Source organism: Trematomus bernacchii, unplaced genomic scaffold, assembly GCF_902827165.1.
Source record: "Trematomus bernacchii unplaced genomic scaffold, fTreBer1.1, whole genome shotgun sequence".
NCBI lineage: Eukaryota > Metazoa > Chordata > Actinopteri > Perciformes > Nototheniidae > Trematomus > Trematomus bernacchii.
In genome coordinates, this window is record NW_022987720.1 from 2,156,802 (window position 1) to 2,445,159 (window position 288,358).

At 39.8% G+C, this 288,358-nt stretch overlaps 9 protein-coding genes across 19 annotated transcripts; 3 read left to right on the forward strand and 6 right to left on the reverse strand.

Moving 5' to 3' along the window:
- Window positions 1-3,178: 3,178 nt before the first annotated feature.
- Window positions 3,179-24,381, forward strand: fndc4a (fibronectin type III domain containing 4a). The gene is made up of 6 exons (XM_034143601.1): window positions 3,179-3,643; window positions 11,696-11,811; window positions 13,099-13,303; window positions 19,457-19,546; window positions 21,836-21,978; window positions 23,580-24,381. Exons 1-6 carry the CDS (start codon window positions 3,568-3,570, stop codon window positions 23,619-23,621), a joined length of 672 nt encoding a protein of 223 aa, XP_033999492.1. The 5' UTR covers window positions 3,179-3,567; the 3' UTR covers window positions 23,622-24,381.
- Window positions 24,382-28,748: 4,367 nt separating this feature from the next.
- On the reverse strand, window positions 28,749-73,795 carry si:dkey-71h2.2 (low density lipoprotein receptor adapter protein 1). Of its 3 annotated transcripts, XM_034142417.1 has the most exons (10): window positions 73,531-73,774; window positions 51,397-51,539; window positions 49,135-49,247; window positions 41,448-41,562; window positions 40,765-40,837; window positions 40,332-40,418; window positions 38,213-38,334; window positions 35,865-35,899; window positions 32,675-32,703; window positions 28,749-31,840 (listed from the first exon to the last, which is right to left on the reverse strand). In XM_034142417.1, exons 1-10 carry the CDS (start codon window positions 73,613-73,615, stop codon window positions 31,794-31,796), a joined length of 849 nt encoding a protein of 282 aa, XP_033998308.1. In that variant the 5' UTR covers window positions 73,616-73,774; the 3' UTR covers window positions 28,749-31,793. The 3 variants fall into 3 exon arrangements, with proteins under 3 accessions (XP_033998308.1, XP_033998310.1, XP_033998309.1); XM_034142419.1 differs by lacking the exon at window positions 32,675-32,703 and having other exon boundaries at window positions 73,531-73,795; XM_034142418.1 differs by lacking the exon at window positions 28,749-31,840 and having other exon boundaries at window positions 32,644-32,703.
- Window positions 73,796-74,928: 1,133 nt separating this feature from the next.
- On the reverse strand, window positions 74,929-97,175 carry si:ch211-278j3.3 (E3 ubiquitin-protein ligase RNF19B). Of its 3 annotated transcripts, none has more exons than XM_034142290.1 (10): window positions 96,954-97,175; window positions 87,827-88,415; window positions 86,658-87,145; window positions 83,394-83,599; window positions 82,720-82,861; window positions 80,122-80,284; window positions 79,578-79,692; window positions 77,981-78,112; window positions 77,284-77,554; window positions 74,929-76,682 (listed from the first exon to the last, which is right to left on the reverse strand). In XM_034142290.1, exons 2-10 carry the CDS (start codon window positions 87,977-87,979, stop codon window positions 76,403-76,405), a joined length of 1,950 nt encoding a protein of 649 aa, XP_033998181.1. In that variant the 5' UTR covers window positions 87,980-88,415; window positions 96,954-97,175; the 3' UTR covers window positions 74,929-76,402. The 3 variants fall into 3 exon arrangements, with proteins under 3 accessions (XP_033998181.1, XP_033998180.1, XP_033998182.1); XM_034142289.1 differs by having other exon boundaries at window positions 82,720-82,867; XM_034142291.1 differs by having other exon boundaries at window positions 76,403-76,682; window positions 82,720-82,867; window positions 86,658-87,127.
- A 1,423-nt stretch (window positions 97,176-98,598) lies between these two features.
- On the forward strand, window positions 98,599-107,870 carry znf513a (zinc finger protein 513a). Its single transcript, XM_034143764.1, has 5 exons — window positions 98,599-98,777; window positions 99,818-99,954; window positions 101,327-101,461; window positions 104,249-105,028; window positions 105,324-107,870. The coding sequence occupies exons 2-5, from the start codon at window positions 99,915-99,917 to the stop codon at window positions 106,340-106,342; spliced, it is 1,974 nt and encodes a 657-aa protein (XP_033999655.1). The 5' UTR covers window positions 98,599-98,777; window positions 99,818-99,914; the 3' UTR covers window positions 106,343-107,870.
- Window positions 107,871-115,445: 7,575 nt separating this feature from the next.
- On the reverse strand, window positions 115,446-122,195 carry zc3h14 (zinc finger CCCH-type containing 14). Of its 3 annotated transcripts, none has more exons than XM_034144063.1 (17): window positions 121,999-122,195; window positions 121,225-121,267; window positions 121,021-121,135; window positions 120,848-120,888; window positions 119,396-119,570; window positions 118,973-119,294; window positions 118,705-118,865; window positions 117,819-117,919; window positions 117,576-117,734; window positions 117,334-117,411; window positions 117,066-117,222; window positions 116,768-116,973; window positions 116,512-116,662; window positions 116,269-116,408; window positions 116,052-116,134; window positions 115,769-115,875; window positions 115,446-115,646 (listed from the first exon to the last, which is right to left on the reverse strand). In XM_034144063.1, exons 1-17 carry the CDS (start codon window positions 122,032-122,034, stop codon window positions 115,643-115,645), a joined length of 2,079 nt encoding a protein of 692 aa, XP_033999954.1. In that variant the 5' UTR covers window positions 122,035-122,195; the 3' UTR covers window positions 115,446-115,642. The 3 variants fall into 3 exon arrangements, with proteins under 3 accessions (XP_033999954.1, XP_033999955.1, XP_033999953.1); XM_034144064.1 differs by having other exon boundaries at window positions 117,343-117,411; window positions 118,705-118,868; XM_034144062.1 differs by having other exon boundaries at window positions 118,705-118,868.
- A 33,664-nt stretch (window positions 122,196-155,859) lies between these two features.
- On the reverse strand, window positions 155,860-167,179 carry LOC117493046 (bcl-2-modifying factor-like). The gene is made up of 4 exons (XM_034143428.1): window positions 167,031-167,179; window positions 163,944-164,174; window positions 162,380-162,591; window positions 155,860-159,514 (listed from the first exon to the last, which is right to left on the reverse strand). Exons 2-4 carry the CDS (start codon window positions 164,149-164,151, stop codon window positions 159,398-159,400), a joined length of 537 nt encoding a protein of 178 aa, XP_033999319.1. The 5' UTR covers window positions 164,152-164,174; window positions 167,031-167,179; the 3' UTR covers window positions 155,860-159,397.
- A 24,260-nt stretch (window positions 167,180-191,439) lies between these two features.
- On the forward strand, window positions 191,440-210,406 carry ptk2bb (protein tyrosine kinase 2 beta, b). Of its 3 annotated transcripts, none has more exons than XM_034142900.1 (31): window positions 191,440-191,846; window positions 196,595-196,830; window positions 197,138-197,316; window positions 197,764-197,851; window positions 198,302-198,381; window positions 198,474-198,536; window positions 198,773-198,827; window positions 198,935-199,075; window positions 199,186-199,260; window positions 200,032-200,133; window positions 200,285-200,402; window positions 200,545-200,581; window positions 200,788-200,822; window positions 200,943-200,987; window positions 201,073-201,170; window positions 201,657-201,738; window positions 202,586-202,686; window positions 203,228-203,343; window positions 204,087-204,187; window positions 204,317-204,406; window positions 205,539-205,743; window positions 206,140-206,248; window positions 206,336-206,395; window positions 206,496-206,618; window positions 207,163-207,315; window positions 207,553-207,588; window positions 208,124-208,148; window positions 208,272-208,306; window positions 208,512-208,646; window positions 208,789-208,869; window positions 209,438-210,406. In XM_034142900.1, the coding sequence occupies exons 2-31, from the start codon at window positions 196,633-196,635 to the stop codon at window positions 209,651-209,653; spliced, it is 2,982 nt and encodes a 993-aa protein (XP_033998791.1). In that variant the 5' UTR covers window positions 191,440-191,846; window positions 196,595-196,632; the 3' UTR covers window positions 209,654-210,406. The 3 variants fall into 3 exon arrangements, with proteins under 3 accessions (XP_033998791.1, XP_033998793.1, XP_033998792.1); XM_034142902.1 differs by having other exon boundaries at window positions 191,443-191,846; window positions 200,791-200,822; XM_034142901.1 differs by lacking the exon at window positions 191,440-191,846 and adding an exon at window positions 194,791-194,906.
- chrna2b (cholinergic receptor, nicotinic, alpha 2b (neuronal)) lies at window positions 210,400-221,675 on the reverse strand. Its single transcript, XM_034142903.1, has 6 exons — window positions 220,994-221,675; window positions 215,901-216,052; window positions 214,560-214,604; window positions 214,266-214,375; window positions 212,029-213,181; window positions 210,400-211,666 (listed from the first exon to the last, which is right to left on the reverse strand). The coding sequence occupies exons 1-6, from the start codon at window positions 221,058-221,060 to the stop codon at window positions 211,541-211,543; spliced, it is 1,653 nt and encodes a 550-aa protein (XP_033998794.1). The 5' UTR covers window positions 221,061-221,675; the 3' UTR covers window positions 210,400-211,540.
- A 300-nt stretch (window positions 221,676-221,975) lies between these two features.
- On the reverse strand, window positions 221,976-233,348 carry si:ch211-142k18.1. Of its 3 annotated transcripts, none has more exons than XM_034143622.1 (3): window positions 233,175-233,348; window positions 224,080-224,615; window positions 221,976-223,301 (listed from the first exon to the last, which is right to left on the reverse strand). In XM_034143622.1, exons 2-3 carry the CDS (start codon window positions 224,607-224,609, stop codon window positions 223,163-223,165), a joined length of 669 nt encoding a protein of 222 aa, XP_033999513.1. In that variant the 5' UTR covers window positions 224,610-224,615; window positions 233,175-233,348; the 3' UTR covers window positions 221,976-223,162. The 3 variants fall into 3 exon arrangements, with proteins under 3 accessions (XP_033999513.1, XP_033999511.1, XP_033999512.1); XM_034143620.1 differs by lacking the exon at window positions 233,175-233,348 and adding an exon at window positions 229,571-229,647; XM_034143621.1 differs by lacking the exon at window positions 233,175-233,348 and adding an exon at window positions 228,821-228,951.
- Between the last annotated feature and the right edge of the window lie 55,010 nt (window positions 233,349-288,358).

Below are 288,358 nucleotides of genomic sequence, written 5' to 3' on the forward strand. Positions count from 1 at the left end.
TTTTGTCTTTATTCTACATGAAAATGTTAGAGATTCCATTCAAATCTGTTGATTATTCATACCTTCCTCAGGAATAGTATGTCGAGTTTTTACTGCTAAATGTATATCATTTTCTCACAGGATATAGAATGAGACAATAGTTTTTATCCATTGTGTATGAATAAATGCTTCAGCTCTTCAGACCAACATAGTAAGATGTGAGAATGTTCCTAATTGTGTTGGTATGCTACCTAGGTCTGGTCTGTTTAATAAAGCAAATCTGCCACTTTTATATTGTAGAATTTGTTCAATTAAAGCAGTCTTTAATTGTTTGTCCTAAACATAGCAATATATGCTTTTGAAATAACATGTCTTTGAAAAAATAACAGTATACAGTTTATATTGTGTATCACCTTTAGCTTGAAAATGCATAGATGTGTTTTTTTTATCTATAAAATAAATAAATAGACAGACAGACACTTTATCAATCCCAAATTGGGAAATTATTTTACAGCAGCAGTGTATTCAGGTGTTCAGGTATTAAAATATTTAAAGTTGGAACAAAGTATAAACTACACAACACAAATATAATGCACAGCAATCCATAAGATAAGTCCGATATTTTCATGAAAACTCCCCAGGAGGCACCGACACTAACGTGGGCGAGTGGACTCCGGAGTTTGCTGCATGAGTTGCACTGTATGATCTGTGGTGTAGTGGGCTGTCACTCAAAAAACTGAGTAGCCAATGGGGACGCACCCCTGAAAGTCCCGCCCACCTGGGACGTTTGTGTCAGAATCGAAAACAAAAATTGAAGGAGCGCAAACGAGAAGAGCTGCAGCGAGAGCAAAAGTCTGATCATTGAGAAAGAAGCAAAGAGAACCGCAAACAAAAAGATATTTTAAAACAAAGAAAAAAGACTTATAGTTTACATGATTACACAAATGATTTGTTTGCAACTTATAGTTTTATTTTTTAAATTAAATTGATTTAGCTTGACTCAGTTTTTTTTTCTCTTAAACTTTTAGTTTTGCTTGATTCTGAGAAAGTGTTGCTTTATCTTTATGACACAAAACTAATCCCATAAAACTGGAGCTGTGTACAGAGAGGAAAAAAGGAGCGAAACAGACGTAAAACTTTAAAGGTGTCCTGATTTAGTTTGTGAATGAAAGCTTATTTTTTATTCATTACCGAATCTGCACTGCGCATTAAAGGTGGGGTAGGTAATTTTGGAGAAACCAGCTCGAGTTCGCTAGAATTTGAAAATACACAGCCGGAACAAATCTGCCACTTCCTTACAGAGCCCCTCCACACAAGAACGCGCACATGACCAATGAGGGCACGAGATAAGTTTGTGCACAGATGGAAGGCTGACAGGCAGGTAGGCCATCCAGTTATTTTAGCCGGGTCGTGCTTTTTACAGTACTACGGCTTCCACAGATGAATTTTTTTTATGGATTTTTTGTCAAAGCACTTAAGATATTCATTGCTATCGGGATGTTAAGAGCATTCCATGGAATATAACAAAAAGTGTATCTCGAGCCCGTTTCTCAAACTTACCTACCCCACCTTTAAGCGGCTGGTTATGCATTTGGGGGGGGGGGGGTTGGCTGCATAAATTAATAAGAAAATGCTTAAATTAATAAGACGAGAGAGTTTCGGCTGGAGAGTGCGTGCGGACCTGTCGGTTAGATAACAGGCGTGTGCAAGTCCTGCATCTATATGATACAAATGTGCAGTGGCGACTGGTCATTAGGGGCAGGTGGGGCACAGCCCCACCTAGTGTCAGCAGAAAGTATTACAAATAATGATTACAAAAATGCAAAAAAAAAAAAAAAAAATATATATAAAATATATTTTAAGATCATGTTTAATCATCTGATTCGTCTGTACATTGCTGTTTTAGTCTGTGTTCTTCTAATTAGTGTGTCTACAGTCACAGTGTGTGCCTATTGAGCTGTTTAGAGCCATGTGGGACAAAACCTGATTATGCCCCTTCCTCTCGCTGTGAAGTGAACGTGACTGTAAAAACTACACTGCGCATGCTCAGAGTATTTTGTAATGTAATGTGTGTGGCAAAAAAATAATGACCAGAGGGGCACGGAGCTACCATCCCCACCATACGTCATCTCAAATCATTCAGAGCTGATTGGCTGTAAGTACGTGTGCCGCGAAAAGTGTGCTGTGTGAAGAGGAGACGAGAGAGCTGCAGTGGCGCGTCCTAAAACCAGGAAGTAAGCACAAAAAAGCAATGAGATTTCTCCAGAGGATTTTAGAAAATAGCTCAAAATAAGATCTGTGGGAAACGTACCTGTTAGATAAATGCACGTTTTGATTAGCCGGATAACATCCACATGTCTACCCTACTTTTATAATTTTTTTATCATAAATCTATGGATTAGATTTATGATAGACTTTTGAAACTACAAGAAGATAAGGAGGACTTTTACAAAAAAGTAATAGAAATGTTTGTCCAGAAGGATAGGAAAATGGACTTCATCTTCAAGTCAAGGTAAGACCGCCATTTTATTGAAAATGGGATCTTACTAAGAGAGAACAATTCAATATTTAAATGATAAAATTACATTTTTTGGGTATCCTTTTGTTGAACTGTCTGTTTAAAATTAATCGAAGCATCAGACAAAAAAAGCTTTTGAAAATAATATTATATTTTGGTTTAGGTCAAAATATAATATTTGTAAACCTGAAGAGTCAGTGCCAGTGCCTCACCAGCCATGAACCTCACTGCACGTCACTGCAGAAGCTTATATATAGACATCTAAGTTTTTTGTGCCCCACCACTTTTGTACATATAAAAACGCCACTGCAAATGTGTAATGTGTAGTGTAATAATCAAAACAGTGGCACGTTGCAAACAAACTGAACAACAAAACGGATCAATATGTTACAATATGTTTACCAAGTGACCGCCTCTATTCAACACAACATTAAAACACTACTTATTAAGCTAAATATTAGCTTATTTTGTTGAGGAAATGTTCAAGCAGCTGTGTGAGCAGGTAGGCGTAGAGCCGCTGCTGGCACGTGGAGCATTAATCACGGTGTGCTGCGCGTGCACTTGAGCTGAAACGCTAAGTGCTTAATAGTGAGGGTCTCATGGCTTCTACATCGAGAAAGCACTGCAGGAATGACCAACCCCGTAACCAGCCGTGAACACTGGTCTGCGGAACGCTAAAAGACACTGTGAATTTTAACTTAAGGCGCTGTCCATGCTGCTGAATGGCCCCGCGGCGAGAGGACCGACGAGCCCACGAGCGTCATCCTTTCCCTGTTTCATACCTGAGCTCTCGAGGATGATGGACGTCTACACTTTCGACAACACATTTCAAGGACTTGCGGATTTAAAACCTAAATGAAGAATCCACTTCGGCTTCGACAACATGTTCCTGAACACATCATTTGTCACGTTCTTTCACTGGCTATCTATTTACTGACCACCTCGACCCCGAAACAGCCAGTGACCATTCATTCATTCATCAAAGAAAATGAACTGCTGTGAATTAGTTGCCCTTCAAGCGTAGGATATCTGCAATTTATTCTAAGAGGAGCAGCGATACCCTTCGAGAAATGGCTCGCCTGCTTGTTTTGGTCAACTCCGTGGTCCTGTTGCTTTTTGGCAGCGGCATGTTCTTGGTAGGAGCAAGTAAGTGAACGCCTCTACAGCAGAGGAGTCAAATCAATGATTGTAGCCTTGTAAAATGTGCCATTAGCCATGCTCTAAGTGTTATAAAGCTGCCACTGCGATAACGAGGCTTTTTCTTGGAATTTAATCTGCACCTGATGATTCACTTTATTCATGAATTCAAATTAAACAAGATATGAATATGTTTCTACGCAAAGGTCTACTTATAGCTCGTCCCTTAACCCCATGTTTAACCACATGTAGAACAGATTACAAGATAACCTGTTTTAACCTTTTGAATCAATTACAAAAAAAGGACATTGAGTTTATTTTTTTGCATTCACGAATATATAATAACCTTTAGTATAACCTTGGCAGTTTGCCCTATTAGGCATCTTATAAAAAACAGCTTGTTTAAAGCATGAAACCTATAATGTCCTATAAAGTAAATCTGCACTAAAGCCACATCCAGCCTTTTTTCGTTGCCTGATCACTTGCAAGACACTTTTTCTCATTTGTTAGACAAATTGTTAAATCACTGCGTTAATGAACAATGTGAAAATGTGTAAAGGCTCTCATAAGTGACCAAAATATACAGGGGCATTCACTTTCTTATAATAATGTGCCATAGAAACACCAGTCAAACATGAAAGATAGAGATTGCTTGTCTTGCTTCAACTGTAGTAGGTGGTCTTATTTTTCAGTATGAGCACCAATTATAAGTACTTCTGCATTATTTCCATTGCAAGCTTGGAGTTTCAGACTTGCTTTAATGTTAACAGTTTTTATTTCTGTAGCAGAAATATTTCTATCTGCCTCTTTATGCGTGCATCTCCAGCATCTCTGTCTTTTTATCTACCTGTCTACCTCTATCACTTTCTCCCTTGCCTCTCAAGGGAACTGAGACTTACATGTGATAGCGCCTTGAGAAAATCAGATTGGCACTTCACCGTTTTCTCTGTGCCTGATACAAATATTCCGAGCTTTTGTCATATTCTGCGCTGATATGTGAAATGCAAAAAACCTTTCTGATCTCAGTTCAGTTCTGCATGGGGCTGTCAAGAGCAGGAAAAGCCACTGTTAAAATAATAAACATGGCACTCATAAATATAAAGTTGGCGGTTGCAATGAGCTTCAAAGCAAACTAATAAATGTTGAATTTGTTACTGCCAGCTGCAGTCATGCACGAGATGATGGGATTCACATTCAGTGGATTCTATCAATTAATTGTAAGCTTCTTTGGTTCATAATGATGTCTATACAACATTAAGAAAAGGGAACATTTTCAGTTTAGACCTTCAATCATTAAAATCTGCTTACAATTTTTTCTATTAGTTAATTAGAGTAATAGTTGTCAATTCGTTTTCATTTCATCCATTAAGCATGCAACTTAACCAGATATTCATGACTTAAAGTGAATATGTTGCTTCCTTTATAATACATCGTTGAGAAAACCCCCCCCCAGTATGATGCCACAAGGTCTTTCTAACCCAAACAAGGTATTTGATTTCTCTTTTTCCAACCTCACAAGATGTACTTGAATGCGGGTAACAATATTTACAGTCTGAAAACAAGCTAGAAAATGAATCCCACTTACCACCGGCGCTCGGCAAACATGAATTAGATTTTATTGGATTTATCTGGATGGCGAGGCTCATATCATTCTTGAAATTGGCAATCTGCTGTTCATAAACCTGGTGACGCATTTTTGACAAATAGACGTTTGGTATTAGCGCAGAATCCATCAGAGTTGTAATAATTGTATCTGCTGTCACATGGCAGACATTTAAACAAAAATACAGACTACGGTGTGTGGAAAAACTGGACTATTTATCTTGTATCTGTTTTAGAAGCTCACACTTGTTGGTGTCTTGTTTTCGCCATCTGTCTAACCAGTAAACACTGAGCTGGAGCCAATAAAATCAATGCTACAAACTCTGTAAACAATAATTCTGCTCATAAAAGCTTGACTTAACAGTATTAGAATCATAAATGTTAGCTTGCGGCTTGAAATGCTCATGGGTTTGGCCATTGATTACATTCACCTTAGACTAGCACCTGGTCCCATCTGGTCCAAACGGACATATCTCAGCCTCTGAGTCATTGAGAAAAAGACGGAGTGTACCTAAAGGGAGGGACAGTACAGTAATTGCATCTACAGTGGAGAGGCTCTAAAATAGACGGGAAAAGCATAGGATTTAGCCACGCCTGGCTGGACAAGTCCTTCCATCTGTATCCATCTACATACTGTAGCTACTTCAAACAGTTGCACTAGACACTACTGAAGATTTAATCAAAGACCACATAGCATCACTGTTGCCTCCCACATGAGAAAGAAAGGCAGGATCTCAGAGGGGAATGAAATTTGGCAATGAAACAAGAAAAAATGGTCTTCAAAGGTAATATGGGGGCAGACAGTGCTGCGGCTGAGATTAAACCAGCATGACATTGCTTTAGATTTTCACTACCAGGCGATTTGCAATAGGCCTGCGAGCAGATGTGCGACAACCTCCTGCTGTGCAGAGGACATTTAGACATCCCACGACTGGGTTGTGAAACACATCGGGATGAAGCAGTTTGAACATTCACAGCCGCTGTTATGAGTTATTGCCTTCATGTCAGAGGATATATTACATCTGCAGCCATTATATGTATTATAAATGGATTACATTACATGCAGCCCGTTAAACTCACTGGCTTGGAGGTAATTGAGACTGAAATATGAGCTTTAATATGGTGCACAACCTTGGTAAAGCGCAGTGTTTTCCATTTTAAAGCAATATGACTTATGAGTTTTTATTGTAATTGATCAATCATTTGGAACATGTATTGCAGAATAACGAGCTGAACACTTAATCATGTCAGACTCGATATAGTTTGTAAAGGTCTTTTTTTGGGGCATTAACTGAGTTACAGAACAAATTGTGACACTTTCAACTGGAAATGAGTGCATGAGATGGAAATCATAGAAATAATTGGGTTCAAAAGAAGTTAAAGTTAAATCAATCTGCAACTGATACTAACTGCAGCCAAAATAACAGTTGAACTTGCTATCGCACCCTATAGAAATGTGTAGAATTAGGATGTCTACTGTGCAACTAGATACAGCATCCTTTCATAAATTGTAATGATATTTAAGGTCCCTAAAACAGAAACAGAAATTAGAGTTCCCTGGTTGTATTTTTGTATTAATTCATCAGTGCTATTAGTTTGGGAAATAGTCTTTTATATTGCTTTTTCATCGGATACCATTTCAACCCTATTGCTTTTCTTCGACATTGAACGATATGCAAAATGGAAATGACACGTCATCTATCAGATTTTGTTCCCGGTGAACCGGACAGGTGATTTTCCCATTTTCTACTCACAACTAATATTTTCTGCTTAATCAATGTGTCATGGTTGCCCAAGATGCTTTGCGACCAAACGCTGCACAGGCATTGGGATGAATCAAAATGTTGAATATTGGACCATAAAAGAAAATATATCACTTCTGTTTTGCTGTGAATATTCAGTATCGGCAACCAATAAACTAACTATGCGTAAATCAAAATAAATTGCCCAATCGTGCGTCGCAAGCAAATATACAGTAGAGAACAAAATATGAGATGCCAGCTCTAACAAATCAAACTGGGCTCCTTTCCACGTGGCTCGTCAGCCATTCAGAGATCCAGCAGCACTTTCACTCTCTCTCTGTGCACTCCGGTTAGATGGGGAGTAGCTAATGTGCCGGGCTTTGGCTACACGTATGATTCACTCTGGCACTGGCCCACATCCCAAGAGGGGCTCACCATTTGTTTGCACTGACACACGCCTCGGACGCTTTGACCTATCGCTGTTTGATCGCAGATCTTACATAACACATTACGTGGAGTGGGTCGTACTCAGGAAACGTGGCAGCTAACAAATATTAAAGGTCACCTATTGTGCAAAATCCACTTTTTCATGTCTTTTATACATAAACATTTGTTCAACACTTATTGAAGGTGGGGGGGTCGGTGCAGTCTCTGATGTGTTGTGGAAGGGAGTTCCAGAGGGTGGGGGCAGCGATGGAGAAGGCTCTGTCCCCCCAGGTTCGGTGCTTGGTTCGTGTGGGGATAGAAAGGAGGTTGGCTTCTGATGAGCGAAGGCTGCGGGAAGGGGTCTGATGGTGGATCAGGTCGGTGAGGTAGGGGGGGGGGGGGGGCTGGTTGTTGAGAACTTTGTGTGTTAGCAGAAGGATTTTGAAGTGTATTCGTTGACGGACAGGGATCCAGTGCAGGTTTTAAAGGACGGGGGTGATGTGGTCTCTGGAGCGGGTGTGGGTGAGGAGGCGGGCAGCGCAGTTCTGGATATATTGCAGTTTATTTAGAATGTTGGATGATATTTAACACTTATTACTGTACAGTAGATGGAAACATCAAACAAGCCAGAAGACAACATGGGGAGGGGAATGGGACCTTACATCAATGAAAATATTTGCATTCGAGAATTTGCTCCTGAGCTCAATGTGAATACATTATTGGAAGTATATTTTATGAGCTTGTAGAATATGAAATGAATGGCTAAAGCTGCTAAGAGTCTTCCATCTGGTGCGGAAAAGTCACCTTACCCAGGTAGTCCAAGTTGAAAATATAATTGACCTGCTCAACAACCTGCAATGCCAACTGCATCATATAGGGCGTCGTTACTCATACATTACTGATGATTCATGGCCTGCTTTAACTGCCCTGTCACCTGCTCCATCACCAGCAAATGAGCCACAGACGATGCATCACGCTCACTGGCTGCTATATTTGCACATGCTTTGCTGTCTGCAACCCCCATTACCTAAAGGACAAGGAGACATTAATGTGTCCTGTCTTAGATAAATGTTGCACCTGATTTTGAAGTGGTCTGTATGACAATCTAGCAAATGGCAATGTAAGCTTCATAGTGTTAACTGGTAACTAGTCAGATTTTATCCAAAACAAATGATTATCTTTATCATTTTTGGCAAAGTGTGTATTGGTCACGATGCATTTTACAAAACAACAACTTCGATGTTGCTTTTAGAAATACAAGGTGGTTCTCTGTGGGCATTTTAAAATAAAGAGAAGTGTAATCCTTGTACATATATATATATATATAGCTATATGAAACATGTTATGAGGGAATTGTTGATTGGCTTTGTTGGCCAATTAGCATCAGTATGTTGGTTTGTTATCTCACTGATAATAGATTGAATTATAACATCATTAGCATGCTCATCATACAGTATGTACGTGACACAAACATTAGCAGTGATTTAGAAACAAGGACACAGAAGCCATTACTGGAATATATATGTATGACTCACAGCCCCGTAGCTCTCCAAAGATCAAGGACAATATATTCTTTATGCGAGTTGCGCTCCCTCTTAACCTTCTGCACATCTATCTTCACACATAAGTACCTGCTTCCATCCAATCCAATCCAATCCATTTTATTTATATAGCACATTTAAAAACAACAGAGTTGAACATCAACAACTGTATAAAAACATAGCATAAATACATAAAAAACAGACAGGACATGAAACAAATGTAAAACACGAGACAATGAAACCAGATCAGAATCCACAGACTGAAAAACTCTCCTACATGACGTAAAAACAATACAAAACACTAGTAAGATAAAAACCCAAATGTAAAAGCACAAGTGTCATCTGGTCTGTAAATGCCAGGGAAAAGAAGTGGGTTTTTAAACGAGATTTAAAAACAGGCAGAGTTGGAGCAAGTCTAACCTGGAGAGGCAATTCGTTCCATACTTTTGGAGCTGCAACAGCAAAGGCTCTGTCTCCTCGCTGCTTTAGCCTTGATTTTGGGACTACCAGAAGTAATCTGTCAGCCGACCTCAGTGACCGTGTGGGTGTGTATGGTTTTAAAAGATCTGCCAGGTACGGTGGGGCTAAACTGTTTAGGGCTTTGTATGCGAACAGTAACATTTTAAATCGTATTCTAAAACTGACTGGTAGCCAGTGTAAAGAGGCGAGTACAGGCGTAATATGTTCACGCCTGCCTGTCCTTGTAAGGAGGCGCGCAGCAGCATTCTGGACCAGCTGTAGGCGTGACAGGGAAGCCTTGCTTACTCCAATGTACACAGCATTGCAGTAATCCAGTTTAGTGGATATAAAACAATGTATTACTTTCTCAAAGTCATTAAAAGAAAGGAAAGGCTTGACCTTTGCTAAAAGTCTTAGCTGAAAGAAGCTGGATTTTACCACAGAATTGATCTGTTTGTCTAGTTTAAAATCACGATCAATCCGTACCCCCAGGTTTGTGACAATCCATAAATAATACTCATTAAATGGGCAAAAGGAGACAGACGTAACCTCCTGACCTCTTGATACTTAAAGCCAGGCCCTCCCCTCTCCGCTCTCTCTACAGTGGGAACACTCATTTCCTCTCCACCACAGGCTAAGCATTACTCTGGCCTCTTGTTCAGCTCATTCGCTCCCCTTCAATTACCAATCTCTGACCTTGTCATGAGCCCAAGGAACCAAGCGTGTTGTGTTTGACCTTGACCCCTCCCTATGCAGTTCATAATGCCACGAGTGCACTGCTGGGATGAAATATTGTCCTTGTACAGCAAATGCCTTTGGCTATCATCTCAAGATAACTGTGTTATGGGTTATGAAGCCCAGGCTCTACGAGTTAATAAGAGCGTTTGAAATACAAATGGACTGTACTGTCAATTAACATTCCCTTGACTAGCTACCGAAAGCTTCGTATACAAATCGTACTACAGGTAGTTACAGAGCAGCTCTGATACTGTAATTACAACTCATTAGGAAAAGCATTAAAGTATCAAGCTTTGTCTTATCTGATGCGATCCCCATAAGATCCCCTATTATTTTCTCATTATTTCTCACAAATCTGACATCTCAAGACATGTCCACTCACGTTAACCTCTCAACATTGCTCCAGTCACTTTCTGCGACAACACACAGAGTCCATTAGACCCAGAGGACAGCCTCCAGGTCCCCATCGGCACGGCCAATCCCATTTCATCTATCCCTCTGATCTGAGCTATTGTTAGGAGACTGTGAAAACGTATAGGGCGCTTTATTAGATCTGTCCCCTTCAAGCGCTCCTGCCTTTGCTTCTCAGGCTTTAGTCCCACTTTGCAATCAACGTTTCCAATAGCAACCACATCATGATAGATGGTTGCAATGTACCAGAATGTAGAAACGTAACCATGCCTGAGTGAGTTGGACATGAAATGGACACCATGGTTACTTTGGTCAGCTCGACCGACAAGGCTGTTTAAGATAAAGGACATAAAACATGAGACATTGATGCAGGTTTGATTTAAAATGCAAGCAGGCAATTATAACAGCTAGTAACAAGGACACTTAACTAAGGTGTTTGAATTTACTCATCGGTAATCTTATTGTTTGGTCAGAGGAGCGGATACAGTATTGTGTTGTTTTGAGTGGCCACACTGAGGCTGCCTTTGAAAACAGTTGTCAATGTCAACCCAATGGTTTATTGGTCTAAGAGGATCAGTAAACAGTAAAGCTGGTATCTGGACATGAAAGGAATAACAGAAATGTGCTTTGGTCAAACAAAACTCCATATAGCCCATCAAAAAAGAGGCAACTTCACTGTAGTCCAGTGCTTGAACGGTTCACGAGGTAAAACTTATCAGAAGATCGTCGTTTTACCTCGGCTACAATCTGCTGCATGTTGTAATGTGCTTTTAAAGATTGTGAACCCAAATTGCTCCCGAAGGCACAGCTAGTGTGTGAGTTTGTATGAATGAACATGAGATAAGATACTGAAGAGCAGTTTGGCACCTTGTGTGGTAATTGGTCAATGTTGATATGTGGTTTTAATGCGCTTTGAGTGGTCGGAAGAAAAGAAAGGTGCTTTATAACTGTTGGTCTATTGAATATTTAGCTTTTTATAACATGAGACCTGGCAGTTAGTGTACCATGATGACACATACAGTCAGGTTATAGTGTTGAGTTCAGTGCCAAGACTTTCCAGGTGCAGCGTGGACACATATGGCTTGGATCATTTCATATCTGGTGGATTAACAGAAAGTGTATTTCTGTTTCCTTTCCGTCAGACCGGCCACCGGCTCCTGTTAATGTGTCCGTCATGCACCTGCGAGCCGACTCGGCAACTGTATCCTGGGAAGTTCCAGAGGGAGATATAATAATCGGCTTTTCGATCTCACAACAGGTAAGTCCTAAACTTGTATTATGAATATGGCGAAACATGGACGGGTTGGCAGAAAACCCCCCATAAGGGAAAATTGCATTAGTTTTAGATTTGTGACTTGGCATTGAGCCTTTGTCATGTCCTGTTGAAATGTTGTTGGCACACCATGCAGCGAGTATGAAGAAGTGCACCTGGAATCTGAAACCCACCCTGTCATCGTTCGTGCCAGCCAGAGTGACTGAAAACATATTACTCGGACAATTAAATGATAATATACTGTAGTCACTAACTGAAGTCCATAGAGGAGTTTTGATCAAACACTATATTTCATGAGTTTGTCCAGCATAATGAGTAAGTATTAGCACATATGCACAGGCTCCCAGATAAATGAAGATGTGTCTTCATCTCGGTGTGTATTCTTGGGTAAAGCTTTGCTTGACATGCAGAAAGGGTGACTAAATATTGCCTTCAAGCTTGGAGTCAGAATCAAACTTGGCATGGTCGAATTGTCAAGAGAAAACAAGGGCCACTTTGTGAAGCCGCCAAACTGCAATTGTGAGGCTAAAACGATTTCATAGGCTTAATATAGGAAAACCAATAAATGTTAACCCTGAATGGGTGAACACCATATGTTTATGTAATTGTGTTTATGCTTTAAAGCATCATGCAACCCTTTAACTTTGCTTTCACTTAGTGTGACTGATGGTCTGTGTACAACACCAAAATGACCCAAACACACAGATGTTTGTCATGGTAAGCATCTTAATTTGATGTATATCGTGGTAAATAATTACATTACTCATAGTTTACAGAGGTCTTTTAGTCGAGCAGGGCCAGAGACTTCGACCTAGAGCCACACATAGATCTGGATGATACAGGAGAGTCATTCTCACAGCTTTGGGTCTTTGTTGCTCCAGTAACCTTCTGAAAGGTCATAGACAAAGTCTGAGACTTTGATTAGTCTAGACGGCAAGTGCCTCGAGTCACGAGCTTTCAGAATATTGACTGCAAATGTATAATTCCCAGTCAAGACTCCATACGGCTAAACTAAAGTGCCAACTGTTAATATAATAAGCACACAGCATGTCGTTCTCCAGCAAACTTTGGTAGGTAACCTCCGTCTCACATTATCATGGCTCCATCAAGAGGTACATGATTGTTTTTTTAGCATTTTTACGAAGGTTTCTTCCTTAGGGACACATTTGCAGGACTGTTTCTTCACCCTGATTACCAACACTGTATTGATTATTGCATCTATTCAATAGATCAATCTACTTTGTTGTACTTTATCCCTGTTCAAATCCCTAGAGGCAGGAGGGACACATGCAACGATTCATTCGGGAAGTCAACACCACCAGCCGCTCTTGCGTCCTCTGGGACTTGGAGGAGGAGACAGACTACATCATCCAGGTCCAGTCAATTGGCCTTCATGGGGAGAGCCAAGCCAGCAAGAAGGTCCATTTTCGAACCCTCAAAAAGACAGATCGCTTCCCCTCCAACAGCTCCAACCAAGGTAAGGAGCTGTGGCATACAGTATGGTTGTTTGCCTCTTGCAAAGATCATTTGAATACATGTGTTTCTGTCTGTGTTAAAGGACAATAATAAAACGTGGTTTGAAGAGTAGGGGCTCGTGTTTTCACATGTGCTAAAACCTTTCTTTGAAGTTAAACGCTAAGGCTGGCCATATGTTTTTTTAATATCGTCCTCCAACCCTCTAACAACACTAAAACCAACAATCAATCCTTCTTGCTAACTCATATTGTTTGTGTAGCCACATAGTTTATAGTTCCTTAAAGTGGAACTCTATTATTGTTAAAAAACTACTAACAAAACTAAAAGTCTATCCATTAGATCCATTAGATATGCTACTAACACAGTCTCCGCCAACCAGTGAAGTGGATCAACCTTTGACCTTCAGATTATAAACAGTTTATCATGACTATGTTGATGACTGTGCCTAATTTGAAGACATTTCCTTACATGCTACTGAGATATCACAACAAAAGCACTTCTTTCAAATTAAATGTTTGTTGTAATGAAGACATACACACTTCACCCAGTGTCAGTAGTGGCTGTATTCTTTTTTCAAATGACTTTTTATGCTTTTGCGCTACAATACTGTAGTTCTGTGGCGTGATGAATAATATATATCATTCTTCGGATACACAGGCAATACTTGTTAGTCTGATAAATTCATTGTGTCTTCATGGGATATGTCAATGTCAAAAATATATAATTTAACTGCCAGGTATTGAGTTGGTTCAGTCTATCAAATGCTATAAAAGTTTGTCGAAATGCAGTATTATCGATAAGGTCACAAAAGGTCACTGCATCGATCTTTTCAGAGTGTTTCACCTCACTCTGTTACGCAACATAAAGCTTCCCCCCCCCGAGGCGAACACAGCAGCAACCCATTACAGATGCTTTTCCTGCTCTCGCGCTCAAGCCTCTTCTGGCTGTTGAATGCTTTTAAGCGGCCTGACATCGAAAATGAGCTACATTAAAGTGCAAGTAACCTAAAGCCTCCTCTCACGCATGTATATTTTATCCTGTAGACCATTTCATTATTGACAGACTGTTCAGGCAACTCTTCTGAATTTAAGCAACTCTATATAACTCGGGGTGAACTAATCAGATTCAAACTCACACTCTGAAGCACTTTGGATTCAGTGTCTGGGCTCATAGGCTGGAGGGAAATATGAACACCATGACCAATGGAGAAAGGGGTTAGTAATTCTCAATTCTTCATGGCAGAGGAGGAAAGTGTCAGAAAAAGCCATTCACTCTCAATAGCCGCGTTCACACCGGAGTACTTTTCCCCGTACTTTTCCGTTTAGTTCCGTTAGTACCCCTTATGTTGCGTTCACACCAAAAAGAGTACTTAGTGCCGGGAACTTTTACCCCCATTTTTAGTGCCTGCTAGAGAGGTGGTACTATCCTGGGGGGGAAAAGTGCCCCAGTTCTGATTGGCTGGGCAAATTGCAAACCACGCCCCGTAAAACTCTGAAAAGTTTTGTGAAGCCGCCATTGTATTTGTGGCATTAGCATTATTAGCATTAGCATTCGCCCCGCGCACCAACGGAGAGAGAATAACTTATGGCAACACAAAAAAAAACATGGGAGCGGTGGAGTGATGAGGAGGTGTCGGCGTTCTGGGGATTTACTCGGAAGGCTTCAGTAGAAGCGGCCGGAAGTCCCCAACTCCGGGGACTTCGGGCGGCAGTATACGCCGTGAAGTTGTTTGCAACCAGCCAGTAAACCCAAAGCAGAAGAAGATGAAGTGACGTCAGCGGCTCATTTGCGTAATCTTCCCTCAGGGAAAAGTACTCCGGTGTGAACGCGATTGGTACTTGGTGCCCTGGGGTAAAAAGTGCCGGGGCACTAAGTGCCGGCACTAAGTACTGCAAAGTACGCGGTGTGAACGCGGCTTATTTTAGGCAGTTGGGAAGGCTACATTTCAGAGAAAAGCCCTTCTCTACATTCCTTTAGCCATGATTATGGGATGAGCCAAATCTATTAACAGTTTAAACAATGACAGCTTGAGTTTGGCACCGTTCTAGAAACAGGCCTGCTACTTCAAACAATGTTGGCTTGTGTTATATTATGGGGTGGTGTAGGTTATGAATATAGAAAGTGCTGATGCAGGTGAATCATACACGTCTTCCTTTTTAGCTGACTCAGGGTTGGTAACATAAATTGAGCTGGCACCATCGGTGAAAGAAAAAGAAACACATTCAGGCTCAAGTTCAGCTGAAGAGCCTGTACACTGTCCATTTAAGTCATACAGAAACATTGAACTACTTAACTCTTGCTATACATTAAATACACACACATTTGTATCTGTGTTTATATTAGTTAAAAGCAATGGATTTCAGAGAGTTAACTATCCATGAATATCTGAATGAAGCGCTTAGAATGAGAATATTTCACTTACTACTTTTGGAAAAGGTTTCACTGTGCACCATTAATCATAATTTGTAGCCCCCACGAGTCATGCAAGTGGGTCAGGAAAACAGCCCACTCAGTGCATGAGCTTCATTTGTGGGAGTTTGTTTTGGTAAATGTAAAAGCCAACAGTGTCAGCTTTCCATAAATCTAATGCCTGCACTGCTGACTTCCCATGTCCCAGTTTCAAAGTCCAATCACATCACATTTCTTGTGTCGGGTTTATGACTCGGCTTCAGTTTTCATATAAGGGTCTGTGTTGTTGTATATTTTCACTCTGATAATGTATGCAAATGTATGCAGACTTACATTTTTATTTTAACCACAACAAGCAGAAAACTTTTGTAAATGAACTTTTGCTATATCAAATACACAAATGTAATTATCTCTTTTGAGACACCTCCAATACTTTTATAACCTCCATCCTTTCTCTTAACAAGCGTTTGCCCTCTCTGAAAGGATGTTTACAATGTTTCCTTCCAAGATAGCATCATACAGTATGCCTTAGTCATAAACCTTAGTGCATCTTAATTGAATAGGAACTTTTTTATATTCAGGATCCTGCCGCTGACCATTGCTCCTTAAACATTATTTGTAATCTAGTTGTGCATCCTATTGAAACTAAATTGATTTGAAGCATAGTCTAGGCATTCCAAAAAGCCATAGATATAATACCCATAAATCAATAATGCTTATATATTTTTCCTGAACGCAATTATCTTGAAAATGTAATTACATATCAGTGCATATGCAACTGAATGTACACCTTGCCAGAGCCAGATTCAGAATCAATCTATTTCGTATAAAGCATTTCCTGGCAAGATATATGCCAATTTGAATTTAAATAGGCTACTGAGGATCAATATGTCATTCCAAAGTCTATTTCAATTTGATTATTTCCATGGAAAGCTTTTAATCAGAGTATATATTTGTGTTCTCTGCTTGCCCTTCAAGAGTGACGTATGTCTCACTGTGGTCAGAGGAGGAGACTTTTTAAGATCAATTGTTGTCATATGTCGGCAGTTTATTAATATTCCATTAAAGTAATCAATTGCTCTGTATAACCTTCTGCAAACTAAAAAGTATCTTACTGAGGAGTAATCCCAGCATAATGGAGGTACAAGGGATTAACAATGTTAGATATTGGTATATGGGGTGTTTCTATTTGTGTGTCTACTGTACATTAGCATGCTGTATTGTTTTGCATGAACAGTGTCAGTCAACCTCCAATTAAATTATATAAAAAATTCCAAAACAAGCCGCCTCTGCGATTGTCACCTGCTCTCTTTCTGTTTCACAAAAGAGATCAAAACAGAAAGAAAGAATAATTTCAAAGGATGGATGCCTTGAGCAGTCAAATCTAAAAAAAATTAACATCAACCCATACTGATACAGATTTTATATCATAAATGAATTCACATTATACTGCACTGTACTCAGCTGTAGTTGAACCCACATGTTTAATACACTGTATAGCTACTGTAGGAGACATGTTTTCTTTTAAAAACACAGTTTCTAGGAGACATAATGCAATAATAAATCACAGGGTGCATCATTATGACACCAGTACAGCCCCCCCAGTGTGTTGTTACATGGCTTCCCGACACAGTTCACAGCCACAAACAACATGCTGGGATTTGGGGTGAGCAGAAGGAAGGTCAACCAATTATCTCGACACGAACTCTTTGAGTGCACCGAAGGCATCACAATCCATACGTTCCCGACTACAGCACAGCGTATATCTGAGTGTGGTAGCAATGCCACATGAAATATGTACGATACGGCAGCACAACATGTTATTCAGGTCATCATTTTGTTCCATCACTCGCTTGTATATTACATCAAATATGCACATGGTGAATATCAGCATGCTTCACAGTCAGCAGCACGTTTTTCAAATTAAGGATCATTAGATCAACACGGTAAACAAGAGCAGGAAGTTCAGATGGAAATGTGCAGAATACAGAAGCCTCAAAGATCAAATGAATTACTGTAACAGCCTGATACAAGTGGTTTCTCTATGATTAACTCTACTTTTCATATGTGCAGGGCCAGTTTATAATTCAGTGGGTCAGGTTCTGACAGAATGAGATGTGGGATAATAAAGTGGAGAGCAGCTCGTAGGTCGTACTTAGTGCTGAGCTGAGTCCTGACCCGGCATAATGTGTGCCTACATGCTGCTGGAAGCACATCTCACGCTAGCTGATAGATAACACAGGGGGCTCATTGCTGAGTTGTTTTGAACATTTCAGTCAGGAGCCATTTGTAATACCTGCACACTTAAAAGGGGAAGCAATTCACCTTCACTATTGGGTCAATAAAAGGTACATTTACAGTTAAAAAAAGGCAACTACTAACTGACAGCAGGGCATGAATAAGCAATATTCAACCAAACCGCTGAAACTCAGACTCAAAGGTGTAGCATTAGCATTTAGTTTATGTTATCTGCCATCTGTGTGTTTACGATGCCACTAAGCATCAAGGTATGTGTACGCTTTGATGGTTTGTTTATTGGATTTAATCCAAATTGTTACTTCTTTACATTCTGTCGTGTGCAAGTTCATTCATTTTTAGCGTTTAAGATTAAAATGCTCATGGAAATTGCCCTTTAAAGAGAAACTAGAACACAGTTAACAAGGCATTTGCAGACGTTTAGATGGAAGGTCTTTCAGAATACCAAAGCCTCAAGGTTAATTACTGACACAGCCTTCTACCAGTAGATTCTCTATGAAACAGCCTTCTCTTAGTAGTTGTATCTATGCATTTCAGTAGTTTGGTTAAACAATGTGTTATTGCTTTTATGGTAGTTAGCAGATGCCTTTATTTACTGATGACTGTAAATGTAGACAGTAGGGACCCAGTAGTAGAGGGCAAATCCCCTCTAAATTATGCAATGTATAACTTACGGTTCTTTAAGTCTGAATGGTACCAACAAAATAATCAGAAAATTGCTAAATTATTCATATAAAACAGAACTATACTGTATGTGTGTAAGCTACAATAACTTGCATTGATTGTCCTGACATACGTTGTTCTTCAAGAGTTCAATGACCCACAGTCAACAAAGACACAATGATTTGAGGCTATTTTAAAGTTACAACTCTACAACTTCCCTTTCTTCATTTACGTTTCCCATGCACACAACCAAGATGGCAGTAATTGACCCCACTTTGTAGCAGCCATCACGCCAAGAGAGCTGACAGTTTCCGGCCCAGTTTCCTGACGACTTGATTCACTGAAAGAAGCAATTGGGAAGAGTGGTGCTCTGGAAGAGTTCCATCCATGCGGGTTAAGAAATAGTTTGCAGAGTGGAAAAAGGCCCATAGTCAATCCACTTAGAGGATTAATGCTACAGGATTGATTTGTGGTAATGCCCAGCACATTTCCTGACTACGTTTTTTGTTAAATGGCATAGAAATCATGAGAAATGAAGAGCGTGTCAACTTTTACCGGTGCTAATTGACAGGATGTGGTCTTATCAGGACATCCAGAGAACAAGCTCTTCTCTTGTGAAGGGTAGTTCGGTTTTACTGACACTATGTCAAGACTTATGTGTTATTGTGTGTGATGTTTTTTTTACTGGATTGCATTTCAATGTCCAATGTATGTTGTTCTTTGTTGTATCAATTAAGGAAAGGTCAAAATGTTCAGTCCTCAGTATTCAGTAGTTAGACCTCGGAGTGTGTGTTGACTACAAATGTCCTTCCTGTGGTCTCTCTAGATGACCCCACTGTGCAGGGCCTGGATAAGTCCCGACATCTACAAACAGGAGAGATGATCATCATCGTGGTGGTCCTGGTCATGTGGGCAGGTAGGTATGCAGATTGTGTGTACAATAATAATGATTTAGTCTTTAAAAAAGCACTTACAAGAAAATACGTTATGTAGATATGTAGCTTGGTAATATGATCTTTTAAAGGAAGAACATTAAAGGCAATATGGTATTTCTTCATGGATAGATATACAATGAAACATACCTAAACTGTAAAAGAAAGCGTGCACGTCTTTTACCTTAATAAATACAGCAGCACTTTATCGATCACAGTAAGAGGATACGTATATTTTATGGTTACGGTTATAGTAAAAGTCCATATTTTATTGTGTGAATACAACATTTTACCACTAAAGAAACGCTGTTAGGACAATTTAAGTGTTCTGCTGGTGAGTTTAATTTGTGGTTTGCCCCATTACATTTTATGTCAGGAAGTAACAGCCTGAGGTGCTGAAATGAATTCCTGTTTACATAAGTGATTGTTTTTACCTGGATGTAGTTAAAAATGTTATTTTCCACAAATTGACACCTTCCTAGAGGTGTTTATTGTACTTGCAAATTACATTTCTTAAGTTTTAATAGGGCCAATTAATTTATTGAAACACTAGATTATATATCATTAGCTATATAACCAAGTCTCTCTATAAACAATCCTAGTACTATGTCCTGTTAAAGTAACACATATTTAAATTTGTCCCATCATTAATAGCCTCATTGGAGATTCGATATGATCTGATACCTATACATTCAAGGTAAAGCATATCATGTTATTGATTGGTCGGTGTCGATGGTGAAATTAAATGAAAATTCTGCCAAATCAGCTAAAAGAGAACAGATTGTTTCCACTGGAACTGCAACGTGTTAGCATTTATTGTTAGCCTCAATGATACAAACTAATGGAGCACACCTAAAAGAGGTTTTACACTACAGATTATCTTGTAGTTACATCAATACATCGACACAACAATCAATACACAGTCATCCAGAACAAGAGCTTTAAAATCCATATTCTGTAGTTAAAGTTTAGAAACCGGAGCATAGATTTTCCCTTCTAGACTTTTGTCAAACCATCATCATGCTGTCCTGTATATTCTCTGCCTCGAAGCTCTCCTTCCCTGCGTGAGTTTCTACTCCTTTGATGAAGTGTGCAGCTTAATGAAGTGTTGAGGCACAATGAGAAGTGGCAGATCTGACAGGCTGCCAGACGCCAGGTTTCACACCCCAGAGTATCAGAGCGAGATGTTAAATAATACTAATGAGAGAGACCGAAGGGACATGGAGAATATGAGGAGTGGGAGTGAAGGAATAAAAACACCTCATGTGCCGCGATCATAATGAGCTGCTCATTTCCAGTTTTAAAGTCCATTTTCCCTGCTTTTTTGATTCCCAGCCGGCAAAGATAGTTGTTTTTTCGCATTTTATTTTTGTATTTCTTATTTTATCACAATCATTTTGAGATTTTTTCAATCTTTAATCGCTTTTGCTGATTGGTTCAAAAAGTGCTTTCAATAAAACCATTATCATATGTGCAGATCAGTTGTTTTTGCTGAGCTCTTGAGGAAAATTGTGACTTTATAACAACATTACAATAAACTGTAATGTGAACCATTTAAATGCAAAATAATCACTTTTCAAATCACAGTAATGCTGCTGCAATTTAATCAAGCAACAAACCCGTATAAATGCCTACCATGAATATGTATTTGCTGTAAAAAGACATTTAGTTTCAGTGTCGCAAAGCACTTGCATTAATAATAATGTGTTAGTTAAATGAATTACACGTGCCTTGATTTCTTGCAGCTACAGTAATGTTCATCACCAGAACTTGATACCAGGGTCTGAATATTTAATGATGCGACTCTCATAGATATTCATAACCTCAGTGAAGCAAGGAAGGTATTTGTGCGCATTACAGTGTTTAGTAAACTGGAGGCAGTACGGCACCTGGCAGATTTCTTACTGTAGCAAAGCAAACTCCATGGAGAATAACTGTCTTCTAAGCTTTCCGATAAAGGCAGAGCTTCACACTCCCAGAGGAACAGAATTCCATTATCCGCATGGCCTTTCAGCATTAGAGGAAGTGGTGACATGTCTGAGAGTGACAGTCCCCCCGCATCACCGCTGAATTCCTATCCTCATTTGTGTGTGTGTGTGTGTGTGTGTGTGTGTGTGTGTGTGTGTGTGTGTGTGTGTGTGTGTGTGTGTGTGTGTGTGTGTGTGTGTGTGTGTGTGTGTGTGTGTGTGTGTGTGTGTGTGTGTGTGTGTGTGTGTGTGTGTGTGTGTGTGTGTGTGTGTGTGTGTGTGTGCCCATCTCTCTCCTCCCGGCAGCTGTGATTGCCCTGTTCTGCCGGCAGTATGACATCATCAAGGACAACGACTCCAGCAACAGCAGCAGTAAGGAGAAGGCCAAGCCGTCGTCGTCGGAGAGGAGCACACCGGAGCACCACAGCGGGGGGCTGCTGAGGAGCAAGGTGGGCGGGGTTTATCTGAATAAAAAGCTCTTTTTCATGCAGCTCTATGTGTAAACAAACAGCGTCTCTCTGTGTGACAGTGAGCCAGCGTACACAAAACCACGACCCTGACACTAAATGGAATTCAGCCTAGATCTTACTTATTATTTTCACGTTTCCTCTTCTTATTTAGACGTGTCAAGGATTCCATTTCATGTTCCGTGTCGTGCTGTTGGTAAACAAAATGACCTTCCAGCAGAAAGAATTTCACAGTTTAGTGCCCACCTATTGGCACTTAGAAACTGGAAACTCTGTTGTACTGGATATTAAAATGATAACTGTATTTATTTTGGGTGCACGTACATCTGTACAGGCTGGGTAACAAAGAGCTCCACTATGCCATGATTAATGATGGAAATTCTGCCCAGGTATGGTGTACATATCAGCTCCACACTTTTGCTGACCTACCAGAGCTTTCTCTCTTGTGCTTTATTCGCCAAATAATCTCATTATAAATAGATTAGGCACGAGCAGCTGAAATTTAGATTCGAGGCAGAAATTGACATTTTATTTGATTAGATAATGGAATTTGCATGTGGAGAAATGTGGAGAACACTAATGTATGGTTAATTAAAAACTAGGTTTTCATTTAAAGTAAAAACAAATCTTGAATCGAACCTAGGAAGACAGAGGATTATGGTAATCACTGCTAAAAATAGAATATGCCAGGTCATTGCTAAAGTGTAACCTTTTATTAGTTAGATGCTTTTATTTGTCATTAACAGCACACAGACAACACTGTTGCCGGAACACATTTAGACAATACAGCCTATTTGTTCAACTTTACCCCAATTGGTTTCATCCCATCTGAGGAGATATTTAGAAAATCTGATATAGAGGGCAACATCTTCCATCAAATTTCCACTGGGAAAAAATAAAACCTAATGGTGTTTTTCCTGCAGATCTCCAAGGATTATTTTCTCAAGCCGCAGTTTCTAGAAATAACATTAAAGCAGCATGTCTGTTATGGAAGATATATATTGCATGATCTATAATAGGACAGAAATGGTTGGTTTAATGTTGATGCTCTAGGATTCTCAGTGGTCAGTTCAAGAATAGACAAATGTATGCAGTCACAGCTCAGTAATGAGGCTGTGGCCGATCAATAGAAGAGGTCTTTAACATTGTGTGTGTTGACCTCTGGCTGAGATTTAAACTAGCACCATATTGAATTTAAATTTAAATAAGCTGAGGGGCAATCGTTTCAGGATGCCTCATTGTGTTTGGCTTATCTCTCCTTCCAGTCCTCATTAGGAGGTCAGATCTTATGCAAGGTCTACGATCAGTCAATTGTGTACATGGCTAAACAAAAGTCTTAGAGGGGTTTCATCTCACCAAAGAGAAAAGATACCACTTTGTTTTAAGCTAAATAAATTCTGATTGGCTTGCAAGCAAAATGACAAGGGTACTTCTCGAGCTGTGGATGGAGATATTCGGATAGGGGGCATTTTATTCTCATGACCCAATAAACTGACTTGGTATTCATATTTCACAGTTTGTAAAAAACATGAGAAAGTAAAATAGTAAGCTAACTATGATGTCTTTAATCTTTTCTGTTGCAGTTTCATCCTTCTGTGCCGTCTATCAACATCATTGAGGTTTGAGAAGAAGCAAGACAACGTTAAATCACTCTCTCTTCGAACATCAATGCATTCCTCCACCTTTGTCACTGATGAGAAAACATGCGTAGTGGATCGTCATCAGTGAATAGGGTTGGCTGAAGCTGTGTTTGCAAAATGCACCCGGCATTTGTAGGAAAACACCTAACTACATGTACACACACACACTGTATCTACATGACCACACACACATTACAGTACAGTAGCTACTCCTGCAGGTAGATAGGACACAAACTAATGTTAACCCATGGTGCCGTTAACACTGATGACTGCCAGCCACTTGGCAAGTTATTGCAATATAAAAAGACACGATCATCTGATCAAGGAGGCCGGTCTTCATGACTTTAAAGTCGCAGTGTATTTTTGATATTGGCATGTGCAGTTAGACACCACGTTCACCTGGTATAGGCAACTCAGCTCTTAGTAAATCAACATTTTCCCATTGCAACTAGTGTTAATATATTCATCACATCTGTATGTTATCGTACTGCTTAGGGCAGCTTGGTAACAGGGAGAGAAAGCAAACATGTATTCATTTGTAAGAACCGCCACAGTGACATGTCTTAAATTTTCGAATGATATTAAAATACATTGTATTTTTCCACATTTCATAATGTTTCATAATGTATGTACATATTTCATTCATTTGCTAACGTTGCATGCAGGTCATTTGCCTGTAGAATAGCATTTGATGTGTGTTCTAAGTTCCAACAATGGAGAATAAACATGATTGCAGTCCCTTGAAGATGTTCATGTTTTCTTCTATTCCGACCTTCATCGAAAATCTTGTACATTTCCTGAAGTGTAAAATAAACCTTCTTTTGAATGTCCCATCACGGAGTTGCAGCTAATGTAATGGAGTGTCTCTCACAGAAATGCATCCGTATATCACTTCCACCACGCACGCACGCACGCACGCACGCACGCACGCACACACACACACACACACACACACACACACACACACACACACACACACACACACACACACACACACACACACACACACACACACACACACACACACACACACACACACACACACACACACACACACACACACACACACACACACACACACACACACACACACACACACACACACACACACACACACACACACACCACACACACACACACACACACACACACACACACACACACACACACACACACACACACACACACACACACACACACACACACACACACACACACACACACACACACACACACACACACACACACACACACACACACACACACACCTCATCGATTTAAACAAAGATGCATTGTGTGCATTAAATGTTGGCTGAGACTACAGTACAGTAGAAAAACAGCACTTTATGCACAAAATACTTGCCAAGTCTTGTTACAGAAAGTGTTTGAACGCACCTCCTACTAATTAGGTAATGATAAGGCGGATAAAATCATCATCTCTCACTTCCATTTCGGGTAAAAAAAAAATACTCAGTGCAAAATCCTGACAGTATTTTAAGCACAACGCCAATATGTCGAACACAATTCATTTAGATTGTGTGCCTCCTGGTGCTTCATGATCCTTTAAAGAACTTTAAAACAGTTCCCACACTGCAGCATTATGACACTTTTAATATTTGATGAGTTTAAATCGACGTATAGCTGACTCCGGAATAGCCTATGATCTTCCTTAGTTCAGATCCATATTCTTCAATGAAAGACTGCAGTTTTTTCCAAATGATAGGTTTGCGACTGTACAGAAACCAGTTGATATGGATGGTAATTGTATGTGATGTACACTGCACAGTAAGAGTTAGAAGGCAGGGATTTTGAAAAGACTTACTCCTGTCTTGTAAAAGTCAATCAATTTGAGAGCTGGCCCTACTTGAGTCGAGTCAAAAGCCTTGATGCTCTCAGATTTTCTGTTCTTTGAACACGATCGACTGGGAAAAAGCTCAGTCGGTCTATTGTTAAAAGATTAAATGAGTCTTGTTGATAACAAACACACAGAAAGCTACTGTATCTATTTACTCAATAATACAACCCCCATTAATAACTCAAATGTCAGTTTTACCACCAACAACATTCATCCAAAATGAAGCAGAAGTTACGAGACAAGAAGCGCTGCCGTCTTCTTCCCATTAGTTTGCTCAAGTGATTTATGGGCTGTTGTTGTAGCTGAGATAAGCTTTATATAGATGTTATTCAGAGACGGAAGTATATACTGCATCTATAAATACATTGATTTATAAATATAGGTTTGTCACAGGAGTCTACTTTCATTACTGCACTAGTCCCTATGTGCAGCAATATACTGTAAGCAGCCTCTCTGCCCTCCATATGAACCTTGCTTCTACCTTATAAATAGGAGAACAAGAAAGCCTGCCATGTGAATACAAGCAAGACACGTTTTGAAATTTGCTTTAAACACAACCTATTACTGATAATGATTCCTGGGTTATTCAGAGGTTAAAGGTTTGTTGGAGGTGTACTGTAAACTGCCACTGCATGTGCTAAAATGTTGTCCATGAAAACTGCTTTATATCACTTTTATACCGCAAATACCTCGTACAGATAGCCAAAACTATATATCACTAAAAAACCTCTAACTGCAAATGGGAAATACTCACAGCACTGGCTCTTATTATTTCCCTGAACATCCCATTTCCTCAGACGCAGTATTTCAAACTTCTGCATTTCTGACCTCCACATGCCAGTCAGAATAGATTCTCATTATCAAACGCTACAACCATTACCAACATAAATGAAGCCATTAGAGCAGTGTGGAACACCTTATGGGTAGAGAATTAGTCATTGCAAAATTGTATTTAATAGCCAATTAGCAATTAATGACACAGTTATGAATAGTAAATGAGCTGTTCCTTCGCCGGTCCCAGGACACCACGGACAAATTAGACATTGTTAATGAACATATCAGCCCCAAAGTTAAAACTCCTGAAATAGAATCTGTTGAATTATGAACAATATCAGAGAAGATAATAGAGAATAGCTGGAAATCTGCTTGTAATGTTTTTAACTGCAGAGTGCCTTGTAAGAAAAAAGCACATCAGAAAAGATTAAGTACATTTAAAAGTATCTTTAAATGAGGATCAAATGAGGATTTGACTGGCTGCTGCAGATAGTCAAGCAGGGAGCTAACACCTGTCAAAGATCAGGAAAGAGAGCCAAAAACAGGAGAAGTGGAGAGAAGCAGACGACCTTGTGTCATAGCCAAATCCTCTCCCCGGTCATTAATATTAATAATAATAATAATAATAATAATAGATTACATATGTATAGCGCCTTTCAAGGCACCCAAGGCCGCTTTACATTCTAGTATACTGATCAAAACAAAGCCAACATCAAAATCATATTTTTATTTTTTTAAAGATTATTTTGTGCCAGATTAGCCTACAGTATATTGGAGATGACAGTGTTGGAAGGGGGAGACAGAGGGGATGACATGCGTACATGGTTCCAGGCTGGATTCGAAAAAGGGTCCTCCACACGGTAACCGAGTCCCTATACTGTACATGGGCCGCCAGCTCTACCAGGGGACTTATATGGCAGCCCACCATTGAAATCATTTAAAACCAAAAATGTGTAATGGTTGCTCCACACAATTGCAGCACATGTTGTCAGTGCAGCTCACGGAATCCCACCGAGATGCTACTCAGTCTCCTGTGAGTTCTCTGAAAATATCTGGTGGTCTCCCTCCTGAAGACAGGTCTCTCCTTCACACAGACCCACAGACAGGGTGATCACATCCAGTTTTCTGTATAGTGTTTTTAAGGGCTGAGTGCTGCAGAGGCTCCACAAGCGTCCCGTCTACAGGTTCATAAAAGTGGACGGGTTAATGTGAAATGCAATATTAAAGTATTCTGTAACACCTTATATGAATAGCTATTTGATTCGTCATTACCACAATGTATTTTACAGATCGAGATACCAGGCTAGTTCTGAAAGCCTTCATGTTTTCCCCTGTGGTGCTGCACAGTCTGATAATGAGATCAGAGGCACTCAGCAGTAATACAGCCTCCACGTCTTTAGAAATTAAAATGATATTGCATACCTCTATAAATAATCATCAGACTAAACAAGCAATAACAGAGGACTCTCACAGAACACACACGCAAATTCCCTCGGACTGGATTTAACAGCTGCAAAATGTGAAGGGATAAAAGCCCTTCTCTGAACTCTTCTGTGAAGTGTTCCAGATCAATACAAATGTCAATAAATAATTATTTGTAGAGTCTTTAAAGTCTTATAATTACTGATGGCATATTTGTAATAACTATAATAACTGTCATTTGGAAATTCTGAAAAGTTCTGCTATAGTACTAGTAACCAAAAACCTTCTCCGTGTCAGGTTCTTGGTCTTTATCATGTTTTTAAGGTTGAATCCGATTGGCGGTGTGATTATCTTTCCGAAAAGGTTCTGGATTACTGTTTCTTTTGGTATATTCAAAGCTGATTCACCTTATACCAGCTTGGTAAGACACTACCCTCAACAATGGAAGAATTTATCATGATACAATTGCAAAATAAACCTCCTTCTCACATCTTCTTGTCTCTTTTCTTTTCCGTCATTTTTTTCTTCTTTTAAAAATGATAATAACAAAAGTTACAGGTGCAGCTAAACAAATATTGATGCATCTTAAATTGAATCTCCCAGATTATGAACTTCTTTTGGACATTTCTTTTATTTATGAGGAAACAGACGAGAAGCTATTGTTGCACGCACCTGGTATGCATTATTAAGTTTCAATCATAGGCAGTGTGCTGAATGAATCGATGGGATTTAGTCCGTCAGACAGCCAAACAGGAGCCTGTCCTCGCTTTGGATCGACCTCAGAGAGCAGGGACATGTTTGAGAGAAAAGCAGTATGGATTATAATGTAATGTTTACTGAAATGATCAGCAGAAGGGCCGCGATGAATAAAGTGCTTGTCTTCACAGCGGGCTGTTGTGGTTTAATTGGCTCTACTTGAAGATTATTTGTTGAAATGTGTTACTTCTTATTATATTGTGCTGAAAGACAACGTGTATACATGCAATTACACTGGGTATGACAGTAAAAGCTTAGAGTTTAACAAAGCTCACGGTCTAATTCAATAAGAAAAATAAGTGCTATTAAATGTTTGTACAAAGTCTTTTATTATGCATAAATATGTAACAAACCATAACAGTTTCCAAATGCTGTACACCTTTTTTACACAGTTTTTATCAACTGCTTGTGGTTTATACACACATTGCTATTATGATCAAAACACTGTTGGAAACCCACTAATTGCATAGATAGAAAATAAGCACCATATTTGAAAAGTAAACCCATCTTGTAAACATCATGCTTATTTTGGGCAACAATATCTGAAAAACTCTGAAAGCCTCAAATGTTTTCTGACCTCAAACCCTCGCGGACTGATCTGTATTCAGAGCACCCCCGACTCAAATTGGCATGTGATACCCGCCCCCTCCTCCCCTCACGCATGGAAAGTGCTCGGCTGTGCCAGAGCACCGCATCCATTCAAGATTCACAGGGGATAAGTGAGCTACAGAATCCTAGACACAGGAAATAAAACTCTTAAATCAGGCAGATCAAGTTTTGCCAAAATACAATTTATAGAGATGAATCTACTAAAAGAAAAAGCCCAAAGGGACTTCCCTTCAAAGTAAAATCATTTTTTTGTTTTAAAGTCAATCAAAATGACTGGGTATATTCAATAGTTATAACAAAGGTCTCTGCATTGGCTAATGAAGCATTTTTTCTCAAAACTTGTACTGTTTTATGTCGTTATTGGAAACCATTTCCGTGTCCGAAGGGTGCTGGACAACAGCCCATTTGCGAATATCACTCAAAAGCATTGAATCAGCAGAAACCGAAACCAGCCACACGTTAATCAATGAGTGAAGTCAGTGTTGGAAAAATCACTTCCACTCAAGAGGAAAGATGTTCAACTGTAAGGTGAAATAACGATGCTGCATTTTTTAGTCAGTACTGAGGTTATTTATCATATGATTTGGAGTTCTTTTTTTTTAAAGATACATTGGAGGCTGCATTTCAGCCAGTCAGGAATGAAACAATGCAATTAAGCTTCATGGCGTAACCTGATAAGCCATCCAATTATTCTGCAGCGGGTGTCATGACAACAGTGCTGATGCCCTGAATACAGAGAGAAGGACCACTTCAGCCAGGCTGGGGCACAATATAATACCCTCTCGACAGCAAAACGTCATCCAAGCAGCGGATACAAATAATTTGCCGCGTCTCAGGAGGGCAATAATTGTTCTATGATGAGGTTTGGGACAAAAGACGTGTTGTGTGGCACAGATTACAGTGAACAGAGGCAGATGTGAACTGTGCCGATCAATGCAACAGGTGATTACTTTGAGAGAAGGACTATATTTAAAAAATATTCCTGCAGTGATAAAAAGAAACACATGTGATTACATTTGTATAAATTGTCTAATCTAATGCAAAACATACAAGCAACAACACGAGTGATAATTACCTTTTGAAAACAACATGTGTGAAGCCCTGAATCTATTCATCCTACTTCCTTTGTGATGATACAATATGCTTACATAAATTACTCTGACATTGAAAAAATACAGCATATGGAAATAGTTGGCCTCGCCATACACTCGTCCTCAGAACCTCCAATCATCGCTATTCTGTAACACCATCTTTATGTACAGTGGCTGTATGTAATGTATGTATTCCTTACATTATAAAAGTCATATTTATATAAGACAGCATTGAAGTAGAGTGTTAGAGGAATGTCAGTCGGTGTCTGTGAGAGATGTCTGCTGTTGATTTGAGTGGCACAAGATTGTGATATTTGCAAACACTATCTATTAACATTGTTCACATACAGCAGCACAAGGGTTACTCAATTTGATTACTGAATCATACACATTTCTCACAAAAGGAGGGTCATCCTATGTGTATTTTTAAATGTATTTAATATTTCTAAATCAGACAAAGATGTGGTTCTCTAAAAGGGGCATGGCAGTTTGCTTGTTATGAATAGCCGAGTCTGTGGAAACTGCTGTATGTTGTGTCGTGTGGTTTAATATACAGCAAAAGTAACCTGATGATGTCATAATATGTAATCAGAGTTATCTACTTTCTTATTTTCACAAATCAGTGGAGTTGAGTTTGGAATATGTGGATGTCTAATACAATATTCCTTCAAGTTGTCAATGGGTTTATGGGAAATGTAGAATCCATTGTTATTGGAGCTTGGCCGATAAAAGAGAGTGCATGTGAGAAAATCTCTGCCTCTGCTGCTTACATTTTTATCTGAATTTGGTTGATTTGTTTGCTTGAGTTTGAAGCTTCACTCCTGAGCTTCCAAAGCTTTTATCAACATCTGGTGGCCTTCTTAAGAACATTAAGTTACTCAGTTTCCATGGTGATTGTTCGCTTTGTTATCAAAATACCCAATTCCTGTTAAGTTTTGGGCACAGGGCACCTGGTGGATGAAAACATGAAAATGAATGCTGTCGTCAACGAGGTTAACGTAACATTGGATACAGAAAGTAGGCAGTACTTATTTAGGGACTTTTGGGCCTTAAAATAAACATTTACATTTGGATTTGTTGGCAATAAACATTGTACCCCATTCTCTAAACATCACGTGTATGCTTCTTTCAAATATTGTCATTTCCAAGGTGGGTCCTAGATGCTTCTTTGTCTTTACATGACATTTCACATTTCAGAAAGAGGTGACAGTCTCATTGTATGTACACATAGTTTGTTTTTACATATTTGGAATATAAAGAGACTCCATTCTTGGTATGCATCTCTTCCGTCTGTGTGATGACTCATCTTGCAGTGCTGTGTTGCACGTTGTGCCTTTCATCGAGCAGTAAGAGTATGGCTGAATATGTCCGAGTGGAGTGTGTACTGGCACACATTCAGACAGAGCAGTTTCTAATATCAAGGTATCCATTCTGCCCTCTCTGCAGCAGCCAGAGGAAATCAAACGGGTTGTGCACCGGGAAGCGTGATATGGTTTTGTCTGTTTCGGGTTTGTTGTTGGTCTCTAGGCCTGAGGGGTCTGATTTCACTGTCATTTTTCGGTGGTGCTGTACATTGGGCAGCTTTTGCCAGTTATTCAAATTCATTGTTGCAGATGGTTAACAAATTGTGGTTGTAAACTTCCCAGGGACTCAGATCTGCATGGTCAGAGACGGGTTGGGAGCAGGACTCGGCCAGTCTGACAGAGACGGAAAGACAGAAAAAAAGATTGCCACAGAGGTCAGAGGCAGTAAATATGTATTTGTCATGAGGGTTGACCGGATAAGCAGAGGTTAAAAACGGAGAGAAGAAGGGTTACGGTGTAAAATGACGGGAATGACAGGGAAGGAGCGGGAGGGCAAACATACAGAGAGCCATGAGAGGATTTCAGTTTCTGATTCTGATGGAAAAAAGAAATGCTAAGACAAATGTTGAACTAAGGATAACTCAAAACACAAGATTCAAAAATTGAAATATCTGTCTTTAGGTTGTGAATCTAATTTTATGTCAGGACTCATTGATTCAGGATTTAGTACTTTTGCTTATTTCAGGGAATACTCCAGTCTGCTTTGCACTAATCAACGTAGTTTGGCTAATGATAGTGTGAGAGAAGAGTTAAGTGTTTTCATATTTGAAAAGCTTTTCTGAATTTATGTGCAATAATTGAACACACGAAGGCAAACGTGAAGCGAGAAAGTCATTTCTTCTCAATTATCAGTGACTTCAAGAATAATGAGTTTCAAGTTAACCAAAAGTAAAAACGGTGGACTCCTTCATTAATAAGATGAGGGCTAGCTGCTTATTTGTTTATCACAAACTCGCCAATTTCACAGGGAAACTGGTATTTATTTTTTCGTTTTCAACATATCACACAAGAATGCTTGACATCACAGTGTAAGATGAGAGCTACTGATTTAATGATGTAATGTTTGAACAGAGCAAAAGTGGAAGAGTCCGGTGCAGAAATGAGGGGTATTCTACATGTAAGGCAACATGCAGTACCGAGCATCTAAATCACATGCCGGTCACTTACCGGTGTCCATCTCCTCTACTTCCATGTTGCTGCATGCCAGGTAGAAAAAGAAAATCATGACTATGTGACTCAATAGCAAAGATGAATATATGTAGAAACTTCAAATGCAGTTTGAACTAGATACAGTTCACAGAAAGGACAACGAGATTACCTCATGTTAACGTGCACGCCATGTGATGCAAAGGCGATACCATACATCATTTTAAAGACACACAAAACAGCAATAAAAAAGAACCTCATTTTGATGAGGTCAAAATATTTAGCTACATCAGTACCAAGCCAACAGCTGCATAATACTCATTTAACTCCAAGGTCACTATTAATTAAAAAAATCTCAAACACAAATGAAACCATTTAATAAACCCATTTGAACTGAAGCTGGTGTCAAGACACATTGCTCTGGTTATAAGCAATGAGGCTTCACTTGAATAACTATATACTATTCTAACAATTGGATTTCTTTGACCAGAGGCCTAAACCCTGACCTGTTCTGGAGCTAATCATTCAAATGCTTCTTCTGAGGTTGGTAGGGCTGCATCAGTAGAAGACTGCATGCGACCCTTTGACTCTGTGCTGCTACTTGGAAGAAAGACATTTAAGTGGAATGGAAACCACAGATCAACCAATTAACCCTTAATGCCATTTTTGTATTCACAGATTCAGATGTAAGTAAGAAATTGGCTCAATATGTCATGTGATGGTGGTTTTATACACAGGAGAGATAGCCAACACGCCAAACCTTAAGGATAACAAAAAAAGTATTTGTATATTATCCAATGTGTGTCAACTCATATTGGGATTGTTTAATGTTATAAGCTACGCAAAGCTCTTAACATGTCAGAACAGTTGGGAACCAATCAGTTGTAGATGCAGATGTACTGTAGAAAAGTCAACCGTCAAACACTGAAATGGTTTGTCTCTGTATTAATGTGAGGCAGTAGATGTTTGTGGAGAGATGAGGCCATTATTTGTTCATCTCGTCAAAAAGCATGATCAATGGTTTGTTAAATCTGTTTCCTAATCTATTTCCTTTGCACAATTTGCTGTTATCAAATCGCCAACTTCTCCACCTGAGCCAAGCGTAAAATCTCTTTTGGGATTTTTGCCACACACGTTGATAATGCACATAAAATGAGGTGCATTGAAACCATGACGGTACATAAAAAAAGTGATCCCTGAAAGTTAACAAACAATATGAAATGCAGAGAGAGCACACAGGGCAGGATGCACATCTGTCAAGGCTCCTTAAGGTTCCTCGAGACAGGGTACTGACAACCCTTCTCTGCCGATCTACAAACACTCCTAAAGTCACATCACAGCAACACTGAGGATGTGCGACAGCCCTGACAGCTCCACGTGACCCACAGTCCTCCAGCTCTCAGGTCAGATCTTATCCTGCTTTTGTGCCCCGCCACAGCAGAGCCTGACCTCCTCGCTGACCTCTGCAGAGGAGGTCTGCTCTAACACTGCCCAAAAAAAAACCTTCCTCTAGGATGTCAGATTAAGATCTAAGTGTTCCACCTCCCCAAATTTGACACCCACACTCGAGGTCAGTATTTCCTCCTCTCTGCTGAGAAAAGCCTCGGGGATGACCTGCCTTCCTCTTTTGATCTCCTTCCACACGCAGACAGCTTCTACATTCACTTCTGTATATAATATTTACCCATTTGGCTTCAAGTGTTGCATGCTTTAACACAGCAAGCACATCTTTTAGCCGCAGGCAACACAATTTAATGAGTTGCAATCCCTTTAAAGTGTGAGGCACCATCCCTTTGCTGCTCTTTTTTTTATGTAGTGATAATACAGTACTGCAGGACACATACACACAGATCAGCTGGTTATATCAGGATGTGAAAATCTATGCCGAGGGCTCAGATACCACTTTCCCGTTTGGCTGATTTCAAACTGTTTTTGAGGCAGAATATGTCACAGGGACTACATGCATGATGTTATAAGTGTTAAATCATATCATGTTTACAGTGTTTTCTGGGCTACACCCACCGAGACTCAAATTTCACATTTTAGTCTCTCTGCAGGCGTCTCACTGCAATTTCACAGACCGCCACACTCTCAAAGAAAGTACAAAAAAAAGGTGTGGCATTGTAATCTTTGTTCAGAGATGAAATGCTGATGCACTGTGGAGCGCCCTTCCTGGCTTCAGTCTCCGTGCTCCTGACAGCTTTGTCGGGAGAGGTGACAATCACGTTGGCAGGAGAGGAAAGGAAAGTCACTTCTGTTGTCTGCGAGGCTTCAAGAGCTGCAGAGATCTCACAGGAGTGCAGACTGCTGCCTAGTTACACACTCAATCACTGTAGTGTGTGACAGAGCCACCAATAGTCTATTCACAGGCAGTGTTGTGCAGTTATCTATAATACGGTATCAAAGCTAATCAAACTAATTAACTGCCCTCATGTAATGCTTGTAATGATTTTCAGAGTTGCAGGAGTGAGGCTGTTTTATTGAGATGCTTCAACATAACACTTCAAGGTAGTGGATCAAGTTATCTCCAACTACTTGAAATGATCATTTATTTCGATTCACTTAGAGCTGACAGCTGCTTAGCTCTGAAACTGCATTGCTTTTATTCAGCTCTGATTCAATAAGACACAAAAGCGTTACAACACTATACTGTAGGTGTTGAGTATTTGTTGCTAACAGCAAATCATTTATATAGAATAATTGTATACAATCTTACCAAATGCCTGAAAACTGACATCCTGTTCAACACCTCACTAGTCAATCTCGTAAAATATGTATCGAACACCAAACAAAGTTAAAATGCTCATCATACTATTCTACGTACAGCTGCTTATTGACATACAGTAGATGTAATGCCTCTTTTTGTAAGAAGTTACTGGTGAAAATGAGACTGTTGCATGTGTGTTGACTTTCAGTGTTTTAAAATAAAATAAATACGTGTCAGTCAACGTGTCGCTTGAAGGTTTTCTTATTCAAAAGAGTCCGAAAGGTGATTGACGGCTGACAGTCACCTTCAATGCAACCGTCATCCTCTAAAATAGCTCCACAGTATAAAGAGGTGATGTTCGGAACTTAAATCAACATAACAATGGTTTCATACATTTGGTTTTATGGGGAGTGTTTGGTGCTCGAGAACAATCCCGTCTCCTTTCCTAAATAAAATAATATATCCCTCAGTGCTCTGTTGACTAAGTATTATGAATAAGGTTACCTTGAAAACGGATCATCGAGTCCATCGTCAACATCCTGTTGGGACATGAACAATAACAATCAATAAACACATCAATTACTTCAAATTACAATCCTGCTGAGTCAGATGCTGTCACAACTCATTTCCTCTGAGTGAGACACACACTAATTAAGAGCTAAATAATTAAATATTGCATATTTCAGATGTTTCATGTTTACTTATGTTACAATCACCGTGACTGTATGGCACTATTGCATGACTTACATACGGGGAAAGGCTGGAAACATTTGGAAGGGATCGATTTGTTGTTCTCTGTAAGCAATTGATCCAACCAATTTAAAAGCGATTTTCTTATGATAAAATAAATATAATTTTGTCGAATTAAGACTTGAAATGATATTCATTATAACCAGAAGCAATGCAAACATGAAGGAATTATAAAATAGCATAACATTAGAGAGGAGAGTATTAAAATAAAGTTGGGTGAGGCAGATATGTTATACTGAATGAGATCAGCCTGCAGAGACATTATCATGAATATGCTGCCACCTAGTGTTCAGAAAATGTAAACACCAGGAAACTGGCAGCTTCTGTAGCATGAAGATTTCAAATTATTTACACATTACCTTTACGCTCTGATTGTTGCCAACTTATCTACTTAAAACAGTCCCATTTTTAAGGATAAGAAACGTTGTGGAAGAATGAGTTCATAGTCCACAGCTAAGCACCCTTAGACAAGTTCATTGTATCAATGTCAGTCCATCACATGTATCACCATTTTTAAATGAGTTGGAATAATTCATCTACACAACATGGCATTGATACAGTATAATGCTAAGGTGAAGTATACCACTGTACTGGCCTAATGTATAGCATTTTTGCAAACAGACTGTATTTCCAAACTGCATGGGCAGAACCATCTTTATTCTGATCGAGTCATCCGTCATAATTAACTATGTTGATCTTTTTTGTTGTTTTTTGCTTAGATGTCTCCGAAAAGGGAATTCAGAAGCAAGGAAACTGCCCCAAAATCAAGGTAAGTTTTATCATGGAAGCTATCAAATTAAAAACCATACTAAATTAGTTTTATGCAGTGAGGTATATAGGTTTAAAACTTAGGAAAATGCCAGTACTAGTGTTGGTTAAACATCTTGAGTTGTTGTCTTGGACTTGTTATCAGAGGCCTGTACTACGAAGCCGGATTTTCCTAACCTGGATATGTTTGAGTTAGCCGGTTGGCCCAATCCAAAACATACGCGCTCTCGTTAAGCTGTACTACGACACTGGATATCAAGTGGATCGCTCAAGCCAGCCGTGTCCTATCTAGTTAGGTGCGCGTTCACATGAAAGGGGTGGTATTTGGAGCATTTGACCAATCTCAAACACGGACAAGCGTACTGACAGCGCAGCGTCATACTTCCTGAATGAAAAGTGAACTTTAATATTAGTCAAATATGAAGAAGTTAAACTTTAAACATCCATGACTTAAACACTTTATCCAGGATAAAAGCCACATAGCTGCACCTGCAAGGTGAATACAGCTGGTAAAAGAAAAAGTGTTTGAATGCGTACATTAACAGGTTTATGAAATCACTGCCCCGTCCAAGACACGAGTGGATCTGACTTTAATTACATTTGACTCGAGTGTTTCGTCAACTTAATGTGTTGCTTAAAATAATACTTCTGCATACAGTATGTGACACTGTGAGTGTTGCACGGCCAGATACGGCTCAAGAAGCTGACTCAAATAAGGAAATATATGATACATTATGATGTGATATGATATGAATGATAATGGGACACATCGACGTCTGCACTCACAGTGCCGTGGACTGTACTTAATGTTACTCTGATCCGGTTACTTATGTTGTGGCAGATATTTAAGTAAGCTTTCTTAACGCTAATGTTATAATAGTCAGATTGCTCTGAAGATGGGAGGGGATATTCTATTAATTTTCACGTTCACACAGTCAGTTGATTTTTGCCGGCCGTCTTTCCTGCAACGGCAGTTTTTCTGTATTTCCTCTATCCTGTAATATGAATTGATCGCTTTAAACTCTGCACACGGAGCTCTGATTGGTCAGCAGGCGGTGCTTTCACTGAGTTGATCTCTTAGCCTGCAACCTAACCTCCTCCCGAGGAGGTTAGCCGCTCAGCATAAGTTACCATGGAGATCTAGCCCGCTAAAAAGAGAACCAGCGTCGTAGGACCGGAAAGCCCGAGTTTTCCCTGAAGTCAGCCGGCTAAGCGAAAATCTGGCTTTGTAGTACAGGCCTCAGGTAACAAGAAGTTGGATAACATCTAACCTAACCATAAAAACGGATGTAATCTCTGCTTTCGGCACAATCAGCAGTTTTGGCGCGACCTACCCAAGAGTCGTGTTTGATTGGTCGTCTTCGAGTGGGGTTACTGCGAGGCGAGGGCGAGCTGAGTGACGCGGAGAAGAAGGGCCTCCGGAGCTTCTCCTCCATCACAAGCGGCTTGTGTTGCTCTGGATCCGAGGGTCAGGGGGACAGGTGAGGACGAGGGGTGAGACAGAGGGGGACAGATCAGAGGGGAAAGGGACGGGACACATACAGCAGAGAGAGAAGAAGACACTTGTCAACTTGTTCTGTCTCTGCAGTAAAACATCAGATCCAGCCTGTGGTGCTCACAGCTTCCTCTGCAACAGGCAGAATATTAAACAGTCTGAAAAACGTTCATACTTCTTTCTGTCTCGACCTACTCCCGTGATCCTTAAGGCTTCACATCACATTTTCTCTCTGTGTCCTCGGGCTACTGGAAGTGGAGCTACTTTGAATTAAAAGAAGCTGGACTGACAGCCTTTAACTAACCACAAACTGAATGGATGATTAGGTCTCATTTGCAGACACTTTGACCCTCTCAGGAGTGGGAGACATGTGGCTTATAAATGTCACGGCCATAGGGAAGTACTTAAGGTTTACTCTGACTGAGTAGTGAGTGGCAGATAATTAGGTGAATGATCCCAAGTGTATGTGGTTGATTGACGGGAGTTAAATGTGTGTTACAAAATGACTCGTCGTGGTTTGCACACAAGGTCATTTTAAAGTCACTATGCAACAGACTACAGTAGCGTTTACTTATTCATGTTTGCTAGATACTGTTGGGTTTACGAGGATTATAAAATCCTTAAGTCTCGAGAAATGTGGTCTTTTCTCACTCTGCATTTCATTGCCTTCTCATTTCAGTGACAATATATTACGGTTTATTTTTATTGGAAAAGTCGATGATAATCATCTTGCCTTTTCTTTATCTCCTGGAATTACAACACCTCAATTCATCCTGGCCTTACCGATTGTAATTCTAAAGTCTGCAGTAAATGTAACCAATAATAAGACTGTCAGTATAAAATGCAATATTATAATCAAATGAGCAACACTCAAAAATGATGGGAAAGCAATTGGAGGCAGAAAGCTGTAGAAAAACCAACCTGAATGAAAGCCTGACGAGATCAATATGTGGAGTTGTTTTTCTGCTTCAAACTGCTGTTCCATGACCACAATATGCATAACTCCCAGTAAGCCCAGTGTGGATAATAAGCTGTCGGCTCTTGAAATCTGGTAAGAGCCAGGTGTTATTTGTGAGTGAAGCTTTGCCTGTATAAACTGCATTCATCTATTGTTGGGCTTTTCACCAACACATCTGACAGATAGAGACTGGAAGCCATATTTTGGGGAAACAGCAGTATTTTCATACAGTACATGCTAATGTTATGTGTAATGAGTTTATCTGTGCAACAGCATATTTTGTATGCCAACGTTAATGGTTTGAAACACACACCGGTTATTTCTCACTTACTGTAGAGCTGACCTTGTGGAGTCTCTGTTAGCATTATCACTTCGACTTGCCCCTTTCTCACTGGTAACAATATATGCTAGCTTTCCAGAGGACGGATGTCTATGACGAGAGTATGACTTGTTGTTAAAGAAAAACTTGGGAAATGGGAGGAAGAGTGCCACTTACACATTTGCCTCTGGAATGTATTTTTACCTTCCAGCAATTTGTTAATGTCCTTATTGCTACATGCATTGTTTGTAGTAAAAACAACACATTGTGTTCACAAGTGGAATTATGTGCAAATATTTTATGAGAGGCACACTAACTTCCTGGCACATAACGATAAACTGCTGGTAGACTTTCTTTACATTCAGACAGAGTGATGCCCCCTGATTCCAATCTCTATGCTAAGCTAAGGTAATTGCATACTGGCTCTAGCTTTAGATGTCCTAAACCAACATGTGTTTTCTCATCTAAAACTCTGAAAGAAAACAAATCAGTATTTTTCCAAACTTTCCCCTCAAATCCCTCTATTAAATAGTGTGTTGATTATTCCCCAAATACGAAACCATGCTTTATAGAAAGTCACTGAAATTAAATCCTAACCTTCAGGAAACCTTTTCATTATTGCAGTTAAAATAATGTACAGAGAGAAGCCCTGTGGGAAATGAAAACATGAAGAGAACGTACCAGCTGGAACACACTGAGGGCCTGCTGTCTCCGTCTGCCCTTTGCTGGCTGCACAAGAACAGCAAGTCCTGGCTTTCTTGCTTTTGTCTGCAGACAGAAAACACTTCTCAAAACTTGACCTGAAGAAAATAAGATGATCCAGCTATGTGATAGAAATGAAATGTGATAATATTTTAACTTTTGGTTGTCAGCAATTATTCTTAATTTAAATACAGGGAGTACATATAGTGCGTCGTATGAGTAAAGATTATCTCAACTCATATTTTAGCAAAGGTCTGATAGAGGGTGTCGTATGCTGTACACATTGTAAAGCCCCCTGAGACAAATGTGTACTTTGTGACACAGGGCTATATAAATAACATTTGATTGATTGAATGATTTTTTTTTAAAACATAAAGTAAAAATGTAACTACTTCCTGTTCAGTGAACTCACCTTCCTGAGCAATCTCCCAAAGATCAAGCGCTACTTTAAAAGCCTGCGCTACAGTTAATGTCACAGCCTGAGCCTGGAGACAAGAGATGGGGAAAAAAACGAAGTAATGAGACAAAAATAGCGAAATATAAAATGTAATAATTAGTTATGACTCAATAAAATGCTTTGTAATAAAACGGTACAAATATTAACCATGTAAGTTGCTAAATACTAGCATATTAGTATTACATCTAATATAATCTTTGTTAAACACATATTAACGCATTATTCTGAATGACCACATACCACAACTACTAGGACATTTATTAAGGGTTAATCTTTACTCTGATATTTTAACCATCTACTGTGATATATAGATGTATTTGAGTAAGAAGTAACCATTTGTTATAATAAGCTAAACTATTACTACGACAATACTATTTCTAATCTTATCAATTTCTCAAAATATGTGTGACCAACAGTATAAAGAGGAGGCTTTGGAGCTGTGCTGCCACTAGAGGGAGCCACACACTAGCTACATTTATGCTCTGCTGCCCAAATCCCAATGAACCTTGTATAAAGTAATTTCCTAAATAATCAGATTTTAAGACCTGCTTAAGCCCAAGAGTTTTCTGTACATCAAGCTAAACATAGCTTTACACAAACAGGTATTTATAACAAATTCACAACTGTGGCACACTTACTATCTTCTTCTTTTGGCAGAGAAACGCATGGCACTCCAGGGTCTCGTTGAACTGACTCTGAGAGACATATGCGAAGACTTTATCCTGAGTTTTATCTGCTGTGCAGTACGAGATTCTGCAAGAAAAAGAGAGACAAACAACATTATTCAAATGTACTAACACAATTAACCCGCTTGAAATAAGTGCATCCGTGATGATAGATGAGCAAATGCATCCAACGGCAACCAATTTATAACATGAATGAAAGAATAAGATCCTTTTTAATCACAGGACACACAGGCAGAACAAAGGACACCAGTGTATCATCTGCTAGCTCGCACTCTTAATCCCTCCTCGTACATCAAAGTAAACTGCACTGCATACATGTCGGTCCAGGCCATAACTTTGCTTTTTGCTCTCAACCTTTTCCATATGCATAAGCAAACCGATTGCAGGATGAGATACGCTGCTTTTGAATATTATGCTGATGGAGTCCCACAGCTGGGAACAGAGGAGCGGGAGACAAATGAGCAGCAGTGCCACCATGAGAGAGGCTTGAAGGTGTGACTGGGCTTTTCAGTACTTTATATGTCCGGATAATGCGTGTTATTATGCAAAAATCGACTGACATTTTTTGCTTTGTACATTTAAGGTTTTCCATGAAAGACTCAGACGGAAAATTGACTCTGACTCATGGTCTCTTTTTATAATAAATGCTGCATACAAAACATGAATAAAAGAACATCAGCCACTCTACAGGGTTTCCATTTCATACTTTTCATAGTTTTTCAGATTTTGAAGTGGATTCTCAGATCATATTTGATTTTAGGACTGCTCTAAATACCATAAGCACTCTGCCAGCATGATACTTTTATTAACAGAAATGCAGTATTTAAAAATTCAAGATTCAAGGCTTTTATTGTCATTCGTACATAGCTACAGTGTAGTCAATGAAAATCTTAGGTCACGGGCTCCTCCCACAGTGCAACACAATACAACTGATAAAATAGTGCAAGTAAATAAAATAAAATAGAATAGAATAGAAATAGTGGAGAATAGTCTATATACAAGCAATTGGAATATTGATATATATAAGTTGAAAGAAATAAATAAATCTAAGGACAGTCTTGAAATATTTTCCATACCAATCCAGACATGGAAATCTCTCAAATCAAACCGCAAAGTATCCCTGATAACACAAAGGCACGTGAAACCGCATGACATCAGATGCAGGAATACAATATATTGCAACTTCTGATGAAATATAAGAGCTTTTTTTGTCTGTAATAAATCCCAAGTCTTGAAATGCGAATTGATCTCCACTGCGGCTATATTGCGCTTTGAAATCTCATTCCCTCACAGTCACACTGAATCTCTTCTGGATCTAATATCTGTTTTTGAAGAAATCCAATTGCCTGCAAATCCTGTGACAGCCATGGCCAGTTATTTTTCAATAGTTATCTAAAACCAATCTAGACAGAGCCCAGCAAGCCATTTCGCTCCCCCACCCACACCTCGGTTTACTGAAGCGACGGGCACAACACCGATGGATATGTTTCCTCAGTTGTTTTTTTTTGCAGGCTACTAGAAGTGCAATCGACTTTGAGTCACCGCGTGTGACTTCCTGGTGTTGTTACCTGAACCAGCAGAGTGTGTCATGTGATGCTTTCAATCAGGGGTGTAAATGAGCCGTAGCAACCTTGGCCATTATAATTAAACACACATCTTCTATTATAAGCAGCACAAGGGCAGTCTGGGCTCATTTGCACCCTTTAAGTTGATTTATTTATTTTAAATTATACATACTATTTTGTATGTTCTCTCCCACTATGTCTATCATTGAGTATGGTATTCCTGTCATGCTATGTTTTTTCTGTATTATTTCTTGTTGGCTGTTCTGTTTGTCTTCTATGTTGAAAAAGAGAAGCATGATTTCCACCCCAAAGAAGTCAGTACTATTGCTTACACTTGTATGCTTCTGCTCAATACAAATATTTGAAACATAAGCAGCACAAGGGCCAGACTTGGTCCTTTCACTCTCATTAGCCAGGTATAGAATTCTACTTATGTACGTTATTCATCTCTGAATAGCCCAGATCAAATCATCCCATCTCAATTAGACGGCATGTCATCATCATTAGTGAGGGATTACACCACATGGATTCAGTGGTGTGTGGATCTCTATGTAATTCGCCATCATTACAGTTACTTGTAAAGCGTAAACAAAGGGGATTTGCAGCTGGCAGACACTCGTTTGCCGCACCACTTCAACGGGGGCACTAAAAATAAAGTAATTTATTCCATCAAACAACAAGCATGAAATCACCAGCGCTCGGATCTCCCTGCTCAGATTGTTTGCTGGCTTGCACCACTGATGCATGACCCACATTGCAATGCCCATGACACCCGGCTCTGTATCTCCCCCCCCCCCCCCCCCCCCCCTCCTCCTCCTCCTCCTCCTCCCCCTCCTCCCCCCTCCGTGCTTTAACTTATATTTGGGCCTTAATTGCAGGAAAATGAGTAGAGAAAAAGTTGAAAGGGTTGCCCTATTTTAGTTTGGAAAACAAGTGTGATGTAACCAAAGTGTTCAATATAACCTTGGTTAACCTTCTTAATAAGATAATATCTACTTTATTCCTAGAATATGTTGATCAACCTGAACTTATTAGTGTGGGCTTTAATTGTGATAGCCTTGACAGAGATGCATCCTCCCCTGTGTGCTCTCTTTTCATAGTGTTGGTATTTTAATTATATTAATAACTGTATAAATTATTGATTATAAAGTAATACATTATATACAACAGAATAATGCATCCTGTAGTATTACAGTACTATCAATAGTCCTTAAATTAGTGTAGTAATGGTAAAGCAGTGTTCTTGTCAATACACCGAATGAATGTTTAATGGTTTTAGAACACTATATTACATTACATTACATGTCACTTGTTAGACGCTTTTATCCAAAGCGACTTACAGCACATACTCAATACTGTGGGCAATCCCCACAGGAGCAATTTGGGGTGAAGTGTCTTTCCCAGGGACACAACGACATGCTGACTGCAGTGGGACTCGAACTTCTATCGAGCTATCCTCTGATTCGAAGATCAGCGCATTAACCCACTGCGCCACACGCCTCCCTATATAAAATAGAAGAAACTAAAAAGGGCACTCCAAAGCCATTTCCATTACTGAAACATAAAGTGTACATCCGCTCCATGTTTCTGATCTGCTCCTTAATATAATGGGTCATTCCCTTTGCCCATGCTTTAACCCTTCACCAAGTTCAAGAATATTTCTCTCTTTTTATGACTTCAATAACGGTCAATTAACCATCAAACCAAGACAAAGAAAATAACCACCCTGGCCGTGGCAAATATTGTGAAAAGGCCTTTCATTTTGCCACTGATTTGAATTGTTGTTGTAATGTATCACACCTCTTCTTAAAACAGTCCCTACCCCAAACATGTTCTAATGAAAAAAAGGCACCCCAAAGATTCTTAAAACAGGTTGACAGTCAGAGCAGGACTGTACCCTGACGATACAAAAAGTCTGCAAACACAGCCGGGCCCTGAACTCATCGCTCCTCTGTCTTATCGTATATGGCAGTATCTATTATCTATAGAGATACAGAGAAGCTTCGGAAGAGACTTCTATGAACGCATTTCAACAAGAAATGTTGTCCATTGTCAACAACATGTTTTCAAGACGAGATTTCAGCGGTAAACAAACAAAATTAGCAAATAGGTCAACGCATATACAGTGGCTGATAAATAACTATCAGCAAGAATCTATTATCAACAGCAAGAATTTCACAACTATGAATTATCATATAATATGGGTAATACACAAACAAGAATCGTCATTATAACATAGCATCCATGTGTGAATAATGTTATTTGTCATTGGAGTGAATACACATTTAAGATTTCATCTTGTTGGCAAAGACACACAAGCTTCCTCCATTTACAGTACAGTGCACTTCTATGGAGTGGGAGGTCTCTTAATCATTATTAAGACATTAAAAGAGGCAAAAAGAAAATATGTATTACTGCCACACAATGGATCACATTCATAGAATAAGCCTTCAGCTTGAAAAAAAAATAATTGACAGTTTTTCACTAAAGCTAGAACAACAGAAGCTGAGCTGTCAGTGAGCATCATATCTCCAAAGGGCCTCTGTGGACCGCATGCCTTTGATCTCCTCACTGTGTGGAGCACCGGTGCTTGCGAGGGAATATCAGTCGAAATATTTAAATATTTACAGTACAAAGCGTGAATATAACTCGACACATCAAAGCCTCAAATTCTCTATATACACTGAATGAAGCAGGTATGCCGGTAAACACAACAATGAGCTACTTTTGTTCAACTTTATACCCGACATAAGTGCATTCATGGAAAACAGCATTTTGCTTTTGCTGCAGGAAAGCAGGCACATCTTTCCAAATGCTGAAAAAATCTGATTCAAACAAACCGAAAATGGGAAAAAGAAACCGTAAGATGTTAGAGGAAACTTGGATTGGGGGATCCGACAGACATATCTCCCAGATGTGAGGATGTGTCAGAACAGCGTGCCTCATTAACAGGTGGAGTGTCAGGTACAGCTCCTCTGACCCGTGGGTTTTGCTGCTTGATATGCTGGTCTCTCTCTGAGAGCTCCTGTCAGAATATGAAGCAGAAACAGAGTCCCGATGGGAGCTCAACACCTTGCAGTGTTATGCTCTCTGGGAGATGTACTGCGAGCATATTTCAAAAATATTATTTATGACTAAAAAACAACAACTGCATGATTAAATTAGTTGTCAAAACCGAAACATTTGACCGGGTTTCTACAGTTTTGCACAAATAAGCCTGTCACAAATGAGTTTGTATTCAGAAATACAGGGCATTTGTTTATTAAATTTATAATCTGATCGGTTGTCTGAGTAAAAAGAACAGTTTCAGCCAGTTGGTACGTGCTCTTGCGTCTAACTTTGTTATATATCATAACATTTATAGGATGTTGAACATCATTATACACTGTCACTTAAAAAAGTGTTTTCCTGGATTGTTCTGGGAAAAAAAAAAAAAAATGCCTGCACATGTTGGATTATAATATCAACATTTCTTGTGTATATCTAAGCTCCAGAGGCCATTTATAAAATATCATCATAGTGTATATTTTAATACCCCTATTTTTTTAAAACAAACCAAATGTTTAGTGTCGTTTTTTTCCCTCCCCGCGAGAATGTAGACCTACAGCAGCAGTACAATGCAGACCTCATGTTGGAAGATCAAACTGGTGAGAATATAATATGAATGTCTGATATTACAAATTAAATGCAGTGTGAAATGTGCTGCCAGTGGCTGTGAAGGCTGCTGAACTCAATGTTGGGATCTAAAAAAACTTTATTTGCCACTGATACAGGATGATATTTCATTGTGTGTGTGGGTGGGTGAGGTCATGGCTGCGAGGATCCTTTTTCCAATGTTATGGCACGATGCCTCCTTGTCTGTTTTCTATCCCCCGCTAAGCTTCGCCTGAGGGAAACAGCCCTGCTTCCACTGAGTGCAAATACACAATTAACTCTGCATAAACACACACACACACACACACACACACACACACACACACACACACACACACACACACACACACACACACACACACACACACACACACACACACACACACACACACACACACACACACACACACACACACACACACACACACACACATCACACACACACACACACACACACACACACACACACACACACACACACACACACACACACACACACCCACACACACACACACACACACACACACACACACACACACACACACACACACACACACACACACACACACACACACACACACACACACACACACACACACACACACACACACACACACACACACACACACACACACACACACACACACACACACACACACACACACACACACACACACACACACTATTTAACTCCATTATTTGTTATGCACATAAACAGGCCGACACGTCTCCTCTTCCCTTCACTTGCTGTCTTGGCCAATAAATGGATTATGTGCAACTAAAATAAGACATAAGACAGGAGGGGGAAGAGGTTGAATTGGGGGTGGGGTTTCATAAAAAGGGGATAAATCAATCCTCAGTCTACCCGAGCTCTGCATGTGGCCCCTTCTATCCTCTATTATTACTCCGGAGTATTGGCGGCACGAGTTTCAAAGTGGGCAATTAGTCGTGGGTATTCCTGCGTTCAGAGCTCTGTTTATGTTAATACGAGCAGAAAGGTAAGATTGCTTTACTAGATAAATGCAAGGGGGGGAAGGAAAGGAGGGAGAGAAGAGAGGGAGATCAAAGACGAGGCTCATTCCCCTGGCCTGTGGTCTGTTACCGCTGATAAGGTGGATCAGGAAGGGGCACACACACACACTCACGTACACACACACCGATCAAATATATCCTCCATCACACACCGCCTCTTTTATCAGAGCTCTTCTGTAATCACAGCCCAGCCATGTGATATTTAGACGGTAAGGATCAATTACACAAGGCCCAATCTATATTACAGGAGCTATCCAGAGAGAGGAAGCCAGCCAAACAGACACAATCCACACACACACACACACACACACACACACACACACACGAACACACACTCTCTCTCCTTTCACTGATTCGGTAGAGGGAAACCTAGCGTGGCGCTGAAAAAGGTCAGCTTTCATTGACACAGAGCAACAGTATGAGACGTCCCCCCGGCGACCCCCTCCTGGCCTCCCATTATTGGTTTCCTGCTGAATTGATCAAACTCACAATCGCTTTGAGCAGAGAACTGCTCGGTTTATTCCTACACAAAGGAGGCAAGCAATGGACAGAGAGGAAAGTGACCTACATAGAACATATCAGTATTTTCAAGAATCAGATGAAGACACTATTTTTGTTTTTAGGACTCGACTCGGAGGATTAACAGCATTGTTAGGCACAGCACGAATAATAAACCCTTGTTAAGTGATGATGTTTTATGACATATTGCTCAGCCACGCTTATAAAGTCAGGCATTTACCTCTGGAGGTAATAAGATATGAAAATGTTAAGTTTTACATGCAGTTCTTAATGGTTTGCATGATATTTTTATTTATTTGCTTGAAGCCAGTAGCCCTAGCCTTTTCACTGACCAGCACATGGCTTGACATAATGACAACCTCAAAAATATTGTAATTATTGGGACTTTAAGAGTCTCTCCATTATAATAATATATATATATATATATCAGGGTTTTGTCTAAACCGGGTAACAGGGGCGCTGCGCCATCTTACTTTCAGCATGCGCCCTCATACCAAATTGCCGATTTTCCCCATAACATTTTAAAGTGATGCCAGAAAACAATATTTCTGTTGGTCAGACATTTTATAATGACTCCAAAAATATTAAAATCGTGTCAGACCGTCAGACGGCATAGACAGCTTTGCTTTCGGTCGGTCTGCCGGTGGACGAGTGGCAGGCAGAAGGCTTATACTTAAACTGTGATTTCTGAATTAGATCGTTTCTTTATCCGTCCTTTTTTCTGTAGAGGAAGTATAGAAAACTTAACTGTATTTGTTGTTTGAGGTGCAATAAATAACTCAGCCGCTTTAAGACATAAAAAAACGAATTTTCCGCTTCTCTCTAATGCATTATGTTCGCCGGAAAGTGGACGGGGGCGTTTGATTTACCTGTATATGGAGACATTTTCTATGAGGTCCGTGGCCTCTGTGTCCGTCATGATGATGCCTTTCGGAGAGATCGTCAAAGTTACTTTCCGAAACTTCTTGGCACTGGCCCTGGCCTGTGGATATGAAATATAAAAAAACACATTAACACTCACATTAAAAATCAATAGGGAGCTGTCTGACATAAATATAGCATGAACGTACTTCTGATGAAACGCCGAAAACCCCAGAGATGCGACAGTGGCTGCCAAGCAAAACTAGGCAGCCTGCGCGAGTTGCCCCGGAAATGTGGGGAATTTATAAAAAGTGACAGAACTGGGGGGGGGGGAGGAAAGCCGCATCGGGAAGCCCAGAACGAGGGCTACATGCAACTCGAGGTCAGGCTGGCAGCCGCTCACTCCCCCTGCCGCTCTGCTCCATCTGGAGTTTCAGGAAATAGGAGCAGAGTGCTGAGCTGGTGGTCTGTGAGAGAGCGCCTGTTGACTATGACAATGACCTCCTTTGCATGCAATTAGCTGACAAATGAGAGCAGTTTAGTTTCACACTCAAGTGCGATGAGGTTAAGAATCAGTAGATAACTGTGGAGGAATACAGAGGGTGAAAGAAGGACATTATTTCATCATTTATTTTCCATTCTCCCTGCAGGAAAACGCTTCTATTGTTGCAGCAGGTGAAATAAAGGCCGGCACCGAGGAGAAGCGGATGATGAAAAGAAGCGGGATCTTTGCTTAAAAGGAATAACCAGGACTTCTGAAGGACAACAGGAACGCTGTAGGAGCCTAAATGCCCTGGAGATGATGATGAGGAACAGCACATTCTGCTGAAACCCGCAGCACTTACAATATGTAAAACTGGCATTATATCAGAGAGGGAATAAGTGCTGTGGCTGAGTGCGGCAGCTCATCCATGTAGGAAGTGTTAACAACCACGTTATATTCTGTCATGTTACTCGTGTCATGCCACGAGGCAAAAACCAATCTGTCAGCTTGAGATACGCCAAATTCAGCTTCTTCTATACGTTCGGTCCCTCCGTCTTGTGTTATCATGCCAGACTGAAGCATGTAGCAAATGGGGAAAAGTCACAAATGTATTCAGTAATCCCATTCAGGTTGATTGGTTTCCAAGGGAACAGACAAGAGACAACTCAGTTGCTTTTCCTGTCCTCCTGGTGTAAATCAATTGAATCTTAATCCTGCCATTAGGTTTCGGTTCAGTCTCTAATTGAGAAGTGGGGGGTTTATGAATCGGCTGCCAGCGCCAGGCTTTCCTTTCAGCAGATTAGACATTTCTTATTGTTGGCAGCGCTCAGGGAAAAGGTGTGCGTGAAGGACACACTGAAGAAGGAAATGTTATGTTTGCGTTTCGAATATGTAAATATATTGTTTGTATGTCTAGAAACTCACTGGTTTGAATGTAGTTATAAGGCAGTTTTCAAAACTGATGTAAAAAATAAAAAATCCTTCCCTGTGTGGCTCAGTGTTGTATAATACACATCATATCAATAATTTGACTGCTGCACATGTGCAACTCCTGGATTAACAGCTATTTTCATGCAACAATATTGACCTTGATTTAAAACTGAACCCAACCATAACTACACACCAAGGGAATAACAGATTATATTACATAAACAGTTATAATTTACAGAACTTTTCCCATTAATGGACCTTTTTTCCCACATGCAAACATTAAAGGCCACATTGGTTTTCTGCCCATAAGACTATATTTGCTGAGCAGTGAGGGATATATTACTGACATAAAGCACATCTTCTACTTAAAATCTGCCTGTAATGGTACCCAAGGTAGGATGCACTATTCTTTATATACACAAAGAAAAGATGGAACTTTATTTGGTGCAACAATGTTTAAATGTGTCATAAATGATCATCCTCGGTACATTTCTTCCTGGATCATCAGAATAACGTGAACTAAAATGACAAGTATTCCCCTTTACATTGTTCAGAAAATGTGCACTGCAGTTGTAGGCTGTCATTTCCCAAATCCCCAGGAGAGATTCTATAAAAAGCATGGCTGTAATTGAATTCTTCACAATGTCACTCTTGAAATTACACGTTGCTATTGAAGGTCCTGACCTTGCCTACAGAATTATTATTATTATTATTAACGTGGCTTGCTAATTTCACAATCAGAACGATTATTTGTACTTCGTCCAGCACTTACAATGACATCAAAGTAACTATTCAAGATTCAAGAGCCGATACAACTTCCATCATGAAACACTAAGAAAAGGGACCAGTGGCTCACCGTGGTAACGATTCTGCGAATGGCAGCTGAGGCCATGTCCTCTCCTTTGGGCTGGCCCACCAGAGTCATCCCCAGGTACTTCACGTTGAACACCATCCCATCCTGCAGGGTCTCCTTGGTGTCCGTCCAGTTCTCTGGCAGCTCTGTTAGGAACAAAGGATATAGGAAATCAGCTAAATGCGCTGAAATAGCTGAAAGAAATGTGTCAAGAAATATATATAGAATTATTATCAGCTTTCAAAATGGTTGAGGATGATGCTTGCGAATGATAGTAAAGATTTCACATAATCCACTCGTTAAATATCACAAAGGGGATCAAATTATAAGTTATTTTGTAAGGGGAATCACATGATCTCCATAAAAGATACTTTTAAATACATTACAAATATTCAATTCTAAAAAAGTTAGTTTAAAGTCTTCTTTGTTTGTTGATCAGACTTTTAAAAACTCAGCATAGACAGCATGCAGGTTAGCAGACAGTGATGTGGCTGTAGTCAGACAAATGATGTGATATTATCATCCTAACATGAAATGTCACATCCCTGCAATATTTCTTATTTCTCTATATAATAACATAATGTGTAAAGGTCTGTGTGCATTGTGAGATAATCATTACAATAGAAGTTAAACTCTACTGACAGAATAAACACATGGTTTGATTTATGGTAGGTGATCCACACAATGGACACTTTCTTTCCTTTTTCTGAATGTACAACTAGAAAGCATCCTATTGAACTGAGATCTGTTGCTTGGATGCTGTAGTTTCTATAAAAGTGAACAGTGTGGATCCGTGTCGCACAGGCCCAACAAACCGAGGATCAGCAGGGCTTTGATAAACTGTACACAATGCACTGCAATGTCCTGCTGTTGCTGTGATTTCCAACAGGTAGCAGCAAGCTGTCCCTTTAGCAGACGGGTGGACACACAAAGGGGGGACGGTGCCCATGCAGAGAGCCTCAAATATCTCCAAACGAAGCCTGGAAATCCTGCAGAGGAGCACCGGGGGAGGGATAACTTACGAAACAGACCACGTTTTCTCAGAAATATAACGGGCTGATAAGGGAGACATGAATCCACAACAAATAAAAGCAGCCTTTAAACACCAAAGTTGTGATAAAGGGAACCATACCCATGCTTCACTCTCGTTTGTGTCCTTTTTTCTTTCAAGGTCCCCTACTATACTCTCAAGTGTTTGGCTCTAAATACCAAACAGATCATTGTAGCATGCCATATAGCCCTCTGTTTCAGCCATGTTTTAAAAGTGCTGATTCTGTGTCTGTAGCGTTGAATGCTAATGAACTACATCTCCCCACGCCCCTCTGCGAGATGATTGGTTTAAAAAACACAATGGTGCTCTTGGAGGTCATTCAAGGTGATATGGTGGGCGAGTGTTACCTTTGTTGGTTATTGACTAATGGTTACACAACCCACAACAAACATTGTGACATCACAAAGTGGCTTCAAAGAGAAATAATCTTTTGTCCTGAAACCTTCCGAGTCCCTTTACACAGAGGGGACACGTATGTATGTATAGAAGACATGGAAAAGTGGATTTTGCATAATAGGTGAACTTTACAGATTCATTTTCTGCTCACATACTGAAATGATGGAGACAGAGACACACAAAATAAATGTCTAACACTCCACTGGGCTATACTGGCACCAAACTCTCCACACGGGCTGAGCCATCTGTCACTGGCAGGCCCCATGCAGCTGTGAAGGAGAACGGCACAGCGCACCGTCCACTAACAGCGCTTACAACAACTATGAATTATTAAATCATCTTTAATCATTCTGTGGAGGCTGCTTGGGTTGTGGTGGTTTAGTAATGGTGGGCAGCATTGTTGGTTGCGTTTGGCTTGTGCTGGAAGAGATGTGTGTCATGATTAAAAGTCTCCTTTGGTCTAATAGAAATGGTCTTTACTACTTACAGCCATTCATTGTTCCGAGGCGGCAGGTCCACTACCATTAAAGAGCGGTGCTTTAATGCGCTATTGATCCATGAGGGGGAAATGCATCGCTGCCCATCCCCCTCCCCACAGGAGGTCAGAGGTTCAGCTACAAAACACTGCTCAAGATCACTCTAACAAGGTAAGGTAAGAAGATAGGCGACACATTTATAGAAAAGCCATTTCACTGTTGAGTTTTTCAAAAGGACAAATCAAACATAACTCTAATCACATTGTATTGTTGTGACAAAAAAAGCATCAGCCCACAGCTGATATAAAACCACAGATACAGTATCTGCAAAGGTCAACACACGAGATGTCACAAGAAACATGTATACCAAGTCAATGCCAACATTCTCATGGCTTAAGAGTAACCTCTCCAAGTTGTCTGGGGAACAAAGATTCTTTGTTTAAAAAGCACCAAACTTACTTGGTTAAGAATGAGCTTTCTTCCCTTTATAGGGCTTAGAGTTCGTATAATATTTGTTTGGAACAACGTGTGTCCAAGATGTTGCTAAGGTTTATCAGACTTTGAAGTTTCTCCTGACATTTATTTTGTTTGAAGGAAGTTTAATAATTGCAACCACAACCTTACTCATTTCCAGAAGTAGCCTTACCCTGCCAAACTCATTGGATAGTCCTCATCTTAACTGGAAATGATTACTGGCTTTTACACAGGATAATTGTATTTATAAAATGATGTTGGAAACATGAAAAAGTCAGCAGGTTACGCAGTTTACAACAAACGTATCGTATTGGCGTACCTTGAGAAGCTAAGTGTAGCCGATACAATCTGCTGGTGAGTTTACAAAATGGTCATGACCTGATTTTATTTACTTCTGTGTGATATCTTACTCCCATTATTGAAAACAAATCAAGGATGTTTGGGGCTTAACAAAGAGTAAATACCAAACAGTTTTTATTTTGAACCTTGATCAACACCCACATCAATCTTCAATGTAGTAAGGGTCATTCTTAGCTGTGATACATAAACCCCTGGTCAGAGGATTGAATCCATTGTTGCATTCTGTCCCAGCACTACAAAGCTTTAGTCCATGTTGTGACTTCACCAGGCTACACACATGAATTATTAATGAGCTTCATGTTGATGCTGCAGGGTTTCCAATATATTATCCCCCTAAAAGAGGAGCGCTTACATTTTTAATAAATCCTGTATGAGTCTACAGAGGGACCAGGACTGAAGAGTGACAGGCACAAGCGGGAGGGAGGCGAATTGGATTTTAACATGTTGAAGAAAATAGAGGAACACTGAACATTTGAACCTGTATATTGTGTGGATGTGTCATGTGTGTGAGTGTGTGTTAGTAAAGAATGAATGTCAAGGTCATCTGTTAAAAAAAAAAGAAAAAAGCACAAAACAAGATTAGGGCGGGCGATGCCGCTCTGGTGCACTGGTGACGTTTGCATCTGTAAAATGATGCCTGGCAACCCCTTCACACCCAGGCTGCTGCAGCACTGTCTCCATTGTGTTCACACAAAGCCTCACAGTTGGGACCCACGCTAAAAAGGAATCAATGTATTACGATGCAGGCACACAGAGCAATTTTATGACACTTTGCTGCACTGAGCCTCAAGTGTAAGCACATAAAAGTTATATTACAAGTTAAAATACCATTGCCCGGAGATGTGGAGCACTGTAATATATTCAACAGTCTGTTGAACGAGGAACTGACAAGTGTAGCCATTTCACAGTAGCTCACCCGACTGTTGCAGTATAATAGATACCATGTGCTCTGCACGCCTTCAGCTACATGCAGTGATCACCAGCTGTGTCTTCCAGATCCACGCTCAGTAATTGAATTTGCACAGAGAAACTGAGTTAGGATCGTACGCGTTGGGATTCTGCTCTGGCGGTTAATTAATAACACAAACAGAAGGGCACCCGGGCACAATATAGAAAGAAAGGGCATGCACACTGGCACACAAAGTTTCCTCAAGGTACCTTCATCAGAGTCAAAAAGGTCTAAATAACAAACACATTCTATGGTTTCAATTTCCCTACAGGTCAGTAAGTAGGCCATTTATTCCTCACACAACATCTAGGTTTGAATCCAACACCAATATCAAAAAGGAAACATTCAGCTTCTTTTTTTAGACCCAAGTGACACCCCCATCCTCCCCATCCTCCACATCCTTCTAATATCATCTCTTTGCCTTACTGTTTTACTCATCCGATGGAACTTTGAATCTAGGACACCACCTTGACAGAGAAAATAGGCCGCACATCCAGGGGAGATGGTGGGCTGGGATGGTGTGTGTGAGTGGGAGTGGGAGGGTGGGGGTGTAACTGGTTTCTGATACTGCCTTGAGGGGGAACCTAGTAAAGCTTAGTCCTTCCTTTCAAGCTCTTCTCAATATTTTCCTAATTCTATCCCTCCACTTACCTTCTCAACTCATCTGCACTTCCTCTGGCTCTCAATTGAACCCACTTATTTTGAAACCCCTCCCCCCTCTTCACATATAACAGACTAGCTTATTAAAGGAGCACAGGGATACGTATTAATATTTTAGATTGTCAATCAAAGCCACAGTACGAGCCACTCCTCAAACGTCAACAATGACAAACATGGAGTCACGGGATCAAACAGCCGATGTTGCTAAGCAACCACAGACGGCAGCACGGAGGTGGTACCTGCACATCACATTACTGAACACCTTGGCTAGGCATCAAAGCAAGTGTACAAATAACAAAGTGCTCAGAAGAAGTGGAATTACTCTGAACTGGAGCAGTACATGAAACCCCACCTCCATCATTTAGTATTACATATCCAATGGGAACAAATACAAAACCTCATGTAAACCTTTTCCTAAATGCCCTCAAGTGATATCCTATATCTTGTTTTGACTGACAATAATGAACTATTAAAATCAGAAAATGACCAGTTGGAACTGAGGATGGTTCAGCCATTTTGATTCAAATGTAAATATTCATAAATATTTATCTAGTAACAAGCAGGGTCCAATAACTTTCCTGATTATCAACTTACTAATCCATACATTTACTTACAGTTTTATATGTGGCATGTTTAGTGTGTATTTCTAAGTAACAGATAAGGGGATTTTCTTTAAAAAGTCCCTTAAATGCAAACTTACTCTATATAAGTATGGTCCGGCAGTGGCTCAGTCAGTAGGGGCTTGGACTGGGAGCCGTAGGGTCGCTGGTTCAAGTCCCCGACCAGACCTAAATATGGAGTGTGGACTTCTACTTGGAGAGGTCCCAGTTCACCTCCTGCCCTGCCGTGGTGCCCTTGAGCAAGGCACCGGACACCCCCCTTCCCCCCCACTCCCATTGCTCCCCGGGCGCTGTACAATAGCTGCCCACTGCTCCTAGTACTAGACTCTTTGTACTAGGATGGGTTAAAAGCAGAGGCCAAATTTCACTGTGTGTGCTGTGTGCTCTGCATGTGTGACCATTAAAGAGGGTTTCATCCCTCCCTATTCTATTCTATATAAAGCATCTCAGATACAATAGAGAAATGCAAGTAGAAGATAAAATGGACTACTTTTCTCCATGGCGTCTTATTTTAAATCACTAGTATCAAACTAATGGAAATCATATTGCTTTTTGGGGCTTATGAGCACTAACTCCGCTACAGACATCTTTTTATTTCCCACAATATCCTGATTTAACTACCACACCCTTTTGTCTCTCTTATAGAGAGATTTCATTAAACTCTCATTTCTGATGCTTTTCATTTTCTACTGACGAAAACTGTCCGGGGGAAGACAAATGTAAGCAAAACCAATAAAATGGATGATTCAAATCTATGAAGACTATGAGGACACTTTATTGGGTTTGTGTCTATTTGGGAAGATTGTGTATATTCTCACACAGCAGAGCCATTAAGTGTCTGTCATCAAGTTTTGAATCGTTATCCCTCAAAGGAAAAATCACTAATGTAAAATAATTCATGTTCAAGAATTAACTGTTTGCCGTTTGCCTCGGAGGTTCCCTGAATGAATCAGTGCTGGTTCTTTCAACATAATCCCCTCTCCACCAACGCCGCTGCTTAATTGCTTTCATTTCAAAAACCCTTTCTGCTGTTAATCGTAATGATGGTGTGAGTTATCTAGGATACGCATGGCTGAGCAAATAGAGCTACTGCAAAGTGGGAGCTGTATGGACGGACTGGGAATATGACGGAAGATTGGGAATATGGGAGTAGCTTCATAGAGCAGAGAATATTTTTTTTAAACAGAGACATCATACCTGACCTTGCATAAACAACTGTAGCTGCTTAACCAAATTATAAAGATGAAATAAGCAACACTTCAATGCAAAGAGGTGAGATATAATTAGGGTTAGGGTTGTTTGCATTTAAGGATTGTTTTGGGAATTTACTTTCTTGGCAAAAGTTAGATGATAAGATTGATACCACTTTCATATGTCTACAGTAAATATTTAAGAGGTAGTTTAGTTTAGCACAAAGACCGGAAACTGTTAGAAACAGCTAGCTTGTCTCTGTCAAAAGGTAACAAAGTATATCGGCACATACAGTATAGTATTACTTAACAAGTATCGTTTGTATAATCTATAAAAAAGTATAAAAAACAAAAAAAGCTGGGTCTTTAAAGAGCCAACATATGACATAAGATGTTGTGAAATAAAAACAAACAACTCCTGCTGTGTGACGGGCAGTGAGACTGTTAAACAATTGAACTGCTGAAACAATTTCAAAACATTCATCTTCTACTTAGTAATATATATCTACTATCTAATATATATCATTCCAATAACTTGTATTTAGACTCGTACGGCACTATTCCACATACTCACTTTATTTTAGAACTATTTTTCTTTTTGTATTACTTTTACTATCTGTATTATTATGTTGCATTGTTGGAGAAGCCTGTGACATAAGATTTTCAACGACATAATTACTCTGTAGCTATGTTAGCTTGACAATAAAGAACCTTGAACCTTGAGAAGTTGAGTCTCCAACGAGGCAATGAAACATCAACAAATCCCGTTTTTGATAAGCCTTTCCAGTCTCCTGCTTCCTCTGAACTACAAGCAGAAAGAGACACTTATTTTCCATGAGTCCGTTCAAAATGCGCATAATGACATCATACGTTCGAACAACGCTCCAATGGCAACTGGGCGACAATGTAGCTAGGCCCACTGGGCTGTTCTGTTGCTTTGTTGCCAATATTGTGAACACAGAATAATATTTTGTGGACCAACTTTAAAATGGTAACTTCTGAACTAAATCTGTGTCGTTTTGACATTATCGAGATAATCAGCATTTAACTGTGAAGTGTGCCTGGAGGCATGAAAGATAAAGTATGTGCGATAAGTTGTTAAAAAATTATAACTGAAAACACAATCACAAGTTACTTGATGAAAGACTTTCCCATTATGTCCTGAATGCAAATTGCCTTTGACTGCAGTTATTATGCAAAACGTATGCTTCAACCCCATCATCAGGGACCGTCCTCCAAAGGCTCTGTGTATCATTAATTAGACACGATCAAACCAACTCACAAACAGCAGGGACACAGCCTTATCTTCTGTACTCTAAGAAGCATGCTTTGTCCTCAGAAGCAGTCCAGAGAACGAAATGGGATTAGCACTTGGGTTATCTTGCGGGCAGGCATTATTACACAGACGTTTGAGTTTTGTTCCTGAATGACTTCCTGTACTCTATTTATAGCTGGAACCCCACGGTGCAAACTGTGCTGATATTTGCTCTGCAGACAGTGACAGTCGGTCGGTCAGTCGGTACGGTGCTGTGCAGGATGACTCACATAAACACACAATGATTTATTCTCAAAAAACTAAAAAAGCAGCATTGCATTTTCAGGATGTAGGATTCGTAGAGGATCATTGCAATAATAACCATAACTGAAAATAACCTTCACAATAATCCACCGACAAGGTTTCCCCCCCAGGCGACTGAGGTGAACTAGAGTTTGTGTTTTATTTTATTATCTGTATTAGCTGAATGTCAAATTAGGAGTTCAACTCGTAACTTTTTACGCAATCAGGTTCTTGTTATTTGTTCTTAAGAACAGAATTATGTATACAGTATGGAGACCAATATTCTTGGGTCATGCATATTCACTAATATTATGTATAAGGACATTTCAAACAATACTGTTACCGCTGCGATAGCTTATTCAGCCCTGTCGGACACTGTGAGAGAGCAGAAGCTGCTTGACATTTCAACTGGGGTGGTAGAAGGTGGGTGGATAAACAACGTGTCAACAGAGCATTGGTTTATTTTAACCATGCTATGATTGTGTCACCACCTTCTGAATTGTATTTATTTCCAAATTACATACATATTTTCTGCCTTTTTACTTCGTCTATTCAGCATTTTTGTTTACTCTTTTACCTAATGACCTGCATCTATTGGAACTGGGGGTCCTGTAAGAAGCGGTGCAGATAATTTTCAGGTTTGGATCCCCTCGGGGGGGGAAGCCCCTCAGGTCCCAGAGAAACCCCCCCCCCCCACCGTCGTCTCTTTACGGCACCTTTTCACACCTCCCGACTCCTCCCGCGGCCGATTCAACATGTTGAATCGGCCGCGGGAGGTCAGAGAAAGTCGGGACAAGCAATCACTCTGATTGGCTGTTCACACTACCGCTGCCTGCTGGTAAGGACAGTTATTGCCACTCGTCGACTGAAGTATTTGCGGTGTGTTTGTAGGCGGGCGGCGTAGCCAACGCAGGCGACGTAGCTGACGTAAAAGTCGGTAAAAGTCGGGAAAAGTCGGGACGCCTTTGGTACGCGTTCTTTGGTCTCAGGTGGGTGTGTAGCGGCCTTAATACTTCCCTTTACCTCCCCCAAATCAATTCTAAAATGTATGGGACCCACCCGGGTGTGAAAAGCACTCACTTGAGCCCGAGCTGTATGTCTGAAGACTTGCTGGCCTATCCGCTGTAATATAAGGACCTCATTCAGAAAAGCTTGTGTAAAGCCATTTAAGTTGTCATGTATCTGCTTCACTAGGCTAATTAATCAAACACAACACTTCCAGTAGAGAGAGAGGGTTTGTAATACAGATTGTTTACAATCGTCTGACATTTATTTCATTTTCATTGAGCAAAGGGCATTAAATATGGAGGTGACTTGCACAGTAAATGTCCATTAAAACTGCCTTGGCTCCTTTTTATTGAGTGACTCAGCAGCCAATGTTTATCAATGCCAGACATGCTGCTGACTGATCAATTAATATGTTTGAGTGGTCAATATAAATCATAATTTTAGCGTTATTGCAATTTTAGACGCTGAACCACTGAGGGGAAATCTAAAATACATTGTTAAGTATAAAGAACCGATGCAGATACCAAAGGAAATCTTTCCTCACGGCTATTTATTCATAAAGCGTAATTGCTCAGCATCGAGGAAGGATTGTTTTCATTAGCAATTCAAACAGGCATGTTTCTCTTTGCTGATACAGATCTTTTCCCCCTGGAGTCTGCTGGCTTCCTTTTCAACATCTTCATCAACTATAAATAGCTCCCCTCGACAGAAATCCACTCATGAAACAATAGGTTTATATTTAATATGTTGTTTGCTATTCAAGGATAAAGCTGTGACTTGTGAGAGAATAAAAGAAAAAACAGAATCCCAGTTGTGATCTCACGCAGACTGAAAACAACACTTTGCTAAAGCAATCATTAGCTTTCCCATCCATGATCACAACAGAGCAAAACAAGTCACCTTGGAGAGCAGCTGATCTCATTTGAGACGGAGCATCTGTGGCCCTTTAACAGATGAGGGCTTCCCGCAGGAATCCCCTCTAATGCTTTACAACCCTTTAGACCCTTCCTGCTGAGTGATGGATGCTCGTCTGACACCACCGAGACCCCCGCTCCTTAGGCCTCATGACTCTGGAGTATCAGGGGTTCAAAGGGGCAATCAATAGGAGTGCTTGAGCTGTACAAAGGTTGCACATACTGTTCATGCAAGGATGTTTTATAGGTTTAGTTTTAGAAGTGAAGGATAGCTTGAAGACGTAAAGCTGCATTGGTTTGCTAACCAATCTATTGATTAGGAGACAGACAATTAATAACTATCGATTGTTTTTATGATTGAAAGTCATTTTGAACGCAACATGACAGTAAATGCAGTTTACAGACTCTCCTATTAAACTGAATATCTTTGGGTTTTGGAATGACAAAACAAGAGATATTAAGAAATAACCTTAGACGTTGAAGTCGATTTCCTGGAATGTTAAACACCAATTGCTAATGATAATATTTGTTAGTTGCAGGCTTATGACACCACAGGTTGTCAATCCAAAAATGATAATGCAAATGATATATGACAAAATTGCTAATCCATCCGACATTCAAAACTTAACTTGAGAAATGAATGATCATCAAACTCATAGTCTTGATCCTGTTGCTAACAAGAATGTCTGTGGGTCTTCCATTTTGCTTACAAGGAGCACTGTGCTATTTCTATTAGATTTTAGTTGATGATGTTAAATCAAATCAAATAAACACAAGAACAAGTGCGTCTTTCTGCTTTTCTGCCCAGATACCCAGGGCCAAGTGGAAATTACGCTGCACTTGAAATCATGAGATGACCTTTTCCAACTCAGCCAAGGGCACCTATCATTGTTATGTTCAAAAGCTGTGATTAAATTATTTGTGATGATCATTTTTGTCTTAAAGTGAATCAAGACAACTAAAGAGCAGCTGAAATGTGCATATAGTATCCAGTGATCAGAGGAAACTATCAAAAGTTGTTTTACTAATACTACTGGGCTTTTTTGCTCTTTGTTTTACCTTAAAGGAGGGGTAGGTAAGTTTGAGAAACCGGCTCGAGATATACTTTTTGTTATATTCCATGGAATGCTCTTAACATCCCGATAGCAATGAATATCTTAAGTGCTTTGACAATAAATACATAAAAAATGTCATCTGTGGAAGCCGTAATACTGTAAAAAGTACGACCAATTATTTTAGCCGGCCCGACTAAAATAACTGGATGGCCTACCTGCCTGTCAGCCTTCCATCTGTGCACAAACTTATCTCGTGCCCTCATTGGTCTCGATGTGTGTTGGAGGGGCTCTGTAAGGAAGTGGCAGATTTTCTCCGGTTGTGTATTTTCAAATTCTAGCGATCTCGAGCCGGTTTCTCAAACTTACCTACCCCACCTTTAACAGCACATATTCTGAGTTTCTATATAGCACTACAAAAGTTATTTTTAGTAGTGGGATCCGTGGTTCTCAGGCGGGGACGTGGTGTGTCACAAATGTTGAGGGGAGTTTGAATTTTTCAGAAGAACAGCACACAGAGATGGGATTTAGCTCTCCAGTGAGAGAGCAGGTTCACACGCATGCACACACACACACAACTACACAGACATCTGCAATACTTAATCTCTCTTTCTATTACATGCACATGCACACACACACCCACACTCACACACACACAATAACAATAGAAAACATGCTCAGAAAGATTCTTACACCGGAGTGACAGCATATCCCATTTCACAGACAGCTGCCCCGGACATCAAACAGAAAGAGGACTTGGGCTTTGGGACTTCACTGTACAGGAAGCTGTATGTGTGTGTATGTGTGTGTGTGAGACTGTTTATGTGTGTGTTGTTGCAGAAGCTATCTCTAGAAATGCTCTCTCGGTTTCCCCGTGTTGCATAATTCACTTTACTTCAGGGCAGGCTCGGGAACCTTGTTGGTGCTAAAAACAGTCCACAGAAACTGCACAGAATAATAATAATTAGCTGTAAAAAAGACACTTAACCTGAGGTTTGATGATTGGGTTTACGGAGGGGGAAACAGGGATTATTTACTGTTAGACTGTACGAGCAAAGGATGCCCTTTACTCTCAATGTCAAACTGGCAAGCAGTGATAAAATGTAAGCAGATAACCCAGAAGGCTATAAAATAAATATTAAAGTTACCAAATATAAGCATCAACGACACTTCTATATGTGGCTAACGTTATACACTTGACATACTCTCAAGGGTCTCACAAGGAAAATCAATATAGAATATGATGTGGAGCAGTTTATAATAACATGAGGGCGAGGCTTTAAAATCAATATTTGTGGAGTGGACCAGAGAAGATTATATACTCGTAGCTTCAAATATAACACGCGCAAGATGGCAGGAAAAAGTGAAAAAAAATCCACATCATGAAAAATGTAATTTATGAGAAATTGAGTTATTGGAGGAAAATGTTCAGACTACAAGAAAACAAAAAATCCATATAGCAGTTGTTGTTCCTAAAGAGTAATTTAATTTACTTTTGCAGTAACCTTTCACACAAAAGAATAATAGGTTTTTATCTGTCACTAGTCACAGCCGCATAAACACATCTTTTCAGATCCTTCATTCATCCTTATTCCAAAATGTCATGTCCTTAAGATCACAAGGAAGAATTAAGGTGATGCACGTGTGGGATTTCAAGGCATTAATACAGAAATGATAGTTGTGGAATAAAGGACAGAAGGGCTCCCACTAAGCTTTGATTAAAGCCAGACCTATGACGGAAGAAGAAAAGAGGCATTATTAACATTTCAAAAAAGGACTGCAGGATTAAAAACACAGGAAGACAAGTGTGACAGGAGGAGCATTTAGTGTGGCGAAGCACTTGCCAACAGTGTGAGATGTTGAATATCAAAATAATCCACAATAAAGGCTCTAGAGTTTAATTCAACCTGATCCAAGCTCAGTTCCATTTAGTGTTTACATGTACCAAATCAAATCAATGATGTGTCTCCTTTAAATAACCCAAAGCAGCACCTTTGTAAAATGAACTGATGTCATAAAATGATGGAAAACAGACATTTGTTGATCCAATAATGAATTCACAAAAATACAGGCTTTAGTATAGAGCTCTTGAAATAAGCCACTAACTGACAAGACATAGAATGACCTGCCAAGTGGTCGTTCTCATGTTTCAGCTAAAACCTTTGAAACCTCACTGACAAAACTATACAAAGATAACTGCTTTTCCAGCACCTCAACCATCACAGTAGCTTTACTGCTCAATTTCCTTTTGTCAATGTGGCCGACCTTTAACCTTTGCTGGAACGTCATTAGATGGAAAGCAGGTAGATATTGTCCCCTAGACAGATTTCCCTGCAGTAAAATGATAAAGTTATCCTCCATATATCTACCATTTACTGATGCTAACATGTCCACTGTGCAATGTTTACATGCAGATGATTATAATGTGAAGCAAGATACTGTTTGCCAAGTAGCACTAAAAACAAAGTACACCTATTGGACAAAGTAAACAGTTGACTTGACAATGAAGGGAGAAGAAAGTAGGGCTGAACGATTAATCGATTTTAAATCGAAATCGCGATTTTAAATGATGCCTGCGATTTTCTTTTTTAAACTTAAAAAAAAAAAAAAAAAAAAAAATCTTCTTGTGTGACAGTCATCCACACCAACCAGAAGTGCTGTGCTCCACATGTACCAGCCATTGTTAACCAATCAGAAGTGGTCCATGATAGAAGGTGATAGACAGATTGATCCAGTCACCTGCCAAGTATTTTTGAAAGTGCCTGCCCTTTTCCAAATGGCTTCCAATGGAGCTTTCCTATATGGTTTGGTGAAACAAACCATCTGAGTCAGGTTAGTAATGCTCCATCACATGTGTTACATCTATTACAGGGTGAATCTTAAACTGAAGCTTGACTTTAAAGCAACCCAACGGAAGTTTCATGTAAGTTTAGTTCTTTCACTCGTAGCTTGGGCTGCGGGGGTGCTAGAGAGACGGGAGCACGTTGATACGACCTTCCTAGCCGGAGATATGGCTGCATTTTACAATAAACTTCCGTTGGGTCGCTTAAAAACAAATATCGCAAATCGAAATCGCAATCGCAATATCTGTCAGAAAAATCGCAATTAGATTATTTCCCCAAATCGTGCAGCCCTAGAAGAAAGGTCATCAAGAAAGGAAACAGCCAATGGTTGTTTCAGTCCATTCCAAAGATGTAGATATACAGAAAGCCACACATCACCATCCCAAGAGCCTTGATGCAATTTGCTAAGAGAAGAGCATAATCATATTTAATCTAATGTCAAAGATACAACAAATACTGAAAACGTTTTATTTCCACAGAAATTAAAGACTGAATGTGGATACAAATAGTCAAGGAGGAAGTCTGTACCAAGTCTGTGCAGAGCTGTCACTGGAGTAGCTGTACTTTGACAATAATCCAACTAATCACGCTGTTGGGGGATTTAGCTCATGTAGTTCTCCTCCAACCAAAGTAGAAACAGTGAAAAAGGACTAAAGCTATTATTCATACTAGATAAAACTGCATTTGAACATCATGTTCACTGAGTCACTCTGCTCAATTCCCCATGCCCTAAAAGAGAAATGGCTGATGCTTTTTGAAGAGAAAGTGTTTGTATAATCGGTTTAAAATGTAATCCTGATTATTAAACGATAATCTTCTTGAGTCGTGAATTCAAAAAGACCCTGAGGGATACACAATGGGTTTAAATAAGTTAAGTTATCAATGTGATGCAAGCAGTGCCTCACAACTTTGGCAGCTGCTAATCTTAGATGAAAGTAAACCTGTTTAATTGATTTCTAATTTCAAAGCACGTTCCATGAAAACTCATTAGCAGCATGTTATCACTTAATCTATCCTCAGACTGTGACTGGTGAGAGCGATGAGTGTGGGAGCATGAATTATGCAGCGTATAGGTGGGAAATCTGCCCACTTAAATCATCGTCTGATACACTGAAGCACACGGTATAACTGGTCCTGTATTCCAGATAGATCCTTGGTGGTGCAAGATGATACAATACCTGGGTGCTTCTTCTTTAACTGATAATGCTGGACCAGATTGTAAAAACAACGAAACTCTCAGCTGTTACCTTATTTTTTTAAATATTCAATTTATGGTTAAGAAAGGACAGTGTGGCTTTTCTTTTCATTTGATCCATTACAATACTCTAATGTGGTTTACTATGTTTTAAACACCTGCACTTTTGAAAGAACAAACATAACATTCATCTGTTTGCAACTCACATATATCATTATACCAATATTCCAATTATAGACTATTCTGCACAGTATCATATTCTGTTTCTATTATATACTATTTTATTCTATTTTGTTTTATTTACTTGTACTATTTTATCTGTTAATTGTGTTGCACTGTTGGAGGAGCCTGTGACCTATCTACACCGTAGCTATGCACACATGACAATAAAAGCCTTGAAACTTGAAAACGATTATACTTCAAAAGCGATGCCTGGAACTCATACATATTAAAGAGACAGGTACAATGCTTTAGATTCTGGTGTTTTAGGACAATGGTTCCAAAGGAAAATAGAAAATACATACAGTATTTTCTCTGTAGAATTAACTTCAACCTTTGCATTTATTACGTGTTCTTTTCTGTTTGAGTGTGTCTGCATTTCTATAAAAAGGTCATGTACTGTATGTAAATGCAACCTTTCCTTTAGCCATCATGTTAAATAAATCCAGGGCCTATCCACTGGATGCAGGCGATGCAGAGATGCAAATGAGTTCCACTGTTGAGTTTTTCATATACAAAGTTTGAGGGTCATCAAGAGTCAACTATGAACTATACATTTTAGTGGTTCAGGCAAGGAGAAGTGAAACTATTAACCCATTGACAATCAAAAATCAGTTTAGGCATTGGTGAAACATGCCAAAAGATGATCTCAGGTCAATGTTTTCCAATGTCTTATGCTGCGTTCACACCGGACGCGATGCGAATATTTGCTTCGCTCTAATCGCTCCTATCGCATCGCTCTAAACGCTCAAGTTTCACCGCGGCTGCCAGCTGTGTTTACTCGCATCATTCAAACAAGACGCGCTGGCTCGGGAGCTACAACTACAACAACATGAACATATTTTACCGTGATTAAATTGTAATACACGTTTCTAAATGATGCCGAAGTAACAACATACTGATACCGGTTAGTAACAACCATGAATTAATGCTTTGATAAGTCTGCAGACAAGACGGCAGGCAAAAAACCTTTTAAAATGCTTGTTTTCTGAATGAAGATCGGGTCGACCAGGCTAACTAACGTTGTATATGCTCATTCCACACTCATAACAACGGCCTACAGACATAAATAAACCAGCGACTGTATTCGCCATGACACAGACAGTCTGTGGTTTGTACTTGTTTAACTTTTGTCCAGTTTCTGAACAGATATGAGGAGCTGTGAGCTCTGAGTGCTAACAGCTAACAGCTAACGGCTGATGTTTTCTGGTTGAACGTCAGTGACGGCAGGCTGAGATCCTCACCGCTGATTGGCTTCCGCGAGAACGCGTCATGTGAATTTGACGCTCGAGTTGAAAAAATTGAACTCTCGCGTTTGACGCGGCCCCGTTCAATCGCGTGATTCGCGCCGCGTCCACCGCTTCATGCTCGTCGTCGGAGCGAATTCGCGTCTGCCCGCGTCTCTGCATTGACTTTACATGTAATCGCGCCGCCCCCAAACATCGCATCGCGTCCGGTGTGAACGCAGCATAATGCTGCGTTCACACCGGACGCAATGCGAATATTCGCATCACTCCAATCACTCAAGTTTCACCGCGGCTTGCAGTTTCACCGCGGCTTGCAGTTTGTTTTATCGCGTCATTCAAAACAGACATACCGTTGACGCGCCGCGCCGTTGACGGACAGTTGAGGTTGTTTACACTTCCATGCAAGATCGTTTTGGTTATTTCTGTCCTTGACTATGGAGGATATAACAACTATTGCTGCTTTGTACCTTCTGTGGAAGTCCTACAAACGTAGCAACAAACGACGTCGTTTCTGGGTTCTTATTCTCCTCCAAGCCAGCTCCTTTTTGTTGCGGTCCCGGTAGATATACGACATTGTATCGTAAATCTCCGGGAACCCACTCACAGCCACAACGATCATCTCTTCCATCTTTACAACTGATCAACAGCAGGACGTCAGAGGGACGTCAGAGGGAATCCCAACGCTGATTGGCTGATCGGGTCATGTGAATTTGACGCTCGAGTTGAAAAAATTGAACCCTCGCGTTTGACGCTGCCCCCTTCAATCGCCTCAATCGCGTGATTCGCGCCGCGTCCACCGCTTCATGCGCGCCGTCGGAGCGAATTCACGTCTGTCCGCATCTCTGCATTGACTTTACATGTAATCGTGCCGCCCCCAAAAATCGCATCGCGTCCGGTGTGAACGCAGACTTTCTGATTTGTTTGTGCTAACAGAAGATGTGATTTTGGGCAGTTGGTCATACAAAACAATACATTAGAATACATCTATTCACTATTTTTGAAGATGATTCCAATTAAATGATCCATCAATTAACTAAAAAAGTTATTGGCTGGTAAATACATAATACAATTGTTGTTAGTTGCAGCTGTATGAGCGAGCAACACAACCATAATTACATTCCACTCTTAAGTATTGTGGTGGCAGCAGAATACAGAAAAATGCTCATCAGAGAAAAAAGGATAACAGGCAGATGAAAACAAAACGACTGTATATGCTTGGCTGGAGACCACTCGGGTGGTGGGAAAATATGTTTTCTGTAAGTATGGTAAAATCTCTCCGAATGTACACCCTAAAACCCTATTTGGTAGTCATGGCGTCATATAGAATCATTACTCTTTATTCTGCATCATAACACAAATCCAAATGCTCCATCAGTCCACAATTATAACCATCAACTGTGATAATCGCAGCATCGACCTTCTCATTCCTAAAGTACTGCTGACATTCCCTCTATGATCCCGTACTGTATCCCACAATTCCCTCCCATTGCTTCTGCTCGTCCTCCTCTACAGTGGTGTGTCTCTGCCTCATTGCTTCCTGAGTCCTAATGAGCCATTGAGAGATAATTGCTCCTCGAGGGTCAGTACTAACTGACACCACTGCCTCTTTCATGTCATTCAGTCAAGCCCCTGTCAGCATAAATAGTACTGCAGGCTGTGTTCACTGCCTGAGTTTCCAACCAGTCCAACTTAATGATTGTTGAGTCCACTAATTTCAAATCAAGCCCTTCTCTGAACTGCAGAGCACAGTAATACAAACCGCAGAATCTGACACTTTCCTCACAGCAGCAGCACTTGCAATGTGTATTCAAGAACTAAGAGATTTTCTTTGATATTGATCACGCAGCAGTGCAGCAGAAGAAAGCTTTGATATTTACACCACTAACAGAATTACAAGAAACAATCCGAGACCCAAGGACTCAGCCTAACTGGATTCAGTCTGTCCCGAAGCAACACGACCCTAAATTGATTCCGACTGTACAGCTCGGACGTCCTTGGAGCCAAGGGCAAGTGTGTGCGACTTCTGAAATACAGAAAGGTCCGCACTGCTTCTATGTGATGTGATCCAAAGGGAAGGCTTGTACTCCGGGCACATGCTGCTTCCTCTTCCGTGCTGCCAGTGGCTTTGACCTCAACAGATGACAAGGGACGGCCATAAGGGGCGATGGGAAAGTGTGGTACATGTCAGGTCTCTGCTGGCGAGAGAACTGAAGACTGGTCTCTTACATGTCCTGAAATAGATATTTTTATGTTTGCACGGTGGCATTAGAGTGAAATTACTCTGCCTTCACATGGCTAGTGTTACTTTATATGGAAACACTAGCGATTTTACTTATTTCTCATGTTTCATACGGAAGAACAGCTTTGGTTGTCGGAGTCACAGGCACTAATGGGTCAGACTCGCACACTGTCAGCAGAACACTGTGTTTAAAAAGCACATTAGCTATGTCTCAGCCGTGGTTACAGTAAAGTCATTCAGAACCAGGACAGGATACTTCAACATTGTTTCAATTTGAGCTCTTTTTAGACGGATTTACGTAACATTGCTAACCTCACTTGTCTTAATGGATTTTTGTTCTTTAGACAGAGGTGGCCATTACGTAAAAGTTCCTAATGGCTTTACTCAGACTTAACCCTGGCACCTTCTGCATGATATATTTGTTTATAAGGATGTGTATGAGTGTATATCCTTTTAACTGTGAATTTCTGAATACATTTTCTCATCAATTTCGTAATTTATTAGTTAGCACATCGTGCTGCCCATTTTCCTGATGTCAAAGAGTAACCTAGCATAACATTCTAACATGTTAACTCAGGGTATGATTGTCGTGTGTAAAGCAATTTTGCCAGATGTTCATAGTTTCCTAATTGCCAATGCAAAATGAAAATCAGGGAAGATAGTGCAGGTCAGATTTGTACTGCGGTTGGCTCCATTTGCTACACGAGGGAAGTGTTTAAGACTTATTTCACCTAGCTCACTCAGTGTTTTCCAGTTCAGCAGCCCACTTTTTTTTGCTTTGTGCATAAGAGATGATAGTTAAGTAAAGGATTTATTATACTGCTTCTAATAAGGCAAACAAGATACATATCATTTTTGCCATTGACCTTACTAAAGCCGCCCATAAGTCAGACTTGTGATGTGTTGAATGTGCTACTTGAGAGGTAAGATTCCAATTATGGGGTTCGTGTATACATGGGTTTTGAGATACATTAGTTAAGGGGAAGTTTGACCTTAGATTGGTTAATGGCAAATGCTAAACAGACTTGCTCAAAGTGCTTTTATACTACAGGAGCAATTTGGGGTCCGGTTTAGTTTTTTGTGGAGGAGTAGGGATCGAACCCTCTGATTGGTGGACGACTTGCTCTTCTTCCTGAGCCTCTGCCGCAACGCTTCAGCAGAAAGGTCAGCTAGCAACAAAATTAATCATGCCGGTATAAAAAAGCTATTCCCATGTGCTGCAGTTGTGCTGGCCCCCTAAAAATACAATACCCAAGAAATCATCCAATCAAATGCTTCCTCTCACCTTCACACTGCATTCCCATTTACAACAAAGCACTACTGCTAAAGGATTAACACATGATCCATCAACAGAAACTAAAATGCCCTTGTGATAGTAACAATTTATTGTGATAATGATTTTCTATCAAGCAGGACCTTCCATTATGTCTCTACATAATTTCCCAATTCAACCATTTGGCAAGGCTCAGTTACAATACAGTGTGTCCACATATTAACTGCAGATTGTCATTGGCTGTAGCTATTTAACTAAGGTGAACTTTCCTCCAGTCCATAGACAGGATACACATAATTCATCCCTTTTTTTAATAACTTTAATAACACCTAATTTGTGTGAATGTGCCAAGCAGCAGCATTGTTGCCTTATTTACATTCTGACAGCCAGCTTTGACGCATCGCCTCATGCTGGCACACAGAAGCTGTCCTCTCTCCAAATTGCCTACTAAGTAGCTCCTGGACATCAGCAGTCACCCTGCCTGTCTGAACTCTTTCTGACTGCTTGTTTCACATTTTTCCAGCCTGGTTCCTCTGGTGGCTCTCAGACACAAACTGCTTCTGTCATCCGACACTGAAATACAGCTGGTTTCTGCCCTGACAACATCATTCAGCTTTATCTTCCATCTCTTTCTGACGAATACAACAATAAGAGAAGAAGAGAACAATGCAGATGCTCCTGCGAACAATGTGACGCGGACAATGTCTTTCGGGATGTTGATGATTTGTTTGGCAGCTTGTGTCATTATAAAGTCACCATGGTAATGAAGGACAATATGTCGCTGTTGGTAGTGTGGAGGAAAACAATAACAACTCCAATTCATCAATGTTTGGACAAAAACCAAGATAAGAAGTTTTATTCCAGCAGCCAGAGAGAGATGCATTAAAACCCTAATCCAATGAGAAAACATTGAAAGACCACAGACTTAAACTCAATACACAAAATTCAATAATTTATGTAGAACATTTCGAAGTGAGATTAGAGATACTAAGCACATCTTCCTGGATGTGAAATGAATCAGTCATGTTTAATTAAAGATGGCATTGGCTGCCAGTCAGTTTTCACTGAGCAGAAAGCCAGGACGTAACAAAAAAAAAAGCATGCTAGCATTTACGGCAGGGAGAAGCTCATGTAGCTGCAGGGAAGAAACAAGACAACACTTCACACATCGAGGAGACAACAGAGCTGCAGGCTCATTCCCCCGTCACCACCACTGGTGTGACAACTTGAGCTTTGTTGCCTGGACCATTCCCTCAGCACTTACCACCTGAAGTACAACATGTCTACTTCATACTGTAATAGGGAGCAGCCTTGTACATTATCTATTTCCTGAGTCATTTAAAAACGTGGGTAATACAGTATTCAAAAATGGTATCACTAAAAGATATGTGGTTGATCTATCTATCTATCCAATTCTTAATTGACATGAATACAAAAACATGAGGTTTCCTTCAATAACAGTATGTATGATATTGTTTTGAATGTATTCCATAACAATACACATGCAGTTTGTTGTCAAAGTGACACAGTATAATACGTGGACTTCCTTACGATTGTGTATTAATGAGACAGAAAAGTAAGATGATCATTTAAAAAAATAGACCTTTGTTGGGATTAAATTCCTTATGGTATTCAGTTTTGAGTCTAAATATGTCCCTAGTTTGTCTCTAGTCTCTAAATTGGCATAGGCTACTACTATTAGTAAAGTTAAGGCTACAAAAAATATTATTTTCATTATCATCTTTAATAATATAATTTCCATTACCAATTTATGCTTACATTTTTTTTAAATGTGTTACTTTTGTAAAATATCGAAAAAGGAGAGAAAATACACATACAATTCTAAGGTGATGTGATGTGTTCTAATGTCTATGGTCAAAATCTCAATGATAATAACAATAAATTATTAATGTATATAAAGACACACAAAAAGCTGCATATCTTCTCATTTAAAAAGCAGCAGATATTGCCATGTTTAGGTTAACTAAATAATGAATACGGTTAATAAAATAACTTTTCGTTTGTGTATCGACCACTCGATTTGTTCGACTAATTTCCGGTGTGGCGTCAAATTAGCCAATCATGCTTTTTGTTTTGGTGAAGGACAGTTGGCGTGAGGACTAGCAAGTTCACTCAGAAGGAAGTCAAGTAAAGCAATTAAAAGTAAGCCTGAACTACAAAACAGTATAGCCTGTTAGGGAGCGTTTTACACTACAGTACATCCACCTCAGATACATTTGGCAATAGGAGAAACAAAAGCTCTCCTGTACGCAAACACAACAGCTTACTACGAACAACCAGAGGCTAATTTTTGTATCCTTATCTCCTCTCTTGATACATTTTACTGCATTTGCTACGTCGCCAAAATGTTTTACACATTGAACCAAATCCAACAACACATTGCCTCACTCACTTTCGTGCTTTGAAGTTCCCCATGTGTGCCTCGGAACTCCCGGGCTCTTGATAATCGCTCTGCCGGCTGATTTCAGGGCATCCATCCCGAGGTGTGTCTGCTCTCCGGCAGGTGGATTCCCCAGTCTCTGGACCACAGGGAGGTAACTACAGCAGGCTGAGCTCGACGGTGAATGCGCCAAAGAGGGAAGAGGCGAAAAGAGAGCCCACTGATATAAGTTCCCACCCTGAATCACTCTGATTTCCTCCCCACCACAGAGACCGTGAAGCAGCCGAGGGCACACGCACCTACTGCACCGTCTCCAAAGTTAAGGGCGTGTCCCTCTAACCTTGATGAGCCGACAGTCCAAAGTGCCCAGTTTGAAGGAACGACCTTAATTAAATAATCATCACAGTCTTATTGCAGTTTGAAGGACTTACTCACTAATGAGTGTATAGTTAATGAGCTTATTATAGCACTTTTTGTCTCGTAGGGCTTCTGTGGTTTATTGACCTTTGGTGCAAGCTCTGTTGCCAAGTTTTTTTCTTAAAAGAGTGGTTTTTCATCACTTTACTGTCGATATTGTATTTAGAAACGACACGCTTTTGTTGTTTTATCTCATGACAGCATTCTAGTTATAGGATAGTAGTGATGGGCATTGCTGAAGCCTCTTTATTGCATTTTTTAAAACTATAATTCCCTGTTTTATTCAGGCCAGATCACAGACATGTCCAGTGCTAAAGAAAACTAAGCAATGTGTGAATACCTGACAACATTTCGGTTAAAATGATCAACAAACAACCACATTACTAGGCTTCATATTCATAGAGGCAATGCTTAAAGTTTAACTTGTTGTGTGTTGGCGCCCTCTATTGATCATAGGCAGTTATTACAACATGGTTGTGAGTGACCCATGTTCAGTTTAGTAATCTTTTGGGCTATCAGTAAGTTTTCTTGACAAAATAAACTATACATTTATTAATCCTCATAAAAACAAAAGTAACGTGCCCCATTTGACCTAAGAGACAGTGGTTTCTATACAGAGGATAATGGATAATGACATCCAAAAGTGTATTAGTATTATTAATTAGTAGAGTAAAGAAGAAACAAAAAATACAAAAATTAACCAAATAAATATATCTTCTTCTATCCTTAAACTTTGCTTATGTTTGTGGATCATTTCACTACAGAAAGATATTCAAATAAAACAAGGGGGAACATTGTTAAACTTGGATTCTGGTTGTATAAGGTCAAAAGAAAATATGTTGGATGTCAAAAGTAGGGATATAAAAAACGTATATAAAAAAAGTATAATTACATGATGACACATTCCCCCTATTATGCCATACAGGGTACTATTCGATACCACTTGCAATCCCGCTAAGGAATAATTAATTTCTGACAGACACAAAACATGCATTTAGTTTTTGTCCTTCATGGTGAAATCTTTATTTCATTTCTCTCAACAACCCAGCACAGGTTATCATGTAATGTCCGAGATCATCTCTCACAAGTATTTCACACTCAGGAAGCTAAGCAGAGCATGTATGATCATGTATTTCTCATACATCTTCTAGTAGGGGTTATTAGAGTTTAGCCTGAGGTGGCATGCTGCTGTTGTCATTTTGGTGCTCGGTGATCATTTGAGAGGGTCTTTAGTTTATATTTAATGCTCTCAGCAGCGCACACTACTGCAACTACACTGACTGCTGTGTGTGTGTGTGTGTGTGTGTGTGTGTGTGTGTGTGTGTGTGTGTGTGTGTGTGTGTGTGTTCATGTGCTATCCTGTATACACAGCAAGTAGTAGAATCATGCAGCTACTTTGAAATGTAAGGCTCTTCAGAAAAAGACTTCAGTGTTGCTGCCATGTTTTTGTCACTAATGCAGGCGAGTATCTGCATTAGAGTGAACATTTTTACAAACTAAAGCAATGTCCCCCTCTCCAGTTTGAAAGGAAATAGCCTCTTAAAGGCTAAAAGCTGCACTAAAATGATGCAAAAGTGACATTGCCTCCCGTCTGCTTCCATGGAAGACTGTGAATTTGAGATTATTAGTTATAATTAACCATACTTATAAGCCATCCAGTCATTTCAAATACTTCCATGTCACGGAGCACCCTTCACTCCAATAGAGAAATGTTACAGGCTTCAACAGTTTTCAGATGTCATTTTTCATCTGGTTCACAAAAGAGTTGTCGAACAGTGCAGCATGCATCATCCGTTTAAGGTTGTCCAATTCAGGTGTGAGCACTGCATCTAAAAAGACCGGAGATATTCCTTAAGGCAGAAAAAAAATCCCCCCTCCTGTCTTATAACTTGGCTTGAGATTCATGTGATATGTACTTGCTGACACAACGGATTCTGTATCTCCCATAAAACAAATCATGCTTGTAGGGGTCTCTTTATTTGTAAAGTGAGAGGGAAGAGGGTGGTGAGGTCACTAAAGAAGTGTAAGAGCACAGCCAGACAAAGAGAGGGCCGCATGAAATAGATTTATGGTAGAGGGGGTGTAAGGTAGTCCTTTAGAGAGGACAACATAGAAAAAATCCAGGCTGAGCTAGTCAGCTAACATGCTCTCAGTCACTTCTGTTTTAGATTCATTGATGGATGCTATCCTGTCTGATTTTCAGTCTATCCCCCCTCCAATTTTTATTTCATAGTCTCATGCTATTTGTCTCATTCACACACTCACACACTTTCTCATTTGCTGTCTCTAAACCCGCGTCTTCCTTAGAGGCTGGAGCTAGAAGGCAACTGGTGGGAGGGGCCGGTCTTAGAAGCAGGAGGTGGCCTTGGCGGTTTTCAGGTCAATCCAATGGCACGTCAGCTAATGGATTTCTTTCCATACCACCTGACTTATCTTTAACCAAGTACAATGCCTGCATTGGACGACCTCATACACCGTCTATTTCAAAGACTGGAAAAACTGTCCCTTCGTCTCCTGCCTCCCCTCCTGGTTTCTCTCTTCCCTCCTGCTCCTCGCTTTCTCCTCCTCCCCCCTCTCGTCTTTCTTCCAGTTCTGAGGCACACAGGTAGCCTTGGGACTGGGACTGCGCGTGTCCCAGGGACTCCACCGACAAGCTTCGGCTAGACAGAATGCTACTGAGGCTGGACTGGCGGGCGCCTCTGGGTTGGGTCTCAATTTCCACACGCACTTCAAAATTGGTTCCTTCCCTGTGGTGACAGTAAGAGACATGAAGAAATCAATATGAAACTGCTAGGCAATCAAAATGTTTCTGACTTGAGGACGTTTATGCAGAGGAAATCTTTATGATTCCAAATCTAAAGTCACATGATATATATATATATACATATATGCATAGCTGTGCTTTAGTCAAATGCCAACATGCTGATGCTTAGAATGTATATCTAAAGTTTTAGCATGCTAACTTCAGAATCAGAATCAGAAACAGGTTTATTGCCAAGTAGGTTAACATATACCAGGAATTTGCCTTGGTGTACTTGTGCTTTTTAGCAACAATGTACAGTTGAGGCTGATAGGAATGTCATCGGTTTTTCAAAAATGTTGGACAAATTAGTATTTGAGTAGAAATAACATGGAGGAACATGGATATCTTTACCAAAGTTCATGGCCATAATTATATCCAACAATGTTTGAGACATTTCAGTACGAAGCAAAGTGGTGGACAGACCAATAATCAAAATGTAAAACAAATGGCATCCCTAAAGCCATGCCTTGAACATGTCTAAACATCTTGGGTGGTAGATACAGTCTATGGTAGAAACAATCAACAGAATAAGAGGTGACCTTTACCTAAAAGAAGGAGCATGTGTGTCATCGAGCTTGCTGTCAGGCACAATAACCACCTCGCAGTCCGATTGGCTGTCCTGCTGGGAGTATCCGTGGTGTTTTGTGGCTTCATCCAATTCCTCATAACTATCTAGCTCCGGGGGCGTGGTACTTGTACTAGGGAGGACGCCCACTTCCTGTACACTGACTCTGACTTCCTGGACGCTGGTGTCACTGAGCGTTGGGTTCTTCTGACCCGGCCAGTGGTCACTGACTACATGAGAGAATAGAAGATCTGTAAGAGAAGTTGAAACTCAATCAGATCAGGTCGTGGGAAGAGCACAAATAACAATGAACAGATGACTTTACGGTGGTAAAAATAATTAGCTTTAACATTGGATATCGCTAATTTGATTTTGTATGTTGTTCATTTGTATGAAGCTAGAGCCTTTATAAGATCTACCCACCAGTTTAAAAATATGCCTACATGCTACTTCCAACATTTATATTGACTGACATTGTATTTTTTTTAACCATATTCAAACATTTATTTTCTTATGTGTTTCTTATTTGGTATTTATACTATGTTATGCTAAGCAAATTGCCTCATGTATCCAGCTCCATGGTTTACTGTTAAATTCAATTTATTTAATTCATTTAATTCTCGAAAATACGCATATTTCCCAAAATGTCGAACTATTTTTGATAACCGTGTACTCACAGCTGGCTAAGTCCTCCAGTTGGATTTTGTGTGTTTCAAGGGGCTCATTCTGGGGTCGACACCAGCCGTTCCTACAGAGCGACATTGGGACGACCCCATAGACATACGTCAGCATCAGTGGCACACCCACACCTGCAGGGAAAAAGAGAAACCAATTCATAATATATTTCTCACATTCAGTGGTTTAAAGTCTGTGCCAAATATCTGTTAAAAGCATACAAATGGTTATTGAAATACTTTTCTTTTAATTTAAAATTGTATTTTAATAGTTGTCATTTCAAGTTTCAAAGCATGCAACACCTCAAATAAACACAAGAGGGAGCCCCTCCTGCTTCATTGTCCCCTGCTGTCAATAAAACATACAATAACAAATGAAGTGTTCACTGGGTAGATCACCTGTCTTCAAGTCAAAATAAGAATAAAGCCGCAAATAACGATTGTAGCCAAGAAAATCTTCCTTTCCACACATTAAATGTCTCCCTATACTCTCCTTCATAACCTTCACTAAAGCCGTTGCAATCAGTCCAGAAACTTGATGAGCTTCCCTACACAGTGTGATTATGCAACCTGTGATTGAGATAGGAATTTGGAAACACAAAGCAGAGTGCCGACCAAACAAAGAGACATCATTAACACAGCGGGAGCACTGGGACGCTATTGACTCGATACAGGGTGAAGCCAGGGCAAGAGGAAGAGCCTGCCAGCCAATCAGCTCACAGAAAGACAGGATGTGTGTGTGTGAGTCAAACAGAGAAGGCAGGGAACTGTGGGTGAAATATAAGAAACAAAACCATAATTGTAGTGCGGGGGAGAGAGGAAAATGATAACGAAGGAGTGGATGCAAACCCGGGGGTCTATATGTGTTATAGTGTGTTTGTGTGCCATGGGAGAGCTTGTTAATGCTGCCCGGTGATGGTCGTGACCCCGCAGAGGGAAGCTGAGCAGCTGCTAAAGCCTTGAGGATTCCTGTCACAAATGAAAGTGTTGTGAGTCATTGAAAAGCTACTTTGCACTGTGTGCGTGTGTGCGTGTGTGTGTGTGTGTGTGTGTGTGTGTGTGTGTGTGTGTGTGTGTGTGCGCTAATTAAAAAGTGGTGGCTAATAGAGACCTAGCTTGTGGGTATTTATAAAGCGGTAAACTTAAGATTTATGATGTGAACTTTTGAACAACCACGATCAAATAGCAATATATATTTAGCAGAGAATTAGAATCAAAGGAGGATCAAGCTCCAACTCTCCAAAGGTCACAGACTGGTATATATTTATTATTTTTTTAATGTTGTTCTTTTACATTTTATTTTATCTCTCCGTGTTTGACAACCTCTTAAAATCCATTGTTTATTGCTTTTTCTGTGTATTGGAGAACCTTGTAAATCTGGTTTTGAAGGGTAGAAATAAAGTTTATAATTATCATAATTTGGTGTGTGAAATAAAAGATCGTATTTCAGGATATTGTGGCAATTTAATCACCTTCCTTTAAAACAAAGTGCCCAAAACACTTTTCTACTTTTTCACAAACAAGCTCATTTTACACTTTCAAATGTTCTTGTAGTATTTATGCCGGACAGAAAGAGTCCATGTTGTTGTTTGTTCCTTACCCACAGTGACAGCTGCTATGACCGGCGACACAAACACGGACATCATCACCCCACTTGCCACAGTCAAGTAGTGCTTACTTCCTGAGATATTGTTTTTCTTACAGCGACCGTGGACCTGTATGGTGATAAATAAAACATACATTAGATTATGGAAATTGAATTGGTTCTTGTTGTTCTCCTTCTGTGCAACAACTCACTCCTGTCACTTATTCGCATGCTCTAATACATGCATCCCAACAAGCATGAGCAACTGAGTGAACAGCTATAACGTGGCGCTACCACCAATTCAGACTAATGCATAACTATTAAGAGCACAGTGGAGTTGCCCATGAGCCCTTAGTTTCCACCTAATCCACCTGATTTCCCTAATGACATTAACGAAAGCTTATTTTGCATCTGTTGATAACATGAACATTTTAACATTCGAGTAAGTCATAGTTTCTAAATTTTGGACTTTCTGCTGTTTTTGCGGCATAAACACACTCGTTCAAGAGGTAAGCACATGCATTCAAACCGGACACAGGATTTACTGGGAGTTTTCTACCTTGCGGCCCATGTAGATTGGTATGCCCACAATGATGACTGGGATGGCTAAGCCCGCTATAAGGGAGATGACCACCGGTGCTCCGAGCAACATGCCCACCTGCCACAAAACCTTGCGGGTTTGAGACCATGGCTTCTTCCCCCAGAATGTACATCCAGAAGGACTGAGACACACAGGAGACACAACAGGAGAGATCAGCTGTGAGTTCAAACTGTAATCATGCACAGAATATAGCTGATGTAGCCACATAAAGGTCATGGCTGTTTGAGTGGGAATTTCCTCCAGTCTGTAAGTTTGTTTCCCTTTCGTCCTTGCAAAAAGAAATCACAAAAAGTATATAATGGATTGCCATGAAATGTTGTACAGACCCTGAGAATAAATACTACTGACTTTAGTGTCTCCTTGACATGTGTAGTGCAACCATGACATTGACATTTATTGTTTTGGAGAGAAATATTTTGACAAATATTAGATGGATTGCTGTGCAACATGGAACAAATATTCACGAACCTGGAGGGAAAATACTCATGGTCATTCCCAGCAGCATCAACTGTTTTTGAAAAGTTAGCATGCTAACAGGCTTAACAAAAATGAGGAGCCTGCATATTACCTACTAAATATCAGCTTGTTAGCATTTAGCCTTCAGGCCTTTCTAGCCAGAAAGAGTGTATTTAACCCAAACCATGATCTTTTTCTACACCTAACCAAGTAGTTGTGTTGCCTAAAGCTAAGAATATGTTTTCGTCAGAAAGCCCTGAAGGCTAACTTCTCCTGCCCTAAGCACAGTTTCACCGACCCGCTAGCATAGCTAAAACAGTGTAGACTCTTTGTCTTGGTCTATAATCTATATATCTTGTTATCCAAACTTCATTCTTTCAATTAAGAAAATGGTGTGTGTTCATTCACCCAGACACATTCATAACCATCCCCTCTATTGCTACATCACAAAAGCATCATCATCATGCAGCCTCATCCGACAAAAATAAAACGATTTTGAATGATTCTCTATTAAGATAGAGGTGAAATAAATGAGTCCTGACAACAAAATGTGTTGTCATTGCAATATTAGCCAAACAGAATGACCTCATCTGCATTTCTCATTCTAGCTTTGTCCTCTCTCTCTGAATTACAGTCATTTGCCACTACCATTCACATACTCATTCATCTTACACACTGCTGTTTGATAAATGAAAAAGCCAGGTTATTTAAGTCTGTTTATGAGGAGTCCATTTTTCACTGGCTATGACGTTAGACAGAATACATTTTCCCGTGCTTCTTTAATGTAGTAATAGCTTTCAGTGTTGTGGTGTAATTCAAACTGCCAAGGAGCAGAACAACTCAAACTAATGCTGTTTGGTCTTAATCAAGCCGCAATTACCGTGTCGGAGCAGCAGGAACAACATGAAGTACACAAATAGCACCTGAGGGCTATGCTATTTTTCAAAGCATGCTTTTTTATCAGCAAAACGTCCTTCTGGGGACGCCTGAGCGGGGGGAATTTTGGGGAGGTATTAAAGTTTCGTTATGTTGCTCTTAACTGACAGATTTGCAGTGAGATTCTAAAAACGTTGTCCTTCTATAGACAGACAAGAATGAGGTAAGAGAAAAGGAGAAGGGACAGTGGAGAAAAAGCACAATGTCGCGCCTGCAGACAAAGATTTTCTACACATTCATCGACAGATTTGCATGTCTTTTACTGAAGCTTCAGTTACTTATTTTGCCGCATGGAAATATGGAGGCAGATAGAGCTGATGTATTGATGACAAGTCAGCAGTGACTCCTCTCCAGGACTAGAAAAATCAATAGAAGGCCAGACGAGCAGTGTAAAGCAGCCTCTCTAAACAATGACTTCATGTGTACGTGCCTTGCTGAGTAGCCAACTTTATCTCCAACTGGGTAATGCTTTTAAAACCTACAGATAGAATAGCGGTGTTAATGAGCGCTCATTTGAGTGAGGTACAAGTAGTTACGTTTTAGTTTTTTAGGAAGAATAACTCTTACTTCGTCCTGATCAAATTCTGCTGTCTTGTTTTGAAAAACTGAAAGATATTTAATTTACAATCCCACAAAAACAGTAAATCTATGTTTTAAAAGGAACGTATACATTCTTGCGTGATACAGTACTCACATGGATAGTAGTGTGCACGTGCAAGCCCAAGACTGTTATTGGGGAAGTTTATAAAATAAGGTTTTTAGCAAAAATGCATGAGTTTGGGATGTACTGAGCAGAGAATTGGATAGATTAGAATAGGATTGAACTGCACTGGTTGTCTAGAAGTGTGTAAACAGATGTTTTGATATAGTTTTGCTGTTGTTAAACCCCTCACATTCTCTTAAATTAATCAAGAATTGTCTGTTTTTTTATTCTTCGTTCACTGTGGAGACATGTGAGAAACACAACGATTTCTTCACTATTTCAAAGTATCATGGAGTGAATAATTGGTATATCATGTTGAGGGTAAAAAAAGTACTATAATTGTCAATAAGATTATATATTCACTGCCTGTTCTCAATTTACACAAAACGACATTGTTAACTTAGATGTGGGCATTTGATTGTTCATTGTTTGTTTCCATGAGAGGAGTGTGAAAGGCGTACCTGAGGTAGTGCACGTCGGTGATCTCCTGCATACACAGCCAGCAGAACTGACAGGCACACACAGTGCAGTTCATACGGTTACAGCTGCCGTCGTTTGTCTTCATGATGTAGGCACCGCAGCGAGGGCACGCTTTGATCTCCTCTGCATCTTCAGCAACAGAGTGAATGTGTCAGTGGTGTCCACACAATACTTGTTCATCCAGGAACAATAACATAGTATACTGGAACAAATTCTGGCAAGTGAGAAAAGGAACGTATTGTGATCCATTTCCCATCCTTGGCTATGCTGATGCAGAGATATTCATCTATGTTTATTATAATCCATGAAACAGGTGGTTTTTTTGCCAATAACATTTCCTAAGTGACTCTATTTTTAACTGTGAAAAAATTATTTGAATGCATCCATGCACTCTAATACTCACCTGGAATTAATGATAAAAAAAACCTGAAAAACGTATCCTCACAAAACCTTTAACTTTACCCGATTCAAAGATGATTAAGAAATATAGATCCGGCAAAACCATTGTTTTCCCCTGTTCTTATCTCATAAACACAGGAGAGAAAACGTAAATCAGATCTGAAAATGGATCACCAGAAGTGTATTTCTCACTTGTCTCTCATAAAATGTGGGACAAAGACATAGAAAACAAGTTAACGGCAGCTGTTGGTCTCACCAGCTCCAGGTTCTTCATTGAAGACGTACAGCGTGGAGGAATCGTTGCCGCCGGAGGTGTGGCGTGCTCGCTGCCGCCGGGCCTGGTCACATGTCTGGTTGGGGTGCCACAGCTGCCGGCAGTGGTAGCAGAACTCGGTGTCGCAACCCTCACGGCCACAGCTCAGCTTGGGACACTCTGCACAGCCGTAAGCTATCACTGCATAGCTGAGGGGAGAGAGAGAAACTGCTGATACAAATGATAAAGTGGACAGCATTAATATGTCCCTAAAGGGGAATTCTTTGTTGTAAGGAATTCCTATTAAAGGGAACTTCAGCATCAGGCACAATAAATCAAGGTGCCCTCCCTACTCACTATTCCACCCTGTTGCTCTCAGCAGAGACTCACAGTTGCTGCAGTTTCATCTGAAGATCACAGCTTTGGTTGGCTGACTGGAATATCTATGAAAAGCTGAAGCAAGTCTCTCATCATGTGCTCGATCGGAACAGTACATGTGTGCCTCACATGAGAGACACAGCTATCTGTGGGACTGGATACCATAGTTCCTCACCTGAACCAGAAACAATCGCGTCCTCAGATCTCGAGAAGTCATTTTGATGAGAACAAGCTTGGCGCTAGTGGAGCTAATCTCACTCCTCAGAGGGGACATTACCATAACGTTTAATATTCAAAAGAAAATGTGAGGGCCTGAAAAATCCAGACTGCTCTGGTCTGGAAAAACTCCTCATGGCATCTCCAGCTTGTTGTGGTTTTAAGGTTTGACACAAAGGTTTGATAAACGACAGCTGCCTGGATCCCACTTCAGAGTCAGACTAGGATCAAACTGCTTGATTCTCAAGTAAAACTCTTTCGGCTGAACAACAAAGCTAAAGTGGACCTGCTCATTCATAAAAGAAACATTCAGGGTATAATTGAATATCCTTATCAAACTAAATAATTGCAATAATTGGACTATTCGACATTTGACACCTTTAAAAAAACAGCAGCTGACACAGATTCATGTTTGCTCTTGGCTTTAAGTGCTTCATATGTTAGTAAACACAACCAATATATTTAAACTAATGTCATTATTTCTGCCCTGTATTCAGGCAAAAGTACAAGTAATTCTAGTTTAAGTCAATATGTGCCTGTAGGCCAAACTAAGAACAAGCCAGCAAATATTGACTTAAACTAGAATGACTTGTACTGTGTGTGCTCTGAGAAATCCCTTGCAGCTTTTCTTTTGAAACTACCTTCAGTAGCTTCACATATGCAGCAAAAACATGAACAAATGTACACACATAAACAAGCGCATGGACCATATTTTGCCACACTCTCTCCAAGCCAACATAATCTCCAACTAAGCCTCTGTCACTAAGACCTCGAGGAATGTGTGTATTTGTTATGAGCTCGGGAATACACAAACCATAACTGTGACCAGTTTACGTAATGGGGCACCACTTCAAAGGGTGGGGGAAATTTGAAATTCAAAACACTTGTGACCCCCACTTGTAAGCATTTTCTAATACGTGTACTCATAATTCTGCCGATAGTTAAGAAATCCGATCTTGTTTCTCTGAGTTATATTTAATTCACTACAGCGCAAGACTCATTGACGTATTGATTTTTGCTCCGCTCGTTTATCATGACGAGGCTGTGAGCCTGGGAGACAGCCAGTCTACCACCGAGTCCTGAACCCTGGTTCTTACGTTCGTTAGACCACAGATTTCCACTGAACACACACACAACATGCACACGCACACGCACACATTATGATTTCCCATCAGCAGCCCTATCCTGTTACCCCTCGGTGAACATTAACGTGATGCATAAATGGATCAGTGTCTGCATCGTTGTAAACAAAACAGAAAAATGTGTTAACATGTCATGTGGTCGCATTGCATGGTGGTCTTTAAAAGATGCCCTATTATGCTTTTGGGGTTTTCCTGGGGGTTCTAGGTTTTAGTGCATGTAAATGGAAGACAAAAGCTAAAATCCCATATGTCCCTCCAGAGGGAGTTTCTCTCCCACACCCAGCCTGAAACACCTATATTCCTTTGTTATCTTGTGTAACAGAGTGACATCACTGTGTAACACTCGCACTTCTATTGGCTTGCGCTCCAACACATTGTACTTGATAGGCTAAGGGGCGGGATATGTCTTAGCGGTTGTCCAATCACAACAGAGCCGGCAAGTATGCCAATCAGAGCAGACTGGGCTCTGGTTTCAGACAGAGGGTGAAAAGAGGTGCTACAGCACAGGCAGTATGAGAAGAATAAAGACCTTTTTAACATAAAAGTATGTAAATATGTCACAGTAGAGACACAAAATAAAAATATGAACCTGACAATATGCTGCAGGGCCACTTTTAAGTTGTTGTCAAAGGGAAACAATTATGTTAATATGGTTGGGGATGGGAATATCTCTCCCTTTGATTGGATTGGACTTTGATTTCTCCTTGAATGATTCATGATGATTTCTATGATTAATTCTGCGTTGAAATAACATCAATTATAGCTTATAAAATCATCATTAGCTTTAAAAATCTTCATGTGACATGATAGAATCCTAATTTCAGCCATATGGAGCAAGACAAATTTAAATAGTCCCAAAAGTACCAGGTTCTTCACCAATAATGTATTTTAGTGTAAGACCCACATTTACATAGATTATAGAAAGGGTTTTAGATACAATATTTCAGATCTACAGTCAATCTTTTCAAAGCTCGGTCAGTCAATCATTGAAAAACTGTTGCAAGGCTTCTGTTTTACAACATAAAGCTGCTGGGGGGTGACAGGGACTTGAAAGAACTGCCACATGGTAACATTGAATTGGGGCTCTCTTTGTTTTCTCAAGATAACTGCAGTATATTGAATTGTCAATTTTCATGGAATTATTTTCCTTTTTAAAGCCTTTTCCTCTCCCTTATGAAATTATCTTCTTAGTTAACTATCTACCTAAAGAAAGTCTAAACTTGTTACGTTCTCCTTGTAGTTTGTCAGCATGATTATAGAAAAAACTACAAGCCCGATTTCCATGAAACTTGGTTTGAGGGTGGCACATGGGTCAAGGAAAAACCCATCAAACTTTGGAGTGGATCTGAATCCCGGGGCGGATACTTACATCATTTTTCACTTATAAAAACAGCCTTGGCTCAGGTCCCTGCTCTCACAGTGACCTTTAAGTTTATCATGTCTTGGAAACAAAACCTTTTCAGTGTGAATGTGCAAACTGTAAAACTTTTCTGGATATATATATGATGTTTGTTGGTGGTCTGCTTCTCACCTGCAGTCAGGCGCAGGGCACCAGCGTGTATCTGGATCAGCAGCCAGGAAACGCCTCAACTGGTACTCCTCAAAGCGATCCAGCAGCGCCTGGTCGTCCAGGATGGACTGGACATCCAGCGGTGCCAGGGTCTCGGGGCACTGCGGGCAGGCGATGCCCACCCGGCTCTCCGATATCTCGATGCGCAAGTACTGGCGGAGGCAGTCGGAGCATGTTCGGTGGGAGCAGGAGGTGAGTCGTGGGAAGTGGCAGCGCGGCTGACTGAGCAGGCACAGTGGGCATTCCTCCAGGTGCTCGTCCAATAGCTGCTCCTGGCTGGAGGAGGAGAGGGACAAGACGCCAGTGGAGCCGCTGCTGACCCCGCCCACGCACTCAGCTGTGGCGGCACCGGCCTCCGCTGCCGCCCGCGCCGCTGCTGGAGGACCCCCGCCTTCTCCTCTTTCTCCTCCAGCCTCTTCTGCTGTGAGGTCCTGTGAACAGTAACACAGCTGCTGATTTACTAAATGTAGTATAGGACCTTAAAAACACCTCAGAGTGATAAGCAGGGTCAAAAGTAGACTGTAGGGAGTTTAAGCTGTTAAAAAAACATATTTTGAGAAGTAAATGAAAGCAAGTGGAACATCTTCATGTTAATACTCAGTATGCTGAGTGTGTATGTAGGCGATACTTGGTGAGCTTGGTTTCTTGGCAACATAATTTCTCGAAATGACCAATTAATTAAATAAACACTCTAATGGACTTGAGCTATAACAGTATGAGAGCAAGCAGAAGCGAATACATCCAAAGGTTAATGATCTACAGCCTCTTTTCAGGTTCCTCTTGCTTTTGTGAGACATTTGTCTTGTCATTGTGGCAGAAACTATACATATGACTCTAAATATGGAGGGATAATGAACTAATTAATAGCAAATATTGTACGCCATTATGTGCATTATATCAATAGTAAGAAAGAATGAAAACAAAACCTGACCATTACTGTCTTATCATGCCCATTTTTGTCAGCATGTTTACAAAAAGTGACTACTTATAAAAAAGGCTTATTAACTGACTTTATAAAAATAGGACTAGAATTGTAACATATATAATCCAAGATCTAACTCCTACAAACATAAAAACTCAACACTATGAGAAATAATAGCACAGATTTGGGATTTCTTCCTGCGTCTCACCTGCTCGGGGTGCTCGCTGGGGGTCAGGGTGATGGCCACCTCCTCTCTGGGCCAGGCTTCCAGCGGCCGCTCGGGCCTCGGCTCTGATTTGGGCTTCCTGCTGAAGAAGTTCAGGAAGCTCAGCGGCCCCGTCTGCTGCTTGGGCCTCTTCATGGTCACGGACTAGAGCAGGAGCAGCAGCTGAGGACAGGCCAACGACCATGAGCAGGATGCAAAAGTGTGTGTGTGTGTGCGCGTGCGTGTGAGAGAGTGTGTGAGTTGGTGTTTGTGTGTGGGTGGGTGAGCACAGCGAGCTCTCACGGCTCAGAGTCTTGGAGCTGGACGGCTGCAGTGCTGAGCGAGGGAGGAAGAGCCGGAGCGATGGAGAGGTAGACGACGGGGAGGAGGTAATCCCTGCCCGAGGGGAACATCACTAATTTGGAGCCTTTCCCAGGGCCTGGTCATGTGATTTACTTTGTCTCTCTATGGTCTTCCCCCTCCTCTTCCTCCTCCACCTCCACTGCAGATCCCTCGGTTTGGGCTAGTCCTGCACTGGCCGACTGTCCTTCATCGTTTTAGGCCTCCTGTTCACTGCGAGCAGTCCTTTGCCCTGGAAAACAAGCATCATAATCAGGATTTAAATACAGTAAATCAGAAATAATGGGATGAGCTTTCTGTCATTTTGTCAGAAAAAACATTTTGAACAAAACCTCGCTACATGAAAACTGGATATCCTTGTCAGAGGCTGGCTATAATTAAATATATATTAGTTTTCAGTGGATTGGCGACATGATGATTTGATTAAATTGTTCTTTGTGTTTATTTTTGAAGTAATAATCTTGATGTTCAGTTTAAAAACATATCCTTTCAGTCACTATATATGGCCAAAAATAGTATTATTATGAGACATCTGAAATGATTTAATCCTGTATATTTGATCTAAACCAGTGGCTTCAAAAGTGGTCCAGATGTAAAGACTTATTTTATTTTTTATCAACATTATTACAAATCTTCTTAACTCTATTCATAAGAGTTTATGGGCGAATGTGCTTCTTTAAATCTCGGAACTATTCAAATATAGCCATAGCAAGGAAATTCACTATTAGGTTCAGCTTGTCGATGTGAAATTGGAGACAACAGGGTTACAAGTAGGCTTTGATGAAGATCACAAGCCAAAAAGGTTGGGAACAGAGGATATAGGATATATATTCCAGCCCTAAAACACACCAATGAGTAATCAAATGTAATAATGAAATGTAAAACTATTTAAAATCATTGCCATTGACCATATAATCAGCCACAGCTTGCTTTGATTTATACTGCAATTGATTTTATTCCCTTTCTGGTGTTAAAAACCTCTCTGTGAACCCCATGCATATGAATATAAATGCCATCAATCAACTTTTTCCTCTGGCAGAATAATATTATGCAGAACAACAAAGGAAATAAAGACTTTCACACAAAAACATCTCGATCCGTTATGATGTTTAATGTGTCCTGTCTTAATCATAATGAACAACTCATTCCTATTTAATTACTTGAAAACATATTAAATAGTGTGCTTAAACCCACCCATTTACTTAAAACCTGAGAAGGCGCAATACCAGGAAGTAAACTTAAAATCTGACCTTTTAATAATGTCACAAAAAGCGCAATGACAAGCTGTGCAATATTAATCCAGAATCCCTATTTCCCACATCCCACAATTAATTTTGCGAAAAACACTGGGGGGGTTTGTGTCTCTGTCAGAGATGAGCAATAAGGTCACAGCCATGAGACACAAAGAGCAGATGGACGAGGAAGTTGTGACTGGTTGTGAAAGGATCAGGGGGGAGATGGAGGGTGAGGCAGAGGGGTGAGGCAGCAGGGAGGCAGTGATAGACAGCACAGACAACTCATTCTGTCTCCATTAGGCAGCAGGGAGCTTTCATAACCAGGACCAGAGAGCAAAGAGAGCATGAGGTGATTCAAGCAACCCCAGACCAATTAAGAAAGCTGTCTCCATATTGACACGGTGTCAGATCGGACCATGGAATATGACAGGAAGTGATGATAGATGTTTATATATTTGAAGATCTTAAACCATTTCACGTTCTCTATGGTAAAATCTAGTCTCTTTAAAGGGGCTTCTTGATTAAATAAACTGCAATGGCCAGAGACAGGGCATGGTGCTTCATCATTCTTTAAACCCAAAGAATCTGGATTTATGTAACACTGCGGTGCCTAACCTGCCTCCTTGCATAGAGACTGTGAGTTGGAGGGGTATCTATATTCTAGTCTTGTGTATTTGTTCAAATCGTGAATAGCATGCAGGGTGTTCTTGCAGCAGCACAACAATATATACAGTATTGTTGTTTTTAAGTAAAAAAGAACAAGACATTCTTTCCATTTGAAAGGTTGGCTCCCTAAACAGATGATTATTGTTTATATTTGTTATGTTTTTCCCCTGTAGCTATGCTGGAAATACTGTAGATTGCAGAGAATCTATTTCGCCAGACAGCGTAAAAACACAACTGAAATGCGTGGAACATTGCAAACAGCTGCTTGTCAGTGCAAAGGTTTTTTTATGCTGGTATTATTTATAAAATAACTCAATATGTGTGGAGGCACAATTTAAGGATGTTCTTGTTAAGGATGTTCTAGGAAGACAACTCCATGCACGAGTGAGTCAGGCTGGATAAAATGTATACATATTTAGAGTTAAAACAAAGAATGCCAATGAACACAGACTACATTTAAAAACATTGTAGTGAAAGCAGTTCTGTTTTTCTTCCAGAAAACTAGAGGAATATGAGCCTGCTAGACGAGAGGTGCTTGTAAACACATTCAAAGCTTTCCATTTCACACAGACGTTACAATGATAAAGTCACAGCTACGCTTTCAACCTGACAAATTCACTTTAAGACCAAACAGTGATGCTAAATAAGGTGACAATAGCAGTATCAGCTGTTTTATTTGAGTTTAAGTGTTGACTTATAACATAATTGCACATTCTGCATAAACTGACCATCAACTACAAGCATTTGGAGTTCAGGGGTTTTGGTTCTTAGGTCCACTTTTTCCAACATTTAGTACTGTATGTTCAAACTGTTAACTTGTAGTACCAGTCAATTCTGACTCAAACCTCTCATGAAAATATGTTTGCAGAATTGGAAAAAAAACAGTGTCTGCATCCTGTGTTGACTTAATACAAATAATGGTTCGCTTCCAGCAGCTATTTGCCAGGATTTGGTCCACCCTCACCATGTTTACAAAAAAACGTAGCTTTTCTGCATCTGATTACCAACAAGTGTGTTTTGCATAATGACTTTCTCAGCCAGAGCACAGGTTCCAAAGCACCAACCTTAGTAATTAAAACACCACTGTGCTGCTGTTCATTTATAGACATAATTCCCACATATGAAGACATCAAAAGCACATAGGCTACATAACACATTCAAGAGAGCTTAATTAGCATGTATGAACATAGTGTCTCTGTAGTGTATCTTCATATACACACACACAAACACAATTGAGTGTATGCCATCCATGGTGTGTGTGTGTGTGTGTGTGTGTGTGTGTGTGTGTGTGTGTGTGTGTGTGTGTGTGTGTGTACTAAACCTTCCATGTATCACAGATCATGTTCTTTCACTCCCATTATGCTGTTTACAATCTTGGCAGAGCATTCTTTCATTGTTAAAGATCATCATCATCGTCTTGAATCACATCATCCATCCATCAGAAACTGAGGTACAACCACTGGCATACAGACGCACACATACACATTGGAATTATATGGATACAGAAATGGAAATTGAGATGTTGTTTGTCTTCTATTACCAGCGGCTTTGATACAAACACAATGAATGTTTCGACTAGAAGTGAGTTTGAACTCCTGTCAGAAGACAAACACTTGAAACAACAAATCAGGCTCTGCTCCTTATTAGTTGAGTTGGTCACGGTAACTACCAAATGTTGGGATAATATGTATAAAATTATACACAAAAAGTATTCCTGTACATATCCATGGGATATTGGAGGAGCAGCCATACATTTGCTATACTGTTTAATATCAAGGTTACAGCTTTCCATCTTTAACTTACTTGCCACCCACCCTACATCAATGGCAAGACAGGCTAATTAAAAAAAGAAAGTAAAAAAATCTGTGTAAAAGACTTAGTATTTTACATATTTTTAAACACCTGTTTTATTTTTTATTTTTTTAATACCAATGTGTACTGGTGCTTTACTGGTACAATTGTAAATTAGGCCAAAACTAACATCCATTTCTTTAAAGGTATTTTATTTTTACGAACAAAACAATCCATTATTGAGATTGTTTTTGTCAGGGTTGAGCGCAGCAGGCAGGACCCAAACGCAGATTTAACAGAAAATACCTTTATTTAAAGGCTACAAGAAAAATACAGAGCTCTTCCCCGTGAACGCAGTCAAAAACAAACAAGGATCTCACAAAGACTAACAGGAAAAAACAAACCTAAATGCACACAGGACTAATCAAAGAAACAAGAGACAGGTGAGGAGGGAGGAGAAAACACAGGGGCACAAGGTGAACACAATCAGGAAATCAGGTAGGAGGGAACAGAGACAGGAAACCAAAGACAAAAGACAAGACAAAACACAACACAGACAGATCGTGACAGTTTTGTTTGTTAGCCATGTTATGGATAGTGCTTTTTCCTGACAAATTCCTGATTATTTAAATGAACATTAAAAAAATGCAACTAAAGTGAGATGTTAGTGGTGGCACTCCACTTTTTCAGAGTTCTCCACAACATTGCTGTGTAATCTCAGATTTCTAACCTGAGCTGAGTAAATAAAGATACGTCCTAATTCAAGATAATATTTTGTATGACCTTCTTACGTTTAACAAGCCTATGACCTCTCTAAATAAATGTAACAATGAGAAAGTAGGGTGTTAGAGAGTCCTGCTTTTCAACGTCATCCATCAGAAGGCTCAAGGGAACGTTGGGATGGACACAGATGCTGCTCAGGAAGAGAGAGCACATCTTCAGTTTACAGCTTAATGATTTTATTCCCTCTTGAATGAGTGTGTGTGTTGGTGTGTGTACAGTGCACAGTAGAATGCTCCTGGGGCCAAAGACACACTTAAAGATTTGACCTCCTCTTTTTACACTACAACCAGACATCAGCGCTGCTTTGATGTTTCATACTTCACTCACTTTTAAAGAGAATTCTTGGCTAGAGAAAATGAATTAACAAAACGGTAAGGTGGCCTTTACAAGAATTCAAAATCCTAAAGGATTACAGAGAATTAAAGGACAATTTCAAAATCTGTTCTAGAATTTTCTTCAAAGCACAAAAAGCTTAAAATCACTAATTCTGTTTTTTTCGATCTATGTGGAAATTCTAACACAAATACCACATTTAATGATTTTGAAGAAATTTGATAAAACTGTAATTACTCATGAAAGTTATTTGACTGACTAAGTAAATTAAAAGTGAATCATTACCTGCTGTTCAAACTTTGAGTCACCCATTACCCCCGAGAGTTAAATGTCCACACCACTGGAGAGAGTAAAAATCATTCATCATGAATGTATTCCTAAAGGAGTAAAGCTAAAGAAATAACCCACTCTAGTCCTGGAAAATCAATCCTCCATAGTATAGTATCTCTCTCTACAGCTATTGTATAACCAACTTATGTTACATTGCATTACATTTCATTTAGCTGACATTGTTAGGTATTATAGACATATATATATATCATATTTTAAATCAATGTCTATCAATTGATTAACGTAACGTTATCCTATCTATATCACATTGTCAAAAGGATATAACCTACAAATTATGTATGTCTCGACAGTAGTGAAAGGTTAGTGAATAGGAAGTGTCTGCAGGATGTGGATGTCGTGCTCAGAAGGACTCAAACAAGATGGCTGTTTGACCTTGTGACCTGGGGCCTCATGTATAACGCCTTGCGTAGGATTGACGTGAGAAGGTTGCTTACGTAGTACAAAGCAAAAAAATAGGTACAGAAATGTTCCGACATTTTCCGATTCACAAAACATTGCGTACCGGCGAGGGAAGTGCGTACCGGCACTTCCTACGCCTGTTTCCCTTTATGAATCACAATCGACTCGAAATGCGGCGCAGCTTTTGCAGGCTTCACGTAACGCCCATATTTGCCTATAAATAGTCAAAGAAACGCCCATTCATTCATTCATTTTGACTGACTGCATGAAGAAGATTGCAGGAAATTACGACCGAACAGCTAAAAAAGACATCTCACACCGTGTCAGATTTTGGTTATTTTGGGGAGGTCGAGATAAATCATATTGTTTGGTGGATGCAGTTTGAACCAGAGTAGCAGCATGGAGGTCGGATCGTCACCAAAATAAATAAATAAGTGGTCCGAAAAAAGTTAATGACAAAAAAAATACACATAACCTAACCTTCCTCAGGCAGTGTGTTTGTCCCGGGGACAGGAGACACCCCCTTGATGAGAAACTGTAAGAAATGATCGGGGAATCCCTCCGGAGTGGAGTCATGACGACTGGATCTGAATTATTTTGTTGTATTTGGTGGTTTGTGTTCCAGCTGTCGATCAGCAACTATATATCCATAATCCACCAGTTAAAGGAAATACAATGTGTTGTGTTATATTAGCTGTACAATTTACCACATATGGTGTTCTTAGTTTCCATACCTCCTGTGTTTTACGAGCGACTTATCAAGTCTTGGCAAACGGCATAAAACACGATTAAACGTGATAGTATATAAAACCACGCTCGTATCTACAACCTATAGAAATGCAAAACGGCATCAGTTTAGACATTATTCTGTCCTCCTGTTTGCCGCATCATTTATGAGAAAACATTTCATAACATTAACACAACATATTCGAGGTGGTTTTAAATAACATATCCGTATTTATTTATTTCTCCAAGTTTTTGTGAGCACTGAGGAGTCTCAAACAGGCGTTTGTTTAATCATTTTAAGATTGGCTTTAATCAATGTTTGAAAATGAATTCTTCATATGATAAATGAGAGGTAACATTTTATTTATTTCCACATATTTCTCTCCATTCTTCCTTCTGCCAACGGTGTCGCAGTTTCTCGTCTCTTCCGTTTGTGTGCTTAGTGCGTACGAGTTAGAGTTTGCGTGGAGGACCGCACATTTTCCCATCAAGTTAGTATTTTATAAATCGCAAACATTGCGTAGAAACTGGCGTACGCCATTTTTTGAGCGTATATCCCTTTATAAATGAGGCCCCTGGTGAAGCACTTTACAACTGACCGACACATATTCCTTGTAGCTAAGCCAGCACACGTCTCAATCTTAATTGAAAAACAGCAAACTCTCATTATTAATTTATTTCCAACAGGCAAAAGAAAACTGATCCCTTAGCCAATAGCGTCCGAGACAACATCACATCATGTACCAAGGCTTTGGCTGGAATCTTACTTGCTGATTCACACCAATCTCAATCCGACAACAAAAGCAGAACGCACTCAAACGTTTCTAAAGAAAATATAAACTGGGAAAAACTTTTAAAGGGGCATTCCAGCACTTTTATATATATATATACATATCATGTTATCCCTGACTAGTCACAAGGGTATCTTGGAGCGTGTGTTGATAATGGAGGCATAGAGAAAGGCATGGGCATTTACCAGACAGGGAAATGGAATGATGCAATTTGTTGCATTATGGGAATTGTATGATCCAGTGTTACACAAACCCAACCTATACTTAAAACAACAATTCTTGAATTCTATGGTTCTGCTACCCAGACTCTGGCCATTCCTTCCTTTACTGGAAGTGAAATACTAAATTGCCAGAGTGGGCTTTTAAGAGGATAATAAATGCACTGTTGATAATGGAGTAGCTTGTACTGCCCTTTCTCCCAAAGGTGCATTAACTCATCTACAGGTGAAGATCGAATTAGAAAAATGTAATGAAGGACCTCGAGTGATGCCCTACTATAGTGACATTTGACCAAGACAGATTGTTGGCATTGTGTCAAGAGAATATAATATCAAATCATGCTTAATCTAACCTATTCAGATTTACAACACAATGAACCTGATGCCATAAATCTGAACAAAATGTTCTATAATCCACTGCATGTGCAAGTTGTTCTTGATTTGATTGTACATAAAGCGCTCTATAGGTAAGGTTCTAAAGTAAAGCATTCTATTGATGACAATGACAGATGGGATTATTACACAACCAGCATCTGCCCCGAAGCGTTTCCCCTCATTTGAAATGCCAAGCAGGCAAGAAAAAGGACACCTTTTCTCGTTGTATTTTGTCCTTTGAATGAACCATATTATCACAACAACTGTGTTATCTCCTTAGCATTGAGGAGTTTTTTGAGGACACTTGTGAACAAGCTGTTGCTATGCAATCACTGAACAGAGAGGACGTCTGATGTTGAGTTCTGCTTTAGGAGCGAAGGGAAACCTGATGATACACCCTATTAAATAACTCTTCACTGGATAGGAGCCCACATCAGCAATGCGGGTTTCAGAGGCATGAGAGTGACCTCAGCCTGCCCACACACACAAACATACACACACACTCCTACACTCCACGGCATCCCTGACCAAAATGTTCTGTTTCTGCACCATGTGGAGCTCAACACTGAGCATGACTGACCTCTGGCAGTCTGCAGGCTACTTTATCTTGTTAAATAACCACAATAACAGGGGTTATATTATAATACATCAAATTATAGTAGACCATATTGGTAAGGAATTTCATAACAGTGTTGTGTTTGTATAAGTCACTGATCCATGCGTTTTAACTCTACAATTTAAATAATATAAGTCTTATTTAACCAAAAAAACACAATAAACCATAAGGGTAGGCCATATGTGGGAGATACAATTGTAAACTTAAGGTATTATAGATGCGGATTGATCTAAGGAAGCCTTGCATAACAAATAATTGTCATATTTTCATACTTCCATTTTAATCATTTAAAAAGGTCTGTCCAGGGCATCAGTATGCTATTGCAGGGAGTGGCATGTTTTAATAGGCTACGTATTCGCATTCATCTCCACCTCCAGATGCCCCTCACAAACACGAGTAATAGCGAATATAAAGCCGTATCAACGCGCGTGCGAAAGTCTGCAGATAAAACACACAATATTATCCATTACGTAAACGGTATCTTACCTCTCTGTGCGACTCCTTCTCTTTGCAGCGTAGAATCAACAACTGGCTCCTCCCCTTGAGGACCAAACAGTAGCACAGAAATCTCCCCCCGTCTCCTCCACGTTACTGCTGCACACAAAACATGTCTGGCCGAAAAAGGCTCCAGAGAGGCAGGGTACGATGGTGAGGTCCGGCCCGGTGCAGGAGAGCCTTCCCCCGGTACAGCAGCAGACTGATGGCTGAGCTGTGCGGCGGCCTGAGGGGAGGCACACTGCAGTGACATGAACCAATAGGATGACGCAGAATCCCAGGATCTCCTATTCATAAATGCCCAGTGAATCCCATAAAAAAACCTAGTGGTTCTCACATGTTTTTATTGGCAAATATACACACACATGCCATCTCTTTTTAGATTGTGTCCCAGAAAACTAAATATGACTTTGGAAATATGCTCACAAGTGAAAGACTAGTGTGTCCTTCTATTCTGTTGCTATAAGATAAATGCCTATAAAATAAAAACTGTTCCTTAGGTATCACATATAAGCACATTTAGACACACACAACCCTCTATTACATTGTTTCAGTTTAATAACAAAGGACACACAATATAAGAGTGTGGTCTAAAAATAAATACCCTGTAGAACTTATTTAGGACAACAACCTCTATATGTTTTAGGTTAGCCTAGTTCCAGTTAGTCAATAAGCCTATAGATTGACCCTCCCAGAGTGGGTCTATGTCGATGCACATTATACAGGAGCTTGCTTTGTATTTTCCCAAGAATATACTGTACAATTGTATGATATATAATTGTACTTTATAAGCTAAATATATTAAACCATCTTGAGACGGATGAAAGTGCCTCTCCCTCATTCTCTCTAGAGCCCTGATTTGGGTCAGGCTTTAAATGGCATTAGAGGACGTGGATTTGTTGCAATCTGACAGATCAATCCTGTCTACTGTTTTAATTTATAATTTTTAAGTGTGCCTGCTGGTGTATTTAAGTTCCCTTCTTTAAGAAAAAGTGCATTTGTGTACTACTGACAACATTATGTTTACACAGGCCCAGAACTGTGATATTAAATTAGGCCAACATGATCATAACATGGATATTTCAGCTACAATATGCATAAGAACTACAACTTCATAGAGGTATAGCAACCGGAAATTACTTTAGGAAACGGAAATACCAAACTCAACAGAAGAGAGGTAGATCAAGTATCCCACCAGCAACAATAACACATCCGGTATGCGCCCCTGGCCTTCAGAGTAAAAAGCAAATAAATAAAATAAATGTCAAATTGATTTCAAAATATTGTAATTTTGAAACAAGCAGTAATACCAATTAAATGAAATGCAAGTAAGAATTACATAATGGTGTATACTGTAGAACTATGGGTGCAAATATTACCCAATTATCCTTTACAAATCAACAACCTCCCCTCAATATACAGTTTAAGGATTTGCATGTTTTTCTTTTTAAACACGTACAAATTAAAATACACTACTACCATTCAAGTAATTCTAGATTAGTATTTGCTGTATAATGTGTGCAGTTATTATGCTTAATTTACCTTTTACGTTATAAACGGTGAAGATGTCGCTTTTATTCTGAAGGATTCATACCGGAAGTGTTATTGTTGTTGCCGCTGCTGGATCACAGGCGAATAAGAAAATCAATTAAGTTATGAAAAATACCATTAATTGCCTTTCTTTGTCGCCGCAGCTCATGAAGAAATGGCGGATCTCCAGACGTAGTATATTTGAGGACAAACACTTCGCATCTAATGGCGTGTTTTCGGACCATAAAGACCATCCCAATCGACCTGGATATTTACGTTTTTTGGGTAAGTTAGCTTGATGGCTAACTAGTGAAGTTGACATTAGCTGCTCGGCTAATTTAGCTGTAGGTTAACATCTTAACCCTCGGCTTAATTGACTTAAGATGGCACTTGTCAGTCATGACTACGTACTGAAGAGGACGAGTTTTGTAGAGCCACTCGCTGGGCTGTGTTCCGTCAGTTTTCCCAAATATTGCTGTCATTTCTTGTTGTGCAGTGGCAGCATTAGCTAGCTGCATGCTATATGAAGACATGGTTCATTTTATTGCTAACAGTCTCGCTTGATTGCTTTCTATCCGGTTGTAGCACCAGAGCTAACGTGTTAGCCATTCTGCTAAAGTAGCTTGCTTGCTAGCAAGCAATGGCTGGATGTATTGTTTGTTTACAATGTAGATACACCAAATCAAGTCCAGATTGAGATATTACACCATCATGAAATGTGTGTCCTGTGAAGTTATTTTATAAACTACACAGCGTAATATCTTATCACTGGCTTATTTAGGACATCATAGATTTGTTGAAAAATGATATATACACTGCAGTAAGACACTTGATACTAAATTACTGCCTGGATTTATTTTTTCATAGAATTCATTAGGGTTTAAACATACGTTAAGAAACTAGTTATTTTTGTAACTGGTTATTTTTAAGCAAAATGCCACACATTCCCTGATCCAAGATGTTATTCTATCATACCTTGTATTGTCTTTTATCATTTTTTCTTTTTTAATACATTGGAAGATCCCACAAAAACAATAATGATAAATATCAAATAAAACCCCTGCTTTCAAAATACTTTCCTTCAACGACATTTGTATAGCAATAATTATCTCCATACCTCCATACACCTTGTACTTTCCTATCCACAATTTAAATCAGCCAGTTACATTTAATTGAAGAAAAGGAAAAAAAGGAAATAAGAAAATGTTCTCTATATTTATTTTATTTACTCTTATACCTGTTTTTACACTGTTCCACGCCCAATACAGTACTTTTCTGAGTGTATATAGTAATTAATTTTGATTGATTTTCTCTTGCATCTATAGGAATACTGAAGAATATCTTCCAAACTGATGAGAATGAGCTGATGGTTGTGGAAGTCTGCAAAAAGACGTTGCAAAAAAGAGAGAGGCCTTCTGGAAGATGCCAAGAAAAAAACAACAGAATCCACAGCCAGTCAAGTGTAGGTACTCGGAGATCATTTCCACATTGAAAAGTTGATACATAGCTGGGCTACGGCCAAATATGTCTCACATCTGCATTTTTTTACTGACATATGGTAACTAGGCCTTCATGGTGAGGTCAAACATTAAATCCCTGTGAATAATAGCCTGGTCGTTAACAACACGTGCCCTCTCACATCTGGACTCCAGGTGTTACCGTTTGAGTATTTTGAATGTTTAACATCAATCATACAGACCACTATGACTGCACCTAGCAATGCAGTTAAATCCATTGTTACATTCTGCGCCAATAAGAAGGATTGTTGAATGTGCAGTACAAGTTCTTTTTTAAGTTTTACACTGTACAGATGTAAACAAACATGTAGATAGCTTATTATGTTGTGTAATACCTGATTTAAAAATAGGTATCAGTATGTTAGAAATTAGCTACTGTATACAGATTTAAAGCTTTACCTATACAGCATAAACCATGCAGCATGCTAACGAAAAAGTAGTTTCTCAAGTCACGCACATCATCATTTGGTTAGGTGTTGTGTTACCGATTAGCAGAAGACTTCTTCATCTCCCAATATTCACACTAGATGTTATCATTACAATAATTATACAAATCAAAGAGAGAATGTTATCTGTTATCTCATTTGAAAAGATGGAGTTCTGGGAAAAAGAAACTTCCTACGGTGTTTATATTGTTGTCATCTTGTCATATACTAAAAAGACCAGTAGATGGCAGTATGGTGCTGTTTCTCAAAGATCTCCCAAGAAGTGCTGATGAGCTCTATGCCCTTGAGTTGGCCTGCAGCTAGTTTTCTGAAACAGTGACAGCTGTGTGCTAGCTGTTTGGACTCCATCAAGCTTGAGAGCGAGTTAGGATTTCAGGCCTCATTAGCTGTAACTGCAGTAGAAGAGCGTCATTTGTCAACTGTTCAAAGTTCATTCTTTGTTCATAAAGTGCTGTTTTTTTTACACTGTTACAGCAGGAAAGTAAATAAGCCTCTTTTTTTTTCTAGTAGAACTGAAAAGATTAAATAGAGACCCATTTTCTGGCTGGCGTGGCTAGTTTTAGTTTTATTCACTCCATCTTTTTATGCTTCATTAACCTGAAATGATCTATTTTTTAATCCTAAAGTAGTATTTAATTTAATGCTAGAGCCTCGAACAGTCAAGGTTAACATAGTGAGACCTTCATCTGTTATCATGTGTCTGGTTCCAAATTAAGATATACACATGCTTATTTATTTGCATAAGTAGACGACCAATGTTTGAAAGTTTACCAATATTAGTGAAACATTCAAGTATATTGATTAAAACTGACCCTCCAGTGAAATGATAGTAATCATCTCGTGTTGTTGTTGCTCCTTTCTGTGACTACAGTGGATTCTGAAGATGGTGTAGCCATTGAAGCTCCAGGAAACCTCAATTTAGACGCAGACTTCCTTTTGGGACAAGACATTGAGTTTGGTGATCCTGATCATGACAACAAGATTCTAGGCCTGGACAAGTTTTCAGGTTTGTACATTTTAATTTTCTATTAAATGTTTACAGTTATAATCATTAGGTTTCAGAGAGAGAACAGATACCGTTTACAGCACATCTGTGAAAGCCAACTTTGCTCAAGACAGAACATTTCTAAAATTACTGTTACAAATAAATACATGAAAACAAATATTAAATTAATGTTAATTAAACAAAAACAATTACTTTTTAATTAATAAATATGGCTGAAATTGTAGTACTACTCTAGATTGTCATTGAGAAGTTTTATTTTTCCAGGACTAATTTCACCTCAGTGACAACAGTCCATCTTTGAGTGTAGCTCAGTTACGTAGTAAAATATTCTGAAGTTCAATTTCCAAATAAAGACCGTTAAAATAAATTGCAGTAATAGTTTTTAAAACTCGGATTCAAGTTGTTATTTAAAGAGTGCACTGGCCAATTTCACTTCCAAATGATAGAAGACCGCCTCGGAGTTTAACTCAAAGTATAAGGACATTCTGATGTTGAGGGAACAAAGAACAGAGGACATTTTATTTTGTTTTCTTTAAAAACAAAATCTGAATCTGAATGTCCCACCTAGGGAAATGCCCTAGCTACACGCCATTAATGTGAAGCAGTAGGAAATATTCCATTTGCATTAGCAGCGCTACAGCTGTGTAACATCATTAGGAGAGTGAGCAGTAAACCCTGACGCCTATATAATTGGTAAACAAATAATATCAATAACAAAAACAGTCATTTTGGATCACCAGCTTAATCATTTCCTGGTGATCCTTGTGTGCAAGTAGCCAGTTTCAATCCAGTAGTAGGGGAATGGCAGACTCCACCAAAGATGAACACTTCTATACAGAGAGATATCAGAATGTAAATGCGATGAATGGCTGTGGCGGAAAAATTGTATAAATCGTATAAAAACAGGATTTGATTTCATTTAAATGGAAACTATTATAGCTTTGAAAAAATGTTGTGTGTGCTCTTGGTGCCTGTCAGCTTGTCTGTTTTTATACTCCCTCTGTCTATCTTTCAATCTGATGTCTCACTGTTTTCAATCAATGCTTGTTCACCTTCCTGCTGGTGTTGCTATGTGTTTTCTAGTCATATATTTCAGACATCTTATCCCGCTTTTGGCGAATGTGTCTATTGATTATACAATGAAGGGAGGATCACACAGCCTGATCTTTTTTCATTTGACTCCACTCCATTGAACTACACTTTGATGGTGGGAGGACGATAGGTTCATTATGTTTTGTATAAGCGCTCATTTTCATTTCCTGTCATTACTGTGAGAACATGGAATGAATCTGAAATGTTCATCCTTCTAATGATGTTCCAACTAGAGTAAGCAGTGGCTTCATTTGTGAAGAAGTGGCGGCACGAAGCGGACTTTTAAAGAGTTTGTTTGTCGGTGATGAAGCGTGGCGCTCTCTGTGAGAGAAATGGAACCAGCAGCTCATATTTCCCAGCATGCCTCTTTGTCAGAGAGAATGATCTGAAAAATGGAAAAGTAGAGAACGGAGCCGAGACGCCGTCATTATATAGGGGGTCGTAAAAATAGGACCATTACCATCAAGGACACCATTATGAGAGGGCATTTATTCATCATCATCATCATCATCATCATCATCTATTGCTGCCTCTGCTCCCACTCCCCTACTGCCATTATCGTTTCCCGCTCATCATCATCATCATCATCATCATCATCATCATCATCATCATCATCATCATCATCATTATCATCATCATCATCATCATCATCAGCTGCCTCACCATTGCAGTCATCATCATCATCATTAGGCTAGGGTAATCATCCACCAGGGGTTTCCATTGGGATAAAAGAGCAGTCTCCCCCTCTCCCCTTCCTCACATCCTGCCTCGGCATCTGTGAGGGAGGAAGGTTTTCTCTCGGTGTATTCACTTTCAAAAGCACACTGGAGCCAAAGAGTGCTGTGTCTTAGAGCTTTTCTTCCTACTCTCTGGAAAAAGGTTTTTATACTGCCTGAAAACGCAGTCGACCTCGCAGGAAGCATTGTGAGTACCAAGTGTTTCTCTGAAATACACTTTCTCCTTTTTGCTTTTGTCTGTACTGACGTTTTTTTACTCTGAGAGATGGAAACGGAGCGGCGCTACCCGTAACATTTCGGGGTTTTTTCTTTGTTGCACAGTGAGATGTGTTAGAAGATACTGTTTGAACTGGATGTGGATACTGTATTGGAGGTCTTTTTTATGTCATGGTATATTTTCAGCTTTTAAGATGCATTTTGCTTCTTTGCAGTGCTGTTGTCATGAATCCATGCCACTTGCACCTGAGCCAAACACATGTCTCCAGGCTGTGAACTATAGAAAGAGTGCATTTTTTCAGTTATATTTTACTCTATAAATTCCTCTGGTTATTTCAAAATGTCTCAGTAGTTTATTCACTATGTAATATGTGTGTGCTCAACCTCTGTAATAAATATGTGTTATGTTACAGCATATGAATAGAGATGTGTGTGATTATCTCTGATGCTGTTTTTGTGTGTGCTTCTGTACTTTTGGTCTGCTGTCTGTCTGGAAAAATACATCGCATTACTTAATAAATGATATGGTAGAATATAGAGGGGGAAAAAAAGGCATTAGATAAAGAGACAAAGAAATGAGAGTTGGACACATTTTTGTGAAATTCTGTAGAATAAACAGCAGTACAGAAATGTGCTTTGTGTTTGTCTAAGTCTTTTAAAACATTACAGTGGGTTGTGAAGGTCTTTCTTCTTTGTGTGCAGTGTTAAGAAACCTCTCTTTCTCTTTGTCTTCCTTGTTCAGAAGTAGCTGCTGAGATCGGTTTCTCTGTGTATCCTCTGGCTGAAGAGCAGAGCCCTGCCTACAGCCAGCTCAGCATGGACAGTGAGACGGACAACTCCCACAGCACCACTGACAACAGCAGGGAAGACGAGGGCAGAGCCTCCCAGTCGGAGCCCAGCTTCCCCCCCTACCTGTCCTGCAGGGGCTGCGGACAGCTCCGAGACGAACCTCTGGGACCGGGCATAGACCTGGTCGGCCCGTACTGCCTGAGGTGCTGCAAAGCCTCAAGGGAAGCCAAAAGCCCAGACTTCTGTTCCCCTTTCGGAAGCATCAGCGGGATTCGTCCTGGTGCGCATTTGCATTTTGAAGAAGAAGAAGACGACGAGATGGAAAGCGAGATGAGTGACAAAGAGCTGTCAGCTGAGGACAAATTGGCCAAACTGCACTCGTGCCATATCTGTGGCTTCTCCTCGCGTTACGCCAACCATGTGAAGCGTCACATGAAGACACACAACGGGGAGAAGCCCTATAACTGCCCCCTGTGCACGTACGCCTCGGCCCAGCTGGTCAACCTGCAGAGACACCTGCGCATTCACACTGGGGAGAAACCTTACAAATGTGACATGTGCACGTTTGCCTGCAGTTCCCTTGGCAACCTGAAGAGGCATCAGCGCATGCATGTGTGCTCTGCAGGGGCGGGACAGGACGCCCCTCCTCGACCTGCCATTGGCCAAAACAGCCTGAAGAGGCATGTGACTGGGCAAAGACCCAATGAAGAAGTGTCTGGACCTCCAGCCAAGGGTATGTATCATTTCCTTCCTTTATTCATTTACCAGACCTGTTTTGTTTTTCTCTTTACAAATATCGTGTCTCATGTTGCAAGATTTTAAAACTAGATGCACCCTTTTAGTAACTTCAAGCTGCCTTCACGTTATGCGATTTGCAAATCTATGCTCACTGCAAGGTTGGGCGTATCATCCTTAAAAAAACTAGGGCAACATTAGTGCAGAGCTGATTTAACGCTGGTCATGTGAAGGCAGCTTTAAGCAGTAATTTAATAACTGCTTTAATAACTAACTTTCATCTTTTTGTGAAGTTTCAGAAACTGCGAGGTCGACTTCAAACCTGAGTTTGGGAGCCCAGAACAATGACTATATGTCAGCCTTTGATGGCTTAAAGGGGGCGTCGCCACCACCCATACCCGCCTCTAACCCAGCTCCTAGCCACCAGCCTCCCCCCCACCAGCAGCCTCCCCCCCACCAGCTACCTCCCCCCCACCAGCCTCCCCCCCACCAGCCTCCCCCCCAGCTGGGCACTACCAGCAGCACCAGGGCAACCAGAGGGGGCATAGCAGACGGCCCCCCCCTCCCCTCTTCACTCTTCCCTTATACTTGCCGCTTGTGTGGCATTGTCCTTGAGGACGAGGACGGCACCACTGCACAGATCTGTCCCAAGTGTACCCTTGAAATGCTGACTAAAGACTCTTCGTCGTCTCCCAACAGCCCCGGGGAGCGCAGCGACAAGGTGTACACCTGCTCCGCCTGCCCCTTCCTCACACACTACCCAAACCACTTGGCCCGCCACATGAAAACTCACAGCGGCGAGAAGCCATACAAGTGCCCACAGTGCGACTATGCCTCAGCGCACTTCGACAACCTCAAGCGCCACCACAGAGTGCACACAGGCGAGAAACCTTACAAGTGCCATTTGTGCGATTACGCCTGCGGGAACCTGGCCAACCTGAAGCGCCATCAGCGCGTTCACTCGGGTTTGAAGCCCTTCCAGTGCGACGTGTGCAGTTACAGCTGCAACCAGAGCATGAACCTGAAGCGGCACATGCTACGACACACAGGAGAGAAGCCGTACAAGTGTCAGGAGTGCGGCTACACCACTGGCCACTGGGACAATTACAAGAGACATCAGAAAAAACACGGCCTGGCCACAGACGGCTGGGTCAAAGTCCCAATGACAGGCAACAATGAAGAAGAGGATGCAAGGAAAGGGATGGGAGGTGGCGCTCCAGCTCACAGAAAAGAAAGCGGAGTTGATATGCAGTACATGTCTAGGGAGGAAGGCCAGACTATACACTCGTGCTACAAACTTGAGATTGTATAAAACTCAGCAAAGTTAAGCTACCAGCAATTATCTTTTTGGTTTTCACAGAGCCTTTATATGAGCCTTTCTATTGTTTTAGTGTGTGTCTTAGTGTTTTGTCGGATGTCTTCAGAGGCTGCTAATTGTTTATTTGTAGAACCCCGCACAATTATCAAACACAATTCTTACTGTTTAAACTCGTTTTTGTTTGGATTAAGTAGTCGAGTGTTTGTCTTCTATTCTGCGTTTGTGTCTAACAATAGGACTTTGTCTCCTGTGGAAGTCTCTTAAATGTCTTAATCTGTATGTTACACTACAATAGGCTAATTCTAACATTTCCCCTCTCATATATTTACACATGTTCTTCATTTGAAGACAGAAAACACTACCAAATACATGTGCACATTTTTGCCTGAACTGCTGAACTGCACTGTGTAGTGATAGGATGTCTTTAAATAAGGGACAATTGCTATTTTTTCAAGTTGTTAGGAAAACCTTTTTTTGTTTTGTACCAAAAATGAGATTAAATAACTTGAATGTTGCTGATAGATTATTACATTATCTTTGGATTGCTTCATGATGTTTTTCTGACTACACAGTGCAGCTTTCAGTAAAGATGGGTCCTTGTAAGGGTCAATATTTAGCTTTGTTTGCATTGGGGCACATGCTCTATTAATGGCATGACTTCAGATTAATTTACTAATTTATGTAGTACTAGCAAAGTGCTATTAAAAAATACTGGACTTGCTTTACACTTGGTTTAAGTATATTGATGAATTAGGTTGTGTTACTAAGTAATCTCCTGTGTTTTGAACGGCAGTGTCATCTTTCCTGAACCCCTCAGGTCTATAAAATGTGATTTGGAAGACTCAAATGTTTAAAATATATATTTCTGGTTATAAACACTAAAATTGCATGCACAAGCATCTTGAGAGGGTCTGTTCAGTCTTCACTTGGTTGTATGGTTAAAGAAAAAGCACAATCATACACATAGTGACATTCAAAAACAGTTTAAGACTTAAGTGTTGGAGGAGAAAATTAATTGGATGATAATTCTTATATAATTTAGGAGTAACACAACGTAAACAAGCATGCCGTTCAAAGGAATCATTTCCCCACCAATTTGTACCTGCTACATATCATTTATTTGAATTTCCTGTTTACTGTGAAATTAGCCCATTCTCATGCTTTTACTTGAAAAATATGACTATTAGTGAGCATGTGTGTGTAATAGTTGTTTTACTTTTCTAAAGTGGCTGTAATACACTGATAGAAGAGCATACCTTAATGTATGTAGGATTTGTTTTTAATGTGTGTCATTTAGTTCCCATTGGAAACAGGGACTGTGATTTACGTTTACGCTCTTTTTTTTAATTCCTATTATATGCAAGTGAGATTTTTTCAGGTTGCCAACTTGCCATGACACAATGGAGCATCGATTAGTACTGACATCCCCCAAGTGTCTGTTTTTGTCTTCATGCAGTGTCTCATAAATGCCTTAAGTGAGGACTTTGAAATAAATATGGAATTCATTTCATTGAATGTCACACAACAGATTAGATGTCTTTTTCTTTTCTCAAATCTCTGAGTGTCATTGTCTAATAAACAGTACATTTCCATTTTAGACAAAAGCCCTATGGAAGGTCTGTCTGTGGACCACTTGGTCCTGATGGGAGTTTCATATTTCTGGTTCACAGTAAAATATTTTTGGATGAATTTCCCTTTAACCTAGAACAGACAAAAATGCCCCTCCTTGGAATTAGTAATGAGTATCAGGTCAAAATTTGAATTATCATTGCATTTTCTTTAGATTAAAGCTCTCAACTCCAAAAGAAATAGGTGTCTCTTCCAGAGGGGATCTACAATACTGCTTTGATTGGACTCCCTGGGTGACATGACAATCTAAAAAAAATTAAAATGTTTCATGAATATAGTTGTATCAAATAGAAGGTGGACTAAGATCCAATAAAACAGTGTGTTTCTCGTCCAGAGTAGTTTTACAATGATTTGATTTGGAGTTTCTGGGTCACATGACATGTGGGTTATTTAAAAATGTGACTTTTACAAAATAAATGCAGATATTTTTATTGTACTATTCATACAAAATGGAAGGTGGACTATAGAACAAACTTTTTTTTTTTTTTTAAAGGTGTGTCTTACTCGTCCACAGTAGTAATGCAATGCTTGGATCAACAGATAATATGATTTAGAAGCTATTGAAAAATTCAATTAAAAAATTACTTTTCATAGATTTTCATATAAAATATAAATTGGACTACAATCCTTTAAAAAATAGGTGTTTCGTTTTCGTGCAGTGTACAATATTGGTATAAAACAGAAAGTGGACAAATATCTAAATATGAAAACGAATACGTTGGCTAACCGTTCCCTGACTCCTGACATTTAACTAACTTCACTGCGTTCCAGTTACCAGCTAACAAGCTAACAAACAACATAAACACAAAAGTTGCTAACTACACTTACCAATCTATGACAATTCTTCAAGTCCTCGATTTTGGTGCACGACAGATTCATCATGGAAGTCAAACATATACTGCTGCATCTTTGTAAGTTAGAACGGAGAATAGAGACAAGTTGCCGATGTTTACCAGTATGAGTAGCTCAACAGGAAGCTCTTTGAAGAGTTGTGGTTCACCTGCAGTACATTATCACAGTGTTGTTGATGTAGTTTCAGGTTTCTTCCAGGACGGAGGCGGTGTAAGACACGCAGATCAGCTGCTTCGCGAGGGTTTTTCATGAGAATAAGAAGATAAAAAGGCAGTGATGAGGCTGCTGTGTGGTGGAAAAATGTAATGTTTGAGTGTCTGTGTTGTTGTAGTATTTTATTTTTGAGTTAAAAAGACTGGGTCCCGCTGTATTACACAGGCTGCTCTGCAACGTCTATTCACAGGCGCGATCCCACTACTGAGCGGCACGGGGGCTTTGGCCTGCTCCGTCTCCGGCCTGGGCCGATGCACCCCTCCTTAGACGACCTGGTGGTCCCGAGCTCCCCCAGGAGCACCATATCGATACCGAACTTAGTGCGGACACCCGATCGGCATAGTCCGCTGCAGCTCAGATCTCCTGAGCTCAAACGCTTCGCCAGCCTCAGCCTCCCAGTAACTTGGATTACAGGCGCGCGCCACCGCACCCGGCGAGAAATAGTCTCGCTCATAGGGAATTTGACTTCGACAAATGTGACGTCATCAAGCAGCACGCAGCCTTTTCAGTAAAGAAATGGGAAGTTTCACATCCGCCTCATCTATTTACAATTTTCAAATTGACAAAAATATGTGTACTGTCCCAAACAGTTCATATCTTGCTTGTGTTGTTTTAAATGCAATAACAGTATATGATGATGTTTTGTAAGACTAATCAATTGTTATGTTAATCAATAAATAATGACTAGTGTTGGGTTAACATTATTAAGGTGCTATACTGAGTAAGATTCTTGGCATAGTACATGTCACAGAGCAACGTTCATGCTGCTGATAAAGAATGATAAATAATAACTAAAGTAAACATTTACAGACAAATGAAAACCACAAGATCACCTAAAGAGTTTATTTTAGCATCATGACAGCTGTTACTGACCACTAAAATCAAAAGGAAAAGTAGTGGAATGAATTAGGTCAATACAATCATCATGAAATATGACATGTTCTGTAAAAGTAATGCTGATGATAAAATGCACTTTCATTTGGCACCTACAGTTATTAACATCCAGGAGCTTGCAGCTTCTTGTACGTGATAGACAGAAATAAAGAATCTAAAAAGGAATAATGGGGACCTCAGCCCCTTTCTGTAAATGCAACCGAAGACAGAGAAGAAGCACAGCAGTGACGAACAAGACATTTATGGAACATTGTTTTTTACAGTTCTTGCTACCAGTGATAGTAAAGCTGTCGACAGGTTGGAAGGGATTTACACTTAGAGGCTTCGAAACACATTGTAATGCCGCTTAACAGACGCTAAAAGCAATACAAAACTGGAATGACGTTTTTTAAAACAGCGGGATATGTTCATTAGTTTCCTGCTCTGCATGAACTTTGTTCACCCGAGCAATTGTGATCACATTAGCCACTTCACCAAAGCACCTTTTCTAATAGAGCCACTGAGTTGGCACATTGTACACACAGATTACAGAGAACTGAAGCCCCAATAAAGAACATGAAGAAAATCAGATGAGAAATGTGTAAACACTTTACATATTAACTAACAAAGTCTATAGTTTTTACAGTGCCACATTTCAGTATAATAAACCACCAACAAGTATGTCCTGCTGCAGCATATTTGAATTGACAGTTTTACTATAAAACTATCAGTGTTGTTGATGTAGTTTCAGGTTTCCTCCAGGTGGAGGCAGTGTAGGACACGCAGATCAGCTCCTTCGTGAGTGTTTTTCATGAGAACAAGAAGATAAAAAGGCAGTGATGAAGCTGCTGTGTGGTGGACAAATATAATGTTTGAGTGTCTGAGTTGTTGTAGTATTTTATTTTGTTGTTAAAAAGACTGGGTCCCGCTGTATTACACAGGCTGCTCTGCAACGTCTATTCACAGGCGCGATCCCACTACTGAGCGGCACGGGGGCTTTGGCCTGCTCCGTTTCCGGCCTTGGCCGGTGCACCCCTCCTTAGACGACCTGGTGGTCCCGAGCTCCCTCAGGAGCACCATATCGATACCGAACTTAGTGCGGACACCCGATCGGCATAGTCCGCTGCAGCTCAGATCTCCTGAGCTCAAACGCTTCGCCAGCCTCAGCCTCCCAGTAACTTGGATTACAGGCGCGCGCCACCGCACCCGGCGAGAAATAGTCTCGCTCATAGGGGTTTTGACTTGGACAAATGTGACGTCATCAAGCAGCAAGCCGGAGTGGCATCTAGTGGCGAGAAATAACACTGCAGCTGCTAAAGAGATGAAGGCTGAGTTTGTTAAAGTTCTGGATATCGAACTTCATCTGTTCATTCATATATTCATTTGTATATATTTGTATTTGTCCTAATGCCATTCTATTTATTCTTGCAGCACAACCTTATCAAATAGGTTACCACACATTCAGTTAACGCTCTCTAAAGGTTATCTGAAAATGTATATGGTAAAAAATGTCCACATTCTGTGAAGTTTATAATGAAGAAATCACATTCAGAGATCCCTTAGGGAAAACACCTCTTTGAATGTTTATAAGAAGTGTATTCTCTATCAGTTTAGCTCCTGTTTCTAAATGACAAAAGTGTCTGCCTGTATCTATGCAAAGAAAATATCAGGCGTTTATAGATTCATACTGAAATGACAGTAAATGTCATATTGCAGAACAGATGAAGGCATGTAGAGCCCTACTGATGTATTGGTCAGTCCGATAAGACAGTAAAGACATTCAAAGTTTCACATCCGCCCCATCTATTTACAATGTTCAAATGAAGGCTACTGTATGTGTACTGTCCCAAACAGTTCATATCTTGCTTGTGTTGTTTTAAATGCAATAACAGTATATGATGATGTTTTGTTATAAGACTAATCAATTGTGATGTTAATCAATAAATATTGACTAGTGTTGGGTTAACATTACTGAGGTGCAATATACTGAGTAAGATTCTTGGCATAGTACATGTCACAGAGCAACGTTCTGATGAAGAATGATACATAATAACTAAAGTAAACCATTGACAGACAAATTAAAACCACAAGATCACCTAAAGAGTTTATTTTAGCATCATGACAGTTGTTACTGACCACTAAAATCAAAAGGGAAAGTAGTGGAATGAATCAGGTCAATACAATCATCATGAAATATGACATGTTCTGTGAAAGTGATGCTGATGATAAATGCACTTTCATTTGGCACCTACAGTTATTAACACCCAGGAGCTTGCAGCTTCTTGTACGTGATAGACAGAAATAAAGAATCTAAAAAGGAATAATGGTGACCTCAGCCCCTTTCTGTAAATGCAACCGAAGACAGAGAAGAAGCACAGCAGTGACGAACAAGACATTTATGGAACATTGTTTTTTACAGTTCTTGCTACCAGTGATAGTAAAGCTGTCGACAGGTTGGAAGGGATTTACACTTAGAGGCTTCGAAACACATTGTAATGCCACTTAACAGACGCTAAAAGCAATACAAAACTGGAATGACGTTTTTTAAAACAGCGGGATATGTTCATTAGTTTCCTGCTCTGCATGAACTTTGTTCACCCGAGCAATTGTGATCACATTAGCCACTTCACCAAAGCACCTTTTCTAATAGAGCCACTGAGTTGGCACATTGTACACACAGATTACAGAGAACTGAAGCCCCAATAAAGAACAAGATGAAGACAATCAGATGAGAAATGTGTAAACACTTTACATATTAACTAACAAAGTCTATAGTTTTTACAGTGCCACATTTCAGTATAATAAACCACCAACAAGTATGTCCTGCTGCAGCATATTTGAATTGACAGTTTTACTATAAAACTATCAGTGTTGTTGATGTAGTTTCAGGTTTCCTCCAGGTGGAGGCAGTGTAGGACACGCAGATCAGCTCCTTCGCGAGGGTTTTTCATGAGAATAAGAAGATAAAAAGGCAGTGATGAAGCTGCTGTGTGGTGGAAAAATATAATGTTTGAGTGTCTGAGTTGTTGTAGTATTTTATTTTTTAGTTAAAAAGACTGGGTCCCGCTGTATTACACAGGCTGCTCTGCAACGTCTATTCACAGGCGCGATCCCACTACTGAGCGGCACGGGGGCTTTGGCCTGCTCCGTTTCCGGCCTTGGCCGGTGCACCCCTCCTTAGACGACCTGGTGGTCCTGAGCTCCCTCAGGAGCACCATATCGATACCGAACTTAGTGCGGACACTCGATCGGCATAGTCCGCTGCAGCTCAGATCTCCTGAGCTCAAACGCTTCGCCAGCCTCAGCCTCCCAGTAACTTGGATTACAGGCGCGCGCCACCGCACCCGGCGAGAAACAGTCTCGCTCATAGGGTTTTTGACTTCGACAAATGTGACGTCATCAAGCAGCAGCTAGAGTGGCATCTAGTGGTGGGAAATAAAGCTGCAGCTGCTAAAAGAGATAAAGGCTGAGTTTTATTGTATTATAAACGTAACCCAAAAAGTAAAGAAATGTGTGTTTGGTATTTCTTTGTTGTAATTGGCAATACATATACTGTTGGAAAGCCTGTTTTCTTACACATGGTGCCACATTTGTGAGGAACAAGCATTTGTGGGATGAGCAGCAGAGCTGAGTATGTGGGGTACGCCCATGAAAGATGACAGATCTCCTCTGCCAATGCCAATGCCAAACAGCTTTTTTTGCTGTTGACTCGTGTTTGGTGGATTGGATGATTGAAGTCCGATGAATAAAGACATATTGGCAACAATTTATTCATTTAACAAGCAGCCTCAGTAGCGTGTGGAAGAACCATACGCCACACCAGCCTCTCCTCCTCATGCTGTCACCAGCCTGCTCACACACTGCTGTGGGATGGCATCCCATTCTTCAACCAGTTATTGTCCCAAGTCAGCCAACATGGTTGTGTTGGTCTCTCTGGCACGGACAGCAGGACCAAGTTGATTCCACAAGTGTTCAATGGGGTTGTGGTCACGTCAGGACTGCATGCAGGCCATTCCATCCTCTCCACTCCCAAACTCTGGAGGAAGTCTCTGCTAATCATCGCTCTGTTGGGGCGAGCGTTGTCATTTTGGAGGATAGATATGGGTCCCATTCTATTGAGATTTGAACATAATGTTCCTCCACATGTTGAAGTTCCAGTCTAAGTGGGCCTCATGGCAGCCCTACGAGACCGGAGATTGATGCTGTTTGGCATTGATAGAGGAGATTTGTCAAATTTTTCATGGGCGCAACCCACATACTCATCGCACAAATACTTGTTCCTCACAAATGTGGCACCATTTGAAAGGTAAATAAACTGGCTTTCCAACGGTATAAGATGTATTGCCAAGAAGCCTTGTTACAAAAATAAATAATCTACCAAGCACAAATGTCCTTACTTTTTGTGTAAATTTTATAAAATCATCCTGCAAAGATTTCGTTAAAGTTAAAAAGATTAATGACATCAAAGCTTATTTTTGGTGTGAAAGATATTCAATAACGTCCCTAGTAGGCCTATGCAGTGATACCAAAATCATTATATGAATGGTCTCCGATAACACTTATTTTGAGAAAAAATGCTTTTGCATGTTTTAGGGTAAGATAATCCATGACTTCACAATTTGACAGTGCAGTGCTACCCTTCACACCTCAATGATCCCCTGCGCATTACACTACATTAACAAGTTAGACAAAAACATTCCCTTTGCATGGTTTAGGTCTCTGGACTGCTGGCCAGCGCCGCACAAGTGTCCGGAGATTGATGCTGGAGATTCAATAGGAGACCACTATTTGAATCATTATTACTGATAATATAATATGCAATCATACTCTGTGTGTAACTTGCTGATTTGCTGAGATATTGACACTAAATCACCCTGTTCAGTCTCCCTACAGAGCAAACTTATAAAATAACCACTATATTCCGGTTTTCATTTCAACACAACCGTGTTATCACATCCTTTCTTATGAAATAAGTTGGAAAGACTATATTTTTCTAATTGAACTCTGTCCAAAACATAAACTGCCACGATAGATGTCTACTTGCCCCCAACAAGTCATGAGCGCAAATAACATTGATTAGAAATTGTTTTCAATTCCACCTCGAAACCTCCCTTCTGACATGATCACAAGTAACTTGACACGTTTTTTGATGAAATACACAAAAATAATTATTAAAATGTTTCAACTGTCATCATCTCATGGTTTACCAGTAGGGAACAACTATATTTTTCAATGTCAACAGTGAAAAAAATATTTCAGCTTACTAGAAGAAAATACATTCCCTGTTTGTTTTCTTTTTAAAAACAACTAGTTTCATTCGTTTCATTGCATTAACATCTGCTTTCTGCTGCTTCAGGTGACTTTTACCTAATCTTATCCTTTAAGTGTCCACCCCCGTCACCGGCTGTCTTCAGTGAAATGGCCGCATCTTTATTTATTACATTTCAAAATAAATATCATCAGTCTGTGGTGAATATCTGTGTGAACTATACTATCAAGAACATGAGATAAATTATGAGATGACACAAAGTTAAAGTTCACTGTGAAGTTTTTTAATATTCTGAGAGCACGAACAAAAACCTTTTCATTTTACAAAACAACTTAAAAATCAAACCAAACAATACATTAAAATGAAAGAGTTAAAAAATCCGTAGAAACAGATAGAGATCATCTCTCGTAACTTCACATTGATCGTCCCCAGACTTCTGTCAGGCTTTCTGGACGTTATTAGCTGTGAGGGAGGAAGACAGACAGTATTAAGTAGATGCAAACATTATGATGACTATGACGACAATCAAGAAATTGCTTTTTTTAAATATTCTTTTTAATTTGGGACAAAACTCATTCGCTCACCTGGTCTGCGTCTTTGTCCACTTCAGGGCGTGTCTGGGAGGCAGAGACGTGGTTGGGTGGTAGAAGGTACATCCAGAGCGTTTACACTGCGCCCCGAAGCGACAAGGCTGTAGGTAAATATGAGGAGCAAAACAAAATGTAAGACACCCTAAGTTTTGTGCACAATGTCGAGACTAGAGTACATTTTAAACTTTAAAATAGAAGCACTTTCCCCTTAACTAAATCCAACATTCATTTAAATTACCATTGAAGAGTGTTACAACAGCACTTTATAATGTTTTACCTTGGGATGATAAAACGGACAGTCCATCTTCTTGCAGTCTGGGAAGAAGCGGCACACGCTGGCGGTTTGCACTGGCTGCACTGCTGTGAACACAAAGGGTCGAGTTAGAGGTGCAGAGAGGAAGATCTTCACACCCCCATTAAGTTTGTGATTTACTCCAGGAGTCTCTAACCCTTTAATACATTATCTAAACTGTGTTGTAGGCCGAGAGAGGTACCTGGCCTGGGCGGGGGGGCAGCTGGGCTTCTTCTGCTGACATGAGTGAAGGGACAGTCCGGCTTGGTACACCTGCCGTCGTATTTACAATTAGGATGCACGAAAAGGCATTTGTCCCCAAACTTGCAAGAGGGAAAAGTCCTTCAGGGAAAAAAACACATTGAAATCACGAATAAGGGTTGAGTGATTGCGGAGTGATTAAAAAACACATTTCTTCAGTTTATTAACTAACAGCAATACTCACTTGCACTGTGTGGTTGGATGGTGGTACGCACACTCATCTCCAATTTTACAGACCGGCCAAAACCTGCAGCGCTCCGCCCCCTTCTTTTTCTTTAAAGGGACAGCATCGTCTTCCTCCATCTCAACATCCATCACATCGTCCATCACATCGTCTGTCCAAAGGAGACATTACGTTAACCCTTTACTGATGCACTTCGGAACAGTTTCAAATGCACCTTCAATGTAAAGAAACAAATGACCTTGAAGGAAGAACACACCTTCTGTTGACCGGACATATCCCTGGAGTCTTTGAAGGATGCTGACTTTGGGCTGCCTGTTGGCTTGGACGGTTGCCTCGGTGACCTTTGTGGGCGGTCTCACATCATCCAGCTCCATCTCACAGTCCGCAATATTTCCCAGCGGGCTCGGCACCCCGTCTAATGTCACTATGAACTTAGGGCTGGCAGAGTCGCCCCCCTCTTTACTGGTGTGAGAAGAGAAAAGAGAGGGAACATGTGACAAATGTATACATGCAAAGAGCTGAGGAACAACTCTTATATGCGTGTGTTTGTGTACCTGGCTTGAACCATGCGTGGCAAAGCAGCCTGCAGCCCTTTGACCAAAGGACGCTGCTGACTTTTGGCTGTAGCTTCTCCCAGCTGCGGTCGACTCACTATGAAGGAGCGGGTATCAAATGGCTTTGTCTCACTGCCTGCCACAGCGACTTCCACACCTAGAGGCACATACAAATGTCAGTTAATAAAGATTTTTGTGAGAGCAACTTTTTATTGTAACACTTTTCTTAAGTTGCCCCATAAAGAAGAAAGGTCTCAAAAAGACTCACCATACTCACTCTGCTCTCCTCCGTCATTGCTCTCTACTAGGTCCAACTGGAGGCGTGAGGCTAAAGATCTGACTGGAGCTGTGAGGAATAAATCAGTGAGTCATGCGTGGTGTAAATAACGAACATTTCTTATGTCATTTTAACTCACTGCCTTCCTGTAACTCCTGCTTTTGGATGGCAGGGTATTTAAAGCATTGCTCTGATAAAGGCACATCATATGTTTCCACTCCTACATATCCTACCAGGCTCTCTGGAAGGAGGTAGCGCTGCAGGGTTGTAGGACTGGACTTTGGGGGCCAGGCTCTGGAGGTGATCCTGGACCAGCTGGATGGCTGCAGTCATCTCATCAGTGCTGGCATTGCGAGTCCGAGGCGCCACGGGAACAGTCTGCCTCTGTGGTACTGGGAGGGGAGAGAGAGGGGTTAATGTAAGAAAGCGATGAAGGTGACTGAGCTAAATAAAAGAGTGGCCATGGCAATGCATACTTGTTGGGTAAGTTGTAGTTTTGTTGATTGAGTCCTGAGCTTCAGAGATGGCCTTCAGTATCAGATTCCTGTTGGCTTGCTTGGCTGGAGGGAGAGTAGGTCTGAAACAAAAACACCACAGTAATGCTTAGGGTAGAGTTATGATTCCCTGAGTTTGTAGAAACAGCACAGGAGCTCAATCATGTACTGCTGTAGACTAGGCTGTCATCCAAAAATATTCAATCCACCTAAAACAAACTGTGTACCGTCTGCTCCAAACGGTTTCATTTACTGTATGTAATACACTGACCGATATAGAATTTTCCATATGGCCCTTTAGTTTGGTTTCTAATCATCTCAGCTATTGCCTCTCCTCTCACTCCTGTCTCATGCAGGCAAACGGCCTTGGAGCTTTAACATTCTTTCTCCACAGCCGTGTATTGTTATGACCCTGAGAGTTGATTAGACTTGCCCAAAACATTCATAAACAGTCTCTTCTTCACATAATAACAGGACAAAGTTGACCGTGTCAGAGAGCAGTAAAGACACCCGGGGGTCCATCTCATAAGGTGGATATAGCTCCCAGAGTTTGCTTTGACTAGTTATCAAACGTGGATTTACTCTTAGTAATAGTTAAATATTGAGAAGCTATGTCTATGTGAATTCTTTAACCATCACTTCTACTAAATCTTTAGTGTCTGACATCAGTTCGAAGCTGCCCTGTGTGCTCCTTGTGCTCATGTAATAGATGTCAGTGCTGGAGGGTCCTTTGTTGGTCCCTTTCAGACACAGTAGAAGGTCTAATGCAGTATACAATATGGATTGTAACTACATAAATATTTGCTGCATTATTGTGGTTATTTATTAATGAATTACAATCTTGGTATTTCATTTGGTTGACACTGACTTGCGTTCTGGTTTGGATGGTAGGGACACTCTACTGGATAGGCCTCTGCCTCCATAGCCTGTATCCTCCTCTTCCATGTCATCGCTGTCTTCATCTGCCACTCTGTTCACCCGCACCACAGAACTCGCTACAGGCGCCTTACGCTTCCGTGACAACTCCTCCTGCTGAAAAAAAGACGACAGTACATTGTTATTATGGATGCTAACCTACACTCGTCCCCAACTTTGTCAACAGAAAGTTGCTGTATTATCTTATGGAATCACAGTACCCTACTGGATCCGCTTCTGGATGATCTGCTGCTTCTGCTGTCCTGCTGTCTGTAGTGAGAGGATCCTTCCGAGGGCCGACACGAGTCTGCAGAGCTAACTGATGAATACTTGCTCTGACCCGGTCGGTAGATTTCTGCTGTGGGTCTACTAGGTGGCCCGCGTGTACGTCCATGGCTGGTGGCGATTTCTACAGGTTCCTCAGCGATGAGGTCATAATCCATATCAGGTTTGATGTCAATAACGGCCTCTAAGGGGAGCAGCTCCATGAGGGGCTTCACAGTGGAGGTTAGACGAGAGGAACTCTTCTCCAAGCTGCTTCTCCTGATAACAAACACAGGCGTATGTATATGTTTAATATGCATGTGTGCCGATTGAAACAATGAAATGTAAACAGTGAATGAAGATAATAAAAGCTTACACACCTGCTTTCATGAGCGGAGCTGGACACGCGTGCTTCAGTCCTATCAGAGTGGGAGCTGGACACCATCAGCAGCTTTAACTCCTCTGCTCTGACTTCCTCAGTCAAAGACGACCGGCTTCTCACAGCCACATCACCACTGTCCGACTGAGGCACTGGTGTGCTGAGGGAGGCAGGCTCTGTAAAAACCATGTAGGAAGACAAGGAGAGAAATCATGGAGATAAGAAAATATAATAGAAGTTTTATTAATCCCATAGGAAATGATTGTGCTTCAAAAAATTACAAGATAAGAAGAAAACACAATAGAGTAATACAGTTATAATCAGAGTTCCCGTTAGCCGGTAATTACCGGACTTTGACCGGTAAAATATGCTGAAGACCGGCAAATCTAAATCTCTCCGGTCAAAATAATTTCCCCTTAGCGCAATACCGCATCAGTTGCGCCACTTGTGTGACAGACAAGAATAGTATGTGACAGACAAAAGAGTATGTGACAGACAAGAATAGTCAATTCTAATGTCTAACACTTAATGTGAAGAAAGAGATGTCCTGTATGGGTTGATTGTGCGTTGATCTGTTGGTAATGCCTCGGGGTTCCGGTGGGCATGTAAACAAATGCATAATGCTGCGCTATACTTTGTGGCCTCACCCGGTTGCATAGCGACGCTTATTGTTTAGGTGTCTTTTAATAAGCAGGTAGTCATATCATTAGCTAGAACTAGCTAGATCTGATCGATATGGACATAAACGCGAGTAAAGTCTAATCTGACGGGAGAGAGAGATCGGCTGCTGCTGACGAGTCGACACGCAGCTCTGCATGATCACCTGCAGCGGTGAGCTGAGCAAAACACACACTTCAGGTTAGAATATCACACGTAGCTATTTTAATTACCTCTCAAACTACCTAAACTAGTTATAGATATGTTTAGTTTTACTGTCGGGTCACTCATTACTGGATCCGCGAGCTGCATGATACTGGCGGGCTGTCAGGAGAAGGAGAGAGCGCTCCGTTTATTATTCCCGTGTTATTGTAAGTTACTGTACACTTTTGAATAATGTACTTAATCTACTATAATTAGTTTGTTTAATATCGAATCATATCAATTTGTTTTAAAGCTCAATAAATAACAAAGAAGACCTTTGACCGGCACTTTTCTAATTTTGTCTGGAAGATTTAAACTTTAACGGACATTTTGACCGGCAAAAAAATATTCTAACGGGAACTCTGGTTATAATGTATAATATTTAACACAAACACCACCCCCTAACAGAGAGACAAAAAAAAGTAAGTGACATTTATTAAAATAAGTTTACTAGAATACAAAAGTAATAATATGCATGATAGCTGGTGGGAGACAGCTACAGGCTTTGTGCATTCAGTAAGTGGACACAGGTTATCTCCATCTGGTTAAAAATGCAGAAAATCTTAAATGTATATAACATAATCCGACTTACCGACTGCAACCGTTCTTAACTTCTCGAGGACACCCTGTAGCCTAAAAATAATAAACAGATGCATGTTATGTCAAGAACTGAGAGAATTGTTGATATTAATAATGTTACTTGACAAAAAACTGTGTAATTTAATCAGACTGGTAATATACACTTTTGGTCTGCTTTCGACGTACCATATTGTGAATTTACTAGTGTTGTTGCCAAGAAAAAGGGATAGGTCATCCGCCATCTGCTGCGAGGTTTTCTTGTTTGCTACCATCACCATGATATAATCAGGAAGCTCTTCATCTAAAAAGAGAGGAAACACAGACAGAATGTTATGTCTCATCCAAGCACTAGTCGTCCCAAAATACAAGATCTGCATCGTATTCACTTACCAATATATGCACCGAGCTCTTGAAGCTTGCCCTTGATAGCAGCCTGAAACAGACCAAAGGTATAAATGTTATTATATATCTAAACATGTTTTGATAAGCCCCTTTTTGCGCTGATATACATTCCATTCAAATAGCTTTATTAGAATGACCATAATGACAGTATTGCCAAAGTTTTGTACAATTGAAACATCTATACATAAATATACATTTTAAATGTACTGTTAAATTCATAACTAAGTTGAAGGAACACAAGTAAGAAAAACAAATGTTGAGTCAGTCAATTAATAAAATGCATTATTAAGAAAATAAGACAAACTGTCCTGCAAGAATGCAGCTTCGTTTCAGTCCCGAGTAATATGTATCGTTTTTAAATAATTGAGGCAGCTTACTATAGAATTTTGGGAATAATTCTTTACGTTTAGGTTTGAATTGTGTACATTGTGTCAGAAAGTGCTGCTCCACATATCATTCATTCGCTATAGTCGTTCTAAACTATCTAAAACTATCTCTACGTATCATTATTACGGGAGTTTCCTAAAAAAGGGGAGAAAAACCGCTAACAAATTTGTAAAACTAACTACTCGATACTGTATCAACTGAAAAAGCAAACCGTTTCTCGGCCTTGAAAATAAAAACCATGTTGCCATTCTGCACCACTGAGAAACACAAGCTAGCATGCTAACGTCAGCTAGCAACGTCTTTGCTACACTAGCCTAAACCACGAGCCTTAGCACCGCAGAAAATCACTCATATTTAGCCTGTAATGTTACTCACTCTTATTTTCTTGCTGATCTCTGTCCCAATCTCCATGCTTGTCTCTTTATTCAAGTGAGTAAGTTTTAAAAGAAGCAACTGTTTTTGTACAGTTTATCCGTTAACCAAGAGGGACAATTGTGACGTCTGATCACGTGACTGACAACGGTAGCCGAACAGGGACAAATCTTCTTCTTCAACGATTAGGTGCATTACCACCACCTATTGGACTGAAGTGTGGAGACGCCAATGGGCAATTACAAATGATCAGTTTTATTCTTGATGCTCTTAGGAAATCAATAGAAGGCGTTCTAGGCCGTTTGCTTGCAAAACTTAAAAGTAATGGTGTGTCTTTCAGCAATTTATCCTGAAATAATTTCCCTTTTTCTTCATCACGCTATACTTCTTCAGTGTAATCAAAAATGTGTTTTTTTAAAGAGTTATCAGGATTGCTACAAAACCAAGGAGGAAATGTTATGTGATAATTAGAGTAAAACAAAGATATGCAGCTCAAATAATAGAACAAAATGTTGTAAAAAAAATGTGTATTGGTCAATGTACTGCATTAAGTGTTGATAATATAATTATTGTTATAATGATCCACAAGATGGCGTAAGAGACTTTTAGAAAACAACACTGTAATTTTTCTTCCCCTCCACAAGGACATGGCATATCTCACAAATGAAAATAACTCAAATAAACACCGATTAAAACTTATTTAGAAACTTAAATGTGGAATTATTGACATGCCATTCAATTGCATGTTTGTAAACAGATTGGTTATCAAAAGACACAACTAAATGATTAACATTTTAATATTAGTCTAAATTCTGCTTAACTTACATGATCCTCAACTTTACACCTACTTGAAGTGTCAATGGATCACCTGTAGAGACATTATGGGGTGCAATTACAAGGAATTTGTGTTTCAAGTTATGGAGAAAAAAAGGTATTCAAACTAGTAGCCCATGCTTTTCTTAAAACATTTATTTTGGTGTTCACATTTATTTTTCCTTTCATTTTAAATATTGTTTAAATGCTGTATTTTAAAGCACGTGTCTTTGACTTTCTAAAGTTCAAAGCTGTATGTTTCCTTCAGATATTATTTCCTGTTTTGCAGCCCCTCAATGCCAACCAACAATGACGGGAAGGATCTTGCTCGCCGTCTAGACGAGCGCCTAACACACACAGCCACAGCCGTCTTCGTCTCTCTGTCTGCTTTGTTCACACTGTCTGTGTGAATCAATGCTGATGCACAAAGTGTTTAAGGTGTAAATACAGCAACCTTGTATTTCTTTCAGAATCACTTCAGTTATATATGAATTGTCACTGACCTCTCTTAACATTCCTGTTGATAAATGCCTGTTTCATTATGATGAAAATGTTTTGCAAAGAACATGTTTTTTTTTTTAATACCACAACACAGAATGCATTTGTCTGCTATTTTTGTCAACCCCTAAGGAACAGTTTATCACTAAAAATCCAATTAATCGGACAGAAAGGGGACACAAAACTGTATTCTGAAAAGTAACTAAAGCTGTCAGACTAAAACTAGGGGAGGGAAGCTTACTATGTATCCCTCATGGGAAGTATTAACTGTATAAAGTTGCATTAAATGAACATGATGAAGTGAAGTATGAGTATCTAAAATGTGCAATACAGTACTTGAGTAAATGTATTTAGTTAAATGCCCATTCTCAGTTTTGTCAACCTTTACCAAGTCAAACTAGGGTAATATGTACTGCTTAGATCCTATTAACAATGACAGTGTGGGTTATTCATTCACAGATGGGTTTATTGGTTGCAAAGCACAGGACCAAAACGTTCAGCTGAGGTCTTCATGCCATGTATTCCTACCAGGAAATCAAGTGCTACTAGAGCAGTGGTTCTCAACTGGTGGGTCGCGACCCAAAAGCGGGTATTTTTTTTATTTTTGGAAAAAAGTCAAACTTTTATTTTGAAGTGCCGATTTTCTAACATTGTGGATGCAGTAGGCGTTGGACTGGAAGTACCGGAGACCATAAACGGTTTTGAAAACTTCTGTCACGTAGTGATCATCTTCTCAATCAAATATCTTTGCTGATGTTTTTTCGAGTCTTCTGGCCAATCAGAATCAAGATTGTTGCCGGAAGTCCCCACGGAGAATAACTTTGCGGTAGAACTATTCTTTATACATCCATGGGTACAACTTCAGATCAAAATGAACACATAATGAAATATGACCCCCGGTTTGATTATTGACAGGCAGGGGCGGACTGGCCATCGTGACGTTCGGGACGAATCCCGATGGGCCGGTACTGAAGTGGGCCGGTCGGACGATGTGGGCCGGTCGGATAAGTCACTAGCACCCCCCCACTTGTCGACAATTTACTAGCGGTATTTACTTGCGGCACAGAGGTGGGCCGGTCTGATAAGTCACTAGCACCCCCTTTTTCTCCCACGAAAGTCCCTGCTCTCTAGCAGGGACGGAAAAGGTAAAAGGTTCTCATGAACTCATTTTAGTTCCGGATTTTTTGGGTGTGAACGCAACATTTCGAACTATATCGGAACTAAAGTGGGAAAAGTACTGCGGTGTGAAAGTGCCTAATTTAAAGGGGACCTATCATGCAAAATGCACTTTTGTACGTCTTTTATACATGAATATGTGTCCCCGGTGTTCCAGGGAACTCACCAAGTGTCAGAAAACACAACCCTCTCTATTTTCCTCCATACCCAAATCTCTAAAAAAGGGGCTGCAACGGATCTGATAAAAACTGATCCAGATTTGAACACTGTCCTGACGTCAGGACGGTGGCGCTACGGCTATTGGGCCAACTCTCCACCTATCAGGGGAATGTGGGGTTGGGCCACGGCCGGCCATTGCCGCTCGAAAGCGCTGGAGACGCTGTAGTACATATGCCAGGCCTGTAAGTGGCGCTGTAGTCTGCCACAAAAGCAGCGAAGAAGACTTCCCGCACATGGTTACCATGGTTACCCTTCTGTGGCTTTTTTTCTCCCTCCCCGAGGCAAGCGTTTGCTCCTGCTGCTTTAATTCAATGCAATCCCTCCCCGTCGAGGCAAGCACTGTAATTATCTCCGGTTAGTCCACCAGCAGATGACAAACACCCACCTCTCCGCCTCTTCCAAGGAACGAGGGGACCGTGCGGCAGAGTTTCAGTTAGGTTTTCTTTCGCCGGTCAAGATGTCCGTTAAAGTTTAAATCTTCCGGACAAAATTAGAAAAGTGCCGGTCAAAGGTCTTCTTTGTTATTTATTGAGCTTTAAAACAAATGAATAACGACTCTATATAATAATAGGCTATAATAAAACACGGAGGACGGAGATCTCCCCCCTCTTCTGACAGCCCAGCAGCTGTTCAGAGCACGCTCCCCTCTCCTGCAGGGGGGCGTGGTCAGCTGCAACTCACAGAATCAGCCCCCTGCAAAAACAGGGCTGGAGAACAGCAAATAGAGCGAAATGAGGCATGGCTAAAATGCATGATCCGTTTGGTATTTTGAAAACAGAAACGTATAAATATACCTTATATAGGTATGGCCCTACAATATATCATTTAAATATAGCATGATAGGTCCACTTTAAAGTAATTCACACAGACTATCTCCTCTTTACTCTTCTCTCTGTGTGGAGCAGCAAGTTCAGCTGTCAGAACAAAGTGAAAAACAAACAATGGCATAACATATTATTAATATGTCGGGTAGTAATAGATTTATTCATTTTCTTCTCAGAGTGTACCAGAATGCGTAGTTTATATGTTAGTATTTCAAAAAATCTCCTGTCATGTTTTTCACATGTGGTTTATTGAGTACAATACAAGTGTGCCTTTTTATGTTATACAGTTCAGCTTTGATTATAGAAACTTGATGACCATCATCTCATTAAACCTTTTTTAAAAGCATACTTTAGTTCTGTGAAAGGATATAAGGGATATATGCACTGTACTTCACTTTAATTAATATTGTATGCTGAAAAGCGTATATATTACAGCACGATTTTTTGTTGAATAGATTTGAGTGGTTCAAAATTTCGGGTCGCGATTTATTGACAAAGGAAAAAGGTGGGTCCCGAGGCCTGACCAGTTGAGAACCACTGTACTAGAGTGTAATAATAATTTGTCCTGCTACTTTCCATTTATCTCAAAGGGAAGCAGGAGCAGCCTAGTTTCCTTTTTTAGTTGTTTTCAATGGGAATGAAAGAGAACTTTGAACGGACCTGCACTATGGCAGAGAGAAATTTCACTCAAGGCTCCTTCTCATTGTTGTTACTGTCTTTAGTGCTTAATTGGATCAAGGCAGAGGCATGACCTCTGCTCTGACCCTGTAACAATGGTATTGCACAATATCCATCAGCAGAGCCATAACAGCTCTTGTACTGTACCATCAGAAGCAGCCAGTCTGCCCTTCACAGGTTCTCAGGCATGGTAGTGGAGTATTTTTAACAGCCAATGCGAAACCCTCTTCTGTTCAAGATCCCCGTGTTATTTCAGTGCAGCGACAGCGGGTGCATGCATATTGATCATTACATAGGCAACAAATATGCTATCATTACATCCCACAATCTTACTAACTAGGCTAATCATATCCTAGCCTCATACATAATCTGGTTGGATGAGATTGTTATTAATCTTCGAAAGAACATTTATTATTTGTAAACCCTTGAAATGTTTAACTGACAGTGTATTATTGTCTAATATAGAATTGTTGTTTTCTTAAAAAAGGGGACTTTTCAATTTTCAGTTTGAATACAATTATTTTGTTGTTCGAGTGGACATTTGCATGGACATTTTGCCAAAAAACAAGAGGCGTCACATACGATAAAAGTGCGGTGTGAAATCAACTTCTGAGAATTGTTGTGTTATTATAAGTGCAGCTACATTCAGCATCTGTACTACTGTGTGCATGTGTGACCACAAATCTGCTCTACTGGCTGGCATTCCCTCCTCAACAAAGAGAGGACTGCGGTAGTTCTACTTCCCCTTTCTCTGAAATGTTGTCATAAACTAAGAGACTTCACTCGTGAATCAGCTGACAAACTTCTGTGAATATTTCAACCGCATGGCTATGCTGACAGTAATTCTGCTACCGAGGCCTCCTACCTCTTCCTGACCCTGACACAAAGTGAAGTGCTTCTCTTTCCTCCCTCTGCAACCGCTTCAGCCATTAAGGAAAGTAATACTCTTTCAGTGTCCCATTGCAGTTTGGATAGGACAAGATCCTGCCTCTAGGCTGGAGAGTGGAAAAGAAAGGATGGAAAGGTAGATTACAAGGGAGAAAAAAACTTTAACAAAGAAGTGCACAGAGAGATAATTCATGGCACCTGCTCTGACAATGTCCCGAAACCTAATACAGGCTTTCCTGGACAAGATGACACCTGTATGAATAAGCTGGTGCAGCTGGGTGTCGGCACACAATCACATTTTCATATTGCACACACCACAGAAGAGAGGACTTGCATGCATATATATTCACACAGTGGAACAGCTGCACAGATTTAGTGCACACTTAGTGAGCGAGAAGTGGTGTCAGAAAAGTTGCAGGGGAATTATCGGTTTGCTACAAAACACAGAAACATTAAGCAATTAGTTGAAAGAGCTCCTTTGAAACCATGTGTGCAAAACAGATCCTTTTTTTTTAATTGTCGTTTTGTGGATTATGTCAATAGAGAGTTTGAGGACAATACACAAACAAGCTAAAGGGTTAAATCAATTTTGATTTGTGACATTTAAGCAGCAAAGCTTTTATTCATTAGTCTGGCAAGGAAGTGAAGGCCCATTACGATTTATAGCTGCTCTAATCACAGTTGCCAAATCTGCTGGAGGATCGGTGAGAGACTCGGTGGGTCACTGCTGCATGAAGTCTGGATGAGTCAGTGTTACACAGCTGGCAACACTTTCACATATCCATCTCTGTGTTGTGTAGGAGTGCAGGTCAAGTGTTGAACAGTATATTTAGAGAATTATACAACCTGGAAAGGGGTCTACTGTGATATTCATGTGAATGTATTGTGCTCTCATTATAACTGCGCCCCCTGCTATCTACACAGGATATAGATACACAACACAGTCTCACGGCATTTCGTGTTATAGTCACAAAATTAATCTATTGATTCGTGTTCACCAACACGATTTTCGCATTTTTTTCGTGTCACACAGAACAATTTTAAAAGCAATGTAAATAATAACAAATTTGAAGGAAAAAGAGATAAAAAAAATACAGATTTCAGTATTCTGACACAGAACGATTTTAGAAGCAATGTATTTCTATTGGTAGTATGTTTCGTGCCTGCACCAAATAATAACAAATTAGAAGGAAAAAAAAATACAGATTTCAGTATTCTGAGGCTCTGAGCCCCATTTATTTTCCTCGCGGACGGCAAAAAAAAACTCAGACATTATACAATTTAAAATAAAAGGGATAGGGTTAGGCTTAGGGTAAGATATTGAGTAAGAAAATGTTTTTATGAACCACACAACTTCTGGTCTTCCAAGACCCGACCGGACAAAAAGACGTGGTGCAGGCACGAAAAATATTCTACCAATAGAAATATATTGCTTTTTAAATCGTTCTGTGTGACACGAAAAAAATACATGTCGTGTTGGTGAACACGAATCAATAGATTAAATTAATTTTGTGAATATAACACGAAATGCCGTGAGACTGGGTTGATATACACTAGAAGTGATGCAGTGGACAGTATGTACAACGTGTGTGAGCCAGCACTGGTTAATAAACCCTGTTAACGTCCAGCAAGTTGAGTCTTTCATGTCCAATCACAACATGGAAACATTACATATACCAAACTCCAATCTAAGGACTTTGCAACAGAATTCCACATATTAAAGACTGCAGTGCAGAGTTTTTAAGAGCTCTCATCAGCATTTGTGTTGCACTGCCTCAACTGTTATTGTTAATTGGAGGTCATTAGAGCAGCCTCATTTGGGAGTACTAATGTTTTGTTTCTGTTTATATGAACATTATTTTTATTGATTTCTACATACAACAACAACCACCCACACAGACTGGGTATGTATTGGTAGGTTCGGATTTTCTAGTTCATATGAGGGCATCAAACACAGTAGCCTATTATGTGACTAATCTAGTACCAGTAGTATGATATGTTGTGAAGTAAATGTAACTGCCTTTTTTAGAAGATTGATACCACTCTCATGTCTGTTTGGTAAACATGAGTCTCAGCAGCTGGTTAGCTTAGCTTAGCATAAAGACTGCAAACCAACCCTGCAAACAGGGAGCCTGCCTCGTAAAGGTAAGATCTATAAAGCTTGCACCTCAAAATCTCAGTAATTGCCATGTCTCTTTGTTTACATTTGAAGATAAAAAAAACTAAATGTAAACTTGTACCTTTGAACACAGCCAGGAATGCACTGCTCCCCAGTTAACAGTTTGTATTCAAAGCTAAGCTAACTAGCTCATTGCTAATGATGCCTTCAAATGGGGGGCGTTTTTATGTGTTCAAACATATACGTCCATAAATGCACGCCAATGTGGCATTCATAACTTTGTAGGAGTACATTTTCTTTAACCTCATGAGTTATAACGTGTTTTTTTAATTAATGTTGTGGTGAATAAACTGCATTTCCAAAAATTCGAACTATTCTTTTATCTTTAAAGCTAACTCATTGTTAACCAAGTTCTAAGTAGGCCTATTCAAGTAAAGCAAATGCAAAAATCTGATTCTACTATTATCTTTCCCCAGAGAAAAAAACAACAACTTAAAAGCATTGTTACATGCTTGTGTTGATGCTCTTTGCCCAATTAAAATGTGTTAGGCTATAACACAATTTTTGGTGAGGTTAGGTGCAATGTATCACCGATTGTGTTTTGCAGAAGACAAATCTACCATTCTTCAGCTAAATTAATGACATACCTTTAAACAATAATAAATAAAAACGTACGGAAGAATCAATATGCTTATATTAGTGGTTACAGAGTTAAACCCACATTGAAAACTATCAGGTGCATCCGATGTTTATGTGGACATTCTGGTAATTTCAAGTTCACATCTTGATGAGAGCTAACAGGAAACCAAACCACATTTTTACACATCATCAGTTCTACACTGTATGATTTTTTCTTAAATTGGCAACTGGCAACTGGAAACTGAAAATCCATACAAATATGTCAATACATATTATTTATCCTTCGATCATGAAGTGTTTGCTCAAAATTATCTAAATGTTGGTCTCTGCATTGTTTACTTTGCGTCCTTTTATGATGACCTCATTTGACCTTATATGTCTGAGGATAAGTACATTATTGCAAAAGTTTCAACTGTTACACATTTTGTGCAAAAGACTCAGGCTGATCCCCTCTAATATGTTACAACATTAAAAGTGCATTAACTTTCAACATGCTTTTCTCTCTGGGACGTGACCCGGTCCCAACAGCCCAAAGCTTATCTTGTGCACTGTTACTTCTGCATTTGGTGAAATAATGTTGTTCTGAATCAATGGCACTGACAGGTTCAGTTTACAGATATAACACTTCTCAGCTGAAGCCTGTTAAAAACCTTCACATCTTGGCACGCCTCACCGAGTCATGTAACAACCTCTGCTGATTGCATTTGCAGCTGGTTGGCTTCAACAAGTGCATTTTCCCATTTGAATAGACAACATATGTGGAGTCTCTTTGTTTGCAGTGAGGTTCAACTTCAGTTTTCAATAACACTTTTATATGTCTCAAAGCCTGACATTTGTTTTTCAGTAAACATTACATTTCCCAGGTATTCCTTGACCTTCTTGAACAAAGTCTTTCTCTCCCCCTCCCTTCTTTCATAAATCACATCATATTTTAACAAATAATCTTCTTATGAAAACAGAATGAGGGAGAGCTATTGTGGTGGACGTGGTTTGATTATGTGTTGGAGCAAGCTGTGCGGTTGTTTAGCTTTAATTAGAATAATAGCAGGGTGCAACGCCGTGCTTTTCTTCAGAGGACCAAGGGAGGCAGAAGTATCACAAATGAGATCCCCTACAGAGCTTGTTTATCATTGATGTTGATAAGCTTAATCTCCTCCCTGAATATTGAGATATATTATTCATAGAAATCTTATAATAATTAACATGTTGCTTCTGAATACATTAGGAAATATTATTAAGCTGCAAGATGGATGATTCTTTTTTTATTCTTGGCTGTCATCTAAATTCAACGTGACCTCTGCTGTTTTGGCAAGAGGTACATTATTATTACACATTTTTTACATCCTGTAATTTATGTTTTATTTGCAGCTGATCGTGATCAGACCTGTAACACTCCAAATATTAAATCACTTGACGATGCTTTCACCCACACAAAGGACCTTTCTCTGCAACAGGAAATGTTCATTTAGATGGGTATTGGGTGTGAAGTGTCTCACTGTAAGTGACTCAGTGTGAATACTACACAGACTTCAAACTTTCACAATCACTGAGCAAAAGCGGTTATTACAAGTAGTCTTTTTTGTATAAAAACCTGTTCAAGCAATATGCATACTGGACAGTATAGTATATTTCTGTAGTTGCAAACAACTGGATACCTAGCTATTTCTCTCACCTTTTACAAAATATACTTTTCTATAGACAATAGAACCAAAACCTTCTACCAGAGCGTCAGATTTTACCATAAAGTCCACTCTGCTTCGTTTCTGTGAATATTTTAAGAAGGAAAGGGTGAGAGTGTTCAGTGAAGCTGACTAATTATAACAGTCTGAAGGCTGCAATGCCCGATAAAAAAGAAACTAGAATTGGTTTTGACATTTCACTGTCTAATGCCTTGCAGATGGATTTAAGCCGACCTGGAATTCCACAGATGTCCAGGACTGTCCAAACAACAAGTTTCTCAAAATGGTAATTTCGCGGTTATGGCCTCCAGGCTTGAACTGTGACCTTGTCCTCTCAACTTATCTATCAGCACCATCATTTACACAGCACCACACCTGCACCACCACGAAACCTCCTGCAATGCCTCTCTGTTGGTTGGGGAGAAAATGGTAATTAACTCCTTTGTTATGGTTTTAAAATTAATTAAATAAAAAGTGCAATTCAAAACCTTAATTAAGTGCTTTCTTGTTAAATTCTGTCCTCACAGTATAATTCCCTATTCCACCAAGGACAGCTGGTTAAACTAAATGAAACTCTGGAGGGTTAAAACAAAAAAAAACTTCAGATATAACTTTTCAGTCTCTCATTTAAGCCCGTCTTTCAGCACTTTCATTGCCCTTGTACCCCCAAAAGCCTGTAGCTATAATTATCTATATGCGCTGTGAATGGAGAGCAGCTTTAGGTTTCCAGATTAATTACCTTTGCGTGAACTTCACTGCTGGCGTTACTGCATGAATAAAGCTGTCCGACACACTACACCTGACGGCTGGGAGAGGGGAGGCTAGCACTGAGGAGCTGAACTTATCTCAGAGGGGTTAGAAAAGCGCTGGGAGATTATGGGTGCTAAATGATGAGGAGCAGAGTCTGACGACAAAGACGTTTTTCCAAACAACACATTATAACATAGAACAAATAGGGATAATTGTTTCCATAAATTGCTGTTAAGTTGGATTTCTGATTCAATTTGAGCTCCCTCTCTTTTAACAGGGCTTTAAATAAAGTATAATTATATCAAATGATCATTATGAACAGCAGATATGAAGGTTTCACATTAAAGTCATATTTATTTCATGCAGCCAAACCTGTCAGAGCTTTAAATAATGTCAATGTTTTGCTCTGGATCTATTCTATTTTTGATGACACGTTTTTTAATAATTAAAAAAGATTGGCTGCATATCATCCTTTAACAGCTAGAACACTGAATGCCCTTGAAATTGTCATGTTTGAGCTCTTTCAGGCTATTTCTGATATTCCTCGAAATTATCTTGTTACAAAGGTCACTGCTAATTGAACTTTGTAACAAGATTAGCAGATCTGACATATATGGCCATGAAGTATTTTCCTAATGTCTGACTTATTCCTTTCCCCTGGTCTCGGGTTCTAGAAGAAAATCCCCCAGGGACAGTCCCAGGAATCATCTTCAGCTTAATCAATTTTAAGGGACACCAGCGGGGAATTCCTTTGTTACATTATCACAAGTATTCCGTAAATAAATTAGGAGTAAATACCTGAACAAATTAACAAAACCATTAAAAGCCCAATACTACATCAAAGTAATAATTTGGATAATTTCGAAATAATCCAAATTAATCACTAATTTTGGGGCCCTAGGCCTTTATAATTGAAGCCATATAATTGGCATTCTATAGCCAATAGAATGGTGATGTTACATAATGATATCACTATGTTACAGAAGTAAACAATCTAGGCGTTTCAGTCGATGGGGGAGTGTGTGGGAGAGAAAGTCCCTCTGGTGTGAACTTCAAGATTTTAGCCTCTGCAGACCATTTACATGCACAAAAAACAATAACAAACCTACAGGGATTTGAGTTGTGTTCCCAACGTGTTGGGAAAGTGGCCAGAAAAAGGTTAAGAAAATCTTGTAATTTAACTTGTCAGAATTGCAGAGTTTTAATGTGCTTTTTACGCAGGAGTCTTACTCTCATATGAAGAGTGTGTATGTGTTTTTGCAGGCATGTATGCTACCTTTATCCTCCGTGTCACTGATGTGAGTTGAAAGTTCAGCTTGAATGCAGTGTGAGAACGCCCCAGGCTGTTCTCCGGGGAATTTTACAACCATCAGGGGTCACAGCTCTGCCTAATGCTCGTGACACATTAGCAGGTAATTACAGACCACATACTCTGCAGCTGTATGAAACATGCCTGTGCATGTGGACACAATTACAAGTGCAATTATCATATTGGCTAAGAATAGTGTTTTCTTCTCTGAGTACATTCTGATCCTCAAATACACAAAAGGCAATATATGAAAAACTAAATGTACACAAAAACTATTCTGTATGTAAAGAGTGCAGCACATGAAGATTTTCTCATTGTCGGAAATCAGCGTTTCCCAAAGCCCATCATGTCCTTGATTTTCTTTTTTCTGTCACAGCTCAACTTGATGATAGTCAGTCTACTGTCATAGAGTAAGGAAACCAGAAAATACTGACATGTAAAAAAACTGGGAGCAGAGAATTTTTCGTATTATCTTTTCTTATTCAAAGAATTACTCAAATTGAATAACAAAATAGTTGTAGATTAATAAAACAGTCAACAATGAATCTATGAATCAATATCTAGTTAGGTTTAATGAGATACAATATCCAGTGGTGCACATGAAATGAGCTTACTTTGACAAGAAAATTGTGTTTATAGTTGTTTGATGTTGTCTCATGTTGCACATGCCACTTTTATTGTGTTTGTCTGAGGAGGAATTACACACTTCACTATATGACCATATTTTGTGTTTGTGCCTTATTTTTCAATCTATTCCAAAAATGTCACCCACTTCAGAGATAAGAGAATTTATTTGACAGTATACAATCTGTAACCTCAAACTGATCTGTTCCATTTTTTTTAATTATAAGATAAGAACATTATCAGCCATTTGTTCTTTGAAAACAGGATACGTTTTTTATTACCAATTCATCCACTTGTCTGACGGACATATCGGGGTCTTGATCAACATACTGTGGATCCACGATGCAGACATGTGAGTCAGAGGAGTCATAGGAAATCATCACCCCAATCTGGACCCAGTCTGGCAACAACAGAATCAGAGAGCTCATTGTATGCCTCCTTCCCATGGAGGAAACAACTGTCACTAGTTATTCACTGTATTTTAACCTCATCTATCAACACAGGCCACAGGGCAATAACAAACGAGGGTAGGATGACTAACAATGGCAAAGAAAGCAGATTCACATCTGCAGCGTTTCCTATACCTGAACTTTAGTGGAAGAATAAAAGACAGCACTGTGATGAGGTGATGACACAGTTCATGCTGGGATTAAAAGCACCCTCTGTGACCCTGAACAGGACAAGCAGGTATAAACAATAGATGGATGGGAACTACATTTTAACATTTAGAGTGGATTCTTTTAAAACTGGAAAAAAAACATGCAAATGCTGTTGCCACTACCCTAAAAAACATGCCATTTCACACAATGGCATTCCATTATTCAAGACAGCTATTGATGTTATTGTGAGGTCAGGTGGTCATTATCACTGACCTCTAAATAGAAGGTACAAGCATACTGGTTTTCATCCATAAGGCTTTGTTATCTTATTTGTCTAAGATTTTGAACTTTCTTAATTGACTTCATGGCTACCATGACATAGCATCCGTTAGCTTACCATAACAACATTAAACAGGCAAAGACTCCACTAAATTTGGATTTGTGTTCTTGTGTCTATATTGGATACATTGATTGTTATTCATTTTCAAAGTCAACACTTTGTTTCACCAATGCTTGATGCCGATCCGACTCTGGCATAGTTGTGAGCTTTATGGTAAAAAATAATGTTGAAAATTGAAGGAGCAGAAAGGAGCACCGTGAATGCGACAAATAAAATAGATTGATTATGTTAAGCTGTTTTTGTTGTGCAGTTATCAGTAACACATTATGTATCATCACCAGATATTTTCTGACTGTAAGCAGTTGCTAGGAGCACTCAATGTTGCACTTATCAATATTTTTATAGTCAGATTTGGTCAAATGACTATGTGTCATATAAAAAGATGTGCATGAATTTACATGTTGGTAAACTGAAAGAGGAATTATCACCCAACTCTGCAAACATCCTCACTCTACAGAGCGATTTAGCATATTTAAGCGACTTGTTACGGTTGTGTGTTCCTCGCAACTTAACAGTTTTGATTCAGTCTCACCCCTCTGCTTCCTGCTTTGGTGAGAACATTCTGATAAACACACATCAGCATAACCTGCCCAGCACCAAAATGCAAACAAACCTTAGAGTATGTGCTGAATGTAAATAAGCACCTGTTTGACACGTGCACCATATCAACTTTATGTGAGGATAATTATGCCAGTGTTATGTTTCCAGCTTGTTCTATTGCCCAATCATCTAAGTGTGTGTGTGTGTGTGTGTGTGTGTGTGTGTGTGTGTATGTATGTATGTATGTATGTATGTATGTGTGTGTGTGTGTGTGTGTGTGTGTGTTACTGACTGTCCTTGCCTTTATCTTGTATGTAAAATGTTACCGGGTCTCTTTGTCTTCTTACAATGCAAAATCAACACAACACTATTTTGCTTGTGTCAGAGAAGGAGGTCTGATTTTTTTCCTCACATTTCCAATGTCAATAAACAGTCAATAAGTCAGCAGATATTTTCCTTTAGTCACTGAAGGTAACATGAGCTGTCATACTGGGCTTCCTTTTCATCCAGCCACAAAATGTGTCACCGCAGTGAAATAATCAGCTCTGAGCCTGCGGTGTAAATCTGCCCTGACAGGACTGCTGAGATAGCTCTGCGTCCACGGCAACGCTCAGAGAACTGCCTGCCTCGCCGTCCACACGGCAACAAAGCTCACACAGCAGGCCTCGACCAATCAGGACGCTTCAAAGGTGACAGGCCCGGGCCAGGTCTTCCTTTGCTCTCTGTCGCTATGGCTGCTGCGGGTTTTTGTTTTCCTGAGAGAAAAACCTGGAGATGGAGGGAGAGAAGAGTGACAGAGAGATGGAGAGGGAGAGAGAGGGAAAACAGTTCTCATTCAAAGATATCCAGTTAAGCTCGCACAGGATAAATAAACACAAATATATGAACTGTTAAATCCCTTAAAGCAAATTGTCAAAGTTACATTTGAGGATGGCACCTGGATAAATAGTGTGATTTTATGTGGGTGACACATTTGTTATGAGTTTGCACTTTTCTTTTTTTTGCAGTTTGCATAATTATGCATATTATTTTGTGTATTTGCATGTACCTGTCTCTCTGCATTTGTCTCTAGACATTATAACCACACGTAGATGTGGGGTATGATAATCATAATAACTGTCATGTTAGTCTGCTAATCTGCTGACACACATATGTCATCTTGTTAACATTTTTCCGGCATATACATACAGTATAAGAAGCTGCAAACGGTCCAGTCTAGACGTTATGCCTTTAGCGTTTGCAGTGCAGTTAGCTAAGACTACATTAACAGTTTGCAAAATCAAACAAGTATGAGCTACTCAATTATTTTGTCTGTTTTGGGGGGAAATATGCTAATGCACCAGTTAAATACTGCATAGATGTGTCATTCAAGTTCAAACAGTGCGGCGCTGGTGCACTTACATAATGAATTTCAGCAAGAAGCGCTGAAGTAGAACTTGGACCAGAGCCTAACCATGACTGAATCTCAATAACGCTTACACAGTAAAAGAGGGCAGTAGATGTCTTCAATGCAGAGGTTATTGTGTGTTTGTGGTGTTTATATAAAAGGAATACAGACCAGCCAATGCTCTGCACATGAATGTATTGAGCATACACTTTGCCTGGTCTCTGTTTTTATTTGAGACAAACCAAGTAGTTTGCCTCGATGTGCAGAGGTAGGTAAGATCTCCGAGTAATGAAATGTCTTTGAAAAGAGACAGCCAGTCACAATGGATTTGTTGTGTATGTATCCCGAGGTGACCTCTAGTTTGAGTGTGTGTATTATTGCTGGAGCCGGTTGGAGTCCATCTGTGTGCTTGGATTTGGTCGCTTCGATCCATGCCAAGAACAATACTCCTTCCTCCTGTGGCCTGGCTATACTGCTGGCATCGCTTCACAACTTCACTTTCACATAGAGTCTTGGAACCGTACCATGACCAATTAAGAGTGGCTGTCTAAAAAATATGAAGCCACTTCAGGGTGATGACCTTTGGTTCTGTTAAACTTTTCCTTTTCTTGTGTTATTTGGTTCAAACAAAGTATCCCTGAAGAGAACTGGTGTTGAAGGAGCCATCTTGATAGTTAAAACTGGAAAACTGAAGTTTACAAAAATGACTAAAATGTTCACATTATTCCTGCCAAAACTGACTTGTTGACTCATCTTGAGATTGAGTGCGAATACCCAACATAACAGAAAGTGAGAAAATACATTTTCCCGCCACAAAATATGATGAAGTTTGTAAAGTCTGACAGCCGGGACTGTAAAGCTGAAATCAGATGGTGGACGAGTGCAAGCATCAAAGGTGGCAAAGACATTTAGTAAAACTGGATGTCTAAATGACTATTCGCTAAAAACTTCTTTAAAAGGCAACACTTATAGTTTAGCAGTGGTGATGTAGCAGCAGAACACACTGCATTTTATTTTGCACATTTATAGACTGTCACTGTCATTGTCATTTTTCACCACTTTAACTGTATCTGCAAAGAACGGAATAAAGCACATCATCTTGTTTACCATAGTTGATCATGAAGGCCTGTAATAAGATATCTGTAGTTCCTCAATAGCACATGCCACTGCTGAGATGTAATCAATTCACAAATTGTGGTGGACCACATGCAGCTAACTCAGTTTGACTTCTCTCGTGAACAGGTGATGCGCAAGACGTGGTGTAAAAACCATGTAAACATCTTTATTGAAGTTGGAATTTTTGTTATTTCTGCACAGCACACATTTAAATAATTTCATTTATATTTTCATGTGTTATAGATATTATAAAGTGGAACAATGTCTAAATTAAAATAGTTGTTCATTGGCATAAAAAGAAAATGCAGTATGATTCAACAGGCTAATTGAAAACTGATTCAGATGTTTCGGAGATGCCAGCCACGTAATCTTATGCTGTTTTTGGCCTTTGCTATTAATTCTGTCAATAACTAACGAATCCCTATAAACATGATCAGAAAGCTTCTGTGGGCAAAATCACTGTCTAAATATACATGCCTATCAGTAAATCTTCATTGATTGAATTAGTTCTTCTAAAAATACTCCTCGTAGATTAGAATGTATTTCTTGCTGACCTTTGACACGTTAAGCTATGGCACATTTTGCAAGTCAAGAGCTCTGCTGGACTTTAAATTTAGCTCCATGTCCCTCAGCTGGCAAACATCTCTTCACTCAGCTGAGAAGGACTGACAAAACATAACAGCGCAGCGCTCTCTGAGTTTTCCCACGACCGCCTGTCCTCGACAGTTGGCCCTGACAGTTAACAAGACAGGTGCAGGTCTTCCACTAAGGCGGGCATTCGGTGTCAGTGCTGCTCCTCCAAAACGACCTTGACTCCCAAGTGAGCAGAAAGGCCTTCTCTGTTTGCATTTACAGGCGTTGGTATTAAATTGACTTACTGAGTGTGTACATTGTATAATTAAAGGATTAATGTAAGCCAATAGTTAAAGCAGTCTATTTGGTCTACATGTGGAGGCGTCTCTCGGTGTCATTGTGTGATTTGTCTGGATCTTCAGTTTTGCTCTGAGGGATGAATATACTAAGGATTATGAGGTCTGTATCTGTATGTACAATGACACTGTAAATACATACGTTAAACTAGGGCCGTGTTTACATTCAACGGCTAGGGCCGTGTTTACATTCACATTTTTTATAGACATTTTGAAATAGCACTAGAAAAGCTGTACATAAAGTTTGATTAAACTTAATCAATGGTGCAGAAAAGTTTGCAAAAGGCTCTTTGTCCAAAAAAGAGTTGATTCACCAAATGGATACATGGAAACAGCTTTGCTGGACCTTTCATTCACGAGTTAATATTGTCTTCATGTCTGAAAACATGAAACATGGCAAATACTAGCTGACTACAAACACATTTTTGAAGTCACCTCTCCATGTTTTCTCCTATAGATTGGCTGGACGGCCAATGTGATTGGATCTGTTTTCTGATTTGCAACCATTACTTCTTCTATTCTGTTTACTGTTGAAAACAAATTAAAACGGTAGTTGGACACAAATGTCTGCATGTACTGTTAGAAGACATTGTGTACTCTTACACACAAATTGGAAATAATCCAATTTGGCATCAGCAGGTCTACTAGACCAGAGGGCACTTATTGTAACATCGCAAATAGAAGAGTTGCCATGAGCCAAATAGAGCAAACACCAGAGTCACGATCGTACTACTGTACCAAAACAAACTTTACGACAAACTACTACTCCACCTTGACATGGCACACACTGCTGAGCAGAGTGAGGCTCCTCCTCAGGGAAGAATGAAGCTGCAGGACCATCCCATCCCAAACACTCTGCCCAACCTGTGACCCAACTGAAAGTTTTCACCTCGCTGTTCAAATTGTTGACTTTTTGACCTCTGCAGAAGTTTGCCTTGACCCCTGCACAAGTGCATAGTGCCCCTGTCCTGGCGCAGATCGCATGCCGTGAATACCTGGAGCGTGGGTTTACTTATGGAGTAAGGCGTGCCAGCAGCGAGCGCACATGAGCAGAGCAGCAGCTGCTGTGTAAAGCTGCTTGTTATGAGCCTGTGATACTCTCACATACCGCACTCAGAGAGTGTGGATATGAGAAGTGGCACGCTCAGGGGAGTGACAAAGATATGGGTGCAACTGATGTGTGAATGTGTGTCGTGTGTGTGCAAGTTTGTGTGTTTATGATACACAAACCATAGCAATGTGCCATTCATATAGATGCATGGGATTCTTAGGGTAAGATATGCACTGCGTGTGCACCAGGGGCGTATGAGTTCTTATATTCCCTTCACTTATAGCTTCTGAAACACTGCTGACACAACTCACTGCTTGTGAACTATTTACAGGCTGAGTAACCAAAGCAGATATTATCGTACACATGCCACTGTATCAGTAAAAGTGGGATTGGGTTTTAGGTGCGTGTCTGTACATGTTTGTACAATACACCCTCCTCCACAAGCTCCGGCAACTTAAGATAAGGGTGGGGGGTGGGGTCTGTGTAGCATCAGTGGAAAACGCTGAAGGAGATACGCTGTCCTAGCGAGAAGGGCATGAAGAGAGCGACAGTGAGCGACAGCAGCAGTATGTGGCTCTTTGGACCACTTCGACCCCTAGTCTGAAAGGAAGCCTGTGAGAAAACAATAAGGGATGCTTCCTTGCCACACAGCTAATATAATGTGGGCTGTGATAAGAGCGATAAGAACCTCCCTGCCATGCTATTCTGGGAGGAGTGGGCTAAGAAAAACAGGATATCCCTCTTTGTTTTGTTTTGGTTGGTGTTAGTTGTTGTGTGTGCATGCAAGATTTTATAGTGATAGTGATGGGCTGTGGCACACAGTCACATTTCTTTGACCCCGTCTTGTCTGCAGATGGGGAAGGGGGTCAGGAGGTTATAGGGGTCAAGCGAAGGGTTACAGCTGGTGCTCTCAATGTCTTCACAGTGATACAGAGAAAGCTCTACCCTGACAACCTCAAAACAATTATGGAACCTCAGTGTTATAGGTTAATTAGTACATCTTGATCTGGTTACACTTTCTATGATGTCCATGTCTAATATTCATTATAAACACACTTATAATGCATTAAGGTCAGCATAGCACTGCATAGCTACAGTTTTAAGTACTTTTAAATAATCCAAATGTTTTGTAACAATAATCAGAACAAAATATAAAGCAATTTATAATGACTCAGAAGGTCAAGTATCACGACCTTTGCTGGGTCACTACATTTGTTTTTTGCCAGGCATTATGTATTATAATTGCCGTTTGTATCGTCATAGGGTCGTTTTTTGAATTGTTAGCTAGTTGTTTGACGTAGAGGTGCTGACAAGGCATTATTACCTTTATCCAAACATCTGTGTTTCCCCAAAATGTAAACGGTGTTAGGTTAAACAGACACATTAGTTGGTTCAATAGCACAACAATGATCCATGACATTATCAAAAATCACAACAGCTATTTGTTTTCAGCCCACTTTTTAGGTTTCTCTAATGTGTTATCATGAGTTTTTAATCATCATGGCATATTTATTCTTGGCCCCTCCTTCTTTTCCTTGTCTCCCTCTATGCTAGAGTTATCAGTCAAGGAGGGGGAGGGATGCTTCACCATGCCCGCCCTGCACTAATCCATCCAGCATTGAAAGGATTTGTTTTTCTACGTTCCCTCCATCTCAGGTTACAGCAACTCAATGTTTTCCTGTCAGTTTTGTTAAAAAAGCAAATTCCCAGCTGAGTCTCTGGCCTGGACAGGGAGACACAGCTGGTGCCTCAAACCCCCAAAGAGTTCCCCCTGCTCTCCTCAGCTGACACTGAAATGATAACCTGCCATAGACTTTATATTTGAGATTCATAATCAAAGTCCAAGTGCTTTTTAAATGTGAATCATGAACACAGTTTGGTGACAAGTCTTATTAAGATAGCTGTTTAAACATTTAGCACTATAGCTTTTCAGAATTTGACAGCTGCTCCCACCTGATCACCATATTGTATCCCTAAGGGGATCATATTTTCTAAACAAAACACAGCCATACACATTTAATGTCTGTGTGGTTGTATATGCTTACAGTGCAAATACTTCAACAAAGCAGAGCATAAGGACCATAAAGTAATAAAACTTGACGGCTCAGCCTGGTTGCTGGCACTTAAAGCTGATATACAACCAAGAAGATGCTCGGGTGATGAACTGTTAGCGTCTCTGCCTGCAACCCGTAGAGTAATTTTAGGGTACATCTTCTTTGTGAATACTAAAACATTTTGGTTGTTTGCCAGAAGCTTTTATAAAATTGACATTATCAGGTTTAAGAGACATTTTTACGATATACTTTTTTTTTTACCAATTTTTATCCCCGTCTGTTTTGGAGAGAAGGAGGCATCCGAGTGCAATTCGGCCCTTGGTAAAGTCTCCTGAAAAATGAACAATAAAGGAATTGTAATTAGTCAAATCTGTCTCTAAAGACGGTAAGGGTAGTGCAATCAACTCCCATGACCCTACGCTACTTCAACACACCACCTCTCTTTTATTATTGCTTTTATGGAGAGACCCCTCATAGCAGAACATCACACTGAATGTTTAAACAAAAGCTGAAACGGTATTTTATTTAAGCAAAATCTATATAAAGAACTTGGTCAAGCTTTTCTGTTTAGGGACCATACAGCATTTGCATTTAAGTGTCATTTTGCTCCAATCAAAGTGCCTCTCAGATGGTAGAAAAGCATCTCCCGTCTGCATCAAACACCATAAATCATTTCCTACTGTAAATCAAAACCATTAATCCCCAAGTTACTTAAAAAGAATAAGCAGGTTAACATATTAAGCTTTAATGCTTCAATCAGAACTGTGGCACGCTCATAACAAAGACCTCAGCTCGATGTCGTGCCATGCAGTGAGCGTCTCTGTGTTGTGATAGTCTCCATGGACAGTGATGTCACCTCTGTTAGATAAGAGCCTGGAAAGTCCCCAGTGCGTGACTGTCCAAGCTCATTTAAGAAGCTCTTATCAAGAAAAGTCCTAATGCTCTTGTGTATGGTCATCTATTTTATTGCAAACAAATGTATGCAGACACACACTCACACTGGTTGCTGTTTATTAACATAAGTACTGAAGTTTGCTTATCTATATATTGTTAACGGCCCACCTCTTTCTAAACCACTATGTGTAAACAAAACTGAAACCTGAGTCACCCAACATGAATAATGTCTCTCATATCGTTTTTCTTGTTCAATTCAGCGATGAGTGTGATCATTGGAAACCACAACACGAACCAAACAGCGTTTTACACGATGACCTCATTGCCCACAACCTCCAAACCAGACGAGTGAGGCTGTGGCATTTGCATTTGCAAATATCCTTTCATGCACAAAGTCTGTGTGAGAGTGTGGGAAAAAAGAGGTTTTAAAAAGGTGTGTGGTGGGCACGTGAGAGTCGCTTGTCACACCATGTCAAAGATGCAAAACAAAACATTAGAATCACCAAATATGAGATTTAGCCTGGTTTTCATCTCGGAAGCTATCATAATGTTGTATTCTCTAATCTACTTGCTACTGAATTGCTTTTTTCAGATTGTGTGCGTGTGTTTGTGTGTGCACCAACAGCTGGATGTCATTACTCATGTTTGTGTGTGCTCTGCTCAGCTCCCCTTTTGGCCTTTTGTAAGTGTCTGTGGAGCCAAAGGCTGTTTCCCTGTGCACTGCTGAGCAACCAGAAGTTTAATGTTCTCCAATTGAAATTAAGCCTGTGCCAAGATGGACAAGCTACCCATCACTCAATGTCATGACAGTCAATATTTTTTGTTTTTAAATAAGGCCTACCCAAACTTGGAAATGTTGGTTTTGGAGTAATTTAGATTCATAAAGACCACGTTAGTCAGCTGTCAGAAAAGTCACAATACGACTTATTAAAAACTTTTGTTATAAAAGGGTTGATTGACAACATCTTATGACCCTGGAATACTCTTAATAGCCTCTTTACGTTGCATTTGTAGTTGTGTTCCAGGTTGAGGGCTAAAACAATAGCAATATAAAAGTGCAACCAAACACTGAGGGAAACATGTTTAGGCAACCAAAATGCACACTGCTCTATTGTCTGTTTTTACTCAAAATAGGGCCCTAATTGACAAAATGAACATCGTGCTGTAATGAAGAAGACTGAAACTAGCGATTTAACTACAATGTTTACTGAGGCATTATATCAATATTATATTAGAAGTTAGGGCATTTTTGTATGCACTTCTATAAAAATACACTTGTTTTTGTAACCAGTGTTGTTGCCCCCCATTTGCAACAGAGGGAATACATTTTAGGGAACTTCTGTAATAGCCTTACTTTCAGACCTAGAGGTTGTGGCTTGGTTTATGGGTTGGTACCAAATTGCATGTTTTGTGTAAGTGTTGTGATATTTTGTCAAATTAGTTGGACCTGGAATCCTCCTTTTACACAACATTATTTAACAACAACCAACACAGCGAAGATTTAACGATGTAGAACATTCACTAAACATAAAAACTGTTCCATGAATATGGTAAAAAACAAAGACAATATTGAAAAGAGAAAACCTAAATTGGTAGTGAAACCAATGCCTGCCTGAGCAGATTAGTTATCTCTCTCTGAGTGGAACAGATCGGCTTGCGTGCACCAACATGTGCCGTCATGTTTATTTCAACCATATCTGTGCATCCCCTCAAATATCTAAAACCACAACATTAGCAAAAGCAGCTTGTGTCTGACACGAGGTTTCCATGTCTGTCAGGTTGTTTGAAAGTGTCTGATGGGAACAGGAAGTCAGACTTTAATGTTGGCATACAACAATACATTCCTCATCGTGAAGTAAACCTCATATATCCTGTCATCCATAGATACAGTATTTATATATATTAGTAAAAAAAGTGTTTGCTCAGTTTTTATGGTCCTGTTATAGAGAAAAGTCTAACAGACTCATTAGTTGTAAATCTATAGATGTATTTATTGTAAATAACTTAAGCCTGCAGCTGTTCTTTGGTATTCATTATTCAGAGCTCAAGGCATCATGTTATGCAGGGAAAGTTATTTGCCACATAAGTGGTTAACATTTATAAGTTGGGGCTGCATCATAAATAAAGTAACACATGCAAATGAATTGGTACCCACTGATTGACTATTGACTTTTACTTACTGTTAAAGCAGGTTATCTACAGTTATTCTGCCACCTTCTGTGTTGCAATGTGATTCTGCTCAGCGTGTCAGTTCAACTTCAGTGTGATATGAAACAATAGCAGTGTTATTGAGACACGCATTCCAAATAGTGGCCTTTAGACACACTTCGAGAAGCCATGTGGTTACACATAAAAACACAAGAGTGTTACAGAATAACACATGAATATCATAAATGGGATTTCATAATGTTTTTCAAATGCTTATCCCATCTAAAAATCCCTGTAACACTACATTGTCATCACAGTTGATGTTCACTACAGATACAGAGATTTAGGTTTTCATGCAGATTCAGTCCAACCGGCTGTGCTTTCACTATTAAGCGAAGCCCGTTAAGAGCAGAAATCCAGATGTTTTATCCTCTGGAGGCCAACCAAACTACTGTGAAACAAACCAGAGCCTGTGATGTGCTGTACTACTGTCCACTTCAGGGCCAGTGGCTGGACCATTTTAAGTTCATCCCATAACTCAAAGTTAATGGCTCTGACTTGTGTAGATCATAACAAAGATTTATTTGCAGCAATGTGGCCTTTTATTTGTGGCTGCACTTAAACCAGATTAACTTGGCTATGACATAATCCTTACAGCACACCACACCATCCGCTATTTGTCTATGGTCATTATCCTCTGAAATGTATCCAGTGTTATTATCAAATCTTAAGTTCATAAATGTGTTTCAATATTTTAAGACCAAACATATTCAAAACTTAAGACAGTTCCACAATCATCAATGGTACCTTGTAATCAGGGCTAATAGGATTAGCATGTTAACATGCTTAAAAAGACGTGGTTGATACAAAACTTGCTAACTTTAGCATGTTTCTGCATGCTAAAGTTAGCATAGAGGATCATAAGGTTATGACTCAGAAAATGCCATTTTTAACCACGGCAGAAAAATCAGCCCGACAAGATAAGTGTTCAATTAAAGGTTAAGTAGGTACATATTGATTTACCAAGTACACAGGCAGGTTCACAAATCCTGTTGCAGGCAAAGGTAAAACATCAGGTGGGCAGTCCAAGAAAACAGAAGGTTAGGCAAGTATCAGAAGCTTGAAAGCAAATGGTAAGTAGCATCTTATCAGCTTTAAAACCTAGCAGGGAACTAGGAAAACTGTGCTGGTTTAAAAACTGAGAGGCTGATTAGGCAATAGGATGCAGGTGAGAAGGTGGGAGGGGATGACAAGGCCACTGATTATGGAAGTGGGAACAAGTGTGTAGATGGGTGGGGCAGTCAGGTGATGAGGACAGGAATAAAAGTCTAAGGGCATCTGTGATTGGTTGAACATGTTCAATGTTGTGGGAGAGTTGGTACATTTTATCTGCCAACTGTCAACACCAACTGACCACAACTGGAACAGACTCAGTACAACGTGAACCCATTAAACACACCTAAACGCCTAATGTTGTCCTTGAGATCACAATGTAGCTGTCCCTGAAAAACAATACAGCCTTTTTGGAAGACATCAATACATTTACAACCCCTTAAATGTCTTAATACACAGCCAACTTTTGTTTAAGGAAGTCCAACGCTTGACCATTACTGTCACCATTTCCTTCCTCACCTTCACTAAGGAAGTCCAACGCATGACCATTACTGTCACCATTTCCTTCCTCACCTTCACTAAGCGGCTGCCAAGTGGCCTTTTCCTCAGATAGAGAAAGGAACCTCTCAGCTGTAGTTCGCGTGCCACCGCATGATAAAAAAGCAAGGGGCGGAGGGTTGCATGTGAGGGAGTGCAAACAATAACCAGGCATGGTGACAATGAGAGCCTTCAGTCACCTTCTTCCTTCCCTCCGCTCTCTCCCTTTCTCCTGACGGTAGTGTAGGACACAGCTGTAGAGCAAGACTACATTGTGTTTCCACTCCTGTTGTCTTTTTTAAGTCGTATAATTAAATGTAACTACCGTGAAGCAAACCCACCTGATGCTGGCTCTGCATTGTTGCTCTTGGCAGGATCTTGCTCAACAAGATCAGTGAGCTGTTGTTGTGTCATATTGCCCAAAGTTTTAAAGTTGGAATATACCCTCATCTGGCTTAACTGGTTAGATGTGTTGATGAAAGAAAAAACAACCCAGTTGATGTGATAATGCTGTGTTACAAAACTGGCTCAGAAGGTGTTTTATTTCAACACAAACTTGAATTTCTGGAAAATCTAATATGTTTGAATAAAACGCTATTGTCTATCATAAACATCTTGCATGTCGCAGATTGGTAAAAAAAAGTATTAGGTTAATGTGTTTATTCTTTAAATAACAAAAGCCCTGATATTATATGTCTTTATATTGAAGGAAACCAGATTCCCTGTTGTCTGCATTTTGCTAGTGGTGTCAGAGGCATTATAAGCTTGCCAGAATAAAACAGGATCATGTAGCACTCGTGTCTCTTAGCTTGTCGATTTGAAACGGTGCCATGTCAGAGTGCCAGGTCCAGGTCACAGTCTTTTAGCCTGCTTGAGGAGGGGGAGTCAAATCTGATGTGAGGGCTATTGTCTGGTGGTCTCTGGAGGTGGTGTAGGTTTCCCTCTTGCTGATACTGCTGATTGAGATGGAAAATCAGCTTTTAGGGGCGTTGAAGTGTCTCCTGAATTCACGAGAAAAGACTTGACAAATGGTGGATGAAGTTATACAAAAAGACACATCTGGCCGTATAACTTGAATCCATCATGAGTTTCACTGAATGTGCAACTCAAGCAGTTTATATGTGTTGGCATTGAATACTCAATAACGAATGAGATGGTTCTGTGGACACAAAGCAGGGCCTTCTTTATTATTTCTATTCAATTCATACTGACTTTGTTTTTCTCATGCAAAGACTTAGTTATAATCTCCAAATCAAATGGTTCATGATCATGTCAGACACAGTATGTTTTCCAAATCACACTACAAATCTTCCAAGATTACAGTTTTGGATACAATTTAAAGTGTAAAAGTAACCAAATAGACATTTAAAGGCACAGTTTTTATTCTGTCACATCATACTTTGCATGAAGTCATCAGCACTGAGCCTTTTAAGGCTTCAAACAGCAGATCAGCAGTGACAGAAGCTGCATGCATGAACTAAAATGAGAAAGTCACGGAGAAGACGGATCACTGTAGGGAAGAAGTCTTCTCTTTGCTAAACCTTGTATCATCTGTAATAGTGGTCAGCATATCAGGAACAAGTGCTTTATTTAGATATGTATGAAAGTGATTTACATGTCAGATCCTCAAGTTTGTGAAGTCTGTTTTGGCTTTACATAGTTTAACATGAAATCTGTGAGGTATTTTTGTATGCACCACTATGATGTTTCTGGGGAAACTCTAATGCAAATGCAGCTCTTGAGAAAATAAACAAATGAGCAGCAAAAAGATTCAGTAAATGACTTCAATGCCTGGGAAATCGGGCAGCGAATCTCGCCATCTGTGTATAGAAGGCAAACATTAGTGCTCATTTCCTGTAATTTTCTGTTTCACTGCACAGATATCACACGACATAGAACCAGCGTAAAAGACAAAGTCAGAGATAATTTCTCAGCTCCCAAGTCACAATAAAGTACCCTGACTGATTGCAGGCGCATACAGACAGAAGTAAGTTGGACGAACTCAATGAACTATCCCCCATTTCTTTGAAAAAGGGCAGGTTCTTCGCCATCTATCAATCTGAGCCTCCCATTGAGTGTCTCACATTGAGATACAAGCAGGCACTTATGCTCTCCCTCAAGTGTCCTAATAAACCACATTGTTTCCAGCTTGTTCTCCCCTCTCCCTGGAGTCTTGCGATGCCAAAAGTTCCCCTCGCAGGCTTCTCCTACCGGGCTTGTTTGGGGACATCTGCTGCCATGTCCAAATATTGTTTTTGGCTGAGCCATCGCTGGCTCTGCTGCGAGAGAATAGAGCTGGGAACTATTTTTACCTCAGCGGCATAGACTGTGTTAACATACAAAACAATGCCTCTACCCCCCCCGGTCTTCCAGCTGCAAGAGCAGGGGAGCAACTGCTGGAGAGAGCAAACACACAAAACTGCGAAGCAAGCTGCTTGTGTTCGGGGGGGGGGAGCCGGTGGTAACAACATTATGTGCGGCCTTTTAACCTTTTTCACACTCTCTGATTTTCACTTTTTGCTTTTCAAAAGAAAGGAAAACGTCTAACTTTTGAGTTTCAGGATACGTGTTAAGTTTTATTTGGACAGGATGATGTTTACACTGGGCTTTATATGAAGTGGCTGTTATATATCTCTTGTCTACTGAGTTTTGAATTACGGCAAGAGTTTCCAATTTGTTAGATAAGCATAAATGCAATAATGAAGTAAATTGCTTTACTATTCATGTGCTCCTTTATCCTCCATTGCTACTTTCAATCAGCCTGCTGAATAAACAATTGATAAAACAAAATGACTTGGCTTGGAAAAGTTTCCTTGTTACTCCTTCCAGACTCTTTAGCTCTCTTTTTTACACACTCCCTTGAGACCTGAAGTCACATTTCATATCCGTTTATTGCGAAGAGAGTGTCCAATTCATTTTCTTTGAAGTTTGCAATAGACTTCTTGAGACCACAGTTAATGCGAGGACCGTCGATTTCTCAGGGCACTCGGAGGAAATTATACTTGGGCTGAATAATTGAAACAAAAACATTGGAAGGGAAAGGATCTGTGTGTTGAGGGAAGACATAATGACTGCTCACTTTGTTTTCCCTTCACATCACATTACGGTATTTATAGACTTCTTCTGTTCCAGGCGGCATTTGAGAACAGCTCTACAGTAAGAAATAACAATCGAGAAGCCAATCAATTTAAAAAGCAAAACAAACATCAAGGTATTCATTAGGGGAAACGCAGCAAGAAATTAAAATGCTTCTGTGTTGTATTTCATGCCTTCATTTTGGGATTATGAGTCTTTTATAAATGATTTCACGGGCAAATTAGGCCAATTTGTCTGGATTTATCCATCCTTTGTCTGAGATGTGGCACACACCCAACAGTGCAAGATTACAGGTCAAACCAAGGTGACATGTAGTCACCTGAGTAGGATTGCTTCACTTGTTGGCTTTGGGACAGCATGTGATGACGTTTGATTGTGTTAATAAAAAGGCCCTTGATAACTGATTATCAGAGGGAAGTTTACCTTGCACATTGGGTGTATCTCCTCTAGACTTTAATGATCTTATCATGACTTGGTCTTATTCAACTTTAAGCCTGAATGTTGCAGAGTTCAAACTATTGAGGCCAAGTTAACATTAGCTTAGTCTACAATGTGTATGGTAAACCTTTTTCTGATATTCAGTTATCAAGGACACATTAATTAACTTTGGAACATTTATATAATATCTGCTGGTTCAAAATGCAATGAACAAATGTAGGTAGAAACAAGCTCAAACCTTATGTCTTCCCATTGTATGTGTTCATACATTCATATACCTAATATTAAGCAAAAATTAGGGGAAAGTACTGTATTCTTTTATCAATACTTTCCACATACAGTATACTTGGTGTGACAAAACACTATCATATTCAACGAGGAATAGTTTTGTTTTATCCTGCAATAAGTCTACTAGTCAGTGGCTTTGTTCCCATCCCATACTCCATAATTACCATGAAACGTATGCTTTCTATAAATATCTTGTCTGTCTACAAGCTCTGTTTGAATACACCACAAAACCCATGTGGTGCTTTTCTGTCTTTTCCAAAGGTAATTCATCATGTCCATGATTCAAAGGCTGACTGAAGGCAGGGTATTGTTACTCTACTGTCCCGACACAAATGGTTACATATCACACATGTACCTGACACGCAGGGCGTTGTGAAACTAAGTCATTATGTCACTCTGGAAGTATCCATGGTTGTTTGCAGAGTCAACAAACACAATCATAACAGTTTGACCCTCATCCAACACGCAGACAGCCATAAACAAAACTTTCCGGGATGTGACACACCGACACACTGGAGATTCGCTGTAAACATCAGGGAAAAAAAGAGCGTCTCTTTTAAGGTAACGTCAGAGAGTGCACATTTTCAGACAGAAACTGGTCACTAGAAACAAGTGCAATAGAGATGTAGTGATCAGTAAACACTATTCAAAACAGCTCTCCTTTCCTTCACCTTTGAAAAGTTTGAGAATCTATGTTCAGATTACATTTATTTACGCTAGTGGTTTGGGTGGCATTTTGTCCAGCACAGGACAAGGAAAACATCTGAAAAATGATTGGATTGAGTCCCATTAAAGTCTCTACATATACTTTGTTATGGTGATTTGAATACACAGTCTGATGACACTGTGTAGCACAACAACATTTTATTAAATATTATCATATTGCTTTTATCCCAGGGAGACAAGAAAAGCTTGTTCTTTAGTTTCCAGAGACCGGCCATCTGCTGCAGCCCTTAACCACTCATCTGTCTTGAATTAGACAGCAGTCACCACAATATAAATACCCACTTATCATCTCGGTAGTTTGTCCTACCCTGATACAGGCCTGAGATGACAGAGACAATAGCGGACGCCCATTGCACCAAGTCCCCCTGGAGGCACATCTCGACTCACGGGCTGCATTTAACTTTTATTACCCAAGGAGATGGATTGGCTGCTCCCCACCCTTATTTGGTGGTGCGGTGTACGTATACGAGGGTCTGTGGTTGTAAAGCGAAGGCAGCGCGGCTCAGCCTGAGCGGAGCCAGGTAACTGAAGAGCCCTGCCACCAATTTGAAAAAGCTCACAGATAATGTGACTCATGGTTGAGTTTTTTCTTTGTGTTTGTTTTTTGTAGATTGATTAATTTTGACAAGATACATTCACTTGTTGCCCTGCAGGTTTGGTTCTCTGGAACAGCAAAGTGGACCCACATCTAATGTTGGCAAGCATTGTTTTATTTACCACTAGCTGCAAAAACATTTTCCTAAGTAAAATTCTTTAACACTTTGCTTCCCACTCTTTTCATTTCAATTATGTGTTATTGATAATCCCTGTTTTCGACATGACAACTACCTTTTTGGTGTAAATGCATTCACACCAAACGCATAAACTCCACTTAAAGGTGGGGTATGTAATTTTGGAGAAACCAGCTCGAGTGCGCTAGAATTTGAAAGTACACAACCGGAAAAAATCTGCCTCTTCCTTCAGACTTCCTTACAGAGCCCCTCCTCCAACACTCACGAACGCGCACATGACCAATGAGGGCACGAGATAAGTTTGTGCACAGATGGAAGGTTGACAGGCAGGTAGGCCATCCAGTTATTTTAGCCGGGCCGGCTCAGATGATTGGTCGTGCTTTTTACAGCGCTACGGCTTCCACAGATGAATTTTTTTATGTATTTATTGTCAAAGAATTTAATATATTCATTGCTATTGGGATGTTAAGAGCATTCCATGGAATATAACAAAAAGTGTTTCTGAAATAAATTACATACCCCACCTTTAAGTCAAAAGCTTAGGTAGCAGTTGAGGCGCTGCTAAGCTATGCTAGTTTTAGCTGAACTAGCTAACTGTTAGCTTGCTGTTTTTTCTCTACCATTGCATATCTTTGCTGTTGCCTTAATTATGTGTTACAGTTGTGGGATGTCCAACTGAATTATCAATATATGTTAGATCTTCGAAATATAATTTTTTGAAACACAGAGAAGTTAATGTGGCTATCTCACCAACTAGCTTAAACTTGATTTTGCCCTCTTGTTTTAAGGACGTTTTTTCTGTGACTAAGTGCAGCAAGTGTGACTGCAGAAGTGGCAATTTCCGAGCCACAGAGCAGTTATTCTAAGGTTTGGTTAGTATTCATAAGCGGTCAGGACAGGGAGCTGACAAAACTAGGAAGAAGCTGGAGCCTGCAGCTCAGCTTAAATACAAACTAAGGGGATGAAGTGCAGGTGGACAGGATGGCTGCAGAGCTAATGGTTACCAGGTGAAATGAATAAGGCCAGGGCAGACAATCAAAGTCAGGTGGGAAAACACAAAGGCAGGAAGTAAAAAGCAGACATGCCTTAAAATGAGTACACTTACAAAATAAAACAGAAAACATATCAACAAAAGCCAGCATCATGACACTAAGTATTTTCTTTTATGACTGAACTAGTCTTTAATCCCATTATTTTTGATGGTGTAGCCTACTGATTATTGTGCACTTTTAGTGCTTGCAATACTATCCTGATGCAGTTTGGTTTTACACATGAAAATAAATTGTCACCAACAAAAACAGATATGTGTTTATAGCTATGGTTTGAATGCAAGTCAGTTATTAAAGCATGGTCCACAAAGCAGAGACTCATCTAAGAAGGCAGTCATGCTATTCCCAAGAGCCCCTTCTCAGATGCAGCTGCACCAACGTGTTTTGACCTAAACACACCGCCAAAGTGCTACACCTGACATGTGTGCCCTTTCAGAGCGGCAGGACCTCTTCTCTATGGACGGGAAGTTCATTTCCTCAGAGGATGGAGCCACACCTATTCATTTTTATACCATATTATTATTTTACCCCCATAAATATAGCCCATTTCTGTTCTTTGTGCTGTTCTTTGCTGCGCTGAAAGACATGTTTCTAAAGCTCAGTATATCTCAGGGAACATCAATGCATCAACAAGAAAAGCTTTGTACATGTGTGGAGAAGATTGAAGATGGATTATTTCTGAAAGTAAAAATGGATGTTTACACTCGCAGTGCAGGAAGATGCTCCACCCTTGACCTCTTTACAAGAAACCGCAAGACACAGAGAGCTTTGAGAAGGTGATAATTGAAATGTCATCACTCTCTGAAACATCTCATGAGATCGTTCTGTGGATTCATAAACCAGAAGATTATTGTGAGCTCATTCTTGTCCTCGCTCAGTCTCAAATCATAATAGCAGCACAAAACAGATGGGGAAATGTGAAAGAACTGAACAAAGAAATTAAATGATGGTAACACGAGAATATATAGCAACCTGATAAAACTGTAAATCTCACAGTCACTCAGAGACACAAAAGCAACTTCTGTGGGACTGCTGCCTGCCACATAAAGGGAAATATATGAACAGACAATACAAATAAAACATTTCAGTCTTTCCCTGGCGGCATTGCAGCACTCACATTCAGACACTGAAGGGTTAATGTAATTTATGGGACTCAAGGCAGAAAGGCAGAAGTAAACAAAGAGAGCCAAGGACTGGAGCTTCTCTGGCTGCTGAAGTTGAGGCGTGACCCTTGAGATAGGCACCGGGCTATCATGAGGGCGTCTCCCTGTGTGACTAGCCGGGAGAACAGGGAGGCCTTTGTCAGGGCTGTGTGCGAAAAAGTGCTGAGCCAAGCAGGCCCTCACCCCTCACTCCCTCCCACCCATGTGTTTTTTTTTTCTCTTTCTCCCTGGAGACACACACAAATGCTCACACACACACTTGTCTGTATTTACCAGCGGTCCCAGGGGACGAGGCTTTTTACTTCAACTGGTGAGAGGTTAAGGAGGGGAATAAAGAGCCAGTTTTTTGGTTAAAGTCTGGAGAAGTTAGCATTGCATTCTGGGATGCAACTTAGGCTTTAATATAGCCCGCTGCTAAGAGTTTCTAATAGTCTCTGTTTCCAGTCAAGTTGACTTTGAGAGAAATGTCATCCTGCCTTGATAAGAAATGTATTTTCTGGTCTGCTTGCAATTTTCAAAGTGAAAACAACAACAACTGCTCTGTCTTTTTGTAATGGTTCCCGATATCTACTCGTTGATCAAATTGAAGTAAATGAGGACATTCAATTGTTCTAAAGTTCAGTCTGTATGCAATGTGGTTTACTATGAGAAATAAAACACAATACGGTTAATTATTCAAGTAATTTGACAAACCAAATAATGTGTGTTGTTTTTCTGAGTGTGACTCTTTACTTATTTTAACAATGTTTGCTGAAGTAGAAACGACTATGACTGTCTGTGTTAGAAATAATACGGAAAATGCCTCAAAGTTGACAGTTGCCACTGATAATGAAACTTTTTTGTATCAACTGAAATCAGCACGCCCCGCAGCACAACACTTCAATGTGCTAATCTTTATGGGGTTCAGGTCAGGCCTTAAATCATGAATTTTCTTTTTTCTTGAGGCTGTGTTTCTGCACTCCCTACCCCGACACACATACACATCCTCACGCTTCCCCACTGCCCCTGTCTACACAAAGCAGCTGCCTGAGGGAGAGCTGGTGACAGAAGAGTGAATCACTGTTTAGGTAAGGTTGCACCTTTCCCCCAGAGGGAAGAGCGTGTAAAAATGTGCTAAGCTCCCAACATTGCCTTCAGGGCTTATGAAATGCTCCTATTGTTCATGCTAAATTAACTTCTTTGGGACTTTCAGGGGGTTTAAATCACTGGTGTCTAGTCAGAGAACAGGTTTTATTCAGTCACTGTGACTTTATGGGATTGTTATGGTTATGGCAGCAGAAACGTGTTAGGTGACGAACACAGGAATGATTATGTAAATGTATCATGTGTGTTTGTGTGTGTGTTAGAGAACTCATCGTTGTCTTTAGTAAAAGAAACAAAGCACAAGCCTTTTAAATTGTCCATAAAGTTTTAATGAAAAAAAAAAACAGCAATGTACCCATTTAACAACAGAAGAAATTAAGAGAACTTGTAAGATTTCGAGAGCCAAGCTCTTATGTACAGCATATTGCACTAGAAAAAGAACAAACATCCCCCGTCCCTCTGTTCCCTCCATCGCCTCATGTCCTGCGCTGTTTGAAAACTGTGCAGTCGACACAGAGCAGTCCCAAAGATAACACATACAATGCTTTAACAAAAACTGCTACATTTGGACTGGGTCTCACTTCATTAGGACACATGAATGTGAAATCCTTGAGACCACTCTGAACGTAAAGAAAGAAATGTGAAGACAATACAAACTCCCTGCGCACGAAGCACGGCAGTCTGAAAGAAGTTCCACTGTTCAGTTCATGTATTAAAAGAGATATCGTGGTTTTCACTCCATTAAATTACATTCAAACCCTTAAGATACAGATTTTTTCAGGAATGTTGGACATGCATTTTTACTCCATTTACATATATTGAAAAAAGCCCTTGAACTGAGAGTGACACAGCAGACTTGGCAATATCCAAAATGTTAAATGCCACAACATTGAAAAAAAAGCAATCCTAAAAAAAAAAGTTTGTTGTGGTAGATCTTTCTTCGTCTTATTACAAAAAGATATGGAAAACAATTGTTAAAAATGTTTTATAAAGATAGCCACAATAGCTGTTTCAAATTCATGTCAAATGTATAAAAAAAAACACCAAATCACAGCACTTGACAGTAAAGATGCACTTTTTCTTTGATATTAAAAAAATGGAATCGAAGAAATTTGATATTAAAGACACTGAAGGTTGAACGAATAACAAAATGTTTCACTTGAGTCAGGGTTGCAACAGTGGTTGGTAACCGACTGAGTGGCTGTTCAACCCAGCTCACATACAAATAATACTGGGCACCATGGTGACTCATTCCTCCTTCAAATGTAAACCCACAGCCCTACTAGATTGTAGATAATAAAGCACAAGAACCCAGGCGAGCTAGGCAGATCCAGCATATTACAGACCTTAAAGAGTTTCTAGACGGGAAGCTCAGCACAGGAGTAGAAAGAGAGAGGCGCAAAAAATACAGTATACAGGTAAAAAAAAAAATCGTTTTTACAGTGCACATTGATTGCAAACAGTCATTTCTGATATTGAGAAGCGCGGTTAAACTCGCCGTTTGTGCTGAGAGACGTCAAAGGTTGAACCTGTGCCTCGTGAAACAGATCTTTTGTGTATCAAGGCACAACGAACACGACATACTGTTTGTGCCAAGTCGTTTGTATCGTAGCATGTTCTTCTCACAGAGCCCAAGTGAAACAAGGGCTGTGGCAAGTGACTTTGAATAATGATGCCAAGTGTTGATGATGATGTGGCAGGTCTGTTACTCACAAGGCACATTTTGTACATTTGATTGTCTGCTGTTCACGTGATTTATAAAGACTCACACCGTTAAGAGTGAGAACTCACGAGGCACATGGCTTTTAGTCCAACCTCCCCACACACAGGCATCAAACACGCAACTGAATGCGCATCAACAATGAGAAGAAAAGGACTGTACACACTGAGATAGCATCTATACAGTAGAACTGAGCAAATATACACAAAATAAATTAGAATAAATTATCCAAAAAGAAACCAAAACAAAATGAAACCTGTTCTCATTAAGGACAGGGAGTAGTTAAAAATGGCGTGAATTGGCTCAGCGTTCATTGTTTGCAGGAAACAATATTTTGGTTTAGCTACTCGAGTCGTAACCTCTAAATCTGTTGATGTTGAGAGAATGTACTTTGGATAACATAAAAAGTCCAATGAAATATATTTTATTCTAACTCAAAGGCAGATTATTTGCAACTCATAGTAAGCATCAGGTAATTAACATGGTCCGTAACTACTCCCTGAAGAAGAAAACAAAAAACCCATCAGTGTCTTCAAAAGTTCATATCATGACTGAAATAATACATCCAATGACGACATTTTTAAATCTTATTTCTAGTCCTTAAAGACTTAATAAACCTTACTTTAAACAGTGGCTGTGTCGTTGCAAAAAGGGTGTATAAACCTTCTCTTAAAATGTGTCTGTGTGTGCGAGTAAAAATGTTTTTCTGAACTGTACAGGAGCTGTTCTTACTAAGTTCTCGGTGAAGCTGGATATACCACTGGCAGTTTGGTGAAAGAAAGCACTTGAATGAAAGGTCGATACGTAACATGTATCAGCACATCGGGATTGAATCAGTGCTCGAAACACTTCCACCTGGAGCGAAATAAAATAAAAATGTATCTCTGTAACTTTGACCCAAAATCTTTCTGTAACAAAGAAATTTGAAAGAGGTGTAATCTCAGTTTGATTGCAAATGCAACAGATCCCTAAGATTTTCCTTTCCTTCCACTGGCTTGAATATTGCTCGCCAATAGAAATGCTGATAAATGTCATCTCTCCCACAAGTCTCCCACCCAATGCAGCAAAGGGCTAAATTGCGATTGTCACTCCAGCCAGAGAAAGAAAAACTGAAAAGCTTTAGAAAACGATGAAATCTCTCCAAAGCTTTTCAGCTGTGTGATTGTTTTTCCAGTTCCCTGATCGTGATCCCACAAAGGAGATTTGTTTGTGCTTATTTGGTTTCAAAATGACTTCAGATTTTGGAAACAGTAAGCACGCACTCCTACAGACAAATGATCACAAATTCAAAGAGTAATCACGATTATGTTGGGTATTATTCGACTAAAATACCTTCAGTAAACCTACATTCAAGTACATGTGTTTCTCCTTTAAATCAACAGGATCTGAGTGGGTTTTTAGGCCACTTCTAACAGCATGAGTGGAACTAGAGATGGAGAGGCTGATGGATGAGACTTGATGATGTCACTATGTCTAAAGTGGAATCTGGCAAGTGCAGCATCAAGGTGTAGCACCGTCACAATGTCATGAAAACCATTCAGAAATGAGCCAGTGTGAAACAGTAAAGGATAAGTACAGGGCTTATTGTTTTTCTGAGAATAAATTAGAAATTTGCCTCGAGTCCTCAAGGTTTAAAGTCAGTAACTTCAGCACAGACATGTCCACGTCCAGTTTGACGCCAAAAAAAGTGGCCTAATCTTAAAAAGGAGTCTCTTGTTTTTCACTGATTTCCTCGTTGCAAAAGAGTTGTACTGTGGCAGGAGAGAATAAGGCATTCCCTGGACTGATGGAGGTCCTTCAAGACTTGAAACACCAAATAAAAAGAGCAGTTTACTGTACAAAATAGGTAATCTTACAAACATTTCGAAAATATCTCTTCAAACGCAATGGCTTCTTCTCGGAGAGGCGAAAAAAAAAAAGCAAAAAAAAAAAAAAAAAGCAAAAAAAAAATTGTCAGTCTCCGTCCAGCGGTGACAAGTGTTTTCTTCATCTCATCTTCGTGGTCACGAAGAAAACAAAATCCAAACCCGTGTTCCATCTTACAGTGCCATCTCTTTAAAAGTCTGGTCCCTTGTCCCTATAAGGAGGGGGGGGGGCTGAGGTGAGGGCCAGAAAGAAGCTCCTTCATCTCTGCGCTCCTCTCAGGCGGGGGAAGAGAGCCTCTCGTGGAAACAGAAAGCCAAACAGGGCCATCGTAAGGCGCATCCAGGCAGGCAGGTTCTGTCTCCGACCCCTCATGAACTGCAAAGAAAAAAAGCACATGAGGTTGTTAGCATCAGGGATTTATCAGATAAAGACAATAACCACAACATGGTTTTGAGTTAGAGCCTTGTGACCTGTGGTAAACCTTGCGATATCAAATCAAATGACCAGGTAGAATTGATGTTTCCACAACATTAACTTGTGTCTAGCAAACATCTCTGTCTCACGCACATCCTGCAGTTTAATACACACAATACCAAGGGCAGCGGCTCAGTGATTTCCTGGTGACAGAAGTTAATTGTATTGCTTCATTTATTCGTTTGATGAGAGGATGAAAATGACCAGACTGTTAAAACAACCCTCAGGATCTGCCACTCATCTCCATAATATCAATCCCCCCTCCTCCCTGGGGTTTGAGACAGTCCCTCTTATTAAATGTCGCGCTGTTGACTTCTCAAACCTCAAAAGTGAAATGCTTTCAGAGAACGCACTGCCTATTTCATCACGGCTCTCTTGTAATAGCAGAAAGTCAGACGAATAATTATCAAAACAAAGCCAGAGGAAAATGAATCTGCTCCCTCCTATGGAGCTGCCTTTCTCTCAGCTCTGTCATTTTTTTTCTTTTGGGGGGCTACACTACAGATGAAGGGGCTCCTGCTGCAGCCTGCAATCTCCTCTCCCCCTCTCCTCATCTCTGATCCTGCACAGCAGCTCCCACTGGCTTTCTGAACAGCCGTGCTCACATATTGCAGCCTGTTGCATAAGCACTCCTGCTACCATATCTCTCTCTCTCTATCAAGGTCTCTACCAGCTTAGCAATCAGAGTCCGCCACAGGCTATTTGATGCAAAACTAGCAGCCTGCATTGAACTGAACGAGCACCGCTAAATGTAACCGTAATTGTCCTTAATTGCTCTTAATTCTACACTGCTGAGCTTATTTAAACACCACGTCGGTTTGTTCTTCTTTCTGCTGTCATTTGGGTGTGTAGTGGAGGATGGCGTGTACTTTGTTTGCCCTTTTTAGGCTAATTCCCTTCAAGCGATTAGGAATTCTGACACCATGTTGGCTCCTTCACTCAATGTAACTCCCTTACTCAATGTAACTCCTTTACTCAATGGATTATCTTTTCCCCCCTCAAATGTTCCTGCATTTTAAACCAAAAATACAATGTACTTCACATCTACAAGAATCCACATTTTAGCCCACACCAGCAACTTCTTCTCAGATAGGCAGTGAAAAAGTCTAACAATAGCACCAGACACAATACAGAAGAAGTGATTGGATATCATAAAGGATTTTTTTTTTAAATGTTCTCCCTTTGGAGTACAACAGCAGTATCCAATCCTGCAGGAGTGGAGTGCAGACAGCAGACAAAAAAGAAAACGTCTCTCTTATCTCTTTGTCACAGAGTTACAAACCAAAACACACACAAAGACACACACACCGAGGCAGGCAGCGAGACAACTGAGGTATTGTGGGTAGCCGTGAGTCAGACACTATTTTTAGACACCATATAAACAGACGGCCAAGTCTACCCAGACACAGACCTGCCGCTCACTCTTGTTCGTGATAGTCACATCGATCTCACTGGCTCTGTACAGTCATTGTCAAAACATCTCACCGTTTATCACTTTTATTCTTTCACCCACTTTCTTTCTCTTTGTTTACCCTCTCCTCCTCCATTAACCGCACAGTGAAGTGCTTTTCAAAACTTATCAACCACACCTTGTTATTGACGCAGACCCCCGTGGCAAAACAGTACAGCAGCAGATAAGGAACGCGATACCCCTCCCAGTATATTTGTACTCATTAACTCAAGTTCATAGTGTGGACTCTCAGTCAGGCCACTGAGTGCTTAACAAACACTGATACCGCTAACCCCCTGGACCTGTTATAAAACACACTTTGTTGCCACATCTAGATGTACAGAATGGATGTGGAACATGTTGTCAGCTGCATGTGAGTTGTATTTCTCGATATGCACAATTAACCACATATCGTGAACTACACAAGGTATGTGGTGCTGAGCTATTCCCTCGGGAGCTTGGCAAACAGTGAGCCTACACGCTCAATTACCTTCATCGTCTTCACAAGTCCCACATCGTTTCATGCTTCATGAGGTACGTATGTTCAGTATAAAGAAGTCTACTTTCAGGTAAAAGTACACAAGTAACAGACAGATGGTTGACGTCTTTTAAATTACACAGCGGAGACAAAGAGATGAAGGAAATCGGTCAGGAGTGGGCGGGTTCTCTTTGAAGACTAGAAAACATATTAATATTTATTTTGAGTGTAATGAAATAGTGCCAATGATGCAGTATGGGAAGTGTAGTCTTTAACATTCTGCTGAGATTTAGAAGACCAAATGACCTTGACCAAAGGGCCAATATTTCATTTAAAAAAAGGGTAAAAAACAATATATTCCTTTGACTGAATGATTTGGAGTTGTGTAGGTTTATTATCCTGTATGAAGTCACAAAACTGTGCTCTATTAGTGATTTAGGATTTTTCCTTCAGTGTGGCCAAGAAAGTGGTTGAATCACAGCACAGGCTATTTTTATCCAGTTGTGGTCAATTCGGCTGGCAAAATGTTCGGCCCTTTTTCCCCCAAAAGTGAACCACAAATTGGCACAAGGTTGTTTTGAGTTGTGTCTCTAATCAAGTAAATGCTGACACACACACTTTCTATCTTGTGTAAAAAAATCAGTTTGAGTCCTAGCAAACCAAATGTCTAACGATTGGCATTGTGATATGCATAAGGAGATGTTGAACAGGCAAACAGAGGCTATGTTAGTCCACTTGTGTTCACACTGTTTACACTTTGACACAGGTTCTTTAACATATTGTTTGAAGTAGTGAGATCATTTAAAGATCCACTTCACTGCGTGGGAGTGAGGCTTACCAGTTCAACGTGATCCTGGTGGAACTTGTCTCCGATCTCCCGAAGTTTACGACCAATTTGCGCCTCGACGCTCACCCCTGCCTGCTCCTCGGGCCTCTCTGCCATCCTGTCATCTTCCTCCCCTCTGCCCTCCTCCTCTTCAATTTGCCTCTCTCCCCGGTCCTCCATGGGCTCAAACTGAGCGGGGAAATGTGAGCGTAATCCAGCGTTGCCTAAAAGGAAAACATCAAGCTTCTTAAAACTTGTGTTGTTGGTGTTGCATCTCTAAAATAGCTGTTTTCAGTGTCAGAGCCAAGATGAATATAAGGTAAAGAGACATTACTGATTCTGTTTAGTTAAACCACTTATGTATGACTAAAAAGTGAAAAACCTCAGTCTGCAGACCGTCTTAAGAAGAGATCAAGTATCTAGATTAATAGTAATGGCTTCAAACACAACTGTGTGTGACAAAAACAGTATCTACTTAACACGGTTGCTGTATTGCTTTCTGAAACACAAACAGGTTTTATCAGATTTTCGCAGATGGGAAAATTACAAAGAGTCCACAAACAAGTGGAAGGGTTGGTAGGTGGGAAAGCGCAAACCACATTATTAAATCATCAGTGGCCCTAGTAAACTGCTACCTTTCCGTTGTGTCATTGAGTTTACTCATTGCCTCAAGCGTCCTTCTGCAGTCAGAGGGAAAACTATTTTTCTATGTTATCATATGTGCTGAATGCCCTGCTGTTCCTCCTCACAGAGGACTATAATGCCTCTTAGAAATGAGCAAGAAATGGAACCGGGCCAAGTGCATGACATCCATTACTGAGTAAATTACAATGGAAGACAAGGTAATAACAGTGTGTGGTGTTTATGTATTTCATGACTTTACTTTATGTACCTCTCACACAATGACACTGAGTCAACAAACAAACAATATTCTACTTCAACATGAGTTCAATTAAATTAGGGTGATGTCACACTGATTCGATTAGAGATGGGAATACTATATTGGATTAAAAGTGATGGACATATTAGTGTGGGTATGTGCCTTTATGTTAGCATGAAATTAGCGTTGTCTGTATTTAAAATACGTAAACAGAAACAGAGTGTCATGAGGTTAGCATCACATCAATATCTATCAGATCTAAATTGTTGGATAACATAACTACAAATCTACAGTGTTAACTGTTTCTTAGAATGCTGAGTTTTACAAGTTCTCAGCATGCGTATAATAGGACACGGGGATCTCCCTGCTGCAAGGAAAATACATTTCATAGGTTGTTCTAATTCTGGTTTTCAGTAATAATTTTAAATTGAATTCAGTTTCTCTAATAGCCTTAAATCAAAGAAAACCCCTGCCTCCAATTTTCATTCTATCCGACACTCCTAAAACCAGATTGACAGTTTTAATCACTTGGGTCTTTGAGGGCAGTTGTCAATGAGTAACCTGCCGTATAAAAGGATAAAAGGAATGACTAATAGTGTCAGATCTCACTAGAACATTAAACCCTTACACTCAGTTTCTAAAACCATAAGCCCACAACACTTTCCGCAGGCTCACATGATCTCGCCCCCTCCTTACCGTGAAAGGGTATGCGAGGCTGCCGAAGCATGCCGCAGGGCAGTGAGTTGATGCCGATGCTGTTGTTGTTGTGGCTGTTCGTCGTGACAGCAGCCATGGCCTGTCCAGCCGCAATCTGTGTAACACGTTCTTCGTATTTGACGTCCATAAAGGGGGTTCCCCAGAGCTGCGAGATAGGCCGTGACATGTCCTCCTCCTCATCATCCATCCGATGCCTCAGCGGTAAACTTCCTGAAGGGGCAAAAATGAGCACAAAGATGGAAACTTTAGAATGACATGACAAGTGTTTTTGAAAGTGTTTTTGTAGTGAAAATATTAGACACATTTGTTGGACTGTGTTTGACTTTATTATCTTTAGATCGCAGGTAAGTTGGGTGTGATTTGTTTCCAAACAAAACGTGCCAAATGTCATTGTGATATCAGTGAAAACGTTGCCCTCTGGCAGATAGAAAATGATCGCTCCCTGTCTACATTAAATGAAAAATAAATCCTGAGTCATTAATGCCCAGGCTAATGTTGTGTGTGGTGATACTGAAAACAAACAAGCAGAGATGAGTAACCTCAAGAGGCCCACAGATGGATCTGCCAATGTAAACACAAGATTAAGCTATCATCTCTTATTATATAGTGATGAGTAGCAACAGGAGCCAAACATATGGAAACACCCTGTGTAGGGGCACCCAGCAGGCAGATAAAAATGCCACGCCAAATCTGCCACACTCACGTAGCAGATTTTGCCAAGCTGTTGCTGCCAAATTGTAATTGAGAGCCAAAAGATCCACTGAAGAGGCAATTTCTGCCTCACAACTACCTTAATCTGTTCCACAGAGAGGAGTCACAGTCAGGAGATTAGCTTCCTCCAGCACAATTCTACAGCTCAACATTAATACCTATGCTTGTTGTCCCCTTTCTCTCTCTCAACCACATAATAACTGGATGGCTGCCTGTCCACACTTCTGTCTACACTATAAAACGCACGCACACACAGCAGCGGGTGGTGTGTCAGTGAAACCTCAGTGAAACCAAAGTCCTGGCTAGACTGTCATGTGCTGCGTGCAGCGGCCGCTTCATGAGGGAGATAACGAGTTTCACTCCATCCTCAACTGTAGCTGCTCAACGCAAAAACACTCGCACTCTCTTCCTCCTTGGCCACATGCCACAATCTGAACTAGTGTTTCATCTTTTTTTCCAAGGGTGTCTGTCTTTTCTTTTTGTTGTGTGAGTGGAGACAAATGGGCAGGGTTGACTGGCAAATGCAAAAGTTGAAACTGGATATACTGGAATAGTGTTTACTGAGCTTGGCAAAACCAGTAGTGTATCTATTTGTGAAAGTGTCCTTGTGCATTATGTCATATCATATGGAGTCAAAGGAGGAAACTACATCTCGAGCAACTGTGGAAAAACACTGTCTAATATCCAGGTATTATTATAGTGTAAGATGTCAGTCTCGGAGTCACTTTTTTGGTAAACAAAATAAATATTATAGAGCCACACATCCTCTGGCCTTGATTGTTCCCAGGGCATTTAAACAGTCCATCTTGTCACTGCACACTAATTATTTATGCATTACAGACATTAAAAACAGCCCATAATCTGCATGAACTTGTCCTCCAGGCAAATAAAGTAGTACTTGACATTATAAAAGCAGTAAGGGCTCTTCAACAGTACCACAAGTTTCACCGCCAACCAATGTGCACTTGTGTTGTGTGGCATTGACAGCCCTGTCTTGAATTTTCACTGGCAGTCAACAGAAGACTGGCAAGTATTATCATTGTGTCAGACACATAAAAACAAACAGAAAGACAGACACACAGAAAGACAACACACACACACACACACACACACACACACACACACACACACATACACATACACACACAAACCCCCACACACACAGTGCCTGGGGCAGAAGGGAGGCCTGGCAGCCACCACAGAGCTGGTCAGAGGCTCAAAGCTGGAGCAGAAAGTGGCTCCCTCTGCTGCACCATCTGTGCACCGGGTTCTCCATTCACCACTCAGGGTGGGGGTGCACTCAAGGTGAGCAGTGCTGATACTTACCCTACTGCCTAAATGTAACGAGTAATCCATATTCCGTGGATATCTTTGTGCTAGAGACGTCGTGAACACTACCTTAAACTATCACTGGAAAAATAAAGCCAATGTAATGGTTTAAAATAAATTCTGTTTGTTTATGTGTATGATGATATGTTGTTGTTGATACAGTTAAAATGCAACTTAGATGCAGAATAACTGCGGTTTTCATTCTTGTGTTGCAGTAGCAAATCGTTCATGAAGTTCGCTCCGGAGGACTACAGGGATTGTGCTGCATCTTTACCCGCATTAGAAGCACAATGCCCCGGGCAGCTCACAGCGGTAACACCGCTCATACAGATTTCCATACACATCTAGTGAAGAAACATTTCGAAACAGGATGCTGACACATGGTACCACTAACCACAGATTAAATTGTCAATATTCACTTTTTTTTTTCTCGTTAAAAAAAACATTTAACAGTTTAGCCTGATTCATGCCTATTTACAAAAAAAGTGTTAGAATAATGCTACTTGCATAGTTCCCATTATCGTCCGTTGACACTTTCTCTACCACTTCGCCTGACATCTCTACCACTAAACAAACACTCGTGAGCCGACAGTTTCACTCAGGCAAAGCAGATACTACTTTCTACTCAATACTCAGTAATGTTATAGTATGTAACAACTCTAATAAGCTGTAATTTTGTGTAATGTCAAAACACTACTGAGCAGCTGTTGTGTCTCAAACACCGGGAAACATCAGCCGGGACGTGGGGAATGCAAGCGCCGAGGTGATGGATAGAACAGGTCACATTGACATATTCGCTTCGTCCGTCAAAACAAGAGGAAAAAGCCTTGCTTGGTGTGAAGAACAGAGCATAAATGTATCTATAAATGCCCTTTTTCTGCAATTATGCCAACGCTTCTGTGAGTCCGCTCACACCGCGTCTCTGTCCGGGCATGCCCCGCACATTGTTGACAAAACTCCCGCAAACAACGAAGAACTACGGGACGGAGGATTTCTCTCTTTAAATTTGAATTCATGTTCACTCACCGCCAGCAAAAGCGCGTTCCGTTGTGATCGGTGGTATCTTGACAACTTGCCGCTACCTTGTTTCCTACGGACTGTGTTGATGTGACTTGTATCCCTCTTTGCATTACAGCTACTCATACATGTTTGCTGACTAGAGCGGGTTGTTTTTTTGGCCGTGTTAAAGCAGCAGTCCGCCCCGATGACAGGGAACCGCCCCTTCTTAAAAATGTGAAAGGAACAGAGTCAGCTACAGTGTTATGCAAATACAAGCCACACTGAAAGGATATTAAAAGCTGTTATTGCTTTTACAATTCATTTACATTTCTATTTCAGCAATTGATCATGCATTTCTAACGAACATGTAGTAATGCCGTTTTAGGCAAATGTTTGCATTTAAAATTGTACTTTAGTATCAAAATAAGAGCATTCAATGTAGACACCATGTGTTATTACTATGTTTTTTCAGTTAGAATTGTATGTGTGCATTACATAACATTTGACTATAATAGTTGATCCCTGTTGCACTAATATCAAACATTGTAAGCGACTGCATTTTCGTGTATTTATTTCAATTAAAGCACATCTTGTGTTTTTATTATGCAAATTATTTTGTAGTAGTCAAACTATCCCTGTAAAAGTATTATTTATCAAAGGAAGAAGGTTACTCAAGTAAAGCATCCTCAGATGTGTGCTTCTAAAAATGTACGTTTACCAAGCCACAGCCCCCAGCAATGCAAATGGGTTGATGCCATATTTTGCCAAATGAATCAATATCTTTAAATGTGGGTGTTTGTGCCTGATTAAGTGTAGCATTTAAAATAAAAGTATTAAATGCTTATACTGATTTAAATTGGTCTCTGCTGCATAAGATGTCGAGCTCATGCTGTATTGTTGTTGAGGTGAAAAAAAACATTGTGCCTGGCCCTTTAAGAGAACAGTCCTCCTCGCGACCATAAGCTGGTGACACGGAGCGGACCAATCAGATGGTTTGTTTTGGTCCCGCCTTCTGCTTCGTGTATCTTGACACGTGGAGGGGGAAAAACACAAACCCAGATAAGGCATGTGACTGCTTTCAGCGCTCTGCTCAGCTGATTGGGAGCTGCTGCTGGATAGAGTGATTGCACCCACCCAATTACTGCTGGGGCGATGTGTGACGAGTTGTGTACTGTCAAGGCAACAAATACAGTCACACAATGAATTGTCACACCTGCATTTCAGTGTCCCATTATGCAGCACGACATTCTGTTCTACATCTAAACCTGTGAAATGCATACATTATTAGTGACATGTTACTAACTACATTTATTCAAGTGACGTACTATGTTAAAGTAAATGAATTGACATTTTTAACCATAGATTATCATATAGAATATGAGGCATTGATACATATGTCAATATGTTATACCGCTGCATCTATACATTACATAGGCCATTGTATACAAATGATTAAATACACTTATTTTACTTTGTATGCATTTTGCAGAAATAACCACTCCACTTGTATATATGTTGAGTTTAAATGCATGTCATAATGTTATTAATTGGAGATTGTGTCTTATTTCTGCCTAATTTAATAATCTGAGTTGTTGATCCACTCCTGGACATACCATAAAATAATAAAGTTGTAGGACTCAAATGTCCTTAAATGCTCCCTGGTTTAGTACCGGCTTTGCAACAATGTTTTGATCTAAGCATATCCATTTTCAGTTCAGCCCCTGAGGGCAGCCATTGTTGAACATAGATTCTGATGGATGCACAGTGACATTGGAATAAACAGCAGCCGTGGCTGGTGATGCCCCTTCATTGAAGCCAGGGGCACGCCTACCCATGGCATTACTCGAGTCAAATAGGAAGAAAAACAGTACAGTGAAAGCAAGCCTTATCTGCAGAGCAGGTCACTGAGTGCAAGAAAGCCAGGCAAGGAGAGTGAAACTATCTGATCCATCGTGTGACTAAGATCTTTCCCAGGAGACAATTTCTGGATGAAAGCAGATGCTGTTGCTTTTGCGTGGCGTGTTGGTCGGCCCATGGAGGATGTTATGTTTTCACACTGTCCCGCTCCTTTATTGTGCAGCTGGTAATGTGTGAAGTGTGATTCTCAACTTTTGACAACATTCCCATGCACAGTTTACTGGCAGACCAGCAAACAACCCCTGCTCAGCCTTGTTTAAGCTGCCCAACCCCCCATCCACACCAACCCCCTTCAATTTAAATCCTGCAGCGAGAGGGACCCCACCCAAAATGTGGAGGCAGAGATCAGATGGCGGTTGTTTTTCTGAACATTTAAGCATTGTATTTATAGAAATGATCAAAAACAACACACATTTTAGTTATTTTTGCTAAATCTCCCTAACCCTCACTTTAGTTTTTAAACTAATTATGGAAAATTAGATCAACTGACGCATTGCTAATATAATTATTGCTACCTCTGAAACCAACATTTTAACCTTCTATTGAAACTGATAGTGTGTTTGTATTCATAGCTGGGGGAAAACTAAGAAATGTCTCATGTTGCCATCAAATATTAAACTTTCTTTCTGGTGATATATTTGTAATTTGAAGGACACAGACATGCTATGTGAATAATAAGTAATTAATTCTGCCTCTTTTAAGCTTTTTTTTAAAGAATAAAAAGATGACTGGAGCTGTTTGAAAAAAGTCAGAGAAATTAAAAAGTTAAAAACATCAGTTGATGTTGTATTCAGTCATTTAAATTCTACTTTCAAAGGTGGAACATTTTGAAAATTAATTAGTGCGCTGTGTGCTGCATTTGGAAAACAGTGGTGAAAAAAACAAATCGCCCACAAGCATTTCATTGCTTTTTTTCCCTCCCCTGAGTTCCCTTTATCAATAACTAATTAATGTTTCCAAACAATAGCTCCAGGAATAGTGCGTTTCAATCACAGTCAGTTACCCTATTGTCAATGGACTCTGGGGTATACAGTAGTTTTTCATCAGTTAAACTGCAGTTTGGTGAAGTCTTGTTGTCTCTTTGAACACTGAGCTGTTAACCACATTTGTGTTGCAAATCAGATTTTTTTCCTCTGTTTTGGCAGAGAACATAACATGATGCGCTGTCAATGCAAGAGATTCAGAAACACAAACGTCACACATTGTGCAATCTCATCTACTGTTTTAAGTCATTTGCATTCTTTTACTTTCAAGCGTGTGGCTTCAACCTCTTTGAAGAGGGAAAACAGTCTTTGTGCTGGCGCTGAACTCAGAACTTGTCATCTAAACTGAAACTTCCAGTACCTCTAATGTGTCAGGTGCAGCGGCAGACAATGTGTCCCAGCCCATTTTTATTCGAGCAATTTCCCCAGTGAGGCAGTCAAAAATTATCCTCAGTGAGTTATTTCTGACTGCGCGCTGCCAGCAGAGGTGATAAGGCTCTGGATGTTGAAATACTTCAAGTTCACTGCATAATGATACAATTTGCTTCGTGTCTTTTTCCCTAATGGTGCCTGACGTCCAGACACTTTGTCTTCAATCTTCAATCCGTTCCACTCCCAAACAACTCCATCAGTGTTTGTACTTGTACTCCATGCACTTCCGAATCACAATTTTATGGTTTCATTCCCGCTGCCATTTAATTATCTACCTAAATCCCTATTTTCGGGGGCTGTTTTGTCACATAAATTGATTGTGAAAATACGTGACAGAGATGCCAAGTTTTCACAGGTTATTGGAAACCACTGTCCTCCTCCTCCTACCCCTCCTCTTTCTGTCTTTTCTGTCAACACCTCTTGATTTTAACCACAGGTACAGCAGGGGCTCAGCCAATGAACATGGCTCCCCCAGAGTTCATCCAAAGGTAACTCATTTGAAGCCCATACCACCCGACGGAAAGCTTCCTCACCATGATGCGTATTTTGACACCACTTTAAACAATATAGTAATAATAGTGGGCATGTTTTGGATGAGGTGCTGTATGGAAATACATGTGTTGCATTGTGTCTTTCAGTTTGTCTCATGTTCCAAGCTGCGATGGCGAGTTGACGTAAATGAGCGCTTAATGATTACTGAGCGGCAGCATCAGCTCAGGAGGTAAACAAACCATTTGTCAGGCATACTGGCAGCCTGGTGACACCTGCCCAACAACTAAAACAGCTCCTTGATCATATTTTCCAGGTGTCCTTGCTTTTTTGTATAGCCATATTTTATCATTTTTACCTCACAGTTAAATATTACTTGCCGATTTTATTCGTTTATATCCAAAGTGGTTTTACTTTTGCAGATAGATCATTAAACAACATTTGTGAGTCAAGGGCAACCACATTTATTTTGTGTTGATTTTAAACACTAGACCAACAGGGTGCAACACGTTATTTGTTAAATCTGATTGATTTACTACTATGTATTATGAATAAGACTACTAGAATTCTTCACCATTTCTGCTCATCATACTTGCTCTGAGGCACGTTTAGGGTTGCCTTGCTGTTAAAAGGTGACCAGACAAAAGAGTTGTTTTAATTACCAGTGCCAAAGTGCATTTGAACAAACAACCAGACTACAAATCAGTTCCCCTGTGCGGAAACATGCAACTTTGGGAATTCAAAGCATCATTTGGGGTTCATTAAATCTATTGAATAATGAACTCTCGATCCGAAAAGTAAGACTGAATGTTTTTTAAAATGTACATTTGTTGTGATCTATCAATGTGCAAAGCTGAACCAGAAAGGCTCAGAGTTAGACGTACTTCAGGGCGTGGCTGCCTTGAGCGACAGATGGATGGTGTCAACGGTCGCTAGAAGCTAACTGTTTGCTCTGCTGCGCCACCCAGGCCAGCCTATGCACCACAATTGCCCATTTAAGGTTTACTGTGAGTTAGCTAGAGTCAGCACTGCCACGATTATGATGGGCATAGCCACAAACAAGTGCATATTTTATAAACTCTATGACTCAACTCCAAGTTGCTCCCAATGAGAAGGTCACCATCAGGAGTATGATTCTGTGTGAATTGGTTAATGAAACGTAAATTGTAAAGTGCTTTGTCCGGTGAGGTAGAAAGTGGCTATAATAATACAGTCCTTTAACCATAGGCATGTATTGAGTTTGACTTCCAAGTATTACGGTCTTTCCAAATGTCAACAATCAACTAGATGAGTGCAATATTGTTCATACGAATAACAATAATGGCCCAAACTATGAAAGACACAAGTTAAACCAGAATTATCCTGTAACAATAGGCTATAGAAACACAAATAGTGGCTGCCTCTGAATCCAGTTTGAATGTAGCCCTAATATTGGGGTTTGTAAATTTGAGATATAAGTGAGCATGTCATTTTGAGGTCGCTCAACCCTTCCTTGTTTTGTTTCGAGGGAAAATTAAGTTGGTGCACGGTGGTCGTCCGTCCACTCACTCATTTCCACTCCAATTAAATTCCTGTAACTCGGGGTGCATCCAAGTGGCAATAATGGGATTTTGGGAAGCCCATGTCAGATGTGATGAACTGCCTCCCTCTGTTAAAATAGAGTTCAAGGGGGGTGGAGGACATCATATGTTAGTGAAAGATGTGCCCGATTAAGGGTGGCGCAGAATAAGCTATTCTGCAAAAACACAGAAATTCAATCTTGTTACCTTGCAGTCTTGACATGCCTTAAACTCTGACAAAGCTCAAAAAGTTCAAGTGGCACTGAACAAGATGTTCCTCAGCATGTGCTTCTTCAGTTCTCTATCTCTGCTTATATACAGGTCCTCTTCAGAGATGTCACACGGTTTTCTAAATACTTCATTGGCTGCTAAAGTGTTGGTAGGTAGGTGCTGTGCAGTGGATTAAAAAAAGAAAGCGATGATAAATCATTGAAGGAAGGAGACATGGATGGAAATAGAGTTGGAGTTGCTCTTGTTTCTACGGTAACTGTCGATGGGGAGGTACCATGGATGAAAGTGAAGGGAAAACAAACCTCCCCGCTCCGATGGCAACAGCACAGCAATTGGTTCTCGTTTCCTACGAGGACAGGAAGAAAAAAAAAACATAACAAGGTCCCCTAGTAGCCCAGGAGACACAGTTCGCTGTTGCATCAGAAAGCAAGAGGCAGGGCAAAATGAACACGCGCTTGCAAACGTGCACGCTCAACTTGCACATACACACACTCGCTGGCTCTCACACACGCACATGCAATCACATGCTCCACTTCACCCTGCAGCCGCCCCTCCCGCTCCTGCTCCCTCACTCTCCCGCCAAAACATCTACAGCACGTGAAACCTGCCTAGAAACCGGGGGGGGAACTTCCGCCTTGCTCTGATTGGGTGAGCTCCATAGCAACCGCGTATGCCCGACCAGCCAGTCAGGCGCGTTGTGAGAGGCACACTGACCCAATGAAACAGATTATTCAGAGGCACGGGCAGGCGCTGTGACCTGGTAACAGTCAGGAGAAGAAGTCAGGCAGACGCTGGAGGGAGAGAAGGAAGGCTTTGTGTGATTGGCTGACAGATTTCCTCTTTGTACTGATTGGCAAGAAGCTTTCCTGTTTGCAGTCATTCATACATTTCTCTGCCTGCCTCAGCACTAGCTACTCGGTTTCCTCCACCTTCAGCCAGTTGGTTCAACTTCCACAGTGGCCACCCTGCCCTTAAGGAAATCCACTGCCCAAGGTCAAGGCAAAGACTACGCTGCTGAAATGAGATTGGTTTAGACAGGCAGGAGCAGAACAAGATCCTAGTAACAAGTCTACCTCATCATGTCTGCGCGGGATTAAAGCTTATGATGAACAACTTGTTAAACACAAGAGCTCTTGCTGTTCCCGCTGCTGATGAGCTTGTTATTGTGTTGCTTGTAATGGACACGGGCCAGTGAAAGGCGTAATTAGCTTTTCACTCAATAATGAATTATTTGACAGGGCTGTTCTCGGGGCGTTTTGCAAGTCACAAATTAGCAAATGGTTAGTTTGTTTTGAAAAACTTTAGCTATTGAAGGCAGCCCGGGCGAGGTTTGCAGAGTCTTTTTAAACATTCCAAACTGCCTGCTCCAGTAGTGTGGGGAATTAATGTCAATACCCTGCAGGATCAGGAGTTCACATTGAATAGTTAATGAGTTGGGGGAGAGAAGGACTCGAATAATTCTGCGATTTGAGCAAGCCATGCATACTGCCTAATTTAACATAACTGCGGGCAAAAACTCACTCAGGCAGGAACATTATACTGCTATGATTAGTAAAAACAACATTACCATCCAACACATAAATTGCTCATAGCTCCCTAACAAATGAGTTTACTCGGTATGGAAGATAAACTGAATCTATATTAGAGAATGTATTTTTGCTTTGAACAATAAATGCTGCGCCATGCTATTTACTCTCCACTGAATGTTTTATTTTAAATTGTGATTTAGAGCTAATAAGTGTTTTCAAGCTATTTACCAATAGAAGTGTTTTTTTTCCTTTCAAGGTGGATCACTCACTACATGTGATGCAAAAGATATGCATGAGTCAAAGAATACTGCTATTACTGCTCTCTAATGCACTTACTTGACAGTTTATTTGGTACATCTAGCTTAAACTACAGTCTTACACAATAACACTGCAATGAGCCTGGGGAAATATATGAATGGACTGGAGTTCTTGGTGAGATCTAAGATCAGTCGGAGGCACGGCTGAACACAAACACACATCCACACTCCCACAAACACCACTGGTAAGTATGGGGTTAACAAGCCTAAAGCTAACGGGTATAAGTTGGGTACATTGGTCGTTTTTGACAAAAGGTTACTTATCCTTTCTGCTATGCCATGCACATTGAAGTAAATATTTTATAAATAAAAAAAGTTATTTGTACAGTTATCCTAATTGAGTAATCTACAAAACAGGCAATTAATAGTCCTTCCTCAATGGTAGCAGATAGACATTTTGTACAAAGTTATTCATTCAAACTTGACAGAAACAAATACAAATCTCATCAAAACCTTCTCTGTTAGTTAGTCTTGTCACTGTTACAAACACCAACAATGGTTTGAGAATTGAAAGAGAGATGAAATGAAAGAGAGACTGAACAAGTAAATGTGACTAACCCTGCCTTCCGGAGCATTTTCTACGTTGAACATGACACATCGTAAGGAGAAACGTGTTAACTGGCAAGGGAAAAATACTATTTTTGCGGTATTTTTGTGCATTGAAATCATACATAGAAGGTTTAACTTTAGTGGGAAAAGGGTTTGAGTTAGTTATTCTTGATAAATGGGCATGTTAATTATTGCGCTGTAGAGAATAGGTGGACTTTGTTATTTCTGTGTAGAGCTAGGCTTACTGTTCACATCCAGTCTTCGTGCTAAGCTAACCTAAACAGCTAGCCCTAGCTTCCTATTCAACGTAGGGACATGAGAGAACTCTTGGAATAACATTGAATAATGATGAACTATTGCTTCAGTAAAGAGTTTCAACAGTCCCCTGATAAAAATGGGACTTTTACTCATTTTTGTTAGCCCTGCCACTTTGCATGTGGGTGTGGGTGTGCACATGCATTTAAGCTAGTCTGTATGCATGCTCTGTTTTATATGATGGAAGCTGACTTTGTTCCCCAAATGAATTGCCCCTGGGTCCCTGGTAGCCTGAGGAATTACTAGATAAAGATCACACTGCATTTAGCTATCATCACAGCTGGATTTCTCATAGGGAATTGGAGTTTCTACCATATACTTAATGTCAAGACCAATTTTAGCTCATGGGAGCTAAACAGTTATCTACTTGGAGTGTAAGGTTGAGATTAAAGGAATCATAGCAAGCCGTAAATCATAAAACAAATCAGACATCAGAAGGTTTGATCTTCAAGGTTGAAATGTGAACTGTCAGCACCCCTAAGAAATGTTGCAGATGTTGCAGGGTCAGCACTAAAGTCTTATTTTCAATGCAGACCTTTATCTAACTAAAGGTCGGCAATATTATTTCCTTTGCTTGCCAAGGCCTCATTAATGTCAGAGGGGATGACTGCAAGACAAACAACCCTTAAAGGCCTCTACAAATGGCCTGGAGCATCCGATGACTCACCTAATTTAAAGTTGCATTTCAGGGGCCTGTAAATCCCCCCTTTCAATACATGTCTCTGTCTTTCACCGTACTATAGGAGGTTCTCAGAGGCCCATATGTGTCATGATTTTGAAGATTTTATGTGTTACATTACGTCACCCCCCCAAGCTATCAGAATTTACATATCTTTGGGTTTCTGGGGGGGATCAACCGTACGCTGTGCTCATCCGTGAAATGACCTATTCACCTTTTTTTCTCTTTTTTGTTTGGCCTGTAGAAGATCGACTCTGCTGTCTGAAGCTAATTGGATAGAACAGAGCACCAAGCCAGGCTTCACAGCCAGGAGGAATAATTCCAGGAAATTAAAGCACAGAGGTATTGTCTCCATGAAAACATTGTGCGCTCAGCATTTTAAGCACATCACCGTCGCCGGAAAGGACTGGCAGAGAGAGCAGGAAAAATGAGAGATGTTGGACAGGTCTGTGAATAGAAAGCAAAATCCTCTCTCTTCCTCTAAACTGACACACACTTCCTCTGAGTTTGGATTCCACAGGATGTACTATTATTATGCAAATAACTTGAAAAATGCCAAGGAAGGGATTATCATTTGCAATATTCATTCCTATTGAAAGAAGTCCATAATGCCCGGCCTCAAATCTTCCAAATACTGCTCAGCCTTGTTCTTATCATCTTGACACACTAGCTGGTTGTAATTATGGTATAATTAAAAACTGGATGTACTACTCGTGGAAAGAGAATTTTAAATCATCCAAATGCTGGGAACTTAGTATCGCTAATTGCCTCTCGTTTATTTATTCAGCTCTGCCCTACATAGCAACTTTTACAAAAATCATTTATCAACCAAATCAATTATCCTGTCTCGGATAAGTAGAAATGAAAGAGCCAATGGAATTCCACAACATCACCTCTCTGACATGCTTTAGAGATACAGCAACACAAATCAATTGAGCAGCTGCTCGTTTCTTTGAAAGTTCTCACATTTGTGCAGCTTCCTGGGCTGCCCCGGTGCGTCTCAGGGGGGTCAGCAGCTCTAAAGGATCTCCACTGTGCTGCTGGAGATTGCCTGGAGGTGTGACAGCTGCCCTCTGATCAGCCGGAGCCTCTAAAGATCTGAGGACAGACTTTGCCCATTTCGTCAGTTGCAAGCGCTCTTCACGTTAAAGCAGAGGCACTTAAGCAAGCCAGGCAGGAACACAGCATGAGCCCTGTAATCTTGAAAATAAATAGCTTGAGAATAACCAATAGGGGAAGTCAGATTAATACTGTAACTAAGTCAATCCAGGGCATGTTTTGAATAATGTTAAGGTTGTCTTAATTAGACTGCCATTATCCAGTATCTTAGTCAGTGCACATAGAGTGGTGGTGCGAAGCATTTTAACTAACACCCTCCATTTCTTCACACCTAAAATGTTTGAATATGCTGAATGCAGCTTTGTACCCCTCAGCAGCGGCTTTGGTGAAATTTGTGTTAGACAAATGATCCAGCTACCACTGAGGAATTTCATGCTTCAATAATCTATTTTCTGGTCAATTTAAGGAATGAGGAGGCTGCATGACTGAGCTGCAAATCAATTTTACTGTCTTTACTGTCTCTGGCGTCCTTCCTCTTTCCCAGGGGCTTTGCTTTTTGGGTGACTGAGCCTTACGCAGCCTCCTGTCACTGCTGCAAACACATGGGCAGCAGATGTTAGGAGGCTGTGTGCCAGGATGGTATTGGTACCCTTTTACCATTTCGACAGATGTGGCTCCATTTCAGGAGTTTGACAAACACACCTGTGGCCGGGACCACCTGCTTTCCAAGACCAGCACATTCCTGCAGGTTGGCGTCAGTTGAATTCATGGTAATGATTTCACTGTGGGTGGGTGGGGCTGTACCACACTCCAAATATTGCTTAAAGAAATATTGACCTAACTTTACCAGGGATTTAGTGCTATATGAATGGCTCGGTGAGTCTATAGGCACAGCAGTTTGACTGCATAATAAATGCCTGGATGCTAACATCCATAACAAAATAATGCTAATGTTGCATATCAAAAAGAGTTTATAAAACCTAGATCCATTATCTAATCTACTCATCACATCAGAATCTCTAAAATAGTTGAAAAAATAACAAGGTAGCTGATGGGATTTTCAAGTATTTGGTCTTAAACCAAAGTACAGGACACATTTAGGACATCAAGCAATTTAATGAGATATAGTGGAAATGTTCTTCATCTATTTAGGCGTAACAACTAATGTTAACTTAAATAATGTGAAAATATTGGGTGCCATTTTGATTTAAAATGTAAAAACATTTTCTCTTCTGGTTCATTATGTGTTTTCCTCAAAGGAGAATACAGGACATGGGATTACAGTGCAGGTGGATGTATCAAAAATGCCACTTCATTTCAGTTGGACTTTAAGAGATAAATAAAGTTATAACCATTTCTCCTGAGGGGGGCATGAATAACTTCACGACAGCCCATCAAATAGTTGTAAAGATGTTTCAGCCGGGACTAATATAGTCCACTTCGTAAATCTGGCAAAGAATATGTGACTTCACCTCGGGTCATTTCTTATCTGAGAGACACAGAGTGAGGGAATACACATTAATACAATCTAAGGATCAATGAAGTCAAGTCAAAAGAAGGTGCCACTTGTGCTCAAAGCTTAAGAATAAAATATGATGATTTCATGAGCTACGATCAGAATCTTACGATTTTCAAGAAATGGCATTAAATATTTATAAAGATGTTTCCAAGGCAGACACATTTTAATTGTAAGAGATATCTTCTCTGCCTAGTTAATAATAGAATACACCAGCCAGGCAGCTAACTAGCAGTAATGGCTGGAGACATTGTCTTGTGCCCAGAGCATTTTTGTGTGGATCAAACGATCATCACCCAGGAGCGCTCAGACAGCAGGGTGACAGCTATGCCTTAAATTCAGGAGTTCAGAAAGGCGAATATGTCTCTGCCTACTTGAGAGAGGATGAGTAGATTTTGACATAGTGGATGTGAGCTGCAGCTGGCTGGTCCTCCATAGCCAGCAGTCACAGTCAGCCTCCTCATCTTCCCTCAGTCACCGTCCCAGGGGAAGCAGGAATTGACGTGCCATTAAAGAGGCTTTGAAGAGAGGCAACTGTCAGCATGACTGCCTCCGCTGCTTTTCAGCAGTGAAGGAATGGAAGTACAGATCTGGGTGCATTAAGGACACTGTGAACGGCGCTGGAAATACATTTCACTGTCTTGTGTGCTACAACCAACGGGAGATAGGAAGAGTTGTCTCTGAGGCAAAAGTGAGATGGAGGATTTAAAGTTTTTTCCAAAGACAAAAGATACAAAATGAATCCCGTAAAAAATACTCTCCTGTTGTTGCTCTAAAGACATTTCTCTATTGCACATACATACAGCTATAACTAAAAAGTGTAATTATAGATTAGTTCTGGGCATCAATAAGTCACGTAATAATTTAGAATACATCAACAATATAAAATAGTTTGTGTATTTTCAGATTGTCTATGATCTTGGTGACATCTCAAAGAGGTTATTATATCAAACACACAGTGCAGGGGAGCCAACCAAAACCCACAATGATGTCATGTGTTCAGTAGCATGGTGAAATGACTTGACAGAGGAGATGACCTCATTTCCTGTGTGGTTGCCATTGAGTAAAAAAGAGTTTTGGGGACTTTCTACATCCCTTAAAGTTGTCATTAAAACATGATTTATGGTTGCTTTTACATGAGATACTGGGACATTTGACCAAAATAAAGAAACTGAATATGTTCATGCAAGGCACACTTTTGTGTCTGCAAATTTCATTTATGCATACATAGCCTACAGAAAATATCCGTCATTAGATTTAATGTCATGAATATATTTTATGCATGTCATGAAAAAATAACACCTAGAGCCATCTTGTCTCATAAGAAATGTTTTTATAAACGATTATCCGCACCACGTCAGTTCATGCCACGGCAGCATAGTAAGCGCTGCAAAGACGTTACACTCTGAATGGTTTCAGTAGCATTATGGCTGCAACCATCACGGCTGATTTTGCATACTGTTTGTTGAATGATTTTGCTCATTGTTTGTCTGCCGAGTGTGTCTGAATAAGCATGTGCCCCACCCCTCCCTACAAGCACTGCCGCCATGTCTGGTAGCACAACTGGTGTGGGATCAAAAGAAGTCGAGTAAACAACCCATGAAAAGGGTTATGTTACGGATGACACCATCACTTAATTACAGTGTCTTTTACGCAAAGCGAGTCTTGTTGTTGCCATAGAAGATAATAGTGATGGATCCAGATGATGCCAGCTGTATTTTTTTTCATAGTAATACCAGTAAAATGTTTCAGAGAATAAAATAAATCATGGGTCACCATTGTAGTAATGACCTCATCACGAAACCTATGACTCACTATAAGATCCATTTAGCCTGCTTTGATGGCCATAAGTCCATGACTTAAGCCCCAAGTAGGGTTTAAATACAGAAGGAGGATTTGGATTCCTGAGGTCACATGCATCATCTGACCTTTGACCTTTTTTGTGTGACTGCCCCCGTCGTCAAGAATGAAATCAGAAACCATCGGTTCTATCTAGCTTGGAAATCTGCGAAATGGACAAATAGCATGGCTTTTGACATTTCATATCTCGTGTTACGTATTAAACAGACGTTTGCCATCTTTAACCAACAAAATCTTTAACATACTTACTAGTAGTGTTTATTATAAACCCCATAAAGTTCGTTGGTCTGTCATTCATAATCCTCATATCCAGAATCTCATCTCAAAGGGAACATGTGGTGTCATTTTTAGTATTGGTTTTCATACGTTTAGTCCTACATTCCAAGAAGTGGACGTTATTTGAACTATTCATACACATGCTGACTTCTTGTTTCTGAAAAGCCCTACAGGTTTGTCTGACTGGATTTTCTTTAGAGCAATTGCTTTGAAGTTTTGACCCCGAATTAGCAAGGGAAGTTTTCTTAGTGGAAAGTCTAGGGAGAGGCATGCGGGTGGACAGAAATAGCTGCATAAACGTTCCTCTTTTAGGTGGGCGGACAGGACTTTGGGGCAGAAGCGGAGGCAAACAATGACATCAGAATCACCTCCCACACACATGCATACACAATGCTGCACACAGTCTCTGCTCCTGTGATGATTTAGGCGTTGACACACCAGGATTAAGTGATGTCATCCCCTAAGCGGCTCTTCTGTGGTCTCCCTCTGGGACCTCTTTGACCCCTACCAAGCCACCTGCAGTTCATAAACAGCATTTGTGTGCACATATCAGGGGGAAAAGGCCACAGCCCAGATGGCCAACAATGGGCATCAGAGATGAAAGTGTCCAATGCACCACAACATTCCTTTCGTGTCCTGTCAGCCTGATCAGGGGAAATCCAGCTCAGGAATGAGTATGATGACAGCCTGGTAATATGTCGGCTGTGCAATCTGTGCGTTAGGATTTAATCAAATTGATTCAACTAATCAAAATAGACTGTTATTTAATTTGAAATACTACATCTAAGCCATTTGTCATTATAGCCCCTTCACACATGCACTTCAACCCTGAAATAATCTATACATTACTATGTCAGAATGTAAGTGTCCATTAACCTGACTTTACCCTGCCACGTTCCTGGTGAAATGTCAAAGTAGTTTCTGATTGAGCCCATGTGTAAAAAGAGACCGGAGAATTCACAGCGAGCGACTGGGTATGGGCAAATGCCAGGACCCTCAAATGATTAAACAAAGGACAAGATACTTGGTTGTTAAACACCAAAAACTAAACAGCTTTTTGACCAGCTTTTCTGGACACTCAACCCAAGCGCCACCTCTCTACCACATGAAAACTGGTGAAACACAGGCTGCAGAACATCTCAAGCTAAATATTTTTGAAACTACTTAATATATAACAAGAAACTTTGTTGATGACTGCCTCAATTTCTATTCATCCATTAAGTCTGCTGTTAACAATTCATTTTAAAGTGGTCGTGGCATTTCTCACTTTCTAATAGGCTGTCAAGGTGAAATAATAAAAGTATTTTTAGTCTCCAAACTACATTTGTTATGCATGTCTTACAACTTCAGTTCAAACACACAAGTACTTATATAATAATCACCACTAGAATCTCTCTTGAAAAAGAGATCTATGATCTCAATGGGACCAATCTGGTTAAATAAAGGTTTGAAATGGAATGAAATGAAAACTAGCTATTAGGAGTAGTACCATTATGACATGAATCGATTACCTCAAAAGGTTAGCCAATAGCTCTAGGATGCACCTGTGCTGCCACTAATTGAATACAGGCCTAACTACAGGGACCCTGAGAGCATTTAGTATTACTGCAGGTATCTTCAGTGACACCTCATGTGCCGGAGAATGTCTCTACATCTTAATTAGTGTTACTACTGCCTATCCATAAAGGAGACACGGTGTTGCAAACAGCCCAGGGGTGATAGGCCCACTCCTGTACAGACACTGACGCGTGTCTAATGAGTCCATCAGCCTGACAGCACCGTGTCCTGGGGGACCCTCCATTCACGATCTCCAGCGAGTCACAGATGAATGTTCCTGGATTGAGAATGCCATCTGTCATTACATCTGAGTGTATGTTTACCAAACAGGGGCTAATTCATGTGCAAGTGCACCTGTTTGTTTTCATGGCAAATTAAAACAACTTCCCATCACATGGCACACCTCTTTCATTTCCTCCATATTCTCCACAAGTAAAATGAGTGTGTGTGTCTGGGTGTGTGTGTGTCAGGGTTGCTGTGAATCCTTATAGGATATAAAGTCTAAAAGGTATTGAACTCATTAATCCATTAAAGAGGTCTTAATTGGTAGTAAAGTGTATTTAATCAAGCCTTAAAAATGTAGTAGGTTTTCTTGATTGTTTTTTTCTGACATTACATTGAAAAATGTGAAAAATAAAAATAACTGGTAGTATCTATCTAGTGTGGGTGTGTATGTAACGGACAGGGCTCAGTGCTCATAAAATGTAAGACTGTATATGTCAAAAGCCACCAGGATATGAATGATTTACCATCCATACCTTAAGAGCACATACTTTATACTAACGTTTCAATAATTGATGATTCATCCCATCACAATGTTCACACATCAGGTGAGGCAATCAAACTGAGAATGATGTTGTCAACTTGACTTTGAATAAAAGGTTAAAAAGGGTCCCCAGGGAAAACTGAGGTCGACTAACTCACATAAAAAATCTGTTGCACGCCACACATCAGAACCTCTTTCGCACTTATAGCTCTTCACGCTGAATGGTTTCCACCCTCCTGTTCTGTCAACATTTGGAAATTCACCTCATTCTACTTTTTTCAACGTTTTTGATGTTATTAATCTAAAGCCTGAAGATGGAAAGCTTTTTTTTCCATCAGTCGTCATGACTAGCTAGCATGCAAACATCACATGAGATGTCATCATTCAGTAATTTACTTTTATCTCGCACTGTGTACAGGTGCAATGCTCTTCGTAGTGATGAGACATCTTAAAAACCAGGTCAAATGAGATGAGAAAATTACGCAAGTGTGGAATAGGTGCGTTTGATTTGCCAAATATAATATAACCAAGTAAACGTCAGCTCTTTGACACCTGACATAAGCATGCATCCATTAAAAACTCTTTGAAAATACCCATTTGGAATAGTTGAAACTGTCATTGCATCAAAACGCAATACTGCAATGTATTATATTAACAACATTGTTATTCAAAATGCATTTCTAAATATCTAAAGACCCTCAAAGTCAAATGTTACTCAAACTTTACATAAAAGATTGCTGATGAATGTTGTTGCTTGAGGTCTTGAATCGGTAAAAACATTGCTCCATCCTGAGCCACAGTTTGTGTTTAAAGAAGAATAACAGTGTGCCATGTGTTTCATTTCCGCATTATTTAGCTGCCATGCTGCCTTGTTATTGCTCATGTTCATATTCTGCACACACATTCGTAGACAGTTGTTCTTTCTACGGTGGTAACATGTGCTCTGGTTTCTGGTCGACTTCCTCTAGGTGCGAAGGGAAGCCTTCTGTGCCCCGTGATTCAAGAGTGTGACACACGAAAAAAAGCAATCATATGATAAGACAGAAGCTTATGGTTTCAGAAAGCTCTTTTTGCCCAGATACAGCCTGAGTGTGTGTGGCGGTGTGGGTGGGGGGTGGGAACTTGTTTACAGCTCACACACGGTGCTTTGAGTCCTCTCGACAGAGGAAGAAAGACAGTGCACCAGAACTTGGCAGTGAAAGTGCACGGCTCTAACGGTGAGTTTTCAGGGATAAAAATACTGCCGGTGAGCAGCCTCCAGCTCAGCGCTGAGACTAGAGGTACAACTGCCTTTAGGCTTTGAAGCATCACTATCTTTGGCAATCAGCCAAGTGTGCTGAAGTAGGTTAAACCAAATCTCCATAATATGCAAATGCAAGGTAAATCTTCGGATTTAACTTCCTGGAAAGTGAAGTTGCCTTTATGTAGCCTACCATATAGAAGTCATGTATTTGTGTTGAAGGTGTATTATATGATTTTCCACACGTGTCTTGTTTCCAAATCCTTTTTGAATTGAACTACCCCCCAGCATGCACATTTTCACAGCCAGCACAAGGCTGTGGAGGGGATAAAAACACTTAAGCCTTAACCGCTGACTGTAATACATAGTACAATACATTTCTGGGACAAAACAGGGTTTGTGTGAAGTCAGGGAAACCTTAAATGAGCAGATCCTAAGGGGCGAGGAGCTCAGCGAGACTCTCGATGCCAACCAGCCCTGCAGCCTGGCAGCTCTCCGCCTGATTGGTCTCAGTGGGCAGCTGGGACCCAGGGCAGAAACCCCAAATACTGTAAACACACATGCTCACACACATGCTCACACACACACATATGCAGGAACATGAACGAGCAAATAGTGATGTACACAAATGTTTCCAAACATTAAAATGCTGCAAGAGAAAGAACAGCCACATCATAATGTATACACACCCACATGTTAAAACACATAACACCGACCCACATTCAAACCAATGACATCCACATCACACCCACACACATTAAGGGTCTCACACATCGCAGCTATGAGCATGGAAAATAGAAGGGAGAGGGGGGGAGGTTTCAATAGCTAATTATTTTGCGCTGTAATTCAAAGAGCCCGGCCAGCCACCTGCACTGAGGATGAGGAGAGGAGGGAGGGGGAACTGGAGGGCAGTGGGGGAAAGAAAGGGAGGAGGGAAGGTAGCAGTGGAAGAATGACATCACCTTCCCTGAAATGTCACCATTATCTCAAGCCTCGGCTAAGCTGTCTACAGGGGTGACATCATCCTCTCTTTGCCCCTCCCCCCTCTGTTCTCTCTGCTGATTGTGGTGCGGGAGTGTTTGTTTTTGTGCATGTGCAAGCAGGCGTGCAGGAAATCATTTTCAAAGGAAGCATGAGTGGATGTTTGTCTGCATTCCGTCTTTCATGCCTTTAAATTGACACACAGAAAAGCCTACTTCGATGACACTTAAATGATATTTGCCTCATTATGTGTGGATATAATGATCTGCTGGCAGAAATGTCAGTGTTATGTTGGTTTCTATGTTGATTTTCACATTTCTCTTAGAATCTAAAGCGTACAATCCATGAAACTGAAATATGAAGTCCTTCATACCAATAAACCAAGTTTTAAAGAGTCTGTTTCTCTACATTTTTTAAATTGTATCTCTATTGCCTTTAGTGTATTGTTTGTTTTTTTCTTTAGAGAAATGGCAGCACATTTTTGAAACATGCCAATGTAAAAATGCCATGTAAACAGCTCAAATTGAAAAAGGATACAACAGAATATGTAGTCGAATGGCACAAATAAAACTCAACCAATGCAATCAAATGATTATAAAACCAATAAGAGTCAATCTATAAATGCCAGATCATTCATGAGTACATCTGTGCGGATATGAAGCATGATTGAAATGTGATTCTAATCAAATTCCACGCATGCCTTATTATCTTGGATATTGCAACGGTTTACTGCACTAATGGGAAATGTGGAATTCGATTCTGAATTGGTATTTGGCCATACATTTAGTTAATGGTTTTCATAAATCGGTCTCAGAGATCTCTGCCTCCACCACTATGCAATAGAGACCAGTTTAATATAGTTTATGGTGCTCGAGCTACTTAAAACGTTAAAGTTAAGTTTAGATTCAGCAAAAGCATCTCATAGATACAGTGTAATTAATCTGGATTCTCGACATTTCCTTAGTGGCAACTAGTCCCAATTCAATTATAATTTTTAAATAGGGTGAACTGACCCTTTACAGGCACTTTTTGAGTCTAATACACAGTGGTTGGAGCTTTGTCCACACAGCCTGCCCACATTCCCTTATCTAATCACATATTCTAAAAGGCATACAGTTGCAGGACCACAAATAAACATCCGATCAAATAAAACATTTTTCCATTAGGGATAAGAGCACTTATTATCAGTGGGACTAAAGTTTACTCTTATAGAAGTAAAAGTAGTAATAGCACAGCGATGAAATACTCTGACACAAGTAAAAGTTCTGCATGCAAAAGTGAAACAGTATTAGCAAAATAAACTTTAAGTATAACAAGTAAAACTACTCATTCTGCACAACGACCCACTTCTGAATAATGAATGTACCAATTGATATTTATTATTGAAATATAATCATTAGCACATTATTGGGTACATCCCTTATATAATGCAAATGGGAAAGCAGGAGTTACAAAAAAAGAAATACAGCTTAGTGGCTCAGAATCCCCTCGGAAGTGTCCTTTTCACAAATATGTCGTAGAAAAAGTCGTACTAATAAAAAGTAGCTAATAACATTGTCTATTTACGATAAACGGCGTTGCACAGATGCACACAAACAACCTAACAACACCCCCCCCTCCCCATTAGGCCACTGCCATAATAATGTGTCCCAGTAGACCACTACGAGGACTGACCTCTGTCATGTTATTACACCATCTGATGCCATCGGCAGCTGACGCTCATGAAATCCAGTGAAGCATGCCAGCCATGCCATCACTGCCCTTTGTACGCGTCCCCACACTCCCTGAATACACTCACACTGCACCACGTCCCACAAATGTCTCATTCCGATTGTGTCAAAGGAGAATGGGGGTGACAGGTAAATGTGTTATCTCCCATTAAAACATCTGTCTATTTGGAGCTTTACAGTATGTCTTTGTATTGCTATGTTACAGTCAGTGCACTTGCATGACTCTGAGGGAAACCACTGACCTTGTGGTGTCACTGGAAAGTGAAATAAAGATCTGAAAAGGGCGGTGGCTTTGTGTAACCAGAAAGCTTTATGTTACCACGCCAAAAATAACTACATATCCAGGCATTTATAACAGGTGTATGACCTGGAATTTAAACCTAATTTGAGTGCGAGCCACCCAACAAAAATCTCATAAGTCAACTAAATCAACGCCCTGCTCACGTCATGTATACGCAGCAGTGGCATTCTTCAAATGTTATTGAAAGCAATGCTTAGTGTGCAGTTTCTAAATAAAAAAGGCTAAAATAAATATTTTATCATGCAATATTGTAGTTACAATCTACACAGAGAATTATCACCCATCTCCGCTGGTCAACCGAGCTCATTTAGTTCTTTATAGTTTCAGTTAAAATCTTGAATTTTGAAAATACAATTTCTAGTACTGAAACTTATGAGAATCTATCTTTCCAAATCTTTTGTTACCACAATCTTTTAATTAAGTTATAGTAAAACAAGCAACAGTTTTTTTAATGCGTCTTCCTTTCACCGCATTTGATTTGACTTTGTGTCAATATAGAATAGCGTATAGTGTTTATTGGTAGTATTTTCATGCTTTATTTGTGTTTTGTATATGTAGTGTGCATAGTATTCTGTTGTTTAACTTACTGTAAAGTTTCTTTATGCTATGCATCTGTGTTGATCATTCTAAACGCCATTGCATGGGATCAGTAAAGTTTATCTTGGACCATTTTATCTTAGATAAGGCTTTATGTTTTACTGAAAGTCGGACTAAAAGTAATGTTTTTTAAATGTATTTTGTAACTTTAGGTAAATAATTAGCATATTGCCTATACAAAAGAATCAGCTACATAGTTAAGCAGGCTTATCTCTAAACACTACATCTCCACAACATTTGGAAGTCTGTGTGAAAATCCTAATAGCCTTTTTTGATGTTAAGTCTAACCTGTGTAGTTTCCAGTCTAACCTGTCTTTAATGACCTGCTGGTTTTAATGCTTTTACTTCCATTTAACCACCACTGTGACCCTTTATTCTTTCCTCCAGGAGTCATTTAATTGTATATCATTTAAAACAAAAGTTCTCTTTTCACACTACCTCTTTAAGGATATGCATGGGACATTCAGCTGCATCTTGTCCTGTTTGCTGAGCTGTAATGCGGGGCCCCTGCTGCTTCGCACCCCTATTGTAATGCAGGCCAGGCTTTACAATCCACTCCTGGCCCGGGCCACTTCACACCTCGGTGAGCACTGCGGACCCCCGCTGAGTCTGCTTGGGATTCAATGACCACTCCTTTACAGGACACACACACACACACATAAACACTAGAGACCTACACACCTGCTACCCAAAGCAAATAACTCCCCCGTTTCTCCTCCAGCGCTCTGCTGTCCCATCTCTTTTGTCTTGCAGGTGTCCGTTCCAAGAGTCAAAAGGTGAGCAAATAGAGAACACGCCATGGCTAACCATTACTCAGAGAAGTGATGTCAACAAAGTTTAGACCGAAGAGGTCACCACTCGAAGAATGTGGACTTAATGACCATCAGGGGAAAGATAAATATTGTAGACATCATTAAACAGACAGAAGGTGGGGCAAAGATTTCTATAATGAGTTAGTAGGAGGTGGGGGTGGGGGGGGAAGACTTGTAACATCAAAGCATAGCATGACAACCATTTGCACAGTGAGCTCTCGGGTGGGGACTTTGGTTAGGAGGGTGTTGTGCTTCCACAGGAGTGGGAGTCATCAGAGCTTTTACCACTTCATCCCTCATCAAAAGAACAGCCTCTAAAAATAATTCAAAATGGTTCAACCCTAAAAGTGTCTCCGGCAGGTTTAATAGCAATATTTGCTCTTCTGGGCCAAAGTGTCTCAGTGGTAGAATAAAGACATTCATTGAGGTTTTCAAACATGACAACCCCTATTTTATGCATCATCAGATCATTAGTGTTATGAATCCTCTTGTGGAGGGAGACAGAACTGCAACCAACTACAACACATTTTAAAGGGGTAATGAGTGGGATTGTACTAAAAAACAATGTAAAGACTCGTAAAAAGTAATTGCTCAATCATCGGTGGCTCAATGTGCAGAAACACTCAAATGTGGCTGGGTTTGTGACGTTTCTGGGCTTACACTTCTATAAAAAACGTCTACCCCTAAAATGTAGGGAAAGGACAAATGCCATAGTGAGCACACATCCCAGGGAGGTACGAAAATGGTGGACACATCACCAAGTATTGTGATGAGAAGCGCTAAGCAGACAAAGATCGTTCCAAAACAAGACTGAAAGACTATTAAGAGCAGTATACATTGTAATGTATATAACAGTATAGGATCCTAGTAGGTCTACTTTTTCCACCAATGCACTTAGATACTTGCCCCTATATGCAAAATAAAGTTCAAGTATCTGATAACTGGTCATTCCAGCTATAAAAAAAACTTAATTTAAGTTTCTCTCTGGACTTGGCTACCAAATCAACAAAACATCAGACAAAACATAACTGTGTAGTCTGATACTGCTGAATGTTTTTCGTTCTGTCATCACGATGTACACCCACGATGACAGAGTGACTAGAATAACAGTGAATCATATTATAAGCTGCCATAACATATCTGATACTTTTCCCTCGACACCTCAGTCTCCCTGGACAAGAGACGCTTTGCATGCCACAAAAGCCACCTGTGTTCCCCCAGTTTATGTTTCTAAATACTGGCAGGGAAATGGCGTTCAACATGGGGAACAAGTGGGGGAGGACGGGGATGGGATGGTGAGGAATTGATAGTTTCAGGGCAATAGTGGTCTCAAAATGTCAGTGTTAATGATCACATAGAGAAGCAAACAGTGAAAGCATTGTAACTGCTGAAGCTTACCATCGCAGAGCCGTGCCTGCTACTGTGTGACAGCCGAGCTTGACAGGCACCTGTTGTGGATTCTTGCCCTTGACACCGCTCCGGCCCGCTGGGTGCTGGGCGGTGTTTGGTCTCGGTCTGACCCAGACTTGAACTGCATCACAGCTGTCGCAGCTCCACACAGCTATTCCAAACTCCTCTGGCATAGAAAGCGGTGCTGGATGCTACAAGGAGAGAAAGGAAGGTCTGCTTGAATAAATATGCCTCTGACAAGTCTAAAAATAAAAATACATTTTACATTGCATAACGATTAGTCTCATTTGGTTGTATGTTTCTCATGATATGCTGTTTCAAAGCACAACCTGAATGAATTGAAACAGAGGGACACTCCAGTTGTCCAACAACTACACAACGTTATTGTCTTGTGAGTCTGCAAAAGTTACATTTGCATCAGAAATGTTTGTTAATGTGAATATGCTGTAGTAATACAAATAACCAATATTTTGTTTGTATAAAACTGGATACTTTCTTTGCGATTTGGAAACATATTAAACTTTGGGTGATCTGTTATAGGCCTACAGTGACAAATACAATTTGGACAAACATGATGAAAATAATCTGTTGATTTGGAATGATGAATAAAGAAACTGCTTATACATTGTCAATTTGTATTCATACAGACATCATTCTACCCAATTCCACTTTTAGTATCTGGAACTAAGTCAGAATTGCTTGGCAATATAAAAACTGTGTGTGTAATAATAATAATAATAATAATAATGGGTTCCATTTATAAAGCACTTCATATTTGATTTCAAATCCCGAAGTGCTAGTGTGTGTGTGTGTGTGTGTGTGTGTGTGTGTGTGTGTGTGTGTGTGTGTGTGTGTGTGTGTGTGTGTGTGTGTGTGTGTGTGTGTGTGTGTATATATATCATGTATTCATCAAGGAATAACTTTCTTGTATTTTTTACATTTGTTTTTTTTAACATTTGCATTGAATGTATGTTAACTGTGTTTTTGCTGCAAATTATGTTCTCTCAATAAAGTTTTATGAACATTTTATGATTTAAAAATGAGAAAATTGTTATTTGTATACATCCCTTGAAATTCTTATTGATCTACCTATGAACAATTTAAAGAAGACATCTAAAGTTAGTTAACAAGTCCTGTTTTATTAGTCTTTGTACTAGTATGTAGTGCCATCTGCTGTTTAATCGGTGTAATTACTTCACTGTAGACCCAATAACAGTTTTCAGTGAAGAGATAACGACGACTGAAAATAGAGGGAAAATGTTGTAAGGTGAGGTAAAAATCTAACCAAAACTTTAAATTAAAACTCAAACAATGTGACATATTCCTCCTAAAGCAGGACTAGATACGTTTGTAAGTTAACTAGTGGTAATTAAAGTCGTTATTTTAAAATAGGAAAACTAGTTATTTTTGAGCGTTTTGCAACGAGCAAGGACATTTACAACTAAATCGCTCGTGCGTTCAAAAAAGCGCGACACTCTTTCGAGACTCAGACGAGAAACAGATACAAAAATACGTTTGGAAAAGTTTGAAAACTTAAACAGACAGCCATAAACTTAAGACACGAGATTCAAGAAACACGGAAGTGGGCCCACCTTACCGCAGAGTTGCAAAGGTGAGGGAGTGGCCACCTGCCGCCTGCTGCTCGACTACAGAGAGAGAATCTGTCAGGCCCGGACTCTCGAGAGCAATAACACTTTCTGCAAGGCTTTTATCCCTACAAGAATTACACCAGAATCAGGTAAGGTGAAATATTAATATACGCTTATGTTTATTACAGCAAAGGGATTTACAACTTCTGCTGAGGTGAGCTTTACAATTTACACAACTGCTTGCAATGGGCCCACTTGTACAGGGGTTAACGGCAAAAACATATACGCCTGCATTACAACCACTTCACGAATTTAAAAAGTGTAGATGATTGCTGTTTGTAAAAAGCAAGTTTTTTCCTCCACTCTTATTTCCAGTCTTGTTGGGATAATGGAAGTTTTTGGATGTCAAACTTGGCTTTTAAGCTTGAATACTTGTATTTTCTTTTTCATGGTAGTGGTAGTGTTTATAATGGCACAATGTAAAGAGCTAGCTGCCATTCTCTCCCCAGATAGAGGGAGAAATCTTCATTATTACAGCAAGTCTGTGCAGGTGGAGCAGCAGCAGCAGCCACATTCCAGTGCCTGGGGTCATGACGGTGCAGTGTGCAGACCCTCTGAGCACAGCACTGTTTAGAGAGCTCAATACCTGCCTGTGTTGACAAGAACCTACCAGGAAAACCCTTTTCCCTTATCTACTGCCCTCATTCTGTCTTTATTAGGAAAAACTGTCTCTTGACAATGCCCTGACTTTCAGGGCATTGTCATGACTGCATGTCATGACAGATTCTGTCAAGGATGTTGTGTCTTCATTTTCACTACTATGCAGTTTGCAAAGAGAGAACAGGGTTACACCTTTGTAGTCAACACTGGACTTTTCAGATATACAAAAACAATCACTATTGACTTTTCTCCACTAAGTAGTTGACATGTTACAGAACAAACAAACAAAAAATGTTTTCAATTGAATTGCTGAGATTTGAATACATTTTTTTTAGGTTTGGATTTGCGAATATACATACTTAGGGAAACATTTCCAAGTTGAAAATATATAATTGTCGGACATAAAGATATCGAATTTACAATGGCAAAAACCCCAGAAAAGTGACACATTCTCAATACAGAACTATAGAATGTTGGCAGTTTTTAGTTATATTTACAGAATACTATATTTAATCCACTATTATTTGCTGCAGCTATAGATATCAAAGTATATATCTACAGTAAGCGAACATCCGTTGTCATAAACAGCTTGAAAAATGTATTGATGTCCTCTCTCTCTCATGTACAGCCTTGTTGAAAGTGGAAGCTTCTCCGCCAGCTGCTGTGGAATTTTAATCTCAGTTTTCACAATTTGTCATCCTGTATCAGTCCCTGTCATTCACCTCATAGTATGTTTTGAATAAGAAACAGGAGTTAAGTTAGGGAAGAGTGGCAGCAGTAATGAGCAGGAATAACTCCTCATCTAGACAAATGTTTGGGTGCTGAATATTCCTGTTGCAGTGTTTGTTGTGGCTGAGTGTTGAAAGGGTTCGTTCACTCCACCTTGGTTTCAGTTTTGTGATAAAAAATCTCCCTTGGGAACAGTCGTTACCATAACAACTCAAGTGCCAGCATGACAGTGTGGAGAGAAGCAACATCACTGTGTGCCTGGAAAGTGTCTCTTTTGTTCACCTAAAAAAAACTAGAGGGATGTTAAAAACACGTAGAAGAAAGGACTTCATGCCCGTCAGTGAATTTAATTATGGGCTTTTGTTGTTGACAAGACTGTCCTACTCTAAGAAATAACTAGAACATTATTGTCCAACTGAATTACAGCAGCATGGCACGATGCCAAACACATGCCTTATTTGTCCAACTGATTTGTAAAAAGAACTACATGAAATATTCAGCAAAATAAGCCAAACTTCTCATATTATAAACGTCATCTAAAATACAAGTAACTGCCAAACAATTGAACAAGAAACAGTATGAGAATGGCAAAATTATTAATTTAATCCATAAATACCTGATTAAAGAATAAGTAACCAAGACCCTGGATCTTACTAGGCATTTGCTGGCAACTTTAAACACCAGACTTTGACCCATATCTATCACACTTTCCTCAACAAACACTTAATAAAAGCAAAGTTATGAGTTTACATGTTCTTTGCTATGTGTGAGAGCAATAAGACACATTTATGAAGCAGCTTACTCCTTCTTGTTAGTGTAAGAGGAACCTTTAGGAGCAGCTCTCGAATGAGGGACCCTAAATTTACCAGATTTAACATGTTAAAACCTTTGTTAAGCAATACGTTTAACTACATTATTTTATTATCTCCTCTAGCAATTTACACGTGACATTAACAACAATCTAAAGTATATTTATGGAAGAAGAATGTATAAATAAGGAGGAAATAATTGCCAAATGACTCCAATGGAAACGGTTGTGTTTCAGTCCAAATTACTGTGTTTTCAATGCCCCATTTTTCTGTGTTTTAGTGATTAGGTGTTAGAATTAAAACTAGACAAAGATCAGGTCTCACACACAAGAAGTAGACTGGAGGTCAAATGTCTTTCTTTGTTGTTTTCTATCATAGCTGACAAACATTTTGGCACAACAGATTTTGCAATTCCGTCTAAGCACATGTAGAAATCTGTATGTATGTATCTCTCTAGGATGACTCATTGTTTCTCCCATGTGAGCCAAGGAATGTATTTGTATATCCACCACCCTACATACTTCCATTAATGGACGTTTTTCTTAGACGTAATCCTAAACTTCACCCTCTTCCTCCTCAATCTCCCTCTTGTCAGGCCTCCCACACCCAGGTGATGGTGCAATGTGCCGGCCATGCTGCACACTCATCCTGTCTCTCTTTCCCTTTCTCACTACACACACACACACCCACACCCACACACACACCCACACACACACACACACACACACACACACACACACACACACACACACACACACACACACACACACACACACACACACACACACACACACACACACACACACACACACACACACACACAAACACACCCACACGGCTCTGCTGGGGAATTCATGGCCTCAGGCTAACAAAACACAACCCTGTCCGACAGCGGCAGAAAGCCCTGAGAGAAACTAACACAGCTCAGCTTCCTCGCAGCAGTGTAACAGCATGGAGCTTTATTTAAAAGAAAACACCTTCTGACTCTTATCTGACGGACACTTTCGTGAGGTGGGTAACCAACAGAAATCTTTACCTCAAAGCTAGGTGAGCTTTTTAAAAAAATATTTAGCCCAGTCTTAGCTGAGTCAGCCCAGAGGTTTGAATGACAGAATATTAATGAGAGAGTAGAGAGTCAACTTATGTTCGGGGCTTAAGGTCAGACCACTTCTTGATGTATTTCCCTGCTTTTTTATTTAATCCATCAGTTTGTTGCTGCCCCAATCAATGTTTGATGAAACCTTCATGAAAAGTTCAATCTAAGTTTGTGCAGACTTTCAGCTTGTCCAGTGTGCCTGTGATTGTGTGCTCAGCTTTTTATGATGTTTGTTTCCATTACCATGTTTGTTTAAAGCTAAGTGGCTGGAGCAGGATCTGCTGTTGCTGGGATTTCTAATGTGGTATTTATGTCTTAAAGGAATAGTCACACATTTGGAAATAACTAATTTGTTTTATGCCAGGGGTTGGATTTTTAACAAGAATAACACCACCCTTTTTTCTGTTCATAATGTAGCTGTCGCTAGCAGCTGGTGAGCATAGCTTAGCACGAAAACAAGGGGCATCAGCTAGCCTGCCTCTGTCCATAGCATCTGGAAGCTTATAGCTAATGCGCCAAAGTGTAAATTAGGAAGTCACTGCTAACTAACTAAGCATGTTTCACAGTGAGATTGAGTGGTGCTGGTGGGCAGACATTGTGATCCTGGGACAGGGCCAGCCTTAAAATACAAGTTTTTTTTCAACTGTCAGCCAGAAATCTCCTCTTCTATATTTTGAAGGTTTTTATCAAGTGGTATGTCCATGTATCATTAATAGCCTGATTAATATAACATTTAATACGGTAAAACTGCTTTTTATTTGATTGCTATTGACAGATTTATGGATGGATACAAAGAGATATCCCCATTTTTCTAACCTTGCTCTATCCAATGTTTATTCTGGAAGTGTATGCGAGTTTGAACATTGCTCAATTGCATATTTAGAAATACAAATGAACTGTGGAGGTTTCATGGTGATATTAGTTAAATATGTCACCCTATTCCCCTTTAGACTCCCTTGAAGAAGGGCAGTAGAGCTGCTTCCCTGCTACATTTGGAGTTCTTCTCCTCACATTCTTGCATAAAGGAAAAATCAACAAAGGTTGCATAACGGCTCCGGTTACTACATATCCGGTTAGTCATAACTGTTGTTTGGTTTCCGAACAGATTTAAGGTGTTGTTTTGTTTTACAACACTCTTCTGTCAGCCTGTACACAGGTAGTTTCCTTTCAACAGCACATACGTAATAACGTTTAAGTTGTGTTTGTATTTTGGGAGAAGTGGTGATTTGTAGGAGTTTTTCTCGCTGATTTAGAAGATACAAGTCTCCACACTGACACAAGTTTTCTTTGCGAATCACTCAGGCCCTCACTTGAAATCACGGTTAGGAAGGAATGTAATCAGCGGATCTCAGAATAAAATGATATGAGTCACTGCATGGCACAACCTCACAGCAAGAATGTTAAGTGCAAGTGCAGTGCTATAAAGAAGTCACAGTACTCTTGTGTTAAAGACACATTGTCAGTTCAGTTAAACCTGCTTTACCTGGAACACAGTCTTAAAAACAGCACATTATTATACAGAACATGCTTTGTAAACTTCTGGGTGGAAGTGTTGGAGCCCTGATGGTTGACTGATGACTTGTTCCCTTTGTCTTTCGAACAGAATGAAGTTGATATGATGGTGCCAACCCAGCCTTGAAAATGTATGAGGTGATGTCCGGGGAGACCCTGTCCTGGAAGGTACCAAGTCCAAGACCGACCAGCGCAGAGTCCAACCCTGATTCGCTAACGGCCGGGGAGGGAGGCCCCGTCAAGATCCTCAAAGTGTGCTTCTGCACCAACAACAACCTGGGCAAGAACTTCAAGCTGGTTAAATGTGACAGCTCCTGGCAAATTAGGGTGAGAGGAATCGACAGAAATATGGGGAAAGGAAGTGTAGTTTCAGATGTCAGTGATAGGGAAGTCGTGTTTATCTGATATACTTTAGATTACAAATTCACATTTCATAACATACAGGAAAGTAAAACATCCTTTATCAGTGCACAAATAATCTTGTTCTCTTTCAGTGAATGGGAACCACCAGAAATGATGGTCTTTCGGTGCTTCATCTCATAATTTGTTATCCTTGAACCACTAGAATTAGCTTGAAGGGTTATTGAATATTCATGATATTTCGAAAGATAAATGCTGATTCTGCGTCCTTCAGGCCATCATCCGTTCGATCCTGATCTGTGGTCGGTTGGGGCCGAACATCGAACACTCGGGATGCTACGGCCTCCTGCTGAAGCACCTGAAGTCAGATGAACTCCACTGGCTGCACCCAGATCTGACGGTCGGGGAGGTGGAGCAGCGCTACGAGAGCAATCACATAGAAGCTGAGTGGAGGTACAGGCCCTCTACCAGGACGTAATGTTGCTTTATTCATCGACAATGCAAAGTCAGTTTATGCAAGTAAACACAACATTAAAGTGAGTTTAGCTAGTTGAAAGAATCAGTAAAACACTTCACTTTAACTTTCCTTGTGTGGTCGTTTCAAACTTACAATCCTTCATTTTTTCTAATTAAATAAGAAATTAGTTGTTTTTCAGCTGCAGTATGCTGTATGCAGCAGAAAGGCATAACTGAGTTAACTTTAATATCTGTCTATTTATCGCAAATAATATTGTAATTTAGATATTTTCCAACCTATTTGCATATTTTGACCATATCCTTTAATGATATTGTGTATCCCTAATTTAAAAGTGATCTGTTGAGAGACAACGTAAGTGTTTTTATATTAAAGTATGGCATTTTATAAACATGCATGGTGTATCTTTTTTTTCTCAACTGCAGGTATGACCTTCGTATCAGATACGTTCCTGTCAATTTCTTGGAAAAATTCAAAGATGACAGATCTACGTTAGTGTTTTTTTACCAACAGGTAACAAGCTACTGTATTTTATGTTTTACTTTTGGGCTGGCATAGAATAATTTTTTGTCAATGGATATTAGCAATCATGTTTTCATACCTGAAGAGCAGCTGTCAGTGTGTGTACTGGAGTGGTTTTGTGTGGATAAGGTTTGATTTTACTTTAGGTGGCACTCTTTTTGTTTGAATGAAATCTACAAATAATATTATAAAACCTTCAGTTCTGTTAAAACAGGAATGGAAACAAAAATGTACAGATTAACTAATCAGCAGCTTTTAGGATTGAGCAGTGCCTACAAATATGTGCTGTTGGCTAATATTCTCAATATAAACAAACAGTCAGTTAAAAAATACATATAAAAAGAAAAAATGATGCCAACATATCCAAATTATTTTATGAGATGTCCAGTATAACATTGCTATTTATTGTTAATCTGATTTCTCTGTTTTATTTAATGGCAGGTGCGTAGTGATTACATGCAGTGTCATGCCTCTAAGGTCAGTGATGGGATGGCGCTGCAGCTCGGTTGTTTGGAGATCAGGTCAGTCAGCTCAGTCCTTTCATTCTTCTGCCCTCAAATTTCTTTAAGTTCGTTATATTTCTGTAACTTGTTACTTGTTTTACCTTTGTCAGGAGGTTCTACAAAGACATGAATGCAAAAGGTCTCGAGAAGAAGTCCAACTTTGAGCTGCTAGAGTAAGTGCAATTCATCTTCTCACTGTCATTTTTGTGAAATACAACCCAATTCATTATTTTGAGCTTTGAGTTAATTAACCCTGATGGATCCTGTTGAATAAACCTTTAAGAAGCTTGACTTTATTTGTGTAGTTCATCAAAATAGGACATTTAAAACATGACGTTTTTAAAAAAATGTTAAGCAAATTTCTTTTTTTATTTCAACAATTCTTCTGACTTTTCCTTTACAAATCTAGAAAAGAAGTGGGCCTGGACCTCTTCTTTCCTCCACAGCTTATAAACAGCATGAAGGTAAACCATCCTTACCAAGACTTCAATTCTTAATGAGTTGAGTCAGACCTAGATCTTCATCAGTGTACCTAAAATCATATGTTTAAATCCCCCTGCTTGTGATCCAGTCGAAGCAGCTACGGAAGTTGATCCAGCAGACGTTTCAACAGTACGCAACACTCAAGGAGGACGACTGCATGATCAAGTTTTTCGAGACCCTCAAAGAGTTCGCCACTTATGATGAAGAGGTTTTCCCGTGTGAACTTGTGGTGAGTGGCCCCCTTAATCCCATGCTTATAAACAGCATGTTCTCCAAGCCTTAATCGGCTCGGTTTCACATTAATGTTAAAAACGTTTAAGAACACTCACTTGTCAACAGCAAGGTTGGAGTCTAGCGGTGGAGCTGGTCATCGGTGGGAGGGGGATTCGCCAACGCACACAGAAGGATTCAGCGGTAAGCACAGCAAGATTTCAGTATAGCTTTTGAGGAATCAGAAATCCTTTATTTGTCCAGAAACGGGGAAATAAACATGATTACAAAAGCAGAGGCTAAGTATGCACACGTTATGTTATGTTTTTGTGTATTATATATCTAATCTATCTAGCTAAATACTAGATTTTTTTTATAGAATAGTTGGATATTTGAGTTATGTTAGTTAAATGAGAAGAATGATATTGCTTTACTTTTCAGTCGGTTAGCTTAGCTTAGCATACAGTCTGTAAACAAGGGGAAACAGGCAGCTTAGCTCTGTCCAATATAAACTAATCTGCTTATCAGCATCTCTAAAATGTAATGATTAACTTCCTGAGGTCTACTCTGACTAGCAGTTTCTCAAGGCCAAGAAGTCATCCAATGCATAACCCCTCATCAAACCATATTATATTTGTATACATTCTTTGTACTCATGAAACAAACCAAAATAAGATACAACCTATTACTTATGATATTGATACAAATCTGAGAGTTGTTTCAATCCTCTCATTTCCAAAGATGTCAAACTGTTCATTTAAAGCAATCCTATAATTTATGGAAATACCATATTTTTCCCTTTAGTCTGATAGCATAAATGAAAGCTGCTGGATATTTTGTGTCTAGAAATACATTTTCAAAGATAGTTATCTTGCCATCAGTGGATGCTACATCATTATAAATCTAACACAGTTTCTCTAAGATAATCAGCCATAATGATCATCTTTTTGAATCGCTTTTTTTTGTGTGGCTCAGCCTTCTTTCCTAGCCGACTTCAAACAGATCAAGAAAATACAATGCTTATCTCAGGGCGACGGCAAGGCTCTCTTAGACCTTTTCATAGAGGGGGCCCGACAAGTAAGTACACTATCTACCTATAATACAATATTACTCTGGACAGTGTTAAGAATCGCAATGGCTGAATAAGTAAATATCATTTCTAAAGAGAGTGTCTGCACAGGAAATTTGACATGTGCTTACATCGCCCTTTTCCCCCGTTATCTGATAGCGTCTGTCAATCAACGTGGCCACCGTCCCTATGGCAGAGAACATGATGGACCTTATTGACGGGTACAGCCGCTTGGAGAATGACACGGATGATTCTATTATCTACCGGCCAAATAAAGGTGTGTACGTCTCTGCCACTTCCCCTGTTGCAACATCACCTTACAACAGTTATGATGGAGCTTTAAAAGCTACATAAAAGTATGAAAATTGCATTATATAAACTGGAATCATCTCATTTATCTGATCTCATTTCCCTCCTAGATGCCAATACACACGCCCTGCCTGAGATTCCCACAGAGTGAGTAGATGTTTGGCTGTTTTACAACTTTGAATGATTTGTGTAGCTGCAGAGTCTGTACTGTTGTAATAGGAAATGAGAAGATATTGAGTTATGAGAGTTATTGATGAGAAAGGCTGTTTTATTGAATTCTGTCAGCGCTCTGAGGAGCTATAAGTTGACAATTTATGAGCGGGGCTTTCTCTCATTCTGTCTTTTCTCTGAAGCAGCAGAGACACCAGCTCGATCAGACACAGCATGGGTGAGCCGACAGTTTTAAAAGTTTAACTTCTCTGTTTAATACAATATGCAGAAAAGTCCAAACTTTTTGTCCTTTACCGAAACAAAGAAAAACACAATGGTCTTTTTTTTGTATTTTCAGGGTCTGATATCTACTGTGAGATTATGGATGAAAGGCCCAGATCAGGTTAGTTGAAAGTTTGTATTCATATATTTAGCAGAATAATAACTCTCCCTTTTGAACTTTCATGAATGTACATCTTTTTTGGTAGTTGTTAAGTACGGGATCGACCGAAGCGACATTGTTCTTGGCCGAATCCTTGGTGAAGGTTTTTTCGGGGAAGTCTACGATGGAGTTTACAAAAAACTAGTAAGTGTATCTTCCTAGTTGAAGTACATAAATACCACATAAAAGAAATAGAAAAAGTAACATAACAATCTATAAACTAACTATAATGGATTAATATAATTAATAAATTGCTTACCAGGAGACACAGTTGCTGCATTAATATGTAGTAGAATATTTGTAACTTTGTGTTAATATGCATTACATGTAAAGTAGGGCTGCAACTAAATATCATATTCATTATCAATCACAATCATCTCAAGCCTAAATGAATATTTACAGATTAAACGTTTATAATTCCAAATCACCAAAAACACAAGTTAACTGTATTAAGACATAGGAAAGCAGTACATTTGTGACAATTGAAATGCTCGAACAGGAAAATGTTACATGTTATTGCTTGAAAAATGACTTAAAATATCAATAAACTATTCAAATAGGTCACAAAATATTTTTCTGCTTGTGTAAATCTCACTACTTCCCATTAAATTGGTGTTATTGATTCAACAGAATGGAGAGAGGACCAATGTGGCAGTGAAGACCTGCAAAGACTGCTCACCTGATGTGATGGAGAAGTTCATGAGTGAAGCAGGTAATTAAAGAAATGCGTAGAATATGTAAGGGATAATGTGCAGCGACGCGGTCATTATGGGGAAAAGAACACCTTCATGCAGATCTAGATCCCTCCGCTTCGCGTCGGGCTCCTGATCAGCCTGTCGGTGTTCTTTTCCCCATAATGACCAAGTCGCTGCACATTATCCCGCTTATTACATGGCCACATTCTCAACAAAGTAATGATATGACTCCCAATATTAATTGAAATGCTTTTATGGATTTAGAAAATGATTTTATTGATTTAAAAAATAGTTGTATGTATTGATTTAAATTGACATGCATCCGCTAAGGAAAATAGTCTGTTGTTACCGTTTGAAAAACGTAGCAACGGCAGGAAGGCGGAGCTTTTTGATTACAGATTTGAAAACATCGTTGCTTGCTTTAAAAGTAGCACAATTCATTATGTCAAACCTTGGAAAGTATCTAGATATCCCTGCCCTAATGCCAAAGTAACTGGCAACTGAATATGTGTCGCCGTTTGATGTCTATGTCTGGACGCTGCGTAAAAAGGAGGGTTTCTGCCCGTTACTTCTCCGCTGTTTGCTTGTCGCTCTTGTCTTGTCAGTTAGAAAAGCAAACTGCATGCAGTTTGCTTTTCGGCCAAAACTGTATACACAGTTAAATCGAACGGACTTCTTTGTGCAGATGTGAGCGTCCTTAACAACGGTCAATAAGTCCTTGACAGCGGTCTGTCTGTTCTGGATTAACAACGTGTCACGTGTTCTGAATTGACCAATCAGAATCGAGTATTCAACTAAGCCATGTAATAAAATGAAATAAATGTGATAACAACTATAACGCTGTGAACTTTGTGTGTATGCCAGTAATTATGAAGAACCTGGATAACCAGCACATTGTCAAACTGATTGGCATCATAGAGGAGGACCCTGTGTGGATCGTCATGGAGCTGTATGAGCATGGAGAGGTAAGTGCCATGTTCATTTAAACTCAGCGGCAACTTTATTAGGTTCACCTTTATACATTTAGATCTGGTGACTGTGGGGGCCGTTTGAGTACAGTGAACTCATTGTCATGTGAAACCAGTTTGAAATTATTTGGGCTTTGTTACATGGCGCATTATCAGAATATGGGTGCACTGTGGTCACTAAGGGATGGACATGGTCAGCAACAATAGTCAGGTAGGCTGTGGTGTTTAAACAATGCTCAATTGGTACCAAGGGGCCCAAAGACTCTTACTTTCTTTCTTTCTTTCTTTATTAAAAACCCCCATTAGCATAGCTTCAGGATTAGCTATACATATTAGCTTCCTGGGGACCATATACAGTAAAACACATCAGATAACACAGCTCATCTCATTGAAGTAAAATTCAAGTACAGGAGAGAAACAACAGTGTTTTTCCTTTTAACAAACATTTAGCCAAACACATCAAAACTGTAGTTTATAGTTACATATGCTTCCTGTGCAGATTGTGAAAGTAACTTTCTGTCTCGCCTGTATGTTGCAGCTGGGGAACTATCTGACCCAGAACCAGAGTACGCTGACTGATATTACGCTGGTGCTGTTCAGCCTGCAGATCTGCAAAGCTCTGGTCTACCTCGCAGGGGTCAACATGGTACACAGGTGGGGGGCTCCACTTATTATTTTTGTGTTGCTATCCAGGAGGTAGAGAAGCTGCTGTAGGCTTTAAACTTTTACATTTACATTTCTCAAATAATAGTCATGATTCAAAATCCATTTTTCCAATCACTTCACACATCCTCCATAAATTGATGTATATAAACGTATACATACTATATATACAATATTGCTATGTTTTGAGTTTCGGGGTTACAGTATGTTCCTGGAATACTTTCATAAATCTGAGCCTGATTAGTGCACAGTGTTGATTCACAGGACAAAGGCAAGTTGACAGCTCAATAGATGAATACAGCTAGAAAAACAGCATCTGGAGGCAAAGTGGAGTCATATAAGGTAGTGACAATAGAAAAAGAAAATGTCATTTCAACTTGAATTATTTATACTAACACCAAACATGACAGAAAGTTGATGTCAGAGATGTTTCGCTGAGTTGTTTCTTCAGACTCCTGTCAGCAGATGTCAGGCTTTAAAGCAGCCACTCTGGATTTAATCTGCTGTGAAGGGAAACACAGACAAAGGAAATTACTTTCTGCCTGTGTGGAAAATGCAAAGATTCCTTTTTTATTGTTTTCTGCTCCAGTCGTGGCGGTACAACAGTGGTTGAGAAGCGAGTTCAGGTTAATTTGAGAGGGCTTGGGGCCAGTAAAGACCCTCTGGATCATTTCCACTTCCACCATGTCCATCTGTAAACTTTGGTTTTCTGTTTCAATTGTATTTTGTTACAGAGACATTGCTGTGCGGAACGTGCTAGTTGCCAGTCCAGACTGTGTGAAGCTCGGGGACTTCGGTTTGTCGAGATACATTGAGGATGAAGAATACTACAAAGGTAACGAAGGCACAAACCAGTATAGAGAAAACGATAAATAATATTTTTAGAAATTGTACCCCTTTGTATCCCTGTTAAAAAAAGAAAACTGTAGACAACTAAATATTGTTATCTCCTTTTTCCCTGCAGCGTCTGTTACTCGGTTGCCAATCAAGTGGATGGCCCCAGAATCCATCAACTTCAGACGCTTCACCACAGCCAGCGACGTCTGGATGTTTGGTGAGCCTGTGATACATAAACACACTGTGTACAGACAGGAAAACACACACACACACACACACACACACACACACACACACACACACACACACACAGATGGCTAATGGCAGGCAGCTGGTTAATCTTTAATCCAAACAAGCACTGCATGAACCGATGTCAGAAGGAGTAGTTATGAGTGTATGAAGTACTGTAGGTGTGTTGGTGAGCTAATGTGGAAACAACATGGACGCTTCAAAGAAGATGTGTCCTATTTAATTGCTCAGTGTGTTTAAACAACACAATATTTGTTTTTCTAATTGTCCCATCTTGAAGAGTGCTTTCAAGGGAATTTCCCTACCTTTGAACTCATCTTTTTCAGATTATTCTGAATGCAGGACAAATGCCTTCTCGCAATGGTAGCTAAATGGATATAAAATGTATGCATCAGCATTGTGACTCCGAACTGCTCTAAATGTCATGCAAAATCGTGCCAGTACTTTTTCCTTCATCCTGCTGACAGACAAACCGAGATAAACCGATCTGAAACATTACCTCCATGGCGGAGGAAAGATGATCTGGTTATTGAATGAATCTTTACCTGTCTCCACTTCATCAGAACTATGTTGTGCTCCAATACGTAGCCACACTGTGATGGCCTTCTCTGGTCCATTTCATACAAATAGATTCATCACAATCAAATAATTGAAAATAAACATTCTGGATCTACTACATTTCTATTATTTTATTCAAGGCAAAAAAAGGCATGAACAATCTGATTGTATGGTCTTTAAAGTAAAGCATTAAGATAAAACACTTAAATCTAACATTTTGTTGCCCTCTCGATTGAGCTGGAACATATGAACTATGTTAATTTAATTGTTTTTAATCTGTGTAACACACTTGAGATTCATTTATTGTGTGGATTCTCTGAGCTTCAATTCAGAAAAGTACTGTGTGAATAAGAAGGTTAAGATTGAGTTTGAGTCAGTTTAGTTTCTCCTATAAAAAAGGGAAACGTATACTGAAAGAAGGAGAACCAAAGAACATAGCCTTAAACACAAACAAGTGTACTCGAGGGACCCAAATATAGCAATGGGATAATAATATATTGAGGAACATAACATGTGTTTTCTCTGTTTGCATTCCCTGATAGCTGTCTGTATGTGGGAGATCATGAGTGTTGGACAGCAGCCGTTTTTCTGGCTGGAGAACCGAGACGTGATCAACCAGCTGGAGCAGGGCATCCGGCTGCCCAAGCCCGACAACTGCCCCCCCGCCCTCTACTCACTGATGACCCGCTGCTGGTCCTACGACCCCAGAGAGAGACCCAACTTCACCGAGCTGGTGGTCAAGATCAGGTACCTCTTTACTCAATATCAACATAACTTAATGGAGTGAAATGTATTAAGATTGGTTCAGTTTGATAAGCCATCAAAGTTCATACAAATATATTTGAAGTGTTTTGCTCATGTAAATTGTTAGAGATTCTCAGTCTGTAATTTCTGATGAACAACAAGGAAAAGGTTACTCAGATTAATTTCTATATAGAATTAGAGCCATTAAATATACTAAATGAATATGATATAATTATAATAAAAAATATTTAGAGATCAGCTGTTCATAAAAAAATGGATAGATCCAAATTAAGTGATTTAGAACGGTGTAAAGTTATCTGCAATAACAGTCTATAAGATGTGTTTTTCTACATCTCTTAAGACATGATATACAATAATGTGTTGTCTGAAATGTGTCAGCGATGTCCACAATATGGTGAAGGAACAGGAAGTGGAGAGAGAGAGGGACAGAGCACGCTCCACTAAACTCTTCGACCCCAAATTCAACTTCAATGGGCCTCCTCCCAAGGTACTGTCAAAGTCAGCCACATTTTCAAAAAATGTAATGTTTTAAATTAGTGCGTGTTTTAATACCTCTCCTAAATAATTGCTGTAGCCATCAAGGATGAAACCAGGGCGGTTCGGGAACATGCTCAGTATCGGTCTGCACATTCAGGTACAGTAACCTCTCACCTGTTTAACCCAAGATCACAGGCTTTACTTCAAAAATGTATCCATGTGTTAATGTGTGTGTGCATGTGTGTGTGTCTGTGCAGCTGAACGAGGCGTTATGTGCCAGCTCCCCTGACCTGGCCAGCCCGTGTGAATACCAGACCCCCGTCGACTCCATGAGCACTCTCACGCTGCCGGGCAGGTCTCCTCGCCGCCGCAGCATGGCGGTGAGAAACCCAGCGCATTGTCTAACATTTCTAAAACGTATCTGAGTTTGTGTCTATTTTCTTACATTTGAAGTTTACTTTTAGTTTATTTGTTTATAGTGTCGTGGACAGCCCCCATTGATCAACTGTCACAAAAAACTGTAAATGGGGCGGCTTTAGCAAACATTGCTCATTTCCAGCTGTTGTCCCCGGCCAGATGATAATGGACACCCTTAAAATCACAATATATCAACAGCATTAGTTATAAAAAAAAGGATGAAAGATAAGTAGATACAGGCGAAAGGATAAAAGAGAACAATAAAATGCAAACAACACACGTTACTACATACATGTCACATATAGCACATCACAATCACATAACAGAAACATGATCACAACATGTAACACACACGCCACATCCAACACAGACTAGTGTGTGCAGGTGTAGTTCTCAGTTGTGTTTAACAGCTAAAGTTCAAAGTGAATGCATAAGAGACCCAAAAAAAGGCTCTATCTGTTAAATATCCATAATTTTATTTTAAAGTTATATTCCCATTATTTGTAGGAGGGCGAGTTTTTCCGAGTGGAGCCGAACAGCAGGGAGGACGCGGCGCGCCTCTGGCAGAGGGAGCGGCAGGACATGCAGCACACTCTCCGCCGGCAGAAGGAGCAGATGATGGAGGATGAGAAGTGGCTGGAAAAGGAGGAGAAACTCCTGGTGGGAAACAGAGCATCATTCTCTTTTGTCAACCCCCTCTCTGTGTCTCAGTGTCCCCCAACTCAATTCACTCTGGCCCTGGAGGCTACGTGGAACGAGGCATCATTAAACAAAATCGACCCACTCGTTCACTCTCAACGCCACACTAGCTTTAAATTGAATGTCCCCCTGATAACAGTTCCGAAGAGGGGGCCCATGACCTTATTCTATAAAATGAACCTGCCTGTTCTTTTTCAGGACCCCATGGGACCAGAGGACACTGCGGGCCCAGCGGTAGGTCCCCCCCCCCCCCTTCAAACTGTTTTCTTTCTAAATATACAATTGTTTTCCCATTTGAAGAGTGTCAAAAATATATAGGTTGTTCAAAGCTACACTACTTTTAACAGTGTATGTAAACTACATGATATTTCCAATGCAGCTATAATGAGTTAGAACACTTTTTTCAGGTACTTCTCTAGTAAAGTAAGCTATATTGTTCAAATTGGAAATAAAACCAATAAAGGTACAACGATGACAATTTGTGATCACTGAAAAGGAAAAACAAAACAAACACTTTTTAAACTCCAAAATACAAAAAATGAACACAAATGTCAATCTTGTTTTTCTCCTCCAGTGATCAAATTTACATATAAAAATGTGCATTCTTGTCAAGATACTTAATTCATACATTGCTTTTTTATGGTATGAATATTAAAAGTAGCATTTATAGGAAATAGGAACAACTATATCCCAGGGAAACAAGTGGTATATAAGCATATTATTTTATTTTATAGTCCTCATGAAATTAATCTCTTTCTATTCTTTTTAGTCCCCTGAAGCTGACACTGAGCATGGTAAGCGCTCAAAGGAAATGTATAAATTCCCATTTTATATTCACATAGTCGTTCTGAGGGTTAATTTCTTTCTAAACCCTCCTGTTCTCTCTTTCTCACATTGTTCATCTTTCTGCACTGCAGCCCCTCCAGAGAAGCCCCCTCGGCTCACAGCACAGGTAGTTATATTAATTCATCTTTGGGATTATAATATCTTTTAGTATTCTGAAAAAGATCATTAAATACATTAGCTTGAATTTTTAGATACTATATATAATAAAATCAATCATCTTAAGAAAGTGAAATTGCCCTTCAATTGAAAGGGGATTGATGCCAAGTAATGAGGATGAGTTCTTTAATGATGAAAACACATTATTCCCTCAGGCTGCGCCCACAGCTGAGCTGGACCGCTCTGATGACAAAGTGTACCTCTACGTCATGGACCTGGTCAAAGTTGTTGTTCAACTCAAGAATGACATCATTGAGGCTCCGCCGGAGAAATATATCACTATTGTTAAGGTACACCAAAGAAAATAATCACATTTTCATTTAGATTTGATGTTGTTCTTCCTCTTTAGAGGCAAGGTGTATGAATGGTGATGGAAACAAATCTCTTGAGTCATACAGCTAATTCATTCTCTGCATTGATCTCCGCCCACAGTCTGTCGGGATGGCTCTACGAGATCTGATCCGCAGTGTGGATGACATACTGCCCACCTTACACGAGTCTGTGAGGACTGAGGTACACATAATGTCTGTCTTTCCTCATCTCCTTTCTACACTTCCTTTATTGATTTTTCCCTTAAAACTAAAAGTGACAAAACTCTTCTTCAAACACAAAGAGATGAAGAGCAAATGACCATTTCAAGAAAAAAAGTACATTTGTTATAAGCTGCAGTTTCTTCACAGCCATATTTATCAAACAGAATTCAATGCATGTGTTGCTCACTTGAAAAAGCAGCTGTTTATATGCACATGGGGTCAACAAAATGTAAACAAAGGACCATATATGTGCTGTATATGCAAAATGTATGGACACAATTACAATAAAAGTTGTTAATATAATGCAGTTGAGTTAAATCATTACACACCTGTTGCATTTTGGTGTTATTTGTTTTGGTTACATAATATTGTATAGGTGTGTTAATAGATTTTTGAATTATCGCAATGTAGGGGTGGCTGTGGCTCACAGAGGGAAATGGGAATTCAACCATCATTGACTTTATTATTTACACCTGTTCCCTTCTGCCACATGTAAAAATGTCTTCCAAGAAAAAGGCCAACAGTTTGTTTCCCCCCCCCCCCCACAGATAGAGGGCACCCAGAAGCTGCTGAACAACGACATGGCGGAGCTGATCAGCAAAATGCGACTGGCCCAGCAGAACTCCATCACCTCTTTGAAGGACGAGTGTAAGAAACAGCTGCTCACTGCAGCACACACTCTGGCTATGGACAGCAAGAACATGTTGGACGCTGTGGACCAGGCCAGAGTCAGGGCCAACCTAGCCAAGCCAGTGGCCCCCTAGTGGACAGTTTACACATCAAGCTAATGATTCACATTCCAGTCAGAATTAACATTTGCACACAGTTGAGCATTTTAGATGTCATCAAACTGCTTTTATTCAGGCTGTGGCAGGACGTCATCATACCTATATGTGTTGCTATGTTTTAATATTATGGTACAGCTCAGAGGAGAAGTAAGACAACTTGGAAAAAAGCGTGCGTACTTCTGTATGCCAACATTAATGATGGTCCATTGGCATCATATCTAGGATGCCACCATTTCACACTTCTTTTTTATGTAAACTTTTCTTAACGATTTAATTATCTGCTCAGAAATTGAAAAACCTTGTAAATATAAAATGTGCCTTATGAGTACTTTTGGTTTTTATAGCAGAGAAAATAAAAGTGAAATGTAAAGTTGACAAAACCAAACAGTCGGCCATTCAAATGTTCAAAAGTGTTTTATATACAGTATGAATCCCAAGTTTAACTGTGATGCATTTTATTAAAAATGATGAGATGAAGACTACAATGGCATGAATATGGATTGTCTGTCAGGAACTCTCTAATATTTCCACTATCATTATAAAATATGAATTTCTAGCACGTAAATCAAGTGTTGAAAAAATAAATATCAAGATGTATACCTCTGTAAATGTCTACTCGTTGAATCTAGATTTAGGAAGGCCAGCTGTAGGAATCATAATCTGACGCTGCTGTTAAGGTCATTTTCACACCACTCAATACATGCTATAAAGACGGCTTTTTAAAGGTTTCATGAGCTTATTTATTTCATTGTATGATAATAATAACACAAATGAAACCATGACAGTATGGCAGAAAGAAAACCTGTGTAAAAAAGGGAAATGCTTTCCAAACCAGCACAAATCACAGGTTAGTGTGTCCAGTATATTCAGGATTTCAAGTACAGCATGCCAATGATGGTCAAAACCTGTTTCCACATTTATCTCATCCAACATTTGAATGACATTGACAACATGGAGGACCATGGAATACGGTTCATTAATATTACCCAGAAGAGGAATCACCTTCAGGTCACGACAGTAGACCTCTAATTACTGAATTAAGTCATTCCTCATAGAATCATCTGTATTCATACTAAACTAAAGCTGCTGACCGGTGACTTGTAATTCAAAGTCATTTCTTGTTGATAATTGATAAAGTCATCACACTACTTTACTAGTAAATAAACAATAGCTGTAGTTTACATTTCAAAGTTTGTGATTTTTAGGGAAATTAAGGCATTACTTTGCTTGAAAGACATACATCTCATTTTAAAAACTGTTAAAACAATAATTAACATTGATCTGTGTCTCAATCTATGTTGTGTTAACAATTGAAAGAACTGAACATGGAAAATCATTAAAAAGTCAATTTAAAAAGTGTCATTCCACAAACAACGGTTACGCCTTACCCAACACTGATGCTGGTGCCATCAGATTTACTAGCAAGTTACACCTAACTTACATGCTAAAAGATACATTGTACTAAACATTGGGACATTAGCATACTGCCATTGGTATGCTAACATACCAAATCTGAGGTTGTGCTAACCATGAGCACATTACCAATTGCCAACTCTGGGCCTGTTAACATGCTAATGTTAGCATTAGGGTCAAACTCAACCTAAGTACCATTACACCTGAGGCAAAGTGCAGCTTAGAGGGATAAAAGTTGAGCCAAGTGAGTCTGAGATGTCCGCTGTACAGAAAATGCTACCTTTCGGTTTTTCCCCACTTTTGCTTTGGTGGTGCATAAAGAGCGTGATAGCCTCATGAGGCCTTTAACGCAGTATATCACACAAACGTGAAGTAGAGTTCAGCTACATTTTGAATTTCAAATTCACTAACTAATGGTGGTTATGGGTTTTTCACACATTCTCCCATGAGCTAGATCATGCCAGCTAGCCAAGGGGGTAGGAAGAGGCCGATGGTCCCAAGCAGGCACACAATAATGAACATCCACAGGAAGATGCGGTCAATCACCATGGCGACATACTTCCAATCCTCTTTCACCTGTGTAGAATAAAAGCAAAAAGAGACGGAGAGAAAACAAGAAATAAAAAAACTAAGTAACACCTCGGTTATTATTATGATGTCTTAAATCTGTCTTTGTTTTTGACAAAAGGCTGATTTTCCTCTTTAGCCTCTCAGCGTATTGCAGGTGTTAGTCATGGGGGTGTTGATGAACTTCACTATGAAATAAATCTTTAACAGGACTTCATATTCACTTGGCTGGAGAATGGAAATGTGTATTAGTGCTATAAAAATAGGCAGAAAATACATTATTGTTAGGATTTTTATAACAAACTATACAACAATGTGGCGTTTAAGTGCCATTCTGATAATAGTTGATGTAGCATTTGGCTGATACTCACGCTGAAGTCAGCATCCTCGGCCCTCAGGTGGTCTGCGATGTAGTGCACACCTTCCAGAGCACGTATAACACTTGGTGAGAGCAGGAAAGATGAGTCTGATACTGTGTTATCTCCTTTAATGGCCCTCTGAATGGTATTGAGTCTCTGTCTGTTTGCCCCCGTCGCCCCCTCCTGCTGGTTCTGGCTGTTCTGTTGGTTTTTCTGTTGGGTCGGGGGAGTGGACCCCGGAGGTCTGGGCGAAGGAGGGCGAAAGGAGAAATATGACGTCAGGGTCCCCAGCTCTAAGTCCTCATAAGAGCTTCTCTCGGGGTCCTCTGAGGATGTCCCGTCTCTTAGCCAGTTGGCCGAGGTGCTGAGGCAGTTGCCATGTTTGAACCCGGCCAATCGGGCCTGCCTCCGGTCGGCCGCCGCCTCCTGCTGCAGCAGCAACAGCCTGCGACGGCGGACATCTGGCGCGGGCCGCCGCATGAAAAGCCAGCGCGGGATCATGTCCAGGAACACGGAGTGGACCCAGCGGGGCATCTTGTGAGTGCTGGGAGAGCGATGGTGCACGTTGAGCACGAACACAGTGATGACGATGGAGAGGGTGACGAAAATCATAGTGAAGAGGAGGTACTCTCCGATCAGAGGGATGACGAGGGAGGTGGAGGGGATGATCTCGGTGATGAGGAGGAGGAAAACAGTGAGGGACAGCAGCACGGAGATGCACAGGGTGATCTTCTCCCCGCAGTCTGAGGGCAGATAGAACACCAGAACAGTGAGGCAGGAGATGAGCAGGCAGGGGATGATGAGGTTGATGGTGTAAAACAGGGGCAGCCTCCGAATGATGAAAAAGTAGGTGATGTCTGGGTAGATCTCGTGGCAGCAGTCGTATTTCTTGGTGTTGTACGTCCCCACTGCGTTGATGATGGCCCATTCGCCGCTCTCCCAGTAGTTGTTCAGGTCCACTGCTTCCGTTTTCTCCAGGTCAATCTTGGCCTTGTCGTACGTCCACGAGCCAAATTTCATTTTGCAGTTCTGTTGGTCGAAGGGGAAGAAGGTGACGTCGATGCTGCAGGAGCTTTTGTAGATGGCAGGAGGCACCCAGCGGACTTTACCGTTGTGGAATAGGTGAGCTTTGGTCATGTGGGTCACAGCAAACTCGCCATCAGCGCTGGAAAAGAAGAAGTGGTCATAAAACATAACAGTTTGAATATCTTGGATCAGAGGCTAAAAAAGCAAATCAACAATCTGATCCTACCACACCCTGTGCTGAGAAATTATTTTATCTTAATTTAGAAAAATAGTATTCCCACTAATAATCTTCTCCAGTAATCTCCCCTTCACTCAACGCTTTAATGGTGATAATAGCTCCTGCTGAAAACCTAATGATGAGCCGTTATCATTTCATCGGCTTCCCACCTTTTTTAATTTCACTTACAGGTTGTGATTAGACTGGCTTAATGGAGCAGAACCCAATCATCAACTCACCGGGTTTAATCTCCGAGAGGTGGATTTAGGAGATTTATTTAACAATAGATTCTCACAGAGGCAATTCACATTTCAAGGCTGTCTTCATTTTGAAATAAATAACATGAGTCAACATATATTAGCAGAGATTCACAATGTATAAATATATAATTAATAGAAAACAGCTTACAATTTGAGACAGGAAGAGCTGTTCATGGTAGGTGTAGAAATGTTAAGAGCAGTAAAATGTATTTTTTGTATCACTAGATGGCACCATTCTCATATCATACACCTTCCAGCAAAGAGGCATCAATTTAAACTATTTATTCACTGGATGAGTGTGGCTGTTACTCTTCTTTTAAATGTTTCTACAACTCTGTTACAAGCATCCACTGTGGCATTATATGAACAGTTTTAGTATAAATTGTTAAAAACTTGTCTAGACCTGATCACAAATGAATTATAATGCTTATTTGAAGTTAAGCTGAATAGATATGTCATTAATAGGTTAACTGATCCACAGAAAGTTGATTAGTAACTATTTAAATAATCAATTTATAATTTAAGCATAAAAAAATGCATTGAAAAAATTGATATAAGCTTCTCAGATGTAAATACTGTATGTATGGTTTTATCTCATCCTTTATGACTTTAGGGTTTGGACTGTTTAACACTTTAATATGTCATCCTAAACTCTTGGAGATTTTGATTGTTAACCTTTTTTTTTTTAAATGTTAGACCAATGGATTAATCCGTCTATCAAGAGAATTGTCTCTTGCCACACTTACTTGTTGTAGAGGACGATGTCTGGCACCCATAAGAGCTCTGACGGCACTCTGATGGACGTCACATTGTCGTAATCGGACGGTTTCCAGCGAAGTTTGTAGTCATTCCACTCCTGACACATACAAACAAGAAGGGTAGGATCCTTTATTGTCCTATAAGCAAATCAATGCCTCATAATCTTTGTCAAATGAGCACTGTAGATGTAGGTTTGTATATTCGTAGTGTTTGTCATGACGAGATACAGTTGAAGAAAAAGGAATCTTATTAATAAAGCAACACTGACACAGTTTTCTGACCTGTTTAAGCCACACGTTGGTTGTCATCATTTGGTTCTTCTCATCCTAGAGAGAGAGAGAGAGAGAGAGAGAGAGAGAGAGAGAGAGAGAGAGAGAGAGAGAGAGAGAGTAGAGAGAGAGAGAGAGAGAGAGAGAGAGAGAGAGAGAGAGAGAGAGAGAGAGAGAGAGAGAGAGAGAGAGAGAGAGAGACTCAGGCCAGAGGAATATATGAGAGCCATTCTTGGAGTTTTGTCAAAGCAAGACCCAAATATAGCTTGTAGCAACTTTACTTCAATAAGGTGATGGATGTGAAGAGTTCTGTGACAGGGCAGAAGGCGGTGCATAATCTAGTTTTCCTAAATTTGTTTTTGCTACTGTATTAAAAAATGCCAAAACATACTATTGCAAAACACACATTGGGTGTAAAAACTGTCAGGGAAAAGATGGTTAAAAGTTGCAGTGTCATAATAGCAAGAACAAATGCCAGGAGATTGGCCGAGGAGGGCTACCACGGGAATATAAAAAAAAGGAGCCCTTTGGATCCAGTGACGCATCATGAGACCAAAACAGAGGTTAGACTTTGCTTTGTGATTAATAATTCATAACCTGAAATTACTAAGGCACACACTTTGCAAAAATCTTTAATAAATTGTCTTAGTAACTCTGTGTTTCAACTCCAACTTCAGTTGAGTAAGTGAGCACCCCATACGAAAGGATATATAATGCTTTAATTTTCTACCTTATTATTTTTTTATATTATCGTCTTAGATTTCAAATGTTATTGATTCTTTATGATGGACTTGCTTACCTTCCAGATATTGATCCCTTGTTATAAATTGACCCTAGTACTAACACACCCACTTTATTGACCTGTGTCATTTACCCTGTGCTTCTCTTATTTCCTGTGAGCTGTCACCTGTCTTCACACGCCCTGAAGAAACAGTCCATTTATCAAAATACTTTTACATTTTCTTTGGTTGAGACTTATTGATTGAAAAGTAAAAGTAAATATGTTCTCGTTCTTGTAGCCTCATTAAAGTGCCATAAGTTTGGCTAGTATCAGTTAATCATACCAATGGAAGCTCTATGGGAACATTATGCTCCAAAATGTCTTAATAAGTTTAACCTGGGAACGTTTAGCTTTTTGTTGAAAATAAATACAAGTTGTGTATACAAATTCACATCTTTAGTTAAATGAATTCCCTTTTTTTAAAGAGAGAGGGACAGATATTAAACCCCATTGTGAAGTATTTGGTTAACATTAAAAGCAGCCACTTCCACGTCACCAAAAAAGGTTACGTTTAAGCCTCCCCTCTATTAATGTCTTAAGGTTTTATATGAAATGGACGATTAACAACTCACCACATCTATGAGCTGTGCGATGGACAGTCCGAACTTGACGATGACCACGTCAGAGATGTTGGGCACGGGTCTCGACCACTTGTTGTACCCGGCGAACAGCGTCTTGAAGAGCTCATCCTCAGCGTGCGAGTGGGTCTTCTCAAAACAAAGAACTGCAAAAACATGATATATTTGAAATTAAAAGTCACTTCTCTTTTTTAAGCAATAGACATTCATAGAGAAGCCACTGTACAAATACATTGAAGAGTACATTTCACTCCTATCTTTGTTTTAATTGAAGTATGCATGTAATAGATCTGTTAAATATTTCATGAAACTTCTCATGGAACTGCAATATTTCGTTTTTTAACATTTAAATAATCTAATATGAATATGACTAAAGTAGCCTATAGTGCAAATGTCCTTTGACATCAAGGTCATTCGGACAGTTTTAACTTTGTTGAGTTGCTAACATTTGATGGTATGATAACAGCTCTATGAAGAGTGGGTTTGTGGAAGTTGCACACTATATCGGGATCATATCCTTGTTCTCTCATCCGTGTCTCCTCTAATCCTCACTTAACAAACTGCAGTAAATCCGGCTGGCATGATAGTGTGGCTTTTGGGAGTGAAGGTGAGTGTTGTGTTTCAGCGCTAAACATCTAAGACTTTTCTTGGTAGTCTTATCGACCTTTCCACATCTTAGCAAATCTTTTGATCTGATGATCTGAGCTCCCCAAGTGGGTCTGATGAAACCTCTGGTGAGCAGGTGGAGACGGGAAGTATTTCGCCTTGCATCGACACCATTTCATCTCTCTTTATCTGTCAAATGGTATTATAATGTATGTGTTTTTTCACAATAGGGGGCGGCTTAATCAAATTGATTTTGAATGATCAGTCCAGACAGATTTGCCTACGAGTTCAGCCTGACTCACGGACTCATTGTATTGTTTTTCTGCAGCGTGAATAGCATGGATATGGACAGGAATCCCGCTCCTTGGGGATTACCGCCTTCACCTTCATCAATGTAGTCAGAGTCAATTACACACATCATTGCTTGCTTGTGTTTAGTAGAGGTGAGCTAATTTCTCACGAGTGAAGGGTGTTTATTGCAGAGCTGTCTGTCACTCTGTGTTACAGCTGATGCATGAAACAATTAACTCACACTTTTCACTTAGAAGCAGAGTGTGACTCTGGTGTGTTAACATGTAGGAATAATATATCCTGACCTAACCCATATATGATATTTAATCGCATTAAAAAAACAGGATGATAGTATACTGTTCATGTTTTCATGCACGAACTAAGACAATTACTGAACACTTAAATGTGTTTTTTTTTTTTAAAGAATTGTGAGGTAAGATATGTCCTAAGTGGGATACCTTACATTTAACTAAACCAAGTGATGGCTCCACTGTGTATAAACTACCTAAAACATATAATTGGCCTTACTGTATTGACATTTTGTGTCACCATTACATTGACTCATGGTAACACTGATAACTGCAATAACTCAGATGTATCCATCCAGCTTTAGTATAGATTATGTGTACACCTGCATCAGTCATACATTCTCCTATAGGCTAATGATGTTTTTTTGCAATGGCTTGGAATGTATTCAATCTTAAATGTACAGAAAGAGAACATATCTCATAAACAAATATCTCACGGCAGCTCCTCTCTAGAGATTAATGTAAGGAAATGTTGAAGGAAAGCATAACACCAAAGCATAACCTCAAGAATCAATATTTAAAAAAATCAATAGAGTCGGCAGTGGGTTTACAAGCCATTAACACCCACTCCCTCTGGGTCTCTGTTAGGCCTCCTTCACACGGGAACGTTTGCGTTTATGCACAGTATGCGTATTCAAAAAAGTCTTCCGTTCACATGCATTCGTTTCATTTAACGTGTCTGTTCAAACGAGACCGCTGGAAACGCTGTAGTACATATGTCGGGACTGTAAGTGGCGCTGTAACTTCCGCCAAAATACACCAAAAGCAGCGAAGAAGAGCAGCCTGGAGCAGCCCCACAGCAATGTTACCATGGCTACCCTTCTGTTTAGGCCCCGCAGTGTATTTAGCAACATGTAGTTCATGTAATTCTCCATGTCCACTTGTTGCTGATGGTTGTGGTAGAGGAGCTGTAGATTTTGCACTAATATCTGTAGCATGGTCAGTAGCAGTAGCACTAGCAGTAGCTACTGACAGGAGGAAGTGTGTGTGGCGATTGCTGGTATTCAGCGGGATATAGTAATTTCCTCAGCATATGGATAAATGCAACAGGGAAGTTAACTGAAAGAAACCGAATCTGTGGATATTGCATCGACCGACCAAGAAGCACGTCTCCGTGGAGGGGACGCGCTCAGAAAGAGAGATATTCTCTACAAACACCGGGTGAGATCGCTCCTCTGGGACACGCCGGTCCTCTGCCTACAAACATTTCTCTTTTTGCCGCCGACGGGCGCAGGAGCAATGAACAATAATGGCCTGGATTAGGCAGTAAAGACAAGTTTGGTGTATCGCAGAGCGGACTTTTTAATTTTGTTTGTGTTGTTTGGCTGGAAAATTGTCAATATAATGGATCAATGCATGAAATCTGACTCTGTTTATTTTGTTTAAGGAGTATATTGGGCGTTAACAATTCTGGTTTGCCTTTTATAATATTATTTCATTCAAGAACCCCTTGTGCGTTTAATTAACACAGCTATTTTTGATAGTTGCTACAGCAGTGAGCAGGAGAGGTGGGGAGAGGTGGGGCTATCGTTATTTTTTCAGGAAATATTCGTATAGAGGTGATTACACGGACTCGGTTGACCCCCCAGAGCGTTTCGTTTGCAAATCTATCCACCTTGGGACCCGTTATCGTTTGTGGGGTCAGTTTCTATCGGCCTCCTGTAAATAATAGGGCCATACGCACGCGAAACTATGCAGATACAAGCAGTTTTCTCCTCGTGTAAACGGCGCCTAAGACTGTGGAAGGTAGTATTGCAGCCTAATGAAGGCGCCGGTTTTTTTGGCGGAAGTTACAGCGCCACTTACAGTCCCGGCATATGTACTACAGCGTTTCCAGCGGTCTCGTTTGAACAGACACGTTAAATGAAACGAATGCATGTGAACGGAAGACTTTTTTGAATACGCGTGCATAAACGCAAACGTTCCCGTGTGAAGGAGGCCGAAGTGTGATTCCATCAAAGACCCTAAAACCACACCTTAGACCCTCTGGCAGCAGTCATGGTAGCTCACCCGAGGCCACATCATTACCTGGACTATGGGTGAGTTGCACATTGACAAGTACTCACAACCAATAACTGCAGGATAGCCCAGTTGTAGATCACCAGGTGCTTTGCTGATGCTAACCTGGAGGGATGCATGGAAATCTGTTTAAATGATTTATTGCCTATGCTTCGGCCTGAGGGTCTTCGACATGGAAGCCCTGCACAAATATGCAAATTAAGTCTCTATGTAACACTGCTGTCTTAGCATGGGCTGTGGATATCATGTGAAGTGACACTTTTGGCAAGGCATACTTGTTTTAGCAATAGCATGTAAAACAATAAAAAACAGAAAGGAGGCGTCAGAGTTAATTTGCCCATGGTGCAATTGGGCTTATCTCGTGCAATCATGAACTAATTTGATTCTGGCAAACAAGCATACACCAGAGACTTCTTATCTGCTCTTTTGACAGCCAGGGCAGTGCACGTTCATCTGGCTGTGCATCTGGGATGGACCAGATGTGAGGCTTAACAAAAAAGAAAAAGCTCCTGGGGGCCATAGATCAAAGCCTCCTGCCAGCGGAGTCTTGAAATGAGATGACACCTCCAACATCCTGCACACTGGGCTCTGCATGCTGGACCGGTGCCAGGCCCCTTGGCGAGGTTTATGAAACACTGACCAGTTCAGATGACGGAGTCAGCAGCTTCTCAAGCCAGGGGCGCTCTCGTGAAATTGGGCTGTCAAATATGTAAGAGTAAAAAGTTCACTAAAATAACTAAATGTGACTGTTATCTGTGAGGTGAACTCAGTGACATAATGAGATGTATACTGGCATGAGATCAAGAACCGGCACTGATGCTATCGGATGTTGAAATGGAGGGAGGAGTTTTTCTAATACAATTCATTTTGAAACCCTCTCTCACGTCACGTACGGCACAGAAAAACTACTACTTGCGTTTCAGAACTCATAAATACTCATTTAGAAGCTCCTTAATGCAGTTCTAATGTGAAGCCTGATGCATTTAAAGTAAACTGAAATTGTTTTACATAATTTTTGACACTGTATTCACAAACATGTCAATAAAATAGGTGTTATCCAATTGAAAAATGTTCAAAAGGATGCAGTATAATAAATAGTGAAATTTCATATTTAATGAAACCATATAAACTGCTCCAAATTGTGACTACCAATATGCATCTTGTTCATTTTCTTTTGTTAACCCTTCACCATTTACATCCACTTACTACTAAGGGGGAACGTTTTTTTCCACATGTAAAGGATTTGCAAATTGTTTGTGAACTGTAAGGATACAAACTCTTTCAGGGTAACCTTAAGAGAACAATTAGCTAGTTCATTTATGTTTTGTATTTTGCTAACACTAGCTTTGTGTTATTTGTTCATTACCAAAGATAAGTGCTGCGGAAGTGAAACATGGAAGGCTGCCTAAATCTAAAAGTCGTGGGGAAACGAGTCTCTGGCAGAATTCATTTCTAAATGTCACATAAAGAAAAGGATACTGTCGCACGAGCTGAGGAAGGTAACTTGTTACTACTGTAATTTACAGTAAGCAAACTGTTCTCACAGTGTAATTTACTACATTTGAGAAATGCATTGTGAGAAATTAAATGAACACGCGCAGGTGTACAGATTGAAAGGTACATTTACGTGCTGCTACTTTCACGCCGGTTATTCAAGCTTATTATTATTTCAAAGTTTAGCTCTATAGTGAAATTAAATGTTTTGTAGCACTCAAGACTGTCAAAGAGTTAGCGTAATTTAAGTAAAATGTCGACTTTAACGTAACATTTGGCTTTTCCATGCCGTTTTGACAAAGGTACTTAGGCTACTTCACTGTTTATGGAAGCCCCGGATAAAGTATTCCGTTTTAAAAAAGTGCTTACCTGACTCACAAAACAGTAGGGAGCAGAGAAAAGCCGTCCCCACAGAGAACAGGTGGTTGTGTCCCATGTTGTACTCTGCTGGTAAGAAGTCCAACTTCACTGGAGAGCATGGAGGTGAGTCCGTCCGCTGTCAAAACGTTAGCTTGAAATCGTGAATTGTGAGCAAAATCTGTCATCTTCGCAGCCGGGAGGCATGTCAGGACAACTTCACCACTACTGTTAGTGTGGGCGGGGAGTGACAATCAAGATACTCTGACTGAAAAACTTCACTGTCTTTCCCATTAAGCTCTGCATCGATGAGTGTCACTATCCACACGTTAGCCCTGCCTCAGAGAGAGTAACGTGCATGTTGTTTCAGCGATCCAACAGCCTGTCCGCGCGCGAGGTCCTCGAGCCATCCGGTGCTGAAGCAGGGAGCGGCACTGTAGTTTACCTCTGGTGTAATTGTAGATTTCAATTCCAGTTCATAATACTGCCTCAATTCTAAGTATAAAATATCCCGTTTTTATGCCGAGTATATAACATCCAAACACATCTACCCATTTACGCACGGTGCCAAGAGATTACGCGTCCTTGGTGCCCTAATCTAAGACTTCGATATCCATTTTATTTTAGTTTTAGTATCCCAATTTCCATGATAAGTAGCGTTGTAAGTGGCCACAGAGGTTTATAAGCTCCGCAAAATCGCAACATCCACCCTGAGCGAGGAGACAGGACACATCTGAGTACTGAGCGTCTTTCATCTGGTACCTATAACAGTCCCTCCTCCTCCTCCTCCTCCTCCTCCTACACACACACACACACACACACACACACACACACACACACACACACACACACACACACACACACACACACACACACACACACACACACACACACACACACACACACACACACACACACACACACACACACACACGATTCCCTTGAATTTGGCATGTATATGAAATAACTGACCAATAACTCAAATTTGCTCCAAATTAGTAATTGTTTATTTATTTTATAAAACATTATAAAATGTGTAAATGAGTGACATGTGCAACTGACACGTCCATGGGATATTTATGTAGGAGACAGCTAGAGGGCACACTAGGTGTGGATATGCCTATGAAGTCCCCCCTAATTATTAATATGAGTAGAAGAGGTGAAAGCATGGCAGCAATACAAAAAACAAGACTGATACATTGCTTGTTGATCTTTACTGGTATACTTTTGTCATACATTTCACACATTCACATTACACCTTTTTTATGATTTAAAACATGATTGAAAGTAGGGTTAAAGACAGTATAGCACAATGAAGCTGGATACACAACAAAAGTGTGTTTCTCACATTGTAACATCTTAATCCAGTTAATAGACCCACAAATAATGTCCTCCTGATGTAAAATCTCAAATACACTCCTTTAAACAATGTACAGATTCAGAGGTGCTTTGTTTAAAGAGCTTCATCATGTTTTTGAAGGTGTGTTTCCTGCTTAATTCTTCCTTTTCACAGTAAGGAATTGTCTAATTGCTGATAAAACAGCTTGTCCGTCATCTACAGATTATTGCATAGTTTCTCAAGAACCAAAAACAATACTTAATAACGATGCAGTTCTAGTTGCACTTTATCCTTTTTTTATTATTGCAAAACAAAATGTCTATTGGAACACACTAGTCCTCCTAAACGTATCCTGGCCTCCATCCTCGCCCTGGAACCAGATGGCCGATCCATAGTTTGTTAACAGAGCCATTATGTTTGGTCTCCGATGGCCAATCTAATTTGAGCTATAAACACTCAACTTGGCTAAAACCTGCACCGCATACTGTTACTACTGTTTGACCTCATCCAATTCCATGCATAAAACCTGGATGGAAAATAATATTTTACGGGGTTTTAACTCGAGTGAAAGGGAAACTTGTTTTTTAACCCAACAATCCTTATCTGCTGTGTTCTCTCATCCACCCTTGAACTTTCCCGTCATCTTTTAACCATGTTGATTCCTACAGTTGAGGGCTGATCTTGACGCATTGTTGCATCTCTGTAAAGCACATATAGTTCGATTCAATAAAATATAGAAATCTGGAAAGTTTTCATCATTATTTTGGGTCTCACAAAGGATACCAAAACCTCTTTACCATGTTGAAGGATGACATGAGGGCAGAAAGTCTCTTAAAACGTTCTTAGCGACGAATTCTGCCAATGTCTTTCAGCTGCTTGGTGAACGAAGCATGCAGGGCCTGCGATGAGATCTCCAGCCGCTTGGCGATGTCCACTGCAGCGCGGTGCATGTCTTCAAAAGCCGAGGACTCTTTTCTGATTCTGCTCCGGAAAGACAAACAATCCAAGTCACCAGGAGTGAAAGGAAGAGGAAGAAATGGGACAGATGTGGAGAGAAATGGTAAAGAGTAAAAGAGTGGCTCAGGACATCAAATACACTGTAAGGCCAGTACATTACACTGCATTGCATTTAGCTGATGCTTTTATCCAAAGCAACCAGGAGCTTATCCAAAGCGACAATATGTAAAGGACAGAGTTGCTATTGAAGCTGTTTGTGTAATGCAAGATTCTTTAGGAGAGGAGATATATTGTATGAAATATAATGCAAAGCACAACAGAGACGACGAGGGTTATTTTGCATTTAAAAAGTGTCCATTTAGAGGTGCACCATACTGTGTGTAATATCTGTAGTGACGTGAATGCTCTTTAGGATTCAAGTAGTAAACAGAAACCTGTACGCCAATCTAGACTGCAAGCTGAGACCCAACGCAGGAGCCTTGCATCATGATAATAATAATACTGCTCATTTCCTGTGATTGACGTGTGCATTATGAAAGACGAGAAGAAACAGCAGTCCTCACCGCAGTCGCCTATTCCCTGATAAAAGGCGAAAGATTGCCTCTCTCTGCCATAATTGAATACAGGTCTTTGCTCACAATTTGTCCAATTTCTGTTCGCAGCATGGGGTTGTTTACCTCTTGAGTAAGCCATCAAAACTGGGCTTTTGTAAGGCGCTCTCTTTACATTTAAACCTTGACCTTTTGGGAAGCCCAGCACATCAACTTCTTAACTTTTTGAAAAACACATTTATAGCACTCACTTCTGCAGCCCAGCGTTCAACACTTCCCCCTCCAGCTGCTTTGCCATATCGTCTTCCGCTTTCTCCACCGCCTCGTGGCAACTCTTGTGGTCCCCTTGGATGCCGATGACATTTTCCTTAATCACATCTTCATAGCTCTGATCCCCCAGCTCTGCCCCCACAAACTGCACCAGGTTCTCCACCACGGCCTTGTTTCCATGCTGGATGGCCTGCAGGTAGGCCAGCTCCTCCTTCTGGGCCTTCAGCCTTCGAGCCGCAGCGGCGCTAGTGCTGAAGTGGACCGAGCATTTGTCCGGTTGGGGCTCATAATGCATTGTGGGGGAGGGTGGTGGTGAGGAAGGGGCTGATGTGATCCAGTCTTGATTCTTTCTCATCTTCACAGGCTCATCGCCAACTGCCTGAGACGTGCCATTGGTGTCCATTAACGCCGGGAAGATGTCAAAGCCTGAACCCCAATCTCCACTTTGGCAGAGAGTCGGGGTTGCCATGGACACCCAGGCCAAGATGAAGGGCATCCAACAACGCCACATTGTGACCTGCGAAGAGTAGATGAGGTTAGTGACTGCATAACTTGATCAACAGGTGAAGAGACAGAAGGTTTTGGGAAATATACTTAATTGACTTCTTCCTATTGATTCCACTCTGACATCTTACATGTAACAGTAAATATAAACAGCCAGTTAGCTTAGCTTAACATGAAAACTGGAAACAACTGGCATCTGGCTGTAGATGTATGTCTAAAGGGAAATGAGAGTGATGTCAAATGCACATTTAATGGGCCTTGTTCAGCCCAGATACTGTAGAAGTTAGAGTTTTAGTATGATTTCCTTTCACATGCTAGTCTGCAATGTATTCTATACATGTGGTGAATGAGTTCCTTCACTTCATGTCTCAAGATATCAATTTACCAGATAAGACACGATGCTAAAATCATGTTTTTAAGGCATCTTCCAAAAAATCAATATGTCTGCATAACTTTGACGCACTGAGGGAATATTAAGTGCGGACCCTATATCCGTTTTTAATCAGAACTTCTTCCCTCTGCTCAGTAATCAAGGATCAACCTTTTATTTGACACAATTGAGCTGCAAATGCAAAGAACCTCAGGCTGATTATTATGGACATTAGCACATCTTTAAAGTGTAATCTGCTTTTCTATTTAACATTCTGCATCTGCATGTTGAAAAACGCTTTAATTAAATCACGCAAATATTATGGATATTTTATAAAGAAGCACTTTTGGCTTTAAAGGCTAATGCATATTAATGGGACTTAACTCTGACCTTTAATAACTTCCTTTATTGTTTGCTTTCCCAGCCGTCACAGTAATATAGAAATAGCTTCTAATTCATCTTTAATATTGTAGTGACTACACAAATGTGACACTCTGAATGTCACACTGCATATTACAGTGCTGATCATTTTATACCTTTTTCTTGATTTTTAAATAATATATCACTGACACTTTATATAAAGTGGTCTGAATGCCATATATATTTAGTCAATAAAACAGGCTGCTTTAATGATTTAGTCATATTGAAAAATGGATATAAGAAGGACTTGGCAGTGGTATTGAAATGTCAACATTTACATCTTCTGTAATGTTTAATATTCAGTTTTTAGGGTTTTAATTATTATATCAATGACTTACTTGGCTAGAAATCAACATGACATCTCTAATGGTGCTTTTAAGGAGAAAATACAAGTTGTTCCTGGAACAATTAAATGACTTCAATGCTTTTTCATATTTTTCCAACACCAGTGCTGTAAAGATGTTGTGAGCTGCCTGTTATGTTTCCATTAGACATGGTCTCATACTCTGTGGTTGGGCCCTGGCTTAGCTATAGTATAGTGTGCGTTGTGTTAAGCTAGTCCTGTAAAAGCTGAAATAGCCCCTTTGCAGGAGTGTTGTTTTTGGAAACTAGCGGCTGTCTGGGGTTCTTTCATAACATCTTTTCACCTTGTAAATCTTTAAGAGTACACTGAGGACGCTGCTTTTGCACAATTCCTCACATCATATGTGACTTAGTCATGAATGGGGTTTGTTTTTCTCATAGTTTGTGCCCCTCCTCTCTGCATGTGTTACAGTCACACAGCAACAGTGGCACGTTATCATTTTGCAGACTGCCATTGATTTTTCTCTCCTGGGCATCTGGAAATCCATTTAAAAACATGAGCCAGGACTGTGAGATGGAGGTCTTGCAGAACTCTTTCTGCTGCCAGAGCACCTTTGGTTTGAGCTGCAGTTTGCTTTTACAGCAGCTATTTCAACCTCTCATCACTGGAATACAAATGTGAGCTGGTTGGCTTTCACCCTTTGCTATGTTTGTTGAGTTACGCTGAATTAAAGCCCAGTCATGCTTGCTAAAACGGACACAGTAAAATCATCTATTTATTTTAAGATGAGTTGTGGTGTGGCCCAAACCCATAACCCAACCAACTGTTGGCTGCTCTCCTCCCCTCCCCTCTCTCTGTTTCTGATCACTTTGAATGGGGACCTCACATTTGTTACAGCAGCTGTACTAAGAGTAAAACGGAAACCTTCATAGTATCCGGACTGCAAGAAGAGACACAGTCTAGGAGCTGTGCCTCAATTGTCAATCATTTCTTTTCAAATAGAATTGATGTCACTAACTACATTTCCAGAGTCATGATGAGTGAATGAGGTTTGTTATTGGGACAGTTTAAAAAAAAAACGTCCGACCCACTGCTGTACAGTTTGTGAATGTTATGCAACCTTTAAAAAATACATTTGATGTTAAACCAACTTTTATATTTGATTAGTAAGATTCACAGTTATATGTGATTTTTTTTTTATTGTGATGCTTTTCTTGAGGTGAAAGCATAAACCACTCGAATGCTGAATGGCGTCTCAGTCTTCTCATTAGAGAGCGGCAGAACAGCATGTCCAAAGCTTTTATTACTCCCAAGTTTTACTGCACTTGTTTGGGTGTGTGTAAATCAAAACCTCATGGCAGAGAGTGACAACACTCTCAGCCCAATGACAGCCAAATATAATTCATCCTAAAATACAACTTTATTCTCTCTGTGGTCCTTTACTATCCCAGCAGTAAAAGGCACCAGTCAAAGGACATTTTGTGACATTAACTCAGTCTCTGATAACTAGAAACACACATGCTCCTCTCTGTGTCACATGTTGGCAGCAGCAGTGGCCTTTGTCTCTAGAAAGTGACGGCACAGTTTCCACGCTGGCGTCTTCTGGTTCAGTTGAAGCAGTGTTTGTGTTAGACTCTCCGAGGCTCCTAATGACCTTCTTTGGCTTCGCTGAGAAGGATCTGTCATTGTGAAGTGGCTGTTTTATAGGCTGACTTTTCTTTTGGCTTAAAATAGCAGGAGCTCGCCTGCAGAGTGGAAGAAGTTCACCGCCAACAGCTCAAACACCAAAGAGACATTTCAGCTCTTGTTTTTAATCTTTAGAGCACTTTTATTTAATGGTTCTTGAGAGAGCAGCAGTCCAGTGATTATTGATTGATTGCTGTACAACTAGGTTTAATTCATACAGTATTCATTCATTCAATCTTGCTGTCAAGTGGACCTCAACTTTTTCATATTACTTTGACTTTGGCGTTTATCTACACTTCGGCAAGCGTAGGCTGCACAATGACAATAAAATAAGAAAAAAAATCAGGATTATTATCCCACTTTGACAGAATGAATTAATCTGGACTAAAACTAACAATTACTTTCTTCATTAATCGATTTATTGTTTAATCCAGGGCTTCTCACCCTAAATTAAGCACTATAATACCCTAAAGCTCAAGCTGACGTCTTGAAATACCTTTTTTTGTATGATCAACTATCCAAAACTAAACGCTATTCAATGTATCTAAAATATATCGAAGCACATTTAGGAATTCAAATAAGGAGATGTTTGGCATATTTGTCCCAAAAATGTGTAAAGTCATTTGATTATCATAAAAGTTACCATATTCTTTTTATTCCGCTCAAATAATCGAGAAATGTACTAAATAGAGCAGGTTTAAAATGAATAGGATGAAATGATGAATCAAGTCTTTTGCAGAGTTCCGTGGTTGTGATATATTTACAGAGGAAAGCTCTTGGTGCTCCTTGAATCTGAGACTCCTCCCTGGCAGCTTCCTGACTGGAGCAGAGCTAATCTGAGTGTTTTGTGATGTCGCTGCGGCTCAACCCTGTGGCCCCTCTTGTCGAGTCTGAACAGGTGTGTCTCACAGGTGTCACAACACTCAACCACCTCACTGTTGTTATGACAACATGCTCTTTGGCAACACGCCAGTACAACATACAGAGGCCACACAGGTTCAGTGATGACACACAGCTCAATAATAGGTTATTGTGTGAATTGGAAATATTTGGCCGCATAATAATGTGAGAGATAAACACCATACACACCATATAAACACAAATATATTTAGATATTAACATGTACTATTCAAAAGTACCGTACAGAAAAAAAGTAATTTGCCTTCTTTTATAATTAACTCTAAAGCAACTATCCACATCAATTACAGTATTCTATAACCAAACAACCATTTCAAGGCATGTTTCTCTTCTTTTACCATCAGAATGTCAGGTAAGAAATCCCCAGCTTCCCGTTACACTCTCAAACTAAGTTTATATAAATCCATAAAACAAACTTACCAAACTCCTGTCAATTTCTCACAGCTAAATTCTCCACTTTCTCATTAAAGCGAAACGGCTCAGGACTACCATTCACAGGCACAGAGCACAAAATACTCACTTGGTTTCCTTCTTCATGTCAGGGAAAAAAATGCAGACACACGCACACACAATTAGGGTTTGGCTGTGGAGTGTGGCTGCTCTGTGCCCCTCTCTGCTGCTGGGAGGGGGAGCTAGGGGAGGGGGATGCTGGTAGAAAGGGCTGAAAGTGAATGATTTCTTTCTGTCTTTGCAGTGGAAAGAGGGGCTGTTGAAGGGAGGGAGAAAAAAGGGGAGTAATGTACTTCACATCTGTGGGTTCTGGTGGGGGACAGAGGAAGCATGAGAGTTCCTTAGTATGGGGGGAATATGCCGTATATACATCTCCTATTGATTTTAGGACTGGCCACATTCAAATATGTCTCAAGTATGTACTTTAATTTAAAACGTAAAAGTGCAACACCATCTATGTTCCCAGCTGATCTCATGAAAGAGTACAGTAGTGACAGGTTAACAATGCACTGTAAAGTAACGTTGGCAGGGTTGCTTAATCTCCGATATTGTGGTTTGATTGTATTTGCTCTTGTAAAATGAATTCTTAAAGACACAGAGCATTTAAATAGGGGGATGAAGTTATCAGCTGATATCTAATTTTGACTTAATTTAGAACGTTTGTATTTTATTACACGACAATCGGATTCTTTAAACTTCCTAGTTTTGCATTTGATTTGAAAACCACTCTTTCCATTGTAATGTAAAGATAACCATGATCTATCCCTGTCTGTAGCCAAATGCCCCTCATTTCAGAAAAGCCACAAAAGACAATGCTTACCATTCAGAATAAAATATGGTTGGTGAAGCTTCTCATCTGTTGGAACAGCATCTCATCTAACGACCAATCTGTTTGTTTTGTTCGCAACGCTACATCCACCAAATGCTTTTTAACACCAGGTATAAATGGGATCACTTTCATTTCCTCTCCCGCCTACTTACACAGATGTTTTTGTCTCTTCAATGCAGAGTAATAGAGAGCAGAAACTGCAAGAAACGCTAATGCACATGTTTCTGGAATAATGCCACAGGCAGGTGGGTTCACTGACAAGGGAAAAAAAAGGAAATTCAATTCTTAATGTTGGAGGTACAAATCCATGACAGCTGCTGATGGCTACCAGTAATCCCGATCAGAAACGATTGAAATGAAACCTACTGCAGAACAATGTTTCCCCAGAGGCTGAATTTCAAAAGGAAGTGAGAGAGATCCATGATCAAACTCTTATCGACAACTGAGGCATATCAGCATAGACAGTTCTCAGGCGCATTTGACTTATCTGAGAAGAGGATTAAACATTTCAAGTCATGGATAATCTGATATAGACATGATTATATGTTTTCTGGGTTGCTTATTTAGGATGATTTTATAATCATCACTGATTATACCCACGTGGAGCAAACTCACATGACCATCAGCAACTCACTCAGCACTTAACTGTTATCTATCAGTATAACAATCATCAGTCTATCGCTCAATCTTGACGTCTGTGTATTTAGAGATCTAATGATATAAGCCTGGTTTCCATTCACATATATTTGTAACTCACTTCAGGCTATCTTAAGCTGTTTTTCGCCTTTCTGAGAGTTTTCACCATATTCTTTTTATTTGTTCTCGTAGATTGGTTGGATGAGCAAGCCGTTGTGCATCTTCTACATCTTCTACTCTGTTTATTGGCTATTTCAGCCACACATAGCTAATCATTGTGACAAAACTACTTACCTAGTTCACCTAAAATGTGTTTGCCACTTGAATAGAAAAACGTCTGATGCGATACTGCATTGATGTAAAGAAATGGGTAAAAATGTGATTCATTTGGGAAACTGACTGCTTTTATAGCTGACACACGTGTTACCATGGTGGTCAAATCCTTTGCATAAAAGTATAGCCTCTTGTAAAGTCAGATTGTTTCCTTAAGAGTTCACGGTATTTTCATGCTCCAATCGCGTATCCGTTTTGCTTTCACATCATAAACTCTCCAACTGGAAGCAGACCCGTTCTTCCAGGTGGTCTCAATCTGAATTCCTTCTTGGTCTGCTCCAGAGCTTTTACACCAGACAAAAGGAAGCATACAAATTAGGCAAACACACCAGAATTAGTTTTAAACTAAACAAACGCATTGGGTGTAAAATCCTTAGTCATCTAAATCAACTTAATGATCTACATACTATTGCAATGGTTGAAGTTTTTTTACATTTGATTTTATAAGCCCTCTCATTACCCAAAAGCAGAATAACCCATTTCCTTTCAAATAAGTCATCATTTACAGCATCCAAATCTTCCTGCATCATTTCCTATTTATCGTGTATTTCTTCATTATTTCTAAGTAATGTTATTAGTATTTTAATTTCTAAGTATGTCAGAGAATCTTGAAAAAGACATGACAACATATTTGAGTCACACATGTTACCCTCGTGTTGCAGCAGACCAGATGGTCCTGTCAAACATCACGGTGTTAAAAGCGCTCGGCCATATTTAGACAAGCATGCAGCATGTCCAAGATGCTCCGTTTTACCCGGGATCCGGCTCCATATGGGAGCTGTTTTTCATTCTCAATGTAAACCATGTCACACAACTGACTGCAAAATCCTTGACATCTGCACTGAATGTCACATGAAATGTAGCAGCTTCCATTACGTGGGTTGGAAAAAATGTTTAAGAGATAGCTCTTTGAAATGTCCAATAGGTAGAACATCCAGATATTCACAACTGCGCAAGGGAAATGGATTATTCAACCAAAGAATCCTTTAAAACCTGTTTGATTTGCTTTTAGGAAACGTGGATGAATTCTCTAATGAGACATGTTCTGACGGTTGAAGCTTGATAATCGTATCTTTTGAAGAAGAAATCAGAATGCGAGACATAGTTAATGATTATTAAATGATGCAGTTGTATTGTATTTTGATCCAATTTGGCCTTGAAAGCAACATGTTCTTTGATGTCTAATGAAAGCAGAATGTGAATTCACACAACGTTCCACTGGAGTGTTTACAAAATTCATAGTACATTAGACTGTGACCGTGAATATATTGACCAAGAAACTGTTTCAGCGTTTTCTAATTGCCCGGCACCTTGTGTACCCCGAGGGCTGTTATTGACCAAGGCCAAGGACTCGGAGCTCTGTGCAGCCTCTTATCCTCAGCAGTGTGCGAGCAATGAGTGTGCAGCTGCTGATAAACTCTGCTAATCCACTCTGGGAGCCTAACGCAGTCCAGGCTTCTCTTACTGCTCACAACCAGTGTGCTCTGCCGCTTTATCCATGTTCCCCTTCTACAGATTGGGAAGCTTTGCAAGTAACATGCAGGGATTTGTGCCAACGTTCACTTTTTAAATCTGTCAAATTTGGTGAAATAATTAACAAATCTGTCACTGTAGATGTTCTTTGATATTTGGGCTGTTGCCATTATATGATATTGTGTTACAGTGACATTGTTTTTCGGAGGACCCTGACAAGCACAGACAAGGCACACTTATAAAGTTACACTTGAACGCACCACGAATCTGACATACATTCTGATATGCCATGCACACTGAGAGGAAATACAGGATGCGACAAAGCAAAAGTTGAATCCAAACAATCAAAAGGAAACAAAGAACAATAGTGACAACTTGGTAGCTGGTACAGTCATCTAAAAGGCTGCTTATTTTGGGTTGAAAACAAGTGGTTTCAACACATGCTCATTGTGGCCAAAAAAAGGAATATAAATTATATTTAACTACTCATTTAATTTCTATAAATCACTTGCACATCTTATGCCTGTTTCATTCTGATTTTACTTTATGCAACCAGTGGGCATATCTAAACGGAGAGCCTGCAAAATGCAATTCACCCCAGCAATGTTATTTTTGCCAGTAAATCACACTGTCGATTGTTTTGTAATTCTTACCGACATATTGCTACAGCAGCTTGTTGGCTTATAAAGACTTCAGTGGATTGACTCTTGAAAGCCAGTTCCACTGCCTCGCCTTGATTAAATCTAGTGCAGCCGGCGTCAGCATGTTGTACAACTACCAAACTAACTTTTGGACTTCTGTGTTTCACACAGATTCTCCGTTTTTGCAATTTCCTGTCTGAGATGGTGATGTTGTTGAGACGCCCCAGTGTTGACTATAGTGAGGATTGTTGTGATCTTAAATGAAATGGCGTATAATTTTGCTTAATATGCACATTTGTGCCTGTCCTTAGAAAAAGTTAATTAGACAAGTGAATTACATATATGGACTTTTGAGCTGCCGTACGATTACATTGCAGATTTTGACTCTTTAGAAAATGTTGGCTAGGACTCTGCTGATGCTGCATTACCAAAATGTCGGTGTGCAAGAGCAGTGCTTTCAAAGAAGCAGGATGAGCTGTGATTGGCTATGATTGATGTAAGCTCCAACTCACCCACTGCTACCGTGTGATATCTGTCTCTTCAAATCCCTCACCATAACCAAGTTATGCCACAGGTCACAAAGACACCAAAAGGGCCATCACGCCCTCTGCAAACGGGGCACTTGACTGCACTTAATGCTGCACATCTTGCTCCTCAAAAACAGGACCGTGAACCCTCAATGGCGATTAAGGGGAAACAGAAAGAATATAAGTCTCATCCGGGTGCAGCCAAAGGGCACGTGGTTCAGCACAAGCTGTCTGGGCTCTGTTAAGTGTTTCACAACAGATGCCAACCGCGAAAAAAGGAAAAGCAGACCTCCCTCCAGACTTCATTATATAAGTCAAGCAGCAGGAAATGAGACGGCCTGAGGATATTGTGAACACTGATCAATCAGACTGGCACTGATATAGACCAATGGAAACGCAAGTATCTGCACATATTAAAGGCAGTGTTATTTTACATCCCAGCTTAGGTGTAATGTGATTAAACATCCCTGGATAAATATAAGATAAATGGTTTGAAGGCAAGTCAAAATGTAATCAGGCAAACATAATTACCCGGTTTGTATGCTTCCTGGAGACCATGAGGACAGAATAGACGTCTGCATAATGGAAGTCAGTGCAGGACTCTTACAGTTATGTCACCACTTACCCGAAAGGCAACCAAACAATATTCAATGTAAATTCAATGATGGATACAAATATTATATTATGGGGAAACAAAGCACAGCGCTACAAAAAATATATTAAGCTTAAATATTTACTTCCTGTCTGATGTTTGTTTCCTATTATGAAACCTATACATATATCTGGAACAAATTCAACACTGAAATTGTGCCCTTAATCAAGACAACTCTGCACATGTGGAAAGTGCTGTTGACCATTAAACTGCAATATCATTAAAAACTTGGACGTCTTCCACAGTGTTGCTCGCTGGTCATTAAACTCAAGAGAAATAACGCACTGTTGAATCCTTGCTCACCGTTTTCCTGAGGTTATTTTATTGATTGATGTGGCTTAGGACAGTTGTGTTGTTCCAGCAGGAGGGGAATATAATCCTGAAGAAGCCATGATCACGTCCTCCACACAGAGGTGTAAAGTAAATGGACTGTCAGATGTTACAGATAATAAAATACACATTTCACAAGAACTTGTTTTCCATGTTGGTAAATCTTAGTGGGCCTTAAACTGACAATATATTGTCTAGTCCACATTAATGTTATCTAGGTATTGTCGGCAGTTTCACTGACCTTTTTCCAGACTATGATGGCACAGTGTTGGACGAGAATGAAGCAGGGAAATAGAAAAAAGTTAGAAGACATGACCCCTTTTTAAAGAATGACCATGAATGAGAGAATGGTACATCAGATTTCAGCCTTTAAAAAGTATTCACATTTTAAACGACCTGCAATGCAGTACTGTATATATCATTTTAATCTTTAATATTTAAAGACATTACATTCGATTTCGATAAACTGGGATGCACAGTCATAATTGTATTTCTTCACCAAACATTCATTAAGAAAAAAATGGGTCGTTGCAGCCTTACACAGAAACATTGTATTTTTATAACGAACAAATGTATTTCCACCAAGTAACACACGCATGTATAGCCGTGATGTTTTGTTTTCTTCTCACAAATAGCATTGAGTAGGGCTGTGCGATTATGGCAAAAATCATAATCACGATTATTTGGGTCAATAATTGATATCACGATTATTAAATACGATTATTCATTGACTTTGAAAAAAATCAATTTATTGAACTTTAAAACAAATACAAATAATAATTTGAACAGTATCTTTTTAACTGTTGATTACCCTGAACATATAATTCAACTGAAAAACCAATACAAAAATAAATAAAATAAATGATACATTTATATTTACATTTAAATAAATAATATCAAAATAATAAATACCAATAAACAAGATCAACAAATATTTTGGAGCGCACTTCCACAAGCTACTAAACATATATAAATATGATAAATACAAATAAATTAGACCAAAATTAATTAGATCAAATATGTTGCAGTGCACTGTCACAACCTAGCAAAGCAAAATAATTGTTTTTTCCGATTATGTTGTTTTCGTAATTGTGGCAGGCCAAAATCGTAATTGCGATTAAAATACGATTAATTGCACAGCCCTAGCATTGAGTACTACTTCCCCTTTCAAGATTTAAAAAATACAACCTAAGAGAAAGTGGAGGAAGCTCTTTTTTGTAATGCTTGAATTTGTATTATATGCACCATCATACTGTACTGCTGGGCTGCAATGCAGGCAAGGAGGTTCCAGTTAGCAAAAATATGAATGGTTTGATGTTCAGTAACAGAATTACCACCGCTGGTGCCTGAGGCAATATGTATAAAGCAGGGACATTTGCAAATGTTATCACAGGAGTTGGACAACATTGAAATAAATGTAATGCAGCGTGGAAATATGTTCTGAGAAATTACCATAGATGTCTAAACAGCACTCTGACAGACAAAAAAAACATCACAAAGACAGCGTTGTGTTGGATTGCCCTCTGACTATAGAGATGTTCACTCTACATCTGCCTTATGCACAGTATGTGATCACTTTACGGGCCCTTGCTGGTGGTTTTAGTAGGACTTCCTGTCATGGAATTAGCCGGGAGCTGTGCATCTAAATGCATACCTTGCATGTGTTGCCAATTTGAATTAGCTGTGACAGCAATGATTAAAGGACTGGTGATTAAAGGGATTTCTCTGATGAATATTTATTTTTCTGGAGATGAAAATAATGAAAGCCTGCACCTGATCATATAGGTTGTATCATTAATTCATATAACTTTTTTCGTAGCGCAAAGTCATCCATAATATCTTAACAAAACACTTGTGACCGCAGTCCTCTGGCTGAGATATTGAAAAATAAATGAAGTGACAGGTAAAGTAATATAAAACATAAGACAATTACAGTTAATTTAACATAATTAGCTGTCAAAAATACAGTGAGATCCAGTCTTCAGTACATGTTGCAATGCGAAGCAGTTTTAAGCAACAGAACACAGCAATACTGGAAAAGAAAAACGAGTTGTGCTAATGCCACTGTAAGAAGTTGTGTCCTAGTTTGACCAGCTTCCACCAGTTCAACAGTGAAAGAGAAGCTATTACTGAAGTCCTTGTTTGTCTCCATGCCCCCCCTCTCCCACCCACTGGCAGATGTTAAGTGTACTGTCTGACCTTTTTGCCGTTGGTTGTTTGATGTGAGAGTGTCAGTAAACCGGCCTCTGGCCACTTACTGTAGCCTGCTGTAGCCCTTGAAGTAAATAGGAGAAATCACAGCAGGACAGGAAAAACTTTAGGAAAACAACATATAAGAACTCTTGGAGATCATTGGCCACGGTCAAGCTAAGATCTCGAGTTTAAAGAAAGTATTTCTTTACGCTTTGCCAATGTTTTTTCTTCTTTCTTTCTTTTTTAAGTTTCCTGCAGTCTCCTACACGCTTATCCCTATTTTTGGTCCTATTTTTTATCATCCCTTTTTTCCCCCAGCTCTCCCTTTTCTTGCAAATATCCATGAAGTTAAGAATATTGTTAGAAAAGCGATAAGGGACCTTTAGGCAGCAATTTACTCAATATAGCAAGTAAAGAACTAAGTCTGTTATACCATGTAAGTCACAGTTGGAGATTCACTTGCTGAGGATGTTTGATTAGGTTGGATACATTTATCTTTTGTACCATTATGATACTTTGATCTTTTCCATACATGTACTACATGAATTGAATTTGAGGAGCCGTACTGTATCAGAGAGAAGGGTATGATTCCAAGAGAAAAGTAAACTCAACTTTTTTATTAAAAAAGTGCAGGTGTGCATCATGAAATGTATTTCATGAGCAGTTTCCTTCCTAGATTGTTTTATTTTAATATTGTAGTTGCCTGTAGAGGTGAGATATCTACTATTTTAAAAGAAAATATAGTATTTTCCTATACACTTTTTATGATTGAGAAAAATCTATATCTCATCAAGTATTTTCTGTCTATTTAAATTTCAAAGCCTAATTTCTAAAGTGGTGAAAATATATCTAGTTATAAATTTAAAATATAGATTCAAAGGGTTTCCAGCAGACTGAAACTGAGTTACAGAGTTTTTTATAAATGAGTGTTTGCTGCTGTATAAAAGAAAAATGAAACTTTTTCAATGTATAAGTATAGAATTCCGTTGGAAGTAGAAGTATGTAATCCCCAAAAGGCAGACATTTCTAAACCCACAGCAAGAAGGAGAAATAGGAATGGAGTTAGCGAGTCAGCTGAGGTGATTCCCTCTTGTATCCTCTGCATGCTCTCTCGCTCTGAGCCTCTGTGGTTAGTAATGGAGGGAGGTCAGCAGGACAAAAGTGAGAATCGAGACCCCAGCTGTGTCCTCATCCAAGCAGGAACTCTTAATCAATACCAGGTAGCCAAAAGAGGCACGTGGAGAAAAAGTGCGGGTCAGGGTCACAAATATCAATCCAGTCTTCTGTGCCAAATTGAATACTGGGGATTCTGGGGGTGCCGAGGGTCTTTGGGTGCAAATCCACCGGAATGAAGACAACGAATAGAAATAATCTATTTATTTCTCCCCTACAGCTCAACAAGATTAGGGTTCAAGTTTCAGCAGAAAGAAGTTATCAAAGAAGTTTTGGGGATTTTACTTTTTTATTCTCTACCAAGTTTTTCTTCAAACGTGAAACTTGATTAAAGAGACACGTAATAAAAAAACACTTAATAAAGTTATCTTTGACTTATTTGTTGGCCGAGCCAGGAATTAGCATCGCAAGGGCTCCTCCCACAAAAAGACAATGGGAATTTTCCATTGGCTTTTGGGGTATTGCAGAATATTTGCACTGTGGCAGCACACATTTATGATACTTTCAGTTTTTGTTCAGCAGGATTATATCCACATATTAACACCAGTTGGCGCTATGCTGTAAACAAACTTTTCCAATGACATGACTTCACGTCGCCGCCGCTGAGCTATAGGCGGACCCGTGTTCGATATGATCAAATGTATTCGTCTTATTTAGCCACTTTTTAGCAACCACCTTTTGTCAGATGTAAAATCTTCAGACAGTCACAAGCTGGGTATTTACTGAAATATTTTGAAGATAGCAGAAAAACTTAACCTTATTTCAGGCATCTCACCAAAAACTAGTTAAAAAAAAAACATTGAGTTTGAGTTTTCAATTCCGCATTAAGGACTCATTCCTGCACCTCTCGATTCAACCCTTCATAGATTTTTTTCTTGGTGTAGCTTTCCAAACGGGCGCTCTGCTCTGCTTCCTGCCATTGACATTCAGATCACACCGGGGCTGAATGCACTCAAGATAGCTCAGAGGGAATCAGGCCGTCCTTCAGGCTCTCGCCAGTCTGCCTTTAATAATGGGATTTCCACACATTACATACAAACTCACTGGGCGCTAATGTGGGGGAATAATATTTCCAGGAGAAAAGTGCACTCGAATCCCAAATTGAATTTACAACGTTACATTGAGTTTAAAAAGGGGCTGTGGCACGTGTAATGCCCAGGAAATAATAGTCTGCTCCACTGAGCAGCAAAGCACCGAGCGGAGGATTAAACGCTGGTGCTGCTCTGGTTTTGCCACACACTAATAAACTCTTAGTCCTTCAAACATTAAAACTGACTTTAACAGATATGCTTACTGTAAATACATTGTAGTTGAACGCTTTAAGCTGTTATCTACAAGCACCCTGGGTCTGAATTTTCTTATGTTTTGTCTTCTCGCTCATCATTTCCTTTGTGTTTCCTGTTCTTTCGCCTTTGCACTAAAACACACACAAGCACACACACACATAATTACACTCGCACAATCATTAGTGACAAAATATTTCATGAGATTTGACAACAGCTGAATTCGCTCAGTGATCGCATTAGCACATGGACATTACCTGTCCACAAAGCTCCGTCTAAAGCATGGCTCAAATGTATTTGCATACAAGATATCAGTTGCATTTTGATGATATACTTGATCTCTCAAGGGGAAAGTGACTTTCCAAAGAATTGTTGAGTGTGGACCCTATCAGCATAGAAATGGCTTGATTCAAATTGCAAATAAAGCATTGTCCAAACAAATATATGTGAGCAATTCCTTCATGCAGCCTTTCAGGTGCATGTGTCACTCATGCATCTTTCATGTCGTAGTTGATGATTCCAGTGAAGCTTTTCTCCTAGTCATAAATGTTGTTGAATGCTGAGCAGATGGGCTGACTGTGTTGTGTCCAGATACCTCCACCTGCTCTTTATTAGGTTTTTGCATTCCAATTTCAAAAGGCATAAAACAAGAGAGTCGGAAACAGGCGACAAGAAAGTGTGTGTGTGTGTGTGTGTGTGTGTGTGTGTGTGTGTGTGTGTGTGTGTGTGTGTGTGTGTGTGTGTGTGTGTGTGTGTGTGTGTGTGTGTGTGTGTGTGTGTGTGTGTGTGTGTGTGTGTGTGTGTGTGTGTGTGTGTGTGTGTGTGTGTGTGTGTGTGTGTGTGTGTGTGTGTGTGTGTGTGTGTGTGTGTGTGTGTGTGTGTGTGTGTGTGTGTGTGTGTGTGTGTGTGTGTGTGTGTGTGTGTGTGTGTGTATACTGCTGAGTGATCACTCTGCAGACCATTACTGGACGATGAGACGCCGTCACTGCCGGTAATAGTTTTGATTCTGCTAAAGGTTACTGTAAATGCTTTTTCGCATCAGTACATTTTAGTCATACTGTAAATAAGCATTTCAACATTAGCAAATCAATGACATGTCCTTTATTTCGCTGTCCATCATGACTGCTAAAATAAAGTTTCAAATCAGGATACCTATTTTCAACAAACATTTGTATAATTCTCATATTGAAAATAACCTTGAATTTGAATGAACAATGTTATATGTGTAGTACTGATGATTTGGTAAATATAAATGTGAATTTAATGTTTTGTGTTATAACAACCAACAATGTTAACCAATGAATATTGGCTTTTTGTGGGGTTAGTCTTTGTCTTCAAAGGATGATTCTATTAATTTGGACCCTTCTGATATTCATTTTAGCACTATTATCCATATTTTCATGTGAACAAAAGATGTTTAAGAAAGGAAAAATACATTTAAGATGTGCAGCGGCTTAGTAGATGTCGGCTATAGCAGAAAGAGAGACACTGATGATTCTTAAGCAGTTTCACATTGCAGGGACCTGAGTCTTTGCGATCACAGGTGGCTAGCTGCTAGCTTTCTGTGTAATCCAAGCTTGCCTCAGCTCCACCAACGATAGACCTCTGACCATTTTTGGGTTGAAATGTTTGGATTTTGTTGGTGTCGGTAACATTGAGTTTACCAACAGCTCTTCAGAAACCTATAGGTGGCATCACATAAACTACAACCATCATTTATAGTCTATGGTCCAACGATCTATTTCTGAAAATATCCCACTGAGCTTTTGTTTAGACCAATGTAGGTGATGAACTTGAGCTGTAGGAAACCATGTCTTGCACACACGAAAGTCATATTCGTTTTCTAGGGCTGGCTGCAACTTTTCTTCTGCCATGTCTTTACCGAGGTCAACCTGCCAAGCTGATTTTCAGGCGTTCAATAGTGACAAAAGACATCTCTCACAAATAACAGTTTCTTCAGAATTTTTGTTACAACCTTTCCACGGTCAAGAATGTGCCTTCTAGCTCAGCATGACTGGAGTTACCTTCAAGAACATTGTATCTGCTGTTGAGTGAATTGCAGCTTCAATGGGCTGCTAGCTTTAAACATTTCACTTTTTTTATCATGTTTAGTATGTTTGACTTCAGCTCCGAAGGCTTTATTTCTCAGTTAATGCTTAAAGCTACAAGCCATCAGTGACAACACACTGCAAGGTTCCCTGTTGTTGAGTGCAAAAAGTGAATAGGTCGTTATTTGTTGCATCTACAAATAACTGTTTAACATATTCGTTCATTAACTAATGTTTGCTCTTACAGTATAGCCTCAGTTGTGTCTCAATACCACACAGAAGCAGTGTTTGCTATGACACGTTTCCGTTGAATCCCTTAGTTATCCTTTCAAGGTTAACTGCCTCTCTTAGGCCTGCTGTAGAACCGTCTTCAAAGATTGGACACATTTTGATGGTATGTGTGGTAATTGAGTTGAAGCACTGTGGCCATACAGTATATGCCTAATTGAATTATATTCTTAAAATTATTTTACTTCAGTTAACACTATATGTATCTATAAGTCATTGCCGGTTATTGCTCAGGACTTTAGGAAGCACAGTGTCGAGCATGGAGTTGTTTGGATGAGCAAGAGAGAGCCGCAGGCAGCTATTCCGGAGGCCAAGTGATCCCGTTTCGAACAGGTATTTTTTTGAATTGGCTATGCACTATTAAGTCAACATGCACAAAGAGGTTTTTGCTTGGAGGGCGAATGCTCTTGAACCTTGAAGGATTTCTCTCCAACTACCTATAGTGTATACAGTATATATAAATATATCCCCTATATATTTTTTTCTTTGTAGCTACCATTCTGCCCTAAGAAATGTGTCAAAAGAAACGTGTTTGCAAATGTACTTCTGCTATCCACGGACTACCCTCCTCCACGTTATACTTTCTGAATGAACTGTGGTTCTCCTTAATACCCTTGTCCATTGGTGACAGTTATACAACACATTTCCTCAACAGTATGGTCAACAGCCCATCTGTCTGTCTGCACTGTTCTGGGTCAAGGGCTCAGTTCAGGACAATGCTGTCGTGCTCCTCTCACATTACTGTGCTTAGTTACAAAACAAGCTGATGGCATGGCTTTAGTCAGGGTCAAACACTCGTCCATCTCTATATATCAAATTCCATGTTGATGCAGAGAACTATGATTTAGCTCTCATTGTGCCTCAATGCTGGCAGACAATAGATGTACAGTACAAGGCATTTGTCCAAAACTGCTCAACAGTCAGTGATAATCATTGGATAGATTGTTTTTTTCCACCTCGAAATATACAAGTGGTGAAAATGATTGTGCTCACGTTTCGGGGAGAATTGAAGATGAAGGACAAGTCAGTGTGTCAATTGGGTATTTCCTTTTGCGTAATACAATGCTTGCTGGTATGGGAAGAGTTAATATGTTTGGTTTGTATTTGTCAGGACTTTCTGCTTACATTCTCCACAGTGGCAGATTATAGTGGCTGTAATAATAGCGCCTGCTAGATGCTCAGTGCCTGAGGCCCAGTTCTCTATTAGAGTGATTACTGGGACCGAGGCTAGTGGCAGGCTTTGGTCTGGTAAATGGAATATCAGATTTCATTAGCCATATTTGGTCACTTTAGAAATTATTCTCATTTTCTCAAACTCTACAAAACGGTCAAAATCAATTCTTTCAGTGGCGTTTTTATGCTGACTTGGGAACTGATCATTTTCAGTGTTGTTACCTCCATGTTCCCTAAGGGAAGTAGCAATAATGTTGCAGCAACATTAGCGGCATAGGCGATAAGTCAGTCCATAATAAATGTGCAAACTGTAATACCATAGTGGACATAGTCACAGTGGCATCGCCCATTAGTTTGTGGACTAGGTTCTTTTCTAAGAACAGCCTCACAGAGCTGCTAGCTATTTATTAATGATTTGACCAAGTGCCGGCAGTGTGCACATGCTGATTTTTCATCATCACTCATAATACATTTTGTTCTGCGTTTCTCTGAATAATGGAGTGCAAAAATCCACTCTCCAGTTTTGGTGAAGAGAACCAAAATAACCCTCAAGTAGATGTCGAGGGTAAGCCATTAAAATGTATTTTCAAAAGACTGACCCAGCCCAGAAATGTCTTTGTATCTGTATATTAATATGTAACATACATGGCTATGTCAGTTGGCAGCACGATAGAAACTAAAAGGCACAAACACAATATACTTTACAAGAATCTAGCAAGTAAATGAGGCCTAAAACGTGTACAGGAAGCGTGGCAGGAGTTGTTTAAATTCACCTTCATCATGGCTGATTGCTGCTTAGCCTGGCAAGGTTACAGTACTTCCAGTTCCAGTGTAATGTGTGTTTACAAAAATGTTTTCATTGCTTTGAGCCCCATGTTAAAGTCACTGAAAATGTTCCAATTATGCAAATATGCTCCACGCTTATTAGTTTTGAAGGGTATGATCTGGGTTTGTTTGTAGAATGTCAAATACACAAACAATGCACTGGTGACGAGAGGGACATAAGCTTGTTGGCAATTATTAAAAACTAAAATAAGTCAATACTACTTCACCAGAGTCTCGAAGAAAAAAAAATGTGTCCCCCACCCTTTAAGCTTACTATTAAATGTGCTCTCTAACTTTTCAACTACAGTTTAAAAATGCATTTAAATGGGTGTTGAGGAATGACGACAGGAAACAGACGATTGAAGGTCAGTTAAAAAAGGATCAGGCTATTTCTGTCAAAGGTTCTTTTTAGAGGTGAGGACTCCCTAAAAGTCTCTGGATGTTTTTGGTGCTCCTTTTCAGATAAAAAGTATTTTTGTGTTTATCTATGAGCTTAAAAAGACTACAAACCATCTACAATCTGCACATTCTCTATTGTTTTTCACAAAATAAAAATGTTAACATTATTTTATGGTGTAAAATAATTAAATACATTTGAGTTAACGTATCTTGGAACAAGACACAAGATGCTTGGAAACAATAACTATGGCTTCAGAATATTGTGTTGTAATAGATGATGGTAGTAATTAATCAGGGTATTGATCAGCAGATTGGTCAACAATGGAATGATATTGCAACCCTATTTAAAACTTAACTGGACAGATAAATAATGAGCTTATTTTCCTAAAAGTAACAGCAAGCAGCGTATATGCATTTCAATCAGGAGAGACGATTTTCTTTTGATATAACGATATATATTTATTGCCGGGAATACACAGATGCATGTAATGGTGTTTGGCGATTAGACCCCGTTGTGGTGGAATATCATTCGGGAGGGGAAAACCGAACCGATGAATCCCCCCCTGGGGTCTAGACACTGGTGGTGGTGGAGGCATGAAGGGATTGATGGAGGTCGGTCTGAAGAGGAGTGGTTTAAGCTTGACCCTGGATTTGGAAGAAAGGAAGGTGGAAGGGGTGGAGCAGGGCTGCGTTGAGTCACCTGAAATGACAACTGTGAGGAAGGGGAGAGAGCAGATTTAAAGGTTTAGCAATGCACTATAATAGGCTTGTGGGAATTTTTTTATTTTTTTTTATTTAGCCTTTATTTATACAGGTGTAAAATCTCATTGAGGCACAAGGTCTCATTTTCAAGAGAGACCTGTCAGTGGTAACACTACCACACAAAGTTACAGACAGACAGGACACTAAACACAGAGGCAACACTAAAATACAACATCGTAACAAAAAGTAGTCATTGAAATCCATATACAGTAGTCAAATAAAGCTGATGCAAACACCCACAGATGATTTCTCCAGCTTTTTTAAAATTTGTTTAAAATCCGTGATGGGCATCAAACTGGTCAGCTTATGGCGCGTTTCCACTACAGCGCGGAGCACGGTTTAAGAGGGCTGTGACGTCAGCGGCCCGTCTTTGGTTGCGTTTCCACTTGGCCTAGTACCTGCCGGCGGGTCCTAATTCACAGTTTTTCTGGCCTCATAAAATCGCGGGTCTAGGGCCAGAGACAACGAGGCTGAGTCGGGCTGAGTATGCTAAACTAGAGAGAGCATCGCTGGCAAGGGGGCTACAACTACAACAAGATGGACATATTTGACCGTGATTTAATTGTAATACACGTTTCAAAATGATGCCGAAGTAACAACATACTGATACCGGTTAGTAAAAACCATGAATTAATGCTTTGTCAAGTCTGCAGACAGACGGCAGGCGACTGTATTCACCATGACACAGGCAGTCTGTGGTTTGTACTTGTTTAACTTTTGTCTAGTTTCTGAACATATATGAGGAGCTGTGAGCTCTGAGTGCTAACAGCTAACGGCTGTGTTGTTTTTCTGGGGTTCTCTGAAGATCACGTCACGGCTCCGCCTACACTGCGTTACTATAGATACTACCCCAGTTCCTAAACTGTAATGGAAATGCACCATAAAGTGAGCCAGTCCTAACGAGGCCCAGCCATACCGAGCGGGGCCGAGCGAGGCCGTGTAGTGGAAAGTTCCTGCTGAAGTGTGTTCCAGGTCGAGGGGGCAGAGTATGATACTGTATGGCTTTTTTCCCAAGCACCGTGCGTACTGAGGGGACGGACAGAGTGATGTAATTTTGAGATCGTAGGCTATAGCTGTACTGTTTGTGTGATATGTAAGTGGATATGTAGAGGGGCAGCAGTCCAAGCATAGCGGTATAGATGAGTTTGTACCAGTGCAGTGATCTGCGCATTGATAATGATGTCCAGTTGACTAAAGAGTACAGCGTGCAATGGTGTGTGAGGGGTTTACAGTTGGTTATGAACCTCAGAGCCCCATGGTAGACAGCGTCCAGCAGATGAAGGGAGTGAGCTGAGGCGTTCATGTACACAACATCCCCGTAGTCCAAGAGCGGCAAAAATGTGGCAGCTACAAGCCGTTTCCTCGCACTTGTGGAGAAGTAGGCCTTATTTCTAAAAAAGAATCCCAGTTTTAATTTCAATTTCCTTAAGAGATTGTCAATATGTGGTTTGAAGCAGAGATTTTCATCTATAGTGATGCCTAAATATCTGTAGGTGTTAACAGCTTCAATGGGGTTATGCTGTGCAGACATGATGCAGGGAAGAACAGTTGGTAACCTTTTCTAAAAAGGAAGGAATAGAGGCGAAGTGATAGGTTTAGCTGGGGAGTGACGCCCCCGATCACTGATTGAGAGAAGAGAGAGTAGTAAACTGGGAATATGAATGACTCAAGATGGTCTTCCTGGTTGAACTTGCGCTAAGCTTAATTTCTTCATTTGTAATTTCCACTATGTATTGTTGCCCTGCGCAAGAAAACACTGATTCATTCATCAGAGCTACGGTGCTCTTGAAAATGGTTTACAGCAATATTACATTACATTACATTACATTGCATTTAGCTGACGCTTTTATCCAAAGTGACTTACAATAAGTGCATTCGACCAACAAGATACAAACTTGAAGAAAACAGAATCATATAAGTACATTAGGTTTCATAGAGCCAAAACATTTCAAGTGATACTCAACAGGCTTTAGATAAGCCAGTCCTTTGTTAGTATATAAGTGCTTAGTTAGTATCTACGTTTTCTTTAAATGTTATTGCTCGAAGTGGAGTCGAAAGAGATGAGTTTTCAGTCTGCGCCGGAAGATGTGTAAGCTTTCTGCTGTCCTGATGTCAATGGGGAGCTCATTCCACCATTTTGGAGCCAGGATAGCAAACCGACGTGTTTTTGCTGATGGGAACTTGGGTCCCCCTTGCAGTGCGGGTGCAGCGAGCCGTTTGGCTGATGCAGAGCGGAGTGCACGTGCTGGGGTGTATGGTTTAACCATGTCCTGGATGTATGAAGGGCCAGATCCATTCACAGCATGGTACGCAAGTACCAGTGTCTTGAAGTGGATTCTAGCAGTTACTGGAAGCCAGTGAAGTGAGCGGAGGAGCGGCGTGGTGTGGGAGAATTTTGGAAGGTTGAAGACCAGACGAGCCGCTGCATTCTGGATGAGCTGCAGAGGTCGGATGGCACATGCAGGTAGACCAGCCAGGAGGGAGTTGCAGTAGTCTAGGCGTGAGATGACGAGAGCCTGGACCAGAAGCTGCGTCACTTTCTGGGTCAGGAGGGGACGTATCCTCCTGATGTTGTAAAGAGTGTATCTGCAGCAGCGGGTATTTGCAGCGATGTTTGCAGTTTGTTATCTAGGGTCACACCCAGATTCCTTGCAGTCTGAGTTGTGGAAACAACAGAGGGGCCGATGTTGATTGTTAGGTCAAGAGTGGGACAATATAACATTTCACAAGAATTTGTGGGTTTGTTCTTTTCATACATTTCTTCTGGCTTTGCAGATTTATATTGGGGCTCCTTTGAAGATCCTTTACATATTATATGTAGGCTGTCACACAGTTTATAGAGGACTTCCTTCGAGCACTCCGCAGCTCTTTGCAATTCCTTCATTCATTCTCATCACAGTAAGTGAGAGTCAGTGGACATCTGAGTGCCTTAAAGGGAAAGTCAATGAAGGAATCCCCACTGATTTATTTGCTACAAATACATTTTCTACTTCCCATTTGACACCAATTTCAAAACTTATTTTAAGTCTAAATGTTTTATCAAAAGTGCTCCAACAGCACTTTGTCAGTCCTGCAATCCTCACTTAGAAGAGCTTATGACACCATAAAACACAGATTTATGAAACCGTTTCAATATTAGAATAGATATAAACCATCAATTTATTAACCTTTTGGCTAAGAAAACATATTGATTATATCAAATATGTCCAAATCAATTTGACAAATGAACTATGAGTTACGTATGAGGCTTGTCTAATGTAGACCAACTAATTACAGATGTTGTATTCAGATTAATGATGCTATGCTTTCATTAAAGCTTCAGATAATATTCTACTTACAGACATTGTACAGTTGATACAAGTGGAAAAAATCATGGAGCAAAATATTTTAATATGACATCTAGAGTTACTTATAGTTATGAAAATTCTCCCAAGCCTAACTATTAGCTTGGTTGACGTCTACCAAAAAGCATGCAGCGTTACAAATTAGGGGGAAAAAATTTCAAAATCTAAGAAGCAATTATCTTGACTTTTAGTCCTGAGAGCTCCAAAAATGCAGGATGTTATCATCAGAAGTCCGTTCACACCAAAAAGCCAAATAGAGTTTGTGTGTCGTCAGCTCAGTCTCAGAGTTTCGCTCAAAACTGAAACTCCAGTTTGTTCTAGTAACTTCCTGGAGTTCTCCTTTTTATAATGTCTCTATTTTTCATTTAGTGGAAACATGAAGTGACCCTTCAGTTCATACTGTGCCGTAAGTCTCTTAAACAGTACCCACTGTAAAATATATTATCCAGCGACAAACGCATGACCTAACTATTCCAAATGACACAGACCAAAATGTTATTTATAAATATGCAAGTTGGAAATTAAATAGTTGATAATTCTATCAAATCTCAGATCAAATGTAGACGACAAAGTACAAACTGCTTTTTTAACATGCATTAATCACAGTCTATCAAAGGTCTCCATGCTCCTGTAGTGTGACAAATGGACCTATTAAGCGCTAATTAGGCATGTATTAAGATGATGGAAAGCAGTGAGAGAGTGAAAGATGTACTTTCCGTGTGACGAGGCACAGGGGGCATGACTAATAATGTTTTTAGCCCTTAAGCCTCGCTGTGACTGACAGTTTTGATAGCCTCCGGTCTTCATCATCGATAGAAATGTTTCACCACACCCCAGAGGGAATTTCTCCAGAGACTGATAAATGAATTTAACGTACAAAGGGCCCCATAACAGTCAACCAAGATACCTAAATATTTTGGTTGTGCTTCACAAATTGAAAAACTAAGCAGGCTTAAAGCCTCAGTTTCTCTGTTGGAGGCCTGGGAAATCTCTCAGACTGACCAACCGAGGCACTAGTGCAGACTTAATGGAGGTTTTATCTGGTATTATCTGGTTTAGAACTTCTTATACCAAATACCAGACCAAACAATTACATTTTTACATTTTTACCAGCCCGAGCGCTCTTTGTGGTTCAGGCTAATTTGCCAATGCTAGCAAGCTAAGACGCTACACTTAGATGGTGAACATGCCTAGCATTGCATTATATTAGTAAAAAACGAAAGCATACTAGCATTGTATTTGTGAGCCTGTTGTCACGCTGATGTAAGCATTCAGCTCAAAGTCCCTCTGTGTCTTCGTACAGCTTTACACAGCTCCTAGCATGGCTGTAGATTGTTTTTAATAGCCTACATTATGTACGTAGCCTGCATTAAGTGCTACTTTATTTCAGAGCTTGAGGGCTGTATTCATCATCTTTACAATAGAGGTGATTTACTCCAACAGTTACTACTTCCATCAATTGTGATTTAAACGAGATGAGTGAAAATGACACGAATAAAAAGATGGCCCACTAAATATCGAACGGAACATTGTTTGACTCGAATTTAGTTTTGCTCTGACGAGATGAGTCTGGACTCTTTTGCAGCGGGGCAACATTTTATTTCTTGTAGTACTTATGCCAAATGAGACTTTTTAGAAATGTTTGAGTGCTGCAGCTGTGCAGGGCGGTGAAGTCTCGCTCCCTTCAATGACTCAGCCTAATAATTCATTACCTTGAAAGCAAGCGTGGCCAAAACCATGGGCAGGTGGTATGGCTAATTTCACATTTCTCCTGTGCCCTGTGAGTGAAGATGCCACTTTGTATTACCTCTCTGTAGTGGAAGAGCACATTGGCGTGGCCTGTCCAACTGTCAGTACATCTGAAACGAACCGGTGTTGATGGCCATCTGATGAGAAGAGGAGCTTTAAGGTCCACTGCAGTAATCTGTCCTCACTTTCTAACTGCAACTCCGATTGGAAATCCACGCCAGCAAATACTTTTCTGATTGGGTTTCATAAGTGACTGTGTAACAGCTTTTGTCAAGCCTGCAACAATGGTCCCAAAAGGCCATAAGTATTTTTGTGGAGCTGGTGAAGGGACCTCTCATCAAATCTCTCTGTTTGTAATCGCGCACCTTAAGCCCAACACAGAGACCCTTTTAGAGGAGTGATAGGAGCCATATTGAACTAATCTTTTATTTCAAGGAACATTTACGCAAGAGGGGGTAGGACCAGAAACGTTTTTTTAAGCTTCTTCTTGCCCCTGTTAAACATGACGGAGACCATTTGAGAATTTGTTATAATTAATATTATTATAAGAAAAAAAAAAAATATTATTATTATTGTTGTATGTTTTGTTTCTGACATGTTCAATAAATTGACAAAATAAATAAATAAATGAGAGCCATATTGATCTTATCACCCAGCACGTAGCGGGCCTTATAATTTGTGGTCATTGTACATTATACAGCAATGAGACTTTTAGTAGTTGTTCTGATGTCACAGCTGTTTAAAAGGAAGAAGAATCTCTAACATTGCAGCTGCATGTCATCACTATCTGAAGTTGCATCACAGGAGGCTGAGCCCCTTCTCTAACAGGATATCTTTCTGAATTCCCAGTTTGTAGTGCACTCACACAGCGCAAGCCTCAGGTAGTGCAAGACTCCTGATGTAGTTTCACCTGATACACATGGTTAATGTATTGCAGAACATTTAAAAAAAATACAAAATAAGTAACCCATGCGTGAGGAACTGCCTCACCAAATCCACTGTATTGTGAGATTCTATATTTGGCTCTGTGACGACGACGGATAGCAAAACACAGATGTTATCATAGATTTCCGCAGTTATCTTGAAAGCTGTTTCCTGAACAGCATGACAACATACTGTTTTGTACCTCAGGTGCTCATTGGAGAGCCATATGTGCTCACAGTTCATCACAGGTGGGGTTTTATTTGCTGTCTTTCAGTCAACAAACACAAACTGAGCTCTCTCTCCGGCTGATGCAGAGTCGGCACCATTAAAAGCCACTTTGCTGTCCTGGACACTTCTCCTTTTCATAGTTTATACTGGAGCAGCAGGGCGCTAATCAGGTGAGGGTATACCAACTGCTGCTGAGGAATCAATGAATGAATTCGAGGACAATACTTTACTTCCAATCTCCTATTTTCTTGCTACTGTATAAATGGGAATCTAATTCATTTCAGATTCTATATTTATGTTGTCTCTTTTACACAAACATCAATACAAAGCATTTGCGTGGTGTAGCAACGTTTTTAGCTATGTTTATTACTGGTGGTGTCGATTAATGGTTATGTTTTGTGGACTGCTTTTTCATTTTTTTGCAGTTTATCTTGTAGAGCAAAGCAAGGTTAATGAAATTAATTCTTGTGAAACACTGAAAAACTCAGACTAGCCATTAGACTGGTACGTTCATTTATTGGCAGGCGATGTGTGTTTAAAAACAATATTTATGGGTTTTATATGAATGCATTTTTTTATATAATAGTGAATTAAAAATCCCAGAAAATGATAGCTTAGGTCGGTGATAAGGAAGTATTCTGGGGTGAAAACATAGAAAAAGGAAAGCCACAATGTGTACGTTATATTAGAACAGCCAATCTAAACCTGGCCTGAGGCAGATGGAAAATAGCAAACACGGTTTCTCATTAGCTAGGTGTCTCTTCGCCCTCAGTGGCTATGTAAATAAGGAACACTGCGGGGAAAAAAAAGGAATACAATAATAATAATAATCAGAAGCTGAAATTAAAATGTGTTTTCTCAATATCATATCTCTGTTTGCCAGTGCGCCGTGGTTTAATATTGCAGGACATAAATTAATAGTGTCAGTGTCTGCAATGACTCAACCTTAGAACATAGGCAACAGCTCTACCAGGTGAGCTAGAAGCATATACAACAATTATTCAGGGGAAAACAAGTGAATAAATTAAAGTTTTCACAATTTGTATTTTATAAGCAACCTCACCTTAATATACAGTAGTACAGAACATGTCAGCTGCTGGTTTCTTGTAAACAGACTTCACAAAGTGATTTTCAAAGACAGGTTTACCTCAATTTCACTGTCATTTTGAAATTCAATACAACATGTTGGTAGCTTTATAGTCTCCAATCATTACATAATAATAATAATAATACATTTTATTTTTAGGCGCCTTTCATGACACCCAAGGACACCGTACAATTTGTTAAATAAAAAAAATAAAAACCGCTAATAGGCAACAGAACATGATAAAAACACAAACAGGAAATCATGGAGGAGACAATCAAGTGGACACAAATGAAACATATAATGGGGAGCACTACAGTGAGTAGGCAGACTTTAACAGGTGGGTTTTTAATTGGGATTTGAATATGGTGATTGTGTCTGACTGTCGGATGTGCGGGGGGAGGGAGTTCCAGAGTCTGGGAGCAGTGCAGCTAAAAGCCCGAGCACCCATGGTGACGAGGCGTGGGGTGGGGACGGTTAGCAGACCAGCAGAGGAGGAGCGGAGGGAGCGAGAGGGGGTGTACTCCTGAAGAAGGTCAGCCAGATAGGGGGTGGCCAGGTTATGTAGGGCTTTGTAAGTGAGCAGTAGGTTTTTGAAGTTGATACGGGATTGAACAGGGAGCCAGTGGAGTTGGATGAGGATGGGGGTGATGTGTTCTGAGGCCTTGGTGCCGGTGATGATCCGGGCTGCAGAGTTCTGTATGATTTGTAGTTTGTTGATGAGCTTGGTGGGTATGCCTGAGAGGATGGCATTACAGTAGTCGATGCGGGACGTGACAAATGCATTGACCAGGACTTCAGTGTTTGATTGAGAAAGAGATGGGCGGAGTCTGGAGATGTTGCGTATGTGGAAGAAGGCAGTCCGGGTGATGTTATTTATGTGAGGTGAAAATGAGAGGGAGCTGTCCAGGATGACACCAAGGCTCTTAACTTGGCCAGAGAAGGGGATGGAGTAGCCATCGATGATGAGGTTGGAGGCAGGGGAGAATGAGATTTTGGAAAGGGTGGTTTTGGTGCCAACACATAAGGTATTTTGTTCATGGCTGATGAATAGGAATCATCATTCAGCAACAGTTGTGCTTATAACCAATTGGAAAATTGACTTAAAGAGCACGTTTCTACAGTACCTTGCCAGACAAATTGCCTTACAAGTTGCCTCCCCTTCACCAATTCATACACATTCAATGCATGGTCCAGCCAATTGGAGCATCTTAGGGTTCAGTGTCGTGCTCAAGGATGCTTCTACATGTGTATAGTAGGATCAAACTCACAACCTTGATATTGAAAGACAACTCGCTCCACCTTCTGAGCCACAGTTGCCCCTAACCCCATAAGGCAAGCAAATATGTGTTGAATAAAATGTATAGTAATTGGATGTTGAGGTTCTGCAGGGAATGAATCGAGCAAGAAGGTCTAACGTGAGTGCTAGAAATTGTTTTGTTAGGATCTGTAGTATGTAATAAAATGAACTCTAACTAGTTGATTAATACAGTAGTGTAAATTCAGCTAAATTAAACAACTCTGGATCTGCTATATAAGGGGGTGTTCAATGACTTCACTGTAAAAGAAGGTAACAAATACAAGGCGTTGTTCAGAGTGACTCCCAGTTTACTATATGGTGCACTATACAGTATTTATTGCACAGATTCTTTTTCAGTGTCTGATTTGTGAAGTCTATGAAATGGAGTCCCAAAATGTTTCTCAAAGTGCAGGTCAGATTTGTATCTCACCATACCATATAAATATGTCGTAATGGGAGACTTTTTCCTTGTTACCTCGTATCTCATCTTTGTTCTGATTTGCACTCACTATCATTGAATTTATTGGCCAGTCCTTTTAGAGCAATTTCAAAATAGCTTCCAGCAAAGAATCTAAAATCCAACAACAAGAATCTAAAGGGAACATGTCTTACCTACGCCGAGAAATGTTTGTTATTGTTTTGGTTTGTTGGTTGGTTTGTTTGATGTCCGCAGAATTATGGAAAAGCTAGCAGCCCAATTGAATGAAATGGGTACATTTGAGAGCAAAACCTAATCACAGCACAGAGACACGTAGTATCTGTCACTTGTGTAAATGGTCTGCACTCTCCCACTGCCTTTCTAGTTGGGAGCGTGTTTACTGTAGCTTCCAATGTGAGGGCGAAACGAAAACATGCTGTACTCTTTATTTAATAAAAAAAAACAGGTCTCCATTTTTTTTGTAACACTAGTAATCATGACCATGGCTTGATGGCAGTTAATATGTCTACCTTTTTTAATTTAACAAGTTCAAATGACCTAAGGCTAATTTGACTTTATCCTGATTAAGGTGTTCATGCCAATCTGCTCTTAATTATGAAAGTTATTTCTCTGAAACAGATCCAGTTAAAAATATGATGTCTATTCTCCCTTCCTTGTAATATTCAGAGCTATTAAAAGTCATATTTTCCAGTCATATGGGCAAATGACATTTCCTACTTGATTTTTATGGCTGCAGTCAACACTGAAGAGTTTATCCATTATTCTGACTGCCATATTTGTCGGGCATGAAAGTCATAATAGCTTTTATTAAATGGACTTTGCGCTTTACAAAGCACAGGACATTAGCCTGTGCAGATAAATCTTGTACCGTTAATCGATAACTGATTTATTTTGCATCTTAAACAAGGACAGAATGTCAGCAGATGTTCACTTGCCAAAAAACACTCATCAAGTTAAAGTCACTCTACTGTTGTGATTGTAGAGGACACATTGCTAAGCTCAAATAATGAAGCACCAAGAGGTCTATGGGAGTATGTGCTTGGACTCTTGTTGCTGAACCCAAAGTTTACTATCACCTTGAAGTTTGTCCAGTTTCTTTTCCATCTAGGTGACATGAAATGGCTTTGTTGCAAAGTAATAGACGGACATGGGAAGGTTATCTCCTTCTGAAACACATTGCATTCCTGTAAGTTAAGGGCATCTTCTCAGGGACGACAGAGCATGTGCTCCGCTGTCACATGTGCGAAGGAATGCCAAATATAGTTTTGGACTGCAGAGCCTTGAGAGAGGCAATCTCCTCCAAAATAATCACATGATGGCAGACCTGTAAATGTCTGTGAATCACTGCCTCGTAAATCTCTTAACTTCAGAGGGGGGAAGGAGGATTAGGTTCTATCTCATGAGTGACATGTCAATTATTCTTCCCTCCCACCTACACCTGTTTTATGATGTGGCTACTTGCCGTAAACACCGCCAACCAACAGCTATCGCAGACATCTTGAATCAAGGCCTAAACACTTTTATTTACCACGGCACAGACTTGATTGATGTACAGTCCACCTTTCCTCCTCACCTGGGGCCAGGATTACTCTTGATCTGAATAATTCATTCAACTTGTTTGTAATCTTCATCACTCTAACTTTGAGGCTCGGGCTGCTGTTAAATTGGAAAATCGCCAGTTGCTGGACACTCATTTCTTTCCTCTGACATGTGGACAGCTGTGATTACAATTAGAGGTAATTGCTTCTTTTTAAAATGTGTGTGGGAGGCTGTCGATATTGACCGGCAGACGTGTCATCAAGGCCACATCACAGTCGGTGAGTGAGGTGACTGGTGTCTTAGCAACACACCACATCAAAGCTGCCCCCTGTTTAAAAAATGCTGCTGTTTGCAGTTTGCTGTAGGTATGCTTAGCTGTCATTTTGTTTGTACTGCTGGCAAGTGAAATGCAATTCACCAAGGGGAAATTAAGCGACTTAATACGCTGAACCTTGCCAAACAAAACTCTTGCCTTTATTCATCCGGGATGCAATCCTGACATCAATTTAAGCAGCCCTGTCAAAGCTTTTTAGGAGCAGTTGATTGCGAGCACTTTTTAAATGTGTCGGCTCCAATAATAATTAGCTTTTAGGTGGAAAATTGGAAACAGAGACTTTAAAAAAAACGTAATTATGCAACACAAATTAAAAAATATTCTTCTTGATCACTCTGATTTCGCTCAATAGTAATCCCCCCTGCAGCAGCTGTTTTCTGTTATTGATCAGTGTGACGTTGTATATTGTCTGGTGGCTATGACATACTGTAACTAACTGCTTGAATCGGAGAAAAGCCATTCAGGATGAAGTATTATTAACATGTTGATGATCGCATATTTTATCCCCCCGCCCACATTTCTGCTGAGACAATAATCAATGGCTTAACCAGAGGAGTCGTATATTACACGACAATCAATTGGTGTGTACCCTCAATCAGTATCACCATTATAAATACATATTGTAGAGAGATACCTAAACAAACAAACGGCCGTGTTTTTTAAGATATCTATAGCGAAATAAGAATCTTATCGTCTCTTACCTGTAATCACATGATGTGAATTCCCTGAAGAAACAGGTTTTTAGTATACATGTCTAACATGTGCTCTCAAGGCTAAGTAGAAAAGATGACGGCTATTCTACCTAGCTTCTACTCCGTCATTCACTTAACAGATGAAACACTGTCCAATATCCAGCCACTGCTATAGTCAGTATTAATCAGAGGCCCAGGTCGACAGAGAGAGAATCATCTGTATTCTCAACTGCCTTTTCAAAAGCATCCCCCCATATGTAATTCAATACACAGACAGTGGCGCACCTATAACCTTGCCAAAGGGATTGCAATATCAACATTTACAGGAAGTACCTTGAAGTCTGTCAAATACAATCTCAGGATATGGGAGAATTCCTTTGCTGAGGATAAACCGATAAACAACTCTATTAACTTGAACACCACTAGGGATGAAGAGTCTGTTTTTTAGATTGTTTCATATTTTTATAAAAGGATGCAATTGAAAGATTTAAATTCTTTCCATTCCTTTTTTGTTGCACATATTTCCATTTTATGTGGATAAGAAGTCTTGAAAACAAAAAGTTTGCACCACACAATACTTTATTTTTATATACAGTTTATGTCTGGGACAGGTTGAAAAATAGGCTTCACCACCTGTCTTCACAACCATCTCACCGTCAACCCATCACATCAGTAATGCCACGGTGACATGAACAGAAGAGGGCCATTTAGCACCAAGGTCAGGCCCCAGCCTTGAGTCACCTCTGCAGACCCCCCGGCTAACACGTATAATTCTTCTGCCAGAGGCCATGATTTAAGACCAAACTGTCACTGCAATTCAGAAAAGTGCCAGGAATACTTATGACCACAGGAGATGCTGACCCAATGTCTGTAGTGCCTCAAAATATAAGGTGCAGTACAAAAATGTGTTGTTACAAGTATTGGCAATTTAGTTAGAATAGTTGTACCTGTTTTAATGCTGACCTGAGATAATGATGATGAAGATGGCTTGTGTCTTAGTGGACACGCACGTTTGCACGGCCTTTTTTTACCGTGACCTGCATGTCTGACGATGTCTATGAAGATAAATTAGCAACCTTGTAACCCTGACAGCAGCCAGTCATCACCTGTTAGTGTGAAGCTTATCCCCCCACACGTCCATGGATCACATCAAAGATTCTACTGAAGCCCCTTTAAGCATCAGTTAATCACAGGGTGGTGCTCAGAAAAAAATAATAGCCCACTCACACAAAGTAACCTGTAATTAAATAATCAACACATAGCAGCATGTAGCTTAAGTATCTGCAATTTAAAAAGGAATAACATTTGCAGGTTAGTACAGGAATAAATATGGTTACATACTTTAAAAGAACACACCGCTACAGTACTGTACAGTATATGCATAAAACAAAATGTTTATGCAAAACTGAGTATTTTTATTATCTCCTGTAACATCCATTATTATAGCAGTCGCTTTTGTGAAATCTAAACCAATGTCTATCAGAAAGATTTCTTACAATCTATAACGTTTTATAAACATAATCTAACATCCCTAATTTGTATACCTGCTGAATGGAAGTTCAATATTGGCTCTCCTTTTATCTCCATTTTGGTCTCCTCCAGAGATAAGGATGCGAAACAATATTCCTTTTTAATCCTCATTATATGTAAACCTTGTTTCTCTCTTACTATAACAAAGTCACATTTGAGGTCACTCGGTGCTGGTCTGATTCTCGTGACGGGCTCTAATTTGGTCATCAATTGCTGATTACTGAATGTGATCGATGGTTGCCGTCGGCTACAGCAGCCTCTCGACAGACTGACTGCACCTGAATACAAGGGAGGCTTTTGTTAAGGATCTGCATCAATAACTGCCATTGATTTATTGTTTTGCCTTTCTCTTTATGGATGCATATTCCCTTCACTCTAATAACCTCTTCAAACACACACACACACACACACACACACACACACACACACACACACACACACACACACACACACACACACACACACACACACACACACACACACACACACACACACACACACACACACACACACACACACTTAAGCAGGAACCACCATGCTGAGTCATTTGACATGGCAATCTTTCCTGAAGTCTATTAGGGCTGCCAAGTCGACAATGTCAAATAGGGAAAGAAGAAGTTCCTGGAGTGTTGCTCTCATTTAATCATTATTATAAAGAGTTTCTCATTTAGCAGTTTTAGCTTGTTGCTGAAGAGTCTATTTGTTTTCACTTTTCCTTATACTAGAAGTGGAGGTGTAAATTGTACTAAATTTGTTTTGATGAATAAAACAAAACAAGCTGCTGCTTGGATTACAATGGTTCAATCCAAAACCCCACAAGGCACACTGCGAGGTTTTCTATTTCTTTCTTTTTATTTGAAAGACAAAAAACTATATTTTATTTAAAGTACCTATAAGGTCTATCATAACTTTGGTTAGCCAGTGCTGTTTGTCATAATTCTTTAAAAACTTTATATAAAAGGACAGTTAACCCCCAAGAAACCCAACATATTTTTCCTCCTACCTGCACGGCTATTTATCGATCTGGATTGTGTTGTTGTGAGTTTCGGAGTATTGGAGATATCAGCTGTAGAGATGTCTGCTTTTTCTCCAGTTTAATGGAACTAGAAAGCACTCGGCTTGTGGTTCTCAAAGTGCCAACAAAATGCAATTGGAAAAACTCAACAGCAATGTCTCTTTCCAGAAATCCTGTCCCTGTTACTCGCGATAATCCACAGACCTTGAGCAGCTTCATGTTGAAACAATTTCCCTTAGAACAGTCTTTTTTAGTGCTTTGAACACGAACAACTGGATGCCATCTAGTTCTGTTAAATCTAGAGGGAACAGACCTCATACGGTTCATATATCCAACACTCAGAAAATAAAGCCAAAACCATATAGATTGATAAATAGCACTACGGCTAAGAGGGAAAATACGCTTTTTTTTTAATATATCATATATTTCGTTTTTATGGGTTAATGTTGATTAACTATTATATTGTTATCAGATTTTTTTAACTCTTAAACGTCAATATCAGTATGAGGCTCAATTATCCAGTATTGCTTGACAGATACTGCTTAGTCTTTTATTTATTTTTTTACAAACAAGACGGAACAAAACTCATGCAAAGTTACATTATTTTACACAGCAGGGTGAATTTTGTTCGGAGCAGCGGAGACGCACAGTGCATTCAGCCGCCACACTTACTCACACTTATTGTTGACGGTTCATTCCTATTCTGTCTCCCAACTTCTTTGTTGTGGAGAATCAATTTGAACCAGCCGTCTTCATGTTCCAGCAGGCCTGTAGAAATGAGAATAAATAAACATATTCAAGGTGACAACCTGCTTGCCTGTCTCTGAGAGCAGCGGCTATGCTTGGATTGAACTGGCCACTGGCAAATGAGACTGGCGCTCAAACAGCAGAGGCCCCTGATTGGATGACAGATTGGAACCGAAGCGTATTTTTTTTCTCTTCTTGCTCTGAAGCCGTGTCTTCACTCCCCGACCCGATGCCACAGAGTATCCCACTCCCGTCTTTCACAGTTATATTCTATTCAAAAACTTGATTGTACTCATCATTAGAGGAGCGTACTACTAATGTAGGTAGCATTTACATAAATATAAGGAAAATCTAATGTGTCATTCAAACCCAGTCCTGTATGTCCTCTACAACATACTAGTAAAAATAGCTTGACCTTGTCATGTGTCACTCAGTTTAGTGTTTCTGAAGGTAATCTATATATTGATCTCTGTGCTACTTGATGAATGTTGTAAGCCTATACATGGGTGTTGAAGGTCAATAATGACATTCCACTGAATGACTTCTTAATGGTGCAGACGTTACTCTGTGTCATTCATCTACTGGTTCCTTTGTTAAAACTGGGACAAGAGTGATTGCATTATGTTGTTTCTGTACTGTATGATGAAAGATATGCAGGCGATGAGGTTTCATGTTTATCTGAACCTAAATGGAAATAGATGCAAGAAGAAGTTTTAACTTGGTAGATCTGTGAGAATGAAACATTAAGATCATTGTCATCCTTGATCTTATTCGACAACTATATTGTTTTAAACTCATAAGACTTACTAAAACAAACGTTTTTTAGAAGAATACAATTTGTGAAAATGACGATTTCAATGAACATAAACCATTTAATTTTATTCTGCTGGAACAAAGACATTGTTTCCTCGAGAGTGAGCTCACAGATTTGTCTTTATTTTCAGTTGACAGCCTCAAAAGGAAGTATTTCTGTTCTCACTTCAATGAGCTGTTAAGCGGCCAGCGGAGTCCAATTTCCCAAACAAATTAGGTGATATCATCCTTCCCCTGAATTAGGTAATAACACCATTTGAATTAAATTACCTGAATTGAATTAGATTGCTACCCACAGGATGAGCTTTCACTATTGTTGAATGAAAATTGTTCTGTGGAGCAAAAGCAAAGGCTGCTGAGCTGTAAATAATCATTCATAGCTCACTCATAAAATGGGCTGCCACTGCAGTATTAAAGACATTAATTTGAGAAGGCTGCTCGGTACAGTTTCAGGCAATATTTTGCTGATACAGACCATATAACATTTACAATTTACTGTCTACGAATTTGACTAAATTGGAAAATATATGTTATTTTCAGACTTGATTTCACAACTATTCTAACATTTTTGGCATTGTACAGTATTAAACCTAGATGTGTAAAACCTAAATTACAATCATTATGGAATACTCCTTAATTTGTCAGAATTGGCTCGCTATTGTTCTTATGAACTTTTTCCAGAAACCATGCTCTTTCATACCAAGTCCGGGAAGCCGTTTTAATAAAAATGTGGGTCATATTATTGATTATTGGATGATAATTGGTTTAAATAAAGTGTCATAGCTGCTTGCTTTGGGAGACATCTGGCATGTAACACTAATGAACAATTTAATTAATTTGATCCTAATCACTGTATATATTTAGTGTTTTCAGACTTAGCCCTACAATAAGGCAGCCTTTAGCACTGATATCTCATTATGGATACAACATTTTGTTTTTAGAAACCATAGTCGTTCATTAACACTTTGCATGGTTAAATAAGAATTATCCTTTCACCTTTTTTATAATTTTTTTATTTTTATTTAACCAGATAAAAGCATTGAGATAAAATCTCATGTACAATGCCGACCTGGCCAAGAAGGCAGCAACGTTACACATTCTTACACATAACACAGACATATAAAATACAGAGAACACAACTAAGTAAACAAAAGACGAAAAGCAGTCACTACATTGTGGACATTTGGGACATTAAGGTACACTACTTATTACTGCAAGAGCAGCTGGTGGTAAGGACCTCAGACAACTTCAATTTAAAACAGGCAAGTGCCATCAGTTTGAGGCTTGATTGAAGGTCATTCCAAGACCAAGGACCATAATAAAAAAGACTCCTTTTTCCAGCCTCAGTCCGCACGGCAGGTACCTGGAACCGTATCCAGGCACTGGTTCTGAGGTTGTAAGAGTCACAAACTGGAACAAATCTGGCACATATATATACAGTGGAAGCTTACCTAAAATGGCTTTATACAATAATAAAAACCAACCTCTTGATAGACTGTAAGTGTATGTGAGAGGCAATTGTTTCAGAGATTGCTTGATAGCAGTGCAACGAAGAAGAGTCTAACTAAATTCAGCACTTTTATTGCACAGCTGAGCCGACCATCCTCCACGGTTATCAGAGTGTGCAAAATTGATTGGATGCAGTCGGAATTCACTCTTACTTCCATTTTGCAGCTATTTCTAGGGAATAGGGTCACTGGAGCTGATGCTAAAATGTATTGTTCCCTTGGTGGCAGCAATGTTGTAGCCTGGAAAGTTGTAATTGTATATTTGTTTAGAATAACAGGGCGGGTGATACTTGAACATACATTTAACTTGTAGCCTTGTAAACCTGTAGTTATAAAACAATATTATATCAACGTTGTGATATGAGACAATATATAGATTTAGGTTTTCAGTATTGCATTTCCTGGTTTTAAAGGTTGCATTACAATAAAGTTACAACAAGTGTATATAAAAACTGTATAGAAACAGGAGTTAAGATCTCCAGCCATAAACAGTATATCAAGTGGACCTTGAATTGAGATTTAATGTTGTTGTTTTTTTGTCAAACCTGTGTAACCAAGGTCATGAAAGATGCCTTCCAGGCGTGTTTATCAAAATTCAATTATCAGGGTAATTTCTTAAAATTACAACTACATCTTGGTCATTAACAAATCCGGAATCTATGATTATGCAAACATTTTATAATTCACTGAAAAGTCCATTCTCAATGTGTACATTGTGCACTGAAGGCTTCAATGTTCCCCATAAGAATTTGTGTAAGTTGCATGTTGGTCACGGAGGGGTTTCTAAAGTAGGAATCATGAACTAAGAAATAATGCTTGTAAATACCTGATGATGGGCACAGAGAAACTTTCCTACCACTCTATAGGGAGTCATTTTGAGTACAAACAAAAAAGAAAGCCAAAAATTGATCATGCAGGGTCATTCATTTTTTTAGGAACTGCCATTTGTGCCACTTACCAGCTTACACATTTAAATATTTATTATATTGTATTACCTGAATAATATAAAGACATAGGAGTAACTGGAAGGATGTTTGTATTTGGTGTGAAAAATACCCTCTCTTCTGCATATTGGAGGTTAGGAGGTGGACAAAACAAGCAGTTGTTTTCCCTTGACAGTAATTATGCTCCCTGCATGATCAGTCACAGTGAGTTGATGGCCGAACCCACACAATAAATGAGGTTGATTGAAGTACCCATTTCCTCGGGGATCCAATTATTAATTATCGTCTGTCTGGAAAACTTGGAAGGGTTCAGATTTCATAGTTTCCTGTGACCTCGCGGGCTGATTGGCGGCTGGCTGACGGCGGCTGTTGCTGGTGTGTTAAGTGTGGCCGCTGGGTTTCATGCCAGTTGATGTGTTCGGGGTAGAGACTTGTGACAGGCGCTGACAGAGCACCTGTGCCGACACACTCGACAACCATTATTCATAGCTGTCTCACCATCACATCCGCAAAAGTGGCAGTACACAGCCTAAAAAAACATGGTTATTGTACTGCTGAGTTAGTACAAGTATGGATTCTGTGCATTCATGGTAAGAGAGAGACAATTATGAAGCACATTATTTGAAAAGGATGTCATCATCTTTTCTACAAAGAGTCTAATTAAGCCTCACACAGCCCATAATATCAGCTTCTCTCATATGGAAGACTGAAGTGTAATTTTTCTCTCTGTTATTAATTTGGTATTGACCAGTAGAAATTATTTCTGTCACCATTTTTAATTAAAGATGCCAATTGGTTTTTTTTTCATTATTATTGCTGTGGACCAAATAATGACCATGATGTTTTTATCTCTTGTTTCGCTTACACTAGCATGGGAATGACATTATACTTTAAACGTTTCTGTTTTCCTAGCAAGTGACTTTTGTTGCCTGTTGAAAGTGTATTCATTAGTTTTAACCCATGATGAAGATCCCTCACATCCCCAGACTAAGTCATTTCATTCAAACTACATTAATTAACTCAACATAGCCTAAACATCACCCTAGAGCTGATATATTAAGGTACAAATACACCAATAGAAAAGTTAAGTCTGACAGGAAACCTATATAAATGATCCAGGTTTCAAATAAATGCATTACATACATTTGTAAAACCAAAACAATACACACACTGCATGCTTTTGAGGGATGTTAATGTTGAAGCATAATTGTATTTGTGTACCATTATCAATCATACAAATCATTTGTGTTTTCCAGCTACAACTACACCAGCTGACGTAGAGACGATGGACGAGTGTTTTGGAGGTGAGTCATCATCACTGTTGTTCTGGTCATGTGGTTAATTATGATGGTTTTTTCTTTGCCTTTGACACCAACACAGACCTTTGAATTAGTACATGGCATGTTTTGCTGACTCATTTTGTTCCTCTGTCACTTGTGTATACGATCTAATGATGGAGGCAGATGTTAATTTGGAAGTTCCACTGAGTTGCATCGGAGCAGCAGCAATTGTGATAATTACCATCTGTTGAGGATCATACCAGTATGTTGATATTTTTGTCGGGGAAATCCATATGGTGTTCCCACTGCAAATGTTAATATCGAAATTGGCTATACTGTACACATTGACCAAATGTTCTTATAGGGAAAATGGAAATATTGTTGTTAAAATAAAGTCTGGGTCTTTTTGCAAATGTCTGCTGAAAATAACTATTAATCCAATGATATTGCTAGAAGAAAAAAGACCATATTGGAAACAAATGTAGCTTTTGTTTGACCTATTTGCAATATGTGTGACCTTCTTGATATCTCACCTGGTTCTGAGGATACAAGAAGACAAGATGTCACATGACTGGTTTGTGTGGAACAGGAGGTGCTGCCTGTAATCCACTTTTCTTCTACTTTGTTCTCTTCTGTCTTACATCATGCTCATGCAAAACGTTGCACATTTTTTACAAAATTTGCTTCATCCATCATATACTGTAGCATGTGTCTCGATAAGATGGGAAAGATGTCACTGCGATATCGGCTGTGACTTTCAATGAAGTGGCAGCATTCAAAACGTTTGCATCTGAACTCTCAACTGCCGAGTATGATTCAAGCTGCCATCATAATGACAATACAAGGTTTTAAGGTGTTGTTATAGAAGGGGAAATGGAGGCCATTAGTGGATGTGCTCCCCCTCATAATGGACTCCAGTTACTTCCTAGTCTTGTGGCTGTCATGTAGCCCTTTCTTTGATCTCTACTCAGTGTTTGCACTGGACACTCTAATTGGCCTGTAATGGGCTTCGGCTTTGATGAAGGCACACCAGCTTCTTATTTCAACAAGAAATTAAATAACAAACTTCCTCAGAGCCGCATATTTTATCATGAGTGTATGTGTACCTTGTGGGTGATCATACCCATTGTCAGATAGGCACCAATCAAACACAAAGTTTTGAGGAGGGAGATCAAGCCTCTTCTCCTCCTGCAGATGAGGGTTGATTGTGGACGGTCTTTCAGACGCTCATATGGTTTCAGCCCCCCCCTCACACTGCCCTGCCACAAGCTGGTTACATATGCCCACTTCTGGCCGTGGGGAAAAACATTATTCATCCTTTATTGGACCTGTTAAACAATGCATTGTCTTGGAGTGGCTCATAAACTATAACAAGTTTACAGGTTGACAGACTTTGCCACACTTGTAAGTCATCCTCCATCCCTTGCCTGTTGCAGTGAGCATTAGCCATTAACCTAATTAACCATGAACTGCCACATTTCAGATCTGAGATTCTTGCTCCTACTTCTGGGAAGTGAAGAGGCAGGAAGCAGATAAACCTCTGGTCCGTCTCATACAACATTTGAAATATAGACAAAATGCCAGACTGCAAATCTTTATCCGAACAAACATCTTTAAGAGAGAGGGAGAACCACAACAAAACCAATACTAAGCATTATTGGTGCAGCTACAAGATCTAACTATTTTTCGACAAATCTTGAAAGTGTCCAGATAAATGTAAGGAATCAGTATCTGCATACCACAATTGACAGGAGGAGTATAACCTTCTCTTTAAGATGTACTCTATTAGAGGAGTGCAGTACACAGACCAATACAATGCTATTCATCTCATTTGTTGCTGTTTAAAATCAGCCAGCGTTTTGATATAAATCAAACGGTGAGTGTGAAAGTTATCTATTGCAATGAAAAGCGAGGCCCTGAGATCAAATGCATCTGTTGGCTTCAAAGCACAGCTTGTGAATAAAAAATGGCTGCTATTTATTTATTTCATTATTTCTTTGTTGAAATATTTATCAAAGAAAAACATGTTTTGTTTCTGTTAAAGTCCAGGACATTGGTACACCTTTAAATAAGCTTGCCAAAAATAATGAATACATGACAGCCTCATTTAAAAAACATAATAAACATTAGAAAAAAAACATAATAATATACAATAGTGATACAGTACTACAAGTAAATTATGATGTATTATATACCATTGGTAGGTAATAATATTTATCAAAGAAGGTTCTAATTTCCTAATTTAAGTTGCATGTGTTTAAAAGCACATAGTGGAAAATTAAGCAAAGCAGTTGTACAGTTTCAGATCTGGATTCATATATTTTAAATGTTCTTATTTAATATGCATACCAATGGACTGTGTCTTACACACTGCAAGAGGATCCCCAGATATACATTAAATATAAATAAAGAATGAGAGTTAATAAGAAATAAGACTGGGAACACCTGCCAATCATACGAGGAGCTAATCTGAAAAAGTCAGACAGTCACAATGTCTGGCCGTCACATAACTTTTGAAGTGTCTCAGAATGTGTGACTAAAGCCTCTCTCTGAAAGTAGGCAGGCTCAACAGATAATAACGTCTTTTGTCCTTTTGTCAGATTTAGATTGTCAGATACAGTGCCCACTTTATCTTTAGAAAACATACGGATGAGCTTGTTTTGTGTTTTCAAGCACACTGGCTCAGGTAAAGTGGAGAGCAAAGTCCGCGCACAGACACTGACTGATAAGAGAATCTTTTTTCATGGACCTATTCCCACATCCACAGTATCTTCTGAAAATGGGTCAGATTTATCTCAAATGTAGGGTCTACGCTATAGCTTATTTGTCAGGATGTGAAGCACAATTACATGTAAGCTCCCTATGAGTGTATAATGTCACTAAAAGATGAAGTGGGAGGAAAACGCAACTGGAAATGTAGACTTACTCTAATGTCTGGTGCAATATTCTCGCCAAATGTGTAACTACAGTATCTCTCTTAATGAGTTTTGCATTACTACAACTTGAATGTTGCAAGACATTAAAATATCTTTGATGATGCCTGACGCCGCCACAGTTTAGGATCCAAGTCAAGGAGTCAAACTGACGCCTGAGCCATTGAAGTTCAACAACCGTCCCCTAGGATAGTGCGCTTTGACGTTGTAAGATGAGTCGCAACATTTTTAACACAGAACTGAAATTAAATGTTTAGGTTATCTGGAAGGAAATCTGTCGAATCTTGGAGAAGTGGTGTTGCAGAGTTGTACAGCTTTAACTATATCCATTGCCAATGCATTAGTGTTGAAGTGATTTAGTCTCAATGATGCCCGTGTTCAGTATGAGACACACTGCCCTGATTTATAGAGATGGTTTTAAAAGACGCTGGTGATTCTAATTGGCAAACTCTGGGGCTGAAAAATGAAGCTAATGCGGGGATCCTTAAACCTGCATTCTTACTAATAACATGGTGGCGACTCCACTTGTTGTTAAAGAAGTCATATTCTATAGAATTCTATGACAACATGACACTTTACTTTATGTCCTCAGTAAACATTGATCTAATGAGTAAATGGCCTCAATCGCTAGATCAAATCTTAAATAGAGCATGATCTTCCATTGATAAATGATGTACTAATTTAGAGTGCAATAGACTATAAAGCTGAGGTTGCTTTAGCGTGAGGCTCCCCTGCTGTGATTCACAGATCGCTACTTGGGTGTTGTCTGGTTTGGTTGATGTCCGATTTTACGTCTTAAACGTAATCCCTTTCACAGTGTGAATTTAGAGTTCACATTTTTGTTGCCTTAAATTGTCATGTTCAGGATTTAGTTGTAGACTACTCCAACCTCTCATGTCACTTCTGGTTCCAAAAAACTAGATGACGACAGCCGAAATACCGTACCTGAGGCGTGAAATGGGTTAAATCGTAGTGAAGTCTAGTTATATTCAGCCTACTGTCAATACAACTAAGGCTTTAATATTTGCACTACTGAAATATCCAAATAAAATGTTTATTGAAGAAAAGGAGACATGCTAAGCATGTCATTCTTTAGCTCCTAGTTCAAGTAGAAAATGTGTGCTCCTCCATCTCCAACACAGCAGGCCACAGTGTAATACCCCGAGGGCAGTGTTTGGTCAGTCGGCTCGAACAATGTACAGAATGCTTTCCAGAGACCCACTGTGACCAATAGATAGATCAAAACCAGAACAATAAGCCCGAGCATGTTTATGAGAGAGGCTCTTAAGATCAGTGCCCTTTCAAAGCAGCTTTAGTTTGCCCCCAGCAGGCAATCGAGGGGAATTGGATGTCATTCTTTTTCTCAGAAAAAAACCTGCCTGTTTTGGAGAGTTAAAGCTTTGTGGGCAAACAGTAAAATCTGCAGCTGCACTGAATGGAGTTCCCCTTTCCACAATGGGGATTATGGTGTGATAAAGCTGCTATAACACACATTGTTTTGGGGGTGGATGCAATATATAACAGGCTTTGTGATGTATCAGGATGAAGCTGAATGATGCAGAGTATCTTCCGCTAAGGGGCCTGACTTAGAGACTTGCTATGATATACGCTGAATCAAATGACAGACTATCTTTGTTGGAGTAATCTGATTGTGCACGTCTGTATATTTGTACTGAATACACTGCTGTATCTGTTAAATACAAATGAGTCATCTAGAGAATCCCATAGTCACTGTTACTACAATTGGCAAGGTTTCTTTTCTGGCATGGCACATTTACAGTGGCTGGTTTACGTTTGAAATCCAGCTAGCTTATTAGATAACATCCACGGTAGTCTTTCATACTACTTAGAGACAAACCTGCATGAAATTGTGCTAATGGACGCCAGCATCCTTAGGTTTGCTTTGTAGACGTTTAAACATACTGCAGGCATGTTGTACAACCGCCAAATCATTCACACCCAGTTCCACTTAGCACATTTTATTTGTATCTGACTAGAAGCTCTACATTTGTTTGAAATTGATTTCTGCAGTGAAATAACAATGCCACAATGTAGCAGTCATTCAAAATGTTGAATTTATAGCCATTCACTGTCACGGGGGAATTTCTTCGGCACTTGTGTTTTTCTAAGTGACCCAGCATGACCTATTTTATTCTTTTCAAAGGCTTTCTATTTTGAGAATAATACAAAAAGATTTTAATGTCAGGCAACTCAAATCTTTTTGTGAATTTATAGGGAAGAAGTCAGCCCTTCAATCTAAACGTATTGGTATGCATGTTATTTTTACCAAAATACATCAGAGGTACCAAATAATAATATGGTAATATTTTGATATTTTAAGTGGGCAATATCTATTACATCAGTTGTGGATACAGAATCAATGTGGGACATCTCCCACTTTTTACACAGTGTTGAGAGCAAACACATGATGGTTATTAAATAATGTCAATATCATGGTCTAACAGTTGAGATGATAAAAGGTTATTATTCAACCATTCTGGGACATAGATTACTTTTAAGGATAAGACGACTACAGGATCTACCGACAGAAGTGGAATCTCTAAGCTTAACATCTGTTGGACCTTCATGTTTATAGATGAAGACTGAAAGACGTTGTTGGACATCTCCTCTCCTCACATCATCAAACATTTGAAAACCCCACTAACCAACTCTCTTTAATTCAGCTCACATTACATGGCAGCTATCGAACTTAGAAGTAATTTTAGCATTCGGTAAGATAAGAAAAACACGTCAGGATTCTGATTTAAAAAACCCTCCAGCTCAGATATTAATGTCAGAGTTAAATGTTTGATTTGATTCAGGTTGCAGTCTTTGAGTGTTCCCATAATTATCTCTACCTCAGTGTGAGGTATGAAGCCCCTGTTGGGAGGCCCATTTAGATTTATTCAGCTTTAAATTATGTTTTTGATTATCGTTTGATAGGAATACTATGAATTATGTATCACAAGTAGTTTGAACTATATTTGGCCTCTCTAGCATAGGTATTACTTAGCTTCACAATGAAGCTATACGATGCCTCAAAAGGGTGGATTGATTATTCAAGTTATCAGAAATATTTATAGGACCGGAAACAACTCTCAACAATTCAGTACGGATGATAATGTACAATGCTCATTTTCCTCTGGCACACTTAACAGCAGTTGTGATGGTGTGCATTTCCACTATGGACATTTCCACACTGTGTGAGATTTCATCAAAACATATCCAGACATAAATCCAGACAAAAAGGTGTTATTATGAGCTACCATGGTTAAACCCTGATCTTTGCACACAGACGGTCTGTAATTTCAGTTTCAGGGCAAGACATGATGAGCTTCAATAACCCTGATTTCCCTCCTGATTGCCTCACACTGATTGCTCAATAGTGCACAGACACTGTTATTAGGTTAGTTAGGCAAAAAGTAATTCTGTACTCGACCAAAGAGATTCCACATTTTAAGCAGACAGACATTTGGTTGGCTCTTGTATTACTGTGATGCAGGTGTTTTTACTCTATGGGTTCAAAAACAGCATACATATGTTTAAAGTGAGTTATACAAATGCGGTACAGCATAGATTTGTCAAAAATCAACATTAAATCAAAGTCACTCTCTAGCCCACATTATTAGCCCCCTAACACATTGTTAAAGTGTTTACGCGGGAGGCGTGTGGCGCAGTGGATAGAGCCTTGGTATGGGGATCAGGAGGTCACAGGTGCAGTCAGCATGTCGTTGTGTCCCTGGGCAAGACACTTCACCCCAAATTGCTCCTGTGGGGATTGCCCACAGTATTGAGTATGTAAGTCGCTTTGGATAAAAGCGTCTAACAAGTAACATTCAAAATAAAATCATCTAAATAAAACAGGAAGTTAACCTAAATTACATTTAAGACGTACATAAAACTGCAACGAAAGCAACAAAAACAATGCAACATCCCCTTCAGTCTCACAGAACACAAATTGGGTTATTTACATCTATGCTTACATTTTCATTTTGCTATCTGGTTGTTGTTTTTGGGTTAAAAATATGATTTGTTTAAATAGATTGGCACCTACTACAGTAACCACCAAAGTCAGAGAGAGAAATAGAATAGAATCAAATGTGACTCACGTTGCACATCCAAAATGACCTCTAACCTGAAATGGTATTATTTTTCAGACCAAATTACAGATGAAGTCAATGATAAGAATTCAAATGAATTATTGTTTCAAACATAGAAAACAAAACCCCCTTTGTTAAGGCTTGTAGTAAAGACCTCCTCTCTCCCTCACATCTGTCGCTTTTAGAATAGTCAAGGTGTACTGTATAAATCAAGCACGACCGAAGGAGAAGTTCTGAGTGATGATTTCCCGCTACAAGTCATGTCTCATCCTCCTATCAGTGACTTGAATCTGGACGTACCTGTTACATTTTGTGGCTCCAGGGAACACTGAAGGGGAACATTATACAGCACTGTCAGATGTGGAGCTGCTGAAGCTCTCCACGAGCATTTCTGACAGAGACGATTTGGGATTAGACTGTCACATGGCTGTGTTCCCTTATCTTAACAGTTGATCTGAAAGAAATGGAGAGTGGTAAGCCACAATATTATTTTTCAAAAACTCTGTCGGACTGAGGGGCAAAAGGGTCAAATAACATCCTTCAAAATGGCTGCGATTAGTATGGGAAACTTCAAAGAATTGATATAAAACCGATTATTTCAGTAGAAATGCTTCAAGAGTACAGTACACATCTATAAATAACTTGTTTGTATTCATCTTCAACATTAATATCAGTGTTTTTGGCTGAAAAGCACTGTACTTTGCATATTTTGGACTAAACTCATAGCTGCTGTGCTCTGTGAATTCTGCAACACTGGAAGCCTAATGTTGACATTTGTACAATAACTAATTATCTTTTTGAAGATAAATATAGATCACTGTTGATGTAATGGATTAAATGAGACCAAGGCAACAGCACCTCTCCCATGCAGCCATGTCTGGTTAATTGAACTCCAGCTCGATGTGCCCTTTGCACATCTCCCCTGGCACATTCCCCTCCATAGGTTAATTGAACCGCACAGAGTGGTGGCTCTTCTAACATCTGCACGTTAATGGGCCGTATTTCACGATCACATGGCAACTTTATAAGAGCAATCATGTCACAGGTAGATGAACCCTGTTTTTTATAGAGCGTTGTAATTGTGTGATAGTTAACCAGTGAAGTGACAATCTTTAGCCTCTCACTCATTCAGTCATTTTAATTTATGGAGCATTTCCACAGGGCTGTAGAGAGCCGCAACAATTAATATTCAGTCATATTTTCTGTAAAACATTTGAATGGATAAGGAGTGATTATGAAGCTTTTTCAAGCCTCCGAAGCAAAGGACAATGAAATAAAAGCTAAACATTATTCTCAACTCTGACATGTTTTTATAAAAATAAAAAATAAAAATTCAACTAGAAAACACAAAAGTGGAAGTAAATGTTCGGTAAAGTTGTACACACAATTAAAAATGTTCAGTCTATAATGCTGTGCAAGCTGCTGTTGCACCAGCTATTCTCTGTTGAAGAATCAATCAAACCACTTATCAGTCTATTAATGGTGATAAAACGAGGACATCGTATAAAGTCCACAAGGGACTATTTAAACATGTCTGCATCAAGACAGAATACATGCCCCGCAAAATCCTCTTGACCCCACAAATTAAAGACAGCTGTTCATGGAAAAGGAGCGTTTTCATTGAATTAATGATGCTGAGATTCCAGTGAGGAATTCTGGTACTGTTTTACACATGGCATTTCAAACTAAACTAGAGTTATACGTAGCTAAATGTACAGTATATATACGATACCTGTATAGTATAAGGAATAACTTGTTGTATTGTATTGATTGTGCTGCTGTGGAAAATGTTTTTTCATGGAGATTATGAATTATGGGTATAGTATATGCACTGTATATATGCAGTATGTATAAATGGCATACCATAGGTAAAGATTTAATTATCTTACTCATAAGCAACCATTCATAAAATGCCCAATGGTTAAAATATTGTCGCTGCAAAGCGATCAAAGAGAAGAGAAGGTTGATGCAGAAAAAAATGATGTAATGAGACACATTTTTAAAGCAATTACAGTAAATAGATGGCAGCAGGGTATGATTAGAGGCTGAGTATTGGTCCTTTTGACACATCAAAGCTCAACGAGATAGAAGTTAAAGAAATCGCCTTTAGCTAATAGTGTTCTTAATACATGAAGAAACCGCTGCCATCATAGTGTTCATTGTCTGTTTATCAGAATCCATTATGAAGTCTGTTTGATGCTTTTTGAGGTTTCATTGATCAAGTTTTAGCTTTTCTAAGTGGAAAAGTTTGTTTTCAACCCTTAATTGACTTCGCTCATCAAGTTTTCAATGCTCCGTCATGTGTGCCTGTCCTCCATCTCAACTGCCACTTAAAGGTAATTTTTTATTTCTGGCTTTAATAGCAGGCTTTTCAAGCTTTAAGTAAAACTTAATTATATTAATGATATTGGCACCTCATGTCTTATTGGAATCTGAATCTGAATTTTTGTCATGTCCTCAGATTTATTGCTTTGTCCCTAGAAGCTGCAATTTTAAGCATTTTCTCTTTCAGAAGCCTCCAGGAGCTATTTTTAGAGACACCTGTCTGAAATGACTCTGCATTTAGTTGAAGTAGTGCCATCAGAAAGGTAACAAATGTGCCGACACATCTTGGCACAGCAGAGAACGGAGCTTGTGTCTGCCGCACCTTTGTTCATTACTGAAAATGGTCACTCTTGGCTTGTGTACCACACCATGCCGCCAGCCAGACGAGCAGGATTTATTTATGCACAGTCAAGTGCTTTCATTCCAGGTTTAATGACTAAGTGGGGCCTTTCTTCCTGCCCAGTGCTTTAGGTATCCATTACAAATAGCCTACAGTATAAAGATGGTGGGAATATCTTGTGGATAACATATACTGTAAAGCTCTTGTCAGGTGTAATGACCAGGACATTAGCACAGTGAGCCACACATCTCTCCCTGCTTTATGTTGCGAAAGTCAAGCAGTAAAGGTCAGTAAAGGCACTAAAAGGAATCCCTCATATTTTGATAATAGGTATAAGAAAAAATCTGGATGAATTTGAGACGTTCCTGTTTATAAACATACAGCAATAGTTTCAACAAATACCAAAAATAAAGTGCAAAGCACGGTGTCACAGGTCAATATCACACTTTGCCCAGAGCACCTATCTATCTAGACAACCAGTAGAGGCTCTAGGAATTTACCGCTACCAGAAATAGTTTGTTTAACCATGACCATGATCTTTCCTCCTCTTCTTGTCCACGTTTTGAAGAGTCCTTGTGAAAGACACTGAACCCCAGGTTGCTCCCAATAGGGATGTAGGCCACTTAACTCAGTTAATATATATGTGCATGGATATATGAGAGGCCAATTGTAAGGCACTTTGTCGTTAAAGGCAGAAAAAACGCTTTAAGTGCACACCATTTACCATTTGCTACAAGGCTACTGCAATACTTAATCTAACATTACAGTGCAGCCTGTGTCCTGGCCCTACAGCACTCCTGCTGAGGGCAAAGTGAACTGGTCACTGTTACGTTGAGATTTGACTTTCTTCCTCCCTGCTTGCAGGAGATGGAATAACCTTCCAAATGCTTTCAGTTATTCCCTACTAAAGCATGAAAATCCATCTCTTCAGCGAGCCCTTCACCTCCTTCTGAACCATTCCTTTCCTTCTCACTCATGCATGAACCGACACCTTACAAGTCTTACAAGTTTGCAGAGTTTTACAGAGACCAAATGTCAATAATCAAAAGGCTGGGCTTCAGAAGAACAAAATCCCAGAGTTTGAGAGCCACGTACAGAATATAAATTCAGTTCTACAATATGGTTTAACATGTTTGTTTGCAACATTTGTATGGATACACTTGTAAATACGTAAACCATAGGGCTGTCAGAGATTTCAGAAAAAGATGCAGCAAGTTCCTTTTTATATCTCACAATTGATCAAGGTCAAATCAAATCATTTTTTTTTAAACTGAAAAAGGGCCTTTGAATGGGAAGATGAAGTACTGTACAGTACTTGTCAAAAAAAATGTTTCAAATGAATGGTATGTCTCAAACCCCTACAATTACAAAATGGGCATACCACAAGGCTCCATTTTGGGGCCACTGCTCTTTTGCTTACACATTAACAAGTTACTGTAACAGACAGCTGTGAAAAGGTCTCTTCCAAATGTATGCTGATCATACAATTATGTATGTATCAAAAAATATCCCACAGCAGTCTGCAGAGTAGTAACATAGACACTGTCTATCAATGGCTTTAAAAATACCTTCCTTAAACCAAAAAGTTAAAAACTGTGATCGGTTATCAGTGTGCTTTCTTTTAATAACACGAAAAAGATGCGATGTCTTAACAACTAGAAATTGTCTAAACCTAATGTAAAAATAATGTTATCTATCCACCTCAATAATTACTTTTAGTCTTGCAACATATTCATGATTCATTTTGACACTCATTCGTGGTTCAATTTAGGTCACTCTCAGCATTGTGTGTGACTGCAAAAGTAGTCTTTCGGTCTGAAAGCTGCTGTTCCCAAAGAGATTTGTCTGTTTAACCATGCAAACATGCAAGCCTACAGAGAGCCAGTGTATCACGAACACAATATGTCCTCTGGCCTGTTGTGTTTGGGAAATGATAACCACAAGATGTTTGAATGAGAAGAGAAAACAAATGTTTTTGCTGTAACAATGAGCAAAAGTTAGTTTTTGCCTTTGAGATTTGGCAGTGCTTTTTCATTGAGGTGAACGAAGGAATAAAGTTGTCATTTTTAACTTAACTTTGCATACTCCAAAACCTGAGAAAAGGGTTCATTTAAAATGATGTCTGAACGATACTAAAAGAGATGTTTCTTAGTGACCTTCTACAATCTTTATTTTTCACCAAAGGGAAATTGGACTGCAGTAAAGCCTGTTATCCTTGGAAAAAGGTCAATGACATATCCATGAGCAGAATAGTGTGAAAACTTTCACCAACATTTTCTTTATCTTTCTTATCGAGAATGACGAGTTAGCTCCAATATTTTCTTACAGGAATAAAGAGTAGTGGAGATAAAGACAAGATCGCTTCAATAGATATTACGATCTCAGTGGGAGCCCAAACTATTACATAAGTTGACGGTAAACTTGCTACAAACATCTCTCTATCCCACACAACACAATCCTTAATCACAAATTGAAGTATTAACTCACTTTTTAAATTATGAAATGTTATTTTGTGTGCATAGTTTAAGAAAATATTACAACACTGCATTAATGTGTAAAACTATTTATTACACAGCCATTAAGGTGAATAAAAAAAATATTGGGTACTGTTACTGTTTTCCATCAATATATTATAGGTCTCAGATATATACAAACATGTCTCTGAAGTGTTTGGCTTCAAACACCAAACAGATCATTGCAGCATCCCATAATCCCCTCTGTTTCAGCCCTGTTTCAAAAGTGCTGATTCTGTGTCTGTTACTTTAGATGACAATAAGGAGCCACTCACCACGCCTCTCTGAGAGATATTTGGTTAAAAAGAACACAATGGTGCTCTAGGAGGAGATTCAGGTGATAAGGTGGGCGGGGGGGGGGGTGTTACCTTGGTTGGTGATTGGCTAATGGTTACGGAACCCAAAAAAACATTATGACATCATAAAGTGGCCAAAATCTGATCAGCTCATTTTCAGACAGGTTTTTATATAAATGGATCAGGACAAAAAAGTGAGCGAATCTTTTTTCCTGAAACTTCCAGAATCTCTTTACACAGATGTGTTTATGTATAAAATACATGGAAAAGTGGATTTTGCACAATAGGTGACCTTTAAAAACATTGCCAAAGTTTCAGTTTTTGATAAAGATGGATCTTGCTGGAGATTAGATATCAATTTCCTTTCCTTTCTGTTGCAAATAATTTTCTGCAGTAAATCTGCATCTGATATGTGATTTGAAGAAAGTGGGACCTTCTCATATGGATACATAGGGACTTTGAAATAAATATTGTCGAGCACTCTACATTTCGTTATTGTCAGTGCCGTGGCCATGTTTTTTCTCTTTATTAGAAGTCATTTGCAGTATTGCTCTGTGATAAAAGCAAGGTGAATCTGCACGTCTTAAATGCCACAGCCCAGGAGCAGAAGAGCACAGCTTTTCAGAAATTATTCTGTTTATCAGTTTATTCTTCAAAACTTTGGCAGTGCAGGCAGAAGAGAAAAGCGAAGAGAATATTCCTAGCCTCTAGGATGTTGTGAATTATTGTATTCAATTAACAGACGTTGTGTTTTGAATTTGTAAAAGGGTACATTTTCATATGACTCGTGGTGGTAACTCACCTTTGGGCTGAATGCCATGCTTCCACAAAGATTTCATGAGACAGTAAATCATATCTTTGTAAAGCGACCTTGAGGGTTATGAAAGGCGCTATATAAATTCAAGTTATTATTATTATTATTATTATACGGAATGCACAGTACCTAAAGCCAAATCAAGGATAAATGGTGAATGTAAAAATAGGGACTGTTGCAGTTGGTGTGGATCTTGTAGTTTAACACTAATGCTTGGGTCACAGTGATGTACAGCAGCAGTTGTAGTAGTGGGGTATTAGTCTGTCTTTCCTGATTCTCTAAGATGTTTACCCTTAACATGCTCATTAAAGATAATCTATCCCTGCTCCCTGTATGAATAAAATCTCTCTATGGCAGCTTGATTAATATACTGAATATTCAACTATCATGATCATGTGATAGTGTGTGATTCACAGTGGAAGGCAGGCACTTGAACACAGCTATATAGTATTATACATTACAACACTGACACAGAGAAATGTGCTATGTCATGAGCTGCAGCCATAATCTATGTCTAGGTACAGCTGGATAAACTTCATAAATCATTATCATGACACCTACATTTATTTATTCCCTCTCACTGAAGCAGCATGTTTCTCAGTTAAAGACTTCCCTCTAAGTACATGTGCACAATATTTATTTGCACACATAACTCAAGCAAGGTTATTTATTTCATCATCTTGGTCCACTTTAGCAAGAAGCACTGAACATTAAACTTGGACATTTAAAGTGGTTTACCTTCTTTAAGTTGGATTTGTAATAATTTCCCATGCAATTAGTGCAGCAAAGATATTTTATTATAACTTATATATGATATGATATGATATTATAATTCATATATTATAATTAGCTATGTAGCTAATATGGAAAATGACATTCCATACATTTTACACTTTCACATAAGTGGCTTCAGAATAACAAACAAATGTAGCACTGCTCCAATATGTCCCTTTCCTATTTCTTATTTTATTCTTCTTGTTCAATAGTTTTAAAAATTAAATTAGGCAAAATTACTTTTTTTTTATTTGTTTTGCTCTTTGCTTTTGAACTAAATCCTCTGCACTAACCTGCCTTAAAGTCAAAGCCATTTTGACTGTGAAATCTATAACACAGTTAAGGTGAACATCCTCTGTCTGCTGTATGACTACATTGTTTTTTCCATAGCTGTTTAAAGATAATACAATCAGTGGGGCGAGGTTTGAAAAGGTCTGAGGAAAGTAAAATGTGGCAGAGTTCCAATTGATTGAAGTATTTCTATGCTTTAATTCTACTTTCTCTGAAAGGAAAGCAGAACTATTGATGAACCAAATTGAAACTCTTTGTTTAAGGAGGTTTTGCCTTAAAGGACAGACAGCTGTGAATGTCTAGAAAGTTAGAATTTGAGCTTTTATAAACCAGATGCAGAGACAGACGTCCGGGGGTGTATCCATTCAGAGTTCCCCAGAGTTCAAAGTTCAATACTGACTGTCGAAATCACTCGGGTTTAAAACTATTCAATGAGACAAGAGTCACATTCACAGCACATGTGTTTCAACACGCTGAAATTGCTTTACTTCAATGTGTATGGTAAAATACAGTGTGACATTTTCTCCACCTTTGAAGTGAAAAATAAGGGCCTTTTTAGGGAGAATATGACATGAATGATGAGTAGATGTGGTGTCAGGGTGCTGGAAAGGCTACTGTTGCTATGCTGACATTAATTACAAAACAAGTTCAACAAGCCTTGGACATAATTCATACCTATTAGAGTCAGTAGTTCTGAGTTGTTAAAGTGAATTATCTTCATAGTCATCTAAAGCAGCCTCATTAAAGCATAACAGGAACATGTCTCTGACATCAGACACTATCTGCTGATCTTAAAGGAGGAAATGTATTATTAAAGGAATGTATTACACTCTGGAGAAATTAGCATGCTTTAAACTTCCTTCTAAAGTTTTTTAAATCCGCCTGCAGTTTTTCTGCCCTGTTTTATAAATATGTAATTAGCTGTTAGTCATTCTTTGCCAATATGATGACATGGTGTTTGTCGATTGCATCTTCTATCGAAGGGAGGCGTGTGGCGCAGTGGAATAGTGCATTGGTGTTCGGGGATCAGGGGAGCACAGGTTCAAACCCCACTGCAGTCAGCATGTCGTTGTGTCCCTGGGCAAGACACTTCCCCCCAAATTGCTCCTGTGGGGATTGTCCACAGTATTGAGTATGTAAGACGCTTTGGATAAAAGTAACATGTAATGTATCGCATATTTATGTAGATTAGGTATGGAAAAACTAAAAGTGATGCGGTTATATTACAAAAGTTTATATGTGTACTTTCTATCAGCACATATATTTACTATGTACATTCCTAAAACCATACACAAATCAGAAAGTCTTAAATTATAAAAAAGTTTATTTTCCATTTTATCCCTCTTTATACTTTGACAATTTTAAATACTTGACTTTTAGCTCAGACCAGCAGTGGTCCGCTAGGATTCTGAGGAGCCTTTGGCATCTATGAATCTCGCCATGGGAGGTGGGTGTTTAGCATGCAAGCATTGTTTGTAAGGTTGTGTGTGTGAATACAAATACGTTTGTATGTTTGTACCTTTATATCTCTATGATATGACGTGTGTGGCCGCAATAGAGCTGTTGGTTGCTGGTCCACTTAAAAAAATGATTGTATTGTTGGGCTTTTTGTCACCTTTCGGACATCTAAACATTTTCAAATCCTCTAGTATTTCACAAAAAGCCACCAATACATTACAAATGACAAATGAATGATCTTAGGCCCTCCAAGTGTTGTTTGTGGTTCTTTGGAGAATGCCTGACCTCTATGTTAGAAACCACTGAACTCAGTTAACACGTTTTATATCAAGTAGTACGAATTCCACCTCATCCAGTTACAGCAGTAAAATGCTGCTTACACCATGTTGCATCAGTATGAACAGTGTGTCATTTGAAGTCATTTAGCAGTTTTAAAGGGCAATTTTTCTGCAGCCCTTTTGCTGTTGATAACTGGATTTTGAATATAGATGTTCAGTAGTTAATTTAAATGATTACTATTACCTAGGTAAGTGATCTAAAGGGATCTTCCGTGGCTGCCAGCTTCCAGCCAACAGGTTCAGCATTGTAACTCTGCATCTCCGTCCCTGTTTGAGTGCTCCACCTCAGCAACCCCCGACAAAAAGATCTAACGCGGCCGCTGCCTGATTCAAGTTTAATCAATAGAGCTGACTGAGTAAGACAATCTCCAGCAACAGGGTTTGAATATGAACAAGAACTAATTTCCCTCACTACCTACAACTTTAAAAAAGTTATAATCTCCGACGAGACAAGTGAACTTTAACTCACATCCAAATCTTTTGTAATCACTAGCAGTGTTTTCAATTCTCATCTACTTCACTCTTCACACAGGCCATGCAGATAAGAGAGAACTGTTGAAAGAAGGATTCAGAAAGCAGAACAGCTATCTCAGGACAAAGTACAGTGTGCATATTCCTCAATTTGCATTAGTAAATGCCAAGAATCTATCGTCAGGTGATAGTTTATAGATATGAGGTGGCTGAGACTGAGGCCAAGTTGGCTCATTGCAAGAGATCCGGATGTTATTTAATAAGTTTGCTAAATTACCTCATGCCACCCTTTCTTTTATCTTCTTTTCACTTCCCCACATCCTATCACTCTTCTCACTCTATGCTCTAATGCTTGAAAAAGTACTCTCTCTGTTTTAGTATAAGTTTGCTGTAAGGAAGAGTGATTTGCTTTAGTTTCAAGCTAAGGGAAAGCTTTATTTTCCAGAAATAGTACGCAATACTTTTTTAAGAAGAGGTTTAATGCTTAAGGTTCCAATAGATTATTTTTATTATGAAAAGTAAGCATTTAAAAGTAAAGGAAGCCCTTAATATCTTTTCTGGCAATGGCTCCACCAGCTTGCAGTACGGTTCAATGTAAATCTTCAACACCATTTCTGTTGTATCTTAAAGCATTTCCTGTGGTCCTCCTTCTGTTTGGGACTTGTGTCATGTTTTTATAACAGCAGGATTAACACTGTTCACTGTGACAGCAATTTGACATTTATTAACAAAAATTACTTGTCAGTGTCTCTGGAGGATTTTGACAAAGCAGTATCATTTCAAATCAAATGATACAACGGCAGAGGCCATGAAGATCAACAGCATGAGAAAAACATAAAGCTTCTAAAAGATAGAGAATAAATAATAGAGGTGAAAGAGGACTGAATACCAGACACAATCACATTTAAGTGAATATATGAAACATGGTAACCATATTCCTTTTAGTGTCAAATTGTAAAAAAAAAAACATCTCATGAAGTGACATTCAAGCTGTCAAAATAAAATGACAGTAATGTTCCTAGGAACTGGGACAGAGAGGTTGGATCAGGTAAAGCATTAATTGAAACGGGAATAATTGAATTGTTTATATCCACAGGATGTTAATGACTCACTTGTTGGGAGTCTGTTGCTCTGATGAGCTCTATTATTAGATCAATGTTATTCTCAGTGAAAATTGCACGTGGTTCAGTAAGGAGTTGAAGAAACGCCATATAATTATCTCATGCCTCTATTTGGAAGATGAATGGTTTATAAATGTGTGTTTTATTTCAGTTCTGTGTCCTTTTATGGCGGTGGTGGCGAAGTCCATAAAGACTTGGCTTGGCAACTGGAAGGTCACCAGTTCAAGTCCCGGAAAGACCAAGTGCTACCGAGGTGTCCCTGAGCAAGACACTGCTCCCCGGGCGCCGGACATAATGGCAGCCCACTGCTCCTAACACTAGGATGGGTCAAATGCAGAGAAACCGTTTCGTTACATAGTACCTGTACTACTGTACGTATTGACAATAAGTTCAATCTTCTTCTTCAATCTTTTGTTAGCCAATCGACCCAGTTTAAAAAAGTTACACATGTTTTAGCCATTGACTGTGTTTTCTGCAAAACTATAATGTCCCGTGTGCTGACTCAGCTAGTTTCAATCATAACACAGTACTTTACCACATTTTGAAAAAACCCAAATCCCCAAATCCCTGTACTTTAAATAAAACCTTTGAAAATGGATATATCTTTGAGTATTGGACAAAAAAAGCAACAAAGCAAAACAAACTATTGTAGATTCAGTGCCATGACCACAGCATTTTATTTGTAAAGGCTTATTGTTTCCAAAACCACTCACACAGCCAACACAGGAAACCAAAACCAGGAACTGAAATGGGAAAATGTTACAAAATGCGACCAATCACCACAAAAAGCAATGTGTTCCTACAGTTCAGAACTTTTCAGCACATTTTAGTTTCAGTATTTTCAGACCTCAGGAAAAAAAATGTATTTCTTAGCTTGCCAGAGTTCTGCAAAAGTTTAAACCCCTTCAACTGAACTCTTATGTTTCTGTGTTAACACCCTCTTACTGTTGCCCGATCAATACCTATTGAATGAATCGTGCATACATTACTGTAATGTGCTATATGATACAGAACTTTAAACAGATGATATAAAATATAAATAAATGTGATTTAAATATTTTCTCTGTTTACACCATCTTTATTAATGACAGACGTTTTGGCAGGACTTAAAGTGGGCTGATGTATCTTATCTTATTGGATTACTTCTATTCATTTCTATTTCTATTAAATCATATTTAACAACATGAGACACTGTTGCCCCCAAGTGGTCAGGAACAAAAGTAAGTTGCAAGAGCTGTTAACAAAATGTGGAGGAGATTAAATAGCTTGCCAGCTGAAATCTCTCTTGTGGACTATAGTTTATGTTGGTCATGTAAAGTGACATTTTCAAGAGCAGAATGATTAAATAAAAGGACGATGTTGTCCCGATGTGTCAGGACTGGTGATATACAACAAAATCAGAAAATGGTTCTAATCCCAGGCTTCAGAAGAAAACACAAGGTCAGAGTTGTCCCTGTGTAAATCCATTCATCTGTTGCATACTGATAAAGCAGACAGAAGTATGATTGTGCTCCAACAGAAGAGAAACTCATCAGAAGTTAGCAGCTCTTACTATACTGTAATAGAGTCCAACGTATAGCTCTCTATTGAAGCACTTCTATCTGCTTTCAAAGCTCCCCTCTTACTATAGAGCTTGGTATTAAATAGGCTTGAGATCATTTTCAACTTACAGCTGTTCAGCATTTGAGTGGTTAACCTAAAGAAGCCTATCTCACCATCTCCTTGCACTATTCTATTTTTGTTTGTATTTACTTGCACTATTTTAACTATTTTATCAGTTTTATTGTGTTGCACTGTTGGAGAAGCCTGTGACCTAAGATATCTACACTGTAGATATGTACAAATGACAATAAAAGCCTTGAAACTCACTTATATTTTGCAATAGAGACAAACTTAAAAATAATGTTTTTTATTTGTCCTATTCATTTACAAATTGCTCTACCAGAAAAAGTTGATTTCAATGTGTTGGGGTTGGAACTAGCCATAATGTTATCATAACCAAATCTGACAATATCTTCTTGGTTAATCATTTTTTCCATAAAATGGCAGAAAAAAGTGAAAAATGTACATTCCTTACGTAACTTAATTTAATGTCTTCATTTTTTATCTGAGCCATGGTCAAAAACCTAAAGAAATACAGTTCACATATAAAAAGAAAAGCAGTAAATATTTACATTTAAGGTCCATTTTTGTATATTTGTATTCTGTTGAATGATGATATGTTTCATTCATGTAATTATCCTGAATGTGGCACACAGGTTTCCCTACATGGGCCGATCAGCCTGAGGCACCTGATGACCCCTCGCCGTAGCGTTTCCATGGTTTGAGCAGTGTGACAGCTGAGTTTGGGGTGAGGTCTGAAGGTCGTCCTCACTGTTCCTCCCCCCTGTGTTCCACGCTCACACTACTCACATCCTCAGCCTTGACAGATCATCCATCTTTCTCATCCCATGATGCATTGCTTCTCCCTCTTCCTCGTCACCGTCTGCCCTCAGAGAAGAGGTCGACAAATGGAGACTGCGTCATGCATCTCTGGTAATTATCGACCTGACTTGTTGCTGTTTTAATGAACACGTCAGCTTCTGGGTTTACTTCCTTCTATTGGAGCAAACCCAACTTGTCTTAAAACTGAAACCTAAAAAAGATTGCTGCAACAGGTCAATGCATTTACATTATTCTCCCATATTATCATTGTCATTATTATTAAATGGCACTGCACGCAGCCACTCATTTAAAATCTTCACCACACACAGGAAATAACAAATATAAAGTCAGGATGGAGTTTTTAGGCCCCGTCCACACGGAGACGAAACGGAGACGAAAACGAACCGAATTCGATATAAAAAAAGTCTTCCGTGTAGTCTTCCGTCCACACGGAATCGGCTCAATAAACGTGTCCATCCACACAAGACCGCTCGACCCACTGGAGACGCTGTAGTACATATGCCGGGCCTGTAAGTGGCGCTGTACTTCCGCCACAAAATACACCAAAAGCAGCGAATAAGACCGATGGCGATTATTATTATTATTATTATATTATATTATTATATTATTATTGTTGCTGATGGTTGTGGTAGAGGAGCTGTAAATGTTGCACTAAAATCTGTATCATGGTCAGTAGCTTCTGGGGCACGAACGCAACCCTGTGATCCGCCATTGTTGTTGTTGTTAGCGAAACGCATCAGCAATGACGCGGGAGACGCAGGGGTGAGCAGGAGAGGTGGGGAGAGGCGGGGCTATGGCGTCATCGTTTTCAGGGAATGATCGTATAGGGTGTAGACACGGAGCCGCAAGCATTTCGTCCTCAGACCTACCCACTTTGGGAGCCGTAATCAAAGGGTATCGGATTCGGGCTCCGAATCCGCGTTTCCGTGTCGGCCTCGTGTGGACAAACCGTCTATACCAGGGGTTTTCAAAGTGTGGGAAGGTGAGCCTCCCCTCAGAGAACATAAGAACAGCCGCGTCCCCCCTCCCAATTATTATTGCTATTATTATTATTATTGTTGTTGTTGCTATAATGCAGGGGTATTCAATTGCATTTCAGAGAGGTCCAGTAAGAGAAAATGTCATTAAATGCTTTGTTTTCGCTGTCTACCTTTCTCTTTTTTGAGCACGCCATTTGAAATGACTCACTGACTGCACCGATTTGATTGGCTGAGTAGTGTCACCTCCTTAAAACATTAAACAATAACTTTTTAAAACCTTTTTATCTTTATGTTTTAAACATACATTTTTGTTATGTTTTAAACATTTTCAACATCGTGGATAAATCCATATATGCTCCCGGCAACACACTGAACGTCAACTTTGCCTCCTTATTACACTCACCCCTACTTTAGTGGGAACAATGAGTCTGCGTCTTTGATGCGCACAGGCGGATGATGCAGGGATCAGAGTCCTGCATCGGGTCGGGTACCCGACGGGTGACCCGCAAAAAAAGTGATTCGCGGGTGGTATTTTTTCAAACATTTTTTTCCGGGTTCGGTTCTGGGTAAAACAAAGAAGATGCGGGTCGGGTCGTGGGTGTTGCATAATAAATATATTTTAAAATAATTTAATTTAATGTTTAAAGATTCCTCAGACCTCTCCCCCGCGGGACCGCGCATAATCATAACATCTGCACCGCATCAGTCTGCTGCTGAGCGCGCCACATTCTAAATAGCTGAGGTGAAGCTCTCTAGCGGAGAATACAGCATTGTAAATAACTCTTCCTCAAGAGCGAAATCCAACGTCTGGGAGGCTTTTGGTGTCATCCTAGATGGAGAAAATAACCAACATCCCATGCTTTTTGAGCCAAATACGCAACTGCGTGTGTTAATAATTGCACGTTTTCACTGCTCATAGGGTATGCGGGTTCGGCTCGGTTTGCGGATCTTGTGCCGACGGGTCGGGTTGGTTTGCGGAACTAATTGGCAATTATGTGCGGGTGGCGGGGCGGGTTCGGTATTGCACGTCGCGGTTACGGGGCAGGAGCGGGTCTTGAAAATCAGCGCCTCCCCTGAAGCTCTCACACTTTGAAAACCGCTGGTCTATACGATAGAGAACGTTAGCGGATTCAACTGATATCGTCTCCGTGTGGACGGGGCCTAAATCTTGTCCTAATCAAAGAAGACAGATTTAAGTGCATGGTGCCCCTCTAACCAGTTCTAACAGACTGCTGGGTCAAATATAACATCTGCTACGCTGAACTGAACTAATATCTCACCCAGACTGCAAGGTCCCCGATCGACATGATATCCTCAAATTACCGTCCTCATGACCTCGCAGTGTTCCCTCGCTTGTGCCAGGCGCATTATAATGTCTGATGTGCCGTTAAAGATATTACATCACTGGTTGAAGGAAAGTGCTCCATGGAGGCACATTTACAGTGAGAACATTGCGAGCAGCTGCGTCATTGACTCATTTAGTCTTTTGTTGGGTATTTTCAGGCCCTGCTAAATGTTATTTATGTAAATAATTATGTTGTGTGCATCGTCATCATTGCCAAAAAAAACAAAAATAGTTATAGACAGTACTGGCTTATTTTTGTTCTCAATTAATCTACTGATTATTTCTAGATAGATATATTACATTTTTATTCTATAAAATGTCAGAAAACTGGAAAAATGTGAATTCCTGTTTCTAAAAGTCCAAGGTGAAGTCTCTAAATGTCTTGTTCTTTCACTCTAAAACCCAATGATAGTCACATAAATCTAATATAAAATGGTGAAGAACAGGAAATGTCCTTATCTGGGAGGCAGAAAAGAGTCTATTTTGCATTCAAAGTTACTAAAACGATTCATCAACTATAAAAATAGTAGATTATTTCAGTTTTTCTTGATAAATTGACGAATCGTTCCAGCTGTATTACGTTTAAAGCCTTGCTGTGCAGACTATAGACTCTTAAGTGTTATTTAATGTCCAAGTGTGTAGGTTCATCTGATCTCTGGCTGTCAGGCTTTTTTAACTGTAGTTTAATAGTTTAATGTCTTTAGATTGATGGTAAGGCTTTAAGTATGTGAGCTATTATCATCTGAGCACACATTTAACAGACCCTGATGTACACCAGGTTATATTCTCTCTTGAAATCTAGATGAAATAAGATTAGAAATGGTCATTTAAAAAAAAGAAATGATGTCATAATCAATTAATTCATCACGTTTGACCAACTTAATGTCAGCATGAGGCCGGTTATCATCATCAACTCCAGTTAGGATCATCATTAAAATTAAGAGTCGAGGCAGTGGTGGTTGGCATTGACCTGATGTGTGAAACTTGATTTTGTCAGCAGGTGCAAAGCGCTCAGTGGAGGAGAGACATGAATCAGCACAGGCTGCTGCCAGAATGACTGACAAAGTCACTCAATAACACGGCGGCAGCAGCTGAAGGTTGGCAGTTATGTCACATCAGATAAATGTTGAATGTGAACAGCTATGAAGGAAGTTGACTATGTGTTTTCTGGTTTTTGGGACAGACTGCAACTTCTTTGCCTCAAAAGTAAAACAATACAGTAAGTGCTAAAACATGCATTATTTCTATTGACCAACAGGGGGCGACTCCACTGTTTGCAATATGAAGTCAGATTGTGTAAATGTCTATGAGTAAATTACATTATTAATTACCAATGAAAACATTTTCCCTACAAGTTGTAAGTTCCTAAATGTTTCACGTCGTCTTTAAAGGTGGAGTAGGTAAGTTTGAGAAACCGGCTCGAGATACACTTTTTGTTATATTCCATGGAATGCTCTTAACATCCCGATAGCAATGAATATCTTAAATTCGGTTTCTCCGAAATTACCTACCCCACCTTTAATACAGTGTGACATTCAACCAAAAAGCTATGCTTCCATTTAGAGTAAACAATAAAGCTGTGAATACTTAGGGTGTGCGTGACTTCAGATTGACAATTTGCTAAGCCAAAAGTACTGTTTAAGTTTTATGTTAGAACTTGACGGTTCACACTAAAAAGTGAGATTTCAGTTAAAGGTAGGGTAGGTAAGTTTGAGAAACCGGCTCGAGATACACTTTTTGTTATATTCCATGGAATGCTCTTAAAATCCCGATAGCAATGAATATCTTAAGTGCTTTGACAAAAAATCCATAAAAAAATGTCATCTGTGGAAGCCGTAATACTGTAATATGTACGACCAATCATTTTAGCCGGCCCGGCTAAAATAACTGGATGGCCTACCTGCCTGTCAGCCTTCCATCTGTGCACAAACTTATCTCGTGCCCTCATTGGTCATGTGCGCGTTCGTGTGTGTTGGAGGAGGGGCTCTATAAGGAAGTGGCAGATTTTCTCCGGTTGTGTATTTTCAAA

Coding starts and splice junctions, on each gene's coding strand:
- ptk2bb (XM_034142900.1), top strand. CDS start 196,633: ATGTATGAGGTGATGTCCGGGGAGACCCTGTCCTGGAAGGTACCAAGT. Junction 198,537..198,772: donor TCCAACTTTGAGCTGCTAGA/GTAAGTGCAATT, acceptor TTACAAATCTAG/AAAAGAAGTGGGCCTGGACC. Junction 199,261..200,031: donor GCACACAGAAGGATTCAGCG/GTAAGCACAGCA, acceptor TGTGTGGCTCAG/CCTTCTTTCCTAGCCGACTT.
- fndc4a (XM_034143601.1), top strand. CDS start 3,568: ATGGCTCGCCTGCTTGTTTTGGTCAACTCCGTGGTCCTGTTGCTTTTT. Junction 11,812..13,098: donor GCTTTTCGATCTCACAACAG/GTAAGTCCTAAA, acceptor TCAAATCCCTAG/AGGCAGGAGGGACACATGCA. Junction 21,979..23,579: donor GGGGGCTGCTGAGGAGCAAG/GTGGGCGGGGTT, acceptor TTTCTGTTGCAG/TTTCATCCTTCTGTGCCGTC.
- si:ch211-142k18.1 (XM_034143620.1), bottom strand. Junction 223,302..224,079: donor TTGAACGCTGGGCTGCAGAA/GTGAGTGCTATA, acceptor TTTCCGGAGCAG/AATCAGAAAAGAGTCCTCGG.
- si:ch211-278j3.3 (XM_034142289.1), bottom strand. CDS start 87,979: ATGAAGAGGCCCAAGCAGCAGACGGGGCCGCTGAGCTTCCTGAACTTC. Junction 83,600..86,657: donor TGCCCTGCGCCTGACTGCAG/GTGAGAAGCAGA, acceptor CTCTCCCCTCAG/CTATGCAGTGATAGCTTACG. Junction 77,555..77,980: donor ACTGGAGGACTTAGCCAGCT/GTGAGTACACGG, acceptor CTTCTCTTACAG/ATCTTCTATTCTCTCATGTA.
- zc3h14 (XM_034144062.1), bottom strand. CDS start 122,034: ATGGAGATTGGGACAGAGATCAGCAAGAAAATAAGA. Junction 118,869..118,972: donor CCAGAAGCGGATCCAGTAGG/GTACTGTGATTC, acceptor TCTTTTTTTCAG/CAGGAGGAGTTGTCACGGAA. Junction 116,663..116,767: donor ATATGTCCGGTCAACAGAAG/GTGTGTTCTTCC, acceptor TCCTTTGGACAG/ACGATGTGATGGACGATGTG.
- LOC117493046 (XM_034143428.1), bottom strand. CDS start 164,151: ATGGATGATGAGGAGGAGGACATGTCACGGCCTATCTCGCAGCTCTGG. Junction 162,592..163,943: donor GCCTCGCATACCCTTTCACG/GTAAGGAGGGGG, acceptor TTTTCCTTTTAG/GCAACGCTGGATTACGCTCA. Junction 159,515..162,379: donor ACCAGGATCACGTTGAACTG/GTAAGCCTCACT, acceptor TTTTCTTTGCAG/TTCATGAGGGGTCGGAGACA.
- znf513a (XM_034143764.1), top strand. CDS start 99,915: ATGCCAAGAAAAAAACAACAGAATCCACAGCCAGTCAAGT. Junction 101,462..104,248: donor AGGCCTGGACAAGTTTTCAG/GTTTGTACATTT, acceptor TTCCTTGTTCAG/AAGTAGCTGCTGAGATCGGT. Junction 105,029..105,323: donor GTCTGGACCTCCAGCCAAGG/GTATGTATCATT, acceptor CTTTTTGTGAAG/TTTCAGAAACTGCGAGGTCG.
- si:dkey-71h2.2 (XM_034142419.1), bottom strand. CDS start 73,615: ATGGATGCCCTGAAATCAGCCGGCAGAGCGATTATCAAGAGCCCGGGA. Junction 49,248..51,396: donor TTCGCAGAATCGTTACCACG/GTGAGCCACTGG, acceptor TCATATCCACAG/GCCAGGGCCAGTGCCAAGAA. Junction 41,563..49,134: donor GAAAATGTCTCCATATACAG/GTAAATCAAACG, acceptor TTTTTCTTGCAG/AATCTCGTACTGCACAGCAG.
- chrna2b (XM_034142903.1), bottom strand. CDS start 221,060: ATGGGACACAACCACCTGTTCTCTGTGGGGACGGCTTTTCTCTGCTCC. Junction 214,605..215,900: donor TCGCACAGCTCATAGATGTG/GTGAGTTGTTAA, acceptor CTCTCTCTCTAG/GATGAGAAGAACCAAATGAT. Junction 214,376..214,559: donor CCAACGTGTGGCTTAAACAG/GTCAGAAAACTG, acceptor TGTATGTGTCAG/GAGTGGAATGACTACAAACT.